The sequence below is a fragment of the Zootoca vivipara genome, chromosome 5 (assembly GCF_963506605.1).
Source record: "Zootoca vivipara chromosome 5, rZooViv1.1, whole genome shotgun sequence".
NCBI classification, from domain to species: domain Eukaryota; kingdom Metazoa; phylum Chordata; class Lepidosauria; order Squamata; family Lacertidae; genus Zootoca; species Zootoca vivipara.
In genome coordinates, this window is record NC_083280.1 from 70,395,664 (window position 1) to 70,645,568 (window position 249,905).

At 45.1% G+C, this 249,905-nt stretch overlaps 2 protein-coding genes across 4 annotated transcripts; both read left to right on the plus strand.

The window, feature by feature from the left end:
- The first annotated feature begins 24,331 nt into the window (after positions 1 to 24,331).
- On the plus strand, positions 24,332 to 196,755 carry UNC5B (unc-5 netrin receptor B). 2 transcript variants are annotated; one of them, XM_035137966.2, is made up of 17 exons: positions 24,332 to 24,901; positions 143,108 to 143,329; positions 153,522 to 153,665; positions 157,221 to 157,324; positions 163,705 to 163,885; positions 164,805 to 164,972; positions 166,611 to 166,775; positions 171,133 to 171,165; positions 174,792 to 174,986; positions 175,612 to 176,001; positions 177,190 to 177,277; positions 178,832 to 179,000; positions 180,223 to 180,456; positions 183,092 to 183,241; positions 185,672 to 185,836; positions 187,516 to 187,694; positions 191,169 to 196,755. In XM_035137966.2, exons 1-17 carry the CDS (start codon positions 24,805 to 24,807, stop codon positions 191,332 to 191,334), a joined length of 2,850 nt encoding a protein of 949 aa, XP_034993857.2. In that variant the 5' UTR covers positions 24,332 to 24,804; the 3' UTR covers positions 191,335 to 196,755. The 2 variants fall into 2 exon arrangements, with proteins under 2 accessions (XP_034993857.2, XP_034993858.2); XM_035137967.2 differs by lacking the exon at positions 171,133 to 171,165.
- A 9,069-nt stretch (positions 196,756 to 205,824) lies between these two features.
- On the plus strand, positions 205,825 to 240,882 carry SLC29A3 (solute carrier family 29 member 3). 2 transcript variants are annotated; one of them, XM_035137593.2, is made up of 6 exons: positions 205,825 to 205,928; positions 207,772 to 208,070; positions 224,708 to 224,790; positions 230,075 to 230,301; positions 231,858 to 232,020; positions 233,809 to 240,882. In XM_035137593.2, coding segments are annotated over exons 1-6 (1,449 nt in total). In that variant the 5' UTR covers positions 205,825 to 205,927; the 3' UTR covers positions 234,485 to 240,882. The 2 variants fall into 2 exon arrangements, with proteins under 2 accessions (XP_034993484.2, XP_060130889.1); XM_060274906.1 differs by lacking the exons at positions 205,825 to 205,928; positions 207,772 to 208,070 and adding an exon at positions 208,077 to 212,056.
- The last annotated feature ends 9,023 nt before the right edge of the window (positions 240,883 to 249,905 follow it).

The window sequence follows — 249,905 nt, forward strand, 5'->3', positions numbered from 1 at the left end:
TGGAAAATAAATAATTTAGGTAACAGACCGACAGGGCTTTGTGGCCTCTGTTTACAGCTTGCAGATCCGGGTTGTTGTTTTCTCCTTCCCACCTCCCCAGGACATGAGACCAGGGGTGAAGAAAGGCGTCGTGGCACCTGGGGTGGGCGTCGCTATGTAGGGCGCATGTGCAGCATCGCTACATACGACGCATGCGGTGTACGTAGCGATGCCACACATGTGCTGTACATAGTGGTTTGCCGCCGGCGCCGGGATCCACTGCTCGTGGCTGCAGCCACAAATGGAGCCCCCGTGGGGTGACTTCTTGTCACCCCCACAGACATGGCACCCGGGGCGCACTGTCCCCTGCATGAGAGTCCATTCCCAGGTCAAAAATAGATGTACATAGGCTGCGATGATAAGTGCACTTACCTGAGTGAGTAAGCCCCACTAAACTCAGAGGGACTTGGTTCAGAGCTGGCACCTATAGGGCTGTGTTGATAGTGCCTAAAACATCACCTTTGATCGCAGTGCCTTGGTTTAGGTCATTGTCCCAGGCAGGCAGCTTTGAGTCTAGACAGCGTCCAACAGAATTCCAGAATTCCAGTTAAGGGATCCGGTTATTGGTGTTTATTAGTGGAAGATGAAGGGCAGAACACCAGCCAGGAAGTGGAGAAGCTTGAGATTTTCTCCAATGCTCACAAAGGCACAAAGGCTTAGATCCAAAGTAGTGCTAAGGTCACATCCACACAGTGCAAGGCTTTCCTCCCAAAGCATCCTGGGAACTGCACTCTGGCCTTCAGAGTGATACAATTCCCAGCACCCTTAACAACCTACAGTTCCCACGATTCTTTGGGGGAAGCCATGTGCTTTAAGTGGACCTTCACACTACTTAGCACTCCTGGTGCTAACTGGCGGACTACTAAGTCATTCAGTTAGTGCAATGTGCTCTCCGTGGGACTGCCCTTGAAGATGACTCAGAAACTTTGATTGGGCAGCCAGGTTACAGAACTCCTTTTCAAAACAGCTGTAGTGGCTGCCAGTTCAGTTCCAGACAAATTCACAGTAGTGTTTAAAGCCTAAACAACTCAGGCCCCAAATAAGTCCATGTGGACCATTGGTCTGACTTGATTCTTGTGTTCCTTGGTTCCCTTATAAATTGGCATATTCCCCTCTTCTAAACGACATTCCTTACAGCCTTTTTTATTATTTCCCAGCATTTCCCTTCTCAGTAGGGATCTCTGCATCCTGCAGTCAACAAGAGCTTGCATTTGTTCTATTTATTTTCATTATACCTTTCCCCTCTCATGAAGCAGGGTAGTTTTTTTATTCAGGATGAGTTAATCCAAAATAGTGCTTGACCAAGGTTCTGTCCATCATTGACTCAGGCTCCAATCACTGCCAGCATATGGCCCACAACATAAAAAGGTTGCCTTTCCCTGGTATAAGATACCTCTTTTCAAAACAGTGGCAAGCATATTGGTCTGAATCCAGCTCTAGGCATGTTTCATTGCATGTCACCAGCGACTCCAAATGGAGTTGCCAACCTCATCCTCATCAGACTCATCCATTAAATCCAGTGGGGACCATTACAAGCATTCAGTGCAGAAGGATGTTTGAATGCTCATCAGATGTGCATGGGGACTCCTCTTGCCAGATCTGGGCCACAAGGTTCTTCAGCTGCAATCAAAGCACAATCTTATTTCTATGCGGTTTTGTTCCAGCCCATTTCTTCACATCAGATTCAAAAGGGAACAGGTAACTAGTGCTGATTGCTTATTGCCCAAAGCATGGAGTTCAGCTCTCTGCACACAGTTATATAAGTCACTTTATAGTCTCTGTACTATCTTCCCTTTATGACAATGCATACAGTTTTCCACTGTCCTATGCTTCTGTTCACCTGGTCCTATACATTCTTCATTTTCCCCACATTCTTCATTTTCTCCAAATTCTGCTTTTTTCCTTGGTGTGTGTGTGTGTGTGTGTGTGTGTGTGTGTGTGTGTAAAATGAAATGGCTACTTAGATCTGCTGGCTCTGAAGTGAATACCGTAGTGAGCATTAAGTCCTTCCCCCTGGCATGTTGTTTTTGTAGGGCACTTGGGGTTTATTTGGTTTTTGCAAGGAGGAATTCAAACTTTCCATCTCGTACCTGCAGACTGAAGTGTTACAGCACAACAAGCTACTGACAGCATGGCATGTAACCTTGGATGTCAAGGCTGGATCCTTGTCATCTTAAGAGACATTTTCTGTGAAGAAGAATGTCGTTTGGCTGGGTTTCAGAAGGTTTTGCCCCACAGGGGATCAACTGAAGAAGTCCTAGACATCGCCTTCCTGAACCCAGGCCATCCATGTCTTTCTTGGCCTACTTCCTCAGCTTCTCTCTTCAAGGCACCTGTTTTCCAAAGAAGCCCACTGAATTGGTCATCAAATTACAAGGGGGTGGGATACTTTTTGTGACAGCCCCCTTAGCTGCTGTTTTCAGGTGCCCATGATTTCACCCAAACCGGGGGTGGCTGAGTGGGACGTCAAAGGGTGGGGTGAACTGATTTGAGCATAATAATTTGAGCATTGTGTTGAATGATCTCAGGGGTGGAGTCAAGAAGACAATCCGGCCATTACCATGACTACCATTAGGCAGAGTGAAACGGCAACAGCAGGCACTATTAAAAGGGGCAGCCATTCAAAGAAAATATATTCTCCTTCACTGTGTAGCAGTACGATTCCTGAAGTTGGTGGAGAGCACCATTTGGATTTTCCATTTCAGGTGCCAATATATTTCAAGCCTGGCCTACATAGGAGATTTGCAACCCTTCTTCTTTTTTGCATGACTTTATTTCATTTCAGTCCTCTCCGACACACGTACCTGCGTGGACCTGCAAGTATCACGACAGAAGGATGCCTCTCCTGCCCTTATGGATGCTTCTTGTGATGCTGGGGAATCCCAGTGCCCTCTGATGTATGTTTCCCTGTCAACCGGTCACCCTTCCATGGGGTCAGCTATCTTAGGAAAGCAAAGTGCACAGATCTTGGATTTACAGGAATGATCTAGGGAGGAAGAGCCTCTGCTTCTCGCCGGCTGCTGAACTGGATTTATATCATCATCTCAAATGAAAGCCAAATAGATTTTTGGAATCAGTAGAAAGTGAAGTGCTTTCCCTAATCGAATCACACGCTAGTGTCACTTGTGAAGCTCTGCAAAGCAGAAAGAACTCTGAAGTTACTGAACCGCAAACCACTCCCTCCTACCCTTTCCTGGGTTCTTTAAAAATATATATAATTTCCCCCTCTCTTTTCCGATTTTGTTTCCCACCATGAACAAGCTTTGAGAGAAGGAAAAGCAGCCAGTCATACGCATTTGCTGCTCATTCTCTGCCTCGCCTTGATCTCTGTGGCTCAGCTTCCTGCAATTTGGCAGCCAAATCTCATGACAAATAAAATTCTAGAAATGCCACACTGGCCAAAGGAATAAAGTCTCAAATCCCCTGGGCAAACACCCTGGGGTGATCTGGTGCACTGCGAGCCAGGAGGCAATTTATAGGTGCTGTTCCTGGGAGGATGGTTGGGGCTAGGAGTCTATTTTGTTCAAAATGTTTGGGACCACAGAACTGACGCCCGGGATTGCATAGCAACCTAAGGAGAAAAGAAGGAAGAGAAAACAAGAGCGTAAGGGAAATATTTGATATTTTATTTTTCTGCACAAATTTCAATATGTTGGTGTCATGGCCCCGGACTATGAATTTGCCAGTGCACTCTTACAATGGAGTAGCTGGTCAATTCCCTGGACATACCCATGTCATAGCTGTCAATTTTTCCCTTTTCTCACGAGGAAGGCTATTCAGCATAAGGGAATTTCCTTTTAAAAAAGGGAGAACTTGACAGCTATGACCCATGTGAATCCACAGGCATCAGAGCTTGTGACTTGTCCCCTGAACCCTAAGGGATGCTTCTGAAAGCCTCTTGAAAACTGGACCATGGGTTCCCCAGAGGATCAGAAAAGCCTTGAGCAGCTTTCTCTCCACAGCTTAAAGCCTCACTGCCTAGAAAAAGCTGGTGGCTGCAGAAAAAGGCTCCAAACTTTTCACTACTCAGTCTGGGCACAGGGCTTCCATTTTTACTACCTAGTTGAAATGATAAACCTGGCTTGTCCTTCTTCCTTCAGCTGCTCAGCTACTAACCATGGTTCTGAACCAGCATTTCCACATTGGTTTGCAATTTATTTTTAAAAAGGTCCTCGTGAAAATTCACCAGCATTTCGGTGCAAATTTCTCCTAGTCTACACAGTTGTGCCTGAAATACACATTTTTGCACAACACAATGAGTTTTTAAAATATTTTCCCAACTGATATATGCAAGTATGTACACACTCTAACATAATATATGCATTCTCGTCCACAGAACTCGGCTGAAGAACTGTATTGCAAAATTCGTAGAAATGCGAACTTTGAAGGATGACTGTGTTTCAGTTTGCATGTTGTGTGTATGCAAGTCACCAGCTCACGGAGGAAGACTGCTGGGTAGTGAGGTGGGCAATATGCCTGCAGAATCCATCATGTGTCCCAATGCCAGGACCATTTAAGAAACATTGAAAACACATGGACTTCCCCAAAGAAACTTGAGAATGGTACTTACCCCTATCACGGAGCTGCAATTCTCAGCATCCTTAACAAACTACAGTTCCCAGGATTCTTTGGGGGAATCTGTGTGCTTTCAATGTGCATTGAATATGCTTTAAGCAAGCACACAGATGACAGATGGTTGGAAGGGGAAAGGAAGAATGAGGGACTTAATAAATTTACAGCCATGTTTGCAGAAGGTAAAGAATGGTTGGATGAAAGGGGAGGGGTTACAGAAAGGGGTGAGGCATCAACTTTTTTAAAAAAACAACAACAACAACTCCAGTGCTCTTGCTGTCTACACAATGATAGTCTCAAGATCTGATAAGGAAGGAGAAAGCTTAGAAATTCCATTAATTCCCATGATTCTTTACTGTGCTTTTATAAACCAGTCATTTGGGTTTAACATTCTGGGATCTTAATCTGCCAATGAGGGGGAACCTAAAATATTAATACCCAGGTTTGCATTTAGCTGAAGATGCTATAATTCATTTGAAGGAACGAACAGAGAAAAGGAAGCCAAAGTGAGTGAATAAAAACAGTGGATAGGGATGGTGAAAGAGAATGACTGCACAGGTGAACGAGATAAGGAGTTTTATCTTGGAAGCATCACGTTTTCTTCCAAATTAAAACTTGGGTAATTGCGTCAAATTAAATTTTGTAATGCAGAGAAGAGGAAGTCATAATGTCAGATACTGGGACTGTCGGTCTGGTTATTTCAAGAGAGTGTTTTCAAATGTGCACAGAGTATCTGTTGCTGAATCTGGTCATAGAATTTCAGCTGTGCTGAAGCTTATAAGCTCTAGATTCTCATCAAATATTGTGCCATTACAAAAAAAGGGGGCTGGAGGAGATTCCTTTAGGCACAAGGCATTTGAAGGTTCCCAGAGTATTTTGGAGCGCCTCGATGGTTGAACTAAGGGAGAGTTTGACTCCGAGAATTTTCCTCTGGGTCAAGTTATGAGCCCCATAATTTATTGTCATGCCCTTTTCCAAGGAGAAGTGTGTTAAATGCAGTCTCTACTGCATTCAGCTGGCTAAACCACTGGCTTTTATGTCATCCAACGGCAGATAAAACACAGTGAAAATTATTTCCTTGATGTTTTGTTCCTTTGGAGAGGGTTTGCCTTAGAGTTAGAATATGATGGAACTTTGCAGATCGAATGACTTGCTTTGTGCCTGGTGGTAATCATTTACAGATGTTAAAAGTTTTTCCTCCTCCATCTCCTTGTAAATTTGTGGATGCAATAAAGTGAAAACTGCTGGGCTTGCAGCCTGAACGTGTTTACTTGGATGAAAGTCCACTGTGCTCACTGGGGCTTCATTTCTAGTAACTGTGCATTGATCTGCAGTATTAGACAGCCTTCTGTAAAGTGGGCATGTATCCTTATCACAAAAGTTTGAAGGACTACCTTTGCCTAATACCAACCCATGCGTTGTGATTCTCAGATAAGACCTTGCTCAGTGTCACACCACCATCGGAAGTGCATTGGGTGGGTACCTATAAAGGGTCTTTCTTGGTAGCAGCACATAATTTTGGAACTGGCTTCTCCATGAAACACACCTGACTCCCTCCTTTCTTGTTTTTAGGCAGCAGGTCAAGCTACTGTTACTTGGGTGAACATTTCCCCTGGACAGTGGTTGACTGTCCTGGGTCATTTCCCAATGGGCATTCTGTTATTCTGTTGCAGCAAAACCAATAAAGAGGCTTGTGGCACCTTGAAGGCTTTATTGTGACAGGTTTTCATGGACTATAATCCATCAGTTGGCTGAAGTGTAATCCACAGTTACAGGGGATTTGGTAGATAAATAGATAGATGGATAGACAGACAGACAGACAGACAGACAGACACACACACACACACACACACACACACACACACCTTGGGGGAGGTCCAAAGGAAATGAAAAGCAACAAAATGCAGATAGCAACAATTCAATTAGCACCAGAATGCTTGCAAAATAAACACAGTGACCCTTTACAACCATAGGGATAAGGGGAGGGGGGACAACCAGCTATGAAATCCTGCGTTAAACATAGCTAGGTCATTACAATATTCTGTTTAATTTTAGAGAATCTGTTGGTTTTATTGATATCATTTTAATGCATATTATTTGTATTTTAAAATGCATCATGAACCCCTTGAACATCCTTGATGAAGAATGGGATTGAAATGTCTCGATCATACAAAAAGCTCCTTGGAACAACAGTCCCACGCTGCAGACATGAAGTGCAGAATGCAGAACTACAAGAAATCTATGGGGGAGATGTACACGCCCTCCCTTTTCATCCCAGCAGGTGGCACCCTCTGGCAAGAGTACAGCGCCAGCTTAGGGTTTCCTATGACTCCGAAACATTTGCATTTGCAAAGTCTTTCTTCTGACACTCATTCTGTTGGTCGCATACCTATTCTAGCAATTATGGTGTGTGTCAAGGCCTTACATGACTCCACCTCTTTCTTCTCATCCCAGGAAGATGTGGGTTGTCCGTGTGGGTTTTATGACAGAGAGACAGTTTGGATGATCATTTTTTGCAGGGCGATTGCATGAAGTAATCACAAACTGATGTTATGGGGGAGGAGTGGAATTGGGATGACTGGTGAGAATGTTCCTCAGCGATGGCTTTAGCTACAATCTGTTACCCTTTTCTTTGGGAGTAAACTCCACTTTCGAGTCAACCTGCACGCAGGATTGCACTGCTGGTGACCCTCTGGCCCAAACCATGCTTTGAAGCAGAGATGAGGAAACTATGGTCCTCTAGATGTGGCTGGACCACGTCCCACAATCCTCTGGCTGGGTCTGTTGGGAGCTGAAGTCTGTCTAGAGAGTTACAGGTCCCCGCCCACCCCATTCATGTTTCAAAGGCTGAGGTATGATCTTGACTGGTGTCAGAACCTTCACAAGACTGCTCTCGGTTCTGTGTGATTCAGCCCTTGTTTGAAGGCCCCAGCAACAGAGATGGTGGCAGGCTGAAGAACAGTCATGTCTTGGATTGGTATCTCTGAGGTTAACTCTACTAAGCGGTATAACAAGAACACCGGAAGCTGCCTTATACTGACTCAGACCATTGGTCCACCCAGATCAGTATTGTCTCAGCAGCATCTCTCCAGCGTTTCAGGCAAGAGAAATTCTGAGTCCTACCAAGAGATGCTGGGGATCGAACCAAGGACCCCCTGCATGCAAAGCAGATGCTCTACCATAGAGCTACCGCCCTATTGGTGTTCCAGCCTCCATTTATGTGAGCAGGTGGCTTTTTTAAGTTGGTAGGTCTGCCCATACCTGAGTACTGATCTGGTGGGGAAGGGGCAGTGAACCAAGCGACTGCTTTGTAACCAGAGTCTGTGGAGGAAGTTGCTCTGGTTACAAGAGTTATGGAATTGGCTTCTTTCAATTGTATCACACCTTTCCCCTACACATACAGAGAGAGAGACACCCCAAGGACCTCAAAGTGATGTTCTAGCCCAGGCATCCCCAAACTGCAGCCCTCCAGATGTTTTGGCCTACAACTCCCATGATCCCTAGCTAACAGTACCAGTGGTCCGGGAAGATGGGAATTGTAGTCCAAAACATCGGGGGGGCGAAGTTTGGGGGTGCCTGTTCTAGCCTCACACAGCAAACTTGAGAGAGGCAGCGCCACTCTCCCTAGGCTTCAAAGCTAAGGGAGGTTTTGAAGCCAGTTTGCCTATGCCTACGTTGTACCACTTTTACATGCTCTTTATCCAATCCATTCCAAATGTAGCTGCCATAGAACGTATCGATATCTTTACTTAGCCTTTCTATTTTACTCTCTCGGCGCATGTTCCTTTTCTTCCTTCACCTCGCAAATTCCTAATTAGGTTGGAGTGACTGTCAGACATGATAGTGTAGTTATGCGTAATTTATGCAGATTGCCTTGAAGACCAAAGCAGCCTCGGAATAGAATGGACAAGGGCCTCTAGCTAACCTAGTGTGTCCCTACCGAAGGCTCCTTCCATGATGACCAGGGTTGAAAATAACAATCCAGAGTGTGCTAATCTCCCTGAGAACCACCAGCCGCATCTTGAAGTGATAAATTGGATTAAGACAGAGGCTGCCAGGAAAAAATAAAAGCAATGGTGGTTGTTTGAAGGAGCAGAAAACACAATATCAGGCTTTTAAAACACTTTTTTCTAGTCCAACCTTCGTAGTTTTCAAGCAGCAGGGCTCAGCTTCTCTCTTGCAACCTACCGGCCAGACTAGTTTAGCCAGGGCACTTGGTGCAATTTAAGCTGCTGATGATTCTTGTAATTTATACTGTATTTTGATTTGCAAAGCGCTCTGCGATCTTCATTGCGCTTGCCCTGCGAGGCAGGGTCTCTATGATGTGCAGGAAACAACACCATGATCCTTTCCCCAGCCGAGATTTAGGCAGGTGAGGCTGGATTCGTTCTAACTGTCCTTGCATATAATACGCTGGTGCGCTATATGACTATTAAATCCAACTCCAGCTCTCTCTTGTACTGCAGTTTTTAGTTGTACTACTGCTCCACTGATCCTGGTGAGGCCCATTAGTACTGTATCATTGCATTCCATGACCCTGTTGAATCAAAGGAAAACTGATCCGTAAGAACCGTCAATGATGACTCAAACCAACTTAGTCCACTGAGTCCACTTCTTTCAGTCTAACAGCAGCCGGCCACATACTTTCTTTCTTTCTTTCTTTCTTTTTTCTTATTTATATTCCACCTTTATACATTTGGGAAGCCCACAAACAGAGGAGTGTGGCCTACTGGTTATAGAGTGCTGCGTTATGACCTGAGAGACCAGGGTTCAAATCACTGCTCAGCTAATAAACTCACTGGGTTTCACAGTCATAGTCGCTCAGCCTAACCTACTTCACAGGGTTGTTGTGAAGATAAAACGTAGAGGAAGAGAACATGTCTTGAGCTCCCTGAAGGCGAGGTGGAAATATAAATTAGATAGATGATAGATAGATAGATAGATAGATAGATAGATAGATAGATAGATAGATGATAGATAAATTGACCTCAGTTTCTAGTAGCCAGAAATATATTGCATGTCATAGATTAATATTCCATAATGTTGTCTAATTCTTTTTTAAGACATCTAATGACCGAACCAATCCTAATAATGACAACTAGGGGATTACGACTGAACAACCCTAAAATGACAGCCACATGTCCATTCCACAACATTACAATACTGTCTAGTAGCAGCAGCAATACAGTGGTACCTCTACTTACGAATTTAATGCGTTCCGAACACACATTTGTAAGTCGAAAAAAATTGTAAGTCGAATCCCATAGGAATGCATTGGGAGAAAAAAATTCGTAAGAAGAAAAAAATCCTATCTAAACCACATCCAAGATGGCGGAGAGAACTCCATTCATAAGTAGAAACATTCGTAAGTAGAGTTATTCGTAAGTAGAGGTACCACTGTAATGTCTAGTAGAACTTACTCTGTGCCCCTTCATCCCACATTTCTGCGCCATTCACACAGCCAATGATCTGGAGTAGACAAATACAGAATGTGATTTTGAGACATGGGTAATTTTGGCAAGATCTTACATGGCAGGAGGGGATCCAGGTACATCGTTGCTGAAAACGGTAGACAGTCAACATCTACTTGGCTTTTTAAAAGCTTTCAGCGAATTCATAAAGAATAGATCGATGTTCAGGACATCACCTGCACTGTTCTGTATACTCCAGAAATGGTAGCACAAAGATATCACAGAGCGATGTATTTGAGGTATGGTACGGCATCATCGTGCCTGTAGGGACTGAAAGTGGAGAAGACAGGGAAACCAAGAAGAGGTGGAGTCAGTGTCTGTGGCAGGTACAGTCATCCCTTTGCTCATCATAAGTAAGAAGACAGGCAGCCGAGAGCTGGTTGAGGCTGTGAGGGCCATTTGTCTCATTTGCACCCATGGACCAGCCTCTGTTGCTTAAAAAAGGAGCACGTTGCAGCCTCGAGGAATGCTGATCTGATGGAACTACCTTGGTGCTTACTGGAATGCAGGGAAGAACGCCCAACACGGAGACAACAAGGTTGCCATTCAGCACAGTTTGGGTAGAACATGCTGGACCAACCAGACCATTCAGTTCGGAATGTTACACAGGGAGGGCTGAGCTTGCCATTGCAAGTTGACAAATGGGTCACTGCACCCGAAGGTGGTTACGTGAATGGCCCTAAATTCAATGGAATTGCTTAATGAAACTGTCAGTCATAGCCTTGTGAGTCACCACGCTCACCCTAGCCTACCAGCAAGCAATACTGCAGCAGTGGTATCACGGCACTGTGGTTGACAAGAAAACAGACTTGTCAAGGGCAGATTAAAATGTGCTGTAGTGCTATCATGCATGCAGATTTCCAGAAAACCTCCCCTTTTCTGCTGCAGATTAGATAGGATGGGCTATTCTTTATGGCCAATGGGATTGCAGCTCTCTGACTCCCCCCCCCCAAATGCAGGGTTTAGCTACTTGTTAAAGCTTTGTTGGGAAGATGTTTTCCTCGTGATTCTCTTTTGGTTAATCTCTTTGGTCACAATTCTTATTTTCAAGGATCTGAAGGGCAAAAGTTTTAATGGTTAGAAGCTGGGTGGGAGCTCTGTGCAGCCGGAGCAAGTTTGAGAGTCTTGTTGTCATATATTCGGTTGTTTCACAGCCCTCCTTGCCTTGCTTACGCTTTCTAACCCTCAACATGAAACATTGCACTGCAAGCACCTTTGGCGTGATGCAGCATGGTGTTGCTTGTGACACACTTAAGACATTGGTAATATGATTCAACAGTTGAAATGTGAAGGATCGCTCTTTCCTGCTGGGGGCTGGTTTTGATATGTCTCCCTCAAGCAGCCTATGATTCTACACAACTATAGCTGAAGACGGTTGCTTTTTTTCCCCCTGGGTTGAAAGAGGAATCATTGCCAGTGGTGTCCAAACTCATCCTGCTTTTGCTTCATGGGAAGCGATTCTCTCAGAAACTATCTTCTGTCTCCGCGCTAAGTATACTTTACTTAATTCCAAAGAAGCCTAGTATTCCATTCAACAGGGATGAAGAACTCATTGCCCCAGCTTTGAATCAAACAATGGATGTCCTTGAAACCTTGCAGCTGCTTTTTATTCTCATGATTTTTAAAAAAAATAATAATATGGATTTATTCTGGTCTGATTTTGTTGTGGATTTCAGAGCATTGTTGGTTTATGCAGCATTGAGTAAAGTCTGGGGAAAGACATAAAAAAAAACTCATGCAGAGACTTCTAGTACAGCATGGGCTTGCACAGAAAGCAAGATACATCTCTTGCAGAAAGATAAGTAGGCATAGTGCCATTTTCTTTTTTTGTAATGCTTTTAGATGCAGTGTTTCTCAGACTTGGTTCTCCAGCTGTTGCTGGACTGCAACTCTGATCATCCCTGACTACTGATCCTGCTAGCTAGGGATGATGAGAGTTTTGGTCCAACAACTGCTAGAGATGCAAGTTCGAGAAACACTGTCTTAGAGCAGGCATCCCCAAACTTTGGCCCTCCAGATGTTTTGGACTACAATCCCCATCATCCCTGACCCACTGGTCCTGTTAGCTAGGGATCATGGGAGTTGTAGGCCAGAACATCTGGAGGGCCGCAGTTTGGGGATGCCTGTCTTAGAGCATCAGAAAGCAGACCAAGCAGGTGCATTAAATTGAGTTTATCATAGAAAATGAGGAAATAGCCATTTTTAAAAGGATAACCCATTGATTTAAAAGCGGGCAATCATAATGAGAAGCTTGGATGGACCAAAGCATGTTACAGAAGGACAACAAGGTGTTGTGCATACCCAATCTTGAAATAGACAATAGATTGTTGTTGTTGTTTTCCAGAGAGTAGGTATCATTGTTTCTTGGAGTCTGTGCACTCATTTCATTAGTCCAACTTTCATCTCTGGACTAAGATTTTGAAGCACATAAAATCCCTGAAAACTTGGGGGGGGGGGAATGGCCAAGGATCGTTTGGATGAACTGAATAGAACTGTGAACTGAACATGAATTGAACTCATTCATTTTGTAAAGGTATGAATGTGAATTGGATTACTTCCTGTTGAGACGTGTTGAACTTGAACTAGTTCCTTTTTAAACTGAACGTTTCAAGATCTGAAACATGCCAACAATAGAGATTTCTCCTGATCTGCTTTCCTATTCAGATTCACGTTAAAAAATGAGGACTGGAACATACCATTCCACTTAAAAGGAAAGCAATGAAATGTGACAAAATTGTTGGTTGGTGGTTTGCTACACATGCCAATGTATTGAGATTTACCAATGTTATATAAAGGCAATCTATGATTGCACTATGGATATTTTCGTCTGGAGTGTCCATTATTTCTCTCCCCTCCCCTCCACTTGAATGCTTATAATATCAGCTGAAACAGGCAATTGTAGAGACTTCCTGTTGAGGTGGATTTCATCACAGTTGGACTTCAGTCTCACAGCAGATTTTTAAGCTGAGTATTATTGTCAGTCATAAATTGTTCAGACTGAAGGTCATCACAACAGGAACACGGAAAGGAACAAAGCTAAAATATATCTAGACAAATACCCTGGCCAGTATCAAAGCGAATGGATCTTTTTACTTATTGCATGTTATATGGGGGAATAACCATTACAGCTGATGATATCAGAGAATCACCATTACAGTTTATTGCATTTAGTTTAGCAAAGCCCATCTAATTTCAAGGCAACTACAGCCTTAAAGGCCACTTTATTGACAACAAATTTATTATAGCTAAGGACATTATAACTGGGTAATTTGGGTATCATTTTATTAATTGCATTGTACTTCATCTTCACTATTCATTATTGTATTGTTTTATACGCATGAAACTGCTTCGCTACTTGCAATATTTTATACCAGGGCTGGGGAGCATTCAGCGCTTCATAAGTTGTTGGACTACAACTCCCATCATTCCCAATGATAATATGAATCCTGTCAAGGTGCCTCAGGTTTCTTTAAACAGGTAACTGCTGACCAACCCCCACTGCACATACAGACCAAATATTCAGTATGGGAATTAGCCTTGAAGAAGCACTTGGAAAACTATTTCTCCCTTCCTTTTTTAACACATGGTTGTTCCTGGATTGGGTTAGCTTGGCCACACTTGTCCATGCACTGGTAATCTTAAGCTTGGATCATTGCAATGTGCCCTCTCTAGGGCTACCCTTGAGGGTGGTTCAGAGGCTGCAGAATGCAACTGCTAGGTTGCATAGAACACCTTGTTTGCAGCATTTGCAGAGGCTGCCGATCTGCTACTAGGCCAAGTTCAAGGTTTTTCTCACTAACATTTAAGATCCTATATATAGCTCAAGGTCAGGTTGCTTGAGCAACCACCTTATCCTTCACATGCCACATGAACCACTGCATTCTGCAAGTGGTTTATTCAGCAAGCGCCCAAAATATCAGAAGCCCATTCCACAGTCACTTGGAACAGGGCTTTCAGTGGGGTTAACCCCCCATTCTATGGAACAGCAGGTTCCCGCTATCTCTACTTTCCAGAAATAAGAGCAGCTGGAAGAAAATATCTCTGCCTTGGCTGTTCTTCATTTTCATGTTTTATTTTTGTTTTATGTTTTTTTTGTGATTTCATTTTTGTGAATATTGGAAAATGAATAAAAATTATTTGGGGGGGGAAACAATATGGAATGAACATTCAGTTATTTCTGTACTGTTTTTAGAACTACTTTAGCTGTGTTTCTGATATGCTTGTAAGTTGCCTTGGCACACGTGTAAAAGGTGATGCAGAAATTACCTATAATTTATAATAGAATAATAACAGATCATTATCATCTATGTATCTAATAGCATATATTATTCTACAACAAGTTGTGTGTGTGTGTGTGTGTGTGTGTGTGTGTGCTAAATATTCTTGCTAAATAGATAACAAAAATATACGCCCTCCCCCTCCATTCATGATGGCTAAAGAACAAAGACAGTCCAGGTCTTTTTGCTGCCTAAGATGAAGGACAAGATCGCATTCCCCCATCCAGTACACATATAGAAGCTGGTGACAAGGTAGCATCTCACGGCTCACCTGAGGCTGGCAGGCTAACCTGGGCGATGCAGAGCAGACCCAATGGCGCACACAGCTCTGACCTTCAACACCTGTTGATACTTCCCACCCTCAACACCTGCTGCATGAAGCAGCTGCCTTCCTCTGCCTAATAACAGGGCTGGTGTTGCTAGAGAGCAATTAAAGAACTGGCTTTTTTTTCAGTCTTTCAGAGAGCCATTAAAAAGAGACTAATTCTCTGTTGGGCTTTTATGAATGCAAACAATATGCTCAGAATAAATGACACAGAGCATAACTGGATTGTGAAGTGCCTCCCCATTTATATATTCATCAGGATTGTGCAAAACGCTCGTCTTTACCAAAGGACAAGTGCGTGGTTTAAGTGTGTTGAGGGTCACTAACTTCTGGCGAGTGGGCTTGAAAGCAGACTACAGATTGTGTTTATTATCTGTCGCACGTGGTTGTGAGAATGGAAGCAACCAGAGACATTTATTATAAAAAGGAGCCAGCCAGGTTTGGAGGGACTTATCCTCCGGTGGAGGGAAAAAAGGAGCAGCAAGTTGGCAGCCCTGCCCTACATTCTGTGCTACCCGGTCTCTTGGCATGAGAGATCTGTCTCAGAAAGGCCTGGGGGGGTAACTGTGGAAGAGTTGCAGGTAGGCGCTGTGACGGCATTCGAAAATACAAAGTGCAGCCTTCCTTCTGAGCAAAGAGACTGGGATTGCTTACATCCTCGTGCATCTGATTTGGCTCCTCTGTTTGTTTAACTGCCAGGATGTTCCAAACTTGGGAGAATTAATGGCCCGTCCCCTAATCCATTGGTGCTAACATCAACTAATGATAGGAAAAGAGGGGGGAAAGGGGGGGGGGAGAGAGAGATGGACGTGGTCTAATGTGTTCAAAAACAACAACAACAACCCCTCACCACCAGTCGTGTTTCCCCTTCCTAAGCACTTTGCTAGGCATACATGAGGATGAAGCAATAAATTAATGTTCTGTAGTAGGGGGAAGGGCATGTCCTAGCCAAACCGAGGCTCTTAAAAGAGGAGCTCGAAGCAAACGTGTAGGGTGTTGTTAGGAGGAGTGCTTTTCCATGTCTCCTGCTGATGGGCGATTCCCCGCTGTCCAAGTCCTAGGCTCTCATTCACACCCTTTGCTTCCGGGCTGCTGGTGTTCCTCGCACCTCCTAGGAGCTTGACAGTGCGAGTCGCTTGCTTGACCGCAGCCTCATCCCAAGCCTTGGCCTTGCTGCTGATTAAGACTTTCGTTGCTGGGAACCTGAGGGTTACGCGGCCAAGCCACCCCCTGACTTTCCTCCGAGGTCACCAGGAAGCAAGTGTGCGTTTTGTAACAAGAGATCTTAATTAGACGGTGGTCGTGGGTGCTGCTGCTGCGTCCCTAGCCTGGATGAGGCTAAGGTTGCACAGCGCCCCCTTGTGCTCACTTGTTTTACTGTCGCAGGACAGTTTGGGAGAAACTAGAGCTTAAAAGCGGCATTTGTTTCCTCTGTCGAATTCCCCACGCCATCCCCTTTATTTTTAACTGAGCAGTAAATTCCGTTGTTCCTGTAGTTGAGGCCGGCCTAAACTGAAGTAGCGCAGTGCAGAAAGCACGGGGGGGGGGGGGGTGGAGCGGGAGATGGGGGGGGGAAACCTGCTGGCCCTGCACGCTCCATTGATCATTCAGGTCCATCATTGTTTTCTGTGTTTCGTTAATAACTGTGTCAGGAAAGAACCCGGAGGAAAGCAAGAAGCTTAAAAGGGAGCTGGAATTCCGCCCCACCCACCCCCGTTGCAACATAGCAATGAATGGGAAACGGCGATGCCAAACTAGCCGTCGACGCCGGGAGTTTCTAGGCAGTTAACTAATCTCTCGACTTCCACCCCATATGTACCGTAATGTAAGCTGGAATTTAAAGAGGAGGAAATATGTTTATTTCTAAAGCACTGAGAAATCTTTACGTTGCATAATGTTGCAGCAGCATGAAATACTGGGCAGAGGATACAATCGAAAGAGGGTTTTGCTGTTAAGAATGTAGAAAAGGTATTTTAACAAGAAAGCAGAATCTGCAACATGTTGCTCTGTAGTCCCAGAAAGTCTGCCATGTCTCTCCACACACCCCACCATACTCCATTCTATTCCATACCTCCCAATGTTCCTCCTTGGCCTCACCACCCAGCATTCTTTGGCCAATGAGAATGCCAATGCCAATGCCAATGAGAATGTCACAGCGATCAGTTATATTTTCGTGTAAAAAGGGGGCAAGAAGTTGTTGGTTTCCAACTCTTCTCAGCCCCAGTCAGCATGGCCCAGCAGTCAGGAATGTAGTCCAGCGATGAAGTTCCTGATTTTTAAGTCATCAGAGTTTCCCAAACTTGGGTCTCCAGCTGTTTTGGGACTACAATTCTCATAATCCCTAACCACTGATCCTGCTAGCTAGGGATGGTGGGAGTTGTAGTCTGACAACAGCTAGAAACCCAAGGTCGGGAAACCCTGCTCCAGATGAACTTTCAGGAAGACCAAGATATAGGGATAAGAGGCTTCTGATTATGAAGGCCTTCTATTAAGTAGTGGCCACAACTGAACTGACCTTTACAGTGCTGGCCCCTGAACTTCTCTATTTGCTTCTTAGCTCTGTGTGACAGAACCAGAAACAAGCCCACCCCCCTTGCCTTTCCATTTGGACAGGCTTTTGGCGGATAATGTTTGGTCATCTTTGTTGCCAGGCTCATCATTTTGACCTCGTGTTGTCTTTCTGCTTGGAATTCTATTAGCATTATTAAAGTATTTTGGGTGAACTCCACTTTGGGAACCCTGACATGATTGAAAAAAGAGGGCCGAAATAATGCGTACATTCAGTTTTAAAGCCTGGTCTGTTGCTCACAACAGCCTTGATTCCAGACATTAAGCACAGAAACATATCTGGTGTACGAAGGAGATTTTGAATAAATTTGATTAAGAGGATGCTACATTTCAGGATGATGGTGGGTGTGCTTTTTATAGAAGCAATTTAGGTTTAGACTTCATAATGGATGTTTTTTAAGGGGATTTTTCATTTCATGAAAGAAAAAAAGCTGTGGGCCCCTGCTCCAGAATATGCTCCTGATCTAGAATGGAGAAACTCATGCCAGTTTCCTGGTGCAAATTGCCCCCTGCCTGGCTGCTACTTGCACCTCAATGTGCTGTTTGCAATAACCAGCACCTTTGGGGACAAGTGGAGGACTTTCTGCAGGAAACTAGTGCTGTATCAGAAGCATATCCCTGCTATGGGGCCCATGGCTGCATTTCCCCACACATAAAAGAATAAAGGTGGTCAGATTGGGTATGTACCTACCATAACATATAGTTGTTACTTCAGAGACAGAACTGTACCAGTCTCCCTCAAGCTTCAGAATGTGGCTCGCTCTGCTGCCATTCTTCAAATACAGTATGTGAAGGATCGGTGCTGGAGTCAAGTGGAAAGCCTTGTGGCAGTGGAAGATGCCTTCTTTTCTCTTCCCTAGGGTGTAGCTCAGAAGTTCAAGAAACAGCACCCGAGAAAAGAGCAATCTGAGCCTTAGATGCCAACATTGCTCTTTTCCTTGTGTGACGACAGTTTACATCTTTTCCAGGTGTTAGACTGGTACTGAAGTTGTGGAATAGATTTTACTGGAACTTTATAATGTTTGGGGTAGTTAGGGGAGAGGAAGTACCTCTGGTGGGGAGCACATCATGCTCCTTCTGGGGTAGTTAGTCCACCTTTGCACTCAGCTCTCACCTGTGGCTCCTGCAAGCCATCAGCATGCGACAGCAGCCACACCATCTTGCATCTGTGAAGTGGGGTCTAGTCCATTAAAGCTTATGCCATAATAAAATTAGTTAGTGTTTAAGGTATCATAGGATATTTTGTCAGTTTTTTCTGCAGCAACTAACATGGTTTTCCAAGTGGAAATATACCTTACAGGCTTGTTATAAGGCAGGGATGAGGGATCCTTCAAATGTTGCTGGACTCCAACTCCCATCAGCCCCAGCCAGCATGGCCAATGACCAGGGACACTGTAGTCCAGCAACCTCTGAAGGGCCATAGGTTCCCCATCCCGACTGTAACTTGCTATGACATTTGCGCACATAAAGGTACAAAGGTACAAATAATGCTGGTGATGGTGATTCAATTTCACACAGTCAGTGCAGGGTGTTGCTTTCCTGAGCAGCACAATGAAAGGTGTTCCCCCCATCCACAAAGACTGCACAGAGGAGTGAGCAGTGGAAGCGCTCTATGAATGAATGGGGCTGTCAAAAAGCAACATCGCCAAGTGACTGCCTGCCTGCTTCCCTTTCCACTTGCCCCATTGGCGCCAGCTCAAAAGCAGCTACAGTATAGTCAAGCCTAAAGGGATATCAAGGAAAGGCATCCGATTGCACATAACAAAAGAGCTGGATGGTTGTGATCCCCTTGCCAGCCACTAAAGTCATACACCCCACCCACCCAGGAAGAAAGGTGCCTCAGTCAGTGCAATATTTGGTGCCCGGAGGAGGAGGCCTAGGCAGTGGAGATCTGATAACTCTGCTCTCCTGGCCTGAAGCATTCCAGGGCCTCTTTAATCGTCACGGGGCTATTAAAACAGAGACGTCTGGCAGGTGTGGTTGCTGCACCTGCCAGATGATTATGATATAGTTATCTTCACTCATATGATTGCATGGACATTCAATGTTGCGCAGTGCGATGGCTGCCTTATTGCAGGGCTGAGAAACCTGGAGACTGAATGCAGACCTCCAGGCCTCTCTTTCTGCCCCTCAGGGCTCTCCCAGCCCATGTGCTTCCAGGCTGCACTTGCTCATCTTCCTCTGCTCTTAGACTGCGTATTCTTGAACTGTGATAGTGTCTCGTTTGCTTTGGAGGAGGGCAGGGAGATGGAGGCTGGGGGAAGCAACCTCTGCCCTTAGCATGGCTGGAATGTCCGACACGGCTCACCCATGGCTCCGCCCACTTTTGCTTCTGACCCCGCCCACCACCACCATGTGGCTGAAGTTTGCCCTTGAAGTGTCCTTGGGCTGAGATTCCCACCCCTGATTGCTCAACTTAAAACAACCCTGTGAAGTTGCTCATTATTGACTCCCTCTTTTTGGTGGGAAGGATAGACTTCTAGCTGCTGCTGTTCATGGCTGAATAGTAGTCCCAAAATCACTGGACAACAAGGACTCAGCCACTGAATAACTTCTTATTGATCACATGAGAGAAATGTGGTTGTGGTGGAGTTGAGAACTTTATGGTGGAACTCATATCTGAAGACCCCCCTTGCCTCCCAACGAAGTTCAATCCTCTAGTCCAGTTGGTCACTGCTAAATCTCAGGACAGGTCAGTAAAAGAGAGTTGGTAGCTTACATCCTTTATGCTGATAGGGTTGTGTGTTTCTCTCCCCCCGCCGCCTCCCTCCCTCCTTGGGAGTGAATTTCTGACATGAGGCTAAACATTTCATCGTACAGTGTCAAGCAGAGATAGGCAACACAGTGACCCCCAGATGTTATTGGACTCAAGTTCCCATCAGCCTCAGCCAACATGGTCAATAGCCAGGGGTAATGGCAGCTGGATTTCTCTCTGCCACAAACTCTCCCAGATCACTAAGCTCTGTTACCTCTTCAGCTTCCAACACCTCCTTCTTCTCCCTCTTCTCCTTCTGACCTCTCACTGTTGTCCCACCCCCAATCCCTGGGCTCTGAGCCTTCTTCCCTTGGAGGTTCCCCAGCTAGTTCCTCCCACCATTCCCCTGCATCCAACCAATCCATGAAAGGTGCATAAAGGTAATTTAAGCCTCTGGACTTGATGGTCTGAAGGACCCCACTTGTTTAGATAGGAATGTATATTGTTTCACTCTTTTCAATGGTAAGCTGTGTTTGGGGGTCCTCTTGCCCATTCTACTGCATAGGGCCACAGACTCATGTCCCAAATGCCAACCCAGAATGCACTGGTGCATGCATGCTGTTCTTAAGCAAATGGTGGCCATGGTCATTGCCCGAGTGAGAGACCACGGGAGCCTTGTGTGAGCCCAAAGTACTGTAAGCTTCATGCAGTAAATCCATGATTGGACCTCTCAGTCTATCTTACTGAAATGCAGCTGGGAGGGCTGCCAATGTGACTGAGGTAATAAAAGAGTGGAACCTGCAGCCCACAGAGCCAGTGTGGTGTAGTGGTTAAAGTGTCAGACTAAGACCTGGGAGACCAGGGTTCCAATCTCCACATGGCCATGAAGCCTTGGCCTAGTCACTGCTACTCGGCCTAATTTACTTCACAAGGTTCTTGTGGAGATTAAATGAGGAGAACCATGTACACCACCATCAGCTCCTTAGAGAAAAGGGTGGACTAGAAAAGCAACAAACAAACAAACAGCAAGCCAAGTGCAGCTTGAGGGCTGGGGAGGAGGTGTTTGAGAAAGTGCCATAGTGAAAGGATAAAATCCCCCACACACAAACACCACTGCCACGACTGTGACCAAAATTGCTGGCACTCTCTCCCTCACATAGCTGCATTTCAAGAGAGGCCATTCTTGTGGATCTTCCACAGATTGGCCCTTAGCTTCCTGGAGGCAGAGTGGGTTATATATAGGTGAAATAAATAGACATTATGGAGCAGGCTGTATGCTTTTCTGACCCACCCACCATCAGAAGTAGGTAGGATAAGTGTGCGCAGAGCTGTGGAGAGTGGAGTTGCCTCTTCCACTGTCCAAATCCCATTTTGTAAAAATGCAATAATTCCTTTTTCCTAGTCAGCAGGAAAGACGCATTAAAAACCACCAGCAGGGTGCAAACAGTCCATCTTTTCTCCTTATCTCCTTGAGATTATCAGGTGCTGCTGTTTTTTTTGGGGGGGTTAACAGTGCTGTGGAGAGGTGGGAAGGGAGTTATTTCTTTATTCTGCTATGGGTTCCCCATCCCTCTAAGGCTAATCTTGCCTGCTTTCATCTGTCACAGACAAAACAAAAATCAGAAAGACCAGCAATGCTTCCTGGACATTTGAGACCTCTGTGGTCTCTGCATCCCCCCTTAACACTCACACTTGCTTGGGATGGAGGGGGAGGGGTGCCCAGCATCCAGAAAAGGATCAGGGAATGGGGGGCAGCCAGTGAAGTGTACACTTTCAGCCCTGTACTCAAAATTCATCTTTGAGAAAGAAAGGGGAAGGAGGGGGATGTTTATTTAGGGATATTGAACATTAATGGGTTGAGATAGTCCTCTTGTCTCCTTTCCCACATATGACAAACAAAGAACTTTTTTTTTTTGGTGCTTTTCTGCATGCAGCCATTAAGGTTACTGTAGGAAATGTGCCCTGCGTGAGGCAGCCCTGTTAGCAGTCCCCTGCAGGCAGTTAATTTCGTAGGCCTGCCCTTCTTTAATAAAAACCAGTCCTTTCATACAGAAGAGGTAGAATGGTACGTCCACTTCTGCCGCTAGGAAACCATGCGGGCTCCCAGGTTACACAGAGTTCTGTTCTGACCCTATCAGTTTCCAGCAGCAAAAGGCACAAAGAGCTGCCCTTCTAAGCACGGCTAGGTCTGTTGGTGTAACTTCCTTCTTAGCTTGCTTAAGATTACAACTTCATTTAAAAACAAGTCTCACTGATTTAAGGATTGTGTCAGTATCGCAGGGCAGATCTACACAGTACCTGATCTGTTGCAGTAGCTATTTCCCCTGTGGTTCAACAGCATTCCTCACATGGCAACAACTCCCGATGACCCAGAGAAGTTTCCACACCAGTGACATACTCTTCTCGGTACACCCAGCAGTGACACATTTTTGTTTTTTTTTAATGTAAGTTTCTATTACATGTTATAGAGAGAGATAGTCGAAAATTGCCACATGTGGAAGCAGTTGCTCAGGTAATGTATAGCAGACTGATACAGTGAAGCCGAAGAACAATGACTAGTATTTCATGTTTGTTTTAGCATCTCCATACTAGATCGGGGTGGAGAGCTGTGGTCCTCTGTTGCTGTTGCAGCCCAACTCCTATCTGCTCCAGTCAGCATGGCTGGGGGGCAGGGGGGGTAGCTCAATTGGAAGAGCACAATACACTTAATCTCAGGGTTGTGGGTTTGAGCCCCAAGTTGGACATGGCAGAGGGTTGGACTAGAAGACCCTTCCCACCCTAGAGTTCTATGATTCTATGACCCACCCGCCCAGAAGGTGTGTGACAAATGACAATAGCACTCGTGTGCTATGAAATCCTATGTTTGCTTAGAAACGAGGGTTGCTGACATCAGGGAGAGTTTTCAGTGTGTTTACCATCACAGGGTTATTGAGTTGCATCAATGAAGTTTAAGGCTGCACCGCTACGTAGTCACTTGCACAGCTGAAGAGACAAACCACTCTATAAAGTTGGAACTGGAAAGTGGCTTGCCTCTTCAGCAAATGGTGGAAAATTCAAAGAAACATTTGTTTTCAGCATAGTCTCAAGGTCCCCTTGAAACTGTACCAGACATTTGTATATCATTGAATTATAGTATAGTAGAGTTGGAAGGGATCATGAGGGTCACCTAGTCCAACCCTCTGCAGTGCAGCAATCTTTTGCCCAGTATGGGGCTCGAACCCTGGGCTATTTGGCCCAGGGATTACATTTTTGGAGACCATTATCTCATATTACACAGGACGGGCATAGCTCTGAATTATTGGCACTGTTTCCTTAATTTTTTTATTAAAAAATCAGTGATTTCAGTCAGGGAGAAGGAAAGTAAAGGTAAAAATAATAATTCCATCTCCATGTTGTCACCTTCACAGCCCACATCTTAAATTTACCTGGGAATAAGTTCTTTTTTACCTTAGCACCAGCGGTGAGCATAGGAAAAGCTAGTCAAGTCAGTGTGCAGAGGGATAATGGCCAAACTAGCAGTACCAAAATCCTCAACCTACGGTATACTTGGAAGTGAAATTGACTTTCAGTGGGATCTCTTACCTGTGAGGAGGCCACATTCAATCAAGTTAGGAAGCATAGCATCACGGAGCACGGGCATGTAGGGTGAAGGGGAAGAGCCTGGCTGCCTGGCACACGGAGCCATTCTTTAGGTACTGAAGCCAATGGGACCTATTGCTTCCCAGGCGCAGTGGAGAGGCTCGCCAATCGCCACCCTTCGGAGAACCTCTTTTGACGCGCCAAAACCAAACATTACCCGTGTCCCTAGTGACTCTGAACCGGTGGTTAAGAGCACGCGTTTATGGTCCATGACGCCGGAGCTTTGCTGCAGAAACAACTTAAAAGTGGGCAAAAATGGGGATTGCAAAGATGTCATGTACTGAGGGAAATGCTCTTCAACTAAGGCAGCGCGTATTCGTCCATTTCATAACATTTATGCACCTGAAAAACCCCATAGCGGTTTACAAAGAGATAGAAAAGCAGCCTGAAACTTCTGGGTACACACGTGCACGAGATCGGACTGCTGCTGCTCGTCCGTCTTCCTGGATTCCGCCAACTCGTCTGGAGAGGCTCCAGCTCCGTGATTGGGGAGCCGATCCCCCCCCCCGCCGCCTCCGCCTCCGCCGCCTCCGCCTGTTTTTTGTACGCGCGGCTGCGCGTCCTGTTGGCCGTCGCTCGCTCCCTGGCGCCCCCCTTCCTTCGCCCGGCTCCGGCTGTCGCTGCGGCTGTCGCCCGCCCCCTCCCGCGGAGCCCTCCTCCTCTCCCTCCTCCTCCTCCCGCCAGCCCGTCCCCTTCTCGCGGCTGGGCTCCCCTGCGCGCGGGACACCTTGGCACTGTCGGAGGAGGCTGGACGCGGGGAGGATGCGAGGAGCAACGCCGCGGCGGCAGCAGCAGCAGCAGCAGCGACAGGAGCCTCCGGCGATGAGAGCCCCGCAGCAGCAGCCGTGGCTGCCCCTCTGAGCGCCGCTCCTACCAACTTGGAGAGCGGGGAGGAGCTGCCCAGCCTGGCACCGCAGGAGCGGCTCGGCGGCACCGGCGACCCTCTTCCTCGCGCAGCAGCGGCGGCGGCGGCGGGTCTCGCCTTTCCCCCCTGTGGGAAGTGGAAGAGTTGCGCGGACCCCCGTCCCCACAGCGTGGCTGCGAGAGGCGGCGGGAGCGGGGCAGTCTTGGGGCGCCGGGCGGGGAGGCTGGAGCTTTGGAAGGGCTGCCGAGGGAAGAAGCAGAAGAGGAGGGCGCCTCTGGAGAGGGCGAGGAGGCGGCGGCGCAGGAGGAGGCGCAGGAGAGCGGCAGACGCGGCAGCCTCGTCCGCGCCCAGCGATGGCTCCTGCCTGGAGCCGGGGAGTTTCTGGCCCCGGCGGGATCGTCCTGCTCCTGCTGCTGGGGGGCATCTGCAACCTGAGGCTTTGCCACGCAGGTAAGACTCGGAGCGGCTCGTGGGAACGCGAGCGGGGTTGAGGGTGGTTGGTGGGGAAAGACGGGGAGCGCTGCTTCATCGTCTCCTCCCGGCGCGTTTCCTCAGGAGTCAGGACTTAGCTGAGGTGGAGAGAGACATGTACACACTCCTGATTTCCCACCCGCTTCCTAAAAGTTACCCCAGACTTTCAAACACCCCCACACACCCCTACCTCGGCCCGTTTCCCGCTTTGTCGCTTGTGCGTATGGATTCTTCTGCCGGCGCTTATTCCGGCGGCGTCGAGAAGGGGAGCTGGACTTACTTAATAACAGGCTTGGGAGCGGGGAGAGTAAAGAAACGAAAATAATTGCTTTGCGCTGTCGCCCTCTCTCGCTCTCTCCCGCCCCCCCTTTTGGTAATCGAACACCCCAAACAACGTTGCTGTTGGGAGGGAGGGGGGGTCTCGGCGGGCCGAGTGTACCCCGCGCTGGTGGGACGACGGGACAGTTCCCCCCGCTGTTCTCCTCAGACGTCGCAGTTTTGAAGAGAGGGCGGCGGAGAAGCGCGGTTGCCTCGGTTTGAGGGACGGGGAAGGTCAGAGGAAAGAAGTCGTCGTGGTGCTGCCTGAGTGAGGGGGACCCAAAGAGGAGAGGTTTCCACAAGTGCTGCGGGAGTAGTTCCCAAACACAGCCCCCCCCCCCCCCAGTGCTCGGAAGTAGCTGCCATGGTGCTCAGTGCGCAGCCTTTCCTCTGAGTGCAGCTCGGAGGAGCGTTTTCCAACCTGCCTCCCAGAAAGGTGAATATATAACCCAGCTCACCTTGAAAAGGGGGTTTGCTTCGGAAAGGGGACCCAGGATCCCCGATCTCGGGGCAGGTGCATGTGAAGGATGCTCGTCCTCTGTGTACGGTTAACTCGGGAATAAAGCCTGCTCGTTTCACTTGCTCCGAGGAAGGCAGCGTTGGGATTCACACTTCAGAGGAGAGAGTTCTGCAGGGTTGTGATGCATGTGTGCATAAGTTTGTGGCGTTAGGTTGGCAGCCAGTGCGCGCTTACCTGGGAGTAAACCCCATGGACCCTACACTTGCACCTGAGTAAATGCGCTTATCTGTTATATGCAAGTAACTGCACACAATTCCCCTGAAATCCAGGTTCCTGGTTAATTGACAGCGATAACTCTTATACTTTTTGCCAGATGATGGGGGCTGGCTGACTCCACTGGTAATTCAAGCAGAAGTGGGTGATGCTGCTCTGAATCTTTGTCATGGTGGAAATATGAACGTTTTTAAAAAAGTAAATTGTCAGAGCCCTGAAACAATGTGCCTGATTCTTTCAGAGGTTACCTGTATTGAATAGGCACTGTGCATGAATTACCCCGTGGAAAGTATTGCTTTTTTAAAAAAAAAATGTGCAAAAGCAATCTGGAGTATCTCCTGACAGGAACTAACTGACAGAGATGTAACTGCCCCTTGATGAGTGGCATCTGAGTAAGTTGGTGGCCTGAGAGACTGCAATTCAAAGTAAATCACCTACTTCAAACCACGTTGCTAATTTGACTCCTTCATGAACTCTCTTCCACGGCCTTACTGTTTTAGACTCCAGCCCTAATGCACCCTTTCGCTTGAGCAGGAAGTCTTTTTGAACTCAGTGGGGCTTGCTTCCAATTTAACACCATGGTGTTTGTGCTGTTAAGGTGCTATCTGAAATAGGTTATATTGGGAAGTAAGTCCTGTTGATTGTCTGTTTCCACATAGGATATGTTATAGCAATCTGTTGCAGCAGGAGGAACCAAGAGTGAGGTGTTGGTTATCTTCCTGACCAGCTTATTTGGAGACAAGTTCCACAGAGTTCAACAGGACATCTATGTAGCGCATTTAGGAAGGGGGAAAAAGTTTATGCATATTAAAGGAGCAAAAAAATCAAGTGTAGAGTGATTATCGGGCTTTCTCTCTCCAGGATAAAATAAAGCTGAAAGGTCAAAGAAGAAGAATGTTTCTAATTGTCAAAATAGGCTCTAACAGGAAACTGCATGGGGGTATGCATGTGTGTTTGGGGCTAACCCTTGAAGTTTTAAGATATCTGAGCTGGTTTGAGGAGGGTAATGTGGGCTTCTGTCTTTCTTCAGGATTGCTAAGTATTTCTGTGGACTGTGCAGCCGTAATCATGTGTTTGTTAGGGAGAGATTTCTAGTTGGAAAAACACACTCACCGCCTTCCCTGGGAAGAGTCTCCTGTTCAGTTGGTTTGACTGAAGTGTTGTGGCCTAAATACAGTATATTCTGTTGGACAGATACTTGTTTTCACGTACTCCATCCTCTTTTCATCCTCTTTGCTTTAGGGTCTGTCATAGCAGACCCCTGCTGCATTCCAGGCCTGACAGGGTGAACTGGTCCATGCACCTTTATGTTTTCCTGTTTATCTCTAGCTGTTTTGGCAGAGATCTGTAATCCTTGCTTGCTACAAGTCCTACTGAAACTCAGCAGGGGCTGTGTAGACTTGTAAAGAGGACAGTGCTATTTGAACTAAGATTATTATTTTTTAAAAAAGAAATAGAACCAAAGATTTATTTTGGGTGGCCCTTTCAGTGTAAAACCAAAACCTTAGAACCTGGTATCCGATGATTTGGGTGAAAGCTGATGATGGATCAGAATGCTCATAATTGCTAATAGCAACTCTGTATGTTGAGCAGCTACTAATAAGTACACTGAGTGCATTGTTTTTAGGGTGCAGTATGCTCTCATTCCAAAGAGCTTGCTTGTAATTAACCAGAATCAAATTATAATTTGCTCAGAGTCTGGTGCTTTAAAGATGTATTTTGAAGTTGCAGTTAATGATAGGGGAGAAAGAGCCCATAGTGAACAGAGGACATTGTTTAAAGGGATTCTGGAATGTGAAATAGGAGCGCTGCTTGAAGGGCTTCTCAGAGAGTACATTTATAGATATGCTTTGCTACAAAATTAAAGAGGACTCAACCAAAGGAGCAGAATTTTCCAAAGCAGGGGCACTGTTTTGCATTCCTTAAGCATTCTGAACATCTGCTTGAATAAAGGAAGGTTTGAGAGAGCAATGAAAATATGTTGAGACCCTGGTTTGAAGTAGGAACTGTCCTCTTGCAAAATAATGATAATATTTATAGCAAATTTGTATTGCCTTGAATGCGGTGGTTTAGAGATAGACAGCAGCGGGGAAGGAGGATGGGGTGTGTGTGTAGTAGTAGTAGTTTGGTAGCCAGCTGAGGATAGGAGCAAAGCTGTTAGCTGGCCCTGCTGTTACTCCAGCTCTGCGCTGCGTTTGAATCTTATTGATGTTCTCTTTTGCTAGCTGAGCAAATGATAACCCTGTTGAGGATTCCATTCTTTTATTTAATAACCACGATAGCTGGAAGTGCAGCTTAAAAGTTCAGACGCGGGGGCTCCGTACTGTGGGAATGATGGGATGAGTGAAGGTAATAATCATCTCAACTCGGAGAATTACCTTTTAATTGCAGACCTTTTGGTTCCCTGCCATTGTGTCAAACACTGACTTGAATTATATCCACCCCATGCTGCTCTCCCTCCAAGTTTGTGAACTAATATGTAGGGACAGGCTTGTGGGTCTCCTTAGCCTTTTCCAGCAGTTTTCCTTGTGCAGCCAAGAGAAACTGTAATGGTGATCATGTGATATGGAAGCTTAAACCCTTTACACCAGGGGTAGGGCAGCCGTTTCCAATCCAAGAGCCATATTCCCTTCTGAGCAAACTTCAGAAGGCTGCATGCACAGTGGTGGCGTAATGGTTAGAGTGTTGGACTACGACTTGCGAGACCAGGGTTTGAATCTCCACTCAGCTATGAAGCTCACTGGGTGACCTTGGGCCAGTCACCATCTCTTAGCCTAACCTACCTCACAGGGTTGTTGTGGGGATGAAATGGGGAGGAGGAGAACCATGTGCATGGCCTCTAGCTCCTTGGAAGAAAAAAGTGGTCTATAAATAAACAGTGGAGGGTGGGGCCAGGAGCAAAAGTGGCCCCTGTCTGTCCTCTGTCCAGTAAGGCAAGAGACATCATCACAGTTCAAGGATACATTCCAGCCAGGCAAAGGCACTCAGGACACAAGGAAGGACTGGTGATGGGTTAGGGGGGGGGGGAGAGAGAAAAGAATTATAGAATCATAGAACTGAAGAGTTGGAAAGGGACCATGAGACTCATCTATTCCCACTCCCTGCACTACAGGAAACTTTTACCCAATGTTGGACTCGAACCAGTGGCCCTAAGATTAAGAGTGTCATGTTCTACTGGCTGAGCTATCCCACCTGGGGAAGAGTCTATAGAGAGACTTGGGGCCACATTTGACCTCTGGGCTTGAGGTTCCACTACTCCAAACTGGTGTACAATTGCGACTCCATGCTGTAACCAAAGAGCATGTCTCACCCACAGAAATTCATGCATTGGGGTGGGGTGACACTTATACCCTTTTTTTCCTAACATCACCAGCTTTGTCACTGCTGGGGAGAGGTGTTATTTCAGCCGAGACATGACCTGAGAACCTTGTTTCAGTGTCACAGCTAAGCCCTGTGACTTTACTAACAGAGCTCATGGCTTCAGACCAATTCCCTTCTTATTCAGGATACTGTCCCATATATCCATTGTAAAGCTCCAGCAGGAGAGACATGATGCCGGTGAGACACCCTCCCCCTTTTTAAGTGCAGTTATAAAGAGATGTTTTTAGCTGCACATCTCAGAAGTCAGGAAACCATAAAGTTTGATGGCTGCAGAGTTTGGGAAAGATCATCGCTATAAACTGTTAGGGGCTTGGAGTGCCCCGGCAGGCAGTGACAGGCAAGTCTGCTTGTAAGCTTTCCTTTTAAAAAGACTTTGAAGCCTCTTTAACTTAACTGGTCATTTCCCCCCCCCACCTTGTAAAGCTGGAGGGGGCCTCCATAATGCACTAGGTGTGGGGATGTGTCACCAGGCATGTCTGTGGCGTTTGTTTGATCAATGCCAAAAGCGTCTTGTGGCAAGCATGCCTTGCAAGCATGTTGAAGAGAGGCATTTGTTTTTTACAGTGCAAATAAAAGTTCAGGAAGAACTTATAGGACATGCCTCAATCAGCAGTGTGTGTCCCCCCCCCCCCAGCTCCACATCCCTAGCTTCCTATTGTCTGTCTTTGTTGTAATGGGAAGGATGGTTTTATTTTATTTTTAGCTATATATATCATGCTTTGCTTAGAAAATGCTTTCAGCACAGGTATTATCCCCAAACTGGGTGTGCACCAGAGTGTGGAAATAGTGACTGACAACTGCTGTGTTTAACGCTCACGGTTACCAGTTCACCTCCTGTAGTTTGCAGTCCCTTGCTACTGAAATGATTAATCCTAAAATTATCTTCTTTCCTGCCATTTCCTCATAAGGAAAGCAGGGGACAGCAGAGATACCAAAGAGATAATTGCTTTCTTGGCTGGTTGAACTTAAAAGAGCTAATAGGTCTGGACTGTTCACTTTTGTATGCGCCTGTAGCACTCATTGGGGGTGCGATACTGCCGGTTCTATTGTTTTTACTTCCATCTGCTTGTCAGTATAGGGATAGGTACTGTGCAGAGTATGAAAAGGATAAGGTTCATGGTCTTGAGGCTGATTTACACATGCCAAGGACTGTACCACTTCAGTGTGCAAGCTGAGCATTTAATGACTGGACACTGGAGGGTTCCTGGTTTGGTCTGCCCCTCGGATGCTGTTTTTGTGTGTGCAAGAGATTCCTTGATTTCTTGTAGCTTTAAGCTTGCAAACATGGCGGTCCATCCAAATCACTACCTTACTTGCTGACAACTGAATCCACTCCATAAATTGTTATTAAGGATGATACCAGAAAATAAATTTTCCATGCGAGGAGCCTGCTGTTGAAGTATTGGGATCCTTCTCTCTGTGTAAGGAGAAAAATGGAGAGACTAGTAAGTGGAGGGGACTGTTTTAAAAGTTAATTACTTTCTTTGGGAGTACTTAAAGTTGCAAAAGTCAACAACACTTTCTAAATAATAATAATAATAATAATAATAATAATAATAATAATAATAATAATGCTGCAGAGGGTTTTTCTGATGTGAAATTTGGGCAACCACCTTTCTCCTGGCAGAGGTTATATGCCTCCAGAAATTATGAGATAAGCAAAAGTCCAACAGGTGTGGCCTTACAGGTGATGTTGGACTCTAAATTCCATCATCCCTATCTATTGTCAGATGGAGGGCCATGGATTCTCCATCTCTGGTACTGTATAAGGAATAGCTAGGAGCAATATCAGCAGAGGATAGTTGGAAAGGACAGCTAGTCTAGGAAGGCCGATAACTTATCATAGCAACTTTGAACTTTGTAACTAGTGTGAGATACTTTGGCTCTCGGGCAACATACAAATTTATAAAACCACAAAAAGATAAAATAATTCATAAAGACAAATCAGGCCAAACAAGAAAGCATAATAATAATTATCATCAAAGGGTCTCATTAACATCTTGACACAAGGGGTCTTAACTTTCATTAACAAACAGCTGGGCTCCTGTGTGATGGAACCCTCCCCCTGTGGGATTCACACCTACGGTACAAACTGTAGTCAAGTCGTCTGATCTCTTGGGCACATGTTTATGTATTATTACCCAAACACTGTGTTTAAACTTCAGGTTTCCAAGCTTGGTGGCTCCTAGGCTTTGTCTTGCCTGTAGTGTGGCAGGATGCTGTTTAGAAGCAGGGAAGTCTTTGGGGTTCACCTCCTGGGATAAGATTTGTGCTTGAGTTGAGTCCCTGGCCATTCTGCCATGCATGTTTGATTAGATTACATGTTTGTTTCTTATTAAGAGTGGCATGCGAAGCAGCCCAGTGCAAGGATCACAGCCTCTCTTGGGTATGTTTTTGCCTTCTCTCGCCTTCCCCTCCCATCACACCCTCCCCACCTTGGCAACTGCCATGTGGGCTGCCTGAGCAGCTGTGAAAATCTGGGATGGGAAGCTGCTGTGAATGTGACTAGCACTGCACATGCTCTTGCCAGAGGAAGTGTGAACCTGCGATGGCTGATTACGAAGCAGTGCTCGTGTTTGTGTTTGATGAACATATGGGCTGGTGCAGTGGGCTTAAAAATAAAATGAAAAAAAGGCTTGCTTGAGGAAATCAGGAATAGAGTGTGTGTGTGGAAAGGGGTGAAATGTGTGGGGCTGAAATGGCAGAAAGAGGTAGCTTGTTTGTGTGACTTCAGTTACAGCTTTCTCTTTAGGAACTTGCTGTCTTTCACCCTACATCACCAGCTTGTTTTGAAAGTCGGTGCAGTGTGCTGCAACCCAGGGCAAAGAGATCAGCATGTGGGCAAGTGGCTGGGGAAGGAACCTACCCACGGTCTACTGCCAGCTTCATTTCTAACTGGTGAGGGAATCTCCTATTATTACACCCCAGGTCCATTCATGTGAATCCAACAGGGATGCCTCTCCCTTCACCTCGCTGTCATGTGAGCAAAGGAAACCAGAATGACCTGCGTGGTCAGAAATGACCCAAGAAGGGAATGTTAGCAGGGAACTTCTTAGGCGAAGGCTGCAACTTTGTGCTGAAGCATATGCTTTGCCTTCAGAGAAGTCTGATCACCAGTGTCTCCAGGTGGAGCTGGGAATGTCCACTGCCTGAAACCTTTGAGAGCTGCTGCCCTTCAGGGTAGACTGCTGAGCTAGATGGAGCAATGGGTCTGACTTAGTATAAAGCAGTTTCTTATATACCCTAATTGTCAGAACTTTAAAGTACTCCTTGCACACTGGTATGTGTTGCTGCTGGAGATATACCCACTTTCTTCTTGTGCACCACTTCTGGGAACATGCTCTAACTACAACAACAGTACTAATACTACATTGCTACTAATTAATAATGATGCACAGATTCTGCTTGTCTTTGTGCCACCAGCTATAGATTATTTTGAAAGGCGAAACTTGCATCTGGCTGGATCAGCTGTGAGGAATCTTTGGCCCTCCAGATGTTGCTGAACTACAACTCATATAATCCCTGGTGTTCGACCATGCTGGTTGGGGCTGATGGGAACTGTAGTTCAGTAACATCTTGGAGGGCCAAGAGTTCCCCACACCTGTGCTAGGTGGCTTTGCCATGCACATGAAACTCAATTAGTTGCTTGGGAGCTGGGACAGAAATATCTGGGACACTGGTAAAACAGTGTGGAATCAGAAATGTTTGCCCCAGGATCCTTCACTGGGATTTGAAGATGGATGGCCAACATATCCCCAGACAGCCTTGTCTTGCAGGGTTTTGTATCTGAGGCGCCAAAGCCTCTTTTTACCATCCTTGAGACTTCCATGATTCATTTGTTCATGCCCTATAGTTCCATATTTGGAATCACTGGTACTTGTTTCAGTTTGGTGAGTTCTTTATACACGTTATTATGCTTTTCCCTCACCATAAACCTATTGCAGGAAATCATTATTACTCCCATTTTACAAGCTGGGAACCAAGGATGGTGGTTGATGACTCTCAAAATATGGCTGAGTTGTGACTTGAACACCAGACTCTCAAGAATCCTAGAGTATTCATTACCATACCTGCAAAGGGTGGGTAAAATCCATCATAAATCAGCCTTTTATAAGTCTTGCTACAAGCACAGCTTAGGGTGGTTATCTATCTGCACTAAGAGCTGGTCTTAATATAATGGAGACAGTGGATCTGGAATTAACCACTGATAAAAGCTATGTAGTGACATACTGGAAATCTACACAGTTCCAACACTTTCAGACTGGATAAAAATAAATTGGGACACGGCATTATCAAGAAAATTGTCTTAACTTCTCAAAATGCTGTCCAAAGAAACAGATTAACTGTTTTGTTGAAAAGGGGCTTGTTTTATAAATTCCTGGAATACTAATTTTCAAGACAAAATACAACTGGTTGTAGATATGGAACTCACTCTTATTTTCATAAGGTTAAAAATGTGGGGTGTTCTCGTTGGAAAGCTAACTTTTGATATCATTGTATTTTTCCATGCTTGTATCCTTTTAGACATATGCTGTCTTAAACATTGTAACTTGGATTACCTCTGATCTTAATGAACCTTTATTAAGGGTATTAGCTCCATCAACTTATACATTTTATGCATTATCTTGTGTTTTTACTCTTGTTCTTTGTGCCAGGTACTAGCCAATATGGTTGCCCTCCAGAGAGTCTGTTGGACTTCCAACTCCCATCATCAATGGCCATTCACAATGCTGTCTAGTGAACGATATGAGTTGGAGTCCAACAACATCTGGAGGACCACAAGTTCCCCATCCCTGGTCAAGAGAACGAAGCAATTCATTCCTGCCACTTCACCCTGTTGGCTGCAGAGACACACATTATTGTGTCCATGACATAGTTGGCAAAATTAATCAGTGTAATCGTTTTAAGACTAGAGAAAAGCAAAGGTGGGGAGGAGCTTCTCAACCTCTTGAACACATACCGTGGGAATTGATATCTCCTGACAGTATTTAGGGCAGCTTGCTCATAATGAGTTTCCCCATCTCTACTAGTAAATAATGTTGCCATGGAGCATGTCATGTGCAAGGAAATTCACTGTGCTATGATAGCTTCTATATATGTAGTGATTTGTGCCAAACAATATAGCTATGTATGTGTATGAAATGAACACAAGGATACTAATCCCTATGTGAATATGGACTAGGTATACTCAAGACTACTTACAGCTGATCTATATATAGATCAGCTCTTAAGTAATTTTGAGTATACCTGGTCCATCAGATGACATTGCTTCGGCAGATGAATCCTCAGAGATGGTCTTATTAATTTGTTTGTGAAGGGTTGACTGGATGGAGACCTACTCTCTTCAATATTACAGAACAAGCAGCCAGTGGCTCACATGAACTGTTCTGTTAGACTGTAATAGGTCAGGCATTCTTGCAGATGGTGACTCCTTTAATGGATGAACCCCAACATTCGTTTTTGATTAGAACAATGCTTTATGAAGGACACTAGTTTAGCAATCGTTTGTCTCAGCATATCCAGAGGAGATTATTGAGATCTGATTCCATATCAGGGTTCTACTAATGATGGTTTTGCACTTGATTCAATGGGCATGGATAAACTTGCTACTCCGTGTCGGGGCTTTATTCTGAACCTGACATTTGAGTAGGCACTGATTCTTGGTCCCTTTTGGGGTGGGTGGGTGGTGGTGGAAAGGAATGATGCTGCTTGCTGCAAAAGTATAAATGGATTGCATGGGCTGAGTTGGTAAAGAATAATTACTGTAGGTGTTGAGAGAAGCAGATATTTGATGGACACAGGCTCAAACATTGCAATTCCGATTCACCTGACCACAACAAGGATGGCTAGAAATATGGTTTAAAAATGAGAGCGGGGAAAGTTGAGAATTTGTTTATTTTAACCCAACAGTTGTTCCCATGTAGTCTTTAGAAACAATATGGCACAAGCACTTCTGTATTTTAATGTCTCACTGGCTTACTGGGTGGGCTGATGCCTTTAAGCAGGAGGGTCCATCCACACTGCTATTATTTGGGTTCCATGATTTGCTAGAAGTCTGCCTGGAGAACTGGCAGGAAGCCCTGAGCATGGAGGCACTGATGGAGAGGGCTGCACATAGTCTGCAAGGAGTTCATTAGAGCAGATGTTAGTGCCATAAAGCCACAGGTTCCTGCTGTTTCTTATTCACTTACATCCTTTAGGCTTTAGCAATGCTAATGTTAGTGAAAACATTTGCTGAAATGGAGACATAAATCACAGTCCTCTTTTCCTCTTGTCTCCCCCCCTCCCCCACATGCCTTGTCTGCCTTCTCTTATCTATCTTTCACTTTGTTTGCCTATTTTCTTCACTCCCATAGAACAGCATTTGGGAATCACTAGCAACCCAGCACATTCCTCTCCCCCCCCCTTCTTGAAACAAAAGAGACTTCATTAGCATCTCTTTAGCACTGTGGATTTAATTCAGTGAGGATCAGCAAACACTAGATTGTTACACTCCACAAGGCTTTTTCTGCCTCTTGTACTCACTGACCCATCTTCCCACTGCTAGGTTGGCAGGAGCAGGGACCGAGCAATGGGAGCTCACCCTGTTGCGGGGATTCGAACCACCGACCTTCTGATCAGCAAGCCCTAAGCTCTGTGGTTTAGACCACAGCACCACCCGTGTCCCTTAAAAAAAAAAAAGGAGCGAGTTACTATTTCATCCTGGTATTAAGGGATGCTGGGTTAGATTAGTGGTGCCCCAGGCAACTGCAAAAATTGTTACAGAACCATTCCTGCTCTCTATTCCTGCTAGCTCTCCTGGTATGGAAATAACTACCATTTTATCTTTCACCACTTGATTTGACGCCAATCTTGCTTTCAAGAAATGTAAATCCAAAGGGAGTGGGGCGTTTACATAAGCAAATTGTTAAATGTTAGTGTGAAAAGATAGTCTTGCCACCACCCCGTCCCTACATATGACCACACCTCTTTATAGTCTGCTCCTCCTCCTCACTAATTATTTAGTGTTAGCAGTAGGTTATGCTCTGAGCCATAGCTGCAAAATTATCCCTTTTTTAAAGGGATTTTCCCTTATGCTGAATAGGCTTCCTCACGAGAAAAGGGAAAACTTGGCAGCTATGCTCTGATCTTCAATTATAAGATTTCCTTGTATCATTCTCTACCACGTAATCTAAAAGGCAAATGCGCACACACATAAAACAAGCAGCATAAAACTGTTAAGGCAAAGTTTTTATTGGGCTGGTTTTGATTGTGTTTCTATGTGCAGGAGTATGCAAGCTTTCTAGTTCAATAGAACTCTTCATTAAACAAAGGGCCATTGAGGAATGGCTGCAACCGTCAACAGAAGTGCCACCTTCTCTGTTTCACATACCGTGTTTCTCATATTATAAGACATGTCTTATATTTATTTTTTCCTCAAAAAAACACACTATGGCTTATTTTCAAGGGATGTCTTATTTTTTTCCTCCTCCTCCTGCCACGGTCGGCATTGCTGCTGCGCCTATCACTATGTCTTATTTTCGGGGTATGGCTTATATTCATTGAATGCTTAAAAATCCTGCTATGGCTTATTTTATGGGTATGTCTTAAAATATGAGAAACAGGGTATCTCATTCAGTTTGACCATTATGGCGATAACTGTTTTATTACAAATGAACATAAACAAAAAATAATGAACTTGTATAGCCCCAGGGGATGGCAGCTTCTTTTTAGGTTGAGGGTCGCACTTCGAAAGTGGCATTTCCCCCCAGAAATGAAGTATTGATATTGAGCGAGCAGGAGTCTCTCTCTCTCCCCCCTTCTCCTTCTCCCCCACCCTCCTTGCTAGACCTTGATTTCTGTTCACTATGCCAGTTTAAGGCCGAGCTTTTGCATTGATTTGATTGCTAATGAAAACCTGTGTTTTGTGTCCCCAAAAAAGGTTGTTTCCCCCAAAGGCTTTTCTAGGTTCCACTGTGATTAAACTGACACCTCTCTGAGGCTGCCTCGCAAGGGAGAACATACACACACACACACACACACACACACACACACGAGTTTCTGCAAAAAGAGGAAACAGGGAATGTAACTTCCCACCACAACCATAAAATAAAAGCACAGGAGGAGAATATGCAGCAGTAAAGGAAGGTGGATAGTATGGGACCAAAGGTTCCCTTTGCAGTTTTGGCTTTTAAAATTCAGTATCATTATAAAGTTTTTCAAGCAGTTCTCCACCCTTTGTGATTCTTGCTGACTTACGTAAATTCCTTCACCTGCAATGAACTCCATGAGGCCTTGCTTTTTTTACTTTGCTCTGTAGAAATTTAGGGATTGGTTTAAGGGGGGGGGCTCCCATTCATAATACGGGAAGATAAGCTTTTCAAGCGCTGTCCCCTACTTAGGGTGATGCCTTTATTGTATCCCCTCCCCTGCTACCGGACCTCCTATGCTTTGCAACAGCTGTTTGAATGGCAGAGGTTCAGCAGATGCAGGCTTTTAAGGGCACTGAGATGCAGAAATTGAGTAATCAACATGCCAAAGGCACAGGAGGCCAACTAGCCAAAGTTGCAGCCTTAGCTTTCACCTGCATATCTCACCTGCAATATTTTCATATACTGTAATTAATGTAATTTGCATTGACATGGCAGGAACGAAGCTTCTGCTGACTGGTGGCTTGTCTGGTCTTTAACTGAACTTGAGGGGGGAAAGAGAACATTTAGATATTGAAAAAAGATAAGGCAAAATACATTAATTTGGACATTTCCCCTCTAGTATTTCTCCCCCACCCTACCCCACACCTTTCTCTTTGCTTTGGGGGGATTAAAGATGCCCACAACCATCAAAGATACCTTAGGGGTAAAACATATCCATGGACTATAACTTGGAATGGAAGGAAATGAAGTGACCTTATGTTTTAGCCTCTGGAATACGCAGAACTGCCAGGGATACTGCCTACCTGAGATGATAAAATATAATTTGTCAGTACCCATCATCGCTTTGGGTGCAGGGAGTTTGGGCTTTGTAGGACTCACTGTTTTCCCAACTGGTTCTGGTGAGGCTGGGCACAAAGCACATGTCCGTTTGACCAAGGGACTTCTGCCTCTGCGGGTCTTGCAGGACTTGGCTGACCCAGCCACAGGGGAAGCCTGCTTGGCTGTGATGTAGGTCACAGTAGCAGCTGACACACAAGTCTCCCAACTCTTCTCCCCCAGCCATATGTTGCAGCTCCTTCCCTTCCATTTGGGGATTCCGGGCATGTGTGGGCAATGGGCACAGGCACTGGTCAGAGACCTGCAGCCGAAGAGGACTAGTGCACTAGCACTTAATATTATGGCCCAAAGATCTAGTGCGAAGCTAAAAGATTAAACTCGGGGGTGGGTGGTATAAGTGCAGTGGAGGAAGAAGCGGGGGGGGCGGGGAATAAAACTAAGCCTTTAATTCTGGGTTTGTTGCAGGCTGTCCCATATCACCCTATGTTACTGAGTCACTTTAATCCTCTGTGCTTTTTTTCCGTCGTCTGCCGCGGCAAGCCTTTTAAAATTCCTTCCCTTGTTCTCTTCTGCCTTCACTTCTCTCCTCCGGAACCCCACGCCCTGTGCTATTAGGCCAGGCGAGTTTCCTGTGTGACAGATCGGCTTCTTGCCCCAACAGGTGTTTCAGGGTACACGTCCCCTCCCATGAGGTCACGTCCCCTCCCTATGATTAGCATCATTCATTACAAAGGTGTCCAAAGGCATTTTATTGCATGCTCACCTGCAGCCCTACCACCTTGTACAGTCTGTCTTAGGGGGGGGAGGTGTATTTAGCTGTACAGAGAAGCCAGGTTGGGGGTGAGATTTAGCATCCTTTACCAAAGACATGACTTGGTATCCTGAGTGCAGGATTGAAAAAAGTGGCTGAGATCATTAGTGGGATCCCCCCCCCCCTGAGCAGAATGGGGGGGAGTGAGTCTGTAATCTAGGCAAAAGAGAATCAGGGTTTGGACAAGTTCAATAACAGAGAACTAGGAAGAAGGGGCAAGTTTTATGTGAGTATTAAAATGTTTCCTTGCACAATCTCGTCCATTTTAGTATCCCATTATTTTTGACCCTTGGAAATCCACACCCTCTCATTAACTGTGACAAATGTCCTGTAAGACTGATCTTATAGTCTGGGAATCCACATTATCCTGTTGGGTCACTTTAGTTTCCTGGGTGTTCTGTGTTTGGGGAAGCCTATTTTATTTATCACTGGCAGGCTTTTGAAAAAACAAAAAACACTCCCTGGCCCTTTTCTAAATTGAGGCCAATCTCCTTTTGCCAAATCATGTTCTGATAAGCTTTGGGAATTATTGTTCCTCTTCTTATGCTACCTTGTCAATATTGGAGGAACTATTAAAGTGCATTTTGGAAAGCCAGAACACAAAATGCAAACGCTATTGGTTCACAAAGAACATGAAAAACTACTCCGAGAACCTCATAAGTTTGAGGTGGGTTTTTGTTATGAAGGAATCTGTGGGTACCTGAAGGCATGCATAATAAGACCTTTGGTTCTGAATATTGAAATCCAGATTTTTAAAATTCTCATGTTAATTCATTGAATGTTCTCAGTTCTCAATCCCCAACCTGGTTGGTCCTTTCATGACATCACAGCAGTTAAGCCACTGGAAGCCAGGGAACTTGTGACGTAGCCTGTCCCCCAAGTCAGGGCCAATTAGCCAGAGGTGGCGCTGTGGTTAAACCACTGAGCCTAGGGCTTGCTGATCAGAAGGTCGGCGGTTCAAATCCCTGTGACGGGGTGAGCTCCCGTTGCTTGGTCCCAGCTCCTGCCAACCTAGCAGTTCAAAAGCACGTCAAAATGCAAGTAGATAAATAGGAACCGCTACAGCGGGAAGGTAAATGGCATTTCCATGTGCTGCTCTGGTTTGCCAGAAGTGGCTTTGTCATGCTGGCCACATGACCTGGAAGCTATACGCCAGCTCCCTCGGCCAATAATGCGAGATGAGCGCGCAACCCCAGAGTCAGTCACGACTGGACCTAATGGTCAGGGGTCCCTTTACCTTTTACATTGGTGAACAGAATACTTGGAAGAGGTACAGGGTGAACAGAATACTTGGAAGAGGAGGAAACCGCAAAAGACAGATTGCCATATTGCTGTATCATCAGCTAGTATCATGGGAAACCACTGGGACAGCTAGTTAAATGTAGTGAGCTCAGTTGGGGTAATATATTTAACTTATGTATGCTTTTGTAGGGAGACCAGAACTTTGAACCCACTCCTCTCCTCCCTCCAACAGCCAACTGAATTTACTCCACCCACTGGAACAGTAGAGTTAAAACCTGGTTTTTCAGTAAGATGGGTGGGCTCAAACTTTGGATGGCAGCAGGATTTGTGGATTGAAACACATTTAAAAGTAGCACAGTGAGCTGCATATTAGCTATAAAACTCTGAAATGCCTCTGGCATGCATGACTCTGTAAGCTGTGAAATAAGTTTGACAGTACATCTGAGCTGTCCCTGTCTCTTCCAGGACAAGTTCTGCTTCTTTTGTCAGCAAATATCAAACTTGCAGAGATATAAAAGAAAGGAAGAAGTTCTTCCCCATCTCTGCTGCTTAGAGCCTGATCTCTGATGCAGGCCAAGCGAAAGAAAAACTATATATAATCAATAAAACAGGAAGAGTTTCAATTGGTTTCCCAAAGGTACAGAGTGAGACAGTAAGAACTTACTATTGGTTGAAAATGGTGGAGAACTCTGTGGCCGTCTCAGGGTGGTTCACAACATAAAAATGCAATATGAAACCCCCATCCTCTCTGGCCCATTGGCCATGGTGGAAACTGGAATCCAGCAACATCTGGAAGGTCTCAGGTTCCCCACACCTGGTTTCAAGCTAGGCTTGCCAGTTTCCATATAAAGTAACAGGCGGGGAATGCCTTTAAGAGTAGAAAGGACATGCAGACAAGGGTTTATCTAAAATTCCCTGTAGTGCATCTTTCTTCTTCAGAATCCATCACTAGAACGCCATTCATCACCACCCATTCCTGATCTTGCCTCTGATGCTGGAAAGGAGCCTGGCAGAGGTCAGGGACAATGGACTGTGGGGAAGGCAAGCTGTGGAGAAGGGGGGGTTCATTCTCTCCCCCCCCCAACCCAAGTATTTTTTGTTCTTAAAACTGGGTCACCGTGATTGGGGAAGGCTTGAGTTCGACCCAACAGGCCTGCTGTTGTTGAGTGTTTTTGTGGGGGGGGGGGGGGAGATGCATTGTTCTGGGATGAATGGTGGCATTTCCATCCAGGGCAAAACCTGCTGTGGGAAGTGATCATAGCTGCCAAGTTATCCCTTTTTTAAAGGGATTTTCCATTATGCTGAATAGGCTTCCTCATGAGAAAAGGGAAAACTTGGCAGCTATGGAAGTGATTGGTTGTCTTCTGCAGATGGTACCACCCCATTCTCTTCTCCAAGTGCTCCCGTGCAGGAAGATTGCTCTGCTGACTTTCACGCTAGTTGTTTGGTTCTTAAAAGCAGAGTGTGCAGGTCAATGGGAGCAAGCCCTCCAGAGGAGCTGGGAGGGAAAAATCAGCCCCCACAGAAGGGAAGGCCATTACAAAAACAACAACAACAAAAAACCATCATTCCAGGAACAAAGAGCCAGGTTTCCAGGGCAGAAGGTGTTCCGGGGTGGTGCGGTTGGGGTGTGTGGGGGGGTATTTTTTATTTATTTATTTATTTTAGTGTGTTTGCGTGCATGTATGTGTAAAGGATCCTTTTCATCCCTGTTCCTCTTCTCACATGCATTTGATGAATACCAAAACTGAGGGGATTGTTTCCTTGTGAAAGAGCGTGAAGAATCTCATTTGGAGAAGTTTAATGCTTATTAGACCCATCTGCCTCCAGGGCGAGTTCTCTTTTTCTTTTGTGCTGAGGCAACCAAAAGAGGAGAAGGAGAGACCTCTGGAACCCGACACAATAATCCGACACAGGCGGCACAGGGCTGAGATGGAGACAGGGGAAATGTTCACACACACACACACACAGTCCACTCTTCAGTGAGATGTAATGTGGGCAAAAGATCTCACAACAGTTTGAGTGAATTGTAGTTAGTTCCTGAGAAGTAGACCTCCTCATTTGCCACGAGTCTTTCAAAGCATAACCCTACAGCAGGTATTTATACAAAGATATATGCCATTTATGGGTAGGAAAGTATTGTTTCATTAACTGAGGCTGCAATCCTAGTCCTACTTGCCTGAGAGTTGAATTCAGTGGAATTTACTTATGACTAGGCATGGTTAGGATTGTGCTATTCATCTCTCTTTAATGATGTGTGTGTGTAAGGAACAATGTACTTACATTGTAATAGATGAGTATCATAGAATTGTAGAGTTGGAGAGGACCTTTTGCAGGAATCTTTTTGCCCAATGTGGGGCTTGTACCCACAGCCCTCAGAGTAAGAGACTCATGCTCTACCAACTGAGCTATCCCACAGGATTCCCTTGATCTGCTTTTAAGGTTGATAACTTTCTCATCTGAGACAGATGTTGATTCAGGACCTTTCTAGTATTTACTGGTGATGATCAATTATAGTAAGTTGATTTCCTTTATTAACTTGGTTATTCATTAAAGGAAGTTAAATATTTTTTGAAATCATTTAAGAATGACATTTTTTTAATGATCCCGATCCCCCCCCCCCGTAAAGTGATATCCAGGAAAAATCTGAATAGTCCATATAGGAGTTTACTATAGTGAGATGTTTTATATAATTTGATCAGGAAGTTGTAAATTATAAGATTAGCAATTTGTCCAGAAAGGTAATTTTGTACAGTGGTACCTCTACTTACAAATTTAATGCGTTCCGAACGCACATTCGTAAGTAGAAAAAAATTGTAAGTCGAATCCCATAGGAATGCATTGGGAGAAAAAATTCGTAAGTCGAAGCAACCCTATCTAAAAATTCGTAAGTAGAAAAAATCCTATCTAAACCGCATCCAAGATGGCAGACGGAGCTCCATTCGTAAGTAGAAACATTCGTGAGTAGAGTTACCACTGTATAATAATCAATTGATGCTTATTGCACATGAGGGACGGGATTATACATAGGTTTTGGTCTTACTCAAGAATTGACCTATTATATTGCACTATAATTTAATGAGAAGTATGGTGAAAGGTGTGCTCAAAGCACAAACATTTTCTGATTGTTGCCAGTTAACACATGAGCTCAAGTAGAACTCCTTATCTGAGAACAGAATCTGGCAAGTGGAATACTTCCTGTAATAGATTAGGAGGTGGTTGTCACTCCAGAAGAAAGCTAGGTATACGAACGGGGTACGTTAGACTGAATCTAAAAATATATATATTAAAAGATTGTCAGCCCACTCTTGTACTTGACAGTAAACAATCCTTATATTCAGTTGGGCTTACTCCTTTGGGGGGCAGGCATAGGGCCTGCAGCGTTGCATAACCAGCACCCAATGACAGGAGCTAAAGATGTTCACAAGATAATTGTTCTTGAAGTGAAAATAAATAAAGCATTTGAGCTCAGTGTTCAGGTCCCAAGCAACGTGCTTTCACACCTATCACACCTAGGACGTCAGATGCCAAACGTGAGTCCTGTTAGTTTCTCTCACTCAGTCAACACCTACACCCCTTGTCATCTGAATATTTCAAGCAACTACAAACTTTGTTTTATATTCCAAACATGGTTGTTGTTGTTTTGGTTGGCTGCAAGTCTCCTGGAATTATAGCAAGCTTGTTTTCTAATGTTTCGGAGGCTAAGACCCAAGCCAACAACTTCAAGTTACAAGAAGGGAGATTCCGACTAAACATCAGGAAGAAATTTCTGATAGTAAGAGCCGTTCGACAGTGGATCAGACTCCCATATGAGGTGGTGGACTCTCTTCCATTGGAGGTTGGATGGCCCTCTGTTGAGATTCCTGCATTGTAGGGGTTGGACCCTCAGAATCCCTTCCAACTCTATGATTCTATAACATGCTTAAACGTTGTAGCTGTACGCATTCCCCCCTCCCTTTCTCCCCCCCTCTCAATATTGAGCTTACCTGCCTCCCCTGTGCTGGGCTTGTGAATGACTCAGGTCTGCAACAATTGTTCACCTTTCCCCTTGTCCCCAATTATCCTGTCATTTGCTTTGACCTAGTTCAGTTCCATCTTTTTTCTTCCTTTTGGTTCTCTATTTGACACTTTTTGGAACCAAATGAGGTAGCGGCGGTGGTGGGATCAAGGAGAGAGCTTTTTTCTCATGATTTCACTATTCCTGAAGAATAACTGAACACAACCATGTTTGGTGAACATTATTGTCTCCAAACAATACAGAAAACAAAAGGCACTGATGTCATAAAAATGTTTGCCTCTCCCACCTACTGCTGACTTCAATGCAGTATTGTGCTAAACTTCAGGGTGCAGGTGATTGGGATGGGTGGGCGAATAAACAAGCCAAGGATTTTTTATTTTGTTATCAAAGCAGGAAACAGAGATCCTGCGACTTTGTTCTGTACCAAGACAGTCATTCAATTGTGTTGAATGGCAGCCACCGATGTCTGCATCTGCTTATAAAGATAAGCCAAGATGTTGCAACTGATGTGGAAAAACTAGATCAAGAAAGATGACTTGCGGATGGAATTTGGTGCCACCTTGTAAATAAGCAAACCTATGGGGGCATTTGTATTCTCACCTGATCAGTCTAAGGATTTAGTCCAGTGTTTCCCAAACTTGGGTCTCCAGCTGCTGTTGGACTACAACTCCCATCACCCTTAGCTAGCAGGACCAGTGGCTAGGGATGATGGGAATTGTAGTCTGAAAACATCTGGAGACCCAAGTTTGGGGAAACCCTGATTCAGTCCATTCATCTGGGTGTGAGGTGGAACCTGCACATGTGCTCTTAAATTCAGTTTCAGGTGTGGGAATTTGAAACGATACATGAGCTAGCTCTGAACGTAGTTTCCTGCTCATCTACAAAGCTCACCAGGTGGCCTTGGGCAAGCCGCCATCACTCACTGTGCCTAATCCACTTCACAGGTATGGCTGCCATGTTGCAGCTCGGAGAACCAGTTCTCCCACTCAGCATGCTACCTGCTCTAGGGCATTTTTGAGTGTCTCACTTGCTGGGAAGTCAAAGGAAAAAGGTGAGGAGAAGAGCCAGGGAGTAGGCACTAGGCAGGAGACACTCTTGCTGCACTGTCTCCCACTGTAGTTGCAAACTGTGAAGAAGAAGAAGAAGAAGAAGAAGAAGAAGAAGAAGAAGAAGAAGAAGAAGAAGAAGAAGAAGAAGAAGAAGAAGAAGAAGAAGAAAGCTGTTTCTCCAGGTCACAAGCTGGTAACAGTTAACAAGCAGTGTGTGAATGCAAAGGGATAATCCCATGCGTACAACTTTGCACTCTTTGGAGGCATGTAGGGTTCAAACATAATCAAAATCCACATGGCCATTGCACTTTAAACCTGACTAGGCTACAGCATACACTGACAAAACAGGGGAGAAAATATTGGCTTAGGCAGTACCGGTAGATGTGACAGCTTGTTGTCGTACAAACAGCCTTGAAGAGAGAATACCAGCCTGTCCGCCAACACATACTCTGGGGATGCAAGATCGTTCAAGTGTTGGCTATGGCAAGCTGCACACTGCAAAATATTGGTTACTTGGTCACGCTAACGGCAGCGACAAACCAGAATGTGTGCTTCAGGCAAACAACTGGACAGTGTGTACCTTGCCCTGTGAAAGTAGCAGATTGTGTCCCTCAAGCTGTTCACAAGGGGGGGGGGATTGTAACACAAGCAAGTCTTTGTGCAAACTTTCTGAAGAGGGACAACCTGTAGGGTTAAGAGGTGGACCATGCTTTGCCAAAGCTCCCAATTAGCGTGCTAATTAACTCCTATTTGGATGGTGAGTTCACTAATGTGGGCATATGATCTACTACTGGGAGCTGGTCTGAAGATAGTTGCTGATTTCAACCTGTTCACCACTTGGCTTATCCAGCAAAGCATTTTTGTATTACTCTCCTCATTCACTCTTGAATAAATCATGCATCCTGTCACATTTATATCCCACCTTTCTTCCATGCCATCATGCCTGAGGTTGTTTAATTTTATCCTCCCAGTAATGCTGTGGCTTGCCCAAGGCAACTTCCCAGCTAAGCAGACACTGTAATTTGCTCTACCCGCTATACCACACTGTCTCTAATATGCATGTAGTGCACACTAAAAATATAGCCTTACTGGGTGATCAGTTTATTATAACCTAACTATTAATGCCATGAGACTTAGGGATATTCTTAAATGAGAGAATTTAGATAGTCATGTGAAATTCTGTAGTGACTTCAGAACAGTCTGGAACTGTAGCTATTAAGGCTAGATAAATCTGTCACGTCCAGCTTCTCATTTTTTTCTCTTCATCAGTTTCTCATCTTTTCACTTTAGCTTGCTGTTCGTTTGTTTGCTGTTTTAAAAAGTACTCATGGAAATTTATAAACATTTTAGTTTAGTTATAAACATTTATATATACATTTTTGCAGGCAGTTTTCTGTTTGTATGTATGCAATTTTACACACAATTCCCTCTAATACAAATACCTCTAATACACATTTTTCGGTTGGAAAACTCCTGTCACAGCATTCAGAGAAGTATCGATTTCATAGGTCATGGGTTGCATATTTCTTGGAGCAAGTGTAAATTAGGTACCAGATTTCTTCCCAATCCCCAGCAAGCAGTTATGGTACCCGGGTTATTCATTTACCCTGGCAGCTTTCACCTGGCAGCTTTTGGTTCCTGGGTCGTCCTCTGTATTGTGCCCTAGTCAAAGGGCTTCCAGTCCTTTTGGCATCCCAAAATTGATCTCTGTCTCATTCTAAACGATAAAGGACCAAAGCCATAGCATGGCAAAGTAGTCTGGATGTTGTCCATGAGTGTTACACAGCAATGTTTGTTTGTTATGTCTTATCAAGGGGCATATGCTTTAAGCTCTTGGTGAAAGATTTCCAAGCTGCAGTGTAAACAAAACCACGATTCCATGGGTCATGTGGTGTGGCTGGCTTGAAAGGCTGGAAATTGCCTCCAAGCCTTTCAAACTACTGCTTAGCTGTGTGATTGTGTGTACGATTTTGAAGTTTGCAAGAAGATGAGTTTGCAAAAAGATCAAGTTTCCAAGAAGATGGCTGAAGTCCCATGAGAGAAGACTAAGGGATGGCTAGGATGTTCACACATGCTTTTGAAGATACTTCTCTTAACAAGACGCAAAAATACCACTGTGTGGGTAAAGTGAGGCAGTGCAAATACTTTTTCTCTTCTTGGTGAACCAAAAGCGGGCAGCAGCAACACAGGCAAGTAGCAAAATCCCAAGAATGGATATGGATGCAAAGGAGGCTGCTTACCCGGCTGCGCCACAATTTAAGCGGTCATAGCCACGCCCCCGGCAAACCTGATTGGCCAGCCAGGGAGCGTGACACGGCCCGGGGTTCCTGTTGAAATGGGCTGCAATACTCCGCCCACTGCCGGGTCCCTGCAAGGACCCAAATTCCCTCCTGCAAAGCAGCCCCCCCCAAAAAAAGGGGAGCCGATTTTTAGCCTTAACTTGTTGCTGTGACATGACACTCTAATAGGATCAGAGAGCTCTTTTTTGCCACTCAGCCACTGAATCAATTGACCAATACATTTCAGGTTCAAATACAGTTTTAGAAAATGATTGTCAGTAGTGAAGTCCGCCTCACAGCAGTAGACCTAAGCTTAACCTGGTTCTGCATTTCAACCATCTTATCTTAAGCCATATTCCCACAGTTTAGGGCCTCCCAGAATATGATGAAGACTATATTATTTTAAAGCCTTGTAGCTAAATGTATAATCCATGGGTAGGCAAGCTAAGGACCGGGGCCCGGATTCTGCCCAATCGCCTTCTAAATCCAGCCCGCGGATGGTTCGGGAATCAGTGTGTTTTTACGTGAGTAGAATGTGTCCTTTCATTTAAAATGCATCTCTGGGTTATTTGTGGGGCATAGGAATTTGTTCATTCCCCCCCCCCAAAAAAATACAGCCCGGCCTCCACAAGGTCTGAGGGACAGTGGACCGGCCCCCTGCTGGAAACGTTTGCTGACCCCTGGTCTAATCACAAGGTTGAATGCCTAAGGAAGTTCCAACAACAGGACTTGGAACAGAGGACTTTCATTTGATCTACAAATAAAAGCAATATATTTCATTCATTCAGATGGGGGACCCTGGATTAACTGTATTTGGATCCAGATGTGATTTTTAGAATTAGTTGGGTAAGAGTCTTGGAACTGCTGCCCTGCTTTAGCCACAGTTCCCTTCCCTAAGCTCACTTTCACTCTTCTCTTTCCTGGGTTTCCTGGGTTACAATTGATTGGTTGGTTGCTTCTATATCCCACCTTGTCACTGGATCCCCACAACAACCCTTTGAGGTAGGTTAGGCTCAGAGGCAGCGACTAGTCCAAGGTTACCCAAGGAGTTTAATGATCAAGTGGGGAATTGAACCCTGGACTCCCAGGTCCTGGCCCGACTCTCTAACCACTACATCTGGGAAGGAGCAGATCATTGGAAAGTTGGATATGCATGTTTTTGGGTTTTGTCCTTTTTTGTGGCCTTATGTAAGTTTTGTTGATTTTCATATATATATATATCATGAATTGCTTTGGGGAATATTTGTTTAGTCTCCCCCCTCCCCAACTGCCAGATACAGTTTAGCTTGATTCACTATTTGCACCTCATTTTTGCATGTCCATGTTTGCTTTTAACCCAGCCTTCAGCACACTCTGCTCCCCCCAGCTGACTTGGCTGTGCTGCAGATACAACCCCAGATGCTTGGGAGTAGGCAGGATAGCTTAACACCACCTGCTGTGATCATAACTTACAGTGCTGGGCTGGCCATCATGTCATTCCAGTGCTGGGCACTGGTGATTATTTTTTTTCCATGCCAGTGTTTGCTGCCTATCGACCAGAAGTACTTCCAATTGCATGAGCACATAATGTCTCCATGCCAGATACCAGGATGGGCCAATGGCTAACGCTACATGTTATAGCTGCAGTGGGGAGAAGCCTGGAATGGCATGGAGGTTGTTGCTAACTTTACTCTGCATAACATTAGCTCTGAGTGATGATGCAGCAGCGATGTAATTGTACAAGCTAAAGGATATGCCTACTGTAATATAGGCTGTCATTTAGTTCTACCAAAATTCTGCACGTCAAAGCTCTTTGGAGGCTTCCCCTGGCTTTGAATTCTTCTGTTTTCTTTATTTTAAAATATTTATAAAACACATTATAAAGCAGCAGAGTGGTGCGCAGAAAATAAGTATAAAATATATAAATATATAAATATATATATATATATATATATATATATATATATATATATATATATAAATAATATCGGTAGTGGCGCCCACCCTGTGGAATGCTCTCCCACCAGATGTTAAGCAGATGAGTCATTATATAACGTTTAGGAAACATCTGAAGGCAGCCCCCTATAGGGAAGCTTTTAAAAGGTTTAATGTTTTACTATGTCTTTATATATGCTGGATGCTGCCCAGAGTGGCTGGGGCAACCCAGTTAGATGGGCGCGGTACAAATAATAAATTATTATTATTACTATTATTATTACACCAGCAATAATACAATTAAAGTAACAGGGCAATACCAGAATATGACCAGCAGGCAGTAATTAAAATAATTTAGTCAAAGAAAGCTTTAGAGAAATTAAAAAAGAAGCCTTGGGGTTTTAGCCAGTGCTGCATGAGCAGAGTTCCGGTATGTGCAACAGGACGTCTTCCTTTTGTCTTCCCAAGAGTTCTCAAAGTCAGCTCTTTGGATCAGATTTTGTGGGTGCAAGGGGAGATGCAGAAGGGAGGAGGGGGGAATTCCATTGTGCAGCGGGAGTCTCCTGCGCTAGTGGAACAGCAGCGCTGGATACAGGCCTTAATCATGCATATGAAAGCAGAGATTGTTGCAGCGACTGCACTCTGAGCAGTTGCTTATTCCACTTTGCAAGTCTTTAAATGAATGAAAACCTGCACTTCTGTATATCTTGAATGTCCAAATATTGCAAATAGCAGTCTTTAACCTCGTATCGCTATATATCTTCTACAGGTGGTAGTTCAGGAGATCGATCTGTGTCCGAGATTGGTATTGGTCAGGGCCTTTTACTCCCCCCCCCCAAACTATATGTGTGTGTGTGTGTGTGTGTGTGTGTGTGCGAACTTGTAAATAGCTGGAGTTCAGTGTTCAGGGCAGATGTTGGCCTGTCAGGTATTTCATCTGGTATTCACTTAGCCTGTCCTTGTTTCTGTATATACAAATGACATATTGGGTCTGTTTTCATTAGTATTTATGTACTAGCTGCAAGGGAATGCAGCCTTTCCAGCTTGGCTGTTAATGACCCCTCCATGCAATAGCCAAGACCACTTAGTAGTCTCAGCTGAGGAGTTTTACTGCCAGCCTCTCCATCTAATTCTGCCTCAGTCTGTCTTATGCCTTTGGAGAGTGATATAAAGAGATGAGTGTATGATTTTCGAAGGGGAAGAAATATATCAGTGTGTACATAGACTCGAAGATGGGATGCAAAGTGGGCTCCCACAAGGCTCTGCTTGCACAGTTTAAAAGAGGGAAAGAAAATGAGACACTTCCTGCTGCTTAGCTAGACTTGCGTGCCCAGGCTACCCTGCACCATGATATATTTAGCAATACTGTATGTGCATTTCTATATTCCAACGTGTTGCAGTTGTTAAGTATGTCATGTGGGGATACTGGTATCTTTGGAGCAACTTGGGACTGTGGAGCAAACTGGGATGACTTGTTAGGTACTACTACGGAGACAGGTGCTGGCTCCAGCTGGCCACAGGACAGCTGGATGGAGGCAGGGTGGAGAGGTAGAGGCCTTCAAGCCAGCGGACGCAAATTTCTGGCCGGAACCTTTTGCAGCCAGAGAGCCCAGCATTCTAAAGCCACCTCCCATTGTCCCTCTTTAAATGCCAGGCTTCCCTGCTGCTTTTTATTCTGAGCAATAGGTTACCTAAGGAAGCCCCTCATAGCCTGTCAGCCCTGCCTGCCTCCTTTGTTGCATAACTGCTTATTGCATTTGCCTTGCCGTACTGGATCCCACTAAATAGTCATGCATTCTTGGCACAACTATTAAATTATGTGTATTTTGGAACAGGGCTCCTAGTCAGAATCACTCTGATTCTGTTCCTCCTCACCCCCATCCCCTGCCATTACATACTCAAGCCCCAAACGAGGGAATCTATCCTAGTTTAAGAGACGTAAGTTTCTCTCATCTCCACAATCTTTGTTGGCAACCTAGTGACCCACTGCCAAAGCTCTCATAATGGCAAGGCTAAAGTCGCCACTTGAGAGCCATTGAAGCAAGGAACATGCTGTTCTGTTCAAGAAAGCTCCTCCTGTAAGCGGCAAGTGAAAGAGGCACAGGGTCAGCCATGATCTGGGTAGGTGAATAAAGGACACTTGAATAATCTCGACAGCTTCTTTGTCAGCAGCTCGCTCCTTGCCCACCGTTGGTTTTAAAGAGTGGCTGGCGCGTTTGGTGAAAACGTTCCACGTGCATAAGAGGTATTCTCTTCATTAGCAGCTCTTGTGCCGCCACTTCCCAACTGCTTTTTAAAACTTTGGGGTTAAAAAAAATCTGGGGGTTCAGGACAGAGAGCTGCTTAGCTCCCCAGAGAACTCCTCTCTGGGTTTCCCTCAGAACTCTTAAGAAGTTGGAGAACGACACCAATAATCTGAGGGAGGTGGTAGCTGGATTCACACATGATGGAACTTCACCTTAAAGTGAAGACTTCACTTTAAAGAAACAGCATGCTGGTGTATGCTACCCATAGCTGCCAAGTTTTCCCTTTTCTCGTGAGGAAGCCTATTCAGCATAAGGGAAAATCCCTTAAAATAAGGGATAACTTGGCAGCTATGATGCTACCCCATTGCTCCCGCTTACTCCCCTGGTGTGATCAGGATAAACAAACCAGGGCAATTTGAGTTTTGTTGCTTCCAAGCTAGGTGCCATGAATTTGTTTACCCTTAATGAAGCATGGTGGTTAGCCAACCTTGGCCATGCTTTGTTGTTGGTTTGCTGGTTGGGGCAACAACCATGATTGTTAGTTCAGGTGTAAAGGGGAATCCAAGGATTCCTGGCTTGTTTCTCCTGCTTGCACCAGAGTGAAGCTGTAGCACTCAAGCAGCATGCACTCAAGCCATAGCTGCCAAGTTATCCCTTTTTTAAAGGGATTTTCCCTTATGCTGAATAGGCTTCCTCGCGAGAAAAGGGAAAACTTGGCAGCTATGACTCAAGCACACACAGCTCAGTCACAGTAAACCACAGTAAGCTACAAAGTCTGGCTCATCGTTATTTGCAAAAGCAGACATTCTCTCCATTGTTCATGATAATTTTTTTAATGCATCTAGGCTGCAATTCCCAGCATTCTTTAAAGATGCTCCAGTGCCATTATTAGCTGTACCCGCCCAAGTAGTGATACCTGCTTTTATCTAATAATTTTATAATGGTGAAAGTTTAGACATATTATTTATATATGTACCCTCCCAAGTAGTGATAATTTCTATTATCTAATAATTTTTTATAATGGTTATAGTTTATATTTATTGTATATATTTTAAATTGTATATTGGATTGTTTGATGTATAAATGTGTGTGCTGGTCGAGAACTGTAACAATAAATTAACTAACTATTCCCAGCATTCTTACTAGAAGCTTGCTTCTGATTCTGTTTAGAATTGCTCTGTAACAACCGCTCCCCACATCAAATCATAGCTGCCAAGTTTTCACTTTTCTCGCGAGGAAGCCTATTCAGCATAAGGGAAAATCCCTGTAAAAAAGGGATAACTTGTCAGCTATGCATCAAATGGGGGTGCCTTTTGCATGGTCGCTCACAGCCCCCCAGATCCCAGTGCGACTCCTGGTAGTTCAGGCTGGCCTCATCCTCCCAGGCTGGATACCTGGAGGTCTCCTCCTACCTCAGCCAATCGTCCAATCCCACCTGGGGAGGCGTTGCTAGGGGATTGGCCAGGTAAGGGGAGGAACTGTCCTGCCCACACAACAGAAGGTTTGTACCTGTGAAGCGGCAGTTGGCTCCAGAGCTTCTCCCACCCTCCCCTACCTCAGTTAAGTCTTCTTTTGCAGGTAAACCTCTTCTCCATAGGTACGCAGGCGCTGCTATGTCAGGGTTGCTGTTGAAGAGCTGGAAAGGAATTTTCCTGCATTGGCAGGTTTTGCCTTTCCCGTAGCAAAACGTCACAACTTTGGCGGTTTCAGGGCTTGGGCGGAATCCTTTATCTTCCTAAAGGGGGGCATGAAGGGGTGACCCACACACCCCTTGCAGCGGTGATACCAGGGTTCCCCGTTAAAGGGGTCTTGAGGGGAGGCATTGGCCATACGCCGAGAGGTTGTCATTGCTCTCCCCTCCAACAGCAGTGAAACAGGGTGGGGGTGGGTGGGATCTGTGCTTGAATATATATTCTCCAGAGCCAGCTCAATTCCCACACATTCTGGATAACCCTGATGTCTCCCAGATCCCTGGCTGGGGACTGGGAAGGATAAACGCCCAATGCCTGAGCCAAGGTCTCCCTACATCTGAAACATAATAAAGTTGTGGCCAATTTTAATCCCATAGCACATTGTCTTGAGTCAGTAAGACAAACCCCAGGGGTCGCCTGGGGTTGGGGGGGGGGGAACTCCGCCTGTCCATGCAATGTGTAAGATACTGGGGTTGTCAACATGCCTGGAAGCCACACCAAGTTTTGAAGCTTTGCTTTCTGGCACTAGAAAGGAAACAGCTTGCAGTTGTGACTCAGGATGAGGCAAAGGCATCCTGCTTGAAATTAGAGTTCAAAATGTTCAAATAAAACAGTAGTAAAATTGAAAGAAAAAGTTTGAATCATGCAATATGTTTTTTTCAGTTAAAAAAAAATGCCACTTACAACGTGGGTCATGTGGGTGTGGTGGAAAGAATATTCCATCCTTGGAAGCAGTACAACATACACTTCTTAGACCCACTTATAGGTAAACGATCAATGGCGCTCCATTGCTTTATGTTGGGTTATTGTAAAAGTAACCATAAATATTGATGGATGTGCTGCAGCTCCTGTCATTTCTGAAGGCATGTGCAATCAAAATATTGCCAATACTAAGTACAACAAAAAATAATGTGTTGTCGATACTAAGTGGAGGGAAACTGGAAAAAAAAATGCTGAGAAAGTTATTAGGTTAATTTTAATACAGAATAACCACTCTGCTGCTTATAATGTTCCAGCTGTTAATATGAATCAGACTACAGCCTGCATATCATACATTTGTTTTTATTAAAAGGAGGTAAATACATTTTTCACCGTGCATTCACAAGTGCACTATGACTTGGATTCAACCTGTAGTAGGAATCCCCATTGGTTATCAAGTGTTAACACATCAGTTGATGCAAGTTTTGTATTTATCAGTACAGAGGATGCAGGTAGTCAGGAGCACAACAGTCTCAGCAGAACAGGACTGGCACTTGGTGGGACAAAATATGACCTAAGAAGTCAAGAGTATTCAGGGGTTTGTATGAATCCCATGAACCGGGGAGCCCTCACAGCCTGAAGCGCCTTGGTGTCATGGACTGGTTGGACACAGAGGAATGGTGGGAGGAACCAGCTGGGGAACCCCCAAGGGAAGAAGCCTGGGGAGTGGTGGTGGGACAACGATGACTGGTCACAGGGAAAATACTGGGAAGAGGTGGTGTTGGAAGCTGAGGGCTTAGTGAGCTGGGAGAGTCTGTGGCAGAAAGAAGTCCAGAATCAGAGGCAGATGGTGAAGCAGGAGTAAAGAAGGAGGTAGGTCAAGAGGCAGAGATAAGTCAGGCTGGTGAAGAGTCAAGGGTGTCTCCCTTTCCTGCTGTGATAAGCTCCTCTCCCCTCTGGCCTCCCAGAACCAGAAGAGGTATGAAAAGGGCAGAGGAGAGGTTCATGCATGCGGAATCTCTGATTGCTTGGATAAAGCCCCGGAGAGGAGGGAACTTTGATGGCTGTGGAGAGCTGAGGTCTCAGCAACTGACCTACCGAGGATGAGCTGCTGTGCCCATTAGGCCTGACATTCCACCTACTCTGTGCATATTGTGTTTTTGCTAATAAAGAGTTATCTCCAGTGTGAACTGTGTGATTTACTGCCGGCTTGCTCCTGACACTCAGCAATATTCAGTGGCTTACTACCGAGGAAGGGAAAAGTAATACAATGAAATGATCTCTTTTTAGCATCTCTGTGGAAGCATGAGTGGTTAATGGATCATCAAGAGTAGTGTTCTGCCAGAGGGTCTCTTGAATTAGGCTTTTGTCATGTAAACCTCTGTCAAAATTATTCAGGGCCATTCATCTGATCCAGAAAATCACAGTTTGTGCTGAGAAGTTGCACCTGCTGCAGTGTGTCTCTCTTGTAGTTCAAATAAGGATGCCACCCATGTTTCAACAGCAGGCATTCATAGCTTCCCCTCCGTTCCCTCATGTATTTGTCACAGAAATCCATAAATGTTTTTCTAGGCCTGACTAATTTTTCACTCTGTTCTGATAATACTAGGAAATTATTCTTTTGTCTAATTTGTCTTGCTTTTCATGCTCTCGTTCTATATTTAAACCAAAGCTGCCACATTTAGGCTGCAATCTTGTACACACCTACCTGGGTGTTGTCAACCTCTATAGAATTTAGTTTTCAACCACTGATTTGTCATCCAGTCCTCCACTTCTCTAGGTAATTTTCAGCATTTTTTCAATAGACTAGTTCCAGTCTTCTAACTTCGGACACAAAATGCCTCTTTAATCACACATCTCTCTCTCTCTCTCTCTCTCTCTCTCTCTCTCTCTCTCTCTCTCTCTCTCTCACACACACACACACACACACACACACACACACACACACACACACACACCAAAATGGGAAGGGTCATACTTCAGGGGTGTGGAGCACATGCCTGCGTTCTGAAAGCTCCAGGTTTGATTCCTTCCCATTGTTAAAAGGATCCTGGATAAGGATGGATGAATCTGACCATTTCCGTTTCTGGTTTTTCCAATCTTAAATTCAATTCTCCACATTCCCATATCAGTTGGGGGGTGGGTGAGAATTAAAGTTAGAGTTCTCATGAAAATTCACCAGCATTTTAGTATGATCCCCCCCCTTGAATATACATTTTTGCAAAGCAATTTCCCTACTGAAATGCATGTTTCTGTGTTATTTTCACTAACATTTGCATTTTATTTACACTTTACCCTAAAATAATTCATTTTTTAAAACATATTATTTGGCTGGAGAACTGCATTGCAAAATTTGGAGACATGGTGTATGGTGATGTCTGTGTTTTGGGGTCGTGAATTGTTTCAGAAAATGTGAATTAGGTGGGTTTGCCTTTAAATTTCTCCCCCATGACTAATCCCAGTCTCTGTTGATATTGGGCTAGATGCGCCAATGGTCTGACTTGGATATAAGGCAACCACATTTTTCAGATCCATCGCTCTTATAGTTGTGATTGAAGACACAGCTCTCAACTGACCTAATTCCCGTTGTACTTTAGATTTCTAGGATTACTTGTATCATAGCCTTATGACAGGGCAGAGACCACAGGAAGTACGTGGGCACAAGTGTCTTGGACCTTTGGCAGACATTTCAGCACTACCAGTTTTGGAGACTGGTGAAGGTCATGAAAAACTAACCTATCTCAAATATACTGGAGTGTGTACTTGCAGAAAACCAGCCCTTTAAATAATGTTTATACCTAATACGTATATGAGAAAGGGGAAACAATTTAAGAGTTTGTGTGCTGAGATAGCGAGATTTCTCCTGCAGAGTACTTAGCGTCCTTGCTTATAGTATAAAACTGAGTATATCAGATTCTTTTAAACTGTAAGCTTATCGTCTGGTTCAGATGACATGTTAATGGTTGTGCGCTACAACTTTTTGAGAAACTTTCTTTAAAAAGGGTGCCAGGTTATGAAGTCTAAAGGAAAGAATGCTAAAATGCTATTTATTTAGTGCGTGGCGTGTAGCCATGGGGAGGCGAGAGGGCCAGTAACTCTTGAGAGCCGACCTCAAGGTGTTTTAAAGCTGAGATTTCTGGCTGTTCTGATTCTTCCCACTTTAGGAAGTGAGAAAACCAAGAGTGAATTTGGACCCAAATTTAAAGGGGGTGGGGAACAGTTAACAAAATAGAATGGAATAATTCTGGGGTGTTGTGAGCTAGGACAAAACCTGTAGAGCTTTGAAGTAGGATAGCTAATAAACATTCATTTTTGTGTTGGTCAGTGCCTTTTGTGTAGAAGCAAGAATTGTAGTCCCCTGTTCTGCCTCCCCAGCACTACCCTTGGACAAGGAAATGGGAACAAAAAACAAAACAAAACCAAAAACTTGCAAGCTGAAAAACATTAGGTAAGGTTGGAAAGAATTATGCTTGTGTTGCCAGAAACATTTGATGTCATTTGGGGTGCAGTTAAATTTCATGGACGCCTGTTTAGAAAGAAATCAGCATGAACATAAAACTGCTGGCAAATGAAACCAAATTCTATCTTATTCCCTTTTGCTTTCCGCAGAGGGATGCTTTCTTTGCATTTTAAGAATAACAGTGATAATACTGGTTGGTGGCTGTTAAATTTGTTCCGCTTGTTACTTTCCCAAAGACTTCAGGATGGGGCGAGCGAAGAAACCTTTCAGTACATTAAAAAGCTTTACTGCCTCTCGCTGCTGCGATTACTGCCGAAAACGGAAACATCACAAGAAACAGAATCTTGTTGTATATGACCTCTTCCTTAGAGGATCTTCCTATTGCCGCCACAAAGTAAACAATGGTTCTTAAGGGAGAATCTGATTCAGTTAATTGTGCGCTGTTTCATATTGCACTGAATGTAATTCTTGGGCCACCCAGGGTCTGGGCTCATTGAGTGTGAGGATTTCCTGCACCCCCATCTTACTGACCTAATCGCCCCCTGAAAAACAAGAAACCAATTATGATTGGACAACTTGCCACACCGCTTTCAAACCAAGGGTGTATAATATCAACCCTATATTTACTTCTTCTGCCTGTTAAAGAGGAAACTAGATTTCTACAGTAAGAGCTATTTATTTCCCCCCTGGGTGTCTCAGAGTCTGCTGTGTTTCTTTCAAGCGAGCTGCTCCAGCAACCCAGGTGGTAACACAGCAACCTGGGTGTTCTCCTCCTCCAAGTGTGCTATAGCGGCTAGAGCAGGCATAGGCAAACTTGGCCCTCCATATGTTTTGAGACTACAATTCCCATCATCCCTGACCTGTTAGCTAGGGATGATGGGAGTTGTAGTCCCAAAACATATGGAGGGCCGAGTTTGCCTATGCCTGGGCAAGAGTGCTAGGCTAGGACCTGGGGGACCAGGATTTCCATCCCAAATCAGTCATTAAGCTCACTAGCTATGGCCCACTGGCTGACCTTAGGCCCAACACCATCATTTCTCAGCCTAATTTGCTTCACAGGGTTGTTGTGAGGGTGACATGGGAAGCTCCTTGGAGGAAATGTGGTGTATAAATGTAATTTGCTATATATTTTGGAAAGTTTGTTTGGCTGTTCACTATGCATTTGGACACCTCTTACGATATCATAGCCAAATTTTGCATGATTGTCCCTGAGACCAAGGAGCAGGCTTTAATCAATGTTTGAACACATCTGGACACAGTTTTGAATTGCAAACCTTTCAAAGCTGCACTGGTTTTAATGACTGATTTCATAACTGCACTGATTTTCACTGCTAGTTTTATAACTGCACAGATTTTTTGGGGTGTGTGTGTGTTGTTCTCATAATTTCTGAGCAACGCCAGGTATGAAGCTGCCAGTTATAATAAATAAAACAAATAAATATTTGGTCATGCAGTCTGGAATGTGTTTGAGGGCACAACCCAGAACTGCAGTCTAGAGATTTTAGAAACCACCACTGCAAAGTTAGGATCTCAGCTTTCTGTTCACCATCTCTGTTTAGCAGAGAGAGAGAGAGAGAGTTCCTCATAATTTATCTTGATCCTGCTGTCTTCTCACTGCAGGTAATTTGCCCACCTTTTCTGCTGGCTCTTTAAAAACGGATTGTTTGCTCACACTGAGTCTTCTCTGAAGAGGGATACATTTCTCAGGGGGCTTTTTTTTTTACTTCTTCTAGTTTTTTTCTGTCTTCAGGCAACAACCATGAAGACCCTGACCCCCCAACCCCCCTTTAAAGCTTCCAACAATACTGTCATCTGCTCTCCAGAGGTGGTTTTAGTTATGAGGAGATAGCTGGGACTTCTTGAGGCAGATCCTTCTCAAACATTCAAAACATCTCAAATGCAGTACCTTTTTCCAACACAAAAACTCTTATACTGTATAGGCAGCCTTCTGCTTCCTAACCCAACTTCCATGGCTCTTTTGTGTTCTCTCCCAGATGGTCAATGCAGCCTCTGCACCTCCTTCAGGAAGAAATGATGCTTCATTCTCTAGATCAGGCATCCCCAAACTTTGGCCCTCCAGATGTTTTGGACTACAATTCCCATCTTCCCCGACCACTGGTCTTGTTAGCTAGGGATCATGGGAGTTGTAGGCCAAAACATCTGGAGGGCCGCAGTTTGGGGATGCCTGCTCTAGATCAGGCTTTTTCTTAACCAGGTACAGTTGAGATGCTTTGGACTCTAACTCTCATCAGCCTCCATTCAGCATGGCCAACAGACAAGGCTGAAAGGTGTTGCCCTCCAAAATGTCTGGAGGGCAGTATATTGGAGAAGACTGCTCTAGACGACTACAAGTCAAGATTGTCATTTCCTCCAGTGGGTTATTTCTGTGTGCTGTGGACTAGAACTGCTCTAAATGTCATGAGCACACAGCTGTTGACCTGAAGGAGCAGAAGCAAGAGCTGTCTCCAGAATCCATGGCACGAGAGAGCCTTTCATGTAGCTTCTTGGTAAAGCAGACCATATAACAGATTCATTGGAGCTTAAACTGTGTTATTCCATAGTCTCCCAGCACAAGGATAGCTGGAGGGATGCTCATGTGTAACTTGTGACAATCCTATTCTCTCAGCAAGGACCACGAGCCAAGTCTCCCTCCTTTCACTGTTACGGGACCAAAGGCTCTTCCCTGCTCACTATGCTAACAAATTTTATGCTTTCTTTGCAAAACCCTCTGGGGCACAAATTTATAAGTACAAAAGGTTGTTTGTTCTTGTGGTTGAAGATATTCTACAAAAACAATAGCAGTCTCCTACCAGCAGATCAAAATTGCCCTTAACTGCCTGCAGCTTATGAAATGGCAAGTCCAGCTACCTTTCAGCTGTGGTCCTTCTGACTCAGAAGCAAGTGTCACTCAGCTTCCATGGGATCTGTACTTGAATAGTTGCTTGTATAGGCTTGTTGTAAACAACCACTCAGTTGCTTGGGGCCACTGGAAGGAAAACGATGGAAAATTGACCCCCCCCCTCTTTTTTTGAACCATGCATGACCAACACACTTTTTGATTTTGGAAGTTTTGCAAGTGAGACTTGGTAAAGCGTTCGTGGAACACAGTGTACAGATACTTGAGAGGAACTCAAAAGGAAAAAAGAAATGGGCCCATCCAGCATTGAACCTTCTTCTCTCACTTGGCTTAATACTGCAGATAAACACATAGAAAAACCCAGCACTGTTATTTCTTAAACAACAGCTAAGAATCCGATTTGATTTGTTTAGACCAAAAATAACTCTAGAAACAAGACAGAGGAAGAAAAGCACGATATAAAACCCTCAGACTTGTGTGTGTGTTTAGAACAATGGCTGTTGGCTGAAATTGCATGGAAAAGGCAGGGAGGCTGGCAGGGACAGGGCACAAAAGGCACCGAGACCCAGTAGCTTGCCTAGTTATGGTAAATGGAGAAGTAATGACAAAACAAAATTGTTACTTAAAGCCCAGGAAATGGTGGGGAAGAAAGGGTAGGAATGGATGTTCATTGTGGAATTACTGAGAAAATCGGTCTCCCCTTTTCACTGGCCTGATTATAGGAACGCCAGTGATAAGATAGAATTGCAATCTGAAATTGTTAATGGGAAACTAGTGCAGTAAATGAACAACAAGTGCTCTCCCAAAACACATACTCTGAGCTGAAATGGGATTTCAGAGCTTCCCAAAGCCTAAAGGTATAATTTAAAGTTTGGGGGGAGATACACATGGTCCGCAAAGTTCAACATCATCTGCCGTCTCCTTTTCAAACTCTTTGAAACGGCAAACAATATTGGCTTCAGCCCAAGCAGTCTGATGCACTTGGAAAACACTTCTTATTGCAAACAGGGTTGGGGGGGGTAGTGTCTCCATTTTCAGCTAACTTCGCTTCCTCCGTGTTTCCTGCTGTGGATTTTAAAACAAAAAAAAAGTTTGCCTTGTAAGTTTCAGCTATGGTGGGGAATTTGGGCTGTTATCCAAACCCCTCTTATATGCCAGGCAGTTTGGATTGGGCAGAGGCATCCCTCTGCTTGCGTTTTCAGGCTCCACTGGCTTGTGTTGCTCTGCCAGTGCAGAACTACTCCCTCCGCATGTGGAATGGACAAGTGGAAGGCCTGCCATTGGTATCTCTGCTGGAGGAGCCTAGTGGAAAGCCCCAAACGGGGCCTTCCAGCGAGCCTGAGCCAGCCTGGGAGCCAGTGAGTCCTAGACTGTTCTCACAGCTAATACCAACCAGCAGAAACCCAGTCGGCCTCCCCACCTTCCTTTCCACAGGTGGCATGAGTTGCCAGGCTGCAGCAGTTTGGATTACTCTGCCCGTTGAGAATGTGCGTGTGTAGCTATGCTGTGTTTCACTGACAAAGTTCTTCGAGCCTAGCTAGAGGCATTCTTATTCAGGCTGATGGCAAAGTCACCTGATGTGGAATAGTGTCAAGGACCTACATTGCTTATGATGATGAAAGCTTTCATACTTTTTAGTGATGCTTGCATTGTTTGTCTGTTTTTTTGAATGTCGTCCACTCTACTACCAAAGATTTATTAAAAAACAAGGCATTATAACATTAAAAATTCAGCAGTGGAAGATGGGAAGGGCAGAGTAAAGGAGACAAGAAAGTGAGTTGAAGTGTTTGTTCAAAAACACACGATAGAGAAAATTAAGCATATTTGGCCTATTTGTTTAAATCAAAAAGACCAAGTAAGAACACCTGTTGGTGTTATTTTAGAGGTAATAATGTGTGGCAACTGAAACAGTGCATCAGAGGGACTTGGCACATACACCTGACTCTCTCTCCATGGGAGACCAGAGTGATAGCTGTTGCGGTTCATTGGGCATTGGTACAAAATAATGTTTCTGCAGAAACAAAGCAGCCTTTTATTTCATTAACTGAAGTGCCTGGAGCTCCCATTTTCAAGGCTGGTGGAAAGATAATAAATGCCGAGCAAAGAAAGTTAATCTGTAAATCGCATTTCAATAAATAAGTCAGAAACAAAATCACTGCAGGCCCATTGTCTCCTGCTGACTTGTTGTCTGTTTGTTTGGCTTCTCCCCCCCCCCCCAAAAAAACCTATTATTTAAGCCCATGTTAGTGCAAAGAATTGGGACAAATGGCAATTAGCAAAATGAGTTTAATTGGGGATGTTAGGTGCTCTTAAGACTTAGCTAAGAAACTGGAGCAGCATCTGATGAAAAGCTAGGTCAGCATTTCCCATACCTAGGACACCCCTGCCCCCCAATTAAAACTTGGGGTGCAGACCTTATTCCTGCACTCAGGAAAATACAATCCTATTTTCTTGATCATCTCCTAGAACAATGGCAATCGTTTGTGCCACCAAATGGTAACCCAGCTAATACTGTATCCAGCGTTTTGACCTTTCCTTTCCCGGTAGATGAGTGTGTCTTCTGTGCTTCTGGGATTTGCTCATGCATGTCCCTTATCCCCTGGGCCACGCCAAGGGCTCTTGGTGCATCCTTCTTCCATTGGGGATGCCATTGCAGGGTGCCAGTAGCATGGTGGAATCAGTTCTGCACAGGGCCTTTCCACTCCAGTGGGCTTAAACTTCAACATGGGTGGCACACAATTTTAACGGTGCATTTCAGCCTCCCCTAGTTACAAATACACTCCTGGGGCCCCCAGCCCACAGTTTGGGAATCTGCATGCTTGTAGTTTCTTGAGAGAGTAGACAGGACAGAATGGATAGATTCAAAGTTTCTCTCTCACAATACCTAAGTCAAATAAAAAAATTCCTTCAGTAGCACCTTAAAGACCAACTAAGTTTTTATTTTGGTATGAGCTTTCGTGTGCATGCACACTTCTTCAGATACCTAAGTCAAAGAAGCTGAATATTGGGAAATTCCGAACGGATAAAATAAAGTACATCTTCATGCAGCATGTGGTTAATCTGTGGAACTCATTCCCACAGGGAACAGTGATGGGCCACCAGCTTGGATGGCTTCGAAAGAGGTATGGACAAATTTGCACAGTATATAGGGCTATCAGTGGCTGCTACCCACAACGGAGGCTATGCTCTTCCTCCATGGGCCATGAAGGGGATGACCTACCTTCCACAGCTGGAGGCAGTGAAGCTTATGAATAGCAGCTGCAGGAAACAAGGAGGGAACGGTGCTCTTGTGCTCATGTCCTGCTTGCAGGTTTTCCCACAGGCATCTTGGTTGATTGCTGTGAGGATAGGATGCTGGACTAGATGGGCTACTGGCCTGATCCAGCAAGCTCTTCTTATGTTCTGACAAGATGCAGGTGCACCGCCACCCATGCTTTTCTGTAATAAGAAACGGCCCCTGCTTGTAGATATAACTGAGTGCAATTTGTGACTCCTGTTGTAAATCACCATTTTTGAATATGTGGTGATGAATGAATAATGATAGTAGTAGTAGTAGTAGTAGTAGTAGTAGTAGTAGTAGTAGTAGTAGGTTGATGATTATGATACTATTTATAGGATAATAACTTCCTTTTCCAGAGTTCAGTTTCTAAGGAGTGTTCAGTGGAGTGCACTTAGCCAAGAAAGCATATTTCACTGAGGTGTCCCTAAGAACCCACTGGTCCATTTTTATCTTGTTTGTTTTCTTCTGTCTGTCTGACACTGTGGAAAGTTGAGTATGGTCCTATATGAAGGACTTCTCAATTTGTGGCCTTCCAGCATTATACCTTTGGGCATTTTAGAAAACCTTTTCCTTTCAATTCCTGGAGTTTCCTTTTATCCTGCAGTAAGATTGCCTCTTCCTTTAATTCACTGGAGTTTGGTGTTGTTGTTTTTTTTAAAAAAAGGAAATGTTTTCAGTTTTCAAAAACAGGCTACTCCCCACCCCCTTTCTCCAATTTATACATACTTGCTGCATACCTAAAGCATTACTGAAGCACCTGCTATGCTGAGTATATCTGAAGTTGCCGAATTTCATCATCCTTCCATTATTTCAGCAAATTCCCCTTTAATTGAATGCAAAATCCCTTTGAGTCCCAAAGCGCAGATAAGAACCTTTTTTTCCCTTTTAAATTATTTTTTAAAAAGAATGATTTGCATGAAATCCACTAATATGTCTATTGCCTTGTTTGGGGTTTTTTAAAAAAACAAAAACCAAACCCCAGCAACACATAGATTTGTTACACAGTCATTTGCTAACACAAATTGGGACTGGGCAACAGATAGTGTTGTTAACGGGAGCAGCATATCTAAATACCTCTGCATAGCACTGGAAATGAATGAATCACCTACATAAATACATTCTGTATGTGTTAGAGTGATGGGCTCCTGCAAAGCTGGTTAAAGGTCTCGCTTTCTAATTAAAAGTAATAATCATAGCATATTTTCCAGTTTGTTTTTTTAAAAAAGTGTCTCTGACTTTTCTCGCTCCATGTATAAATTGGGTTTGAATTGAGGTGCCAAAAAGGTTAAGCTGCAGAAATTGTTTAGAACTTTACACTCTCTCTGCAAAGTGTTTGCATAGAGCATTAATATGAGATTCTGAAAGTTCCTTGCCCTCATTTCAGGTTACTTTGCATACATCCAAAAATGCTCAGTTTCCTAATTCACACCCATTGGGCATGTACAGGCATGCGAGTCTCTGAACCAGTCGATGAGGTTTTCTACCTCTGAACTTAGTCACGTACTCCTCTGCCAGAATACTTCCAGCTCCTCATTTCTGCCTCTGCCGTCTCTGCATTAAACACACCAAACCGGGGACTCAAAAGGAGCGTGGGAAGTTTCTGCAGATTGTCATACTGCTGGTCCATCTAGCCTAGCGCTATGCAGGAGTGTCATGGTTTGCCTTTGAGTAGTGGGGTTTTCTTCAACCAATATCTGGCACAGGGGACCCTGAATCATGTGGGGGCCAAGGCACTGTGGGGAGGAGAGGTTTAACCCTTTGCCACCGCCACAGTCCTGACCAGAAGTTCCCCACCCCACCTTGTGCTTACAATTTGCAGTGGGAAGAAAGCCCCCAAGCTCAACAGCGCCACCCTTTGGCTTGGTCCCTCTAGTCAAAGTGAACTATGTGACAGATCTCACACCTAATTATCGGTATTGCCTGTGCTCTAGACTGTGACTGTATGTAGCTTACTGTCCAAACCAAGAGTCTCATCTGATGCTCCACCAGCTTTTACCACCGTCCCCGCCCACCGCTGTCATTGATCATGAAGGAAAGTGGTCCACAAGCTAAAAAGGATGGCCTACCCTTTGGCCTACGCTAATGGGCAGCATCTCTTCAGGGTTTCAGGCAGTCTTTCCCATCCTTATCTGGAGATACTGGGAGACTGGACGCTCAACTTCCTGAAGGCAAAGCATGTGCTCTTCCATCGAGCTACTGAGTTTCTCAGATTGTTTAACTTCCCTCTCTACTCTCAGATGCCTTAAACCTGTTTAATTTATTCCATCCCCAACAGGGCACCCTGGGCAGTAGGGATGGCTCCACCTGTAGTTTCACATGTGTCCGTAAGTCTGTCTGTCCCATTTCTACACCAACTTTTGAGGATTTTAATTTACTTACCTATTTAAAAGGAAGAAGCTTGAGTAAAGCTTGGTACACGAAGGCGGGAGTTCAGTGTCTGAACGGTGCATCAAGGCCATGGGGAAGGCCCATAGCTCAGGAGTGGGACACCTGATTTGCATGCAGAATGTCCCAAGTTCAATCCCCAGCTTCTCCAGGTAGGAATGGGAGACACTGCTGCCCTGGAGAGCCATTGCCTTTCAGTGGAAACATTACTGAGCTAGGTGGACCAGTGAAAGTCAGCTTCCTATCACAGAACTGTTGAGTTGGGAGGGACCACAAGGATAATTTAGTCCAACCCCCTGCAGTGCTAGAAGCTTTCGCCCAACATGGGGCTCGAACCCATGGCCCTGAGATTAAGAGTCTCATGCTGTACCAACTGGGCTCCGTACTGGAGGGACACCTTTTGAGCTCCTCTTCAAGGTAGCAAAATAGCTGCTGAAAGAATCCAGGGAATTTTATCCTGTGACCAGATGCATTATTTGGGATTCACGATGCTTCCTGCGCAACCTTGGATGTTTAGGCACTGGGACTTGTGCAATGTATGTCCCTGCAAACCTTATGAAGACCAGGAGATGAAGGAAATAAGGAGAAAACCCTCAGGGGCAAGGCAGAAGACCTTATGGGAGAATAGAGTTATATATGCAGAAAATATATTGCCAACAAATTGCCATTCAGTTCAATCAAACCGGTACCACAAGCCAATTGCATTGGGATATGCCTAATTAGGAAACCGAATCCGTTTAATTTGGGAGGAGTGTAGGGGAAGTGTTGAGTGGAGACTGCTTGGTCGTAATATGCTTCCTACAGCAGAACCCTCCATGCTACACGACTGGAGTTATGGAAGGAAGCCATGCTACTCAAAAGGGAATGGACTCGCTGCTGCAATTGCCATATTGGCCTGCCTCTGGTAACTTTGCAGAGTCCCCCCCCCCCTGATTTCCCTATCCAGTAGCATGAACAGCTTTGGCTATGTTCACCCACTGAGAAAGCAGCTTCCCTTCTCCATCTCCTCCTCCTATTACATTTTGTTTGTTTGGAGGGTGTGTTTCTCCTTCTGAGAAAAAAAAAGACCTACTTGTTGCCTTGATCCAATTCCTCTTTACAGGGAGATAAAGATCCTGTCTGGCGCCTGGGTTTCAAATCTGCTCCTTGATTATCTGCAGACGCCCTGGTAGAAGAGCCCGAGGCAACAGATAAAGAGAGAAGGAAGGCATTCTTCAGGCCCACAGCCACAGCCAGTCTACACCCCCCCCCCGCCCCCCATGGCCTGTCTGCTCTGCTCGCTGGGGCAGGACAAAACCCTACTGGGATGTATTAATGCCGCCACTGTGATGCGGGGCGGGGAGTTCACCTCTGTTAGAAGTAGCAGTTTTAACCGGCTTCACCAGCTATGATTGAAAGAGGGGGTGGAATGAGAGGGCAGCAATCCTGGGTAAGGCCTAGGTGGGATGAATGCCTTTATTAACCACAAAAGACGTCCCTTGAAGCATTCCCCCTCCCTCATCAAATTAAGTGGTGGAATGAAGGCAGAAGAAAAGTGTAACACTGTCCAGTTTTCTCCTGCTGAGCCGTTTCTTCCATGATGGAATTGAGGAAACCAACGTGCTAATGAAAGACAGCTGCTGGACCGCTTGCCGACAGTGCAAGGACTTCAGATCTGCCGGGCTGAGAGTGGCCTTTTGGGTACCCCCACCCCCACCCTATCGCTTGGTGTAAATCTCAGAGAGGAAAGCTGGCGAGCGAATGCAAGGTTGTTGCAGCAGCAGGGAAGGCGAGAGGGAGAGAGGATTGTATACGGGCAATAGTTGCTCACTTGCTCATGGGGTTTCCAAATGGAGAATCTGAACAATGTGGCGAAAGCTGCTCAAACCAGTTCGCAATTTTGTGGGTTTGGTTTGGTTCCCTTGAAGTCAGACCAAAATAAACCAAGCCAGCAATGTAATATTTAGGCTTTCTCTGTGGCTTTTCTTTCTCTCTTTGTGTGCGAGAGAGACTAGAAGTGAACACAGGAGTCTTTTGTTGAGTCAGGCTGTTGGTCAGTCCAGCCTAATACTGTCTGTTCTCCTTGTCCATGGCTCTTTCAAAGTCATAGCTGCAGAAGCTGTTACTTTCCACATGAGGTTGAGCTCCGACTCTCACCAGCCCCAACCAGTGGCTCAGGATGATGGGTGCTAGAGTCCGGTAGCAGCCAGAGGAGCTGCAGGCTCCTGACACCCCTGAGATTTCCCTCTCAAAACATGCTTCTTTCCCAACCCCTGTTCCCCCCAAATTCAGGGCTAACACTGCAGGCAAGGAAGAGAGTGCCATTCTAACCAAATCCAAGGTAGAGCTGGTTTTTAAAGTACATCATGATTCAGCTTCCAGGAGTTGTAAAACGCAGTCGCATCTTCATGCTGGGCAAATAAACACCAGGCACAGAGGCTGCAAGTCCAGGCCAGTCTGTATATATTTTCACTGCATCATCTGCTGTCGGGCAAAGTGCTGAGCCAGGCTGGCAGGCCCTTCCCTGGCCTTGCCCTGGCTGTGCGCAGAGTCCTGACCCATTAACTGTGCTGTGCTATTTAAAGCCCATACAGTTCTGTTCCCTGCAGCAAACAAGGGAGCCATTTCTCTCTCTCCCCCCCCTCCCAACCCCTGTTCCCCCCAAATTCAGGGCTAACACTGCAGGCAAGGAAGAGAGTGCCATTCTAACCAAATCCAAGGTAGAGCTGGTTTTTAAAGTACATCATGATTCAGCTTCCAGGAGTTGTAAAACGCAGTCGCATCTTCATGCTGGGCAAATAAACACCAGGCACAGAGGCTGCAAGTCCAGGCCAGTCTGTATATATTTTCACTGCATCATCTGCTGTCGGGCAAAGTGCTGAGCCAGGCTGGCAGGCCCTTCCCTGGCCTTGCCCTGGCTGTGCGCAGAGTCCTGACCCATTAACTGTGCTGTGCTATTTAAAGCCCATACAGTTCTGTTCCCTGCAGCAAACAAGGGAGCCATTTCTCTCTCTCTCCCCCCCCTCCCAACCCACTGCTCACCGCTGCTCATTTGCATATTAATAACCAGAATGCTTTTCCAGCTCCAAGTACTTCATTGCAATGGTAAATATTGGAGCTTGCAAGGAATGATCTGATGTTGTCACAGCCCCATCTCTACCCCCCCCCATGCATAGCTTAAGAAATAGTGTCAAATTATTTATTGTTAAGTCTCTCTCTGCATGTCAATCTCTTGATGAAAAGGTGGGAATGGGTGGCATGAATCCTTAAAAGCTCCAGTAGAAATATTTCCCCACACCTTGCTTATTCAGATTTTAACTCTTGGCCATCAAGCTGCGCTCTAAACTCTATGCAGTTTCCCCCTGCATCCGTGGGTTGGTGAGCTCTCCCCATTTACTAGTGAAGGCTGGGTGTGCTGTACTGCCTTCCCCCTGAAAAAGAGCCTTTGTGGGTTGCGATCCTGAGTTGTCCCTTTTCAGCCTTGCCCCTTCTTGATGTGGCAGATGGACAAAATCCAGCTCAGATTTCCAAATCCTTGTGGGCGGGTAAGAGGACCAGTGGAAGCGCTTTGTAGGCACACTGGATCTTGGGGAGCGTGGGTGTTTGCAGGCCATCTGTCTTCATCTCCTGCACCTGGACTACCGACAACGCAAGCTAAGGGAGTGGAGGATATTTTCCCTCTGCCCACCCCTAATGGTTGCCGTTTGCTTCCCAGAGAAAACCTCTGTGACATTTTGGGAAATTGTCTCGGAGCCACGTTGTTGTTGTCGCAGTAAAGAAATGCTGGGCATGCCTTTTTAATGTTTGTTCGTTTTTGATTCTTAAGCGTTCTTTGCTTTAAATGAATATTTATGTAACCCTTGATAAAAAGAATGCCTCGAGCTTCTTTCGGTTTCTTATTCCACCTGCAATACAGCTCCATCCAGTGAAGCCTTGAGGCAGTTTTGCAAAGTACCTATGTAGCGAAGATGAATATATTTTTGCATGAATTGCCGCCGTTCCACTGGTGCACAAAAGAACCTGCTGGCAAAAGTGTGTGGCAGTAGCCTGAGTTTGAAGGGAGCAGCAGGTTTCAAGGGTATCCCTGTTGTTTACTGTTTGCCACAATCACCTGTACCTCTGGGCTTCTCAGGCCATGGGGGTGACACACCTCCCCAAGCCCCCCGTGCTAACAGGGATGAGGATCTGGTGGCCCTATAAATGTTTGCACTCCAGCTGCCCATCAGCCCCAGCTTATATAGCCAGTGGTCAGGGATGATGGAAGCTAGAACCCTAACACCACCCAGAAGGCTGTAAGTTTGCCATCCCTGCTATACTGACTCTTCAAGCAACAGAAAGCCCTTTTGGCCATTCAGTTCAAAGCTTTTCATGTCATATCTCTGCCCCATGACCATTGCTCCCCACTCGCCCTACCACCGTCAGCTACAAATCTCTGGTGGTCTTAAATGATTGGACCCGTTCTCCCTCACTGTCCTTTAGACCTAGAACACCTACTTCTGGTACATAGTCATGGTGCCAGCTCTTTCTCTTTCCCTTTCATCCCCAAAGCCTACCGCTTTGACCACTCTCTATCCTTTAGTCATCTTCATCCACAACTTGGTCCCACCAAGCATTTAAAGCACATTTATACAGTCATGGCTTCCCTCAAAAAGTCCTGGGAGCTGGGAATTGTCTTCTGGGAACTGTAGCTTTGTGAGGTATCTCCTCCCAGTTGTCAGCACCTCTTAACAAACGACAGTTCCCAAGATACTTTGCGGGAACCCATGACCGTTGAAGTGCTTTAGAATTTAGATAAGTGATGTGGTCTGCACACAATTGTTCTTTTTCATCCCTTCTTCATCCTAGTCTCCTCCTCCTCCTCCTCTCTCCTGTTGTTGTCTGTCTTGTTTAACTTGAGGTTGTAAGCTCCTTTGGGACAGAATTTTCCCTTCTCTTTTGCTTATGCTGAGGTATTTTTAATCTGTTTTTAGTTATTTTAACTTTTGTGTGTTTTAAAGTGCAGTTGTGAATTTTTCATCAATTTTAATGTTTTATCTTTTTGTAAACCCACTTTGAGTTTGTTTGTGTGTTTGTTTTTACAATCAAGTGGTGGATATTTTTTTAAATAAATAAACAATGTTACTTTGTGCATTGATAAAAATCAATAATAATTATAATATAATGTCCTACTGTGAAATAAACTCATTCCTATCTGAAGCATTTATGAAGACTGGATATTACATTTATGGAGTTTGAGGGTTTGTAAGCGCATGGTGCCTGTTTCACACAGATGTCCCAACACGTGAATATCTTAAATAAAATGTTATTTGATGTGCATCCACAGAATGAGACTCTGCAATCAACCACCTCAAAAAATATCCCCCAGGTTATTAAGGACTCTTCCTTGATACTGTAGTCTAAGTTTCTTTATAGCACCAAAGGCACCAATGAGGCCTTCAAGTTAACCCTAGGCTGCAAAGCATTGCTGCAAGCCCGTCTTGTATCTCTTGTCAAAGACTGCTCCTTTTATCCCTCTTGAAAACAACTTATGTTCTGTCTAAAAACTTGTGTGTTACGGCAGGACATCTTCCTCCTCTGAGACAGACTGCAAACATACATGGTCTCTGGTTTCCGGTGTGCTTTCTTGTGACGCTTCCTGGCATTAATATTTGATACCGTTTCCTGGGATGAATATTCAAGATATACAGTCCCTCTGTCCTCCCCATCTCCTCTCACCCCCTCCCCCCAAAATAAATAAAGTTTAGGGGGGGAAATGGAAACAAAATCGGTTTTTATGATTTCCTGGAGCTGCTGTTGGATGCAGTTGGACAGCAGTGGGTCAGGAGCAAAGGGCTGATGGCCTTCTGATTGCCTGCCTCCACATATCTCTCCCCTTTTAGGTCGTAAATATAAAACCACTGCTTGAAAAACAAAATGCTCATTAAGCTGTCAGCAGGCTCCGGCTCAGAAGATCGTAAATGTTTCTCCTTAGCAGCAGTTTTGCCTTGGCCCTGGGCTTTAGATGCCTCTGCATCCTGAAAAAAAGCCATAGCATCTTCCTTCAAGGCCAAGTGAATGGAGAGAGGTACTTGGACCTAGCAGGTGCTGGGGTTGAGTTCCACCACTGCCATGGATGGGTTGCTGCTTGTCTAAAGCCCCATTAAATATCTCTCTCAACTAGTGATGGCCCCGTCATCATTATAGCAACTTCCTTGTCAAGTTACAAGTCCAACCGGAACAAAAAGTTCATTCCCTTTTTTTACTACAGAATTTCAAACTAACTCTGCATTTGCGCATCACCAAAGTGCATGTTAAGAATATTTTGGCAGGCATAATACAATCACGGCGCATCCTATCACATGTGCTTTATTTACAATAGTGGATAGGCATGGAGCAGGAGCAATGGGCGGAGGCAGTGGTTACTGAAGCAGACTGAACGTCAGCAAAAAGAATCCTTGTTTATTCATTGCAGAAATCTGCATGTTGCTGATGCTGTTGAGGAGGCTAAAGGGTTAAAACCATTCCACGTGCCTTGCAAATGCTACATTTTAAATTTCATTCAGACAGCAGAAAACAGGCAAGCATGCACAAAGGTGGTAGAATTTGGCCGCTGAGTCCTGCCCACCATACACATCACACAAGTACAGGAAATATAACTCACAATCTTGGTTTGAACTGCAAAAAAAAAAAAGTTTGTTGCACCAAAAGTCAGGGCTAGTTGTACATTTGAGAATTATGTACCTACTTAGATCCGTGTTCTTCAACCTTGGGCCCCCATATCTTGCTGAACTACAATTCCTCCCAGACCCAGTCGGTTTAGCCAGTGGTTAGCCAGTGTTGTGGGGCACTGAACCTAGGAGAGCTTGCAGGTGAACGTTACTGCCTTTACAGATAAGTAGGACAAGTAGGCTCTTCAAAGGCCCAGATCTCCTGTATCTATCAATAAAGACCCACCCACCCCTTTCCAGTTTACATTTCCACTTCCATCTATATGAATGGCCACAACTGTAACATGTAATGACTCTGTGATGCAGCTTCTAGCACTGACACTTTTAGTCACAATGATCTGAGGCTTCACTGAGTACTGTACTGAAATCCAGATAGGCTTGAAGCATTGCTAAGGGATAGTACCGTACGTACTTAATGTTTCTCTCTACAAGACCAAGGTCTGAGGTTTCTTTGCAGAGAACTACCTCAAGGGACAGGCTGTCCTTGAGGTTAAGCAACCGAGTGGCAGTTGTTTCCAGGATGCTTTTCTCTGTGAGATCGAGGCCTCTTGTATAAGGAACAATTGTTTATTTCCCCCCCCCTGCACAATTTAGGATCCTGGTTTGTGGTTGTTCCATGTTCTCCTGCCAAACATGTCTGCACATAAAATTATCATGTTTGCAAATATTGGGGGGGGGATAATGGATCTTGGGGGGGGGGGATAATGGATCTTGGGGGGGGGATAATGGATTCACTTCCCCTCCCTCTCGTTTCTCTTTTGATTAAAACAAAAAATAGCAGTGTCATTGCAGCCAGACCCCATTTAAGATTGGGTTGCAGCCCTATAGTGGGTCACAATTCATTAGTTTTCTATGTAACCAAAATTGTTTCAACCATGCAGCCCAATACTGTGCATGTTTCTGTGGAGTTTACTCAAAAGTAACGATTGCAGCCGCAGTGAGTTTTGTGCTTGCATGCTGAATTAAAAGAGAATGCCTATCGAAACACCCCCTTCCTATCGTCGTTCCTTTCCTCCTCGGGATCGGTTCAGAAATTTCTATGGCTGCTGTTGCCTCCCTACACTCTGTAATGATGGCTTTGGCTTTCTTAATAAAGTTTTTAGTGCCTGTGTTAGAGTGATAAAGGATACTAGAAACTGAAATTAGATTAGTTCTTCCTAATTACAGTGAGTTTGGAGCTCTGGGTTATATGTATGCGAGCGAGCAGGGGGAGAAGCTGGGGGATGAAGAGGCTGAGAAGATGGAACATTTAATGGGAACTTGATTTCTGAATCTGTTTAGGGTTTTTACGGTCTTGTAAGTAATTACGACAGGCAGCCTTCACTTACTTATTCTGTGCAAGGAGAGGTGGGAACCAAAAGCAAGGGCACAGAATCCTGGCACCATGGCACTTTATTAAGTTTATTACTAATAACTTGGCTCCGCTGCCCAAAACTTTCTGACATGTGGAAATTAGGGAACCATTCGGATAAATAAGGAAGACTAATAAAGTGTTTGCGTCGAAGGAAAACTTCCCATGGGGCTCTGTCTTGTCGCCTGTCTGTACGTTTGGCCAAAGCGGTATTATCTTCCTGTCTACTTAATGGTTAATTATTTACAGGTATCTTGCAATGAAGTTCCTCTGCTTCCCATGGAGAGATTTTTAAGGCTCCTCCCATGCTATAGTCATTGGATCCTGGATTGGCTCACTATGGAGTGGCTACAACTCAAAATTATGTGACCAAAGTGTAACTAATTAGCCACGTGACATGTGGCCAGATGGTGATTTGGGTAGACTTTGGGCGTAGGCAAGGCCAAGTGTTCAAGAGACATTGAAAGCAATCTGCCCTACGCTAGAAATGCAAAACAAGATGGATGAATACAGACAGCTGTGTGCCAAGGGATAAAAATGCCAAGTGACAAGGAGAATTTTTACCAGACTTCCACTCCAGAGCAGAAATGCTGAGGACCAGTGGAGTGTTAAAATTCTCCTTGCCCCTTGGCAGGCGGTTGTGTGTGCAATGCAGGGTGCGATAAATGTGCAGCTGGAGGGACAGGTGTAGATGATCACTCCAGGTTTTGCTGAGTAATTGCCCACAAAATTACAATTTGCCAACTGTGTTCTGATAAATCCTGGGCAGCCTTGGAGGCAAGGGCGTACCCACCATGCGGCAAGTTAGGGCAGCTGCCCTACTCTAGAAGCAGGGCTGGTGGGCAGAGGCGGAGCACAGCCCGGCGGAGCGCGAGTTTGCCATTCCCGCCGCACCGCGCTGCACCCTCCCTCCAGCTCCCCGGCGCGCCCTCAGGCAAGGCCAAGCGCGGCAGGGAACCAGGGAGCGCGGCGCGGTGGGCGGGAACGCCGAACTCGCGCTCCACTGGGCTGGGCTCTGCCTCCGCCCACCAGCCCTGCTGCTAGGGAGGGGCACAGCCCGGCGGAGCGCGAGTTCGCCGTTCCCGCCCGCCGCGCTGCGCCCTCCCTCCAGCTCCCCGTCGCGCCCTCTGGCAAGGCCAAGCGCGGCGGGGAACCAGAGAGCGCGGCGCGGCGGGCAGGAACGCTGAACTCGCGCTCCGCTGGGCTGGGCTCCGCCTCCGCCCACCAGCCCTGCTTCTAGGGAGGGGCACAGCCCGGCAGAGCGCGAGTTCGCTGTTCCCGCCCACTTTGTGGCCCCTCCCCTTCCGTGCCTTGGCCCCTCCCCTTGACCCCCCCCTAGTTTTGATCCTGGGTACGCCCATGCTTGGAGGTTTATATCAGGAATAGCTGGCATGATGGACAGGTTTTCCTGGGAAGAGCTTGCCAAGCACTCCCATTCTTCCTAAGCCACACTCTTTTGAGTTCGAGCAAGACAGAGGCAAGGCTCAACAACAACAACAACAACAACAACAATAATAATAATTTATTATTTATACAAGGCCTGAGGAGTGCTCCATCTGCACCCCAGAACATATAAGAGCCTGCTGGATCAAGCCCAAGGGTCCACCTAGCCTAGCATCCTGCTCTCTTGCAGTGGCCAACGAGATGCCTAGAGGAAGCTGAACGTTGGACCTGAGTGCAACAACACTCTTCCCCATCTGTGATTCCCTGCAACTGGTGTTCAGAGGCATGCTGCTTCCAGCAGTAGAGGTACAATAGTGCCATCATGGCTGGTAGCCATTGATAGCCTTCATTCTTATGAAATTGTCTAGCCCTCCATTAAAGTTGGTGCCCATCGCTACTTCCTGTGGAACTGAATTCTGTGATTTAGGTATGCACTGTGTGAAGAAGTAGATCCTTTTCGTCTGTGCCACATCTTCTACTGTTCATCGGACATCTCCAAGTCCTAGTGCTATGGAAGAGAGAATCCATAATCATCTGTAACGTGTTTAGGCTTCATGGAATGGAAAAAAATGTCTAGGGGGCAACTGATTTGACTTGCAGATAATGGACAGGGCTAGATGATCAACCACAGGGCCATCCATAGCCAGATCCTAGGCCAATTTGGGCTTTAGAAAATGTTGACAGAATGATGTGAAGGAAGCCAAGGTGACTCCTTGGATGTAATGGTATTCCTGAGGTGACAAGACAGAAGCGCTGCAGCAGGAAGCTTAGGTACCCACAAATTAAGTCCTCTGCAGCACTTAAGAAAATAATCGCTATCATGTGCATCACATTAAAATAACTAACTAAAGAAGTTGAAGCTCCTCTTGTTTTATTCACCCGAAAGAGGAGGGGGAGAGGAGACAGATTTTATGCACGGCAAGGGAAAGGCAAAATGACTTAATTAAGGATGATGTGCTCTGAGATGGGGTTTCTGCTGCGTGGTTCCCTCCTCCCATGTGTACGCATGCACACTTTCCCCCTGGAAGGCCAGCAGCGATTGCTTTGCACAGCTGTTCTGGAGCTTCCTCTCTCTGCTGTTACCTGGAAAAAAGAAGCAGGTTTTAAAAAAGCAAAAGACAACAACTCAGGAGTGGTCCACAGAAGGGGACGTTGGAGTGACTTGGGATGCTGTAATTGGCAAACAGCTGTAAAGAGGGGGCAATTTCTTAACTGTACAGAGTTCAGGACTTTAGTTTGTTCTCGTCCTGCAATGGCACCAGGTGTGCAGTGACAAGAAATAGAGAAGTGTAGCTTCTTTAATATTTCCGCACCTGTGCAGAAACGGGCCTCTGGAAGTCTTAAGTTTTCCCCTGGTGATCAAAAATGATCATAAGGACTAGGTCTGTAGGCTTCTGTATGAAGTTGGGGTTTTGTAGTTGCAGCAGCTTCCCATGCAATCTTGCAACCACGGGGAAAGAACACTTTATTTAAAATATTTCTGTTCTGCCCTTCATGTTTCCAGGGCAGCTGACAAAACTAAGATAAAGCTCAGGAATCAAAGTAAGTCATAATTTGATTACAGCATGTTAAAATAATACATTAAAACGCCTGGAATACTGAATCGTGGGTTGTTCCTCTAAAACTGTTCACATAGTTAAAAACTATTTGTTGTACATACCCTCCCAAATCAAGACAAGATTTTCAAACTGCTAATATGCTACAGTGAGAGCCACTGTGGCAAACAGGTTAGAGTGTTGATCTAGGACCTGGGAGAGCAGGGTTCAAATCCCCACCCAGCCATGAAATTCATTGGGTGACCTTGGGTGAGTCACCATCTCTTAGCCTAACTTACCTCACAGGTTGTTGTGAGGATGAAATGGGGAGGAAGAGAACCATGTACACCACATTGAGATCTTTGAAAGAAAAAAGTGGCATATAAATGTAATAAATAGGGCGGTATATAAATTCAAATAAAATAATAATAATAATAATAATAATAATAATAATAATAATAATAATATGTCAGGTTACAGGTAGGTAGCCGTGTTGGTCTGAGTCGAAGCAAAATAAAAAAATTCCTTCAGTAGCACCTTAAAGACCAACTAGGTTTATATTTTGGTATGAGCTTTCGTGTGCATGCACACTTCTTCAGATATGTCAGGTGGTAGGGATAGAGGGGATTGGGTCTTAAAGCTCCTTTTGTTATAAAACTCCCAGGCAATGGGATTTAGATAGTTATTTTTAATATATCAGGCTACATAGATTTCTCCACACACACACTGACCCCAGGAAGGATCCCCTAAATAAGCGTTGGGAAACATAGTATTCAACTTTAAATTATTCTCACTGCCCCACCCCAATCCTTGTGGATTTTCAGTTTGCAACATGCTGTTAATGTTTCCAAAAGAATCGACCTAGAAATACTCCCATCATGGGAATGTTTTTGTCAGAACCGGCTTCTAACTAAACTTCCAACTTGCCAATCGAGTCGAACTTTTTCTTTCAGTGACTTTGTAGGGACCGCTGACCACATGCCTGTATTTTAAAAAAGGGTGGCAAAGGGTGGGTCAGAAAAGACCTCTTAGAGAGTCTCCATTACCTCTGGTGGGATTATACATTTGTTCTAGTGCTTTGTCCCAACTAGCTTTACATGTCCCAGGAGCTTGCACCACTTCCTGTGGAGGCTGTTTCATTGTGTGTTGACAGACATGTGTGACCTAATAAATTGAAAGGTTCTCTACAATGGAGCTAAAAAGAAACAGCCTCCGTCTCCTGGCTTGCATTGTTCTTTATAATCAGCTTGGCATTTCATTTTAGAAAAATAAAATAAAATGCATATATTTAGGCAAGGATTTGCAAAGTGCCTGCAGTCTTTAGACACTGAAATCCCATTCACATGGTGCTCTATCCACTCCCTTCAGTTTCTCCTGGAAAATTCTGATCTTTAAGTCTTTAAAAGCATCAGTAATCCATCTGTTCTCTCGGTAGCATGCTAGCGGTCACTGTTTCAATTTGTTGTGTTTTGCTAAACCTCCTTCTTCTCTGGTTTGTAGCCTGGTGTGCAGCTCTTTTCTTCATTCTGCCCCTCCACCCCCACCCCCCCACCCCCAAAATCCTTTCTTGTGTACATACACACTAACTCATTTGTAGTGAAGACGTGTGGTTTTTCTAAAGCTAGAATCTTTCATGCTCATCCTCAACATTCCTCTTTCAGTCTAAGTTCTGCCGCCCCAACTAGTGCATGAGGTTACTGTATATGCATTTGAAAATGCTCCCCTTGATTAGGTTGTACATGCCTTTTTGTCCCATTACATGGCCCAGGTAAATGAAGAACAAAGTGGTACTTGTAGCATACTCATAACATTATGGGTCAGGTGTGGAATATACCACTCTCCCATTGTGTACAGAATCAATCTGCAATGAACTTTTCTTAAAGCATGCCCCGCGTCCAAAAGAAACCATGGATTTGTAGTTTCTTAAGAGAGCTGGGAATAGCTCTGTGAGGGGGCAAACTACAGTTCCCAGGGTTCTTTAGAGAGGGGTGTTTTTAATGTATGGTGTGTACACAGCCAGAGAGTCTGATGATGTGCATTTTTTTCCCAGATTTGCCAGCTGCTAAGATTTGGAGAGAGCCTGTGTCAAGGGCTATAAAACCTCTTTTGTCTTAGAAGAGCTTGCCAGCTAGCCTGCAGTGCTAATACTCTGAGTATTGTAAACAGAAGCCTAAAGTAGCCATTGCCCTCACACATATGCAAGGCATTAACAAATGAACAGCAGGACACCAGATGTTCCGCTGTCCTGGCGAGCTGCTATCACTTTGACACCTGTTGGGTCCAGCAGAGCTGTGGCTGAAGGAGCTGGAGGCTGCTTTTTAAAAAGAGAGAGAAACCCTTCACTGTTAGGGAATGCAGAGAGCCCTAATCTCCAGATTTAAGAGGGAGTGGTAAACCTCTCCCACTTCAGAAAGTAGATATGGGGGTGGGCGGGTGGTTCATTTTTAAAATGCTTTTAGGGAATTGATCCAACAAGGCTGATTTGAAATAATCTCGTCCTTTGTTCGATCTGCTGAGTTGTTTGTAATTTGGTTTCCCATTTAAACGAAGCAAAGAGTGCATTACAAATCCCCCACTTTCTGCTTTGCCTCAGATTGTATAATTGGAATGTGCTCATAAGCCACAAGCAGTGATCATGCACCACACACACATTAAGAAACGACACACATGGGTAGGACTGTTAGAGTGTTGGTGGCAATTCGGCCCGTCACTTTCTTTGGCCCATTGCTCACTTTGAAAACCGTCAAAAACTTGCTCCTGCACTCATTGCAAGGAGGCTTTGGTTTGTTTTGGTGCCATTCTCCTCTGTGCTGCTTTGCTGCACTCACACTCCTTGGCCTCAATTGTCTATACACTGTTTGTTTATACCGGAAACTGTTTCCCACCAGTTCAGACTCTTTGACCACCTGGGCTTTGGCCACATCCACACCACGCATTTAAAGTGCATAGCTTTCCCCCAAAGAATCATGGGAACTGTAGTTTTTTTAAGGGTACTGTATTAGGAATGGTTGCTCTGTGAATAGTAAACCACAACTCCCAGGGTTCTTTGGGGAAGCCATATGCTTTAAACCAGGCATCCCCAAACTGAGGCCCTCCAGATGTTTTGGACTACAATTCCCATCATCCCTGACCACTGGTCCTGTTAGCTAGGGATCATGGGAGTTGTAGGCCAAAACATCTGGAGGGCCTCGGTTTGGGGATGCCTGTTTTAAACATATGGGGTGGGTGTCATGTTCTGATTGAAAGCAGCTCTCCAGGGTCTTTCCTATTACTTTCTTCTAGATCAGGCATCCCCAAACCTTGGCCCTCCAGATGTTTTGGACTACAATTCCCATCTTGCTTGACCACTGGTCCTATTAGCTAGGGATCATGGGAGTTGTAGGCCAAAACATCTGGAGGGCCACAGTTTGGGGATGCCTGTTCTAGATAGATTGTGTGTGTGTGTGTGTGTGTGTGTGTGTGTGTGTGTGTGTGTAATTTTGTCAGTGACATCATGGACATAATAACATACATTTCCATAGTTAATAGGATTACGTGGCAGGAATGAATTGCCTGGTTCTCTAGATTAGGGATGGGGAACCTGTGGCCTTCTGGATGTTGTTGGACTCAAACTCCCATCAGCCCCTGTCAGCATGGTCAAAGGCCAAGGAAGATGGTAGTTGTAGTCCAACAACTTTGAGAGGACGCCATGTCAGCTATCCCCATTCTAGATTCTGGCCCCAGTTGATTTCAGTTGCTGCTAATCCCCCCGCCCTTATAACCACTTCAGACCTGTGACTTGACTTGATTAAACGGGTTATGTCTTCCTGTAGGAAATAAAGTGTATTTGTGAGGCTTCCCACGAGGCAAGCCTGACTTTACGTCATGGTTTGAATTGTGAGGCAACTCAGTAGACTTTGTCTCGGAACCTGACTCTTGAGGAGAACAGATTGGCCCCAGTTTTGAAGGCAACTTGTCCATCTCGGCTCTCGCTCTCTGTGGAGCAGCTCGTATGTTCTGAACACTGACAGCAAGCTGGCTGGCTGCCACCTGGGGATTCCCCTTACTGAAAGGGAATCCTCTGCGAGCCGGCTAAACCAGCTTGCTGGATGCTTTGTCCTCTGGGAACAGGCCCAAGAATCAGGTCCCTAATCTCCACAGCAGCCAGAGATTTCTGATGGTGTGTCTAAATGTTAAGAGCTAATGGAGATTAGCAAAACAAACAAAACCCTAAAGCTCTGCCCCCAGACCTTCTGGTCAGGATCTTCTCCTCCAAAGAAGGAAGTTGGGGGCAGGCAAAGTAGAGGGGACATCAAGCCAACTCTTGATTTCCCCTTGCTGGCTGTTCTGACAGTCTGGGAGAGAGCTTTCCAAGCAGCCATCACCTGCCCTGGCCTAAGGACTTTTATTAAGGGGAACCTGATGGCACAGTGTCTGACAATTCAAGATTTTGAAAGCCCAACAAAGGTGTAAAATATGGAAGTTTTATAGTATGAGACATGAAGGGAGTGCAGTCAGACCTTCCAAGTGTCCCTATTTTCCAGGGACAGCCCTACATTTATAGAATCCATCCCGGTTTCTGATTTGATCCCAGAATGTCCTGCTTTTCCTTAGGACGTCCCTATTTTCATCAAGAGAAATGTTGGAGGGTGTGGAATAGGACATGTTGCCTTTCAAAAGTTATTGACAGCACTTTTTTCAGCGGGAACTCACCGGAACTCAGTTCCAGCACATCTCAGGTGGTCGCCATTGCCATTCTAAGAGAACGAGGGAGGTGTTCATGGTGAGTTCCAGCACCTCTTTTTCTAGAAAAATAGCCCTGGACACCCCTATTTTCATCAGAGAAATCTTGGAGGGTATGTGTAGTTTCTCTGCTGTGTTGGCTAACGTCCACTGGGAATGGTAGGACCAGCAGTAGGTGGAGCCAGAGAGCCAAACAGCAGGAAGAGGCAATTAATTCTTCTTCTGTCCACAATCTGGCAATCGTTTGTAGTGATGTCTATTCAATTTCACACACATTTTCCTTACCAACTCTCATTTTTTGGAATTGGAGTGTTGAAAAACCCAACACGCCCTACTAGGAGGGTACACAGAGTGGAGCCACTGCGGTGCCAGGGAATGAAAGACGGCCAATGCTGAGCTTAAGCACAGGCAGTTGTTCCACTGGGTGACTAGACCTGCTTGGTACTGAATCCTTCCCATCTCCCCCACCGCAGTGCTACAGGTGCCCTTTGGTCCCCTCTTCTCTGCCTTTTCCTGGCTGCGCCCTTCCCTGGATCTCTGCGGGGAGAACAGTTGGCTAGAGACCACTTTGCTACCAGTTTGGCAGGCCACACAATCATCTCAATTAGCCATTAGTCACAGCTGCAGGCAAACCGGCTGCTCATCAGGGAGAATATGGGATTCTGTGAGGATAATACTGAGGGACAGCTTAAGAAATTAAGGTCATATGGGGGACAGTTTTGAAAGAGAAATTCCAGGAGAGTAGCTGCGTGGGAAGGGAGGATTTCTGAGGCAACTTAAAAGACTTAAGGCCTGTCCAAATTAGGCTTACTCTGGAGAGGAATCCTACTCTGGTGAGAGTTTGGGGGTATGCAGGCCCGATTTCCCGCCCCTTCTTGTTCCCTAAAAAGTTATTGCTCCCCTTGTGGCGCTTCCTCTCCCGCCCAACAGCCATTTCCCTGTGTCTTCAGGGTCTGGTGTCTGAGATGTTTTCGAGGAGGGTGGTAGCTCTGCACATAATTGAGAGCAGCTTCAGGCATTCTGTTGGCATCTTCAGGGAAGGCATGGTGGGGAGTTGCAGGGATCTGTGCCCTAGCTCTGCTCCCCAGTCCAGACACCTTCCAACCAATGAAGGGGACCTGGCCAAGTGTGAGACACCTCTGTGATTACAGGGCAGTCCCCGCTTGAATGTGGTTATCCTCCACAAGATGGGAGACAACCAGAACAGTGATGTGCGAGTACAGCCAGCACATGTGTCCCTGGGTGCCCCCACCCATGTGTTTACCCAACATGCTAACTGAAGTTTGTTCCTCCTTCAGACACAAACTCACACAGAGGCTCTGCCTTCCCTGTTGTATGGCTCTGCAGTGTTGTAGAATGTACAGTGGTACCTCGGACGCAATTGGTTCCGGGGAGCCGGTCGCTCCCCGAGCTGTCCGTAAATGGAGTGCCTCTTCTGCGCGTGCACGAAGTGCTGATCACTTCTGCACATCCGTGCGCCAGATGTAAGCACTTACTGGTCTGCAGCGTTCGCAAACCGATCGATCTCAAACCGCAGCGATCGTAAACCGAGGTACCACTGTATGTGAATATTGGGACCATGCTGGTGGGAACCAATCGTTTGCATCTCTCTCCCCTCAGTTATTACTCTTCCTCCTGACTGAGGGGCTATCAAGCAGGCAGAGCTGTAGCTAGGTGATCTTGTGCCCCTGGCAGAACCGTCCAGATTGCGCCCCCTAGCCACGGACAAATGAACTCTTCCTTCTGCCTCTCCACCACCACCACCCCTCCACCCATTCAATTCACCTTCTATTTAAAACCATTTCTTGTGAGGTAATAATCAATATTTATATTTATGGACATACTTTTTAGCCGATTCCCCCCCAATCGTCTGCGCCCCTAGCGGGGGCCCACCTTACCACCCCCTAGCTACGGCCCTGCAAGCAGGGGAGATTCTTGCAATTCATTCCAGCCACAGCTACTATAGGATTGCTTTCCTTTGTATAGCTCAGTCGGCAGAGCCTGAGACTCTGGGTCGTGGGTTTGAGCCCCACGTTGGGCAAAAGATTCCTGCAATGCAGGGGGCTGGACTGGATAACCCTCATGGTCCCTTCCAACTCTACAACTCTATGATTCTGTGATAACCCAGGGAAAACCAATCTCGCACAACTGCAGTCACATGTGAACCAAAGAACCATGGCGGGAATGAAAGAAAGTGGGGACACGAAATGTGTCCTGGCCCTTCTCTCTCTTCCTTCCTGTTTCCTCAGTTCCTTGTATGCCTCACATTAGAGAATGTCGGAAACAGAATACTGAGGTGCTTTGCCCAGCGTTCATGGGTACGCACGAATTGTGCTAATACAAAGGCCATGTGCATTCTTCAGAAGCCATAGTTAGAGCCGTCTCAGTTTATCACAGAGGCACATATGTTTCTTGCATCCCATTACCTGCACCATTGCAATGATTTTAAGGCTGCTTGTCAAGGCGATGCACGTGGCTTGCCTCTCTCAGCTGGGCCACGGCAGAGCTGTCGCAATTGCCTGAAGAGTCCTGAGGGGTCCCTCTGGTTGCTACAGATATACCCTGTGCCTTTCATTCTCGTCTCCAGTGGGCTGCTGCTGGGATGAGTTATTTGGGGGGGGGTATGGATCCATTGTCATTGGCTCCCGCAGCAACATGGCGGGGAGGGGGGGAGTGATGTTGCCATTCACCTCTGCTGCTGTTTTGTGCATGGAAATGTTTCTGCAGGTGCAGGCAAGTGTGTGTTTATAGCCCAGTAGACTTTCCAGTTTAGTACAGCAAAATGAGAGCTTTTTGGTGGGGGGGGGGGAGTGACTGTGAATGGGAAGGGAAACCTTGTACGCTCCCAGGGCTCTCTTGGAAATTGCTTTGCTCTTTAGCTTAGGATATGGATAGTCCCTGTTGAAAAAGAAAAAGAAAAATTAGCCATGAGCCCCGTGTAAAGCAGCATTTTCAGAGAAAGTAAAGTAAGGAGGGGGGAATAGGGGGGGGAGGAACACCAAACATTTGACAATACTGTTTCCCTGCCTAATTTGCAGAGACAACAGCAGGTATCTCAAGAACTACTGCTCTTGTATGTCTTGCAGCAAAGCAGCGCCAGATGTTTCCCATATGGTTTTCGCTTCCTGTCTGGCTCCTCCACATTTAGCCTTTTTAGAATATAAAAATGAACATGTTTGTTTTGGACTACAAATAAAGAAAAAATAACAACAAAAACAAAAAGCGAGGGGGGGGTGTCTTTTATAACCCTTTCCCCAAGAGAGGTTGTTCAGGATGCAATCTGAACTCTATTCACTATTGTATACTATTGAGGAACTATTGTTTCTCTCCCCGCTGCTTTTGTTAAATGTCTTCTGTTCTTTTTCTCTCACCCCCCCCCCAAACACCATTACATGTTTTCTTATTGTGTCACCAGGCCTTTGCTGTGATCTCTTCCAGCCATCGGTGAAAGGCTGGAAATGGCTTAGTGCAACGTTTCTCAAACGCAAAACCCACAGCAGAGTTTGCAGAAGCTTTAGCAACTTTGCTACATCCTACCACGGCCGCCACCACCCCAATTGGCACATGCCTGTGCATTATTATTAGTAAGCATTAACTAGTAGTTAGTCAACAAAAGCTTTAGTTGTTGTTTACTGGGAAAATACCATTCGTAGTGACAGGCAACGGGTGTGTGCGTGCCTGTGTCTGTCTATAGGTAGGTAGGTAGGTAGCAAAGACATGTCTATTGCAGTGATCTGTGTTTGTGTGCAGGTGCATATGAAATGCACAAAGAGACACATCGCCTTGTTGTTCACTCAGTGTCAGGGTAACACAGGGCTTCTTTTTGTCCTTTTGTGGGTGCCCCAGGGTTTTAAGAGCACTCCCAATGCTGTATCTTTGGGAACAAATTCTGAAATTATGGCAGCATCATAGAGACAGGTTTAGTTTTGGAAAGTACGTGACCAGCCTACGTGTACGTGTGTGCAAGGCGAATGCACACTCACCAAAACTTCCTCCCTTTACAGAGCACTCTGATGTCTGTGGATTGGCATTATAAGAAGCACATTTCCTCCCCCCACCCATGATTTATAATTATGTAGCTGTGCAGTTACGAGCATGTACAATATCTAGCACTGTCTTATGTATCCAAAAATGTGCCCAGGACATCAGAATATTCTGAATGAATGAATGGCTTGGTTAACAGTGTTCAAAATAGACCCCTGTATAGAATAGTAGTGAATGTGTGTGTTTTTGTGTGTGGTGAACAGAAGGCGGTGGCGGGGCGGGGGGATACAGAAAATGAATCGCAAGTCACAGTAGCGTTTTGAATATGATCTGCCGCCTATTTATTTTGATTTAGATGCAGAATAAGAGGGAGGTGGGGAGAAATATAATAAAAAGGAGCAAACAACATGAGAAATGTGTTCTGTGAACAGAGCTGCAGCCTCTGTCATAGTAAGTGTATGTATAATGAGGACTGGATCTATCCCAGAAAGTGTTCCCATTTCTTAAAGACCTTCCTACGTAAGCAGGAAGAGGGAGGGCAATGCCACAGGTGAATCTTCTCATGGCATCCTGCTGCTGTTGTGAGGAAAGTTGCATCTGCAACTTCTCTCTGTATGCAGGATGGAATCTTTACTGTTATTCAGAGGGAGCTGACTATTATTCCCAAGAGAAACAAACCCCCACTATCTGGTTGTATAGGCTTCTAAAACTCTGCTGCTGGTGCCTAGGAAAAGCATACAGTTTTATTTTCAGGGTGGTGTCATTTAATAGCTCCAACCCTGGTGCGAGATGCTTTTTCCAGAACTGGCAATCAGCATGCCAACTGACAGGATCAGTTTGAGTATTGCGACAGCTGTTTTTCTCTCCTCCAACCCCAAGACAGCATCTCCTACTTATGAAGTTAAAAGATTCTCTTTCTCCCTTGTTCCTGCCCTCCCCTCTCTTAATTGCCCATTAAATTATTTAAATATTTAGGACTAAAGGGCTTCAATTATCCATTAATTTACATTAGTAATTTATATATCAGACTGAATGGACACGCTGTTAGTATAATGGGCCCCAGTGGACTGGCAGAAGCCACACTGCTGTGCATTTTCCTGGAATATGATCCATTTCTTTACACCTTCATACAGAGAGAGAGAGAGAGAGACATAGGCACTCATCTGCATGCACATGCATGCCAGCCTGTGCGTCGAAAAGCATGTGCAGGGCTGCATATCTTCAGTGCCACACAAATACACAGTTGCATTCTTATTGCTTCCATGAATGGGTGCATGAAGAATAATGAAATGCAAAAGGGCCCTGGACTCTCTCACACTCATATTCTCGAGTTCTGTGCCGTGCCGTTGGGCGCCTGCTCTTTCAACTGCGCTGCACAGAAAAGGCCCCTTCTCAACATTTCCTTTAGAAAGCCTGCAGCCCCTCTTTCCTGACCTGCCTATTTCGTGTGCAAATTGTGACAACTGCATCCTGTTAATCAGCACACTGCAGGCCTTGAGATCATTCTCTTGGCAGTAGGGGCAGCAAAGAAGAGGATATTTATTGCCTCTTCAATATTAAAAAAGAGGAATCTAAATCTCAGTGAGGGTGGAGGCGTCAGTGGTCTGCTAGGCCTGTCCAATCTGGTTTTGCTTGAACTACAGCAGGCATCCCCAAACTGCGGCCCTCCCTCCAGATGTTTTGGCCTACAACTCCCATGATCCCTAGCTAACAGGACCAGTGGTTGGGGAAGATGGGAATTGTAGTCCAAAACATCTGGAGGGCTGACGTTTGGGGATGCCTGAACTACAGGTAAGCGTGGCCAGGTGAAAAAGAGGACAAGGCTCGTGTACCTTTAATGGTTGTGTGAAAGACGGGATTTCAGCAGGTGTGGCTTGCCCCAGCCATCATGGCTAATAGCCAGGAATGAGAGAGGGGCCAACATTTGGAGGGCCAAAGGTTCCCCAACCCCTGCTTTATGGAAGAACTCCTCCAGGTTCCTTTTCTTGCAGGACAGCTGAAGCTTCACGTGGCAAGCTTTTTCTTGGTGCTTAAATTTTCACAGTAAGTAGTTCTGGGGCTGGGTATGTTTTTCAGAGAAAAGTGTCTGCTTTCAGATTGAAGGTGGATACCTTGGCCTGTGTGTGTAGAGATGAGGGGGTTTCCTGCCATAATCCTACATTGTCCATTCAACAATAGCTACCTGATGTTGTAAGCCACCTTGGATAAAATCTCAGATTTTGAAAAGCAAGTAATGGGTTTTATTGGGAATAAAATTAAATTAATAAAAAAGTAAAGATATGCTAAAGGTACACAAGTTCTTCAGGGTTCCACCCCCTTCCACTCTTGATCCACCAGTGTGAGAGGCCTGGTTTAGATCAGTGCCTCAACAGGGGAGATAGGGATGCATGAGAAATTCAATTCAATTCATCTTTAAAGGCAAACCTAGCTCATTCATAATTCCTTTAAAAAAAAAAAAAGGATACAACCGAAACACAATGATCCTTCAAAATTTGCAGTTCACTGAATTTTGCAATGCAGTTTTACATTGCCAAGTAATGTCAATTGGGTAAAGTTACCATTAAAAATAACAATCATATTTTCACTATCATGCAAAAATCCATTATTTGGGGGAAATTGCAAAAGTATGTATTTTGGGCATCATTTGGACATGTGTATAATAGGAGCAATTTGCGCTAAAATGGTGGTGAATTTTCGCAATGACTTCTTTTCTTTCTTTTTAAAAACCAAATTCTCAGATTGGCATGGGAATGTGGGGAACTGAACTTAAGACTGGAAAAATGAGAAATGGGCAGAAGCTGAAATGGACTGACTCGCTGATCCCTAGTGGGACTGTTGTCCTGAGTCAGATCACGGGACCTGCGGTGGCAATTTGAGGTGTGTTTTTTTTTAAAGAACAACAACCACCAAACCCTGCACTTGAGGGCACAGATACTGTGCCAGTGTTAACATCCTATCAGACCCTTAAACAGAATAGGATAAGATTAATCTATCCAGTGAAGATACTTTAGCCTGGGTAGGTGAGATTTGAAGAAGTGGGTGCCTCCCTTCTCCAAGTCCCTGGTGAGGATGCCTGCCTCTCTCACTCTGAGGATCCTAATCTTAAAGCTGCTCCTTTAAGAACTGCCTTCCAGGTACTGCTTTTGCCAATGCCTTCCAGAGGCTCCTGTGCTTTTGGCAAATAGCTCTTAGGAAGCCTCATTCTGGGCAGTGTCCTTGCTTGACATCCTGTCTGCCTGTGTCATCTGCTATCTCTGCCACAGCGACTCTATAGCTGTAATGTAGTGGCAGCCTGCCTGCTTTTGACACTGTCTTACTTGAGATCCTTCTGATTGCCTGTAGCAGCTCTTTCCACACAGTGGCAGCAGCAGAGGAGGAGTGGGAAAGTGTGAGTGTTGCCGGGGGGGGGGAGAGAAACAGGCTAGTAGTCTTACCTACATCTTCACATAGAAAGATGGCAGCTTCTCAAGTGCTTGGAGGAAAGGCCTGGATTGAAACCCTGGAGAACTGGATTTGATTCTCCTATACCAGCCTTCAGCCTTCAGATGATGGGAGTTGTAGTCAAAAACATCTGGAGGGCACCAGGTTAGCAAACCTTGTCTTATACTATCCCAGTTGTATTTGGAGATTTAAAGTTTGGTTAGCAATGGAAGCAAAGACATCCCTATATGTTAAGTTGTTTCTATAAGGTAGGGAAAAATTGCGTTCTGTGTTGTTTACCCTGTTCTGTTCTTGTAGACAGCTGCCCGCAGGGTTGGCTCATATATCCATGTACATCGCTTGTGACTTAAGTACTCCTTTAGAGACAGGATGTATGAACACAGTCCACTGCAAAATGTGTTGTTTAGGGTAATACAAAAGTTCTACCTCTGATGTTTTGACCATCACATAACAAAACATCCACGTGTGAGTTGATTGACCCCTTACCCTTCTTGCAACTGCTATGTAGAGATGTCCCTAAAGTACCATACCAAGTGAACAGAACAGCAAAGGGCCCCAAGCAAAACAACCTGAAATTGTCTCACTTGGGATTCATCTCTTCAACCTACACTCTGATGTAGAAAAAGCTTGTATATACACAGAATCACTGGTGCCATGTCACAACAAATATTAATAAACTTGGTGGCACTCCACCATTTTTGAATTAGATGCAAGAGCCTGAATTAGCAGCAAGTGACGGCAAACACAGATAGCATTCCCCCCTTTTCCCAATATTTTTTATTGATTTTTCATCAATAACAATCCAATGGAGGCCACATTAATACAATACCAAATCATAGTACAATCAAAAAAGCTAATTGATCAGTTCCAAATTCAATGTTTTTGGCTGATTTCCCGTGTTCCGGCTATCAGGAGTTGATGCTATTCCTTGGTCCTGCTCCAATTCTCTTAATTAGTCCAAATACCACAATTCCGATCTTAATCCTTTGTTTTAGCAGCCACTGGTGTGATGACTTTCGTTCATATTTAATAAATTCATATCCATTAACTTGCAGAGGGAATTTATATCCTGCAGTTTTCTGTGTACAATATTTGTTTACCTTCTTCTTTTCCTTCATGTTGTAATCAATCAATTCTCTTCAGCATTGCCCCTCCTTCGAGAACTCATTTCTTAGTATGCCACAACTTCTCCATTTTGTCTCTCCAAAACCGAAAGCACTCCAGTGTCCGGTCGCAACTCCTGGCTTACTTCCAGCATTTGTCTCCTTTGATCCTTTCCAACCTTCTAACAAGGTGGTGTCTCACGAAAAATATAAAAAAATCAGAATTAGAGCCCTCTTTAGTATGCAATGTCACAAGTCATCACAGTATTTCACAGTCTGTTCTTTCAAGTACTCTGTAAAGAAGTTCTTGTTGAATCCCTCTTGCATTCCATATATAGTTGTAATCCCTTCAGTGAAGGTTTGTCGAATCATAGCACAGCAAATATAACGTATATATAATGTAAACAGAGAACAAAGGCTCCCCTTCACTTACATAGTGTTCCAGTTATGATAGCGAGAATCCTCTCCAGATCAAAACCTTGGCACTCAGTGGCTGATTCATTTAGCAGGTTATCTTTCTTCTTCATCCAGAACAAATCTGTTTCGTAAGTCCAAATTCAGATCCATCTTAAAAGAAACAGAAGTACCTCCACTCATGGCGAAACATTGGGGAGTTTCCAATATGTACAGTGCTATGCACTCTGCGTCCCTGCCACCACATTCCATCGGAGCGAGAGGCAGTTATCGGACATTATTATTATTATTATTATTATTATTATTATTATTATTATTATTATTATTTATTATTTTCTACCCCACCCGTCTGACTGGGTTTCCCCAGCCACTCTGGACAGCTTTCAACAGAACATTAAAAACAGAATAAAACTTCAAACATTAAAAACTTCCCTAAACAGGGCTGCCTTCAGAAGGTAAAAGGTGGATAGTTGTTTATTTCCTTGACATCTGATGGGAGGGCGTTCCACCAGGCGGGTACCACTACCAAGAAGGCCATCTGCCTGGTTCCCTGTAACCTCACTTCTTGCAGTGAAGGAACTGCTAGAAGGATGATCCGCGAGTGAAAGCTCTCCAACCAACGGGGGGGGGTGGCTTGCAAGGATAATTACTCCCAGATTATCCTTAATTAACTGTAGGACTGGCATCTGCTATCGTGGGATCCCCTGTTTGCCATGGCGGCAGCGCCAGAAGTCAACAGATAGCATTTCATCCCGAGGACTGAGGTCTATACAGGAGTTTTCCAAGTTATACCCAATCTTGGCCCACCCTCCTTTGCTGTGTAAATATGAGTGCCTTGGTCTGCAGTGAGCTTTACAGAAAACAATGAGTCGAATGGATGCCCTTGTGTTATCTAATCCTGGCCAAGAGCTGGGTCTCAGTCTCCACTTTTTAAGTATGGAAACAGAGGCACCCTTTCAGGGTTGGAAAGAACACACATACAGGCATTGTGTAAACTCAGCCTCAGAACTTTAATGTCTCCACAGGGCATGTGAGGTCCATGCTTGTTGAAGGCTCCTTGTTTCTATGCTAACAACAAGGAAACTTATGCGTATTCTTTTGCATATATCCTTCTGTTTATATAACGGAGATGAATTGAATGATGGTTTACCTCGATTGGACCTATCATGTGTGGGGGATCACAAGCACCCCACCCCCACCTAACCAGCACACTGGACCCACCTCCACCATCCCAGCTGCCCACATGGAGGTGGACAGCACATTCAAATGTGCCCTATGCTTGCAAAATCCAATCTGTATAGGCCAAAATGAGGGAGCTGATTACTAGATCTTTTCCTGGCATATGTGTAGTAGATTTTACATGTGGGTGGCATATTGAGGTGCTTCATCCCCACACTGACAGCTGGATGCTGTGGAGGCGAGTCAGAGTTTGAAGAGGCCAGGTTTTTTTTGTTTTTTTATGCATTAAATGTACATGCTGCCCTTCAGCACTGCTGTTCCCAGGACAGCTAACGGGTCAATAAAATAGGCAAACTAATATAACACACAATTAAAATTGAGTTGTGCAGAAGAACCAGAGAGGAAAGTGCAGAGAGGCAGCTGGAGATGGTACAGAATGGCCTACAAAGGGGCAAAGGAGCTGATGGATGTTCGTGGCAGGAGCTTGGTAAATTGCAAAAGGGATTGTGAGAGAAGCCTGCAGGAGAAGGTAACCTCAGGTGGAATGCCAATAAGGAAAAAGATGGAATGCCAATAGAACAACAGGCATCTAGAAAGGAACAGCTAATGGGGCTAACAAAGAATCCACAGTCTTTGACCATCTGAGAGGTGTGGAAAGTACCTTTACAAGAGTGATTATTGGGGAAGGTCTCATTAGAACTGATTACCAGGATGACGTGTATTATATCTCCAGAATGCTCGTTTGAAACCACAGTTATTGAAACTCAGCTGGAATGTATACGACTGATCAGGCAAGGTCCCTGCAGGGCCAAGAAAAAGGCAGCATGGTTAACAAGCAAAGTCATTAGGAAGTTATTAGAGGCAGTTGCTGGGCACTGTTGCACTCAAGCTCTAATTTTGGGCTTCCCGTAGGCATCTGATAGGCCACTGTGAGAACAAGATGCAGAACTAAACAGGCCTTTGGTCTGATCTAGAAGGGATCCAGAATGTCCTTACATGAAGAGGTATGCAATGCATGTTCATGGGAGATCGTAGGACGTGTGTTATGAAAATGTAATTGGAGAAGAGGTCTGTTGAAGACAATTGGAGGACCAGCTGAAGAAGAAAAGCTGGAGATGGAATAGAACAGAAGCAGGTCAGCAGAGCAGAGGAGAAGTGCACACTGGGAAACGGAACCATAAACAGAAATCATTTTTTGTGTGTGTGACAGGGACTTTCTCGACACACAGCTGATTCCGGTGCCGTGTAAACCACAGGAGGTTGGGGCTGGCTTTTTTGTTTGTTCATTAATATAATTGCTTGCTTGTGTTATCAGCAGTGAAGTGATTTTGTTCGTGCTCATTAGATTCCAGAGTGGTTGCCAGTCTGTCTCTTCTCATCTGCAGCTGAGAACTATTTATTTGAGGACGATGTGCACTTCTCTTCCATGACTGTTTAATGGCCAGGCATTCAACCTCAGGCAGGTGAAGAGACTGCAAGTGACTCTCTGGGTTCCGCCACCTTCCAAAAGAGCTAGGAAGTCAGGGCACTTCTTGATCAGCTGGTTGTTCCTCCTGAGACCTCTGAAGAGTAGCAGCGTGAGCCCAAGTTAATTAGCATGGGAGGAGCATGTGTATTTTGTATTGTTTTTTGTAAGTCCCTTTAAAAGCTTACTTTGCTGAAAGATGTCTAATAACTGGAAAAAAATAAACCAAACAAATGGGATCATACGTGCACACCGAGGACCATCTCGTTCCTACTTCTTACAGCCACCGCAAATTTCTTTTCTATTGAGCATTATGTGCCAGGAAAATTGTGGCTATGATATTGCAAAGGGGGCAAAGAGTGCTGTGCATGTGTGTTCTGATATATACGTATATTCTTGCTGCAAACAGTTTTAGATGATGCAGACAGAACTGGCACTGAGTTGGACTTTGATAGAAGCTTTGTGTGCCTGTAATGTGTGTGTGTGTAACCTATGACTTGGGCCATTTTGCTATGGTGCTGCCCCTGTTTCCAGCTCCAGCAGTAATAGTTTCCCCGCCACACACACAAAATAAACCTCAGCTCCAGCCAATCAGCATTTATGCTTCCAATAAAACCCAGCATTCTGGATCAGGAGCCATCAATACGATGTCATACAGCCACAGCCAGATTGTAGCATTAGCAGAGGAAATGGGGCCTCATGTATTCCTTGAGAGGCTGCTAAAATAGGATGAGGTTTCTGTGGTGCCATTTGCGTTCTGTCTCAAAACAGATCGGCAGAGTTATAGGCTTCAAAGGGTGCCATGCTGAAGAAAGCAGATATCGGCCATTGTGGGCTTTAGCAGGGGGAGGCTGTAAATGTTAGGTGGCTGCTTTAAATAGAGGGTATCCTGCCTTGGGGCAAGAGTTGAACTGTCTGGCTCATAGGCCTGGTTCATATGCTATAATGTTTTCCATACTGAGTCTTCCAAACACCCATCAGTGTGGTCATTCTGAGTCAGACATTGCTTCCTCCATGCGACCACTTCCACTGGGATGCTCAGCAGGGATAACTTTGCAGATTCCAAACTGGGCCACAAACATCCATCCCATGTGTCTGGCACAAAGTTGGGCTTTGGGAAAACCTCCACTTTTATTTTTACTTCCAAAAATAGGTTTCTAGTTCTTAGGGCAGCAGATAGTTAAAAAAAGAGGAAAAGATCAGAAGCCAGACATTGTTTGAGCAGATTGATTCTTTTGGTACTTTGCATATCCCTGCATCCATCTTGGTTGACTCGTCCCCATTTATCCACTGCTTTTTTAAAAAAGTGCCCAGGCTTGGAAAACTGATTTGGACCGAGGTTTGGCATGGAATATAGAACATCAGAAAATTGCCCTCGGTTAGAGCCTGTTGCATTGTGCGGACATGTCAGCTTGCTGGAAATTGCAGCCATTGTGAATGAAACCAAATCAAAATGTTGCTCATCCTGAGTTCTGCAGTGCCAGGGTCAATTTTCCTTTTCCTTTGGAGAGAGTTTGCTAACTTGTGTTAAAAGAATCATCTATGTTATCTTGTTCCTAACCTGACTTCTTCACTATATGAATGATTGTGAGATGAAGTCCTAGTTTGACAGGCTCCTCGCTGTCACGGACTAACACCCAATTTCATGACTTGCCAGTCACCCATTATTTTGCTGCTACAGAGACTTCTGTCTCTATGGAGGCAGATTTAGCTTGGCAAATCACCTTTTATTAGATCTTAATGGCTAATGTCCACTAGAAAATGACAACCATTGCTGGGTTTTCATTATTGTCGTACTCGCAGGCACAGGCTGTAATCTGAGCAGGCAGACTGGTCCAAATTAGGTTTCCTGTTAGAGAAGGGGCACACACAGGCCTGAATTCACATGGGAGCTAAAACTGAATCCAGAGGCATGAGCCTGAGAAAGTTAAATCGCAGCATTCTGTATTTTAGGAGAATGAATATACAGTCGTACCTCGGAAGTCGAAAGCCTTCGAGTCAAATGTTTTGGCTCCCAAACGCTGCAAACCCGGAAGTGAGTGTTCTGGTTTGCGAATGTTCTTTGGAACCCAAACTTCCAACATGGGTTCCATGGGTTTTGATTGGCTGCAGGAGCTTCCTGCACCCAATTGGAAGCCGCACCTTGGCTTCTGAATGTTTTGGAAGTCGAACAGACTTCCAGAACAGATTCCAGAACAGATTCCATTTGACTACCGAGGTACAACTGTATTACCGTTTTCAGTTCTCAACTAAACAATGTGTGTAGATGCAGTTACCGAAAATGTTTGAAAATGTGTACACTCCACCATCGCTGCCCATGTTGGCTGGAACTGCTGGACATTGTAGGCTGAAGGATTTGGAAAATTTCAAGGTGGGGGGGAGATTGTTTGTACTGTGTTCCAGGTATTTTAGCTCTTCAGTGATAAATACCTGAACCTATTCTACAAGCCCCATTTCTGCTCTTCTTTATACTTTACTGCAAAACTGATCACTGTCCAGTTTGTTTATAGTTCTGAAAATAAATAAAATCATGATCAACTTACCATGATCACTTTGATCTGAAGGTGGTAAAAAAACAAATCAGATATGGATGCAATTTTGTTGCATTTGAAATTTATTACATTTTTATGCTGCCCTTCATCTGAGGATCATGGGGTTGCGTACAATATAAAAACGCATAAATGCATACCATAGTAACAAACAAAACAACAACCCCCACTATTGAATCAATAATGCTTGGGTGGCTATTAAAAATTCTGCAAAACCTGTGGCCCAAGTATGAAATGCAAGTCTAGCTTTTGCAAGAGTTGAAGAGGTAAATTTGGGTGGGAGCTCACATGCCTCCCCATGCTCTTCCGCATTGGGAGTGCTTGAGAAAATACTTTTCTGTGAATTCCAAGGCAAACTGGCATGATATGCACCTCCTAATCTGCAGACTGAAACACAATGATCATTTGGCTTTTGCATTTCTCTGAATTTCGCAATACAGTTCTCGGTTCAGAAAAATATGCAGCCATGTGTTTAACACCCTAACATGCATATTTTAGGATAAATTAAGTTTGGAACTAATACATTGAGATAGACAAGTATTTAAATATTATTTTATATTTGGATATTTTTAAAATGCAGTTTAATGCAGGAACAGAACTTACGGTGTAAAATTTACATGAACTAGAAATTGCCAGAACTAACCATCCCTGTCTCCATACCAAAAATAAAATAAAATCAGTCCTCACTTTCAGAAAACTAGCATGTCAAGGAGAAGGCTAGGTTGGAAAAACACTTTCTCATACAGTATCTAGTTTGCAGGGATGGGGAAACCGTGGACCATCTGATGTTGTTGGAGTCCAGCTCTCATCATCCCCTAGCCAAAATGGCCAGTGGTCTGAAATGATGTTAAGTTGTTATCCAGCAGCCACAGATTCCCTGTGCCAACCCTATCAGAACAGATGGTCGAGTAATGCAGAGATGTACCGCGCAGTGCAATACAAGGATGCTATTCTCTCTTGGACTAGGATCTACCACCCTCCCCTTTTCGTTGTTTTCTTTTTGTTGCTTTTGCCAAGTTATCTGGCCCAATGCATTACAGGACACCTGGCATCTCTACATTTTGTTCTTCCCATTCCCCACCCCTTCCTCCTCCACCCCACACTTCCACCTCTGGATTATTATTAAGTGTTGATGGGAAGGACATAATGTGTACTGGGGGAGAGGATGCAAGCACCAGATAGGGTTTGTACCTGTAAGAATGTGTCTGTCATCATACTTTTCTTTCCTCCTCTTCATTCTGGGACACTTACCCCGTTTTAATTTTGACTCGTGAAAGGGAAGCTGGGTAGGCAGGCAGATAACGGGAAGCATCGAGAACGGCAGGCACTGAATCAGCAGCGCCTTGGATAGATGCAAACAGATGGCTTAGCAATGCTCCGAGATTCAAATGGGAAGCCTGGCCTTCTCATTTAAAAATAATATGTAATTGCAAAACGTGGGTTTTTCTTGTTCATTTAATCAAAGAAGTGTTCTCTAATTAGTTCGTACCTGCTTCCCCCTTATCTGTATCCAAGATGAAAAAATGTTTGGCCTTGCTCTTCTTCACTAATGTTGCAGCGTAGAAGCAATCCCACCCAGCATGGACAGCTGCTAACTTGCCATGTCAAATCAAAATGCCCATGCACCCTGTGCTAGTATAGCATGCGGATTTCATGGAGCAGCAGTAAACTCATGGAGAACACAATCAAATGTTGGTGTTTAGTGGGGAGGGCATGTGGCACATACCTTGCAATTGCTCTGTGGTGCTAAGAAGCCCTTGGGATGGAACCCTAAATAAAAGGTTTGGATGTTTCTGCACCAATATGCCACGAGGTAGATATCCATTCTATTCCCCCACAGTTCTGCCACCTCTCTCCTGCATCCTCTTTTCTCCCATTCCACTCTGTATACAGTTGCAGTATTTGAAATGGGAATCTGCACCCTTTAGCAAATCCCTTGGACTAGACTTGTGGTGTTTTGGTAGCGTGAAACGGTCCCTTCTGGGAGGTATAGCTACTGATGCAACGTGGAGTAATGATGGGCAGAAGCCAGCCTGGCAGCCTGGTTTTCTTTCCTTGGTGCAGGCAATATCTGCAACAGTAACGTAAAAGGCTCCAAGTGCAGGCGTCAGCCAATGAGACCGGTTGCAACAAACAGGCAGCTTTGCTTCCCCTTTAAACTGTGTGTATTTTATTTTATGTTACTTCAGTCTCTGCTGAAGGTATGGCTATGTATCTCCTGATCACGTCGGTTTCCAAATGCTGGCTTTATTACCATGGGCTGGAAAGCCTTTTAACATTCAAACTGCCACGGAAAAACAAAACGTTGATTGTGCCCAAACTGTCCAGGGATCTGCTGGCTTCTCAGTACTTGACTTTGGAGTACAGTATGTTGTTCTGCTTTTATGAAACTGAAAGGCTGGTTCCAGGATTCTTTTTCTGGTGGTGGTGGGCATCATGTAAAATCCATCAGTGAGTCCCTTACCCAGTGAAAGATAGTAGGGAGAGAGGACATTTATTTATCCCTTCCAGGTGCCCCAGCACCTTTCCTCACCTTTGCATTACACTCCTACAATCTCCCAGTTTTCCAGTGGGATGGGAGAAATCTCACCCCATCTCCCCTGTTTTCTGTGCACTCTTAAGGGAGTTGGAGGAAGGCTCCTTTCGTGTTATGCTAGGCTCCTGAGAAGGCCAGAGCAGGGCTGCTTTTGTTTTTCCTGGTAACCTTGTACGTAGTGTGAAAATAGCAACCTCGCCAGCTTGATGGGCCCTTCATAAACCTCTTAACTCATGTTTCCCAAGCTGTGATTGCTGCCATTATGTTATATTACAATAGCCAGCACTACTTCATGTTTTATAAGCTTGGAAGCATTTAAGCATCAGAGTGTAGAAACCTTATTGAGAACAAGGGTGGGTGGGTGTGCAGAAGAATTCTTTGGCACAAGTGCAACATGGTCATGCCATCGCGTTCGTTCCTTGCAATGACATGGATGAAAGCCAGAGCCTGCATTTCCTGTCCTCAGTCACTCTCTGGAGTGTCGTTCCACAGAGCTGGCATAGATTTGAGCCCAGCAGGCATGGGGTTCCAAAAGCTTCATTACCTACAGTGCACCTCTAGGAAGTAAAAGGGCTCCTGCTGTTTTATGTACAGAGTGCTCTATTAAAGAACACTATTACAGCCCCCGGCGGGGTGGTGGCGATGGATGGTGGAGGATGCATTTTGCATGGCTGATACCAGCAGGAACTTGCAGCTCTTGTATTTGCACGTGGAGATTATTTGATGCTATGGTTCAAGGACAGGTGTGTTTAATAATTCCACAGGTGTCCTTGGCAATGGTGATGCATGGCACTTCCATGTACAGTGGTACCTCAATTTACGAACGACTCGGCAACTGAATTTTTCGACTTTTGAGTGGAGCAAATGGTCACACGCTTACGAATTTCTCGACATCCAAATGGAAACCGCAGCGTTTTTAGATAGGGTATTTTTTTTTACTTACAAATTTTCAGATGGGGTTGCTTCCACTTACGAATTTTTCCATTTCCAATGCATTCCTATGGGAAATCGCGTTTCCAGTGGCACTTTTCGACTTACGAATTTTTCGACCTATGAAGGTGGTGCCATACCTTTCAGGGCATAATTCATCTTAAGTTCCTTGAAGAATGGATTGGTATGTGTGTGCGTTTCAAAAGCAGTACAAATCCATGTGGATAGCCTTATCCTCCATGAGCATGCATGAGAATCTTATGTGAACTGGATTATAGTTTCACATCGAGGCTACACAGTAGCTTTGTCCCATAAAATGAATAGCTGGGGGGGGGAGTTATCTGCTTCTGGTGCTGCCTCATATTGAATGACACCCCTTTCCCCAAACACCCTGTGCTGCAATATAGAAATGGAGATGACGTTTTTCATCGTGGTGTGTGTGTGTGGAAGAGAGAGAGAGAGAGAGAGAGTACACTCTTGTCTTGTTGGCGCGTGCTTCTCTTTTGCAGCTGGAGATGCTGTCTGCACGTTCCTGGTTCTCATTGCCTAATTTCTCCCAGGAATATCACTGTCTTGCCTCCCCTTCCCAATCCACAGTGGAGATTATTTATCATCATCATCATCATCACAATCCTCCTTGTGGTTGCTGTCATTTCACATTGTGGCAATATCCGTTGCAGCTCTTTGCAAAAAGTCCAAGTGAAAATGTGTTTCATAAAACCCCAGGGGAAAAGTTACTTTAAAAGAAGAAATAGTTTCACGGGTACCAGAAATAGTTTAGGGAATACTGAAAAAGAATCGACAGAGGAATAGTGTAGGGTATTTTGAAAGAAAAAAGGTGTGTGTTGTTGTTTCCTGAAGGAAAACTTGAGAGCAATAACAGTGCAATCCTAAACATGTTTTACTCAGAAGTAAATCCTGTTTAATTCAGTTGGGTTCAACCCAAGGTAAACTGGGGTTAGGATTGCAGCCAGACCCAGGGTTATTTATACTGGTTGAAGAGGCATGTTACTTTTGCAGGCTAGAAATAGAGACAGTCATCTGGAAAATCACCAATTAAAACGCACCAGCTTCCTCTGTCTAAAATAATAATAAAATGGGGCAAGCAGACAGGGGTATCCCTTTACTGCTTGGATTAGGAAGTAATCCATTGGCACAAGCACTGCCTGGAGCCCGATCCTGTTTGTAAGTGTTAATAATACATGGTGAAAGCATAGACGCCACGTATCGCCCAGCTGCTCCCAGGGAGGGCGAGAAGGAGGGGAGGGGAGAGCCGCCTACCGTGAGCGCAACGTGAACAATTTGAGGAAACTCCCAGAGGAAACTTAGCAGGATCCAGGCAACGCAGTGTGACAGCAGTGGGAGCGGAGGGGATGGTGAGGAGAGATCTGCAAGGTTTCCCACCAAACCCGGGAGAATCGGAGGATGTGACTGGCTCCTAGTGAATGGGCATGGAAGGGGAGGCAAAGGGTTAGGTTTTCAATGTCGATTTCCTTTCCTTTTGAAACGTTTGGGTTTCCTCATCCGCTTCCTCTGTCTTGCAGACAAACAGAAAACATCAATAACAGCAAGGCGTGAGATTTCCAGTGGCAGGTGCAACTGGGCTTTCTCAGAGACCAGCTTTTTTGACAGAATGTATGGGGTAGCCAGGAGAAGGGGATGAAGCCAGCCCCAGAGTCAGGGATGTGTTTGTGTGTGTGAGAGAGAGAGAAACTCTGAGTGCCCGGAGGGGCAGGTGGGTAAGAAGCAAGATAAGCATTCTGCTATTTAGAATATGCTGCTGTTCAGAAGAGTTCTAAGGAACAAGGGTGTAATGTGGGAAACACAGTAATTCCAGGGAAAGTAATGCACATGTTTATAGATTGCAGAGTAATTTGGTCGATGTATTGCTCTGGGATTGGTGGACTCTCTTTCCTTGGAGGCTTGTAAGCAGAGGTTAAATGGCCATCTATCATGTAGTTGAGATTTCTGTATTGCAGGGGGGTGGACTAGAGGACCCTTGGGGTCCCTTCCAACTCTACAGTTCTTGGGACTCCCATCACCTGTCACTTTTGGCTATCGGATATTCTGGCTGGAGCTGATGGGTGTTGGAGTCCAAGAGCATTGAGAAGGCCACAGATTAACCACCCCTGTTTTAGTCAGAGGGTGGTCCAGTGCACACTGTGATTCAACAGCTTGGGGTGGGCCTCAGGGTCATACGTTCTCCCCCCTCTCACATATTAATCGCTCCCCAGCCTTTCCCCTGCAGCCTTAAGCGTGATTAAAGATTACATCTGCACCAATTTTAGCCGTGGTTTACATTATGACTCCTGGAGCTCGTGGGATTAATGTGGTTGCTTCCTTTTAGTTTTTTAAATATCCATTTAAAAAATTCACACACACACACACACACACACACACACATCTGCTAAAGAAAATATTCTGCTAGAACATGTGATGTATACTAAATATTAACATTGTCAGCATATGAAGGAGATTATAGTGGCAAAACGAACCTATGATTCGGACTCAGTTCTCAAACATGTCTCGGCTACTCTTTGGAAGAATTTACAGAACATTTCTGAATATAAGAGAACATCTTCTTTTACTGAATATAAGAGAACATATTCTTCTGCTCCAGAGAGTCAAAAATTGGCAAACGACCTGAATCAGTTTTATAGCAAAGTCAAGCATTATCAACTAGAGCAATTCACTCGGCGCCAGAGGCACCAACAACCACCTCAACCTGTTCTGAAGTCACTACAGGGACAGAAGGCAAAAGCTCCAGGCGCAGTCGGAGTGGCTCCTCTTTGCTTGAAATAGTGTTTGCACACTCCGATCCTCACACAGATATTTAACTGATATTTTGTATAAAGTACGTTTACATTGTAAAATTAGCCAAAGCAAATTCCAAGTATGTAAGTACTTGGCAAATAAATAAATTACTATTACTATTAATTATAACATAATAGCTAGCTTTTAATTTCTAAATGATAGCCTGGGAGTATTGCACATACATCAGGAAAGATGGGGGGGTCACCTTGTCACCTTGACATTGTGGGTTTTCTTTTTAAATGCTCAGTTTTCAGAAGCCTGTATTGTCATTTAAACTAGAACAGTGCCAACTGTGCCAAATTCTGTGTCTTTTTAATATTTGAACTCCATGAGTCAACCTTGAACTTTGAACCATTTCAATTTCAGCTGAGTTTCCCTTTTAGCTTGTGTGAGACTCAGCAGCACTGAATACCAGTTAAGTCATGGGTCAGCAAACTAAGGCCCGGGGGCCAGATCCGGCCCAATTGCCTTCTGGATCTGGCCCATGGATGGTCCGGGAATCGCTGTGTGGATCGGGAATCGTTTGGGCTGCGCCATTTTTCTCCCCTCTCCCTCACACACACCGCAGCAGCGCCTCCTCCCTCCCTCCTCCTGGCTTCTCCTCACCCTGCCTAGAGAAGGAAGGGGGCTAGGCTTTGTTGGTGCCAGCCCCTCTCTGGAGCCCTTTTGCACACTGCTCATCGTCCCTCTGCTGCCACCGCCACCCCCTACCACTCACAAGACACAGGAGCCGTGGTTGGCTGAGCACCCCTCTCAAGCGGCCACCATTTAAAGCAGTCCCTCTCTAGAGCCCTTTTAAAGCAGCCCCCCTCTAGAGCTCATCGTCCCTCATTCATTTTCTCCCCAAAAATTATAGTCTGCCCCCCCCAAGGTCTACGGGCCCCCTGCTGAAAAAAATTGCCGACCCCTGAGTTAAGCCATTCAGCATAAGCCATCCTCAAAGATTGTTACTAAATGTTTACAGGTAGGCCTGAAAAAATGTCCACTAGGAATAGCACCTCAGGAGGTTTAGCACCTGCCAAGCAGTTTTCTTTCTTTCTTTCTTTCTTGGCATGTAAATCCATCAGAACTGATTGATCCCATTGATCCCATTGACCAGTTATGAAGGGTTGAGAAGCAAGGAGACTTTCATGGGAGATGGGAGGTGCAACATGAAACTCTGCAAAAGCATTTGTTCTGTACTGGAGAATCTTCTCTGTTTAATAATATGTAGGAAGAATGCTGCATCATCACAGTCACATTTATGCCCCTTCCGGGGCCTGTTCACACAAGAGTTAGGCACCTGGTTGCCACAGGATAAAATCTGGAAGAGCCTGTGCAGCCTGTGGTAAACTGGTCGTGTGCATCCGCCCAGAATGATATGAAGGCTAGAATGTTTCGTCTGGCAGGGTAAACGTGGATTATTATTTTTCAAGCACTGGGTGAAATGTGCTGAAAGTCAGATCCTGTGCGTGGCAGTGCATGCGAACAGATTATTCTGCTACATTTCAGCATCAGGTGGGATGAAATAACTCAGCTGCTTCAGATGAGCAGACTCTCCTCTCCTCTGGGGGAGCTGCATCTCTGCGTGAGTTGCCGATCTGGACTGCACACCTTCAATTCAGGAGAACAGCTCCAGAACAGCAATGTGTACATAAACATAAGGGGTTGCTTCACTGTTGGAGGATAATTTCTTTCCCCTATGTGTCCCAAAAGTAAAACCTGCAAGAGTGAAGTGTGCCTCTGTTGTTAATTTTGGAAAGGGGTGGGGAATTACGCCTTGGCTGAAAGAGGTTTAGGAAACACTGTGTTAGAGGTAGCTGTTAAAATCAGCAGAGCTAGCAGACTGTCGTGCTGCCCAGTGTCACGTGTTCCATTTATTCCACACCAGAGAGCCGGGCTGCAGAAGAGCACCTACAGGGATAAACCTTCTTTTGCTATCAGTGCAGTTGCTCATGTTATCAATAGTGGTGGTGGAGGAAATACAGAATCGCTGTGATTTATTGATGTCTTTTATTCCCCGCTGGTGCCATCCAGATGTATATTTATGTTATAATGGGCAAGCTGCACAGAGCCATGAGGAGATAATTCCCATCAAGGCGTGTTAGATGACAGCAGAAAACGTGAAAAGTAAAAGTGGGAGGAAGGAAGGGATGTAGCTGGGAAAGTGAAGAGGAGATGAAAAGAGATTGGGGTTCCCCTCTGCCCCCGAATATATCAACTTTATTCTAAAACTATGAAGTCAGGGTTGAATGCCAGGTTCAAATAATAATAATAATAATAATAATAATAATCATAATAATAATTCCATCCATCTGACTGGGTTGCCCCAGCCACTCTGGGTGGCTTCCAACAGATTAAAACATTAATCACAATAAAACATCAAACACTAAAAACTTCTCTATACAGGGCTGACTTCAGATTTTTTTTGAAACCATTTTGAGGTGTAAGCAGTATATAAATTTAATAGCAATGACAAGTAACGTTCTAAGTCTAACCTAGCTTGTGGAACACTTAGGCTAAAATCTGTCAACTTTCATGAGCTCCTTGGAGGTAGGACGGGAAGAAATGCATTCCTTTATCACATTTATTAGCTCCCATTTTACATTGTGTCAATATGGCACTCTGGAGGAATATTTTCACTAGATTAACCCACAGCGTCATTCACAGCCCTGAGAGAGGGCGCCAGGGTTCTTGCTCCTCCCTATCACACATTTGGTCCTGTGATTCTGGAGTCTAAACCACAGTTTCTCATTACATCCAAAGTGGGGAACTGCAAATTAATGTCAGTTGACTAACCAAGTCTCCGAAAGCACAGTTTGATCCTGGTTTGTAAACCCCAAATGAAGCCACTGTTCCCCATTTTGGGTGCTATAGGGAACTGTAGACATAAGAAGAGCTCTTTTGGATCAGACACCAGCACATCTAGTCCCATGTCCTGTTCTCACAGAGGCCTGAGGGAAGTCTGCAAGCTGGACCTGAAGGCAACAGCTCTCTCCTCACTTACGATTCTCAGCAGCTGGTCTTCGGAGATCTACTGTCCCAGACAATGGAGGTAGAACATAGCCATTGTGACTAGTGGCCACTGATAACCCCATCTTCCATGAATTCATCCTTAAAAGCATCCAGGTTGGTGTACACTGATCCATATGGGTGAATGGGGGGGGCATGCCCCCACCAACCACAGAGGGTGGCACTGCCTGTCTGCTTCACCTCCTTAGTCTCAATGTCACCCTTGCAGAACTCAGCAGGGTAGAAGATTGGGACAAAATTAAATTAGTTGGCTCTGCCAATTGTTGACTTTGACCAACTGCTGTTGGTCTTCCTGACTTCTGCCCTGCCATCCTAATGGAGACTAGCCACATCTAATCAACCCTCTAATCATCCCTGACCCCCAGCCATGTGGACTGGGGCTGATGGGAATTGTAGGCCGCAACATATGGAGGACACAATGTTTGCTACATCTGAGCTACATGGATTTGTGATCTGATTCATGTTCCTAATGTGGCACACACAAAAAGTGCTTGTGTAATTTCAACACATGAACAAAGCACAATAAAATACAAGGTATTAAACACGTATGTTATGCAGATGGATGCACCAACAAGCTGGGATCAGCCAAGAAAAAGGTCCTTTGGGGATTGCTCAAAACTGCTGTATCTTGTTTGCTCATCACAGGAAAGCATCTTACTTGCTTGTTAAAAAGAAATCACATGCTGAAGAAGTTTCTGGTTTCCGTTCTCCCTACCCCATCCCCGCAAATCTTTGGGAAAACATATATTTGAGTTCTTCAGTTTATTGTGTTGTCATTGTCCTTCAGTGTAGCTTGGAAGCCCTGGAACAATGAAGGTTAAAGCTGTAGGTAGGGGAAGAGGGTTCTTTTGGGGGGGAGGGAGATCCCCAGTTGGATATTATTTTGGCTTGGCACATAGAAGCTTAGAAGGACAAAGTTGCAAGGTGAAGTCGATTCCAGTCCAAAGAAGAGTTGGTTAAAAAAAAAAGGAAGTAGTGGCAAGACAATATTATAGTGTCTCTCGGCTATGCAGTCATCTTCCGATTCCTGCCAAGATTCCTCTCAAGAGTCTTGCTAGGGATGCCGTTTGCCAATTCTTGTGTCTCATAGAACCTAGCGTGTCACTTCAGGATGTTAAGCAGTAGGCACTGGGAATATATGCTTGGAGGCACTTCAGTGCCAATGGATGGCAGCAAGGCTGGAGAGTTTATAAGACCAGCATATTTTATCCAGTTCCACAGCTGTCAGGGCTAACTCTCCCATGAGGCGAGGTGAGGCAACTGCCTTGGGCAGCAGGATCCATAGAGGCAATAGATCCAGCCTCCAAGGAATGCATTGCCTGCTGCTGCCGCCGCATGCTCCTTGAATTGTGAGATCTGCTGCCTCCTCAGAAGCCACCACCCCACGGCCACCTCTATAGTGTTCTCTTGGTGAATAGGAGGCATTGCAATACTCCTTCCACCCCTAGGGATAAAATGGTGGAGGATGCCTTCTGGGCTCTGCACCCACCTGGCATGATTTAGAACAGGCTCCCCCACACACAACAGCCTTTGGTTCCCACTTCAACCATTAGGTAAGGTTGATTTCATTCCCCTTTTGTTTGTGATGTGTATTTCACTCATCCCTTCCTCCCTGGCAGTGGCGTGTGGGCCATTTTGTGTTTCGCCTCAGGTGCCAAAACAGATTGGGCCATCCCTGACAGCTGCCATAAGTTGTGGCAGCTGTAGTGTGCGCAGTGGCTGCAAAAACTTCTGCAATGGGTTCATTCCGGTGAGCACCAGAAATACCAAGAGGCTCCAAAGGCTTCAGATTTTGGTGCATAGTTTGCCTTCGTCTTCCCCAGTCCATCCTTAAAAACAGAACAATAATTCCAGCATTGTAGAGTTGAGCATTTATATCTGGTAACCTTACCTGGCAGTAAATCAGGGGTGGCTGACCAGATCTTACTGTAGGCTACAGTTGCTGCTCCTCATTGGTCATGCTGGCTGGGGCTGCTGGGAGTTTGAAACTGGAGGGCTACAGGTTAGCCACCCCTTCTCTAAAAGCACCCACTCTAGGTTTGTAGGAATTGTCCATACTGCTGCAGGACATTCACTTAGTACAATCACAGACACAATCTTCAGGAATTAGGGCAACTGGGTGAATGGGAGAACGGGAGTGAGGCCACTTGCACTTCTCCATACTGCTCTTCTAAGGTGATGATAGCTCAGTCAACAGATCTTGAGACTCTTCATCTCAAGGTTGTGGGTTCGAGCCCCACATAGGGCAAAAAGATTACTGCATTGTAGGGGGTTGGACTAGAGGAGCCTCGTGGTCCCTTCCAACTCTACAATTCTGCTGAAACCACAGAAGCCAGCAGTATAGTGGAGTAAGATTTCCCATGACTGAAGCAGGGCTTTAGTGCCAGTTCAAGTAAATAGTAAAAATTGCACAATAAACCATGTAAATAAAACCAAGTTTGCTTCAGATTTGCACAATATATAAAAGTCATGCAATTCAGGTTTCTTGGAGGAATTTTAATTGCCTTGGTACAGGGTTTCAATTGGGGTTTTGGTCAATACCGTTATAGAGTTTTTCTGACTCTAATAAGATGATTGTGCCAGTAATCATGCCCTGCTGTAGGATCCCTGTTTTGGTTGCCCACAGACATTCAGCTCATGCTTAGTTGATCACATCAGTTGGACAGTGCTTCCTGTTTAATCAGTGCTACAGATTGGTAAATGGTTATGCCTAGACTGCTTTCAGAAGCAAAGGCAAATGAAAGTGCTATTATATAGCTCTGCTCATTCTTGGCAGAGTGGAATCCTTTGCTTTGTCTGTTCAGAAGTAAAACCACATTGAGTTCAATGGGGACTTGCCTCTGAGTAGACATAGTTAGGAGTTCCAATGTTAATATCTCTGCCCACTTTGATTGCTTTGTAGGTGAGGTTCAAGAGAGATGTCTTCTTCTTCTTTGGCGATCAGTCGTAGCCGAGTAAGATTGTCTTCCATAAACACAGTTTTAACAATGGGTCCATAAGTGACTCTGAAGGCCAATTCTGGATCCACACGTCCTTCCACAGTGGGGACATTGGTTTCTGGGTGGGAGTTGATCACGGTGTGGATTTGCCAAGCGTGCCTTCCTCTTAGCACGTTTCTCCCTTGCGTCCTGAGATCGAGTGTCTTCAAGGCCCATGACACCTTTGGTAAAGGCTGTTCTCCAACTGGAGTGCTCGCAGGCCAGTGTTTCCCAGTTGTCAGTGTTTATACTACATTTTTAAAGATTTGCCTTGAGACAGTCTTTAAACCTTTTCTGTTGACCACCAGCATTACGCTTTCCATTTTTAAGTTCGGAATAGGGTAGTTGCTTTGGAAGACGATCATCAGGCATCTGCACATATATTCTATAAAACAGAATGTCTGTCCCTTACACTCTTGGGCCATTCATGACCACGTTGCATTCTTTATTATGAGTGTGAAAGGTACAGGTGTAGGTTATTTCTGGGAGCAACCCCCTATCCCGGTATCTTTAAAGCCCCATGACTTTGTGTTGATGTTTGCAGAAGAGCGTCATGGGAAAGTTAGCTAGAACTACAGCAATTGGGTTGGGGGGGGATGCAGAGGTACTTCTTTGCTACTGGAGAGGTTAATGGCTAATGGCTTGCTGGGGAGGGGGAAGGTGAGATAAAAGGGCACAGCGGATGATACGTAATCAATATACCCCTTTCATTAACACAAAAGGCTCTCAGACAGCCACTGCTTATTCTTCCTGCCCAGGATGAAATCAAAACAAGGTCAGACTCTAGGTTTAAATTGGTCACATGTAGGAGAAAGACCTTCCACCATTTGAGAGCTAGATATTGCAATCCCTTCGCTTTGGGTTCCCGAGCCAGACTTTGTTACACCTGCCTTTTTTTTTCTGGACACACCTGCCCATGTGTCTTACTTGCACCAACAAGAATTGTTTATTCTCATATTAAACTCTTTTTTTTTACCCGAAGCTATCTGTATATGTACAACGTTTCAAACTTCCCATGCTGAGAAACTTTGTGGGCAAACCCTGTATGTGGGAGAAGTAAACCACAACGTCACATTAAAGTTTATTTTTATGTTAGCAGACCGCCATAACAACCCAGCCGGAAAAACCAGCCTGAAGAGCATAAGATAAAATGCTGAAGAGCATAAGATAAAACAGAGTTAATAAAAAAAAATCAACAGTATATGTTTGCTTCCATAAAAGCATTTACGGCTGTATGCTCATTGCATCACTTTCCTGCACTGGATATCAGTGATTTACTCGTACACATCATATGGGAAATAAATGAAAAAGTTAAGCAAGCAAACAAACACACACACAAAAACTAATCTTATCGGCTCATAATTCCTTAATTGTGTTTACATCTTTTCCACCAGGAACTGCTTGTTGCGGGGTTTTCTGCAAAAAGCAAATTAGATCCTGTAAGAAAAGCCCACCTTTTTCTGGTTTATATAGTCTGGACCAGTGTTTGTCAACCTTAGGTATCCAGATGTTGTTAGGCTACTACTCCCATCATCCCCACTTAGCTAGTTGTCAGTGAAAATAGGAACTGTAGTCCCAGCAGCTTCTGGGGATCAAAGTTTAAGAACACTGATCTAGATTTTGGGTCGAAAATCACACTTTGTAAGAGTTTGGGAGCTGTAGATATTCCTTTGACTAGTTCTGTAGAATTCTGAAAAGAAGACTCTGCAGCTCCATCATCTCTCCAACTTCTGTATGTTTTTGACCAGGCAATCCTGGTGCCAACTTACTCCAATTTCACCTTGACCAGGGATGATGACTCACAGGGGCCATCTTCAACAGCCCAGCTTATAATTTAGATAAATGACCACTGCAAGACTCATCTCTCTACCTTTGCACATTTCCCGTTACTGCTGGGTTTTGAAAGCCAGGATCAATCTCATCAACCTACCTTGTTTTCTCCTGTTTCCCTATTTTTATTTTGTTCTTAAAACCTCGGACAGAGATGCTTGCTAGACTGACTTGTTTAGAAAAGCTGGAACCTCAAGGAGGAGAGGGAGATATCTCTGGGCAGCGTTTGTGTCTGCCTTCTTTACTGTGTACCGAGAACTGCACAAATGTTCTGTGCTGATTAATAACAGCAGTAGTATTTCTGCCATGTTTATTACTCTTGTTCAGTATGGGCATTCAAGGCAGCTGGAGAGTTTTACAACATGCTTGGAATCCAAGCTTAATCTACTGGCTTACGATGGCCACTATTACAGAGAAATATTTGGCTGCAGCCCCCACGCTGTTTAAACTGGAGCAGTCAAAGTTCCTACAATTCAGCGGGACAATGCTGCAGTGAAAGGGATTGAGCCATGGTGTGTTTCATTTAACTACTGTTTGGGCTGTTCGTGTAAGAAGGGGCTGTTCTTGCTCATCACATAGAAAAAGCTTTTAACTGTGTTGCTGTGCATATGTAAATATGAATACTACCTCCTTTTGCAAGTCATGGTTTCCATGTCCTCTCAGCTGCCTGTAATTATTGCGCGCTCTCGCTCTCTCCCTTGATTCTAAAAGAGTGGCATCATGGGAGAAGCCTTGGCAGGAAGCAGAATTCCCTCCCCTGTGCATTTGACTTACAATTTACCTGAAGGCACACCTGAGAAATCCAGAAATCAGTGCAGGGAAGGATGGGAGGCAAGTGTACAAAGAGGAGAGCTGAGGAAATGGATGATACAGAAGCTGGGTGTGGGAGGAAAGCTGGTTCTTGGGCTGGTTCAGACTTCAGTGAAACTTAATACGCCACTTGTGGGAAAGGAGAATGACAGGGGGCGGGAATGAAAGAGTTTCTAGAAAATGGAGCAGCTGGAGATTGGAAGGTGCCATTTGAATTGCTAAAGGAGGTGTTTGTTTTTAGAAAATCACAGCAGGAGGGGAACTCAAAGATATTAATGCAGGGATGTGAAATGAGTAGGCATAGGGCTGGGAAAGGAGAAGAACTGCTAATGCCCCCGCCAGAATCAAACCTCTCTCTCTCTTTTACCTTTGCACTTTCAGTTGAGCAGGGAGTGTGTCCTTGGAGGTACACAGAGTGAATCTGGTTATGTGGCATCGTGTGTGTGTGTGTGTGTGTGTGTGTGTGTGTGTGTGTGTGTTAGCCTCTTTCTTGGGAGACATTTCCACCGCATTCCTTCAGGAGTGCGGTTAGCACAATGTTTACATGCACAAAAGCCTGTTGCAAGTGAGGAGGGGATAAGAAAAGGACCCCCCCCCCAACTCAGCTGCAATTCTTTATTATCTACACTTCACTTAGCTCAGCATTAAACTCTTAAAAGTAAGTGAGATGGGGGAGAGCTCAACCCAATAAAATAACAGAGGCCACCACACAAGCCGGCATTGCTAAGCCCCAAATCCCACCCTGCTTGGCTGATGAAAGTTTCTTCCCCCCACCCCCACCCCCACTTCCCCCCACCCCCACCCCCACTTCCCCCCCCTCTCTTTGTATAGACTTCCCTTTCCTATTTTTTTCTTCCTCTGCATCTCAGTCCCTGTTTAATAAAGGTGCACAGCAAGGGAGTCCGTCTGCAGACTTTTAATTTTGCTTGGAGAAGAATCTGCTTATTTTAAAACTGTATAATTACTGCTGGCTCAAAGCACCCCCTCATTACCGGAGCCTGGAAGGAATGCTGTGTAATTACAGCATTTGTCTGCTGCAGGGAGGGAGAGCTGCGGGGAGGGGGGGAGGCAGGCGAGGGCAAAGGGAAGGGATCTGTTGCTCTCGAGTCTCAAAAGCCAGAGGATCATCTGCGGGGTAAAAGGAGGCGAGTATTCCCTCAGTTCTCAGCCAACTGGATCAGAGAGAAAAACAAATCCTGAGCACATTTATTACTGGCAAACTATCTACACACATGCCCATGTTTTCTGCTGAGGCCATATTTCAGCAGGGACCTTGCAATGTGGCAAATTTGGAACATACTATGATGGTAATATTTTTACCATAATTTCTCATTGCACCGTACCATAGAGTTCTTCTTCCTGAGTCTTCTTCGGTAACATGGGAAGTTAAATAGCAAATATGTATCAAATAGCAAAGCCCCCAGAGTCCCCAAAGCATGGGCTAAAGGAAAGGGAAACCCTTTCAAACGTTATTGAGAACATACACTTTCCAGCTGTGAGATGACTCTTCACACCGGTGAAAATAATGTATCCCGGAGTAAGTACTCCATCAACAGAAGGGCCACTAACAGCAACCATAATTTTCTTATAGCCCAGCATGAAAGGAAAGGAATAAAAGTAGGGTTGCCATACGTCCGGAACTTCCCAGACATATCCGGAATACTGCAGTCGGCAGTGGTGTCTGGGTGGAAATCAGCAAAATGTCCACGAAAATCCAGATGTATGGCAACCCATGTTGGCAGTGCCCCCCCCCAAAAAAAACCCAACAACTTTTCTGTCCGGATTTTCACTGTTTGACATATGGCAACCCTAAATAAAGAAAAGCATGGGGTTCAGACAGGAGCTCTCCATTTGCAGTTTCCTCAAGCTACAGCATGGGCAAATTGTCACTAGCGCATTATCAAGGTGCCATAGTGGAATGAGTTGGTGTGAAAGGCCTCTTGCACTATTGAGAAACCAAAGACAGCCCAATTAGATTTCTGCACAAGTTGGATAATGCCTGAAATGGAGATCCAGCATTGACCTTCATGTGAGCTCCAATTCCAGTTTAGCCATGGAATAACTAGGTGTCCGTGGGACCCTTTGCTAATCTAATCAACTCCGAATAAACTGCCAAGAAAATCTTAGTGCAGAGCATTCCAAACTCTGTGTCGCTACACGTTAGCGTGTTGGCTGCAGTGTGTAGGTGTGTTGTGCAGATGCTCCCCACCGGGGCGGAGCTTCATGTTCCGCCACCAGGGGTGGAGAGCAGGCGAGCTGCCCCCAGGGATGTGACGCGCATTCTGGTGGCGGGGGCGCATTTTGGGGGCGTGCCGCGCCACTCGCAGGGGCAGGGTGAGTGTTTTGGGGGCGGGGCGGGCAGCTGCGATGGCGCCCCTGGGATTGCGCTGCCCGGGGCACCCCGCCCCCACCGCCCCTACCCTATCTTCCTACGCTCCTGCTACCCACACTCCTCCTGGAGCTGGAAAGGGTTAGTTTAACCTCCAGTTTGCTAGTCAAACTGAATTACTGTGTTGCGAAATGATGCATGTCCAAAAAGTCTGTCACAACACACACAAAAATTGGAAAGTTCTGCCTTCGTGGAGTGTTGGTTCACATCACCCCACACTTGTAGTTGTGGTGGGCCCCAAATGACCCAGAGCAAACAGGGGAAAGCCTACCAACAACTGCTTAGGATTATTTCATTGCTATTATGATCATATTATTTGATGTCAGCAAGGTACAGGAGAAGAACAAAATGTTTCCTCAAATATTTTAGGGAAACTATTTGAAAGAAGATAGGAGGTGGGAAGCAAGCAAAATACCCTGTGTCCCACCCCAATATAAATGTGGGATCACAGGAAGATGCCTTCTACCAGATCAGGTCATTGGCAGTGGCCCCCTAGAGCTTCAGGCAGAAGTCTTTGTTAGCCCTATCTGGAGACACCAAGGACCACACCTTGAACCTTCTTCATGCAGAGCTTTTGTGTTCTGCCATTGAGCAGTTTCCTTTTGCAGTTATAATGCTGCTGGTTTTCTAGCCATGGCTAGGAGGTTGGGAGAGAGATTCCTGCTTTCAGGATGGGGAGGGAAGAAGAAGAAGAAGAAGAAGAAGAAGAAGAAGAAGAAGAAGAAGAAGAAGAAGAAGAAGAAGAAGAAGAAGAAGAAGAGTTTGGATTTGATACCCCGCTTTATCATTACCTGAAGGAGTCTCAAAGCAGCTAACATTCTCCTTTCCCTTCCTCCCCCACAACAAACACTCTGTGAGGGGAGTGGGGCTGAGACTTCAGAGAAGTGTGACTAGCCCAAGGTCACCCAGCAGCTGCATGTGGAGGAGCGGAGATGCGAACTCGGTTCACCAGATACGAGTCTACCGCTTTTAACCACTACACCACACTGGCTCTCACCAACACCTGTCTAACTTCAACTGGAAGGGATTGCCATGAAATGGGGCCCACACATGGCTCCTGATGGGTACTAGCCATCCATCTGAGTCCCCCCCACCCCAAGACCTCAGTGATTGGGTAAGGATACAAGGGATTAGGCAGTCCTTGAAGTACCCTGGACCCAAGTTGTTAATATACCTGAGAGCTTGTCAGATAGCTAGAAGAATCGCCCATTGACAAGAAAAGAAACACAACACAGGAGAAAGGCAACTGATGGACACAAAACTAGCCAATGTGTAGGGAACGGTGTTCTGGGGTAGTGTTTCATCCTTAAATCAAATATGGTGTTGTTTTCTTTAAAAAATAACAACCAACACACAAAACCCTCTTGGACATTATTCAGGGTACTGAGTGAGTTAGCCTTGAAGATAAGGAAATGTGATATTTCTAGAGAGTATGTAATAGTATCTGAGGCTTATGATATCATGTATTTATCTGCAAACCCACATTTATGAACAAAGTCACTTCTGTGTGGCTCTATCTAGCTTTTACAAAATGACGAACACATGTGCTTGAGAGAGTGAAATTTCAGAATGTTTAATCTCAGCAAAGCTGAAACATTTTACTTGAGTGGCTGAATTGTGCAAGATCCTACCTGCTAGTTTTGCTGTGTGACCTGGCAGTTGTATTTCCCATAACTACCACTTCTGAGTAGATACTGTTGATGTAGGAGTGGCTGCAGGAAGGGGGAAAACCTGAATAAAGAAATAGCTATTGTTGCATAGCTGTAGAGTACCTTTTATCTAGGATCCTTAAGATGCTCTGCAGACTTCAATTCATATGCTGTGCAGGTTTACATCGGGAAGCTTATAAGGCCAGGCTTATGACAGTGATGGGGAACCTGTGGTTCTTCAGGAGTTGTTAGACTACAACTCCCATCATCCCTGCCCATTGGCCACAATTGCTGAGGCTTATGGGAGTTGCAATCCAACATCTGGAGGTTTCCGTATTGGCCACCCCTTGGCATAGACTGTACTGAACTAGACAGACCAATGATCTGATTTAGCGTCTCCCTATTTTTGTAAGCCATTTGGGGAAATTGTTTGGATGAACACATTATAAAAAAGCTCTGCAGGTTGGTATGGAGCAAGGTTGATACTCTATCCCACTACAAATAGAAACTTAGGTTGTAAGCTTCTTAGGACCAGAGCTTTATGTTACTCTTCAAAGCAGCCTTCGCCTCAACCTGATGCTCTCCATATGTTTTTGGACTACAACTTATAATACTGGGGTTGATGGGAGTTGTAGTCAAAACATCTGGAGGGCACCAGGTTGGGGGAAGACTGTTCTAACTCTAATGGTGTTGTGTCAAATATGTGTGCGTTGATCAGGCTACATAAACAATGGAAACTGTTTTAGAAAGAAATAGCACTACCTAAAGTTTCTCATTGCTCCCACTCTGTCTACTGAGAAGGATTGCCTCTGCATTCTTCCCTGAGACATGGAACACCTCCAGTAATATTCCCTGAAGCTCTGGAAAGCCTTGAAAGCAAAGGCACTACAACTAATTGATGTAATGGGGTTCTTTTGATTCTTGGGCTAGAAGGAAGAGGAGTCCAGTAAAAAAAAAACACCACTCTCTCCTGAATGACTGGTTAACACGACTCTGTCCACAGTAGCAATTCCCACAACAAAACTGCCTGGCGAAGTTGCTATTGTATTTTATATATTTTTGCGGCTGATTCACATGACATTTCCACTCCCTCACTGTGCAGTTTTTGCCTGCTCTCTGTGGCCTGTGGGCCAACATGTTTGAATTTAATATGGCGTTCTGATAGCCAGTTTAAAAGTCTTATTACACAGTAGAGAGAAAGCCATTTGAGCTCTTTGCAAACAACCCATTTCCATTGGATCTCACTGTAGGGCGACTGAGAAAAGTTGCTGTGTGGTCATGGGAATTCACTTTCATGGCTGAGAGAAGATGAGGGCATCCAAAAAACAAAAGGTGCATCTGCCTGTCCCCCACGCCAATCGTGGAGCGAAGCTGTGACATCTTTTTATTGGGTTCGTCAGATCACGCAGAGACATACAGTGCTTACTTATTAGGCCTGCTAGACATCTGTAGATCTGTTCTGTGGCACCAGTCTCTGGCCACAGACTTTGAAGGCCAGTTTTAAATACATGTGGTTCTGCCTTGATTCATCCAATTCACCCCAGCGTAACTCAATTTGTTGATGCCTCAGAAAACGATACAGTTCTCTTTGTGCTGCGGTCTCGAAAGTACATTCATGCAGGGCAACGTCTCGTTGGAACGTTTTTTTTTCCAACCTCCCTTTTAAAAAAGCTTGAAAGGGATGATGGCTGCCGTCAGAAATACACTCAACCCAGCTTCCAGCTTATCTCCTTCCCTGCTGCCTTCCTGTTAAATATGGAGGCCTCGTGAGCATTGGGAATTGGTGCAACATGTGCGCACACATTTATATACACCAAGGTATTTCAGGTGCTATGGTGACAACTGCGGTATAAATATGTAGGCAGGACGATCTAAGCACAGCTCCTTCAACACACACAAACACACCCTCTTATGCGCTGTCAGCCATGACTCTGCAAGCAGTCTTGCAACAAGTCTCCTCCGCCCCCCGCACATCCTCCCCTCCTGTTAATTCTCATCCATTGAGAACTTACCAGTTGCAGTGCACATGTGGTTCTGTCTGGTAGCCAAACTTCCAGTGACTCTCGTGTTCCCCACCCCCTACCCCGGTTGTCATGCAGGCCTGTCTGTTTACCCTAGTAAGAAACTGTTGTCACTGCCAAGCACCCCCCCCTTCCCTGCCCTCCCACTCCTCACTTTAGAAAAAGAGGTTAATGTACTCCGCGCACTGAGTTAATGAGGACCAGGGATTACATCAGCAAGCTGCAAACAGCAGCTAGAAAGTAACAGCAGCCGTCCCAGGAGGCTGCTGACAGGGCCCCATTATATCCTCTGTGTCTCGGTTTCATCGACTGTTTCCAACTTGCATCAGCCTTTTGCAGCTCCTTGTCATCAATGAACGGGGTCAAGCGCTCCCCCCCCCCTCACACACACAGGTCCGTCCTGGGCCCTTTCACCCATTCAGAGTTTTCTGTCATGTCTTTGGCAGAACTTGATTTTATCAGGAGGATAAGAAAGGCCCAGTGCACACCAACGAACCTGCCAGTTGCTGCCCTTTCCTTTACCGTGCCTCCTCACCCGCTTCCCACCCTGCTTGGCTTTCCAAATGCAAGTCTGGCAGAAAAGTGAACCCTTAGCATCTTTCGCTTTCCAAGCTTCCCGCAGAGCTGGAATTGCAGGACAGAGAGAGGAATTGGCTGGTTTGTTGCTCTGTAGCTGTGTGATCTACTGTTGTGAGGCAGCTTTATAAGCACTTCAGCAGTGCAAAAGAGGGGTGTTCTCTCTTCCCAGTCCCTAGGACAACAGTTGTGACAAGCCGTTCTTGAACTGGGATGGCTTCTGTGTCATGTGCGAGAGATGGCACACGTACTCGGTGTGTGTGTGTGTGTGTGTGTGTGCATGCATGTGCGTGCAAGTAGACATAGAACCATCGCTGAATTCTACCAGGACTGAAGCGGGGTATATTTGCTTCTCAGGCTGCGTTGGTGAAACAAACTCTGGCTGAAAATTCTAAGCTAGCTTACTCCATAATAACTCCTGTTGAAATCCATGGGGCTGGCTTTTAGGAGTCAACACGCTGAGGGGCAGCCTGAACGATTTGAAAGGTTATTCAACAAAGGCGGCAATCCTGCCTGCATTAAGGCTGCTTAAATCCATACCATAGATGCCAACAGGTCTGCAGCCAGATCAAAGTTTAAAGGTGGAGTCACCTGAGCAGGCCAGTTGGTTTTAAATTGCAACCCTTGCTGATGAGGGAATATGCACAGCTTCATGTTTTTGACTTGGCAAACGGGGGGGGGGGGGAATATATATTTTCCCCAGTGGGTGATATTCAACAATGGGTATGACCCATTGAAATTAATGGGTCTTAGCCATGTTCATTCATTTCACTAGGTTCACTCTGGAGTAAAATCTAGTTGAATACTACCCAGTGTGGTGTGTGGAAATGCCGTAAGTAAAAGCACCTGCCCTGTGTTTCGATGTCGGCCAGTTATGAATACTTAACAAGCATTAAATGATGATGAATATGAGAGCATGGATTCATAGCAGATAAAGCTTTCCCAGGCCAATGGGAAAACTCTCCATTGTGATGGTCATATGGCAATTTCACACTCTCCCTGCCCTCTCCCTCAGAGAAAAGGACAATAAGACATGCCTCGTGATTTGTGAATGTCTGCTCCTGGATGCCTAGTTGTTGCCCAGAGATATGCATTGGGAAGTGTACCAAAAAGGACAGGCTCACCATCATTCATGCATAATTGGGTACATGTTGTTTTTCCCTGGTATAACTAGTGATGCTATGCTAGGAGGAAGTAACTTGGACTCTCTTTGGGTCTTCGGCGGGGGGGGGGGGGGAGGTTCTCTCATTCTGTGCAAAGTGTTGTGAAAAGTGAAAACTCTCACGTTGTTTGTTTTAAAAACACCATCATAACTCTTAAGCCCCCCGCCAAAAAAAAAAAGAGATGGTTGTGGACACACCTTCAGAGTACTTACGTGTCTCCCTTTTATTTCCAAGATCTGCTAGGTGTTTATTTCGAAGAGGAAAATTGCCAGCACTAAAATATATACACTAACATCCCTCTTCCATAACAACAACAGAAGTTCTAACTTTTTACTTTTACCAGTAAACGCCAATTGCATCAGCTTGCAAAGGCAAACATAAAGGGAAAGGGCTATAGAAAATCAGGGAAATGTATGACAGGTAACGTAATTAATCCTCTGCATGGAACGTATTACTGCATTGTTTAAAACTGAATGAATAGGAAATGTGAGTGGGATTCATTGGTTTGAGAATGTTTACGTTGTGTATTTTCACAGCCAACTCTGGCTTATTCTGTTTCATTATGTATTTTAACAGTTTACCGCAGCGAGTCTCTTAACTTAACAATTCAGCGCCTATTTTTTAAATAGGTATTGTTTCACTCCTCGGTTGTCCATATTAAATGCTGTTAAAATTAAAACTGGCGACTGGGTGTGCTGTCATGCACATTTCTTGCAAAAAGTGAACTTGCAGAATCAAGGAAGTAAATATTCCAGCATCCTACTTCAAGAAATGATTCATTGTTCACTAGCATACTTATAGCACTTTAAAAAAAATATCTATTTTTGTATAGCACTTGTCATGTGTTCAAAGCACTTCTTATCCATTTTCTCAGACATCCTTACTAAAGCCTTGCATGGTATGCTAGTACTAAGGTTAAAAATAAAAAAGGTAAAAGACCCCTGGAAGGTTAAGACTAGTCAAAGGTGACTGTGGGGTTGCGGGGCTCATCTCGCTTTCAGGCCGAGGGAGCTGGCATTTGTCCACATACAGCTTTCCAGGTCATGTAGCATGACTAAACCGCTTCTGGCGCAATGGAACATGGTGATGGAAACCTCCCCACTGCAGTGGTACCTATTTATCTACTTGCACTGGCATGCTTTCAAACTGCTAGGCTGGCAGGAGCTGGGACAGAGCAATGGGAGCTCACCCCGTCGCAGGGATTCGAATTGCTGACCTTCTGATCGGCAAGCCCAAGAGGCTCAGTTGTTTACCTGTATCCTATAGTATGCTAGTGCTATCCCCAGTCCTGCCAACCTAGCAGTTCGAAAGCACGTCAAACTGCAAGTAGATAAATAGGTACCGCTCCAAGCGGGAAGGTAAACGGCGTTTCCGTGTGCTGCTCTGGTTCACCAGAAGTGGCTTTGTAATGCTGGCCACATGACCTGGTAGCTATACGCCGGCCCCCTCAGCCAATAATGCGAAATGAGCGCCACAACCCCAGAGTCGGTCATGACTAGACCTAATGGTCAGGGGTCCCTTTACCTTTACTATCCCCAGAGGGTTGAGAGACTTACCAACTGGTCAGTTTGTGGCTGAGGTAAGACTGAACCAGGTACATGTCAGTCCCCACTCATCTTAACCACTCTACCTGCTCTACTAAAGATGCATATTATACTTTGCATTTTTTTAATTAAAAAAACTTCTTAAAGTTAGTTGCAAAACAGCAGCTCTTTGATTGCAGGTTTCCCCTGATGCCTGCATTTGCTTTTGAAAATAGAAGAGGCTTCTCTGAATTTACCCAGAAGTAAGCCATTACTTTTACAGCACCAAAGGTGTTAGCAGCTCCTCCTCTGGGCCAGTGGAACCTTTAACAAAAGAGTGCATTTTTGCCTTTAAATACCTTAACCCCGTGCTAATGTTATAGCCCCACTTTCTGCGTATTAGGAGGGTTTAACCCAGGAGCAGCCATGCAACAGAGAGCAGAGTTACTGCAAACCGTGGTGGGCAATTCTAGATAGTACAGCCCTGCCCTGTGCTCTTTTCAGTGCATAGATGACTCTGTGTGAACCCTCCTGATGCATACTTGAAACAGGCACATTACATGATGTCACTGCATTAGCATTTTCCATCCACCTGCAAGTGGCAGCCAATGAAGCAGGGCTGGGCAATGCCTGATGACATCACACCACTTGGCTCCTCCTCCAGATGCCATGTTTATCGAGCACTCGTCCTGTTTTGCTTATGCAGAGGCTGTACGAGATCTGGTTTTTAGGAAGCCTTTGTTCTGATTTGTTTGCAGGGAGGTTATACGAAAATGAGTGCTCATCTTGATTTGCTTGTGTAGAGGTTGTACTTTTGCCTATGAATCATTTATCCCATTTTTTAAAAAATGCATTTCCCTGTCACTTTCCTAACGGCGAGAAAAGTCTGTTGGGTTTTGTTGTTGTTGCCACAGAGTGCAACAAAAGTATTTGGGGCCATTCAGGAGCTGTATTCAGGCATCTCCTGTCAATTGGGTCAGAATCTAAGGAAATTCAGTCCAATGCAAAGCAATTATACTTTGCATGAAAAGGCACATCTGTGGAGTTTAACTTTGCTATGACGCTTCCTCTCCTGCATTTCCAGCCTCATGACACCTGCATAAAGTAGTTGCTATATCTAGATGGGATCTCAGTGCTTGCCACTCCCATTCCTCCTCCTCCTCCTCCTTGTCTACTCTCTTTCCAATCAGGGACTGAAACTCTTAGTTACACTTCAAGTTCCTCTTGACACTCAAAGCTCTTCTGAAGATCAATAAACCTTCCCCTCATTATTTATACTCCCTGGCTGTGAGAACTAAGAATAGCTCCATGAGCTCCGCTGCTAGCAACACTTCAGTGGCGCCAGACCATGTAGCAAAAGGATTCTTGCCAAACCACACCCTAACTCTGACAGAACCCTGAAGGCTACAGAGAGCATAGTTCAGATCCTAGCCAGGCACGGATACTTTTTGTAGGCAAAAAGTAAAAACTCTATGTGTGACCCAACCACGAAGCAGAAACAGAAGGTGGTATTCAACTTAGGTTTTATTCAGAGGAGACATGGTGAATTTAATGGACATGACTTAAATTGACTCCACTAATTTCAATGCGTCTACTCTGAGTAAACTGAGTTGACTCTCGCCCAGAGGTGCCAATAAGCCAATAAGCGTGCGTTACAACATTTGACCAAAAGCGTTTATTCTTGTCCATTTAAATGTATGCTTTGGTGTAAATCACAAGGGGCAAAGTAATTAAAAACAAACAAACAAACAAAGCATTATCGTGGATGTATAATAATACGAAATCTAATGAGGCACAGGAGAGTTGCAAATGCAATAAACTTTTGTAAGCGCCTCCTTTATTCTTCCAGGATGCAACTTATAGAGATTGATGTTAAAGCATACTCAGCTCACGTTTATGCTACCAATAACTGCAAACACTTTCTGGCTTCAAGTCCCTCGAGCCTGAGGCACATGTTACTCATGTGTAGGGCAGGAGCAGAGCTGACAGCCTCACAGCTGCTCCTCTGCAGTGGTCTGTAAAAAGGCAGCTTATGTGAAGGCCCCTGATTGCATGCAGCAGCTCTGTGCAACCAAGGCTCACACACAACTGGGTGACCCAGTCACCCAAAGCTTATACATAGGGGATTCCTTACAGATGACAGTGTGAAGTACACAGTTGTTGCAGGAATCAGACATGATGGGAGGTAGGGTTGCCATACATTCGGAATTTCCTGGACATTGCTGGGATTTGGCGGTCAGAAACTGTGTCCGGGTGGAAATGCTGAAATGTCCAGGAAAATCTGGATGTATGGCAACGCATGTCAGAAGTGTATATTTTGGTGAAATTCATTTAAAATGAGGTCAAAAAATTTTTTGGTTGAGATTTTGCAACTTTGGGCAAAACTGACACGTGGGGCTTTGCAAGTCTATGCAAGGTAGTGGTCTGCTTGCAACTCCCAAAGCTCAATTCCTTGGCCAATTCTCTTCTTTCAATTTCAGCATCAGCAACTTAAGGCCTCCTGGCAAGTTGCTTTTTAGAAGCACATAAATCTCTGCCTGTATCTTCTGAGTTTGAGTTGCATAGATACAGTTCACAGTCACCCTTAAGGCAACAGCATGAGAAAGATAGAAGCCCAGCAATGGTCAAAGTTTGATGAGGCCGTGCCCAGCCAAACAACGTACACCGATAAACAAGGAAAAGTTCCATAAACATTTTATATATGCTGCCTATTGGCATGTACACACACACACACACACACACACACACACACACACACTTCTCTCTCTCTCTTCTCTCTCTGTGTGTTTGAAAAATAAAATCTCCCAGCAGCTGTGGGCTCAGCTTCAGAAAATTTCCCAGGAGCCACTTCATGCTGCCATGTCTCAGCAGGATGGCATCATAATAGGTGTTGCCTACGGGGCAGGGAACATTGCGGGTTAGAAGAGTCTAACAACACCACTTTGCAATTCTATAAGGCCTTTCATCTGAGGATTTCAAAGCACTGAACAAACATTAATTAAGCCTCAAAACACCCCTGTGAGGAAGGTGAGGGATGAACGGGGATGCCTGCATTAATTAGCTACTGTTTCTAACACAATCTGAAGATGATGGGAGGCAAGGGGGCTTTAATGCAGAGAGAGGGTCCTAAAATCAGGCCTGTAGGCAATATCAGCCATGCTCCGCATGGAGGCTGGGAACTTGCACTCTGGATTTCCAGCATTGGTTGGGGTGGGCAGCACCAAGAGCAAATATGTCAAAGCTGGGGACTTTTCAGCTTCCTGCTTTAGTAACCGCAACAAACAGCAGGTTTGTGCCATGAAAAAAAAAGCTGCGCTTACTAATTCCGGCACGTCAAGCTTCTATTAAAGGCACCAGGCTGTTCCTCTCCCTTCGGCGTGTGGCGACCATAGTTAGGATCACTTCGGTTTGTATTCGGTTTCTGAATCCCACGCTGCACAAATGCTGGTAGCTAAATGGCCATTGTCGAAGAGGAAAAAGCTGCTTCTAGCAGGGGAGATTGGAAGTGAGGAAACAGGTGCCCTGCTATTTCCCTGCTCCCAATCACCGGCTTGGGTTTTCTCCCTCTGTGCGATTTCAAATGCCAGAGAAAACACACACATTTGAAACCCCCCCAAAGGAAGGAAAGCTATGGGGCGGGGGTAATATGGAGTGGAAAAAATGGGGAAAGGTAGTCATAAATTCAGTTCTCTACATTTTGCAGCAATTTGCAGTCGTTTGTTTATTTGCTTGTTTTAAAATCATCATGGAAATTCCTCAGCATTTTAGCGTAACTTTCTTCTAATAAACACATTTTTGCATGCTGTTTTGTTTTTGTGCATACTTTCCTCAGATATAATCATCTTGGTAAACACTCTGTATTTAACTATTATCTATTTCATCAAAGTTATACACTGCATCCCTGTAAAAAAGAAAGAAAGAAAGAAAGAAAGAAAGAAAGAAAGAAAGCCAAAGCAGTTACTAAATTCAGATCAATGTGAATTTCGAAGAACAACCATTTTCAGTTTGCATATTGCTTCAGAAACCTGCAGATTTGATAGATTTAGCTTTGAGTGCATTAAATTAATCCTCAATCCCTAGCCTCCACAAAGCAACAGCAGACAGAGTTCATGCTGGCATGAAGAAACAGGTGTACGTTATTCCAGTGTGGAAGCAGGATGCCCTTGGAAAGTTTGCATGACAAGCCTGTGCTTTTATGCTCTTGGAAATTCCATTTTTTTTGATATGGCACAGTTTGCTTTAGCAATACAGATGCGCTTCCCACCACATGGTTTTGTTCTGTGTAACTCCATGGGGAAAAATTAGGCCACTGGCAGAGTTGTGGGTGTGGTCTGGTCCTGATGGGATTCCTTGGCTCTGTTGTCTGGAGCAACATCCCAAAACATGCATACAAAAGACTCCAGTTCCTACTTCCTTTGACTCCCTGCAGCTTCCCTTTCGGTATTGAGTCCATGCTTCTAATCTGGACCTGTAACCCAAGTCCCACTGAACAGCGTGCCTTTCTTTTCCACAGCAAAGTGTCTCTTTGTGTTATGGTGGCGGTGGCAACACCAGGCGATGTCGTATGGAAAGCTCTATCTGTCTCTGTCTCCCTTGGAGACAATGGCTCAGCTCGGAGAAGGCAGCGGACATGAAATGGGTTGTTTCCCCACTATAATTTGCTCGAGCTGTGAAACGTATGGCAGCAGGCACTAATCCACAAATGAGCCTGTTTATACGTTTCTTCTAGAGGAAGCACAGGGGGACAGGTGAGAGTTGTGCTGCAGACTTTCCTTCCACATGCACTGTGAAAAAAAATGCCTTCTGAGGTGCCTGCCAACCTCAGGATGGTGCTTGTGGGGCCAATTCACACAGTATACAGCAGCAAGCATGGCAGGAAGCTGCAGCCAACCTTGGCTCTTGGGTGCAATGCACCTCCCTGGGACACATGTTTCCAAACATTGGTTGCATTCACACATAACATTCCCAGGGAGCAATAGGTCTCACACTTCTGTTCTTGGGCCAAATGGCAGTTCCTAATTGGTGGTTTCAAGTTTCAGTTGGAATGCCCGGCTCCGGCTTCTGCTTCCCACACCATTTCCCTGTAACGTCAACATGGTGAGATCCACCAAGCCTGAAATTATCATGTCACTTTAGATATTACCCCCAGAGTACCAGCTCAGTTGGGCTCCCCTTTTGCCTGTGCCTTTATAATATCTGGGCAGGTTTCGAGTTGCTGGTGTAGAGGGAATGATGTGTAGCACCATCCTTGACCCCAACATGGCGCACAAACACAAACTTACGAGTTTGGTGCATGTAAGGCCTTAGCAGGAAGCCTGCTAGAAAGAAGTAAGGAGCTGCTCTGCCACCCTTCCCCTTGGTAAAAAGCAGCATTTCTGTCTATGCTTCTGCTGCCACTGAAATGAGTGAGCAAATGCAAATCATAATGGCATCTGAACATGGGGTAAATTGAACAGAATTTTATGGAGAGAACAGGGGCATTTGCCAGCGAAAATGACAAGTTTATAATCTGCAATTCCATTCTCTCTCGGTGGTCACATCCACACAATACATTTCCAGCACATTTAAACACACATTTAAAACACTTGGCTCCCCCCCCCCTCCCACTGTGCCAGAAAATATGGGAACTGTTAAGGGTGTTGGGAACCATAGTTCTGCGAGGACTATGCTGTGGTTCTCAGGATTCTTTGAGCAAAGCCTAGTGCTTTAAATGTGCATTTAAATGTATGGTACAGATGTGACCTGTGGATGCTTTGTATATGTAAGCTGTGTACAGAGGAATGGAGGAGTGAATGTTGCATATTCTCCCCAGCACCCATCTTGGTCCCTAATGCTTGCTAATACTCCCAGTCTTTTGGTTACTAATGCTCTGACATTCTGATGGGAAACAATTGCAGGAGAGGGGATTTTTAATGCTTCTTCTGTAGATATTTGGCTTGTGGCTAGGTGACAGTTGCTATAAATATAGTACCACAGATAGGCCAAGGATTTGAGTGAGGAGAAATACTTTATGTCGGTGCCTTTATTTTTAAACAGTGTTGTTGTTGTTGTTGTATTCTTCTTCTTTTTTTAAAAAAAATCCACTCTATCCCATTGTTACATTCTACGTCTTCCGTCTTTTACAAGTCGAGAGAGCTAGCTGCAGACATCTGCAAATAAGTCACTGGGAAACAGATGTTGTGGGTAATCCGGATCAAGAACATCAGATTAAAATGTGTAATAATGCATCCCATCAAATATGCTGTGCACTAACAATTTTCCTACTTTGAGTCTGAGAAAAAATGCGATTCTCTGGAAGAGGGTGGTGTAGCAAGGAGGAAGAGTGGCTTTCCCTTCTTTTAGTTCCCTTTCTGTCCTGCCCATCCTATTAAGGAATGGTTTTCTGCCCTAGCAACATTGTGTTCTGTAGTTATCCTTCATTGGCAAGACGCTGTAACAAAAAAAAAGAGCTAACAGAAAGAGAATGTAGGAAACGGTCTCCCGTTTATGACAGCTTGATCATAGGAACAAAGGGGTTTGCCTTATATGCAGTCAGACCATCATGCCATCTGGCTCAGTATAATCTACACCAAGGTTTCTCAAACTTGGGTCTCCAGCTGTTTTTTTGGACTACAGTTCCCATCATCCATGACCACTTGTCTTGCCAGCTAGGGAAGATGGGAGTTGTGGTCCAAAGACAGCTGGAGACCCAAGTTTGGGAACCTGGCAGCAACTTTCTACAATTTTATTCAGGAGTGCCTTCCAGCTGTGCCTAGAGACACTGAGGACCAAACCTGGGTCCTTCTGCAAGCAAAGCAGATGTTCTCTCACTGAGCTGGAGTCTTTCTCTGAGATTTATATTGTCTTAAGAGTCCTAGGTATTACTGGAAGAGATCCAGCAGAGAAACCTAGGGCATCCTTCACAAACTGCTGAGAGAGTGATGGCACAGAAATGACTAGATCCATAACATGCTGCTTAGAGGGGACCAAGTCAAGGAGAAGCAAATTCTACAGTGGACTTCACCACAACAAAAAAATTAAGTCGAACTTCCTTGTTATGTGACTATATTACTAACTGCTTTGTTATCTGCTGAAAGGGGACTCATACTTGTCTATGTCTAGGGTTGCCACGTGACCCAAATCAACACATTTTGCTTGCGTTGTACCGCCTATCTGGGACGCTATCTGGCCCAGAGTCTCAGTATGTACTTAAAATAAAAGCTCTTGCAGATTTGGAGATAGGAGCAAAAATGTGAAAGCTGTGTTGTGCCCTGTCAAAACAAGCCTGCTCCTGCCTCTGAGCACACACGCATGTAACTGCTAGTTGCCCATTAATTGGGTATATACCCATGTGATACAGGAGCAACTGCATCAGAGACAATGGGACACATCGTCTGGCTGCATCTCTCCCCCAAACACTTCACTGTTGTCAGAGAAGAATGCTTAACCAAATCCTGGCAGGAGCCAATAGGCAGGTGAATGAGACGCTTCCTCTGAACCCTTCTCCAATTTTTTGAGGTGGTTGCCAAGGGCAGACACAAAGCAACTGGTAGGCAGTGCAACAATGAATGTGCCCAGTTTGCATTATTAGCAAGTGATTTGCATAACACGCAAAGCTCATTGCCCAGTTCTGGGCAAAAGCACTTGTTAGCCTTCCTCCAGCACTCCCAGTTTCTTTCTTTCGCAAAGGGTAGGTACCTTAAGAAACTGATTCTGGGAAGACCGGAGACAGAACTATTTCCCAAGCCCGTTTCTTGCTCCATCTCAGTCTGGTATTGGTTTTGCAGTGCATTGTGTCTGGCGCCGTTGGCGTTTCTCCATCCCATCCTGGAAAGCTCATGGCACCAGGGTGATGGTGAAGTCGAAACCATTGCAAAGAGGGGAAAGCATGGGAGTGTGCAAATGCCTCTGCAGAGGAGGCAACCTGGCGGAAGGGAGTGCTGCACTTTTTGTCCTTTTAGAGCTGGTCGCTGAACATGTTGGCGAGGCAAGAAAGGGCTTGTCGTCACAGAGAAAGCTCCCAAACCACCAGAAGTAGAAGAAAGCTCTGAGCTGTGTTGTCTTTTGATATGTGTCGTGTATTGAACTACTTTCTCCTTCCCTCACTCCTGGCTCCCTGCTTCTCATCTGTTCTCTCTCTCTCTCTCTCTCTCTCTCTCTCTCTCTCTCTCTCTCTCTCTCTCTCTCTCATTTCCTTTCTCCACCCCTCAGAGCAATCCTGAAGGAGATGCCCTGCTTTCTCTATCTCTCTCTTTTCTTTTCTACGACACCCCTTGATGAGGGAATTGTCCCGTGCGCTGAATAGGGCCAGGCGAAAGGGGAATGGAGGCCCTGACCCATGGATGCTAGCCATGCAAAAACACAGTGTAGGGCAAAACAATCAGCACTTCACAGATACAGAGGGCCTTTGTCATCGTTTAGCTTTCGCTCAATAGCTGTGCGTGTGACGAGAGCGAGCCAGTGTGGAAAGATTTGGTGAGTGGGGCAGAAGAATATAACTTTCTGTTCTTTTTTATTTTTATTTTATCACCTCTCCCCTCCTAACCCCGTTATTTATTTGCAAAGAAATGACGCCAAAAATTCAAGCAAAGGTGTTTTTTTTAAAAAAAAAAAAGTCTCTCTCTTTTTGCGGCTTTTCAAAGTTGGGAGATAGGAAGCCACATGAATCAACTTTCTGGTGATGCCTGAAAATGAGCTCAATAGCACAATCGCAGGGTGTCTGCCGAGTCGTGCATTATTAAGTCCCATACATTATTAAGCCCTAGTCATGTTAGGCAGTCATTGTTCTAGTCCTGAAGGAAGACAAGGAGAGGGAACAATTTCTTTTGACTCAGCGGAACGGTTTATTATCTTGGAAACTCAAGTTATTAACCCTAGCACATGGTGTTGCTTTATTTCAACACAATGAGAAGAGGGGGCCCATGGCTGTGGTGTAGGGGTCTTTTTTTCCTGACAGTTGCTGAGAAATAGATCCGCTGTGTTTTTGCACTCGCGATTTAAGTAGGAAAATCCCACCGAGTTCAAATAGGGTAGGAACCTGGTGCTGCTTGTCTTTCCTTCTAAACTCTGCATTTGCTTCGAGTCGGAGGTTGTTCAAACACTGCGCTTTCGTTTCTGCTTAGACCGCTATTCGGCATTTAGTGTTCATTAGCTAACCCTATAAGTTGTTCTCTTGCTAGGGAAGTCCATTTATCTCTCCAGCAAATGGATGAGCGCTGCCAGCAGAGCTACCTGGGGGCAACTTTTTGAAGGCTGGGTGGGGCTAGAGGCTAAAAGGGGTGGGCAACAAATATAAATGTCACCTTTATAAAGACTCATGCACTCCTCTCTCTAACTTTCATCCAGGCAAGCAGGAGGCGTTGTCAGAATCCAAAGACACATTCCAGGCAGGCAGAAATACTCCGGGTTTGAAGCAGGGCAAGTGAGTAGTGTGGCCCGGGGAGGGGAGGAGGTCCAGGGGTCGCATAGGAACACAAGAATGTTGCAGCACAATTGCTGACAGGAGTGAGGCCTTGTCAGCATGCAGCACCTGTGCTCAGAGATCTACACTGGTTGCCAACTGGCTACTGGGCCAAATTCAAGGTGTTACTATTAGCATATAAAGCCCCCGACAACTTGGAAGCAGTTTACCTATGAGATTGCTTTAACCCACATGAGTCCACTATGCACTTTGGTGGAATTGGCACTTCTACAGGGGACACAGACCAACAGCACCTACACTGTGGAGCCCCCTGCCTATTGAGATCAAGCAGGCCACCTTCACAGTACTCTTTTTGGTGCCTGCTAAAAATATTATTGTTTAGACAAGCCTTCCCATAGAAACTTAGAATTGTAGAGTTGGAAGATATCCCAAGGTGCCGTGTTTCTCCGAAAATAAGCCATACCCCCAAAATAAGACATCCCCTGAAAATAAGCCACCGTGTGTTTTTTTGAGGAAAAATAAATATAAGACGGTGTCTTATTTTTGGAGTAAAATAAAAAAAATCCTTCAGTAGCACCTTAAAGACCAACTAAGTTTTTATTTTGGTATGAGCTTTCGTGTGCATGCACACTTCTTCAGATACCATTATTTTTGGAGAAACACGATACATCTAGACCAGTGTTTCCCAAACTGGTTTTTTTGGACTACAATTCCCATCATCCCTGACCTCTGGTCCTGCTAGCTAGGGATGATGGGAGTTGTAGTCCAAACACAGCTGGAGACCCAAGTTTTGGAAGCGCTGATCTAGACCAGGCATCCCCAACCTGCAGCCCTCCAGATGTTTTGGCCTACAACTCCCATGATCCCTAGCTAACAGACCAGTGGTCAGGGATGATGGGAATCGTAGTCCAAAACATCCAGAGGGCCGAAGGTTGGGGATGCCTGATCTAGAACAACCCCCTGCAATGCAGGAATCAAACCCATGACCCTGAGAATAAGGGTCTCATGCTCTACCGACTGTCCCCAGATGCTTAGAAAGTTAAGGTAATTTTAATCTGTTTTAGTATTTTAACTTTTGCATGTTTCAAAGTATGGCTGTGACACCCCCCCCCCATTTTATTGGGGGTGTTGTAAACTGCTTTGAGGATTTTTTATTTTTTTACAATCAAGTAGTGTATAAATTTTATGAAACAGGAACGAAATAAAATGTTTAGAGGCAAAGTGACTTATAAATTAAATAAACAAAACATAAAGTTAGGCCTTAGAACACAGGATTGCCCTGATAGAGGTCAGGACATGTTTTTATTCTCCCAGAACTGCACTGTCATGAGGTGACCCACAGTCAGCTTCTCTGACTGCCATAGGCTTGTGTCCTTGCAGGACTTTGCCCTTCACTCTTGATGTCTTCAATTTGGTACATATTTTTGTGTTCATGCAGTTACACCATTTTGAGGGTGTGGAGAGAGAGAGAGAGAGAGAGAGAGAGAGAGAGAGAGAGAGAGAGAGAGAGAGAGAGAGAGAGAGAGTTCCAAGGACTGAACGATGACAAGGCAGACATTACTTTCTTGGTTATCTGACTGAAATTACAGAATGTTGCGGTGACTTCTTCAGATCAGGACAGAAGCGCTCTGAATGATCACAGCCCTTGTTCTGTGGTCTACAATACTTGATAGTGTGTGTCACCTCAAATAGTTTTATGGTGTGCGTCTGAAAAGGCACAGGCAGTGCCTGGCGTGTGTGTGTGTATCAGAATCTCTCATTCTCCAGGCATGCTCTTTGCAACCTCAGTTGCAATGGAATAGAGCACAAGGAGAACAACACAAGCAGGAGAGCAGCATTCTAGCCCTCTGCGTGTTTGTGTGAAAGTATATCTATCAGTGCAAGGGATGCAGGTGGCGCTCTGGTCCAAACCGCAGAGCCGCTTGCCAATCAGAAGGTTGGCAGTTCGAATCCCCGCGACGGGGTGAGCTCCCATTGCTTGGTCCCTGCTCCTGCCAACCTAGCAGTTCGAAAGCACATCAAAGTGCAAGTAGATAAATAGGTACTGCTCCGGCAGGTAAACGGCGTTTCCATGCGCTGCTCTGGTTCTCCAGAAGTGGCTTAGTCATGCTGGCCACATGACCTGGAAGCTGTCTGCGGACAAACGCCGGCTCCCTTGGCCTGTAAAGCGAGATGAGCGCTGCAACCCCAGAGTCGTCCGTGACTGGACTTAACAGTCATAGCTGCCAAGTTTTCCCTTTTCTCGCGAGGAAGCCTATTCAGCATAAGGGAAAATCCCTTAAAATAAGGGATAACTTGGCAGCTATGTTAACAGTCAGGGGTCCCTTTACCTTTACCTTTATATCTCGGTGCATATATCTATGTGTGTCTGTGCACACATTGGTCGAGGGACAAAGAGAACTCGGTGGGGGCAGGATTCATGGAAAGATTAAAAGGACGATCCTTTGGATGAATTCAGGTTGGAATTGCAATTGATTACAGTACAGACTACGTCTTCCCCCACAATATCTTTTCATTGTTGCTGCGTTCCTTAAAGCTTTTTCTCGTGAGAAATTTCTGCGCTTCCCCCAACACTGCACTACAGATTCTGCTTTGTGCAGCTTCTCCTGAAGTATTTTCAGACCAGGCCTACCCAACTCACAACCCACCAGCTATGCCTTGTGCTGGACTAGGAACTTGACCACACCCCTCCTTTTGTAGTTCCCAGCAGGTAGCAGGCAGGGGCTTTGTAGGGCCATGGGCAAACTTGACTCATAGGCTCGCTTTGACTAGTTTGGTTGCAAGATGTGCAGGTGTGGTCTAGGTACCCTGCACTTGCTCTGCACTTTTGTTTGTTTTTGTTTTGCCATCCCTTTCCCCACTCCTCCTGACAATCTCTATTCTTCTCCTTCGTGCTACTTCCAATGTATTTTAAAAGGCATGGGCCAATGGTATGTTCCCCGCTAAACCAGCTGAAAATAACAGGTCGTTGAATGGGACCCATAAACTATCTGCTGTTGGTGGGAGAGACAGATTCCATCTCTTCATAAGAGGTTGCCCACTGTGACAACTGCTCCCCCCCCCAAAAAAAAAACCCACCACCATCAGCTTTTGTTTGATACTGAATTTTGTTTTATTTTTTCCTTAATGCAAGGCCCCCTTAACAGAGATTGCTTCTTGCTTTTCCACCCCCCACCCCCCCCCATGAAGAAAAGCCAAGATCATCAATCCGTTTGCCTACAATGCAACTTGTGTGAAAGAGAAAGAGGCTGTTTTGTGTGCATTGCAACCCTCCCCCCCCAACTCCAAAATAATAAATGGGGTTTTCCCCCCACTGAGAGCATCAGCTGAGTGGAGAAAATACAAGAGGTTTCCCATGCGGTGGGTGGTCAGGCTGGCTGGAATGAGCAAGGGTTGGGAACGAGGGGTCTGAAAGACTGTTTTGATTACTTATGATAAATGTGCTCTGCGTGTTACTTCCCCCCACCTCTCCCCCCCACATCCTTCATTCTCCAGCCCAACATTTCTTTCTCCCCCCCCCCAAATGATTCACTTGAACACCAGCTTGCATAACCTGCCTAGCAGAGGCAATTATCCCCCCTTGCCCCCGTTGTCAGCTCTATTATCCATCTAGTGCTTTATCTGTTTTATACAGCATTATTGGACCAGGCAGTATTTAGTGTTTTAGTTGTTTGTTTTGTTTGTTTTGAAGAAAGAAGGCAACCATTGCTGCTTCCTCGATAACCTTTGGTCAGCTTAAGGTCCTGAGCAGCAGCCAATTATTATTTTGTTTTAACAGGGGCATGTTTTTAAACGAAAAAGCCTGGGGAGCTGACTGCGCTGTTTGGCAGTGAATTTTAATAGCTTTACTTTGAACTGAGCAAGGGCATGAAGGGCTAATAGCATTGGCACATGAGAAGAGCCCTCCTGTGCCAGCCCAAAGACCCATTTGGTACAGCCTCCTGTTCTCACAGATACCTATAGGAAGACCAAAAGCACAACCTCAGTGCAACGTCACTCTCCCCGCTTGTGAGTTCCAGCAACTAGTATAACATAGGCATATGATTTCCAACAGTGGAGCGGAACCTAAATGCCATGGTTAGTAGACAGTGATAGCCTTGTTCTCCATAAGCGAGTCCAATCTTCTTTTATGTTCTCACTTTAGACTGGTGTTCGTTCCAGAGCAGAATGATGCCTTATCTCAAGAGGCCATGCCATGCTTTCCGGGGAACCATTCTAGATTCTCACCAATCCCTATTTAGGAGCTTGCTCTCCCTTCCTGTGGTCCCAAGGGAGTTTTGAACAGATAGAAATGTTAAGAGAAGGATCCAGATCACCAAGGGGGAAGGAAAACCGTAATTGGGAATGAACCCACAAGCCCACAATTTTCTCCAAATTAAGCTCTGACTCATCTGTGATTTTCTCCATTCAAAAAAGAGAGAGAGCACAAAACCCCAACTTCTGATGACCAGATCACCTCAATTATAATCAGCAAGGAAGCAGCAAGTGTCTAGTTGGCTAAAGAAAATGGCCTTGATAGTGAGCGTTTGACATACCCCCGCAGGAGGATGTTCTTATTGCTTTGTGCAAAAGTGGAGCAGTCTGTCACCTACTTCTTTTTTCTTTTCCTGCTTAGGTGGAACAAGTGAGCAGGCTATTTCAAGTGACTTTCTGCAGCCATATTACATGGCAGTGTGTGCTAGTTTTAGTCCTTTTGTGGGGTAGCATCAACATGCAGGAAGCTGTCACATTTTGAAGGCGAATCAGGACTTGGAGATGAAAGTATTTGAGGAAAATTCTACATTTTTTCTTATAGCTATGTGAATAAACTCTTGTTTGCAAATGGACCTCCTCTCTTCCACAGGTCTTGGGAGAGTATTCATGAGTGTTAAGGAGTGGGTGCAAGGAGGAACAGCCCACACAAACACCATAAACTATAGTCTCTAGATTACCAGTTTTATTTATTTATTTATTTATTTCTGAAGCATTTAGCCCTTGTAGAATCCAATATATGTGGCAAAATATGGAGGCACTGTTCCGCTCATTTGTTTGTGAGAAACCAGCTTGCTCCTGCCTTTCAGTGTGTTAGCCAGTGAAAGAATTCATAGTAATTACTGACATTTAGAAAAGCCAATTAGCAAAAGAGAAGCCTAGAGTGAAATGTCCATTGTCTGTAGAAGGAACTTCTTGGTTAATTTTTAAGCCTTTCATGCTGCTCTACCTAGTGGAGAAGTGATTGCTCCCTAATAAAAAAAAACACAATTCAGACATCCGGAATTCTAGAGTAGTTGAGTTTGTATACATTTTTTAAAAGTTACCTTGTCAGTGCCAATGCAGATTAAGCCTATCATTATTATACCTATAAAACAGAGAATGGGGGCAGTTAGTTACCCAGTATTGTTAAACTATTGGCAGACCAAGTGTCTCAAAATAGTGAGGTGCTATGAAGCTGCAAGAAACCCAGACTAATTAAATGCAATCCTTTTCATGGTTCCAGACCTTGCATTTTAAACATTAGTTAGTGGAAAGTTGAGGAGTGTCTGACTTGCTCTATGTTCTTACAGTTCTGTAGCACCCTGTTGTAATAAAAGTTCAACCTTAAATGTTTTATAAATAGTACTAAATGTAGGATTCTTCTCTTTCAAACTTCATCTGTCTAGCAGTGCAGTATCAATCTTTCCGCCTCCCCTTCCCACAATCTGAGCATCTAAGTCAGGCACCCCCAAACTTCAGCCCTCCACCTGTTTTGGACTACAATTCCCATCATCCCTGACTACTGGTCCTCTTAGCTAGGGATCATGGGAGTTGTAGGCCAAAACATCTGGAGGGCCGCAGTTTGGGGATGCCTGATCTATCACTTCCATCAGCCCTGCCCACTGGTCCTGCTTGCTGAGATTCTTAGTTCCACAATTTCTGGAGGGCACAAAGTGTGAATTCATTGTAACTCAAAAGTTTCGTGCAAACATTTTGAACCCTCTAAGTAAAATGTGCCACCTCAGGCAAGAACTAGAGATTACAGAAGTTGTGGGGGTGCTGTCCTAACCAGCAGCCCTGCGGTTCCTTCTCCTCAGTCCCATAACATCTAGGGTCATGACATTGCAATGCTGCAAGCGTTGTCTGCACTTCATTGATTGCCTGATACAGACTCAGGGAAATTTACAGCACAACGATGTTGCAACATGCATTGAGTAACCCAGATGTTAACATGGGGGGGGGGGGGAAGGTGTTGCCGCTGTTTTCGACAGCAGCCCCCAGCACCATCCTGACATTCCAGGCTCGTGTTCTGTGAGCCTTGTTTTCTAGGACCAATACAGCAGCTACCACTGAGCAAAGCAGCAAAGAGTTTGCTCTGCGAAGTGCCAAGTATTGAGCAAGGCGCTTCTGAAATATGGGGCATCCATTATGTCCGATGGAGCTGTCATGTTCAGGAATAAGGGACATCCCTTTAGCTGAGGGGCATCTTTCAGCATGAGCTCAGGTGCCCTGAGTTAGAGGCTGACAATGAAGGACTGTCACGAGCTGGAAGATGAATTGTGCTCTCCTTCCACATGTCTCTTCCATGGCAGAGGTGTGGGCATTTTTCCTTTGCAAAGTGCTGTGCGGTTAGTCCTCTATCCTGGGGTTTAAATCAGATGCTATGCACACACACACACACACACACACACATGCCAGCAACAACATAAAAACTCCAGCAACAGAAACACATCAGCACAAGCAAACAGCAATGGGAAAACTTAATTGGTAGCTTCAGGCCTGTGTTACAACCCTGGCCAGGGATAATATATCTTTAAGTACTTGTAATCTTTTGAAATTCCCCTCAGCCCTGCCTGAGAGAGGACGTGGAGATTACCAAAGGGGCGGAGGGAGAGAAGTGACTTGGGGGAGAAGAACTTTGCCAGACGCACTTTAAGAGACTAATGGATTTCTAATGTTTACATTCTTTATATACAAACCTGCTTTATAAATGATCGTGGCATTATAGCTGTAAAACAAAGTCATAAAAACAGCCTGCAGCTCAGGCATAGAGCATAAATGCCTTCTTCCTCAGGCAGATGAAGGAGAGGCAGAGTGGAGAGCAATCAATATTTATGGGCCTTATCTGTGTTTCTGTGGTGCAGTCAGGGAGATAGCGCATAGGCTTAGGTATGTTACCAACCTCTGGGGTTGGCCCTGAGACTATTGTTAGGATCTCCTACACACGAGTAGGACCCTGGCAGAGACACATGCCCAACTGGCATGTTCTCTCCCTCCTGGTCGATCGTTCGGGAGCTTCAAAAGCTTTCTCCAGCCCGAACATCTCACAGCGACTGATGCCAAGAAACATCAGCACACTTACGGATCCACAGAATTTGCGCAGTTGTATAACAGAACTCAGCAACTCAGCATTTTGGCTAATCTACTTTTATTTACATATAAACACACATGGAGCACTGCAACATGGCTCCCTCTCTCTCTCTCTAGCATCAGACAGCAAAGAGAAGGAACAAAGGACAATAGTCCCACTTCATGGCACACAGTAACACAAACATCCTGTCTTCATCACTTCCCACTCTGTGGAATGAAAACATACACAGTCATATGATAGACAACAATCCCATGACTGCAGACACGGGTAATGAATCTCCAACAACCTCCCCCGATTCATGAACTGTGTTGCAGTCATCAGTGTAACTGCAACAAACATACAGATGTCATACACACAGTATACCTCTGTATCACCCGTTCCACCCTTGGAACTACCTGCAACTGGATTGGCTTCTGGCATCTTGCACTTCTGGCCAGTCTTGGCATCACAACCCTTCTGACTATCAGGAAGTCTCACATCTGGCTTTGTTGGGACTCGAACCCTTGCTTCGTTCCTCTCTGAGGAATCAGTATTCGCACACACAGCCTATGGACATGATTCAGCTTTCTTCTCCAAGGAAACAGTGTTTACTCTTACAGCCTTTGGGCATGGTTTCCCGTCCCTCAAGGACAAACCCTGTACCCCTTTCAAGACTCTGGGTTTCAAGACCTGTGTCGAGCCACTAACCACAGCTAAATCTGCAACAGCTGTGTTAGCCAATTCCTGTGCATACCTGGTGGGCATTTCACCCTTTGTAGCCCCTCCTGATCTGTGCATCTGGCACATCTCCTCCACTGTATCAATGGAACTCACCTCAGTGTTAGCATCAGCAGCAGACTCTGTATCAGAGCCTTCCGCAGTGGGGTAGCCTTGGGAAATACCCTTATTTCCCCCCCCCCCCCAATTCTGCACTGCACTCAACAACCCTAGTGAGTAAAATCAGCTTGGTATGAGGCCTCAGTACTTTGTACAAGCCATCACCCTACCCAAGGAAGAATCTATGCTTCCTGCCTTGTGACATCTCAACCCACATGTCAGACCCATCTATTGGCATCCTGGCTTTTTCCGGGTTTATCATGTCACAGTTCCCATCAGAAACTCTGTCTGAATCCAGGGAAAGACCTTGCAAACTAAGTTTGCCAAGCGTATTACTCTGTGGCTTTGGAAGCCACATGTCAGATCCAATCATTGGCATCTTGGCTTTTTCTGGGTTTGCCTTGTCACTGTTATCATCACCATCTCCATTACCAAGAGGGTGTCTCTGTGAGATACCCATATTGCCTCCCTCTTTTGCTTTGTCCTGAGCGCTGGTACACCTGACCATCTTCGTGTCAGACATCAACAATCTGGAAGACCCATACACACATCCTGCATGAAAAGAATGGTTATCAGACATGATATCACTTGTCTCTCTAACCTTCCCACCATCCCCCACGTTTACATCACAACATACTAAGAACAAGCAATTCATAATGTCGCTTTCGTTCTTCTGGATGGTTGCGTTCTGTTTACAACCTGAAACACAACAGTCACGCTGCGTCAGCTGGAATTCCATCAGTACGCTGCGATTCCGACCTGGAATGAAAAACACGTTAAACATCACAACATTATAGCTTTTCAGTTCCACGATCCCAGTGCTATGCACCCCCAATGAATCTGCACCCTACTGTTGGATCAGTTCCTTCTATGGCGTACACATGGTGAACCAGTTCCATCTTCCACAAAGGTGTGCCTTCGCCTCAGAATCTAGCACAAAAGATGCTTGCACCTCTATACAGGAACAGCCAGTCACCAAATCTGTGCTCATTGCAAACGATCCCTTGCTGAAGCATTGCTTCTCGCCACCGGTGCCTTTTGGACATGTTGGAGCTGTTGTTTATCCTTGTCTCTGGACTCTGTCCAAACTTCTCCCATGCCTTCAGACCAGACCCTGGGATTTGCGTCACCATATGGTTCCATTTTATTGTCTGAGGCCGAATTGCCAAATACAGCTATTAGATAGTTGTGGTTGTCGCATCTGCTGCTAAAAACATCTGTATTACAAGGAGTCTGTAGCAGAGCAGAACCCCTCCTGGAATCTTTTTTTAATGGGAAGCACTGTATCCCTTGAGGTTTCGATGTAGTCTTGCATCTTTGCTTTCCTAACCATGGTGTGCATATGGGGATAGGGAGAGGCAAAGAACAAGACAAAGACCACCAGAGGAAGGCAGCAATGGCGACTTTGAGATATACTGGAGCTGTTCCAGTGCTGAAATGATCCCTGAGGTGTTCTAGATGGTTGTTCTGTTGATCAACCACATGCATTATTTCTTAGCTGCCTGTTTGCTGGGTTCAAAAACATAAGACAGTTGATTCACAAAATGGTTTTGATTTAGAAAAATCATTCAAGTTGCGCCTTCTTTTTTAAAAGCATGTGTGCTTAATTTTAATGATGATATCTTGGGAAATATTTGAGATATGGCAGTACAGGCTGCTTTGAGCCCAAATTGTGCCCAGAATATTCACAAGCAATTTTTTTTTGGGGGGGGCACCTTATTTATAACAAAACCTTCACAACTTAACATGTCTTCCCCATCTCCAAATTCTTGTTCTCATTGGACCAGAGAATTCTGGTGATCCTGGCTTTTGACAAACTTGAATGCTAGTTATTTTCTCTCCTAAGGGCATTCTGTTCTGTTTTGGGGGTGGTTGTTTTGTGTGTGTGTGTGTGTGTGTGAATGGTTTTTATTCAAAGCTCGAACAACAGGTGGTCAGAGAGAACAATCTGTAATCACCACTCTGCTGTCTTTAAGCTATGGGACCTACTCTGCAGGACATTTTATTCCAAATGATCATCTTGGACTTGAGCCTTTTTCAATTTTAGCTCCAGAAAGGCCCATTCATCACTAAACCATCATCTTGCCTGCCCTGCAACTTCCTGCCTCCTCCGTTCCGCTCTGGGATGCTCCTGGGTACCCAGCGAACTGCTTTGGGCTGCAGCTGTGCAAAGGCTCACAAGGGCTCGCCGGGAGGACATTGTGTGCCCTAATTACACTCTGCATCCCTGTGCAATTGGTTGGGTGCTGAGAAAATTACAGACCTGCAAATGAAATTAGGAAGGGAATGCTTGGCGGCAGCAGCAGTAGCAGCAGCAACGAAACCAGGGAGCATGAGAGAGAAAGAGAGATTAGCCTGGAGTTTAATTCGTTGTTTCCAAAAGAGCAGTTAATGGATTATGACAAATGTCCTACTGCTTTCCCTAGTGCTGTGTTAAAATGGAAATGGAAAGTCAATTTTCCTAAATGGATTTTAAATGGCCAACCTTGTGTGTTTGTGTGTGTGTGTGTGTGTGTATTTTCACAGGCTGGTTTCCCCCCCACCCCTCGGGATACATCTCTGGCATCTGGCTTCCTTGGGCCTAATCATTATTTCCCTTTGGGGTTTGTTTTCTAAAGGACTCAAAATGGCAGGCCCTGGTAATTTGTGGGCAATCTCAAGATTGGCTGGTACTTAATTTGGGTTGTAGGGTTGCCATATGTCCTCTTTTCCAGGGCAGGTCCTCTTTTTCATGGGTATGTAAAACGAGAGTCGTCATAGCGATCCATAGTTAAATGCAGAAGTCGGCAAAAGTGTCCTCTTTTTTGCTCTTCTATTACCAGTGCATTTCCCAATCTGTGCCATGGGAGCCACTTTTCAGATATTACAATATATGCCCATCTTCCTTCTCCTTCTCTCCTGCTCTCTTTCTTCCATTCTTGCCTTTCTGACTTTCTCTTCTTTCTTTACTTAATTCGTTCTTTACTTAATAAATAAACCCCCCTTGAAAAAGAGGTGTGTGTGTTTGTGAATGATTGTGCAGCTCAACTGTGTGGCATGACCCAGCAGCCAAGACCTCATTTCTTCTGTGTAACTTGGAAGCTCATTCCCAAGACTGCCGAGATTTGCCTGCTATCTCCGGCCCAGGTTTTCAATCCTAGATTTTGGCTTCGTTGCAACTGGTTTGTTTACTTTTGGTCTTTATCCTGCAGTGCCCAGGAAGACCCTTGGGAGTGCCAAGCAGGCTGGACGCAAAGCATGCTTGAACCATGAAACATCATAGGAACACCATGCTTGCCTTAGCTCTGCCAGTACTCAGAGGGTTTAATAGCAGCACACAGTGCCTGCTGTGTGGGTGGGTGGGGTTGTGGGTGGGTGTGGGGTGGGTGGGAGAGATAGAGGAGGGAGAGAGAGAGAGAGAGAGAGAGAGAGAGAATATGGTGCAGTTGGCAGGCAGGGTCGATCTGTGTTGTAATCCCTTTCAAAATTGCTACAGCCTAGTGGAGAATGTTCTCTGAATATGAAATGCTTATTACTTATATTCTGTCCTATATTCTATACTTAAGAGGCTTTTCCCCCTCTTCATCCTTCAGGGCTGCCCATCCCAGAAGAATATCCCCTGGAGTCTTTCCCCCAACAGAAAAAAACCCCAACACATTATGTATCTCTTCTGTGCATGCAGCTGCTCTTTCCCAATAGTCTGTGTACATATATCTCCTCAGGGCTCAAAGCCAGAAGCAAAGCACCCAGACCTGGGTGTCCTGTGTCTTCCAGGGCCTGCCAGTCTGGCTCCAGTTTTATCATGCAACTCTCACTGTATTGCTAAGTGACTGGAGTGCAGTCAAGATCCCTGCCAGGTGGCTGTAACACATGAAGGATGCAACCCTACCTCCACTTGGCAGTAATAGGTTTAGCATCTGTATGATGCTTTAGGAAAGGGGCAGGCAACTTTTTCTTTTGTTGAAGATCTCATTGTCTCAGGGGTAATCTGACATGGGCCGCATGCCAGCGATGGGTCAACATTTCAATCAAGCTATTGATCTGCTCCCTTTCCTGGTCAGGCACCACAAGTTCATATCCCATAAACATATATATATATGACATTAGGGTTTTATTTTAATTTTGCCCTAGTGCGCACTGTGCTTCAGTTGAATTGTAGTTGCCATTTTAATGCACGTTTACGCAGTTTTGAGAGATCGTTTTGGAGCACTTCACAACCTGTTTTTGTTCTTACCACCCTCAACAGTTTGGTGTCATCAGCAAACTTTGCCCTATCACAGCTCACTCATAACTCTACATCATTTATGAAGAACTTTAAAAACCCACATGTCCCAGCACTGATCTTTGGAGGAACCCAAGTCCTTTTTGAGAACTGTCCATTTACCCCTACTTTATGCTTTCTGTTCTTTAACCAGTTACCGGGGCTGATTCAGAAGGGGCTACCTAAAATAAAGTTGACCCTCATAGCTCTGGATTGTCCACCTGTGCTTTAGGTCATCCAAATACTTTATTTCTCATTAATCCCGCAGTGTGGTATCCCCATATTATTGATTGGAGCAGGAAGGTGACTGAGCAATAGTGTCTTGTCTGAAGCCGTCTATATGCTCCATGGCAGAACCAGAGACTTCCAGATTCTATCTCTTTCTCACCGTGTTATAGTAGCTTTCATGACTTGCCCATGAGTAACCTATATTGAAATCCATGGGATTTAGTTATGAGCAAGCTTATGTAAATGGGTCTTCAAATAGTACTCTCTGCTGGTTCTGTAGGAATTGTCCCACTAAGAAGTATGCTTCCTTGCTTGCGTCTCTGTTAAGGATTGGTGTCCAAGAGAAAGGAAGTGACATTGACCTGGTTCATATATGATATTCTTGACCCAATAAACCATGTAGCATTGCACTGGGAACAATAGTTTTGTTTGCACTCTCTATCCTCCCTTTCTTTTCCCTTGAGTGCCTTAATGCAAGAATCCCAAACCAGGAAACGGTAGTGACTACAGTCCTTGCTTGCAAACCACAGTATATATATCTGAATTGGGCCAAAGACTATGCAAATGTATTAAGTTACGAAGTGGGGTTAAGAATAAAGAAAGCTCCAACTGACAAGGAGTCAAAAAGTTCTGAAATTAAGGTTGTTGCCCATCAGACACCATTCTTTCAAAGCCAAGAACTGATGTTGCTGCTTGAAGCACGTGGAACTAAATTTCTCACATTTCTCCTCTTTCATTGCAGGGATTGAGTATGGAGAGGTGCTTCCTGATTCCTTCCCATCAGCCCCTGCAGAGTCCCTTCCCCATTTCCTACTGGAGCCACAAGATGCCTACATTGTGAAGAACAAGCCAGTGGAGCTGATCTGCAGAGCCAACCCAGCCACCCAGATTTACTTCAAGTGCAATGGCGAGTGGGTGAACCAGAACGATCACATCACCACAGAGAGCTTGGACGAAATCACAGGTGAGAAGGCTTAGAGGATTGAACCATCTCTCAAGCCCACCTGGGACCGGACCTACCACTAGGTAGAGACTGAGTTAGGCAGCTGCCTCAGACAGCACATTTTGGAGATGAGGGAGTGGCAGTGAGGAAGTTAGAGGACAGAACTGTATTTGCCACAGGGCCTGCCTACACCATAAACCAGTCTAAATTAGCCCCCTAGGCTAGCCTGCTGCCTTCAGGTGCAGAGGAGAGCACTGTTCCATTGCCAGTACTGAAGAAAGATACATTTGCCAATCTAGGTGGACATGGAATTGGGGAGAGCCTTCACCTCAGACACCAAAATACATTGGGCCGGCTCTATGTGCCAGCTCTACTCTTCTTTTCTACCCTTCAAGCATTATATTTTATATCTTAGATTTTTGTTTCTCTATTGAGGCATATGCTGCAGAGCAAATAAATATATTATATAACAAACGTCCCTGTTTGTTATATAATATATTTTTTAAAAAAATACTTTGACTTGCCTTCTTTCGATTGCTGAGAATTAAAACTGACAAAAGTTCTCCTAGCCTGTCTCTCATTCAGAGCAGTTCTGGGACGCTTGCTCCGAGGAAGAGCACTGAGCCAAAGCAAGTGATTTTTCTTTCTCTCCAAACTCCTGCTTCTATGAAAGCTTAGCAGAGGTTCTTCAGTGAGGAGACCAGACGTGGTGGCCAAGCCTTTCTGACAATCAGCTTGTGCACCAGTGTTGCCCCCTGAAATGAGCAGCCACCTGATGATGTTGGGTGGGTTTCAGGATAGTGGTCTTCAGCTGGTGGGTCAAGACCTGCCATTGGGTCATAGCCTGATCTAAAGCACAAAAGCAGAACAACTCTACCACCATATAAATATATGGAGTGAGAGATAGACATAGATACAGATGGATCTGCAATTGTTTGTTGGGGTTAAAGGTGGGTCCCAGGTCTGAAAAGACTGACAGATACTGTTCTAGGGGACACACTCAGCTCATGAATTGGCTTGGCCAGCACTCTCTCTCTCTAAAGGGAACCCCCAGAATCGTCTGCAGTTCACATGGTTCTCTGAAAGCACACTAATACAGAAAGGTTTTCCTGGAGGTAAAATGTCTGCAAGCCAGAATAGTAGTGATGTACTACTACACCCGATTGTTTAGATAAGCCCTTGATAACACTGAATCACAGTGTAATTAATTTCAACATCCTTTTAGGGCGAATTGTATCAACATGTCTGTGGTGGAAGAAACAAAGTGCAAATTCATGCTAGTATTTAATAACAACTGTTTAGGCATATTTCCATTAGATTTTCCAGTAAAATGTTTCACAAGAGGTTCTTAAGAAAAGCACATAATCTTAAAAGTGAGGGAGGTAAAATTCTGACATGGATCAGAAACTTGCTTAGAACAAGAAAGCAAACAGTAGGGAAGCATAGTCAATTTTTACTGTGGCAAGAGGTTAGCAGTAGGTTCCTCACAAGAATCCAGGCTGAAAGTTCAGTTTTATGCTGAGATGCTGTTGGGGATTTTGAAGGATTTTACAGCCATCCTCCAGCAGCCTTCTGTTGCGAACTTGAATGGGGCTAGCCCACCAAAGTGAATGATTTATAGATTGTTGCCTGAGGACGTTAGAAGCCTTGTTGCGATTGAACTTCATAGAACCGGGTCTCCTTGGCTTTGTGACAGACAGATCCTCAGATAACTTGCGCTGGTTCAAATTCAGTTCAAGGGTATTGTGCCCACACCTGATCATGCCATGAGAAATTGCATCTTAGTCTTAAACAAGCTCATCAGGCAATGTCCCAGTACCAAGCTTCATGATTTAAGTCATGGAGTCCTAGCACAACTTTGGAAATGGGCTACATGTGCATGGAATTGGCTTAGCGTTGTGTAGTGGTTAAGAGAGGTAGACTCCTAATCTGGGGAACCGGGTTCGCATCTCCGCTCCTCCAACTGCAGCTGCTGGGTGACCTTGGGCTAGTCACACTTCTCTGAAGTCTCAGCCCCACTCACCTCACAGAGTGTTTGTTGTGGAGGAGGAAGGGAAAGGAGAATGTTAGCCACTTTGAGACTCCTTCGGGTAGTGATAAAGCAGGATATCAAATCCAAACTCCTCCTCCTCTTCTTCTTCTTCTTCTTCTTCTTCTTCTTCTTCTTCTTCTTCTTCTTCTTCTTCTTCTTCTTCTTCCCCCCAAACTAGCACTGACTGTCCTTGTAACTTGCTTGTGGGCTTCCCAGAGGGACCTGACTTTCCACTGCCAGAAACATGATAGGAAGAAGTGGGCCTTTGATCTGATCCAGGATTGCCAGTCTTATGTTCTTAAACTTTTTGAAATACAGTAAGGGATCCTGTATTGTCTAGATGTTCATACCAACTTTTCTTATCAGTTCTAGCATACTAAAATCTAGAGAGATCTTTCTCTCTCCCCCCCCCCTCTCTCTTTCCACACACACAGACAAACTAGGCATGGTTAGGCAGATGTGAAAGATTCTGGTAGGCCTCAGTTTAAGTACTTGTTCCATACTGATCCAGGGCTGAAGTCCTATTTTTCTCTGACTTCAGGGGATGGAGCAAATGTTAAGTAATTTTTAATCTTAGCTTTCAAAACTTCTCCCCCTTTCCTCTTATAACAAAAAACACTTGTCACCACTTCAGCTGATTACCCCTCAGCCATCTCATGTTTAAAAACATGTCTGAAAATATATTAACATTCACCTGCCTCTCTCTCCCCAACCCTGTCTTAAAGTTGCTTAGTATGCCCCCCCCCCATTTTTGTGAAGGACAAGTGGTTCCACAAAAGAGGGGAATATTCAGCCCAGCTTGATCCTAAGTCATGTTCTGCTTAGAGCACTTCTCTAGATTTTCCTCAGTCATGGATGAAGAGTCTTTGAGATCCATTGTGAAAAGGGAGTTGCTTGTAGAAGGACCAGACCTGTAAACAAAATGGTCCAGGTGAGGTTTTAAGGGTTTGGGTCATTTTGTTAAGTGAGGAAATATTCCAAACAACAGAGGTAGCTAAATGGGTGGCATAATCTGGGATGGAATTTAATACAGTGCAAACTACTTATAAATAGCATAACTTCTGCCCATTAAAACTACTCTTGTCAGTTTCACTCCAAGAACTCATTACAAGGTCGCTCATTGTATGGTTTCAACCTGAGGGCATTTTCTGCTCCTTTAGAATGTAAGAAGAGCTCCTTAGTATGCTAATTGCTTCAGCAATGTAATAGCACATGGTAAATCTTCTGAGGTGCTTAGTGTGGGTACTGATGACACTTTGACAACCTAGGCCTGATCAGTTCGTTGTGGCCAAGCACTGAATTTACACACGTCAGAAATAGAAAGAGTCAACTTATGACCAGTTCAGAAAAGTGTGTTACCATCTGTCAGAGGGTCGTCGTGGCTACTCTAGAGTAACTCCGCCTGAGTCTAGTTTGTCTTCAAAGACGTTTATTGTGCTATTTATTTACAGTGAAGAGACAGCTTAAAACATGACCTCTCGTCCTGAATCAGAATCCGGCAATGGCGTACGTCTGTTCCTACGCCAGCAAAGTAGTCTGGGCACCCCAAAACGCCACCGCCTTGACCTGCGTTGCGGCGCTCTCCTTACTTCTTGCGCCGGAAGGAGTGATGCCCTTTCAGCTTCCTCCCTAAGCGGTCGGTACCCTGGCTCTGCAATATCCGTGAGCATCCGCCCTGCATCCCTCCGCCCCTGAGCTTTCCCATCGTTCCTCCCTCTGATTTCTCTCCACCTCCGAGTCTCTCCCTCACCCTCTGGCTGCTTCAGAACCACTGGTTCTCTCTGTACTTGACAAGGTGGATGTTAGGATGATGGGGGCCGGCTCCCTGTAGGGAGTCACCCTTACACCATCATTAACCCGCAACACCATAATTCAGATCTCATGAAATCGTCTCTGAGGGCTGATTTTGTAGCCTATGTTTTCTGGCCAAAGGATAGTCTCTGTGGGCAATGAGCAATCCCTGCACCCTTAGAAATGCAGGACGGCTTTTGACATATCAAAAAAGCTTCACCTACCTACATAGTCAGCTTCACATTTAGCTGCTTTTTTAAAAATAAAAATTAAATTACTTATCAGCAATGGAACTCGGGTGCTTGCTGTGCCGAAGATGCAAATATAACTTGCCCTGTTGCCCTAGATAAGATCCATTTTGGAAATGGCAAACAAGTACCAACAGCCAACTTGTGGAGGAGACTGAGAGGGTGGCTGGTTGCACTTACTGGTAAATGTCTGATACAGCTGAGTGTGCATTCTTGCCAGGACTGTGCACGGGGACAGGCTTGATTAAACAGGTGTGGCCATCTTGGTAATTTCAGAGAGGTGTTGCTAATTCCATTACATGATCCTTCATCCTTGTGGTGCCTTCTTGTATTTCCTCCCTCCTGCTCCCCAACCCTTTTGTTTGGGAGGTGCTGTAACTCAGCAGTGGAGCCCGTACCTTGCATGCAAACAGTTCCAGGTTCAGTCTCCGGCGTCGCCGAACAGGGCTGGGAAAGAACCCTGCTTAAAACTGCCGGTTGGTGTGGACATCACTGAGCTAGATGTAGCAATGTTCAGACTCAGTATGGGGCATCCTCCTTTGTTGATACATCAGCTGCCATCACTTTTATTTCTAAGTTTGTGCAAGCGTCAAACAGAATGGGCTGCTATGCGTGCTGTGCTTTAATTGTTAGAGTTCTGCCCTCTTTGTGTATTGAAGCGGCCCCTTGTGAATGTATGTACGTACATCCACATTGAAATTTTTAAAAGCAGAGCAGTGGTGGCAGGTATATTAGCAGCAGTGGCCAACATGGGGGGGGGAGAGGTTCAGGGATAGCAGTGGGTAGTGGGACCAGAGGTTTAAAAGATTTGGTTCTCTGCAAGGAAGGACTCCTACCCTACCCACCTGTTAACTGTGGAATCCGTTCTGGAGACCTGCAGTGTGAAAGACAAAAAAGGTCACCATAAGCATGTGTAATGCACTCACTTGCATGAAGAATGATCCCAGGAGAAGATTTCGTGCACTTGTCTCTTAGGGGAGACATGTTTTTGTGTGCTTAATATTTGATAAGTTCCCTCCATTCCACAGAAACAAAACTTCAATAGTCAATTTGAGCTGGTACATTTGCAAGATTCCCCAACGAATCCATGCAATTTCTCCACAAGAGAATGGCCTGGTTCACATGGAGCCAAACTATGTCATAGCATAGTACAGTGGTACCTCTGGATACGTACCTGATCCATTCCGGGGTGCCGTTTGAACCCCAAAAAGTACGCATCCAGAGTGGTGCTTTTGAGCATGCGCAAAAGGTGAAGTGCGCAGAACGCCTCTGCGCATGCAGCGGAACCCGGAAGTAAACACTTCCGGGTCTGCCGTGTTCTTAAGTTGAAAATATGCAATCCGCAGCTAACGCAACCCAAGGTATGACTGTAGTCCCAATCCTTTCAGAGCCAGGGCCCACCTTCGACCCAAAAATGCATTTGAGAGACCCACTTCTTGATTTTCCTTTGCCATATGTTTGCATGGCGGTACTGCTGCTGTTGTGACCCACCTTAGATCAGGCCACAGTAGTGGGTCCCAACCAACCAACAACCAGTGGTTTTTGCATGAATGAGCAAGCATTGGGTACCCAGCATGAGAATTCCCCCCCCCTTTTCAGTCCTACTGTTGCCATACTACCCAGAGCAAAAAGCCATGGTTTGGCTTAGTGTTGTGTATGAAACCAGGTTCATGGTTTGGCTTACCATGAGTGGTAACCCAAGAACAAACCGTAGTATTATGTATGAACTGGGCCAGTGTCTTGTCCAAACTCCCCACCTTCTTAGTCGTGCTGATAGGGATCTTGCAGGAGGTTGCCTATACTGGGTATTTATTTATTTATTTATTTATTTATTTATTTATTTATTTATTTATAGAAAAAGCCATGGTATGAATTGGATTCTCATCATCTTCTTTTTCATTAGCGAGAAATGGTTGCAATGTATATTATTAACAGGCAGAAAATATTTCTTTTCTTCCCCTTTCTCTCTTTTCTTCTCTCTCTCTCCCTCTCCCATTTGCTCAGTGCAGTCTCTCTTTTTAAAACAATTTTAAATGAATATATAACTATAATTAAAGCTTCCATTAAACAAGTCCGCGCTGCACTGTTGAACTCACACAAAAAGTCCACATTAAATCCCTTCGAGGGCTAAATTATTTAATTAGGATTGAGGTTGCCAGCATGAATAGCAAATGGATTTGCAACAGGCGGGCAAGAGGCTTTAATGTCCCAGGAGACCACTTGCCACACATTCCTGCCATCCAGGCTGTGCTACCATCACACCAGCGAAAGGAGCGAGACATGTTAGGATGTGATTCACAGGCACTGTACAGCAAAGGAGAAAGTTGGAGGAATTAATGTGGTTTTTAAAAATATTTTAACTGGCTACCATTCCATCCTTCTCAAAGAACTTGGTGTAGGGAGCCACGCACACAATCATACCATTTCTACTTTACATTCAGAATTGAAGAAGCACTTAATTGTATAATAATAATAATAATAATAATAATAATAATAATAATAATAATAATAAGTCTTGTCCTCGGCTTGCAGGTAGGGAAGGAGGGGAATTTAAATTCCGTTCGCATTTATAGGTGAAGCTGCATAACTTGCCGTTTCCCAAGCATTACCCAAACTGAAATGCCGCCACCCCCTTCTTTGAAATGCACAATTCTCCAAATTTGGCAACGCAGTTCTCCAGCCAAGCAATGTGTACAGAAATGAATCCGCTAGGGCAAATCATGAATAAAAATACAGGCGTTATTAGTGCAAATAGCACACAAGAGTGTGTTCTTGTCAGAGATCAGTTGAAGCTGACCCATTTGCCAATCTCCAGTTACAGAGATGGTGGCATCCCTAAGATGGTTGGGTGGCACTTTGTACGCCTCCTTCCAGCAACTCCTACAGCCAAGCTGGTGCCACACGTATCGCTCTGCTTTCCTTTGGACCACATCAACAAAGTCTTGTCGTTTGGGCAGCCCAGGACCTCCATATGCACTGCTCAGGCTTGCATCCCAGAGAGGTCACTTCAGTGCTGCTAACGCAGCAAAAGCTCTGGTTCATGCTGATAGGGGTGGAATGATCCCTTAACCACCCTATCCACAGGTATTCCTCTTAAAGGAATCCATTGGACTTATGGTTGGTATTCCCCCAAGCGGGGTTGCCCTCTCCACAGTTCTGGGCACACATGGGGGAATCAGGGCCTAGCTGGCAAGCGTCAGTCAGGACCCCCGTCCCAGCTGTGGACCTGGCTGCTGACTCAAGGTGCGTCCTGAGTCAACGCTACCCTAGGTAGGTTTTGGAACCAGAGCCTATGCAACCACTCACTTGATTTGTAATCAATAAAGTTGTGGCCTAAATTCTGCCAAAAAACCAAACCAAAAATATGAGTCATGTCTGAATTTATTTCTAGGCCTGGGTTACAGGGTCTCCACACGCAAAACCAGGGAAGAGCACCAGAAAGGGTTTGCGGTAAAGAAAAACTTTGTCTGTGGATATAACAATTGAAGCATGGTCACCCTTCAGCTTATGAACACTACACGTATTTAAGTTTGGGTTTGCAAAACAGCAGTGATTTGAAGGTCATGGAGAACGGGTCAGTCCTGGTAGTTTAGAATTTGAGCAGATGCCTTAAAGTATAAAGAAAGAGGCTTCTGAGACCTATTCTCATTAATAAGATGGCAGCTTCCCAGGCCCACAGAAAGCAGTTGGAAATGTCAGCCATAACGGGCTCAAATCCTTTATCTGTTTCTACCTACCATGTTCATTAAAGTAGCAGCCATCTTTATTGAGGGCATAAACATCTTCAGTTCACATTGCATATCTTTAGTACCACTGTTGTGTGTGTGTGTGTGTGTGTGTGTGTGTGTGTGTGTGTGTGTGTGTGTGTTTTATAAGCAAATGAAATACAATTGTCATAATGGGAAAGGCAAGAGAAACAGTTGCTTCAACTGCTGCTGAATCCACTCTGCTCTTCATTTGGAGACAATTGGCAGCGAGGTTTTACTATATTAAGGCAATAAGATTAAAGCACATGCTTATGTGCCTTGCTGAATTGAGGCTGTGATTTTTAATGCGACGGTGAAGCGATTAAGGTTGCACTAAAACAGGAGGAGTAATGGGGTATATCTTAGCCAGTAGTAATAGCGGCTCTTTCGTAAAAGAGCTGAATGTTGATAATGGCTCTATCAGAGTTATCACCCTTTGGTGACTCTAGAGTTCTGCCCTCGATGGGAAGTTCATTTGACCAGAAACAGCCTCCCTTATGACTTGAGGAGCTTCTTCTTTCAAAACATATTTCATTTGCTCAGCCTGTTGGTACTCAGTTCTTAATCGTCTAAAATTCTCACCTCCTTTCACTTCTTTATTTCTCAACTGCCTCTTTTCACACACACAAACACACAGAGAGACAGAGAGACGGATGGACAGACAGAGATGGCAACCAATATTGCCCCACTTTATCCTTAGGGTTGGTAGAAGTTTATCTTCCCCATAACATGAAAGTACTAGATTCCCCCCCTCCCGCCGCCGCCTTATGTGGCCTAGTAGGACCAAGAAAACTGTGTACCAACTGTAGATAGCTTAAAAGGGGGTGACGGCCCATCAAGATATTAGGCTTTTGTCCTGGACTGTACATGCTCCCTAGCCAATTAAAGAAAGTATGTGTGGACACTGAGATCTGCTTTATACTGAAGCCAGACCATTGGTTCGTCTAGCTCACTCTCGTCTACATGGCCTGGCAGCAGGTCTCCAGGGTTTGAGATTGAAGTCTCTTCCCCAGCCCCCTAACCAGAGATTCTGGGGATTAAACCTGGGGCCATCTTCAAGCAAAGCAGGTATTCCAAACTTAATTTTAAGAAGCACTGTGGGCAGTTGGGGTGGAGGTAAAAGATAAAAAAGTGAGAAAGGGCTCCTGAATCTTTGGTCGTTGTTTGGAAGAGGCAGGACCAGCTCAAGACATTTTGTTGCCCGAGGCAAAAGACAAGATGGTGCCCTAACTCGCATTCCATCATACTGACAGTTGAATCTTACTTCAGCGCTAGCTGTGGGTCAGCATCCTCCACTGGAGGGCAACAGGCCATCTTAGGGGACACAGAGCCAGCCACATGACACACACAACTCTCTCCTCCAACACCTGACTTCTGCTTCCAACCCTACAACCCCAAGGAAGTGCCACATGAGGCATCCCTGCCAAATCTGCTACCTAGCCCAAAAGAGAGACCGGGAGCTGCCTTCTACATTACAGTAAACCCTCATCTTACACATGTTTGACTTGTGTGATGGTGATTCAACCCTAATTTCAACCATATGTAATTGCACAAGTCAATTCTCATGCAAGGCGGGGAGCTTGAAAGCAACAGGGAATAAGTCTGCTTCATTTTCTGCAGGACAGTTCTTCAGCTATTTGAAGAGTGCTATCATGAAATCGGACCCAGGTGGCGCTGTGGTTAAACCACTGAGCCTAGGGCTTGCTGATCAGAAGGTCGGCGGTTCAAATCCCTGTGACGGGGTGAGCTCCCGTTGCTTGGTCCCAGCTCCTGCCAACCTAGCAGTTCGAAAGCACGTCAAAATGCAAGTAGATAAATAGGAACCGCTACAGCGGGAAGGTAAACGGCGTTTCCATGTGCTGCTCTGGTTTGCCAGAAGCGGCTTTGTCATGCTGGCCACATGACCTGGAAGCTATACGCCGGCTCCCTCGGCCAATAATGCGAGATGAGCGCGCCACCCCAGAGTCAGTCACGACTGGACCTAATGGTCAGGGGTCCCTTTACCTTTTTACCTTTTTATCATGAAATCAACTGAAGCTCTTTTCGTAGGTAGTGAGGAAACCATGGATGTTATACACAACCATGCCTTCTTTCTGGTGTGTAGGACCACCATTCCCCCTTCTACCCTTGCTTCAGCCATGTGTATGCATTTCTCACTTCCATGTAGGTGTTTCTTTTATATCCCACCCCCCATCATAGAATCATAGAGTTGGAAGGGGACCAAGGGTCATCGAGTCCAACCCACTGCAATGCAAGAATCTCAGCTAAAGCATCCATAGCCATCCAACCTCTGCTTTAAAACCTCCAAGGAAGGAGAGTCCACTGTACTAGCTTCTCTCTCACACACACACACGGCTCTCATCATTAACCCCCCTCCTTGTTTTCTCTTCTCCCAGGGCTCCTTGTAAGAGAAGTCCAGATTGAAGTCTCTCGACAGCAAGTGGAAGAACTCTTTGGCTTAGAAGACTACTGGTGTCAGTGTGTGGCATGGAGCTCTGCTGGGACCACCAAAAGCCGAAGAGCTTACGTCAGGATAGCATGTAGGTCTTGAGTGTGTTTAACCCTCCTTCATACGGGTACTTTTCATACTGTGCATTTCTCCCAGGTACTTAGTCTATTTGTATGTAGGCAGGGGCGTAGCAAGGGGATGCAATGGGAGCGGGTTGCCCCGGGTGTCACCCTGGAGGGGGTGACACTCGGGGTGCCACTGGCGCGGCAGCCTATGCACAAACGGCAGCCCATAATACGACCGCACGCCAGCGGCACCTCGTACAGAGTGCGCATGCACAGTATGCCACACATGCGCAGTTCATACGGGGTGCCGCACAGGCGTTGCACCGGGTACCACCTGGGCTTGGTATGCCACTGTATGTAGGGACAGAGATGGACAGAATATCCCCAAGAGCCACATTGTAAGCAGCTCATGTTTGTTCAAATGTGGCCATTCTATAAATTTTGGGCACATTGGGGTGAGAGAGTGTGTAGGAGAAAGAAAGAGGGATACCCTTGCTGGAAAGGAGTATTTTATGTTACATTTTCATTGGTGAGGGTTGTGGGGTTAGTTAGTTAGTTAGTTTGTTTGTTTGTTTAATGAGCAGAACAAGACAAAAGAGAATTCATTTCATCTTAATTTATTGAATTGTTTGATTTAAGGATTTAAATGGGCTTTTCACATATATGTTCATATATTTATTACCCCATTCTCATGGAAGAAAAGGAGAACCCTTGACTGTGGGATCAGAATGGCAAAGATTAGGCCTTACTGTGTGTTTAATAACTGAGGATGGAGGCAAGTTATTTCGATGTCAGGGGAAGCTTGTTCTCTTTATGTTCAGATGCCGCTCGGAAAAATATTGCCAAACTTGACACGAGGGTTCTTGAGGTGGGAGCAGTGCTCTTCATTGACATTCAGACACTCGCTGCCATTTCTAATCAAGCTGGCAGACCACAATGTCACTTTGGCATGACTTTGCCTGTTTTTTGGTATAGTTGCAGCCGCCTCTCAATATGATGTTGCCAAACTTCATCGGCATCTGGCCACTGGCCACTATTTGGAATCAAAGTGGCAGACCAAAACATGACATTGGCATGACTTCCCCTGTTTTTCAGCATAGAATAGATTTGGCTGCTTTTCATTATATCATCTCCAGTTTTGGCATGATGGCACCCATGGTGGGAGTGGCAATCTTTGTTAATGTTCGGATGCCAGGTGTTATTTTGCATCAAGATGGTGGACTAAACATTACTTTGGGTTGATTCCACCCATTTTTTTGGTGTGGCACATCCAATCTCACAAGTGGCACAATGTTATTTTTACAGTATTTCTAAAAAATATGCAGTGCTTATATATCTTGGCACTCCACACTAGTTTCAAAATAGGTGGCTTTATTTTCTACATGGCTCCCTTCTCATGCTACAAAAAAATAAAAATAAATGTATTCTCAAGGATTAGAAATGCAAGGATTAGAAATTTGTGCGAACAGGCACTATAAACTTGCAATATGCAGTTCTAGAAGCAGTGGTTGCTAGCCAGTGAACTTTCTCGTTCCAGCAGATCATGCTGTGATAAGATCTACAACGATCAAGTCTTGTTCATAAAACAAGACAGCAAATTAACATCATTGTCATCATCGTAATCATCCTCAAAAATAATTACTTTGGACAGCATTTATTTTCATTGGAACAGTTTGTCAAAACTGCTTGAGAGAAATTAGGTGGGTTATAGTGCCACCTACTGGTTAATGCTGGGGCTTGTTTACATGTGATACAGTTTAGTTAAGCACACAAAGTTCTTTTAAATTGATGCAATATTCAAGTATTAAGAAAAGCCACTTAATATTGCTAATATATTCTTGTTCCCTGTGGCTGCAAGTGATACAATCATTTTCTAATGTTGATGTACAGAATTCAGAACATTTTAGCAAAGGTTTTGATACATGGGGAAGGAATAGCAGGGAATGGAGATATTTTGTTTGGGAGTAGAGTTAGTAGACGCAGAGGCAGATCAAGAAATTTTGCTGTCTGAAGCAAGAACAAAGTGAAGTCCTCTCTTCACACTGTATACTAAAGCCAGCTGGATTTGTAGTTGTCTCCTACTTCAGCACTTGGGTTAGATTAGTTAGATGTAGGAAGGCATGATGTACAGCAGACATAGGTCTGTTGTCCAACACTTCACCACTTCTACCCACCCACCCAGATTCTGCTACTTGAAGCAGCTCATCACCACCTAATGGTAGGGCAGGCCCCGAGCAGACACACAAAAAATATCATGTCCTACATCAGTGATGGCGAACCTATGACACACGTGTCAGACGTGACACGCAGAGCCCTCGCTGTTGGCACGCGCCCCATCGGCCCATTCGCTCTGTTGTTGTTGTTGTTGTTGTTGTTGTTGTTGTTGTTGTTGTTGTTGTTTTCCCCCCATTTGTTCTCCCGCTCCTCCTCACGCTAGCTGTTAGGATCCTTTTTGTTGTTGCTGCTGCTGCTGGTAGCCAGAAATTGGTTTTTTAACCCGTTCTGTGCTGGTTTTTTAAGGCGCTTTGGCAGACTATGTCAGTACTGCGTGTTAGTTCCAGCGAAGGTATTATTTGTCATTCATTTCTGTTCTCTTTCCCCCCCAAAAAAGCAAAGCAACTTTTGGACCCCCCCCCTAAAACCTCCAAAACTTTGGTCAGCAGCTCCCCCCAAAAAGCTCAAAAACTCTGGGCACTTTGTGATAAATAAGGGTTTTTTGGTTTGGTTTGGTTAAATAATTAGTTTTTTTTTGGTTTATTAAATACAGTTATATATTACAATTATACATTTTTGTTATTTAAACTATAAATATCGCGAAATTATGGTTTTTTTCTCGAAGTGACACACCACCCGAGTTATGCTCGGTTTTTTGGCAAATTTTGACACCCCAAGCTCAAAAGGTTGCCCATCAATGTACATTTTATGGAGAACAGCTATGCAGGGCTCTGAGACCTTGTCCTCTCTCAACTGTTTCACCCATGTGATTTGTGGGAGTTCGGAAAATACAGTCCGTACATTCACATGCAGCAGAGACTTCCTTTTACCTGCAAGCCCATACATCTTTGGAAGTGGCTTACTCCCAAGTAAACATATCTGAGTGGGGTGTAAAATACAAACTCTGCGTGTCCACCCTTCCTTTAACTACCTCGATGGGCTCACCTGTGTGCTTCTGAAAACCCTTATTGAGATAACCCGTGAGACCAACAGAATGGCACCACAAGGACTTTTAAGCAGGGCATTTCCCCACAAATCCCCACATCTTCATTTCAGTAAGAATTGGCAGCCTTGCCGGGTAGGAACCTCATTCAGCACATTTCTCCCACCAAAGAAGTCTGGGAAGCCTAGTTGGTTAAGGGCGCTTGCAGTTGTAGCTCTGTTAAAGTGTAAACTACAGTTCCTAGGGTTCCTGCTTGTGGGCAGGGGAGAAAAAAATGTGCTTTAAATCTCTGGTGTGTATCCAGCCTAAGGTCATGCTGAGCTCTTGACATGCCTCCCTCTCTCAGCTGATATGACAAGGCAATTTTGCTCTGCAAATGACTCCTGGACTGATGCCTGGTACTTGTTTTGTTTCCCATTTGTAGACCTGAGGAAGAATTTTGACCAGGAGCCCTTGGGGAAGGAGGTTCCTCTGGATCACGAAGTGCTTCTGCAGTGCCGCCCTCCTGAAGGAGTGCCAACAGCCGAGGTAAGCAAGGCAGGCCACGGGGTGTGGGGTCTGGGCCCATAACCAAAATGTCAGGAGCTGGTGGGAGGGGGAACGACAATCCCACAAGCATAACGCAGGAACATTCCAGTTGCCTTCCAATGTGATTCATGACCCGAGTCTGTCTGTAGACATCAGGCACTTGTTCCATAAATCTTGCAGAGTAAATACAGCAGAGTGAGGCCAGAGGTTGTGCACTAAAACTGCTTTATTGCTAGGAGTTAAGCCGGACAAAAGAAAACATGTCTCCTCTCTCTGAGAGAAGTCCGAAGGGGAAAAAAACAACCAGCGGAAACAAGAAGCAGCATCACATCCTATCCCGTGATTCCAACAGTGCGTTGCTGGAATGTGTAAACACAGTCTTGTGACTGTCTAAACTGCACAGTGAGAGGAGTAGAAAGCTAACAGGTGGCAGCAGCCACCAGCTGGGAGGAGCCTGCGGAACTGAATTACAATTATTCCCACAAGGCGACGCATGCTCATGTTGTGTTTCTGTGTGATGATTAGCATCACTGTTATTAAAGCGCACATGCAGCACTTTCCCATGTGCCAAGGGATGTGCATGACTTATCTCAGATCACTGAGAAAGAGAACATTCTATACTTGTTTCATTCCTTCCTCTGCCCATAAGTGTGAACTGTCCCTCTTCAGTTTGGCTCATTGTATGTACCTGCTTAGCAGAAAATAGACTGACACTTCAGTCCTAGGTGTAGGGCATTGTTTACTCAAAAGAAAGTACCATTGCACAAGTAAGCCTGTGTAGGATTGCACTGCCCAGGCTATGTGGCTTTTGGGGATGTTCCCCGTTTAGAGAACTGCACAATTTAGCCATTTTGGCACACACACACGCAGGCACACAGAAACACACACACCCTTAGGGGGGAAACAGGTGCTTTAATTTTTCTTTGCTTTCTGTAGTTCTTTAGTTGGGCCCATGCAGGCCCCAGAAGAAACCTAGCCTTGAGTTCTCAAACCTGTTTCAACTGCCTGGTTGTGAAAATACTACGCATCCATTAGTCAGCCAGTTTTTTGAGCTGCGGAAAGGAATCTTGCCCTCCCAATGCACTCCTGCCATTGAGCTTGGATTTATTTGTTTTACACCCCCTCACCACCAACCTCAGTGTCGCCTTTGGTCCTATTTCTTCTATCCTGTTACTTTGGACAGTTTTATCCATGTCACATGGAGGTCAGGCAGCTGCAATTCTCTTCTCATTTGCACTCCCTACACACAGTTTTCAAGGCTTTCGTGGTATATTTGTCTCTCCTAAGGGGAGGAAGCTTGGTGGAGTGAGGTTCATTCCACTTTGTAAAAAAAAAATAGACCAAAACATAATAACAACAACAACAACAACTATGGCCTGGCATTTCTGCTGCTCATCATTGCTTCTGATCAGGAATTGCCCTTGTAAACAGCTCTGATCTCTTCAGTGAGGGTTGTGGCGAGGCAGGCAGACAAATCTTGTTTCCGAAGAGGTCGCTTCAGCTTGGCACCATGTATCTCCTCGAAACTGGTGGTGCTGGCTGTGGACTGGGCACATGGCCAGAGCTGCCAAAAAGTACACGGATTAGTGTGTGATGCTGCTAATACCCATTAGGATAAGGCTGCTCATGCAAAAAGCCACAGAAGATAACTCTTCTTGGCCTCATTTTATTTTGCGGTACTGCTATCAGGCTAGGGCATAGACGCAGAGCTGGAAAGCACCCAAATATCATCCTGTTCCCAACCTCCCGCTGCAAGGTGGAACCATCCATCCAGCAGATCAGGCCCTCCACTTCATCAACACGCGTAACCGGATCACAGCGCTCAACAAGCAGAGAGAAGAGACGCTGCAAGCCTCTCTGAGCAGAGCAGAAAGCTGGCTGACACAATTACAGTTCAGGCCCACAGCAGATAGATAAATATAGATATAGATACAGGTATAGATACAGGTATAGATATAGATAAGGGACCCAGGTGGCGCTGTGGTTAAACCACTGAGCCTAGGGCTTGCTGATCAGAAGGTCGGTGGTTCGAATCCCTGTGACGGGGTGAGCTCCCGTTGCTTGGTCCCAGCTCCTGCCAACCTAGCAGTTCGAAAGCACGTCAAAGTGCAAGTAGATAAATAGGAACCGCTACAGCGGGAAGGTAAACGGCGTTTCCATGTGCTGCTCTGGTTTGCCAGAAGCGGCTTTGTCATGCTGGCCACATGACCTGGAAGCTATATGCCGGCTCCCTCGGCCAATAATGCGAGATGAGCGCGCAACCCCAGAGTCGGTCACGACTGGACCTAATGGTCAGGGGTCCCTTTACCTTTTTTATAGATATAGATACAGGTATAGATATAGATTGTGTGTGTGTGTGTGTGTGTGTGAACAGTCAAACTAAGACAGGTGAGAGAACCTCAGTGTGTGACCCTGGGCAACTCTCTCTGCTAACATATCTCAGAGGGCTTTTCTGAGGTTGAAATATGGGAGAGAACTATGAAGGCTGGTCCAAGCTCCTTGGAAGAAGGACAGGAAAGAATGCAATAAACAAACAAACTGTAGGGGCAAATCAATGATGGGGACAAATATTCCCACAAACAGACAAAAGGGCAACATCCAGAGATGTTGATGATCCATGGATGGTTTGGGCAGCCATGCTATCTAGAGATGCAGTGAGTTGTACTACAAAACATTTTTTTGGAGGGGGGGGAACTATGTTAGAAAAGGTTGCTGTAGACCAGGCATCACCAAACTTCAGCCCTCCAGACGTTTTGGACTACAATTCCCATCTTCCCCGACCACTGGTCCTGTTAGCTAGGGATCATGGGAGTTTTAGGTCAAAACATCTGGAGGGTCACAGTTTGGGGATGCCTGCTGTAGACTAACTGAGGAAGCAGCCACAACAGTGGGTGCATCTTGAAATGGAGTCTAAAGTGTGAGTTCATTTATCAACACTTAACCCAGGTGTTGGGAAATTTTGGCTCACCAGGTGTCGCCAAACTACAACTTCCATAATCATTGGCCATGCTTCCTGGGGCTAATGGGAGCTGGAGTTCAGCAACATCTGGAGGGTCAAATGGGTTCCCCACACCTGACATAGCCCCTCAATAAGTCATCCCTCTGTATCCTCCTATTAGTTAGGTGGTGAGGAGAACTTTACCACACTTTTGCACCCGATCAGACACAATCAAGGGAGTGGCAAAAAATTCACCCTGCCTCTTCTTGCCAAGTTTTCTTAGATGGTGGTGAAGATGCTGTGCAACTTAACATGCATAAAATCACATGGTGAATGACCAACTGAAAATCACCCAAAACCTTTAGGCCAAGAAAGCAGGGGAAGTTACTTGGGGGCAGCAAGGGTGACGGCGAGCTGTCACAAATAAATGCTTGTGCCCAGGAGGTCCATGGTCTGCTTGGGAAAGAGATGGCTGCTAAGCAAGACCAGCTCTCAAAAGGACCCAGGTTTGAGATTGCACCTGGAGACTTAGAGCACTTTTCCTGACAGTGATATATATCTTTTCCTACCAGGCTTGTTCTGGCAGAATGCTTTGAGATTCATGAGCTAGGGCTGTTGCATTGCCTCCAATGGTGATTGCTGCCCTCCCATTAAATGTATTGCTTTCCCCTGTTCCATAAGACAGATGCTGGAATAAATTTTTTAAAGCTTCCTGAAATATCTGTCTCCTGCTTTTTTTTTCCTTTTTAGGGTGTTATTCTAACTCAGCCATGCAGACTTGTTTTATGGATTTTGGTTGCTGAGATATCTGCCCCCACCCACCCACCCACCCACCAACCACTCTCCAAATTTGCTGGCAGTTGGTAACCAGAAACTTCCTGCCTTCCTCCTACAGCTGGGCACATCTGCGCCTTCCCTGAAGGCACATAGTGAATGTGAATAATTGTAGGCAAGGATGCAATTTTTCCCATTGCAGCCCATTAATAAATCACGGGGAGCTGTTACTTCTCTCAAATATCTGCCCAGCCACCCTCTCCCCACCATGCACACCTCAGAAACACACACACACACACATCTGACTGCTTCTTCCAAGCAACTGCCATAAAATTCCAGCTGGGAGTGTTGGCACCTTAGCAGATTGCCAGTTTACAGCCGGGGGGGGGGGGGAGGGAGTGTGCATGAGGTAAATGAGTCGGCTCCCGGAGCCGGATCGGGGCCATGATGGATAGCCTTGCACCGAGGCCGTCTGCTTTCATTATTCAGCAGAAGTGTTTATTTTAGGCAGCGGATCTGTTATTCTGACACCTAATAATGTACTTAACCTCAACACCTGTTCAGCCCAGCCTTCCCTCCCTCCCGCATGGGCTGATCAGCCATTAACTCCTCGCAGGATTTAGCAACGAAAACACAGAACGAATTGTTTTCTAGGGAGGGGGAGAGCATTTAGAATCCGGACGTTATCAACATTCCTGGAATTCCCCTGGCAGTGGCAGAGCTTTGCACAGGGGTCGTCTTTAGCCTTTGACACCCCGCGACCCGGTCCTTCCCATGTAAACGGCCCAACTGGTGTATTGGCTGGAACATTAGCTTGCGTTTGGGGAAACTCCAACCTGGCTCCCTTCCGCGAGGCTCTCAGGGTGTCACAGCCTTGTCACAGGGCAGAGTGAGGCTACAGCTTCAGGCAGCCCATGGGGAGCATCACAGAAGTGGTGGCAAACAGCTGCCCCCAAATCTGCTGGTTCTGCAAGTGTTGTGCAGCATGCTTTCAAACAGAGGGCAATACCACCTCTCTGCTGGCACTATATGCACATGAATACCTGAGCAGTTGTTTGGGTGTGTGGCACCATCCCAAGCACATAAATTTTCTGCTGACGCTGCTGCCACAGGAAGCTTCCAGCGACTTGTGACTGCAGTGGCAGGGTAACAAGGACGCCACCAACATGGCATCATATGGCTTAGGTGCCTGGGGTGTAAAGATGCTCAGTCTAGATGGAGTGCTGGCAGTTAAGCACACACATGCATATACCTGGCGGCTGAGTGCTGATGGAGAGACAGGTCAATCCAAGCTAAGGGCAGGTAGACCATAGTGTCCTGTAGGGTAGCACCTGGATTCTGCCTCTAGAAGACCAAGAGGCCTGGTCCATGCATGCAGGTGAATGAGGAGGCAGAAACGGGTTTTTCTGCTTCAGGCTGCAGGTGCAAAATACTAGTTTTGAGTGCACACATATTTTTCAACAACAACCCTGCTTGGCAAGTTTTAGAAACGGGGTGGGGGGAATGCTAGCATATCCTAGTCCAGCCCCTTCGGAGCTAGTTTTCTATGTGCAAGGTTTTGTGTTTTTTTGCTGAAATGGCAAAACACCACTTTCAGCCCGAAATGGTGCAGTCTAGTCTATCTCTTCAGGACTCCGCCATCTTGTTCCCATTTCACTTTGTGGCCTGTGTGGACGCGGCCTGAAGCCTTCAGCCTCACACTCTCGGAGCATAACTTACTTTTCAGAGTTGTTGTTGGGCTAAAATTGTTGGTCTCAGCAACTTGGGGCAGGATACAAATGTAAGAAATTAATCTGCGATTTGTCTGGCCTTGGGGTTTTTTTTGCTAACAAAACAGCGAGGTGGTTGAACTGGGCCATTCCACATCCAGCTGGTGTGGCAGATGGGAACAAAATTAAAAATAGAAAGGTTATCTGTAAGAAAGTCTGTCCTTTCTCGAACAATGAGCAAAGCCCAGGTGCATTATGGTACTAGGGCCTCCTGGGGTGACAGGCAGGGTTGTTTATTATTTTTTTAAAAATGGGTTGAACGTCACAAGATTCAGGATGCTTCATAAATAAAGCCTGTTTATGCTTACTCAGTATTACTTCTACATAGGATAATGCATGTACCAGTGCAAGGCAAGTGGGCAAACATATATGAACCACAGGAACCCAATGGAGTTTTCTGTCATGGGTACCTGCGGCAAATTTTGCTCTGCTTTCTTTTGGACCTCATCAGTTAGGCCTAGAGTGGGGGTAGGGGCGCGGTCCTTGTAATCTGGGCAGCCCGGGACCTCCATACATACTGCCCAGGCTTGCTTCCTAAAGAAGTTTCTTCGGTGCTGCTAATGCAGCAAAAACCCAGGAGGCAGCAGTTATGAGTTAGCAGTCTCTGCAGCCACGGCCGGCGCTGTGATTCTCCCGCAGTTTGACTCCACCCCGGGAGGGTTATCCAACATAATTCCAGGCTCTGGATGATAAAGTCCTATGGCTTGCTGGGGAAGCCTATAATAGATCAGGCTTTGGAATGAAGATCACATGTTGCATGTATTGTGTGTGTTACAGTAGTTAACAATGGCTCCCTCTTCCTCCTTCCTCCTCCTTGTTTTTTTTACCTGTCCCAACACCTCCTTTCCCTATTCCTTTCCTCCCTGTTTTTCTCCCCCCCCCCCCGTGGCTCTTTCTAGGTGGAGTGGCTGAGGAATGATGATGTGGTTAACACTGCCCAAGATACCAACTTCTTGATAACCATTGACCATAACCTCATCATCAAGCAAGCCAGACTTTCTGACACTGCCAACTACACCTGTGTGGCCAAGAACATTGTCGCCAAACGGAGGAGCACCACAGCCACCGTCATTGTCTATGGTACAGACTTTTTGCTATCGGCAGTTTAGGGGGCTTATGCACATGGTGGATAAGGAGAAGATAGGAACACAGTTTTCTGCAATGTATATATATGTGTGTGCATGTATAGTTAAATACTTGGTTCATGCAGTATGTCAACATCCATGTTAAATGCAAATAACAACCTGATCCTCTAAGCATCTTTGTTCAAAAGGAAGCCCCACTGAATTTAAAAGCACTTGCAATTTAATTTAATATTTTGTTGGAAGCTGCCCAGAGTAGCTGGGGAAACCCAGCCAGATGGGTGGGGTAATAATAATAATAATAATAATAATAATAATAATAATAATTTTATTATAATTGCAAGAGTCCCTACCTCTGCAGTTTCCCCATCAATTGATTAATTAATTTCTAACAAGTTATAGGTTGCTTCATTGTAAGTCAATCTCGCAAATAAACTGGCCCCAAGCTGTTCAGGGCTTTAAGTACCAATAGTTAAGACCTTGAACAGTTAATCGACAACCAGTGCAGGTCTCTGATTCACAGGTGTTACAATTTTGCAGATATTCCTTAATAGATGCGTTCTTACAGAGGTACATTTTATTGTTATTGATTGGTGATGGAGAAGATGCAGCATTTTGGCTTCCCTCTTGTGGCCATTGCACATGGAGAGTGTCCAGTCTGGTGCCAGCTTCCACCAAGAATGTGCAACACTGGCATGATTGGGACAGCCACGGTGGTGACGACTTATTGAATGTTACAGCTGCCACAGGAATCCAACACGGTGTGGGTGTTTCCCAGCGTATTTCATGTGGGCAGTTGTAACATTAGAAGTGGCTACAGGAGAAAGAAGTCAGCTAGGTTGGTATTGAGGAGATAGCCTCACTTGCCTGCTCTTTCATGGTTTTTAACATCCTTTGCTTCTCTTCCCTGGTCATAGTGAATGGCGGCTGGTCCACCTGGTCAGAATGGTCCCCATGCAGCAACCGCTGTGGTCGTGGATGGCAAAAGCGCACCCGGACCTGCACCAATCCTGCGCCTCTCAACGGTGGCTCCGTTTGCGATGGACAGTCCTTGCAGAAGATCGCCTGCAGCACTATGTGCCCAGGTGAGGGCATCTCGGACAGCTACTTCTGGACTCTGCACAGTGAGCAGAGTTTCTGTTTGTGTAGCACAGAATCTGGTGGCAAAGCTCGCCGTAGCCAGTTGACTTAGACTCAGTACCCTGTACAGAGCGTTAGAGTATCTCAAGCAGCAGGAGCCAGGCAGCAGAGCATTGGGGAGCCATATCTGCTTTAGAAAACAATCCGCCAGTTTCCAAATGCCATTTATTAAAACAGCTCATTCTTTATTTAGAACTACCTTTAAATATCAAGCGTTTGGGGAAAGGCATCCAATATTCCGTTCCGTACAAAAATTCTGTGTACATTATAGTGCAATGATATTTATGTTGAGTCACAACTGAAGTGAGACTCATAATTTACAGGAAGAACTGCTAACATCACAGCATCTGCTAGCAGCAAGATGTGTTATTGCAAGGAATTGAGGGAAATAACAATGCTCTTAACACTTGCGGTCTGGAGGGACGAAACAGGATAAACAATAAAGAAGCGGGTTGTTTCGTGAGAATTCAATATACTTTTGTGCCTGGCTGCTCTTTTTAAACTTCAAAAGAAAGCAAAAAAGTAATAATCATACATGTGATGATGGGAGGCTGGAACCTTAAGAAAGGCGAATTTGGGAATGCATGTGCTAGTCAAATCTGTTCCATTTAGTTTAATTTTTTAAAATTACATTTAATGCTTGGTTGGGATGAAAACTGGCAGATGTGGCAAGAAAGCAGGCGGTGCTTTAAAAACGAGGAAGCTGCTATAGTAGTTAGAACCTACAGCTTTCAAGATGTCACCTTATTTTTTTGGTAGGTGACCTTTAGCAAGCCACAGTCTTTTGCCTCAGCTCACCGGCTGCATTATGGGGTTAATGATACTGATCTACATTGCAGGCTTGTTCAGAGGACTGCTAAAACGCAGCATAGAAATTCTAACTGTAGGTGCACGCCTGGAAATAGTTGCTTGTGTCAATATGTGTCACATTAAGGCACACTTAAAATACAGTGGTACCTCGCAAGACGAATGCACTGCAACTAATTTTTCGCAAGACGAATGCGTATTGCGATCTGATGGTGACTCACAAGACGAATTAGTTTTGCAAAAAAAAGTCTTGCGAATCACAGTTTCCCATAGGAATGCATTGAAATTTAATTAATGCGTTCCTATGGGCAAAAAAAGAAATTTCAATGCATTCCTATGGGAAACCGCGATTCGCAAGATGAATTTTTCGCAAAACGAATTGACTCGCGGAACGAATTAAATTCGTATTGCGAGGCACCACTGTACAAAAATATTGTGGCGTAAAAACACTTACGTGTGGGAGATAGTGCACGTCTTCGACTTGGAAGACCTTCCTGTGTTGGAATTTTGCAATGTTTAAAGTCTGGTCTTGCCTGCCAGCCAGTATTACTTGACTTTTTGGTTGGGGCCGGTGGTTCCAGAAGGTGATTTCACAAGGGCATCCCAGCATTCTGCTTTTTTCAGGAGTTCGTAAGCTAGTCCTACAAGAAATTGTTTCCTCCCCCCCCCCCCGCCAACCCCTTCTGCCTGTGCATCTCTAATTTGTTTCCTTCCTTTATGGTGATGATTCTGGTGATGGATTAGTCCCTGACTGTCTTTTCCCTCCCGAAATGCAGTAGACGGAGCTTGGACGGAATGGAGCAAGTGGTCAGCCTGCAGCACAGAATGCACGCACTGGAGGAGCAGAGAATGCGCGGCCCCTTCGCCCAGGAATGGAGGCAAAGACTGCAACGGAGTGCTGCTTGACTCCAAAAACTGCACTGATGGGCTCTGTATGCAAAGTGAGTCAATTTGCTGTGCCTAATAAGAAGCAGAGGGGAAAGGGAAGACAGAAGGAAGGAAGGTTTTTCAGTTGCACTGAAAAAGCTCTGCAGTTGGCCATATAAGACCCAGTGACAAACTTCTGTTGCCAACTTGGCAGGGGGAGAACATCGACTGCATCCTTTCAGCTCCTTACCCAAATCTATTACCAGTCCCAATGAACTTCTCTGGCCACCTAAGTTCACAAGCTTGAAACTTAAGTTAACTTAAGGTCATTTAAGGAATGGAAGTTTCCTCTCAGCTCTGTCCCAATGCGGTTACCTGAGACCCACAGAAAGCCTCTCTTGAGGGCTGGGGGTCCCTTTTGAACCGTGTTGGAGGGAGTACCAAGGGGGGCTGCTGAGAAGAGGAAGAGACACAAAACTTCCACTCCATAAACTTTATTTCTTAAATATTTTTTCTATACCTAAGATTTATGGATGTGTTGCACACATACTTACTGGGTACACTTGTCACAGAGCTGTGATTATTTTTAGCTCCCTGTTGAGTGCACACATTCCGTAGCAAACCTGCATTTGACACTGTGTAATGTGTAGATCATCCCATTGCCTCTGCCTCTGGTTGGCATCAGCCTTCTAGGTGAATGGTTTCAAGTCTTGGAGGTGCATGGAGATAGCACGCTAGGGCATAGTGGCAAGCAAAACCAACTGAGGTGCAAGCTGCTTCTGAGTCTGCTGCTTAGGAATGGGCTGCAGATCCTTGCAGCCCACCTGAATGGGTTCCAGTTGCACTGTTGCCCAGCCAACAGTCAACTTGAGACTGGTGATTGATGTAGACACCTGTACTCAAAGGATATGTAGGTCATTCAGAAGAGTAGAATCTTTCAGTTATCTGTATGAACTGCTGGCTGCCTTTGCAGATAGATAGATGATAGATAGATAGATGATTGATAGATAGATAGATAGATCAAGAGAACTATTTTGAGAAGTGTATGGTAAGGTTAGTGGGTGAAATGCCAGCTGTTCCTTAATGAGATTTGAGTCCTAATCTTGAATGTGAATCTTCTGGAGAAGGTGGAAGAACTGTCATTCAGAACCCATGATGGCAGGATCCCTCTTCCACCTGTAGAGCTCAAAGAGTGAAACTATGAGAAGTGGAATGGGGTGGTCTCTTCATACAAGAAAGGAGAACACAGGTGGGCAGGGTAAAGCATTGACATTTCCTTCAGAAATCCATCAGTTGTCTTAGTGCTGGGGAAAGCAATCCAGTGGATTTTGTTCAACAATGTGATCCCCTAAAGAAATGGGTCCTGATGGTATCTCAGTGGGATTTTTGCTTTGCATGAACACCTGGCTTAAACTTGATCCAGATCTCTCAGGATACAGAAATTACTTTCAGTGCTAAGACTAAGCCCCAGAAGCCAAGAAGCAATAATAAAGAAAAATATATTTAGACAAGTGCAGAGTGAATTTTCCTTGGCACTACATGACAACAATCAGCCTCTTCCCTACCCCCACTCTGCTCTCTAGCTCAACAGTCCTGCAGCCTGGAAAGGACCTTTGCCTGACAGCTCTTGTCCTGTGGCCCTTTAGGATATTTGACAGCTCAGGAAAGCACATTGCTTTGCCAGTATTCTCTTGCCGACATCTTCAATCCAGTCTGCCTGTACATTCATGAACATTCCATGACATCACAGTAGCTCAGCCAGTGTCTGAAGTGCTCATTGGGTGGTTACAGGAAGGCAGGAGGCAGAAGATGTTTGGTTTTAACCCTTCTACTCTAAACTTGAGGCAAGGCTGGGGAGAATTGCTGTATTTGTTTTTCTCTTCACATCATCCAAATAAATTGCCTGAACGAGCAGAAAAGCAAACTTTGCTACAAGAGCAGTCCTGCTTTTTTAAAAATAATAATAATTGTGACAGTGCTGCCACCTGGTGTAGTCATGTTGATTTCCGTTGTGATACCTTCCTGGCTCATTATTTTGCCCGAATTTATACCGCTGCCTGAATTCTGTCCTCCCACCGCAATCTGCTCACCCCCCCAAAAATGCTATAATTCTAACCTCATGCCAATGCTGCATGAGAATGTACGTGTGTCGTTTTAAATGGAATCACTGGATTGATCCATGTTGGCAGATAGCAGAGATGAGGGGGAGTCCTGTACAGAGACATAATTTATTTTTTGAAAAAGGGGGAAAAGCATCTTCCCCTCCCTCCAGTAGCTGCTGGCTCTGGAGAAGCTCACTGCTGGGGAAAATTAAGGCATCATGACAGCCGAGGTCGGGTGCAGTTTGCAAGCACAGTCAAGCTGCGCACCATGGCAGCCTGCTGCTGGCGATTAACACTTAAACAGGCAAATGGTACTGAGAAGAAAACCAAGCAGCAACACACCGAGAGGCAAGAAGCACTGTGCTCTGTGCACCTCCCCATCGCCTAACAACCCCACACCCCACCCCCCAAAAATAATAATCAGTACTTCTCTAGTGTGTGGGAACTTTCAACATGCAGCAAGTCTGAAGAACTTTAAGATGAATTGGAATTATTCTGTTCTTCTTCTTTAGCATTTTGTCTCCCTCATTCCTCTCTTCTTCTTCTTCCTCCTCCACCATCCCAACCATATATGTGTCCCTGCCACTTTGGGATCACCATATACTTCATCAGTGCTTTTTATCTGGGAGGACGCAGGGGTACGCATACCCCTAAACATTTTGTGAATCTAAGTTTGGCCTCATTGAGGGACAGTATTTCAATAGGAGTAGGAAAATGAGAGTACCCCTAAACATATATATATGTTTATATATTATATTTATATATATAGGGGGGAAGCGGACCCAGGTGGCGCTGTGGGTTAAACCACTGAGCCTAGGGCTTGCTGATCAGAAGGTCAGCGGTTTGAATCCCTGTGACGGGGTGAGCTCCCGTTGCTTGGTCCCAGCTCCTGCCAACCTAGCAGTTCGAAAGCACGTCAAAATGCAAGTAGATAAATAGGAACCGCTACAGCGGGAAGGTAAACGGCGTTTCCATGTGCTGCTCTGGTTTGCCAGGAGCGGCTTTGTCATGCTGGCCACATGACCTGGAAGCTATATGCCAGCTCCCTCGGCCAATAATGCGAGATGAGCACGCAACCCCAGAGTCGGTCACGACTGGACCTAATGGTCAGGGGTCCCTTTACCTTTACCTTTATAGGGGGGAAGCACTGTGCTTCATTCATCTGAAGATGTGGATGCAGGCCCACGAAAGCTTCTGCCAGTCAACATGGCACTTTTCAGGTGTTGCTGGATTACAACTCCCATAATTCCTGGCAGTAGGCCATGCCAGGAGTTGGATCTGATGGGAGTTGGAATCCCTTGACCTCTGGAGTACACCTTTTGAGGCTTACGCTGTAATATATGTGCGCGTCCTTAATGTCCTACAACACTGTTGGGTTTCACTGCAGCAGACCAGCATGGCTCCCCCACCAGAAAATAAATTAGATGCTACTGCTTCTCTCAGCACTTTCTTATGCTGATTGGGTGGGTGGTAGGAGGTTTTTGGTGGTGATTGGGGTAACTGACTGCCACTAACAGAGGACAGGACAGCCAAGAAACATGGCAGCTCAGTGCTTCTGTCCAGATGAGTTGTAGTCAATGCTTTTTTTCTTAAAAAATGTTTAAGGGTACTCTCATTTTGACTCAAGAAAATCACCATTTTATAGTTCAAATTGGGAAAAATAAATACAGTAAATGGACAAAAGTACAAAGATTCACAAAATGTTTAGGGGTGTGTGTACCCCTGCGTACCCCCAGAAAAAAGCACCGGTTGTAGAATTGTGCCTGAGAGGACTGGTGGGTCACATGTTGTGAAGAACCAATAGAAGTGCAGTAGGGTGGTTCGTACCAACTGGCCACATAGCCGTGGGGGGCTTCCATGGTCGTGGGAGGTATGGCAATGAATACCAGTGGTTGGGGGGAGCAACCACAGGAGACGGCTATCATCATTGTGCCCTGCTGGCTAGCCATCCTAAGAAACAGACCGCTGGACCAGATGGACTCTTGCTCTGCTCTTAGGCACGTTAGCACAGCATCCCAGACCATGATGTTGGTTTTACATTTCGCAGGCACCCGCCTGATACTGTGGGCAGATACAGCAGTGCAGATATTTGAGAGGTGTTGCTTGTGGAGTGAATATGTCAGCCTCCTCCTCCTCCCTTCCAGCTTCAGTTTATGTGGCTTTGTCTTGCATGTAACTTCAGTACAAATTGTGCTTACGTTTTCACCATATCCTTAGTCCTCGGTTTGCCAGAGCTGCTAAACTGCCCTTTGTTTTCTTTTGTTACCATCTTCATTGTCACCATTCTCATTTTTCAACCTTTGTTTTTGAACTTTGTTTTTCCCGACAGATAAAAGATTTGTAAGCGAGCCCAAAAGTCACCGTAAGTCTCCATTTCATAGCCATTTTCTTTCATTTGTTGTACATTTAAGCTTTCGGTTTGGTTCGGGTTTGTCTGCTGTACATGAACCTTTGCCCTACCTCAGTATTAAAACATTCCTGGAGAACAGAGATGCTCTAGGACCATCTCTGTGTGACTCTAGCAGCCTCAAGGGAGCTGAAGTCAGTGGGAGGGGGAATGTAGGCATTGCTAGGCCTGGTGGACCTTGAAAAGCAAACTGGGTTTATTTTAGAAACTAGAATCAAACCTGGTTTATCTCCGATTCAATAGGAAAGATACTGTGGTGGTTTTAAGTTCAGTGCTTGTTTAAATAATAAAGGTTTGTAGCCTCCAGAAGGAAGAAGAAGCATGTGATGTTCTGGGCTCTTTCCCTGAACATTTCAGCTTGCTTGCTTGCTGTTTTCTTTAAAAAAAAAGAAAAAAAGAAGTCTCTCTAGCCTTTTTGTTTACAGAGATATAATGGAAAACGTGCTGGCCATTTTCTACCCACTTGCTCCCAGTAAAACAAACCTGCTCCTAGTGTTGCGGATAGCAGCAGCAAGCACACTGGGATGGCTGACAGCCACTTGTCGTTGCAAAAAAATTAATATTAGGCCATTCTTTTTTTTTGTTTTTCTCAGTTTTGCCTTGACCTAATATTACAGTTCTCCCAGTATACCTTGGGATATCACATACACACACAACATTTTGGGTCATGGGAATGAATTAATAATGATGATGATGTTGAAAATATCAGTTCTTTGTATAAAATCAAAAACTATACTCCACCAACACCTGTTATTCCCTTGACTAAATTCAGTGTACTGTTTCAATGGAAATTAAAGCTATAGCTCATCCATTCATCTACAAGAGCGAGAAAGAGAAACGCTTTGCTTTCGTTTCTTGCTCAGTTCTTCCCCTCCTGGCTTTCTCTCTCTCTCGCCCTCAAGTAACTTGTTGATGTTTCTGTAACTCCTTGACATAGGGCTATAGCAATGGCGTTATTTTGTTTCATTTTTGTTTTTATTTTGCCAGAGATGGGGGGTGTTCTTGTTGCGCACCCCTCCCCTCTCATTGCGGCAGTGTGCCATCAGTTGCTGCACTGCGTGGCAATAAAACGTGATAACGTCTGTGAACGTGAAGCTTGGAAGGCATAGCTGTTTCTGCATGAGTAGCATCCAGTGCAGAATATTTATTAGCTTCATCAGTGATAGCTTATCTTCTGTAATGCAGACTGAAAAATCAAATAAAGGGAGGATAAAGGTGGCAGGGTAATTGCTACTCTTCCAACTCTGCCGTTCTCTGCCACCTAAAAATTCTCTTGCTGTTTCAAAGGACCTTTGCTCAGTCTCCCTTGCTTCTCCTTATGCCCAGAATGCCCTCTCGGAATGCCCTACCTTACCCTGCCGCCCCCCCCCCTTTATTCTAAAGCTATTTCAAAACTATTCATGCAAAGCCTGTGCATCTCAACACCTTAGCTTCCATGTCTTGATCATGTGAATCCCTTGCCTGTTGCCTCCCTTCTGTTTTATTTCCGTTGTCAAACTTGAGGCTGCAAGCTCCCTGGGGCTCTCCCTGTTGCTCCTGCTCCTGCTCTGAAGTGCCATGCATATTGATGGTGACACCTTAATAAATAACATTAGCATGGGAGTCAACCCTCCCAAGCCCCGAAGTGTTTTAGCAGTATTCCTTGCTGTTGTATTTCACCTTCTAGTCCGATGGAGGGAAATTACTTCTGTAGCAAGCAATGATGGAAGCTTGGCATGGAGCGTTCCTCTGTCTACCCTAGCAATCCCTATAGATTGGGAAATGGCACTGATTGGATACTTCAAAGCCTGTAAATTCTCCATTATTTCTTCCATATGCCTTTTCCGGTAGTACCCTCAGAGAAGAAATTTCCAGTGGATCACACACAATTGTACATGTAGTCCAGATATAATTACATTTTTAAAAAAACAACAACAACAACAACAACAACAGCAACACCTTGATTCAGTTCGACATAGTCTCCTTCAGAAAGAAGGAACCTGTGACAACAGGGCATGATAATGGGGGAGCTTGGAGAAGAGGGAAACAGTTAAAATCAAAGACAGGGGTGGAGGGAACAGATCATTGTAAATGCCAGTCGCTTGGTTTATCTGGAGTAATTCTAGATTTGATTGGATATATTTCTATGCCACTTTCCATTCCAATGAATCCCAAAGCGGCTTACAAAATAATCAGTAACATGATAGAACAGAATAGAGCGTCACAAATACCACATGAATCATACAGAATAATTAACAAAGCATTAGTGAAACAATTACAATCTATAAAACACTGTTAACAAAGCAGCAACTAAAAAATAATAATAAGCTAAACATTGCATGTTAAAGAAAAAAGGTCATGCTTTTTTATTAGCAAATCCATACAGCATTTCTTTTGGAGGCAGTCATGGGAAGAGGCTTCAGTTCTTTCTATCGTCTTAAATGTGGCCAAACTGCCCCCCCTCCCAGGTCTTCTTGGACATGTTTGAACAAATTGATCTGCAGAACTTTGGAAGTGTTGAATCCAAGGCCCAGCATTTTTGGCATAAATAAACTTTATAAAGCCAAGGAGATTTTAAAGATGAAACTCAACATAGTAGAGGTTGGGGTAGGGGGAGAGCTCACTAGGCAGCAAACATCATTTGCGAGCTCATCCACTCAGGAGCTGATGGTGCCTTGTTGTCCAGAGCAATCTAGGAGCTGTTTGCTACCAAAACGAACCTACAGGAGAGATTGACTCGGTTCATGGACTGTTGATCATTTCTGTGCATCCAGTCTCATAGAGCAGCAGTGTTGTTGTTGTTGTTGGTGTTGTTGTTGTTTTTTCCTCAGGCGTGTGCACATTTTTAAAAGTTCAAGGTAGATGACTTTTATTGCAGTCCTCTCTTCTGCACACCAAGGGAGATCAAGGAGTCACAGCACGCGTCATGTATAAATAGATAGACCCAGAGGCAATGTTAATTAGGGGTCCGCGACTGTGCCAAGGTTGTCCAAGGTTTTCTGTCTAGGTCATTTAAAGCATAGGCAGGTGTACATTAAGAATTTTGCATTAAGGCTTGCTGATCTTCTCCAAACCACCAAAATAAGCTTGCCTTTGTCTGGGAGGGAGCCTAATTCTTCCACCACTTGCCCTTCTTTCCAGGGACTGCATGCCGCAACACAGCAATACAAAAAGGGGAAAAGTTGTGATTATTGTAGCTGGTATAGCTCAGTTGGTAGAGCATGAGACTCTTAAATCTCAGGGCTGTGGGCTCGAGCCCCACATTGGGCAAAAGGTTCCTGCTTTGTAGGGGGTTGGGCTAGATGACCCTCGGGGTCCCTTCCAACTTTACAGTTCTATGATGTCATCATACCTTTTGTCTCAGTGTTGTATTCCATTTACAAATCAGTCAAGCTTCCAGCTTGATCTCCGTAGCCTAAAGAGAAAGGCATTTGGTGGTTTATGTGTGTGTCCAACCCAGCCATGCACCTTGCTGTAAAGAATGACAATAGGGAACATGCTACTAACAGATAACATTCCTGAGTAGCAGTCACATGCAAATTCCCTCAAAGCAAAGACTTGCCTGAGCAAACATTTTTAATCTTTCTCTCTCTTCCCTCTAGTACTGGAGGCTACTGGTGACGTGGCCTTGTACGCTGGTGTTGTGGTTGCCATCTTTGTGTTCATTGTTATCCTGATGGCTGTCGGGGTGGTTGTGTACAGGCGTAGCTGCCGGGACTTTGACACTGACATAACAGACTCTTCAGCTGCTCTGACAGGAGGCTTCCACCCAGTCAATTTCAAGACCTCCAGACATGGTAAGACCCCAGCTTGCTCACAAGGTTCACATCCTGTTGCTTTTGGGCACCCATTTTCGTACATCCTTGAACCTCATAAGGCAGAAGGAGAAAACAGATACAACCAAGCATTCAAACTGAAGGCCACTAGAGCCCATTGTGGAGAAAGAGGTGGACTTGGTCCAGGGCAAACTGGGTTCAAATCCTGGCTAGCCTGGAACTCTCTGGGTGCTTTCTTTTTTTCTCAATTAACTAAATCACTTGTGAGACTAAACAAGATGGAAAGTGTGAAATAAACCGTAGAAGTTTGAAATAAATAAATAAATAGATAGATAGATAGATAGATAGATAGATAGATAGATAGATAGATAGATAGATAGAAAAAACTGGCCTAAATTCAGAAGAAGGCTACATCAGTTAGCCTGTAAACATTTGTCAAAACCTGACACATTATCCAACAGGAGGAGGTGGTAGAACTGTAAGCCGTTCAGTTTGCAAGTGGAGGCCCACACTTTTGAATAAAATCTCCGTGCATGTTTTCTGGTGTATGTTAAAGTTTGTTAACCATTCAGACAAGCTTTCGGGGAGTAGCTGTGCTGTCTGTGTCTATTTCCTTCTATGAGAAACATACCATTCTTTTTTGCAGACACCCCCCAATTGCTGCACCCTTCAATGCAGCCCGACCTGACAGCCAATGCAGGCGTGTACCGCGGCCCCATGTACGCCTTGCAAGATTCCTCCGACAAGATCCCCATGACCAACTCTCCCTTGCTTGACCCACTCCCTAACCTCAAGATCAAAGTGTTCAATTCCTCCACAACATCATCCTCGCCCGGGATGCATGAGGGGACAGACCTGCTGGGAGTCATGCCCTCAGGCACCTTCCCAGGGGAGAACCTCAGGGATAATCACTTCATGAACCTAAGGAACAAGACCATGGGCTCTCAGCAGCTCTTGACTCTGCCTCGGGAGCCTGGCAACAGTGCCACTGGGACATTTGGCTGCCTGGGAGGAAGGCTCACCATCCCTGGCACAGGTAAATGTCAGCATGAGGGGAAATTTCTACTGTCCTGACTTTATCTGAGAGTCCATTGAACCAAGAGGTTATGGGCAGGCTGACCTAAATATAGTCTGTAGTAGGTGAAGCTGGGGTTGCAGCACCTCGGACAGCTCTGAGCTGACACCTTGCTCCAGGGAGGTCTCAGAACCCAGCTGAGCTCCTATGTGCTCCCTAGTTGTGACCATCTCTTCTAGGTTTCTCCCCCTCACTGGTGAGTGGAGAACCTTAAAGGGATATTAATCTGTCCTAGAGCACCACGGTCTGTCGCCTCTCCACTTGTTCTTGCCAGGCACTTTAGAAAGGGGCGCAGCTGGTAAAAAGCATTGTCATCACCTAGAATTCCAGAAAGAGGCCCAAATCCATTAGTATCCTCAAAACACTGCTCCTGCTCCTGTAGGGGTGTGTGTGTCATTCCATGCAGAGCAGATATTTATTGCCATCAACAGTCCACATACCACAAGCATCTCTATCTTTGTCTATATTGAGTTTCAAGTTATTCACCCCCATCCAGGCTATTATTGACCTCAGGCAATCGTTCAAGAATGAGGCCTCCTGTTCACTTAGATGTTCTTCCAGGATGCAGTGGTTGGGAATTTTCAATCATCTTAAATTATTACAAGGGGAAGATCCCTGACTGTGTGCCTCATCTGCTGTGGGATGGCTCATCTCTACCTGCGCCATGGGTTTTCTTGCAGAGGGAGCGAAAAGGAACGCATAATGCACACTGCTAGAAGTAGCTTTTGGTTTAGCTCTGGTGCTAAATAAAACCAGAGTGGGTGAGAGGGGCACCTTCCCCAGGCGTCATCTGGGCAGAATCAGATAATGGGCACCAAAGGTCAAGTGATATATTGGCAGTTACTAAAACAATGTCCAGAGATGCCATCTTTTCTTTTTGGAATAATTAGGCACAGCTTTTGAGGTAATGGGTGAGAAACCAGGTGATGAGCTTTTTCGGGGGCTTTGCAGAGGGTTGCTAATGATGCAGACTGAGTCCACTGCATCTTCTCATTAGCTCTGTGCCTGCGGCCTAATATACTGACTTGGGGGAAGAGAGATTAGAGAGAAGGGAAGATGTACTGCAGAGCTGAGGGTTGTATCATTTTTAAATCTAGTAAAACCCTTTATTCATTCTCTTCTCCTCTGCTACCCCTTTCTGGTCCGTAGGGGTGAGTCTCTTGGTGCCACACGGAGCAATTCCTCAAGGGAAATTCTATGAAATGTACCTGATGATCAACAAAGCAGAAAACACCCTGTAAGTAAAGCAGAAGACATGCTGTGTTTTTCAATCTGGCCTGCATTATCAGAGGTTATCCGCGAGAGCTACTTTAGGCATGGTCAAAGGCTTGAGCATGCCCAGTGTAAGCTGTTCCCCATCCCCCACCCCACTCCAATTCATTCCACAATCTGCTTTCGTTAGTCCCCTTGATTTCAGCAAACAGTGTTTCGTTCAAGAAACACTACAAACTTGCATCCAGACTCAGTTGATTGCACTTAACGTCTGATTGAAGTCACTGTGTCATGATAGTCATGACCAAATTAAGCATCTCATTGATTTCATAGAGAGCAACATAGACACAGTTAGGTTTCTGCTGTGAGTCAGGATCCAACCCAAAGCCACTTTGGACATATTACTTTGAATCTTAGCCCAAGGCCTTTAATTTTCTCTTCTGACTGACTGCACTCAACTTACCATTAGTTTTTCTTCTTCTTTAATTTTTTTTGACAAAGTAATAAGAATAAATAAATAAGAATAAAAATGTGCATCCCACCCCCGAGACCATTCCATTGTAACTATCCAACCTCCCAAATTTTCAACACCTCTTGCGATGGTGTTGAAATGTGTTTGGTGAAATGCAATGATGTTTGACCCCTTTCCGTTGAACAGAACAAATTCTACAAACACCCTCCATATGTCCTCAAAATCATTTCTACTGCACATTCCCCGCCTTACCTTAATGTTGTTTAGTCGTTTAGTCGTGTCCGACTCTTCGTGACCCCATGGACCAGAGCACGCCAGGCACTCCTGTCTTGCACTGCCTCCCGCAGTTTGGTCAGACTCATGTTCATAACTTCGAGAACACTGTCCAGCCATCTCATCCTCTGTCGTCCCCTTCTCCTTGTGCCCTCAATCTTTCCCAACATCAGGGTCTTACCTTAATAGCACATGTTAATTTATCATTAATAGCTGTATCCCACACCTCTTTATACCATTCTTCCATTTTATATTCACCTTGCCCCTTCCACTTCCTAAGTATAATAACTCGTGCAGCAGTCAATAAAATTGTGAGCAAGTCCTTCATAGCCAGCAAACCTTCCACCCCATCATAAATTGATAATAATACTACCTCTGGACTTTTGGTCAGCTTCAACCGAGTGATTTCTGTTATCTCCTTAAACACCCTTTGCCCTCCCCCCCAAAATTGTACATATTTACACCCCAACCACATGTGCCGATTTCCTGGCATTCCCTCCAACATAACGCCAAATATTCCTAGTATTTCTTCTTTATATGAACCAAGGACAGCAATCCGGGATGCTGTTCGGTTGCTTAAAACCCCATTGAAGTTAAAGGGAGGGGAGACGGTGGCAGGTGGATAATTCTAACTAATTTAATATTTAGCCAGACTTCATTCAGGGACTTTATTCAGCAAATATTGCTCTCACCAGGTGAGATCCAAGCCATGCCCCATTTCATTCAAGCCATTCATTTCCTCTGAGGCCCAGATAACAGTTGCCACGGCCCAGTTGTTTGACTTCCTTCGTGTCACTGGAGACAACTTAGCTTTCTTCTCCTTGCCTTCTGTAGCTTTCCATCCGAAGGTACACAGACAGTGCTGAGCCCCATGGTGACCTGCGGCCCCACCGGGCTGCTCTTATGCCGCCCTGTCATCCTTACCATCCCTCACTGTGCAGAAGTCGGTTCCCCAGACTGGATGCTGCAACTGAAAACCCAGTCCCACCAAGGAAACTGGGAGGTAAGGCATTATAATGATTTGGGAATGGAATCAGCTGTTTCGTTGGTGAAGGCACCACATGCAATCTGTGGGTCAAGCCAGTTACTTAGAAACATGTGGTTATTTATCAGTTATAAAGCACTTTAAGGTAAGGAGATAGATACGTTTCTGGGTTTTTTTTCTCATCCACCCCTCCCTCCCCACACAACTCTATAACATCTATCAATCAACCAACCAACCAACCAACCAACCAATCTCTGCTGATAAGAAACCCCATTGCTCAAAATGTTGAACTTGCCCTTATATGATAGAGAACCCCCTTTTAAACACTACAATCGTGAGGTCTAGGAAGTTTACAACGCAGAAGTGAAAAGTCTGGGATAGCAGCATTTTTAAAGCTGATAAAAAGCTAATATATGCCAGTGCAGCGCCAGATTTATGCAAGGCAGGTGAGACCTTGCAGGTATTGCATTGCTGCCCTTCTGGAAGTATTGTAAATCAGGGTTATGTGTATGTATTGGCAGTTCTGCTGAAAATCCTCGCAATGGGGTGAGCTCCCGTTGTTCGGTCCCAGCTCCTGCCCACCTAGCAGTTCAGGAGCACGTCAAAGTGCAAGTAGATAAATAGGTACTGCTCTGGCAGGAAGGTAAACGGCATTTCCGTGCGCTGCTCTGGTTCGCCAGAAGCGGCTTAGTCATGATGGCCACATGACCCAGAAGCTGTCTGCGGACAAACGCCGGCTCCCTCGGCCTATAGAGTGAGATGAGCGCGCAACCTCAGAGTCACCGCGACTGGGCCTAACGGTCAGGGGTCCCTTTACCTTTACCTTTACTGTAGTTTTTCTTCTTGTTAGACAGAGCACCCTCAACCCTGATGCTAGTAAACAGGGAGACAAATCAATTGAATAATAATAATTTTAGCTTGGCTCATGCGCACCAGCAGCAAGAAAGTCACTGTCTTTTGACCCCAAACAGTGTTGACTGCCCAGTAGGATTTCTTTCTTTTTTATGTAAATGGTTTGGGGACCTTTACTATTTAAAATTTTGACAACTTGTGTTTCTGGAATTTTTTTTTGTTTAACTTACTCTTGGATACTTTTTGTTTTTCTGAGTTGCCATGGGCCTTGAATACAGACAATAAAAACCTAGCATGCTAACCAACTGGCCCCAGCCAATGGAAGTCGGCACCAGGAAGAAACTTACTTCTGTTTTTTTGCTCTTCCCACCCCTTTCTTCTCCTTTAGGAAGTTGTAACTCTGGATGAAGAGACTTTAAACACGCCCTGCTACTGCCAGTTGGAACCTAAGTGCTGCCATGTTCTGCTAGACCAGCTTGGGACATACGTCCTTGTGGGAGAGTCCTACTCTCGGTCAGCCATCAAGAGACTCCAGCTCGCCATCTTTGCCCCCACCCTTTGTACTTCGCTGGAATACAGTGTCAAAGTATACTGCCTGGAAGACACACCGGATGCCCTGAAGGTAACATTGCTCAGTTTGCCCCTCTTGAATTTCTTTGCACTTGACTTGCACTCCTTTTCAAGCAGAAGGTCCCAGATGGCTCCAGGCAGAGCTTGGAGAGATCACTCTCTGAAACCCTAGAGATTTGCTGCTAGTCAGGGCATACAGTACTGAGCTAGATTAAATCAGTGGTCTGATTCGTATACGGCAGTTTCCTGTTTTACATTTTACCCCTAGATTTGCTCTGAACATCCTACGGTACCTTTTTAAAAAAAGCTGCCATAGGGATTAGTCTTTTCATGCATCTAACAACAGTCAGTTCTGAAACTAAGTTCACAATAAAAGTGTGTTCATCTTTAATTCTCTGTTGGAATTCCTTGCTGTCTTTGCTGCGGCAGACTAAAGCCTTATTCATTTGATTTCTCTGTGCCGACTATACACTTGGGGACACGTAACTGAACATGTGAACTGTATCCACTAAGAAGCGTTGCGTTTGAGGTGGTGTGAAAATTCTTTTCTTTGGTATCATAGTATCATCCTTGCATTCAAGTCATCACTAGGGCATTGAGGAACTAGACCTAACATGACTTACCTTTTTGGAATCTGCACCTCTTAAGTGTCTAGGAATAAATCTTCAGCTAACAGAAATGTCAGCCTCTTCGTTGTCCTGCTCTGGGACTATGCTTGGGGCCATACCTCAGAGAGGGTAGGGGAAAACTATGTGCGCGGAAGTTGCATGTTCAGCACTACTTGTCCAACTTCCCCATTTGTTGTTACTTTGGACTGCTGCTGCCCAAAATGGCCATGCTGGCAGTCAAAGGAGCGTGCGATGCAACTTGGAAAAGAGTTGCTCTGGGGAGCAAAACTGCCTGATGCAATGCCATGAAAAGTGACCTGCAGTTTGGTTTCAGTAATAGGTTCCCTTAACTCATTCCTCAGAGACCAGCCTCCTTGCTTTAAATGGAGGTCCCCGGAGGGAAAGAAAGGGTGTCTGAAGGAGACTGTTTTATGCCCTGTTTTGAAGATATAACACAAGGGCTTCCCCCCGCCCCCTACAATTGCTGCTATGGCAAATCTCTCTGCAGTATTAAACACTGAATACAGTGGGGCTTACTTCCAAGGAAGCCTTCATGCAATTGTGCTGCTAGCATGCTGTGCACATTCAGAGCCCTCCTCACCCACACAACCAGACAGGGGTGTGCAATATGCTCACACTCCCCGGTATAATTGGTAGGCAGTACAAAGCCTGCAGATTGGCCTGTCCGGTGTAGGTACTAGGATCTGGGCCTTTGGCCTTCACTTGGTCATCAGGACAGCATCTCTGGGTTCAGGCGTGGCATTGCCTGGCTCTGACAGTAGGTCAGGAATTGTGCAGACCTTAGAGGCTTACCAATTGTTTTTCATATGCAAGCTTGTCTTGTAATCAGAGTTAAAATATGTGGGATTAAAAGACCCACTGGAAAACTTCCTGCTTGCTCTCAATCTGAAAAAATACCTATTTTTCAGGTTATTTCCAAAGCCTATCAATAATTGTAGCACTGCTTTGCATGACTAATGAAAGCAACCCATCATTCTTAATGAAGTATAAATCTCCATCTGCCCTCATCCTACAAGAGTGATTAGTTCCAGTGATCAAGCTGGTGTTTCCGATCTTGCTGCATTGTGTGTTTTTAACCTTGATGTCATGGTTGGTGTCTAGCTTCTCTTCATACACTGAAAGAGCCAGAAGAGGACTCTAGAAATCATCTTTTTGAGGTTTTTATTTAGGATATGACCAGTGAATCATAGGGAAGAAAACTCTGCGTTTCTGCTTCTCACATTGTCATGTTTATTGTCAGGGTGGTGCAGGAAGTAGAGGGTTGTTGTTTTCCTCCAAGATGTCATTGTGAGGGCTGAAAGGATTGTTGAGCTGGTTTGTCTGCTGAAATACTGCAGAAAACTATACAGGGGAAAATGCTGGAATTCCAAAACAGAGATGAGTATATGACTTGAGTTATAAGAGTATGAGATTCCGGATGGGATTTTTTTCCTGGTTGATTGGCTTGAATTATTATAGCACCAATCAGTCACAACCTGTTATGACACTAGTCAAAGGAATAGCGGTACATTGGGTTGAATCACTGTTACATCTAATTTTGCATCCTTCCTACTGACAGTGTCTAGAGGGATGCAGAGGAGAAGTTCACAAGGAAAGCACGAGGTGCTTCCAGGCACCCAAGCCCAGATGCTGGCAAAGTCCAGCTACCATGGCCAGAAAGATACATCTGGGCTTGTGCCACAAATGACTGGTAAACTGCATTAGACCTATGAGTGCTTGAGCCACCAGCAAGCAGCCTGGAAACACAGAGAGCCTAGTAGCTTCCTTTCAGAATGAGTTGCCTGTGCTATTTAGTATTGCAGCTTAAAGTGTCTGTGGTTCCCCCCCCCCTCCATGACCAGCAGCCCTGGTGGCAGTTGATAGTGGTAAAGGTAAATGTCTGATCAAGAGCAATTCTGCTTCAGGAGCTGCTGTGCAAAATAGAGAGTTATCAGTGCCCCGTCTGGCAGCATATGACAATCTGTGAGCATGGGAGGTGCTCGCTGGTTAAATTGCCATCATTTGTCCTGGGGCCTCACAGTTGTCCTTCCTCTCCTCCCCTCCCCTCTTGTCTCACAGGAAGTACTTGAATTAGAAAGGACTCTTGGTGGCTACCTGCTGGAAGAACCCAAGCCCCTGCTGTTTAAGGACAGTTATCACAACTTGCGTCTCTCCATCCATGATATCCCTCATTCACTTTGGAGGAGCAAACTCCTGGCCAAGTACCAGGTGAGTGGCTGGGTTGCCAGCATACCAACAACAGAGAGAGTGCCTCGATGGGACCCCAAGCAAAACTGCTTTTGTTCATCACTGTTCTCTTCCAGAATATTCCAGCACACATACACTCATTGAAAGGCCAGCCCCATTTTTTATTTTATCCTTGGTGAAATGGTACCACAAGAGAATTATGTCACTGGCTTTTTGGGGAGATACATTTCATATACCGTAGCAAGACTTTGTGACTGCTCTGTCCTCTCCCACATCCTTACTTCATGATTTCCACCAGAAGGTTCAGCGTTCTTTCATTTCTCCAGTCTCCTGTGGTACCCAACTCACACAGGTGTGAGACCCAAATTATCCTATGAATGAAAGACCCTATATGGGCCCATCCCCTGGGTGTACTGTGCTTAGGAGTCCTACAAAAGATCTGAATAGCACCTATAGACCACAGTGCCTTCCACACACAAAAAAAATACATCTCAGCCAGACCTCTTTGCATAAACACACACACATCATTGTAACTAAGCGACAATGCTTTCCAGAACAGGCCTGAACATCTTAAGAGCATACCGTGTTTCCCCTTTTTTAAGACACCGTCTTACAACTTTTTTTTCTCAAAAAAACACAGGGTGTCTTATTTTCGGTGGGGTGTCTTTTTTTTTAATTACCTGATGATGATAAGATATAGTTTGCATTTCTGTACATTACATTTCTGTACATTAATTAATGATGATGATAAGCTATAGTTTGCATTTCTGTACATTACAAAAAGAGAAGAAAAAAAGAAGAAAAACTGGCTTAGGCGGTCCGCCCGGCCCGGCAGGGCGCTCCAAGCGCTTGGCGCTGCGCCGGTTCTGGGCGGCGGGGAGGCAGGTCTCCTCGGCTGGGTCAGGCGGAGACCGCTGGCTCGGGCACTCCGCCCGGCCGACAGAGCGCTCCAAGCGCTTGGTCTTGCGGAGCGCTCAACGCGCTCCACGCTGCAGCCGCCGTATCTGGGCGGCAGGGAGTCAGGTCTCCATGGCCGGGCCAGGCGGAGGCCGCTGGCTCAGGCGCTCCGCCCGGCGCGACAGAGCGCTCCAAGCGCTTGGTCCTGCGGAGCGCCCGACGCTGCAGCCGCCGGATCTGGGCGGTGGGGAGGGAGGTCTCCACGGCCGGGCCAGGCGGAGGCCGCTGGCTCAGGCGCTCCGCCCGGCGCGACAGAGCGCTCCAAGCGCTCGGTCCTGCGGAGCGCCCGACGCTGTAGCCGCCGGATCTGGGCGGTGGGGAGGGAGGTCTCCATGGCCGGGCCAGGCGGAGGCCGCTGGCTCAGGCGCTCCGCCCGGCGCGACAGAGCGCCCGACGCTGCAGCCGCTGGATCTGAGCGGTGGGGAGGGAGGTCTCCACGGCTGGGCCAGGCGGAGGCCGCTGGCTCGGGCGCTCCGCCCGGCGCGACAGAGCGCTCCAAGCGCTCGGTCCTGCGGAGCGCCCGATGCTGCAGCCGCTGGATCTGGGCGGTGGGGAGGGAGGTCTCCACGGCTGGGCCAGGCGGAGGCCGCTGGCTCGGGCGCTCCGCCCGGCGCGACAGAGCGCTCCAAGCGCTCGGTCCTGCGGAGCGCCCGATGCTGCAGCCGCTGGATCTGGACGGTGGGGAGGGAAGTCTCCACGGCCGGGCCAGGCGGAGGCTGCTGGCTCGGGCACTCCGCCCGGCCGACAGAGCGCTCCAAGCGCTCGGTCTTGCAGAGCGCTCAATGCGCTCCACGCTGCAGCCGCCGGATCTGGGCGGTGGGGAGGCAGGTCTCCTCGGTCGGGCCAGGCGGAGGCAAGACCGCTGGCTCGGGTGCTCTGCGCGCTCGTCGCTGCAGCAGCTGGCTCCAGGCACCGAGCCGGCAGGCTTCCTCCTGCTGCTGCTGCAGCCAGCGTTCTGAGTCCCGCTGGCTGGTTGGGGCGCTTGGCGGTCTCTCTCCACATGGCATGGAGGTATGTCTTATTTTCGGGGTATGTCTTATGTTTAGCAAATGTTTAAAAATCCTGCCATGGCTTACTTTATGGCTACGCCTTAAAAAAGGGGAAACACGGTAGGAAGAGTCCTGCTATGCCAAACCAAAAGTCATGCTTCCATGAAACCCACAAGCAGGACTTGAAGGCAATAACTTAAGAACCATCAAGCCAAACATATTCAGCCCACCAGGAGCGCCTTAATCCATTTTCTCCCCACCAGCCTGGAACTGGTTTGTTGATGCATCAGTGCTTTGTTGAGGAACTGGCTGGTGGGCTGCGTTTGACTTGAAGGACCAAAAGGCGTGCATACCTGTTCTGGTTGTGTAGGCTTGTTCCATTGCCACAGTGACCCACTGGCACATTTCCATTGTGATGGCATCCCAGTGTGCTGACATGTCATATTATTATTATTATTATTATTATTATTATTATTATTATTATTATTATTATTATTTGCTGCAGGAAATCCCCTTCTATCACATCTGGAGTGGCAGCCAGCGGGCACTTCACTGCACCTTCACTCTGGAGAGACACAGCCCAGCTTCCACAGAACTTACCTGCAAGATTTGTGTTCGGCAAGTGGAAGGAGAAGGGCAGATATTTCAGCTGCACATTACCCTTGGAGAGGTGAGCCAAGGGGATCCAGGCTGCGGAAGCAAGCAGGCTGTGTGCTTGGTTGGTAGAAGACAAGTGGAGCAGAATAAAATTTAACAGGAATCCCAGTGGCCTCTCTGAGCTATTGGCTAGAATTAACTGGCCACACATTGTGAGCCATTGCTGACTCCTAGAACTTGCTAAAGAAGGCCACATTCTCTGACATGGATGTGGCACTGCATGGGATATGTAGTCTGCAGGGATATGTAGAGCAGAACCTATTATTGCATACATTTAAGTTCCCTACCTAGGAAAATGTAACCTTCCTTCCACTAGTGAGGAAGCCATATGGCATCAGCTGCTTATTGAACATTCATTTTGATTTGTTTGCAGGGAGGTTATACAGTGTTGCATTAAGCAGTCGTTATTCCATTTTCCAGTGCATTTTCCCATCACTTCCCTTACTACAGAAAGTTCAATTGTGGGGAGGGGGTCTTTTGCACAAGAGCACAAGACTGCCGAAACCATTTTAATTGCACAGTGTGATTTTGCCACTGAATCCCAGCCACAAAATAACAACGGTCTGCAAACAACCTAATTCTTCTGTCCTGGTTACATGCTCTGACTCTCCAAGACCCGCTATTGTTCAAGCATGCATGTTGATATCCGAAGGGTGATTTTTCTCTGGGTTCAGTGAAGCCGGAGAATGCGATGCCACTATGCAAGTCAATGATACATATTTTAAAGGCATGATATTTACCCTTCTCTCTCCCATTATTTCTATTTCTGACCATCCATGCATACCGGGTTGCCTAATGCATTTCAGTGCATTCTATTGGATTGTCCCTTTCTCAGAGTGCCTCTTTCGACCTGCTTTTGCCAGTAGGTTTGCAAAGAAATGCAGAAATCCTATCAAAGTTATGGGACTGAAATAAACAAAAAAGTGAATTGCATTGAAGTTTGTTTGTTTTTTTAAACCCACAAAGGTGAGATTAGTTCAGGTTTTACACGTGGAGCTCAAATTGCTTTTACAACTCTCTCCCGGTATTTTACTGGAAGCTGGTTGCTTTGTTCAGAAATCAGGAGAGAGGCATTTGTAATGTGAATACGACCATTAAAGAATATGAGCATTCCCACCAGTGTAAGAATCATAGGTGTCTTACAACCTATCTAAAGCAAGGGCTACATTAAGCCTCATGTGTGAAAACACTCAAGACCTGATTCAGAGGAAGAAAAATCACTTTTTGAGTTGTTGTTTTATAAGCCAGCCTATTAATTTGTCATGTACTAGCTACTAGCAAAACCCACCATGTGACAGATTGGCCATGGTAAGCTTCTATCCATAGATCAGATATATCAGATGGAGTTTTATCACATGCTCATCGCCCAAAGCCCCTGTATCAGGATCAGGGCCTTTTTAGTGGTGGCACTGCCCTTCTGGAACAAATCTTTAAAGTGTTTTTTATTTCAATTCACATTTTGCTGATTTTCCATGATAAGTTAATTACTACTGCTCAGTTTTAAAGGGGTGCAACGTAGTCTTAATATGATTATCTGTATGTAGTATATTTGCAATTTTGTTACAACACATTGGGGAGGGGAATTGGACCCTAAAAGGCAGCTTATAACTTATTTACTTAATTAGTAAAAATAAAAAATTGCCTCTAAATCTGACAGACGCCAGTGAGCCTACGCCCTTTTTTGTTTTCCAGAACTCCAACTCCTTTGATGCCTTGCGTTCCTATCCTGGCAGTGCCCTGACGACTCAGCTGGGGCCATATGCCTTCAAGATCCCTCTGTCGATACGACAGAAAATCTGCAACAGCCTTGATGCCCCCAACGCCAGAGGAAACGACTGGCGGCTCCTTGCTCAGAAACTTTCCATGGACCGGTGGGTTTTGTTTCAGCACTTTGCCGTCAGCCATCCTTGCAGGAAACACAAGAGCCGAAGGAGCTGCTTGTTTGCACTGATTTAATTCTTTATTCTGATATCTGTGGGCTGCCTCTTGGATCAAAATCCTTGCTCAAAACAATAAATAGTGCAATACACTAGAAGAGAGGGGGGGAAACCTCATAAAACAGCAAACATAAATAACATTAAACATGAACTTTCAGCCAACTATCAAATATCTGGGAACATTTTTACTGCCCTACTAAAAATATAGAAGAGTTTTCCAGCAGGCAGGATAGAAGAACATAAGAAGGGCCTGCTAGATCAGGCCAATGACCCATCTAGTCTAGCATCCTGTTCTCACAGTGGCCAACCAGATGCCTGAGGAATAACTGCAAGCGCAGGAGGAACTCTCCCCTGCTGTGGTTTCCAGCAACTGGCATTCAGAAACATTGCTGCCCCTAGCTGGGGAGGCAGCCACTCTCTTAGGAAAGCCACTCAGGTTGATTCATTCCTTTGTCTTAAGGCCCAGGTGCCCAGAGCAGAAATAAAATAAAATAGAACTTGTTATGTGCCCAAACAGTTGGGTGTTCTAAGCAGTTGCTGAAACATCATCATGGGTCATCAGGATGTATACTTCATTCAAAAAGTGAAAAGGGTGCCAGTTGGAGGTTCCCCAGACAGGGGCGTAGCCAGGATCAAAACTAGGGGGGGGCAAGCCATGGTCGTTCAGGGGCAGGGCCAAGGCACAGAAGGGGAGGGGCCACAAAGTGGGCGGGGCTAAAGGGCCAACGGGCCTGATGACATCGTGGCGGTGGCAGCAGCGGCCACCTTGTGCTTCTGGGGCTGGTAGCGTTGGCGGCTACCCTGCTTGGCTGGAGAGGACGGGAGGGTCGGGCAGGCGAGAGGGGGTGGCAGGGCGGGCGAGGGCGAGGCAAGACATGGCCGCAGCCACGACAGCTCCGAGGCGTTGCTGCATATCAGCATAATATTTCAACCATGGTTCAAGCCCCACCTTAGGAAAAAAATCCTGCATTGCAGCGGGTTGGACTAGATGACCCTTGTGGTCCCTTCCGACTACAATTCTACGATTCTATTGATATATTACCATACCATATGCATCGTTCTGCTTTCTTGAATTGTCCTACTCCTAGGCATAGCAGCCAACTCCTAGAGGCCTAGGTGCCTCTCCCCCCCCCCCAATTACTGGTGAATACCGTATTTGAAAGAGTCATCCCCCCATGTTGATGGGCTTTCTATGTGGGGCTTATCTGCCCCCCCCGTATTTTATTAAGGATGGAAGAGGGAGGGAAGGAAGGAAGAAATAGAGAGAGGGATAACTCATATTTGTGGGTGCCTCTGGGTGACGCTGGAACAGGAGCCTTGTAAGCAGCTTTCGCTCTGCTTGATTTACAGCAGGCACGTCCAACAGGTAGATTGTGATCTACCAGTAGATCACTGGATGTCTGTGGTAGATCACTGGTAGGTCACTGGCACCCCTAAAAAAAGCTCACCCAAAATTTTCCTCCTCCCTCAAAAAAGTTGAACTATGACCTGAAACCCTAAACAAAAATGGGCCTCCCTCCTAAAAGAAGCTCAACAAGTTTGACCTAAACCCCAAAAAACAGGGCTTCCCTTCCTTTAAAAAAAACTCAATAGCTTTGACCTGAACCCCCCAAAAGGGGGTAGATCACCCCCAGTTTTAAACTCTGAGTAGATCAGAGTCTCTTGGGAGGTGGCCACCCCTGATTTACAGTATACAGATGCAGGAGGAGGGGCAGACTAGAACACCAATGCTTTTTATAAACATCACTGTGTCTGTCAAAGCTACAGCCCCCCCTTTCTTATTCACTTCTTTTTAGCCTTGCAGAGCCACCTTATTCAAATTGAATCCTCTGAGTCTGCACCCTCATTAAATCGCCAATAGAACTCTTAATGCTCCTGAATGCTCATTAACAACTGCCACTTAAGAACAATAGGGTGAAATGGTCAGCTATCGAATCTTGCCTGGGGATATATGCTCCATTGTCTTAACTGCTTAACTACTGGTAGCCACTTTGCTTTATTTATTTGATGTGTTTTTGTTACTGCTGTGTCCCCCCCCCCAGCAAGCGGAGACTTAGCTGCTCTTGCTAAAGCAAAGCCCTTTCCACTTCAGTTTTTGGAGGGGAAAAGTGCTGGTTATGGTCTGTAAAATACATTAATTTTTTTGCTTCTAGGGGGGGCAGCTGCCCCCTTCTGCCCCCCCTGCCTACGCCCATGTCCCCAGAATGAGATGTAGGAGCTGGGAAGCCACTGCCAAGCCAAGGGCTTCTATACCATGTAGCCTAGGTAAGGCACTTGGCTTCACCCTGGTCACTGTGAGCAGTAAGTTCCATACTGCTGTAACTTAGAGCATCCATTTTTTGTTAAAGCAGCAGCGTTCATTTGCTGAGTGACTTCCCTGTGGAGACTTTTGTCAGTGTGTCATTGGCCTTGGTTTAAAGATATCAGGGGCCCTTGGGGTACCATCCCAGAAAAAGGTCAAAGAAACTAGGTCAGCAAAAACCCTGGGCTCCTCTATGTCAGTAAAAATTTGTAGCAGATCTATTTTTTTCCCACCCTGCTGACCCCTGGTTTCCTCGTGTATATTCCAGGATCCTCTAAAAGTTTGCCTTTCGTTTTTATTTTAAAAAGTGTTGTACCTAATTTTGGAATCACAGAATCATAGAGTTGGAAGGGACCACGACCTGCAGTGCAGGAATTTCCCCCCCCCCCACCAACATGGGGCTTGAATCCACAACCCTGAGATTGAGTCTCATCCTCTACCAACTTAGCTATCCACTCAGGGGAAAAAATCATAATATCCCTCCTTCAGCAGTGTTCTGGCGAGTGTCCTTGGGTGAATGAAAATCTTGCCATGTTCTACTTTGCTCCAAACAGCTTTTTAAAAGTGGGAGTTATGTTTTAGACTTGGTAGGAGCTGCTTCACCAAAATCAGGCACTTCCATCTCTGTTTCCCCCTCAAGTCCTGTTCTGAATTTGTGTCCGTCCGTCCGTCCCCCATTGGTCATACGCAGTAATCACTAAAGGCCTAGCCCTTAGTTCAGGGATGGGGACCTGTGGCTCTCTAGATCAGGCATCCCCAAACTTCGGCCCTCCAGATGTTTTGGACTACAATCCCCATCTTCCCCGACCACTGGTCCTGTTAACTAGGGATCATGGGAGTTGTAGGCCAAAACATCTGGAGGGCCGCAGTTTGGGGGTGCCTGGTCTAGATGCTGATGGATTGCTGCTCTCATGGACCATGCTGGCTGGAGCTAATGGGAATCCCAACATCCTTGCCTTATGTGCTCTCATGGAATCTGTGTGGGAATACATCAATACGTTTTATTATTAGCCCCGTGATATCACAGAGGTCTAATGGGAAAACACTGATGCCAACCATCTCTCTCCTTCCCTTTCCCTCTCTCATTTGTTTTCTTTCCTGCACAGGTATCTGAATTTCTTTGCCACCAAAGCCAGCCCAACAGGAGTCATCCTGGACTTATGGGAAGCCCAGCACCAAGATGATGGGGATCTTAATACTCTGGCCAGTGCCTTGGAAGAGATGGGCAAGAGCGAGATGCTGGTTGTCATGGCAACAGAGGGGGACTGCTGATGCAGCTCTCGAGAAGACTTCTGGCAATGGCCGAGTGGAAGGATGGAGTGAGAGAGGGAGAGTAAATGGCGGGAGCAGCCCTTTTGGGAACTGATAGGGAAAGGGCTGCAAGGAAGAAGCAGAGCCGTAGCGTGACTCTGAAGAGATTGGAATGGGGTTCCTTCTCCCTTCTCGCACTCCTTCCTCCTCAAATCACAATCAGCCTTAGAGATCCATATTGCGCAGTTTACAAGCAATCCAAGTGTTAAAAGACTCCTTTCCTCCTTCTCCTCAAAGCCTTGGAAATGGGGCACAAAAGCAATGTATCATTGCTCTCCGTGACCGCAGCCTGTGGCAGTTGTGGTCTCCTCAGCTTCTGCTGCCTCGTGTGGCTTCTGAGGGCTGCTAAGAATCTGGGTTGGGGTTGTTGTTTTGTTTTGTTTTTCTTTTCCTGTCCTCTTCCCATTCCCTGCCTTGTTCTCCCTTTATTTCTTCTTTGCTGGCAATTTATGCTTTGAAGAGTCGAGTACAATCTAGAAAAGACTGCTTACTCCTGTCAAAAGCTTCAAACAGCTTTAAGACACATTTAAAAAATGGAAAAGGGAAAAAAAGGAAAACAGTTTCTTAGGAAACGCAAGTAATTTATTATCCAGATCTTTGGATGCATCCTTTTTTAAAAATTCAATAAGAATCTTTCATGTATGTGAGAGCAAGAGTATCATGGCACTCAGAGAAAGGGAGAGGGAGAGAGAAAACGCAATGATGTTTTAGTGAAAATTAAACAATATCAATTTATGTGGTAACCTTTGATCAGGTAGGATTGATGATTTGACCTGAGCCTCATATGTGTCTTAAAGGGAAAACTTTTTCTTCTCTTTATCATTTTGCTTGCATCTCTTTCTCTGACTATAGCAGAATGAATGGGAATAAGTCTGAAAATTCACTCACAGGAGAACTAACCTGTTTCTGGAAAAGAAGCTGAGAGAAATTTCTTGGGGAGCTTTCTTGAAAGACCAATACAGTACAAACCCTTCACACTCTTTCCGGCCCACCTCAGAATCTGGTGAAGTGCCCAGATATGCCCAGATGGTATTTTCCCCTGGTCTTGTCTCAATTACGTTTGGAGCCACTCTTGCTTTGCATAACCTACTTGTCCTTGTGTGGGCCATTCCAGTAGAACAAAGTCCAGTTAGTACAGGAACAAGTCTCAGGCCAGAATCAAGATAGCTCCATTGAGGAATGTGTAAAAGGTTTTCTTGTGCTCAGAATGACTTTTGGCCAAGGGGGGTTGGGATGAGACAAGGACTCCCCCCACCCCACTCTTGCTATGCTATGCAGCCCAGGAAGCTGGAGTTCAAAAATCCTAACTGAGATGGTGAAGGCTTAGCAATCAAGGGTGTGTCCAGTCTGTCACTAATTTTAGGTGGGATTCAACCACATGATGACAAATCCAGGTCATGAAATTATAGAATCATAGAATTGTAGAGTTGGAAGGGACCCCAAGGGTTATCTAGCCCAACCCGCTGCAGTGCAGGAATCTCAACTAAAGCATTCATGATGGAAATCCATCTCTGCTTAATCTCTAGAAATCCATCTCTGCTTAATCTCTGCTTAATAACCCCCAAGAAAGGAGAGTCCACCATCTTTCGAGGGAGTCCGCTCCACTGTCAAACAGCTCTTAGTGTGCACATGCACTTCCTCGGGGAATGTCAGCCATTGTTCTCATATGCCGCAGACAACTTGTGCGCTCGGAACCTCAACCTGTTCCTAATAGGAGGCACTTTATTTCCAGGTTTCTTCGTAGGAAAGATAGTATCTGTTTAAGGTAGTGCTAACTTCCCTGCAGTGTCTGACTAGGCATCAAGCAGATGACACCTGCTAGGTGAGATGAAGGTGTGCTACCGCTTCCACTCGTGGGTAAAGTTACCTGCAAGTGTGTGCATCACATCCATTTCAAGCAGTCTGAATTTTTGAAAGCATGAGCAAAACTCCCACTGTTTTTGAGTGATAGGATCCAGGACTGAACAAAGATACCCTTAATGTGTAGTTATTTGAGAGGAATAAGAAATGTTAATGGTGACACTTCGAACTGGAGGAGCAGAAACTTCCCACCAGTGTTGTTTCAAACTGTGTTTCAAGTGACTATATATATATAATGAGAAAAATGTTCCAGCCTTTATACAGGAGTATCTCAAAGACCTGGTTTGCACGCCGAATTCAGCCATAGTTGAATGTGAACAAGCCTACACTCCTGAAATTGTGGGCACTTAGTTCTACCGCTGCTGTTGCTGCTACCACCACCACCACACAGCCAAGAAACAAGCCACAGTCTGAATTTTGACATAGGAACCCAGGATCATGGTTTGCTTGCCCCCAAACAAGCCACAAAAGGTACACCAAGAACAAATCTTGGTTTCTGCCTGTGATTTGCTAGGAAGAAAACAAACCGTGGTCCCAGGTTTGGATGATACCGGTATGACAAGCCAGACAGTGGTTGGCTTGCTGGCAGTACAGCCAGAGCAGAAGAAGAGCAAAGTGCCAGCAATTTCAGCAGCGTGAGCACACTTTGGCTCATTTACATTAAACCATAGTTTAATGCACACCAGGCCACTCGAGTTTTAAGTTCTTCACACTTTTCTTTTTTGTTCCTAGACCTCATGATCGAAGGAGGGAACATTTGCTTGAAGATTAGAAGCCACAGTGTTGTATTATCATGTTGGAATAATGTTTGTGGTTAGCCCACGTGTGTGTGTGAGAGAGAGGGAGAGGGAGAGGGAGAGGGAGAGGGAGAGAGAGAGAGAGAGAGAGAGAGAGAGAGAGAGAGAGAGAGAGAGAGAGAGAGATTTGGAATCTCTGAGCTTGTTATAGGTGATTCTCATTCCAGACAGTTTAGCTGCAGAATTCCACAAGGACTCAAAGCTAATAATGGGTGGCATTGTGATAATTTTTGTTTCTATCGGTAATGCTTTGCAGTGCCTTACCTTTTTCTCTATATTGCAGGCGTCCAATAGAAGAGAAGTAAATTACACAACAAGAAAAACGTTAAATGAGTATTCGTGAACAGTGCAAATGGCTCCCTTGTATGTGATAGCTTACTAAAAAGAGGAAAGGATATTGTTTGAATCGCCCCAGATTGAAGTAAATTATTAATAAACTCAGCCACCAGGCATAATGATTTTAAAAAAAACATGTTAAATGTATGGCAACAAGATCTTAGGTGGAAATGCAGCAGAAGTTCATTTCCTCTTAGCAGGAAATATTTTTAAAGATTTGCAACTGCTGCACACACAGTGCCCAGTTCAGGTAGTTCTTCATACTTTCCTTTCAGTGAGGTTTCTAGCCCTCATTATCACAGGAGAAAGCAGCTAGACGTCTGCAGTGTACTTGGATATGAATTGCAACTAATTGGGAGCAGATTTTTGAGTTGGCAGTAGGACTGTAGGTCTCAGTTTTGCCATTGCTGCCTATTCTATTTTGCCAGATCTTTCCAGCATGAGAAAATTAGATTTGGTACAGAACCCAGATTAAGGGATACAAACCTTGCAGTATAAGGGTAGTTCCAGCAGTAAAATTCTAATGCAAATGCACCCGTATTACCTTACTTTCGTATATATTTATATATGTATATATTTCTATTTGCATTGGCCTTTGGTTATCCGTTATTCTTCAGGTTGTTGCAAGCACTGTGTAGTTGCAGGGTATTTTTTCTTATAGTCACTACCTCTTAAAAAGATTGTCTTCTTCCATAAAGCATAGCATGGCACCAAGAGCAGTACTGCCTCATCATACTGATCCTTTCATTTTTAACTCTTCCCCTTCCCACGAGGACACGTTCGTAGGCAATAACTTTAAAGACAAGGCATGACATAGCAAGTCTTGCACCAGAAGACCCTCGCAATTACCTCATTCTCCTTAAACGGTAGCATGCTCTTGGGGAAAGACAGGTGCTGAAGACAAACAAAAAATTGAATGGCACACCTACTCAGGGAGCGGGATTATGCGGCAGCTTGATAACCAGTAGTTCAAGGAAGGGGAAGCTGTGACCCCCCCAGATGTGGCTGGACTCTCATGGTCCCTGACCTTTACCTATCCTGGCACAGAGAGCCAAACAACATCTGGAGGCCGCAGCTTCCCCATCCCTGCAGTCGTTTCTCAGGATGCAATTTTTTATCTATGTGCCCAAAGAAGGCACCGAAAGCTAGTTGCTGCCTCGTGTTCCTGTAATGACAGTAAACATTTCATACAGGAACCCAGAGACTGAAAATAGTTTGCAGGCAATGCCTGCTTAACCAGAATATATAGCCCCATTGTTTAGAGGTCACTTACAGTGAGAAAACAAATAGAATGCTAAACGTGGACTCTTAATTCAAAAAGACATTTTTGTTGCTTGGAGCCTGGACATCAACACAGAAGGCAAATCCATGGGGGAGGGGGAGGTGTGTGTGTGTGTGTGTGTGTGTGTGTGTGTGTGTGTGTGTGTGTGTGTGTGTGTTTTGTTAAGTGCTGCAAACACAGAGCCTGTTTTCAAGGTGTGAAGTTTTCTTCACTCCTTCTCTTACTCAGGCAAAAAGTCGTTTTCGCTAGCTTTGCAGCCCTGTTCTCTAACCTTTTGGGGTGTTTTGTGAATTTGTGTCATTTGTAGGGTTCAGGTTCGCGGAACCTCCTAGTCCAAACTATACGCTTCTTCAAATTCTTTTGCACCAAAGCAACGTTCCTGTTGCAGCTCAGGTCTCTCAAGAGTATGGTGCAATCAATACAAGATAGAACATGTCAGTATTTGGGTTTTTTGATGGCGCTTCTGGTGACCATGGATTTGGAGACCTTGGGTATCTTTATCTGTACCTGACAAACATTTTTAAAGGACTAGACCTGCTAGATGCAGGGTCCGTAACTCTCTAGTCTGCATAGTTTATCTACCCATTGGCAGGGCATACTTTCTTCTTTCTCACATCGTAGTTGTTAGGGATCTCATATGCAATATACAAATCTGGGAAAATATCCAGATTTTTGGAACCAAATGATGAACTTTCTGAGAATTGCAGCTGGGTTTTGTGTGTGTGTGTGTGTGTGTGTGTGTGTGTGTTTTATAGCAAAGTTATTAGTGTTTGTTTCCTGTGTGGCAGCAAAAGAAAAGAAAATTAATCCTCAATCAAAAATAGATACTGTAATCATTTAACCACAAGGTATTTGGGGAGGGCTGCAGGCATTGCTTTCCTTCAACATGGCATCAGATGAGAGCACAATAGGGTTTTTTGTAACATTTTCAGCTAGCTGGAATATTATATATTATATGACTGAACTGCTTGCTGATAAATTGAACAGAAGAAATTCATCTACACATTCCATTTACAAAGGGAGATTGTATTAGGGGTTTGTGAGAAATTTAAAAAGAAGCCTCCAGTCTTTAACCTGATCTCTTGCTGTACGTCAGGGTGATTTGCTTTAGAATTGCATTTAGTCAATTAAGTTAAAGGTTCAGGCTGGAAACACAATTAGGCTTTGAAATGTTTAGCTAAGTAAGTGAACGTTACTACTTTCTATAGAAATGGGTTATGAGATTTAAAATTACCTGCCTTTAGATTCCAGGCGCAGAGCGTGTTAAAAGTGTGCGCATCTCTCTCTGTGCATCTCCACACCCCCACACCCAATATTGCTTCTCATGTTCTGTTGTTGTCCCTGTTTTTGCTTTGGTCACGTGGCCACATGGAATCCGTGAAGGTTTCCGCCCATTCACAATTTTCTCAGTCGCATGAGCAATCCCTGCAGTGATCCAGAGACCAGTTCATGCGAGAAGGCCACTTCCTCTATATGTCTGAATGTACCTTAAGACCTTTAACGTAAATCTGGGGTGAATGTGCTCAGCTCCTGCTTACTGTGTATCCTCCGCATGCTGATGCGATCGTGTGACTGTGGGATGGGTGGGTGGAGAAGCTGAAGATATATGAATCTCAGTAGTACACATAGTGGTGTAAATTCATATTGGCACTGACAGGCCTAAGACATTTTGGCACCTGAGACGAACCACAAAAAGGCACCCCCCTCCTTGCCAGGGAAGAAGGGGGTGGATGAAGATCTACATCAGGATCTGCTGCCCCTGTGGGTCTTACCGCCTGAAGCGGTCACCTCACCTTGTCTCGTGTGTGGGCCTGCCATATAAATTGAGGGAGCTGTTGGGGAGAGAGTGATCTGTTAAGAGGCCAACCTGCCTTAGTCTTTACTCACTGCATTTGTGTGAATTGGATACTGGATGTGCAGATATGTGCATTCAGTTATGTAAGAGAGAGAGAGAGGATTCAGAAGTAGAAATCTGGGGTGGGTGGGAGAGAGAGAGAGAGAGAGAGAGAGAGAGAGAGAGAGAGAGAGAGAGAGAGAGAGATCAGTACTATATAACAGATTAGGGGTGCATGGGTGTGCAATAGGGAGCAGCGTCAGGAAGTGTGCAGAGTTCACCCTCTTTCTCTTTGCTTCTTGTTCAGAAGAGTGTATGTTGACCAAGTAGGGAGCCCTTTTGCTTAGAAAGCACCCTCTGCTCACACAAAGGAGGGTTGTGCCTGTCTTTTTCCCTCCCCCACTGTCTCTTAAGGTGCTCTCTGTGGTCACACTGAGCTTTGTGACATGGGCAGCCTATGCCATCGTTTGGGTGAAAGCAAACCACGGTTTCCTTTCTCCCCTTAAGAGTGTCCTTCATTCTCTTGCTCTCCATTCTGTTTTCATATTTATACGTCCAGGTGGGGGTTTGTTTTGGTGGGGGGAGGGGTTCCGGAAGCATCCTCAAAACACGTGTCTGTTTATTCTGTAAACTAAGAACTGTAAATAAGGTTTAGCATTCCTATTGTAACAAATTAATTTTTATGCAATAAATTATATTTCCTAGTCTAATAAAAAGTTTAAAATTAAAACCAACTGTGTGTGACTCGTTAGTTTAGCTCCCTGTGGACAGAAAGCTGCCTGATAAATTAACATGTGCTATTAAGGTAAGACGGGGAATATGCAGGAGAAATGATTTTGAGGAGATATGGAAGGTGTCTGTAGAATTTGTTCCGCTAAAATGTAAAGGGGTCAAAACGATCGCAAGAGGTGTTGAAATTTTGGGAGGTTGGATAGTTACAATGGAATGGTCTCGGGGGTGGGGTGCATAGCTGCCAAGTTATCCCTTTTTTAAGGGAAATTCCCTTATGCTGAATAGGCTTCCTCGTGAGAAAAGGGAAAACTTGGCAGCTATGGTGGAGTGCACATTTGTATTGTATTTATTTTTAATACTTTGTCAAAATAAAAGAAAAAAGAAAGCTCCCTACTACACAGGTAAGATTTGGGACTTGGGTGGCACTTTTAGTGGTGACAGGTTGGCTGAGGGATCCAGGCCAGGAGCCATATGTTTAGGTAGAGGGCAATATTAGCACCTAAACAGCCTCAATGGTCATCTACCATATTGTTGGTGTTCAATATAATTATCGGCTAAGCCATAGTTATCCAAAAGCCAACATTCTCACATATAGTTTCAAATGAAGTCACCTCTGGTTTGCAGTGGTACTTCCTGAAGGCTGAAGTTTTTAAATAGTATTATTCGAACTGTTCTGAGTACTTTTCAATTTTGATTTTCCGGGAGGCAGGGAGAGACAAACTATGAATTCTGATAGTGTGGAAGTCCTCTCCCTCTCATGAAATCAGCTAGACTTCACAAATAGGAAACTTTCTAATAAACTCTGCTTGGACACATTGTTTTTCAGCAATGGTGAAATTGTTTGCTTTTTTAAAAAAAACGAGAAATTTCAGCTTAGCTCTAAATAAATAAAACTGGCTCAACTATTGAAATCCAACTAACTTTCCTTCTTTTCTCTCCTTTGGCATTCTCCATTTGCTTACTTATGCTTCAATCAAGGCAATTTAAAATTTCCTTTTCTGTTTTCTCATTAGTATTGTTGGACACGAATACTGTGCTACTGTATATCATCATCAGCTCCTATGGTGTTTCCCTTCTAATTCATAGAACAGGGAGGACCCAATTGAAACACTTTGCAGTTTGCCATTACGCAAGTGGTCCATAAGGTGGCAGCATTGCTCTTCCGCCACTGATCAGTTGCAGTGAGTTTATTATCCTAACTCCATCTCTCCTGCTTGATCAGAAGTCACAGCCATCGATCTATTAATCATTTATTATATTACCCAGCTGCTTAATACTTTGGCTAACATTAGGTGTGGTCTGACATTTCTTAACACAGGCTGAGAAGCATGTTTGCTTCCTTAATGTATCAGAGTTGGCCACAACTATTGCAATATTAAGTGCAATGATCTTGTGTTAAAGTTATCACAGCAAGCTCTTTGGGAAAGCTCAAATTAGCTCCCTGGGAATGGTGGTTCAAGAAGGTTATTGTCTTCTTGAGCAACCATTATGTTTTCCAGAACAATGTAAGCCTCTTCCCCCCCCCCCACTGCACCGGCAGCTTAGGGGCAGCTCCGTTACAGAGTCTGCATTTGGAGCAGGGGCTACTGGTTCACAACCCCTGAGCCACAAGTTGCTATAGGCACTTCGTTTAACTACTAGCACTGAGGGCAGGATCCTGGGGAATATCTGAACCATTACCCAGCACCTGCCTTGCCATTCAGCAGAGTAGGGCAGCTGCCTCAGGCGGCAGATACTGGGAAGGCATCAAGCTGCAGCATACCAAGTCAGACCCATTGGTCCATCCAGAATGGTACTGTCTATACTGACTGGCTGCAGCTTAGGAGTCTCCTCCAGTCCCTTTTGGAGATGCCAGAGATTGAACCTGGGCCTTCTGCATGTAGGCGACTACAAAATTGCTGAGGCCCAGACCCTGAGCCTCGGGGGGGGGGGGCCTGGACCACAAACAATAAATTGCCAAATAAATTTTGGTATCCCAATGTTTTAAGGCAGGCATCCCCAAACTTTGGCCCTCCAGATGTTTTGGACTACAATTCCCATCTTCCCCGACCACTGGTCCTGTTAGCTAGGGATCATGGGAGTTGTAGGCCAAAACATCTGGAGGGCCACAGTTTGGGGATGCCTGTTTTAAGGGACCACAGTGTGGCTAAAAATGTCAGTGGCTCAATCTTCAGCAATACCCGAATGTCCCGTAAGCACCAGTACTTAATGATACAATTCAAACATGGCAAAGTGTGACATATACCTTGAGACCAGAACTACTAGGCCGCAGTTCAATTTGCACAACTACTAGGCCCCAGTGCACATTTGCTCAGCAAGTATTACCTACATATTTCTCTTCAGTGAAGGATAAATCAGTGACTATAGATTAAGGGAAAGCTAAGTTTGTGCCACCTCTTCTTGTCTGGTCTGTGGCTAGACAATGTTTGAACACGTATACAGGAGCTTCAGCAATGTTTCAGAGTGAAATTTGTGGAGTACGAATACAAGTCTGGAGGACAGAAGAGAAAAGTGAGGAAAATTAGGATAAGGGCTGCAGCAGAATGCAAAGGTGAGAGAGTCTTTCACAACTTCACATTCCTTATGGCCCTCAAGATCAACCCTATTAATTTCAAATACCTCATGATATAAAGAAGGCTGATCGCCGAAGAATTGATGCTTTTGAATTATGGTGCTGGAGGAGACTCTTGAGAGTCCCATGGACTGCAAGAAGATCAAACCTATCCATTCTGAAGGAAATCAGCCCTGAGTGCTCACTGGAAGGACAGATCCTGAAGCTGAGGCTCCAATACTTTGGCCACCTCATGAGAAGAGAAGAATCCCTGGAAAAGACCTTGATGTTGGGAAAGATTGAGGGCAAAAGAAGGGGACGACAGAGGACGAGATGGTTGGACAGTGTTCTCGAAGCTACGAACATGAGTTTGACCAAACTGCGGGAGGCAGTGCAAGACAGGAGTGCCTGGCGTTCTATGGTCCATGGGGTCACGAGGAGTCGGACACAACTAAACGACTAAACAACAACAACCTCATGATCTTTGTTTTCCTTCCCTTTACTACGAACTATATGGTGGACACAACATTTTATGTAGACCTAAGCAGGAAGAGAGAAGATTGTCCGCTTTTGATGAATGGTACCTAATGAATTAAGCTTGATTGAACTATTAGACCCAATAGCCAAATTCCATTTGCAATAATGGATATCATTTGCCTGTTTTCTTCTTCTGGCAGAGAACTGGGTGTGCAGTAGTGGGCTTTGGCAGTTAACTAAAGTCCTTGGGCAAAAGGGAAGGAAACAAGTCTCTGATGCATGCTGGAGTGCCATTTTAGATTCCAGGGAGGGAGTTCAAACACCTCTTCATTGATGCATTTGACAGTAACCATGAGTGGTTTCCTTTGTATGCCTCCTAACAGGTACAGCAAGGTCATTCACACATGACACGTCCTGTTTCTGTTATTTAAAATGAAGCAGCCGATTTTGTACTACTCTTCCCTAGGCCACACCCCTTCTCTCTAGGCCACGCCCCTCACTGGCCCTGCTATGTATCTCAAGAATTTTTGCTTGGCTGGAATTTGTCTTTAAGACCTGATAACACCTTTTGCTTGTTTGAATGAAAGGCAGGGATGGGCAGGGTGTAGAAATGTACGGTAGAAATGTAGAATTTGCAATGGTTGCCCTGCCCACTTTTGTCTCTGGCCTTGTTCACCACAAGGGAATGCAGCTCTCAGAAGAAACACAAGTTACCTGATTTGGAGTAAGTCCTACTAATCTAAATAGGGTTTGCTAAAGAAACATTACTCTGTGTGCAGAACCTTAGCACAGATTACTGAACCTCTGTATGGGCTTCAGCCTTATAATGTGTGTGATCTGCTGAAAGGGAAACCAGGAAGTTTTGGTTTTTCTGTTTTGTTTTTTCAAAGTAGCCCAAAATGAATTAAAATCAGTAGTAAGACTGAAAAGACTCTGACGCTTTGTGAACAGTGGCCATAGCTGGCTAAGGAAAAGAATGTGAGGGAAACCAAAGCAAATTATCAGTGAGAAAATACATATTACAAGTGTATGAAAGCCTGCAAAAGCTGTTACAGGCCACCAGACAAATCTGTACAGTATTACTGATTGAATACATCCAGCTTTTGGCTTTCTAAGCAGTTTTTAATGGGTAATATTTTCTTGATGGACCAGAACAGCTTGGGCTAAATGCAGGTTTCCCCCGCTACCCACCCTAATTGTATTGTTTACCCTGGCAGGCTGTCACAGTCTCTTGTGCTAATCTGATCTGAGGCGCTTTTTCAACAGTGCCTTTTCTGACATGATCGACCACAGCAGCTTGGAAATATCAAGCTCGTCCCTTCTGAGCTGATGGCTTACAGGCCAAGACAGGCTGAGCAATCTCTTCCTCGGGTGCTCTGGTGGCCTGGGTTGGCCATGCCGTTGAAAGCCACTGTGCTCTTATGGATTTCTTCTAATTTTACACATGTCTCCATTTGGTAACCTGCTTTAGGGGCATGCAGAAGTTTCTCTTTTGTCTGTTTTATGGAAAACAAAAACCATTTGCAGCCTTGCTGAGTTATTTTTGTTAGCTCTGGAGGCCAATCATTCTGATATCTCTTCAACCAAGAAGGAGGCGTCTAAGGGCAAGTTATACCCTTTCTACACAGGTACTGATCAGAGGATGTTGGTATTTGTGGTTCACAGATGCTTTCAGTGTTAGAATCTACCCCCCCCCCCACACACACACTTTTTAAAAATAAGATTTTATTAAAGCTATTTCACAATGCAGTAAGTTAAAAGAAACTAATCTAAATGAAAACAAAACACAGAAAGAGAAAATGCAGAGTCCTCTCTCAAAGGTAACCCTTGTCTCACACAGAAAGTGGTGGACCTTCACAGCTCTCACCTGGGAGCTTTCCTTTTTTTCTCCCCCAGTATCTCACCCTGGTGTCCTCCGGATAGGAAAAAGAAGATACGAAGCTACCTTATACTGAATCCATCTAATCAGTACTCGCTATACCAAGTGGTAGCAGCTGTCAGGCCTAGGGAATGAACATGGAACCTTTGGCACACAGATGTGCTCCACCACTGAGCTATGGTCCCCACTCCTTGCTTTGGGCTACAACTCCTGTTAGCTCCAGTCAGCATGTAGAATGACCAGACATGACGGGAGTTGTAGTCCACAACATCTGGAGGGTCACCATATTGGCTACCCAACATGCAAGCTCCAGGTGTTAGAAGGACACAGTGACACACTACCTAATTATCAATGAAAAACAATAATAACCATGACACAGATATATCTGAACCTATTTAGATATAGTTGGCTTCAGGGAATTCCAAAAGAACAGTGCATTTATATACAGTATATGTTGTTGTTGTTGTTTAGTCGTGTCCGACTCTTCGTGACCCCATGGACCACAGCACGCCAGGCACTCCTGTCTTCCACTGCCTCCCGCAGTTTGGTCAGACTCATGTTGGTAGCTTCGAGAACACTGTCCAACCATCTTGGCCTCTGTCATCTCCTTCTCCTAGTGCCCTCCATCTTTCCTAACATCAGGGTCTTTTCCAGGGAGTCTTCTCTTCTCATGAGGTGGCCAAAATACTGGAGCCTCAGCTTCAGGATCTGTCCTTCCAGTGAGCACTCAGGGCTGATTTCCTTCAGAATGGATAGGTTTGATCTTCTTGCAGTCCATAGGACTCTCAAGAGTCTCATCCAGCACCATAATTAAAAAGCATCAATTCTTCGGCGATCAGCCTTCTTTATGGTCCAGCTCTCACTTCCATACATCACTACTGGGAAAACCATAGCTTTAACTATACGGACCTTTGTTGGCAAGGTCCAACCTGGAGCAGGAACCGGCAAGCCACTCCAGTATCCCTGCCAAGAAAACTCCATGGACAAAGACAACAGGCATACAGTATATACAGAGCATTTATATACAGTATATTGGTTTCCAAGCTGTGCCGTTTGTATGTATAATCATCTCATACAAAAATATGCTGTCAATCGCAATCGAACTTTGTGTGTGCCTTTATCGACCTTAAGTCTGCTTTCATATCTGAAACTTAAAATGGGAAATTTTCACCATCATTGCATCTCCATGCAATGAAATTTCACTCATTTTCAGTGCTATCTCATGGAAGATTAGGGGGTGCCCAAGTCCATTTAAACCAGTAGGTTTAAGCATATGTCAGGTTTGTACCCTTAATTTCTGTCTGTCAAGAATCTGGAGTCAGTCTCGTTACATCAGAACTTATTTCCAAGTGAACTGCCTAAGGAGTGTTTGCAGGCAAGACACAAGTCACAATCTTCCTCTTATTGGCTGTGGCCAACACCACCAATACCCAACGATTTAAACAAAACCTCTTTTTGTACCATCAGAGAGCCTCATCAACCCACAGCTGGGCAACCCATCTAGAACAAATATTAATACTGTACCTCCTGACAATGCTGATTTAGATCATTTGACCAGCAGAGGGGAAATTATCCTAAAGAGGAAGAGAAACAGCTATTTTTAAAAAAAGTGTGGACTGAAGCCTAATTCTCACAGAGCAAACCTATCTGGGTTGTACCATATCAGACTGCAGGCACAGCATTTTTAAAAAAAATCCTCTCTAGACAGAAAATTGGATTTAAGGAAGGAAGGTTCTAGTCCAACCTTTCCCTTGAGATGCTAACATTTCTTCTTAACATCTATAACCCCATTTCGGCTCAGTGTAAGAGTATGTGTAAAGAATTACCCTACACAGCAGGTTGTCTAGAAATTATTAAGATCCTTACCACATTAAAGAGGAAGGAGTTGGGGAAGGCCGGACATGAATTACCTGTACTGGAAGAGTCCATTGATTGTTGTAAATGGCAACACTAAGGCTATCTACACATTAGTGGCCCAAAGCGCAGGGAGCTTATTTTCTACTGCTGCATTTCAAGTCACATTTAGTCTTGTAGGTCATCATCTCCCTCTGCCCTTCTGCCTGGTAGAAAAACAAGCTCAGCCTGCCAGTGCTGATTAAACCCCCGTCCCCAACACCCAAGAATCTAGAGGGCACCAGGCATCTGGTGGACCCGTTCCATTTTATTATTATTATTATTATTATTATTATTATTATTATTATTATTATTATTATTATATCGTCCTATAGTCGGAGGTCTCACTGTAAATACATGGGATTCCTGAACTGAGTGTTAGGTACAGCGAGGGCAAGAAGTGAGGAAGGGGCTTTGGAAATGAATCAGGGGTGCCAATTTGAATAAAATATTCGGGGAGGGGTAGGTATGATCACATGACACAGCGCACGCACGCCATTTGAATGGCGATGTCACGCCCATCAATTTTGCGGTCCCCTGAAATATTTTAGGGGGATCTGCTCTGATATACTTAGAATTAGATAGATCCAGATAGAGATTCCTGAATCGGGCAGCAGTCGTGACCCGTGCCCATGGCGCACAAAAGGAATGGTTATTATTATTAGTATTGTTATAAATATTTTTTAGCCTATTTCCAAGAAGGGCTAAGGAACACCTTCCGGGAGAGATGGAGGATGAAAGGAGCAGCGCTAGCTTGACCCTCGCAGAAGACCCCGCGGAGGAGGAGGAGGAGGAGGCGGTGCTGCGCGGCGGAGGCGGAGGCGGCGGGCGTGGCTTTGGCGCGAGGGCCGGCGGAGCCTGTGTTTGGGGAAGGCCCAGCTCAGCAGATGGGGAGGCGCGCAGGGCCGGCGACAGTAAGTGGCGCCTTCTTCTTCCGCGGGGCTCTCAGCCCACGGGGACCTTTCCGCCGGGGGTTTTGCGGCTGCTCCCCTCTTCGGCTTTGCTCTCTACCTGCGACTCCCTTTCCGCCTGCTGCTTCTCCTCCTCTTCCTCCCGGCCCTTGCTCCTCCTCCTCCCGCCGCACTTTGTTTTGGCCTCGGTCTCGGAAACTCGCCGTGAAATCCGAGGTTGGGGTGTTTGCAGGCGCATGTGCAGAGTGCATTTCCTGGAATGAAGGGCCCGGGCAGCTTCTCGTTCGCAAGATGCAGCTTTTCAGTCGAGACAAAGGCCGGGGGGGGGAGCCAGGATTTTTCCCACGGAGTGGCTTCACCGAGACTCTTTTTTTTTACTTTTGGCTTTCTTATTGTTGCCTATCGGGGTCTGTGAGGCTTGAGGGGGACCCAACATGCATTTTGTGGGTCCCCCTCAAAGCCAGGCTTCAAAACGTGTTTTCTGAGAGAACAGCAAATAGCCTCTTCCTCCGCTGCCCAGTATCCAAGGCTGGTCAAGGGCGCTGAGGACCCAAATGGTTTGGGCAGCGTATTAATGATACTTATATCATTTCTTATCCACCCTTCACCATAAGGTCCCAAGGCAGGTGACAGCAATTTAAAAATACAGTATTTAAAACGTTTTAAAGCAAATTGTGGTGGCAAGAATAGAGTGGGGCCTAAAAAAAAATAAGTTTCTCAAGTGTCAAAAGGCCAGGGTAAAGAATGCTATGTTTTGTAAATCCCAAGTCCTGAGATGTCAGTCCTACAGATGTGTTCCATTATTATTATTTTTTAGGCAATGAAGCTAGGTTTGTACTGAAGGTGGGACTTTCTGCGAGAGCCCGCCTTTCTTGAAAGGGAAGAAAATTCCTGGATTGGCTCCCAGAGTTTATTTGCCCATGTCTCAAACCTTATTTTTCTTTTAATCATACCGAGCATACATTAAGCATCGATTGCTTTCCTGAAAAGCGCTTTTGTGTAACTAAAAAGCTTCCACGTCTTACTGAGCGACTGATTGCCCCAATGAAAGATGTCATTTTGCCATTTCTCTTCACTTTGGGTTGGCCTCAAAATATTCCCCAGCTCCCCCAGGAATAACATGCTTCAGCCACATATTTCAAAAGGGAACCTCTTCTACTCTCTTCCCCACTCCATTAATTCTTCTTTTGCTGACCTGGACTTAGGGAGAATGGAGATTGCTTAAAAACTTAACAAGAGTCATTTGATCAAAATTTTAATTCTAAGGTAACTACTTCCACATGATGCTGTCGCTTCACTTTGTTCTCTCTCTCTCTTACAAACTTCATAACAAACTTTCACCCTGTCTTCCCTGAAGACTCGCTAGCAGTTCAACTATTTCATACAGTAAAGCAAAAGCAAACTCCTTGTATACTGTTTGAAAACCATGTGAATATTTCAGAATATATTTAACATTATTTTAAATAAGAACATTTTTCACAGGCCCTTCTAAAGACTTGTTTAGGCTGCAGCGGGCCTCAGTGTTCCATTATGCATAAGGACACACTAACTACTTCTCTTCGGGAACACCGAAGGAGTTTCTTTGAATTCAGGAACTCTTGTCCTTTTAACACAGATTTATTTGGGATGCTTGCAACTGTTGCTGCAGCTTTCTGTGGCAACCCGATGGGTTGTATTTCTTAATATTAATAAGCATTTATATAGCTCGCTTGAAGTGTTCAGGTGCACATTCCCTCACTGTACCATATCCTTGTAAGAGAGACTAGTATTACAGGGGTCAATGAGCTAGTGACAATGTCATGCTATGTGACCATAACTTTCACACATCTTCAATTTATCCTAAAAGTGGCTGTTGATTTGGAGGAACAAGATGACTACCACCACAGTGCTAACTCTTTGTACAAACCAGTGGATGTCGCTACCCAAGAAGAGACACCCCTGTTCGAGGAGCCAGAGGGAAACAGACTCGGTTTTCACAAGCCTAAAGATCACTTCAATGGCACCTATATTATTTTCTTCCTCCTGGGGGCTAGCTCTCTCTTGCCTTTGAACTTCATCATCACTGCAAAGAATTACTGGATGTACAAACTTCAGAACTGCTCAGAAGAACTCTCTCCAGCAGAGCAGGGAACTTCGGATATTCGTGTAAGTGTTGGGAATTTTAACTCTGCTGTGTTAACCCTTCTCTTTCTCTTTGAGCTTAGTGCATGAATTTGATGTCTTAATCCTTATGGAGGACAAGACTTTCACTTAATGGAAGAGAGCTCTGGTTTGTTTTTGCAAATACGTTGCACATGTGGTGTCCATAATCCAGCATTTGCTGCTTTTTTAGTTTAGAAAATATGACAGTGAAGAAAAGAGATATGGACACCTTCTTCTCATCCCTCTTGCACTATATTTGTGGGGTTCTCAGGGGCATGTAGTTGTCCAATGTGGGGATCAGGTTGCTAAGTATTTCGGCATTCGGAGTTAAAACACTCAGCAGAAGTCAAACTTAATACTGAATCTCTATTGGAGGAGCACACACAGATATAGTCACACTGAGATTCTGAGTTTAGGAAAATAAGAAAGCTACGTTTATTACAGGAAATACGTGCTTGATAGGAAAGATCCTGGTTCTGCCTAACCAAGGAGATGCAAGGAGCTATGCTTGCTGTTGTGTCTCGAGCTATGCTTGCATCTTGCATGCAGAGAGATCCAAACGTAGATGCCTCCTTTTCCAAGGTGAGGATGAAGGAGAAGGAAGTAGGAAATGAGGTCAGCAACCCAAAGGGTATCAGTCTAGTACTGGAGGGAAGGTCAGCACAGGTTATGTCAGAAAGGGCAGTCTAGGAAACTTTAAGGGTTTCCCCTCACTCTCCTCTTTCCCATGCACATGTCAGCCTTTAGTGCAAGCTGAGTTGGATCCCAATACTTCCAACCGTCTGCTGGTTTGAAAAGTGAAACTGATGATTGGCAGGACTCATGACAGACGAAAGTATTTCATCACACAGTGCATAAATAATTTTTGGATTTTGCTACCACTGATCTTTTATGTGGGCCCCCCCTCCCTCAGGCTAGGCTGGGACTGGAGGGAGGTGAGACTGTTTCACATTTCTTTCACAAGAGGAGCAGCAAATGTTTTTCCACAATTTATCTCAAGGCCTTTGTTATCCAGATGCTTTGATGGACTCAAAGTCTGGTTTCATAACAGGGGTCAGATTGGAAACCCTAAGAGTTTGCTTGTCCTGGCTCTTAAAAAGCTAATGCTGGAACTTAAGAGTCAATCAGTTCAAGTCAGTGCTTAAAATAAATTAAATTAGGCAGCTTAATTTATTACTTAAATAAATTAGGCAGCCTCCTAGAAGTTTTAAATAGTTTCGTTGGAAATTTGATAAACTTTTCCATCATTGCATAGGGAACTCTAATTCATATAGGTGTAAAGGTATGTGGGGAATAAGGAAGGGGATGAATTGCAGAACCTCTAAATAAGAGGCTTGGCTGTGTGTGATAACAGAGAGTACGCCGCTTTTGAAACTTGCCAGCATCTCATGGCATTAATCTCACAGGTGCATAGGGACTTTTGCTGTAATGCATAGCATGACAATTGTCTACCGTAGCTGCATAATTGTTGCTGCTGTTCAGTGTCCAATGAAAGATCCACACACATCGCAGTATTGCAGCTCAAGTTAGGGATTTTTCACCTTTTTGAAAAGGTATGGATGGGATTATGGTTGCAGCTCTTGGCAACCCAGTGCATACTACTCCCAAGACTTCTGACATGTTGTATAAACTCTAGCTCAGAAATAGTAGGATGGAGGAATGACATTCTGGAGGTTTCATTAACTACCAAGTAAAAAGGGCTAGCATGGACTCAGTATTTACTTGTCTCTTATCTGGGAAAACCAGAACAGGATCACTCTGGTACTACATGAGAAATGGATGGATGAATGAGTTTACACTTGCCTGTGAGAAATGGGAACAGTAGCAGCCTACCTCTAGGCATTGTCTTTGGGGAAAAAAATTTTTTAATTGTTTTAGCACTGTAACCTCTCATGTAACCCAATGAGCATTTGCTAGGGTGTTGCAGGCTGGGATGCTTCCTGCAGCTTCAGTGAATGTCCAGAGCTGTTCCCCATATAATTATTTTTGCTACAGGGATAGCCTCCAAGATGCTTGCCTTAACTTTAGAACTGCCTGGCAGGTTTTGGCTTTAATGCCAGTTTCCATCCAAAATCACACATGTCTTCCCCACTTTGCCTGACACTTGTCTCATTTCTCACTTTAGGATAAGTAACATAAAAATAGGAAGCTTCCTTATTCGGTGTGAGGCCACTGATCCATCTAGGTTCTTGTCATATGCACTGAGTGGTAGACGCTCTCCATGGTTTCAGGCAGAAGTCCTTCCCAGCCCTAAATGGAGATCTCGGAGGTGGATCTACGGATCTTTTGCACCAAAGGAGCCTGCATAAAAGAGAAAGCACACCTTTAGAGACAAACCTCAAAAATTAACAAAATAGAACAAGATACCATAGGCCTCTCAACACACTATGGAACTTTTGCATGCAAAGGGGAAAAGGCACCTGCAAATTAGCTGCGTGTTTTGGGCTTATCACTTGTTTCCCTTGTAACCTTCAAAGTTGAAAAAGTTGCCTTGCCACTGCATAGCAGCAGCTTCTCCCCCAGTCCATTCTGAATGTCATGATGATTCCAGCATTTGCTACAGGCCTAGGTCCTGCAGAAAGGGTTGCAACAGCTGTCTGGGAAAACCAATTTTCGCAAGTGCTATCAAGCTCTAACAGAGGCTTACCAGCCTATCTGTCAGATTGCAAAGTACTATAGTGAGGATTAAAACAGAGTTCTGATAGGGCACCCTGAGTGATGATGGCTGGCAGTTGGAAACACTACATTGAGAAAAGTGTAAAATAAATAAATAAACCTTGATCTCGCAAAGGGGACCCCAGAGGGAACAGAGTAAACATAGGGCCTTAAATTGCAAAGGCAGGAAGGCCTACTCCGCTTTCTGATCGAAATGTCACTTGAAAATATTAGCTATTTATAGTCTGTGTTCAGGTGTTTCTGCACGAGGGATCAGTATGAGAAAGGGGAAAGAGGGGAATGTTCATCGATAGGACATCCCAGGGGTATGTTCAATGAAGTACAGTGAGCAGCAAACCTAATGCTCTTTTAGCGCCAGAGGTTTTTGCCTAGTGCTTTGAGAATCAGTTCTAATTCTTTGTGAATTTTGCCTATCATGCAAAACAATTACAACCCCATACTGTCATGCAAAAGTTGCATTAATTTTGTTATGAATACAATAATGGCAACTGCTGGGATAGCTCAGTCGGTAGAGCCTGAGACTCTTTAATCTCAGGGTCGCGGGTTCGAGCCCCATATTGGGCAAAAGATTCCTGCATTGCAGGGGGTTGGACTAGATGACCTTTGGGTCCTCTACGATTCTATGAATTGGAGTGAGCCATACAAAATATAGACAAACTTCTGTTTTGTTTTCAAAGCCTAGCACCACCTTCCCAACGCTAGCCTGTCTTGCTTAACTCCAGGCATTGGAGATTGTTAGAAGAAGTAGTGAAAAACACTCTTGCTACTTCTTGCCTTTGTCAACATAATGGGAGGGGAAGCCCTGCTTGTCCCCAATGCCTCTGCCATGGCAGAGAACTCAGGAGAAGAAAGTGTGTGCGTTGTCTCAATTTGGCTTGAGTTTTGGAGAAAGTGGGTGCTACAGTGCTTGCATTTCCTCTTCATAGCCCAGCATGAAGTGAGAGACTTAACATGCCTATGTTATCTGCAAGATTAGTGCAGGTTAGCTGTCGAGTGCTTAGAGGGCTCAGGAAAGGGGAGGGCACAGTGGCAATCAACAAGTAATTCAAAATGTATGGCCCTCCTGGGTCTGCCTACTTCTGTATTCCGTGCTGCCACAACCTCAATGACGCAGTGGAGACGCAGGCGTGGCAGTAGAAGTCTACAGGTGCCCATTATAGTCAAGCTTTTCCAAAGTGAAAACCCTCTTAGCACCTGTTTGGAATTCTGCAAGCTGCCTGCTGTACTTTATGGCTTATTCCAAAACACTGGCAGGTGTGAACAGGCTGCCGGCTGCAGCAGGGAGCCTCTTGTCTTGGCGTGCAAGCTTAGAGGTTTGTTGTTTCTTGATTCACGGGATTGGCGTTTTGATGCGAACGCTCCAATGGAGAAAGCCTCCTAGACATCTTGGTCCTGCATTGTTGTTTTCCTCCTTAATTCCTAGTTGCTTTCCTTCTCTTGGATTTTTTAATTTCTCTTTAACAAAGTAAATAACTTCTCCCAAGAGAACATTGGCACATCTCTTATGATAGGCAACTTCAACTTTTACTGGGCTTCCCATATTTTGTTTTTTTGTTTTTTTAAGGCAAGGTTCTGTTTTGAAGTGTGAAGTTTCTGAAATTCTGGCATGAATAAAATTAACATGCTTGATTTGCAGCTCCACTGAAAATCCTCATTTTCTCGACAAAGCCTAGTGCTTCACTGGCCAAGTTTACATATACAGTAGTACCTCCGCGAACGTCCGCCTTGTCTAGCGTTCATTCTGGCTATCATCCGCGGCAAACCCGGAAGTACCGGAATGGGTTACTTCCAGGTTTGCCACATGTGCAGAAGTGCAAACTGCTCCGTGCACATGCGCAGACGCGGAGCTTTGCCCTGCATCCTTTTCGGCTAGCGGCCGGGACTCCGGGATGGATCCCAGCCGCAAAACAAGGTACGACTGTAAGTGGATTGCAGAACAGAATGATTCACCCGAGTTTCCTATATGACGTGGCCAATGGACCTCTGCTTATGTGGCATCAGTAGTTAGTGGATCTTGCTCTGAGATTGGACCAATGAGACTTGAGTACCAATGCTCTGTTAGTTTGTACCTTGTACATTTAAGATAACTCAGTGGAGACAGTAAAACCCTAAAAATCAGCAGCAGTGAAATCACCATTAAAAGCAGTTATAAAACCATAATAAGAAGGGTTTGAAATATAAATATTAAGTACTTTTATCTGCAATCTTTGCAACAGCCCTGTAAGGGTGGTGTTGCTATCTCCATATTTCAGATAGGGAGCTGAGACTGATTTGATTTGCCTAAGGCACTCCAGCAAACTTCATGCGTGAGCAGATTGAGTTGTACTTTCTTTTCTTGCTGGTGATTCTCCTTCCCGGAGAACATAGGCTTGAATTATTTCAACCGATGCATTCACACAAACAAACAAACAAAGATACCATTATTCCTACAAACTCAACCATTTCCACCAGCAAAATTAGGAAATAATTTCAGTTCCTCTCTTTAGAAATGCTACCACTTCTGTTTTATTGCCACTTCTGGCATGGAGTGGTTTACACAGACAGAAGAACTAAAGAGGTATACTCTTAACGAGCAATTTTGATTATAACATTTGACGTAGGACTTGCAGAAATGCAAGCAGCTCTCGCTTTGCAACTCTTGCAAATCATGGAGCCCAGCCATGATTTTAAGAACTAGCCTCTTAGCTACGGGTGACGAGGGCCTGACTTCAGGCAAGTGCATGGAGTACCATGTACATGAGTGAGAGGGCTGCTGGTAGCGTGGAAACCCAAGCAGGTTGCCAGAGGAAGGACAGAATTCTCCACCTTTCTTCTGCCCAACCACCAGCAAGCTAGTTAAAAGAGTTGCAGGCTAGTAACTTTAGTGAGCTTATTTATGAAAGCTGGCGTAGCAGATGAGGCAAAAACAGGAGTGAGTGAGGGAATGAATGAATGAATGAATCTTTATTTGCGTCAGCCATTGGCCATAGCAATAAAACAACAATGCGATATACAAAGAATAAAAATGTAAAAGTCAGTTATATAAAATACATCTTAGGGTTTTGAATCAATAGTCTAATAGAGAATCTTATTCTATTTGCCCCAGCTAAAAACCTTGCAACCTTAGCTAACTTCAAAGCAACAACTCTGACACGTCATCCTGGTGCTTGTAGTGCACATGGATGCCCAAAGACAACTTGCCCCATTGAGATGCCCACCTATTAAACCACCTCACACCATTGCCACCCCGTTGACTTGGACATGTAGGAAGATGTCAGCACACCACTCTGACTTCTTTACTAATAATAGTGGGAGTGATGCAGAGAGTGACCCTTCTGGAAGCTCCGTACCAGTAGGCGTGAGGGGAAAATATTCATTGTAATGCTGTTTGGGACAGAACCCTGACATATACTGGGCCACAGTTGTAAATGTATCCCAGTATTGGGAAGTGTTTCCCTAAAACACCTTTTGCGCAGAAAAGAGGGATGGGGAAACCCTGCAGTGATGCTATATTGCCATTAGTCCAGCAAAGTGCAGAAAGGGTGGTCTAACGTCAGCTCATGCAGCCTAGAAGCGCTGCTGTTTACCCACTCTAGACGCTGCATCAATCTCTCCATGACATAACAGCAACTTGGGGATATTTGTTCTTCGTGGTGAAGGGGCGCAAAGCACCGTGCAGATTTAACAAGCTGATGTGGGGGTATATGCAGGGATTAATGTACTGAGCCATCAAATATGTAATGTGATACCGCGTAACACTTGAGAAGTGAGAAGTATTTGATCACTAGCAGGCTGTCTCCTGGTGCCCTCAAGGAAAGGTCTGACACTGAAGGGTTTGACGCTGTGAATTTTGACCTGGTTTCACTTTTCTGGACCGGTTTCTCGTGTCTGGAACAGCGGGGGTCAGGGGAGGAAGGCCAATGCTATTCTAGGTTGCATCAGCAGAAGTGTGGTGTGCTGATCAAGCTCTATTCTGCCTTGGTCAGACCACACCTGTCATACTGTGTCCAGTTCTGGGCAGCACAATTTAAGAAGGATATTGACAAGCTGAACCTTGTGGAGAGGAGGACAACACAGATGATATTGGGTCTGGAAGCCAAGCCTTATGAGGAATTGTTGAGGGAATTAGGTATGTTAGGCCTGGAAAAGAGGAGAGACTGAGAGGAGGCATGATAGCCATCTTCAAATATCTAAAGACCTATCACATGGAAGTTGGAGCAAGCTTCTTTTCTTCTGCTCCGGAGTGTAGGACCCGAACCAATGGCTTCAAGTTACAGGAAAGGAGATTCCGACTAAACAGGAGGAACTTTCAGACTGTAAGAGCTGTCTGACAGTGAAATGAACTGTCAGAAGGTGGTGGACTTGCCTCCATTTGAGGTTTTTAAGCAGAGGTTGGGTGGCCACCTGTCATGTATTATCTAGTTGAGATTCCTGAATTTTAGGGGTTTGGACTAGATGACCCTCAGGGTCCCTTCTGACTCTCCCATTCTCACAGCAAAAAGACAGTCTTTCATCAGCAAATAAGTTCATCAAAATAAACCCAACATTCTTCATGTTTCTAGGTCTCCCAAAAGACAAGTGACCTCACCACTCGTGTGGTTTCCTGTGGCAAGCTGACCTGAATCCCAGGTTCAGATGGATGATAAACTTATCTTTATCTGGAGCTCAGCTCAATTAATATGTAACGTTTCGTTCATGGCCCCATACCTAATTTTCAACAGAACTCCCCACAAACAAGATTAGATTCTGATTTGGGTGTCCTAAAAGGATCTCTTGGCTAATACTTCACATGGGCCATCAAGATAAGCTGAGGAAAGACTGAGCTGTTTAGGAGAAGGAAGGTAGCCACTGAGAACAGAATACTGGAGTCGGTGGTCTTTTGGCCTGATCTAGCAGAATTCTTCTTACATAATGTTGTTTGTATGTGAGGACCACGTATCTGAGTCCCCAACTAAATTGTATCCAAGATGAGAGGTTTCTAATTCAGTCTAATCTATGTTTGCTGCGTGGAGCAAGATTGAGAAAACGCTGATTGGCTCATAGTAGATAAGGCTCCATTTCTACAAAACAGCAAACAGGGAGGGGGGGCTTGGGGAGGGGGAGAATTAGAAAGATAAGTGGTATCATTTTCTATGATACTTTTTCAAGCAGTGACATGTGACTGAACAGTTTCTGGAAAACATTCCAGTGCTTTATTTTTTCCACGGGGGGGGGGTGTCTATTTCACAAGTTCATTAGTAAAAATAATGGGTGCTGGCTGCAAATAACTATTGAACAAGATCAGACAGTTTCAGAGTTTGTATCTTTGTTTATTAAATGGAAGCAAAATAAGCTTGTTGATTTAGATCACTTACTGGGACGTCAGAAAATTTCCCAGCACAAACTGACAATTACTCTGTGCAGATTCCTCGCATAGCAAAATGGTCCTCATGTTCCTCTTTTTTCCAGTTCAGTATTTTCTAAGAAACCCACACCATTGTTCTGAGGTCAGGAGAGCGCAGTGTCTGAAGTGGCACCGTGAGGAGGATTTAGCATGCTGCCTGAGAAGAGAGAGATGGGAATATGTTTCGCTTGGGAGTTGCGTGACATATACCCGTGACTGTCTTGCAAGCAGAGAGAGATGTGTCTAAATGCTTTCCGTCTCAGAATGCTAAGATATGCAAATAGTGAGTGAGTCAGGCTGTTAATGATTCCCCTAGAATTTGAGGTGTTAAGTTTGGAAAGTTGTTTTGTTTTTAAAGGCAACCCAGGTTGCAATGCTAACTATTCTTGCTTAGAAAGTCCCATTGAAATCAGCAGGCTAGCGTCAATCAGCACGGCTGGCATCAGGTTTGTTAGTTTATTATTGCATTTAGGGCAACTCTTACCAGTGCAGAAAAGGTCTTTAGGTTTTAGTGCAATCTTGAATATATAACACTTGCCTTGGAGAATGAGCTAAAGTAGCACAAGAGGACTTGGTTGGTTGTTTTTAATGTTCCCAAGTGGCATCTTTGTAAAATTGACTTATTTCTGTGTGGGAGCTTTTATGGCTATACGCAGGAAGAAGTAAGTGTGGTCATGTATCTGAAATGCTGTTACTGAAAGTTACAAATTGAACCCCCCCCCCCAGCGTCAGATTTACATAATACAATGGTACCTCGGGTTACAAACGCTTCAGGTTACAAACTCCGCTAACCCAGAAATAGTACCTCAGGTTAAGAACTTTGCTTCAGGATGAGAACAGAAATCGTGCTCCGGCGGCAGCAGGAGGCCCCATTAGCTAAAGTGGTGCTTCAGGTTAAGAACAGTTTCATGTTAAGAACGGATCTCCGGAACGAATTAAGTTCTTAACCAGAGGTACCACTGTACAGCCAGTCTTGCAACATGGCCTACTTTAAACAAGGGCATTGAGGGGGCTGGACTGGGAGAAGTATGAGCTAAGGAAACCACTAAGTGAATTTTATTGCTTATGGAAAGTGCTGGCTTGCTAGCCCTGAAAAGCGAAATGCTTTATCCACGCGACATAAACAGCTAAGTCAGCAGTGACACAACCTCTTATTCTCCTCTCGTGCCCTTTGACATTTGGAAGGAAGAGGTTTTTAAGTGATGCAAGAGACGGGATCGCTTTGCAGAGTCAGGAGGAGGCATGTTGCCTCGTTTTCCCCTAGAAACGTGTATTGTGCACTTTGGTGGGACTTGTTGGAGGTGTCACATGTATATGAATGCCGCTGTTGGTAGCACTCTTTTGAGTGCAGGTTGTGTCATTGGAGGTAAAGCATCTCCAAAACCTTTGAGGGGTGTGTATGTGACAAAAACAAGTTTCTAAACCTTATACAGTGGTACCTCTACTTACCAATGTTTCTACTTACGAATGGAGCTCCGTCCGCCATCTTGGATGCGGTTTAGATAGGATTTTTTCTACTTATGAATTTTTAGATAGGATTTTTTCTACTTACGAATTTTTAGATAGGATTTTTTTCCACTTACGATTTTTTTCTCCCAATGCATTCCTATGGGATTCGACTTTTAAAAAAAAATTCTACTTACAAATGTGCTTTTGGAACGCATTAAATTCGTAAGTAGAGGTACCACTGTAGGTATAAAGATAGACTTGAAAATGAAGGGGGGTGGTGTCTAGTAAATCACAGAAGCTGAATTTATTCCTGAATAAGTTTTCTGCTACACTGGGGGTGAGGGATTCAGTGCCCTACAAATATTGCTGCCCATTGCCCAGGTGTCGCTAACAGGGCACCTTCCAAGTCTTATCATCCCTACCTATTGGGGTACATGCTGTTTGGAGCCGGCAGACATTTGGACAGCATCCCTGGCCAAAGGAGAAGCAGAATGCACTGCATGCAACAAGCAATAAAAGAAATGCAATAGTGCATAATGTGGCTTTTCTTTATGCAGAATTTGGGTTATGCCACGAACGTCTATTTTGTACTGGGGATGGGTTCCTTTCTCACCTGCAAGTCATTTGAGTCTTTGCATTTGCTTATGCTTTCTTGAGTGGAATGCACTAAGAACATTTAACGTCATGCATTTTTTTCTGATCTGGAACTCCCTGTACCAGTAACTCCCTGTACCAGAGCCCATAGCTTTGTTCTCTGCTCTGCTTTGCATGATTTGCCTCAAAGTGGGTGAATGATCAAGCCAAAGGAGTCTGCTCTTCCCAAAGAACAATGGAAAATGGAGGCTTTGAATATTTCTCGGCACTTACACTTTGAAGAATGGTTGTAGCTGAATTGCCATTGCACAGGAATTTTAATAACACCGGTGTTATTGCCAGATATGCGCAAGCAAAATGAAACGCCAGCAAAAGCGGCCTAATGTGCATATATGTCCAACATGCCAAGTTGATTGCACAGCAAGAAGCCTTGGCAGCCTGCTGGGGAGACCTGACCTATTATTTGAGAAAGCACTGGCTTGCACTAATGGCCTAGTAAAGTCACAGAAGATTTTGTTGTTGCCTTTTAATGTATTAACATAGCAGCCCAGATTCAGTGCCACGAATAACCCATTTTCAGGAGTCCAAGACTAAAGCCTGATCTTAATGGTTCACCAGCCATTCCACTGTCACATATGGGATCATAGAGTTGGAGAGGGCCTTGTAGGTATCTAGTTCAATCCTCTGCTGGGTGCAGGAAATACAGAGCTAGAACATGCCCAAGAGATGACTGCCGGGCCTCTGCCAGAAGGCCTGCAGTGAGAAAGAGCCCAGCACCTCTCTAGGTAATTGGTTCACTTCCCAAATTCCTCTTACTCTCAAGAGGTTTTTCCTAATGTTTAACCCAAATCTGCCATACTTGAGCAGGTTAAATCTAGTCCTATCCTCTGAGGTACCTACGGTAGAGGACAAGGCTTTCCACTCTGTTTGGCAGTCCTTCAGGGATTTTAAGAGGGCTATCACATCCCCCTCCCCCTTGGTCTTCTCTTGTCCCAGCTAAATATGCCTGGGTCACATCTATGCCATATATTTAAAGCATTCTTCTACCACGTTCATGGAGAATCCTGGGGTCTGTAGTTTGTTACTAGTACTGGGAATTGTAGCTTTGTGAAAATAATTGAAATCTCTGAGCAGGCACAGAGTAATCTCAGCACTACAGAAAGTGCAGAGAGCCCCCTCAGGCTGCGCATTGCTAGGAAGGAGGGCTTCCAGAGAGAAAAGTCATGATGCTTCTGGAGAGGCTGGAGCCCTGGCATCTCTGCCTCCTCTTCTAAAAATTAAGCACCAGTTGGAACCAGGCCCTGCAAAGCAGAGCAATCTCCTGCAGTCTGCTGTTTAATTATAGTTCCTTCCATCTGGTGGTTTCTCAGGGTGCAGCACAGTCAGTAATTTCTCCTAATAACAAATGACCGTGGGGAGCTGGTGCAAATGCCGCAGTTCTGCAAAGAGGAAGAAATCAAGGCACAGGGAGATTAAAGGTTTGATCAGGAAACCAGGTGGGACATCCAACCTAACCTGGTGTCAGACAACCCCTAAGCTTTAGACCACATCGCTTTTGGCCTTTTGTGGAGAGTGTCATGACTTGGGTGTTGGAGTGCATCCAAACAAGCTATATGGCATCCTTGCATAGTGTCTCCTTATCTTTCTTCAGCCTGTGCAGTAAGCTAGATTGGTCACCATGGGTGATGGAGTCAGTGCTTTTTTACCCTCCCTTCTTTTCGCTTCCAATGGTTGCACATTTCAGGTGCTTAACAGGTGCATCTTAGGCTAATGCTGGATGTACCGTACCTTGGAATCAGGAAATGCAAAGGTGATGCTGGCAGGTGTACATAGCAAGCTGGATGTTCTGTGGGTATCTGTATATAGCATGGTCTCATAAAAAGATGCCGTTTTGCTAAATCAGGCCAGTGGCCCTTCAGTATTGCCTGCACTGACTGCTAGTGGCTTTCTATGGTTTCCGATAGGGGACGTTTCCAGCCTTGGAGTTACTGTGTTTTGAACCTGGGGCCATCTATTCAGTGCATGTGTTCTTTTCACTGAGCCATGAACCCTCGTGCACAAGGGCCTGCTTTATCTAAGCCTGCCTTGTGATCAGGGCTGTGTGTCTTTCTCGATTCCATGCCAGAACAGAAATGTATGGAACATGGTGTTTGGGTGCAGAAGTCACCTGTCTGAGAGTCTTGGCTATATTTTAAGCTCTTTTGTTTTCAAGGATGCAAAGATAAGCTAGGAAGTATGTGGGTGGTGCCCGTATAAAATATTGGAAGCCTTGGAGAATAAGCTTCCTACTTTTTAATATATATATACACAAATATTTTGTACCCCACCTTTCCACCACAAGGTCCACACAGAAGAACGGAGATCTCATCAGTTAGGGAGGTTCATAGTATGGAAGAAGTCAGACCTTTGGTTGCTCTGATCCCAGGTCATTCAGTGTTCTAGAGACTCAGACCTGCTGTTTGAATTTTCCCTGGAAACAAACAGAGAGCAGGGTCTCAAGACACAGTAAGCCAAGCTGTGACTTAACCGGGACCACGTGAGTGGGTGGTCTCCAGGAGAGAAGCTCGCAGACATTTTGCTCCTCCCCGGCCTTTTCTACTCCCGTGCCAGGTTGAGCTAAGCCAAGGTTTGACTTAACATGCTGCCTGAACCCAGACTCATGGTTTAGCTCTTTCCTTGCTAACCACAATCTGTAGCCAATAACAAACCTTGGCATGCATAGCTCTGCCTCTTTGACTATACCTCCTAAAAAGTGTTAACAAAACAAAATAGGGATGTTCCATCATTCAAAATCTGGCCGACAGAACTGTGAATCTGGGCAACTGATGGGTGTGGTTGCCCTTTCACAACTATTGAAATTTCCAGAAGAGCAGCTTGCTTTGAGAGTTGGCTTCTGTCCGGGTGTTCAGTGCTGGGGTGTGATGAGTGAGCAGCAAAGGGGGGGAGAGAGAGTTCGGTGGCCCCGCACAAACTCGTTAGAAGCAGGTCTCGGCTATCTGAAGATGAGCTCACAACTGCAAGCTATTCTTGGCTCCAACCTGCTGGCTGCTGCTAATTTCATGCCCTGTGATCCAGGTAACGCTCTAGTGCCTTGCTCTGTCACCCAGGGCTTGAACTGCTTTTTTAGCCCAGCAGGAACCCAGCTGCTTCTGCTGCCGAGTTTAAGCTGAATAAAAAGCCACTTTGCAAAAGCATCTTGGCAGCACGGGGCAGACTTCTTGCTAACACTACTGGGCAATTTCCCCCCCTTTAGAAAAAGACAAATACGTATATATTTAAGTATCCCATATTTTTGCCTGAAATTATTGCATTCTGCTGGAGAAGCTATGGCTAATACTGGGCCATTCTCTCTCCACCCACCATCTCATTATGAACCTCAGTTTTCATTGATTTAGAGCGCTGGTCACTGAAGGCTTATTGGGCTGATGCAGGAGATCAAAGAAAATACATCTTGAAAATGCGATTGAGATCAATGCACCCAGCTATTTTCCAGAGCCTATTCTGTGCACACAAGCTCACATCGAGGTGATGAGCTCTCATCGGGATTCTCTGTTCTCTTGTATGTGGGGAGAGAAGAGAAGTTTGGGAGAATTAAGCAGCGGTAAAATAGAAGACCATCTTGACTTGCAGGGCAGCTGAATCACTTCCCATAAATAAGTCGACACAAGTTACTAGCCTATAAAAGTGTTTGCCAACCTGCCTGTATCCACACATGCCCACATTAGTAATTTGTGGGACACTGGAAGACTGAAAAAGTGAGGAGAGGTAACTTTTTCCCAGGCTGTAAAAGCTTCCTTGCCTGGTCACTTCCAAATGAGTAGACAGAATAGTCTTCGTAAACAGCAATTTAGCATGCCACAAATTACTAACAGAGGCACAAGTGTGGATGCAGGGCAGGCAGGCAAGATATGGGATTTCTGTAGGCATTTGCCCACATGGTTTAAAACCTACCTTCCTAAGTGCTAAAACTTTGTGTCTTCTGAAAGAACACAGAGATTCCAAGTACTGTTGACTCCTGTCCCCAGTGCCTCATTTCATTTCTTGTTCTCCCGTGAAATCTCTTGCATAAAAAAATGCCACTTTTGCCCTCACCTGGGACAGCAATTTCTTATAGCAGGCAAAAGGCTTCATCTTAAATTACAGGCCTTCTGTGGTAGAGAAAATTCCCCCTGTGGAGATTAAAGGGTTTACATTGTGTATCTTGACTGCTGGCACAATTCATAGAAGAAAAAGGAGGAGGAGCCCTCCCTGCCCCCCGCCCCCCGCTTGTGTTTTTAACCTTCCTTAATGAGAACTGAGAAAAAGGTCATAATGAGAAATATGAGGAAATTAAAGCACATATGACAGACTGGCTTGAATTTTTTCAGCTAAACCAAAGATTGTGTATAGATAAGAGGGAAGGCCTTGCAAAAGAAACATCTAAATTTAAGAAAGATTTAACCCACAATAAAGGAAAATGTTGTTGTTGTTTAGTCATTTAGTCATGTCCGACTCTTCGTGACCCCATGGACCAGAGCACGCCAGGCACTCCTGTCTTCCACTGCCTCCCACAGTTTGGTCAGACTCATGTTAGTGGCTTCGAGAACACTGTCCAACCATCTCGTCCTCTGTCGTCCCCTTCTCCTTGTGCCCTCAATCTTTCCCAACATCAGGGTCTTTTCCAGGGAGTCTTCTCTTCTCATGAGGTAGCTAAAGTATTGGAGCCTCAGCTTCAGGATCTGTCCTTCCAGTGAGCACTCAGGGCTGATTTCCTTCAGAATGGATAGGTTTGATCTTCTTGCAGTCCATGGGACTCTCAAGACTCTCCTCCAGCACCATAATTCAAAAGCATCAATTCTTTGGTGATCAGCCTTCTCTATGGTCCAGCTCTCACTTCCATACATCACTACTGGGAAAACCATAGCTTTAACTATACGGACCTTTGTTGACAAGGTGATGTCTCTGCTTTTTAAGATGCTGTCTAGGTTTGTCATTGCTTTTCTCCCAAGAAGCAGGCATCTTTTAATTTCGTGACTGCTGTCACCATCTGCTGTGATCATGGAACCCAAGAAAGTAAAATCTCTCACTGCCTCCATTTCTTCCCCTTCTATTTGCCAGGAGGTGATGGGACCAGTGGCCATGATCTTAGTTTTTTTGATGTTGAGCTTCAGACCATATTTTACGCTCTCCTCTTTCACCCTCATTAAAAGGTTCTTTAATTCCTCCTCACTTTCTGCCATCAAGGTTGTGTCATCAGCATATATGAGGTTGTTGATATTTCTTCCGGCAATCTTAATTCCGGTTTGGGATTCATCCATTCCAGCCTTTCGCAGGAAAATACGGTACATCTCATGAATTTATGACTATTTACTAGAATGGGAAACTAAAGAAGAACAAGTCAAAGTTGTAATGGTAAATTGGGGTGCAGGACGTGGGATACAATATTTATATGGAACAATGGGAAAGATTATGGAGGACAGATATTAAATTCACGGCATGCTATAATCTCAGAGAAAACACAATGAAGATGGTATATAGATGGGACCACACCCCTCGAAAACTTGCTAAAATGTAGGTCACCAACTTGTTGGAGATGCAAAAAGGAAATAGGGTCTTTTTTCCATATGTGGTGGAACTGTGAAGTTATGAATTTTGGAATAACATCTACAGTGAACTTAAGAAATTATTTAAATTTACATTTTAAAAAAGACCAGAAATCCTCCTATTAGGTATTTTACCAACAGAATAAAAAAAAATATGAGACCATTGTTTATGTACACAATCACGGCAGCCAGAATAATAGTGGCAAGAAATTGGTAAAATGAAATTCTGCCAACAATAACAGAATGGCAGATCCTTATGATGGAATACTTACAATTAGCCAAACTGTTGGGAAAAGTTAGAGGAGTGTCAAATCAGAAAGTATATGGAGAATGGAAAATATTTAAAGAATATTTAAAAACATACTGTACAAATAATGAAATACTTGCAGGACTAGACTGATACTTGCAAAGAAAAACAACGTACTAGACATCGCTTTGGATTATGTACATTTATTTAAAAAATGAAACAACATAAATCTGTGCAAGAGAATATAGATAATATAAGCAGTATAATGAGAACGGTTGGAAGTTACAGGTTTTAATTTGTTAGTTAACTGAAATATGTCGTAAACTTTTTGTTTCTCTATTTTATTTGTTTTCTTATTGTATTGTGTTTGTTTTGTATGATTTGTTATTTATGTATATATGTTTGTATGGGAAACCAATAAAGATGTAAATTTTAAGAGAGAGATCATCACACTGTGGAGTGGCCAGCAATGCAGCAAGGGGTGTCTCGAGGTTCACAATAGCAGACATGCTCCTCAGCTAAACAAATTGAGTAGTGTGGGTTTAATCGCTTTGCAAAGTCTGCAACCCTGCAAGCTTTAGGACGCTGCGAAGCCATGACCTTGGGCTGCTGTGCCTGCGACTTGTGACAGGGAGACTCAGCGACAAGTCGTGCCATGTCTTTTTGTTCTTTCTAAGTTTTCGCATAGTTTTTGCAACGCTCTTTGACACGCTTTTCCTCCCTTCCTTAGGACTTCATTGAAAGCTACATTTCCATGGCTTCCACTGTGCCTTCTGTGCTGTGCCTGATTGGGAACTTCCTGCTAGTCAACAAGTAAGTGCAACTGCATTAGTCATGACCATTTTCTCCCCTCTGTGCAATCCTGGCCACGCCACCTCTCCCCCCCCCCCCTGGCTGTAGCATTAGCACAACAGTGGGCTACAAGTCAAGCTAAAAAAAGCGCTTGATGGGCAAATCGGTTTAGGCAGAAAACCATGAGAAGCAGAGAAGTTTTTCAGAGCGGTCACGTCTTGTAATTTAGTCCCAAGACGATGGCAGGCAGTATCCGAAATTGTTCAGGCAATGCTAGTTGCGAGAGGCTAGCAGACTTCTAAGTCTGCCACTTCATCCTGAACAGATGTGCCCGTAGCCTAATGTAGGAAGAGAATGAGAGCCAGGGTAGCAGAATTCTATGGGAAGGGAAGATATACGTTTAGCAGCTTGAGATTGTATTCAATGTAGCACTAAGCAGATGGCTCCAATGTGCAAGGAGAAATCCTTGCACCGATTGATGGAACTATCTCTCTCTCCCCCCCCCCAACTAAAAAAACGGCAACCCTGTTACGGGTTTCCCCTCAAACCTCCGGGGCAAATTTTGGGGTGGTGCAGAGCATGTGCAGGGGAGCAGGAACAGGGAGGGAATCTCCTTAAAGGTAAAGGGACCCTGACCATTAGGTCCAGTCGTGACCAACTCTGGGGTTGCGGTGCTCATCTCGCGTTATTAGCCGAGGGAGCCGGTGTACAGCTTCCAGGTCATGTGGCCAGCATGACAATGCCGCTTCTGCCGAACCAGAGCAGCACACAGAAACGCTGTTTACCTTCCCGCTGTAGCGGTACCTATTTATCTACTTGCACTTTGACGTGCTTTCGGAGCTCACCCCATCGCGGGGATTCGAACCACTGACCTTCTGATCGGCAAGCCCTAGGCTCTGTGGTTTAACCCACAGCGCCACCCGCGTCCCTTACAACAGCCCCCCAAAATGCAGTTGAATACTTTGATGTCTCTTGGCTAAAGAGGGAGGAGGCAAAACAAGGAGTTTCAGCAGGTGGCGTTACTTGAGCAGTTGGCTGAGTCTCTGTCCATCAGCAGCCAAAGAAGACTTGGTTGCTGTTGGTGTTGAGTGGACCAGTTAAACAACAACCCTGTCAGGTGGCCTCTGGTTTGTATCACTTTCACGTGCCACTTCCATGGGAGAAGAAAGGGAGACACAATCTCACCTGCCTCGTTTCCTATGCAACCCCTTCCTGAATTGCCCAGATAAGTGAGAGGGAAAGCTGTTTAGAGAAGGTGTACAGTGAACATGGTGTTAAGCACCCCTCCTACACTTTGTATGTTGGAAGCAAATTCGAAATTGAGAATCCCATCTTGGATGCCAAAGCCTTGTTATGTGCTTACATTCACTCTGGCTCAGGATCAAGAGGTGAGGCTCAGATACCTCCTGCATTACATTTTGGCAGCGTGAGAATGCCTTGCTAGATCTTAGAGTGAAGTTATAAACCCTTGGGATGTGATATCTTGTTTGAATGTAGATTTCCTGTCTTAAATCCCTTCCATTTCACTTTTTAAGAGTGTGGTAGGCATGAGTGAACCATGTGGGAGTGTTTTCTGGGGGCAGTTTTTAAGCAAAAGACCCAGACATCATGTTGTGTCAAGGGAAAGCCAGAGGAAGGAAGGCCAGACCAGGAATTGTTTGGTGTGTGTGTGTGTGTATCTGTGCCCATCCACACGTTGTTGAACTACAGTCTCCTAATCTCTGACCACTGGCTGTGCTGGCTTGGGCATATGGGAGTCCAATGGCACTTGAAAGCTACAGAGAAAGAGTAGAACTCTCTTGTTGATGCCTCATGCCTCCTTGGTGGTCTCCCTGCCCCCAATTGGGCAGATCAGCATCCAAACAGTGAGCTCGTACAACTGACCATTGCCACATATTATACTTTAACTACACACTTGTATCTGATAGGCAATTAAAAGCTCCCCCTGCCACTAAATCTGGATGTTGCAGGCAGCCAAGCTATCCCAGGACGAGACAATCGCAGTACAGTCTATTCAGCATCTGTTCACAGGTGTGGGTGTGGAAGAGTGCAAGAGCGACAGACACACAGACAGACAGAGGTTTGCACATAAAGTTTCAAGGCTTTTGCCCTTCTATTCAAACTTAGAACCTCTAATTCTCACATAGCCTAGAAGCTTACATCTCGCTCATTGCAGTCCCTAGAGGGACCACTTCCTGTGATTCCTTTTTTCTACATCAGGCCTATCTGTCTTGCAGAGGCCAGAGTTTGGTCTGGCACAGAGGGATATTCCTCTTTCATATCCACCACCCCCTGCCAAGAGAACTGGAGAAACAACACTGTGTAGTTCTCCCCACCTCCTGGGTCGAAATCTTTGCAACAGGACTCCAGTGCTGCAACTCCTCGGCTCCCTGCCGGGCAGGAGCTGTAATTTCTGTGCCTGTGATGTTCTAGGGATGCCGGTGCTTTTTCATCTTCCTTATTCTTTGCGCACTTCATCAATGAAACTGTGGAAAGCCACCTGAAAATCCCAGGGGTGGCCACACAATACACCTGCTGTACGTCTGAGACTTGTTCTCCAGAATCTTCCAGTGGAGAAAGCCCTCATTTGCTTAAACAGAGCTCCCTGAATGTTAATGCCCAAATGTTCTGCATTGCTACTGCTGTTTTATTGCAGAATACAGGAAACAGAAAACACGGGTGGTGACGGTGGTTGTTTTCCAAATTATGCATTGGAAATGGAAAGAAGCAGAAGGCAAAAAAGGAAGGGCACCCAGAGATAGGAACACCTGCTCCTCCTCTTCTTAAATATTCTCCAGGTTGGAAAACCATTTCGCAAAAGCCATTATGTGCTTAATGCATTACATTTTAAATGTAGCATTCATTTATCTTTGGCACATTGTTGATTCTGCTGAGTGGCACATCCATAATCAATAAGTGTTTTATTATGCTAAGTTTTCGGCGTCATAAATACACATGAGGCTGGCTTGCATTTATGGAAACTCCTGAGCAAATTGGTTCCCTGTAGTTCAGTTGCCTCCAGAGAGTAACTTATGACTACTCTGTGCTCCACCCTTGTTAAGGGCATCTGCTCTCGTGGCTAAAATATGATGATGCTTTCGAAATGGATTTCCTGACTGTGTGGGTGAAGGTGACATTTTTATTGGGTGGGGGGGGGAGAAGAGAGCGAGGAAGAAACTAGCATGTTCAGTGTGCAAGAAGTGGTGCTTCTGTTTGCCCAATCCATTCTGCTTCCTTATTGTGTCTTTCTGGAACTGTTGCATGCAAACAGGTTGCATTTCTCAGGGAGTCCCTGAGCCAGGCAGATGACATTTCTAACTTGTGTAGTGATGTGGTATGAAGTGTATCCCATCTGGAGCCTCTTAAAAGGAGGGTGTATATCACAAGAGCATGTTTGAACTGCAGTCTCTTATCCCTAAAAGAGAAATAGAATGCCCATCCGCTGCTAGAATCTTGGTCATTTTCTGCCTTTTTTCCCTCCTTCCCTGCCCTCTCTGCTGAAAGGGAGCCAGTCAAGTCTTCAGTGTCTATAATAAGTAACCTCCCTGTTCAGGCAGCTAATTATCTTGTAGTGATAAGCATGTGATTGCTATTCCCCAGGCTGCAGTATTCCCCAGGCAGGCTTCATTCCCGTTATTGCTGCCTGTTTCCGTTGTGATTTCTGTTGTGAATGGGCATTTCCAACTTGGCAGGGTTTATAGAGACAGTAGATCAAGAAAAGACTGATGGGAGAAAAGTAGAATCTGTACATTTGATATAAATGGTGGGGGGGGAGGGGAAATGCTTATTGCTCCAAGCCCCTCCTCATGCACCCATTTTTGCCTTAAGTTCTTTGTAAGTGGTTCAGCCATCCCTGAAACATTAGTTCAGAGCAGCAGCACATGGTTCATCTCTCTAGTTACCTGGCTTCCTTAAAGTCATTGGAGCTCTCCCAGGGCTCTCGTATCAGCAGCCTTCCTTAAGAACAGGAGGCATAACTAGGTGGCTCATGGACAGTGCTTGTAGCAAGGCATTGTGGGGAGGCTTGGAGGAAATGCCTTTTGCAACTAAACCCTGATTGAAGCAAGTATCAGACTTGCAGTCAGCCAGAGAGAAGAACAGGCAACTCTTTTCAACTCGGCAAAGCAGCGTGGAAATAAGGAAGTTTCCATTTGTCGTGAAGCGGAATGTTGAATTTCCTGCACAAAAAGACTGCATTCAGGCACTGAAATACAGTAATAAGATACTCCAAGATTAAGGTAGATGCATAAAAGCCAAAGTCTATGAAGAATCTCAATTCTACGAAGAATTATCTTCAGATTCACATGGGGGAAATGCAAACGGTGATACGCAACAGGTGGAGTGAAGCATATCAGACATTGTCTTTTTAAGGGCAAAGCTGAAGAGTACTCTTTGAAATGTGAAATGCGAATGTGACAAACATTTGCATTGCCTAAGTATGCTCCTCGTGGAATTGTGGTTGGCTGAAGTGTGCATCTACTAGCAAAACTGGGCTTTTCTCTGTGTGATCTATAAAATGGCCCTTTTAAGGTGAGGGCCCCAACACCAGAGTTCTTGCTGCGTACCTGGATGGTGTGGCAGTGGGGAAGGGTGAGGTTGGGGCTGTGTGGGTGCACAGAGGAGCCAGTCCTGTGCTTCTGCTGTCACTGCCCCCCTTCCACCCCGGTGAGCAGCAGCAACATTGATGTGAGGAGGGTAGCATCATGCCTGCTTCTTCTCTTGGCTTGGGTACAAAGGCGAGTCACCTCTTGTGGCACTTTCAGCCAGAAAAGAGCTGGAAGGCTTAGTGTTAAATGCAGGGCCCATTTGTTTATAGCAGATAGTTGGGGGACGGGGACGGGGACGGATGGATTAGCACTCTCATTCGGGTGTGCACTTGGTCTTGTTTTGATTTCAGATGTAGGAAAGATCTCAAAAGCCCCGTTTTCCCTTGGTGAACTTGCTCAACGTGCCCTTTCATTGTAAAATCTCAATGCTAACTGGCATACTTGCCTCTTGATGTAGGTTTCTGCACAAATTGATGAGTTTAGGCTGAGCGCTTGGCTCTTAGGGAAGACGGCGCATTGCACACCCAGCTGTGAGAAGCCAGAACCGGGCTCCTCGGTTCCTGCCTCTGCCACTGGTATTCTCTCTTGATTTGTGCAACGTGCCTCTCCACCCCTCTGCCTTTCTCCACCTCCTCATGGCTTGGGACGTCTGCTGTGCCTCGCGTGTCCTTCCGCAACACCCAGCCAGGAGGACAGAAGGGAAATGACTTCTTGCACAGAAGCCACATGCTATAACCCCGCTTGCCTTTCTCCTCCAGGGTCTCCGTCAGCGTGCGCATTCTCTCCTCCTTGGTCACCATGCTGGCTGCCTTGGTGGGGATCACGGTGCTGGTGAAAGTGGACACCTCCACCTGGACTTCGGGTTTCTTTGTCATCACCATCATCTGTGTGGTTGTCTCCAGCAGCGCTGCCACCATCTTCAGCAGCAGCGTCTTTGGCCTGACGGGAAGCTTTCCCATGCGGAATTCCCAAGCGCTGATTTCAGGTTAAGTCTCCTCCCCGTGAGGCCCCCTCAGCTGGAAACTGTAGCACATGAGGCAGGGCTTCTCCAATTGCTTTTAATTTTCTTCGTGGGCAGGATGCATGTGCTGTCTTTTAGGCTTGAGGTTTTGGCAGCGCCTAGTCCCATGACGATGCATTCACTCTGAACGAAGTTAACAGAAGATGACTTTTTAAAAATAAAGAACCGCACAGTGTTGTCAAATGGAAGTTCCAAAGGAAGCTCAGCAGATTAAGCAAGATGGCTCTCCGGTTTATGTATATTTCCCCCCTCCACCCATTTTCCTGGGTCCTTATTTCTTCCTCAGAGGCCCAGCCTTGCAGTATTTCAGTTTGGGAAAACAGAGTTAACTTTTGGTACGAAAAGAAAACATCTGCATTCAGCTCTGTGTTTGTTTATATCTCAGGGAAAAAAATATGAAACTTTGCATTGTCTCATTTCATATTCAGCATTAACATTCATTTCCATAACTGATGAGTTCCAAGTTTGCAGCTATGAATGATGAGGCCCCTCGAGGTTTAGCAGACGTTGATAACACTGGAAATGTGCTTTGAGAGAGAAGAGGTGGGAAGAGAGATGCTAAAATCAATACAGAGGTTCAGGTTTTTTTTTTCTAGGCCGTAGCAAAGAATGTTATTAGGGGGGTTGACCCACTGTGCAGACTTTCACCAGAGCCCCTGTTGGAAACCTCCCAGTATTTGCAGAGTACTGGAGCATATCTTTATTTTTAGTGCAGATCAAGAAAGCCACACTATGCCTGCATAAAAGAAACAATTTGGCAACACAACCAGGAGGCCAAAAGGCTTTACCCACCAGACCACAGAAACGCTATTTCACAGAATTGCAAGGCGGGGTGGAACTGTGCCTGTACATTTTTCTTTCATCCAGTCTCAGTCAAAACAATTTAAGCTTAGCCCTTCTGGAAACTGGGGTGGTTTTTAAGCATGGCAGATGAGAGTCTCTTGGTGACATTTCCCTGTTGGTTTACTTGCTTTTTGTGTGTGAAAAAAAACAATTACGTGAAGCCATCTTTACATAAATCGTTGTGTTTTTTGGGGGGGGGGGAATCTGACAATTCTTGCAAGCGTGTCATTGCTCAAATGCAGAAATCCTTCAACACTTGTGTGTCTCTCTGTGTGATTTTGCTGCAAAACAAAAGCTAACCCTTCCCAAACCTCACAATGGGATGTTACCATTGTTAATCCAAGACATGCATGTGAGAAGAGGGCCTTGGGATGGGGAAAAAAACCACAAGTTAACAAGAGCAAGGACACAAGTGGCCAAAGGTAAATCCACTGTGAGTAGAACAAACAAAAATCGCAGGATCTCTGGCTAGGTAACACTGCAGAGCAAATGCAGCTGAACTGCGAACCTCCCTAATTACTGCTTTTGTCGCTTTCCCCAGTTCCAGCTTGTCTGATTCAGAGCCATTCCCTACTGCAAGTGTCTGGCTCTGGCAGACCCAGGATAGGCCAGGGCTTATTTCACAGTTCGTTGACTTTTGTTCTCCTTCTTCCTTGCCCTCTTTCCTCGCCATGTAGGTCAGGCCATGGGAGGAACAGTGAGCGCCGTGGCATTGGTGGTGGATCTGGCAGCGGCACCTGAAGTTACAGACAGCGCTTTGGCCTACTTCCTGACAGCAGACCTCTTTGTTATTCTGTGTATTGGGATGTACTTGATCCTTCCCAAGCTGGAGTATTCCAGGTAAATCCCCTTGGACCATCAGGTTGCCACGCACCGTGTGCCTTAATGACTGAGTTCCAAAACAGCTTCCTGCCTTTTTGTGGAGGTCCCCTTCTGCCCTAAGTGGAAAATGTGCTGACTCTTTCCCCCTGTTTGCTCTCTTCAGCTGAACTTCCTGATTTGATTTTTTTAAAAACCAGACAGGAACTGTGGGATTTACCACTGTGCACACAGATACACACAAACACACACACACATGGTTGCTTGAGAAGCTATGAGCCACTTAGATAGTGCTGGTGACTGTGGTCTCTAACCCTAAAACCCCGGGGCCAGCAAGCTGTATCAGCCTTGTGGCAGAGCTGCTTCTGAATCTAGCATTCACGCTGTTGCTACGAGACTTCTTGAAATCACTATGGTTCGTAGCTCTTGCTTAAGTGACGCAGGCCAGTCCCAATGTGTTTTCTAGCTGTAGGTTGAAAATAACGAGCTTGTGAGCCATTGCCTACTAATTTCCTGGTACCAATTAAGGCCGCTGTTGCTTTAGAGGTAGTCTCCTATGATGCAGGATACTTGGTGAGGAGCTTTATGTAGAGGGCAATGTATTCTTATCTGACCTCAGCAGAATTGCTCCTGTCTATATCGCCTCCCTGCCTCTGCTATTATCAAGGACTGGGCAGAGGAGGAATGGTGGAGACCGCCTCCCCAGCCTTACTCTTCCAGAGGAGTTTGAGGGAGGTCACAGCTCAGGCAAATGAGGGGGGAAGTTGGGAAATAATGGGAGAGGAGGAAGAGGAAGCACCAGGGGGGTGACAGATGACAGCCACAGTGTTTTTAGAAAGCATTCCAGACCCACCCCCCCGGTCCAGAACCCGGCGAGCCTTGAAAGTAGAAGAGCAAAGAGCCCAAAGGCAGAAGGCACAAGGTGACAAATGAGGAAGTGGGAGAGACAGGGGCAGGGTGGAGATTCACTCGGGACAGCGTCATTATCCAAGTGGCTGGGTTCCAAAGCCTCTCTGTGAATACTGAATAAAAAGTGGATGGTAAGAATCATTTCCTTGTCTTTGTATGTTCCTGGGCAACCAGCCATGGGAGTTGCTGGCAGCTACCTGACAGCTAGGGAGGTAGTGCTGTTGCCACCCAGAGACTCGCTGTCAGCTGGTGTAGTGGCTAAGAGGACAAGTTGCCAGATCTCACCTCTAAATCTTTGGTCTTGCTCGGCAGGCCACTATCTCTTGAGTCCTCACCGCAGATCTGCAGGGTAGGGGATAGGAATGCTGATGTGCCTTTAAAGCGGGGGCAGCCAAAGTTGTGCCCTCCAGATGTTGCTCTGCTATCGGTCCCATCATCCCTGACCGTTGACCATGCTGGCAGGGGGCTGATGTAGAAGAGATGGTCTGTGGCTGTCTAGATCTCCCATACTGTACGTCCAGCCCTCCCGTCTTAGCACTCCATGCTGCTCCCTAACAGGGATCTTTGGAATAGGGTCCACCAGCCTCCTCCCCTCTTGTCACCTCTGCTCAGACACTCCTGACTCATTCATACACTTCCTAAGCTACAGGACCTTGAATAAATGACTCGCAACACAAACACAGTATTAGTCTTCTCTGACTAGCAGTGGCAACCCAGAGATTTGTTGTGCCACCTGAGATCCTTCAGCTGTTTCCAAAGGAGTGAACCATAAACAAACCATGGCTTCTGGCACTGTTGTCATCTTTGATGATTATCTCCTTTCCGTTTCAGTCCTTAGTTTTGCCATCTTTGTTGGGCTTCCTGACACAAGCCTTTTTTTCTGTGCCTCTCTTATTTCAGGTACTACATGGGAAAACGACAGGGCGGCACACAGCCACCATGTGTCTTGCCTAGTGACTATTTGGAGGATGGCGATATGGCCACAGGCAACACCAGCCTGCTTCCCCCAGACAGAAACCAAAGAGGAAGAATCCCTCCCTTGGGATCCATCCTAAAGGAGATGGGAGTGCTGGGCTTCTGCGTCTTCTACGTCTTCTTCATCTCTATCATCATCTTCCCTGCAATCTCATCCAGCATAGAGTCTGTCAACAAGGTCCCAGGGAGCTTGTGGACGGACAAGTACTTCACGCCCCTCACTAGTTTCCTTCTGTATAATTTTGCCGACTGGTGTGGACGGCAAATCACTGTCTGGATCCAGGTCCCTGGACCAAAAAGCAAGTTGCTGCCGGCTCTGGTTCTGCTGAGAACTTTTTTCGTGCCGGTCTTCATGCTGTGCAACTTCCAACCTCGGAAACACATCACAAAGGTCTTCTTTACCCAGGATGCCTATCCGGTGGTCTTCACAGTTTTGCTTGGATTCAGCAATGGCTACCTGAATACATTAGCCATGATGTATGGCCCCAAAGTCACGCCAAAAGAGCTGTCAGAGGCAACCGGAGTATTGATGATGATGTTCTTGCAGCTGGGGCTGGCTTTGGGATCCGTCTTCTCGGTTCTTGCTGTCCACCTCATGTAGGAGGAAGCAATGGGGAGATTCAAGTCCATCCCTTGAGCTTTGGGGTACAGTAGTACCTTGGTTTTCAAACAGCTTAGGTCTCAAACGTTTTGGCTCCCGAACACCGCAAACCCAGAAGTGAGTGTTCCGGTTTTCAAATGATTTTTGGAAGTTGGTTGTCCAATGGGGCTTCCGATTGGCTGCAGAAGCTTCCTGCAGCCATTTTGGAAGTCGAACGGACTTCCAGAACAGATTCGTTCAGCTTCCAAGGTACAACTGTACTAGGATTTTATTTATTTTTATTTTTCAGTCATGTTCAGAAAGCAACCATTTCCCTTTTTTTTCAGGAGGTGATCTGAACTCTCTTGACTTTAACAGCAGGGAAGATGCTTAGAAACATATCACAAAATACAGGGGCCAAATTCACACGCTTGTGATGCGTCGCTGAGACTTTTCCCATTTCCTGTGTCATGTTTAACAGTGTGTTTGTTTGTAATGTTTTTGGTACTTGTACATATTTTGCCTTACAAGATCAATGGGAAAAGGAACCACTTACATTTTGCCAAGGATACTGGGAAATTAAATGCTGGACTCTTGACTTTTTTATTGCAGGTAATGTACAAATTGTTAAAAATAATAATAATAGCAATTGTTTTGGAAAAACTCTCCGAACCCTCTCAGGGCAGGGGGAAATTGCCCTTTGGAGTAGGTTCTGTTGTATTCATGCTACAGGAGCAGGTAGCAAATATACATACCAGGTGGGAAGAATTCTCAGCAGCTGATTTTAATAAGGGAAATCATGGAATGATGCCAGGTGAAAAGAGGGTGTCATTAAGCAACATTCAACATGTGCTTCTAGCCAAGTCCCTAGAGTGAAGGGCAAATGCCAAGGAACCTTGATTATCCAGAAACCGAGAGTGCAAGGACTCCTCATCCTGGGACCAGAACTTTAAAAAGCACAGGAGAGCCGAAATGAGGAGCAGGGTAAGAATTGCTCATGTCACCAAGTGTACTTGTAGAGAGGTGTGGTTATTAATTGCCTGGGGCCTTCGAGCCATTATGCACTCTCAATCCCAGCTTCTGAAAATGCACCCAAATCACGGCTGCTCTAGAAATCCCCATTTAAAGCAGGGAAATCAAGTTTAAAATTCACGGGTTAAGGCCATCAGCAGCTAATAGCCACAATGGTTACGTTCTAGCTGCATTGCTGAAGGCGGCAGGCTTCTGAATATCAGTTGTTGGAAGCTACAAGAGGAGAGAGTGCTGCTCTTGTGCTTGGCTCCTGTTTGTGGGCATGCCATAGGTATTTCTGTTTGTCCACGGTGAGAACATGGTACTAGACTAGACGGGCTGTTGGCCCGATCCAGCAGGCTCTTCTTACATTCTAAGCACTAGCAAAAGCTTTGAAGTAAATGTTTGCGGAATTAGTCCAGGACGCCATTGTTCCTTGCATCCTGAGGAGGACATGACATTATTGAGTTTTGTTTGTTGAGGGCAGAACCAGCTGTTTTAATGGAAATGGAAGAGGCTTATTTTGCAAAGGAAATTGAAGGGCAGGAAACTGGTAGGGGAGAGGTGTTTAACAGTTCTACCCACCCAGACTGGTTGGCTTATGGAAAACAATAACAATAATAATCCTTTGTTAGCCAGACTGGTTGGCTTTTGTAAAAAATAATAATAATCCTGGTGACCTACAGGTGTTTAGACGCCAACTCCTAATGCCCCCACCTAGCAAAACCCACTGCCATGTTTAACCCATTTTCCTCATGTGAAAGGTTTTGAAACTGGAAGAAAGCTCAAAAGGGAACAGGCGAATGGCCTCTGTAGGCATTTGTAAAGGAAGTACAGTCATACCTCAGTTTAAGTACACTTCGGTTTGAGTACTTTCAGTTTAAGTACTCCGCTGACCCATCTGGAACGGATTAATCCACTTTCCATTACTTTCAGTGGGAAAGTTCGCTTCAGGTTAAGTACGGACTTCCAGAACCAATTACACTCATACTTTGGGTTAAGTTTGCTTCAGGTTGAGTACTCCGCAGACCCATCTGGAATGGATTAATCCACTTTCCATTACTTTCAGTGGGAAAGTTCGCTTCAGGTTAAGTACGGACTTCCAGAATCAATTACACTCATACTTTGGGTTAAGTTTGCTTCAGGTTGAGTACTCCGCAGACCCATCTGGAATGGATTAATCCACTTTCCATTACTTTCAGTGGGAAAGTTCGCTTCAGGTTAAGTACGGACTTCCAGAACCAATTACACTCATACTTTGGGTTAAGTTTGCTTCAGGTTGAGTACTCCGCGGACCCATCTGGAATGGATTAATCCACTTTCCATTACTTTCAATGGGAAAGTTCGCTTTAGGTTAAGTACAGACTTCCGGAACCAATTGTGTACTTAAACCGAGGTACCACTGTATTTAGCAAGCAGGAAGTGGTTGCAGCCTCTTTCCCACTCACCGATTCTTCCTTTACATTATCTTGGTGAATGCTGGCTCGTAGAGAGGTGTCATGGCATATGGTTAATAAGGAGGAAATGCCAGAAAAACCTAACTAGGGTTTCCAAATAAATGCTTTCAACAAGAAAAGGCATCCTAGCACTTGCATTGCACCTTTTCCTTTGAGATGCAGCTTGCCAGGTTTATTGCTCCAAACAAAATTTGACAGAGGGATGGTATGGCAGCTGACAAAGTGACGTGACACTACAGCCCATGCTTTTTATTTCAACTGGTGAAGAAGCAAGGTCTTGGTTGTGCCATGTATTATCTGACAGCATCCCTTTACTTTGACTTGAGAGAACAATCCTGTACCCTCTTACCTGGGAGTAAGTCCCATTGAACTCTCAGTAATTTTGTAGAATCTCTCAGTGACTGATAGGTTAATCCTGCTCCATGTAAACCAGGGATTGGGGGGGGGGCTGTGGCCCTCTAGATGTCATTGGACTCCAAATACCATCAGCCACAGCTAGCATGTCCAGTAGTGAGGGATGATGGGAGTTGTAGTCCAGATGTTTTGAGACTACAATTCCCATCATCCCTGACCACTGGCCCTGCTAGCTAGGGATCATGGGGGTTGTAGGCCAAAAACATCTGGAGGGTCGAGTTTGAGGAAGCCTGATCTACACCTTTTGGTACTGAATTCAGTGCTAACTTTTACTTGTATAAAGTAGTAATGCAAATGGTTAATAAGTTTTCTTCAAAGCGCACAACAGGGTGCCAGTGTTTAAATACCACAGTAATGTTCCCATGCTGGTGAATGCTGTTTCTTTAGCTAAAAGGACTGGATGCTTTTGAAGAGTAAGGCTTCTGAAATTTGTGGAAATGTTTGGGCAAAAAAATGGCATTATAGAATAGAACAGACGTGGCTCGATCTCTTGTGTTTGTCTTAATCACAGTCATCATTGGTTGGTTTAGCTTGAGGCTGTGGTCTTCGAGAATGCACAGGCCTGCTGGGAGTATGCTCTGGAAATATCCAGATTTGCTTTTGAGTAGACATGTATAGGATTGAGCTGTGAGAGGGAGAAAACAAAACTACAGTTACCAATCTATGTAAAAGCCAAAAAGGAAGACTAGAAGGAGATTTCACACAATTCAGTAGGCTTCGAAATTGTGTCTAATATCTCAACATCATGAAGTATGTACTCATTTTAACTCGAGCAATGTGCCGTTGTAGAGGGTTATTTTTTCAGGCAAAGACCTGACTCGTAAGCACCCAATGAAAGCGTTAAGCAGGGGAAATACTTGCTTTGGGTTTCACTGTCTTGCGCTTCTTCACATCTTAAAATTTCATGCATGCATGACATTTGCATGCCCCCCCCAAAACACCCTCAGTGTGTGTGTGTAGTGGTCCTCGTGAGGATTCCAGACACATCTGTTTCATTGCACGTGCAATAGGGGTGGGGCGAAGATGTTGTGATGCCTGCAAGCGATTTCCATATAAGGAGCTGGGAAGCAAATAGAAGACTGAGGAGGGTGCCAAGCATAACATTTAAATGTTAGGACATCGGTAATGAAGTCAGCTTCCTCTTTCTGGTGGGTATGTGTCGTTAAAGCACTGTGAGTCCCACCCCCACCCCCGAGACCCTCCCCTGTGCAAGGTCCATAGAACTACCTTCAGCTTGCGCAAGAACAACAGGGTGTCAGTCATGCTGGAGAGATTCACAGGGGGTGTGATTCCAAGGTTTGTACGACCGAACCACTGGCACAGCTTAAGATGTGGCAGATTTGTCAAATGCTAAGTCTGTCTGGGGGATGAATTAGAGAAAGACTTAAAAGCGCAGCTCTCTGTGGCTCAGTTATTTAACACTTGACAGAATGCTAATTGGAAAATAATCTGACCTCGTCACCAAAGACCATAACACGCATCATGTGTGGGAATGTGGGCTTGATGGCATCTGTTATGAGCAGGAAAGTTGTTCTTGTTATTTTGAGAGATCTGATAGCTGTACTTAAAAAACAATCCAAAAACACACACCCTCCAGCTGGTTTTTATTACTGGATCTAAGAAAGAACAGAGCTAGTAGATAGTAAACTGACATGATTGACAGCAGTAACTGAGGATGGAGCACCCTAAGTGTGCATTCGGTGTTTAGCTTGGGATCACTAGTAATGCTTGCAAAGTATAGCTTTATAGGTAATTTAGAAATAAATATGAAACCAGATGTGAGCAGAAAATTTACTAGGCATGTGATGGAGGGGCTGCAGCTTTTATGGTTTGTGATATGCCATTGTGTAAACTCTGGAAATCGTAAGTGTTCCATTAGGAAAACCTTGGGTCTTTGCTGCATGGATTTATGACACAGGCTGACTGGCTTTGATTAGTCTCACACTTCCTGTTCGCTTTTCCACTTGGAAAATAGCACAGATAAAAGGTTCAGAGGCACCCTTACGCTCATCCGTTTTGGAATGAGCTGTGTGTTTGTATGTGTGGAGAAATATATAAACAAAACCAAAGCTGTGTTTTCTCCATTAGTTTCTCTCTGCCCTTCCCAGCTCCCCCAAATTTCTGGTGTGGCTACAGTAGAATGCTAGACCATCCATTCATTCCTGGAGAACATAGCTTAGATCTAATTGGACCATTGAAGGTGCCACCTTGGCAGATTCAGCCAGTGCTAAGGAACTTATGAGCATTTCCACACTGTCACTGTTTTCAGGTGGGGTTCGGTAACATACCAGCAAGCCGAGGTTGCAATATTTGTTGTTGATTGGGAGGTCTTACCAACAGACCCACTTCCCTTTGCAATAGGGAAAGTGACAGGAAAATGAAATGTAAAGTTTGGGATATGACATCATGCTGTGTAACCTCCCTGCAAACAAACTAGGGCGAATGCTCATTAAATAGCCAGTGTCAGCCTGATCTCCCTGCAAACAGATGGGGATGAATGCTCAGTGAAACACCCGATCCCTGCAGCAGTGGCATAAGGTAGAAGATACTCTCTCTAGTATCTTACTCTTAACATTAACCTTCGATAAAGGTGTTACTCTTAACACCAGTCTAGCAAATATTTACAAATGTTCACAAGTCACAAGCCCATAAGCCTTTTATCCACCAGTCCACCAGTCCATGTGTAACTCTGCTAGTTATTTGTGGTCTGAAAGAGGCAAAAAAGCCACCAACCTTAACTGTTTGGAGGCAGTTTTGTTTATCACTGGCTGTCAAGTATGTGACTGTCTGCAAACCTGTTTAATTTTGTTCTTGAGCTCGCAGCAGTGGCCAAAACTACTTGCCTGTTGCACTGAGACCTGTGTATGAGGACGATGCCAGCAATAAGCATTTGTGGTTGCCCGGTCTCCTTGAAAATGGAGCTGCTTTGACTCTCCTTGACTGCACTACTTTGAGGAAATTAAAACACTAGAAATATTTCTTTTCCAGATGGTGAAGTCTAGATAAATGGTTGGTTGACCTACAGTTATGTTTGCATGCAAAGTAACCATCATTTAAGCTGTTGGCTTACTCTGAAAATGTGTTGACCATGTTCTGTGAGTGTGTATCGTTTTCTCTCCTGGATTTAACAAACTGGCAGCTATGTCCAACGCTGACTGCGTTGGCACCTGCAAACCACAGAGCCTTCTCTCAACCCTGGAAACATTTCACAATGTTTAATTGGAACAGATAGCCCAATACATGTCTCTGTGTGTTTGAAAGTGTTTGGTGGGTTTTTAGCTCCTGCCCCCACTCCCTGGCAGGTGATGGGCTCTCCTGTCCCAACACGGGCCAAATCCATGTGCCAAGCACTTCCTCTTCCACTTCCTGTCTTGAAACACCCATGTTTCCCTTAACACTATATGCTTGTAAATCATGTATTTTGGGTTCTACTGAAAGCCACTCTTTGTGAACTAGTCAAACCTAAATGAACGCCATTTTTTCAAAACACAACCTTGTCGTTTTAGTAATACTAATAAAAGAGAATTATTATTTTTTCAAGTGCTGGTGTATTCTGGTGTCTGGTCTGCATTAAAGTTAACCTTAGATGGTGAGAATACTGCAGGTGGCATCGCCCGAGGGGAATCCCCAGTGGCAGCCCAAGTGGTGAGGTTGAGCCATCCTCCCTGCAACATACCAGGGCAGGGCAGCAGTGAGATTGGTTTGCTGTGCAACCCTGATCTGGCACTCCCACTGATGTACCTATGAAGCCCCACCTTTGCCTCCAACCTGCTGCCACACCAGCAAGGTAATCTGTGCCAATCACCAGTGTTGGGAGGGCAACTCCACCCCACCACAAGGGCCATTTCTGTACCCCACTGCCTGCAGTCTCTACTAAGAACAGGACCTTTTCTGTAGTAGAGACTTAACCATGGAACTCCTTTCTAAAGAAGGTCCATTGGCCTAATTCTGTCAAGAGGCTTTGCCCAGGGGTGATGAACCCATGGCTTTCTAGATGTTGGGGTTCCCAACACAGCAGCAACCTTCTGGTTTGTTTTTGAGCCTGTCACTATTTCCGGGTCACAAATTCATTTTTTGCAATTATACGTGATAAAAAGAGGTCTTTTACAGCAAGCCTGATTCCCCAAAAGGTCAGATAGTTCACCTCCCCTTAGATGAAGTGGATGAAGGTCTTACAGTAAAAAGGTTGTAGCAAGGCATTGAGTTCGCTTCCCAAAGTAACCTTAGCTGGTCTAATCTCACTCGTAGGGAACTGCTCTTCATATGAAATTGAAGAGGTAGACTTGAGTGTTTAATGGACTTTTTGGGGTAGAATCTTGTCTTGTTAATAAGATCAGGTAATTAGAAAATTGGAGGTTGATGGCAGTGTCCACAGTAATATTCTTCTGCATACAAGATGCAAGTGGCAGATAATGGAAAGAGAAATAAAGCAAGTTAAGGCAACCTGGTGCAAAGACAGGCAAGGCTCCTGCATCTTTTTGCAGAGACGAGGAAGTCATCTTGGCACAGCTTTTCCCATCTCTGCAGGTCAAAACAGCAGCTGCCAAAACTCTTTTGCCTCTCTGTCGAAGGTATTGGAGCTCTGTCATCCTTTCCCAATTGAGCATCTTAGAAAAAGTGTTGCGTAAGAGTGAAAAGGTCTTAAGGCTAAATGTCTGGGATGGGGTGGCTGGGTGGAGAAGTTAACACTTGCCTCTGAGACTCCACAGGCTGTTAGATGAAATGAATTACTGAGTGGCAATGAACACAAACATTTGATTTGCTTGAAATATGTACTTATTTCCAGCCTTCAGAAGAGCAAGGTAAAAAGTTCAAGATGGCTTCAAGCCTGCTAACCTTTTTAAAGAAAAATTCAAGTCTCATTCCTTCCTGCACTGAGATGTGAGAAAATTAAATATTCTGATTTTATTTTTGCATCAGTCTTTCAGACCACATCCTTGATGCTAGAATCCTGAAACGGCAGCATAAATTTCCTTGTCAGTGCTCTCTCTTCCGTCCTTTGCATGCTGCTTAATGATGGAGCATCTAACTCACATTATTCTGTTTAAGATTAGTGACTTTGAACTAAACTTTACCTACTATTGATATCACTCACAACAAGCTGGTTTTTACTGAGGCCGACAGGCTTGTATCCCCTTCCAAGGTCTATCTGCAATTCTAAGGAGCAAGGAAGACTATTGGTTGCCACTTTCAAATCAGTAGATAATAGCTGGTGACCCTGACCTCGAAATCACAACATTTCAAAGCACTTTGGATATCTTAGAATGTCATAGAATTGTACAGTTAGAAGGGACCACAAGAGTCATCTAGACCAACCCCCTGCAATGCAGGAATCTCTTGCCCAACTTTTTCTCCCATGACCCTGAGATTGAGCCGTCCCAAATATGATCCATCTATGAAAGTTGATCACTTTTCAGTTCCCACCGATTTCCATGGAAAGAGTTTAAAACATGTGCTTAACAGGCCCACTGAAACAAAAGGAATTTAATAGTCCTCAACTTTGTCTAGAGTATCATGCTTAAGCCTATCTTTCTTCACCTGCCTTCTGGTTTCTAAACGTTTGTGGCCTGGGATTGGCATGATGTTGCTGTTGTGCTGGCTTAATGAACATGCCTGACAATAAACAGGAAGTGGAAGCCCCTCCCATCTTGGGCAAGGCTGGGCTACAGTTCCCATTGTCTCTGATGATTAGTCATGCTGGCTGGGTCTGTTGGGAGTTGGAGTCCCGCAACATCACCAAGGAGCATCCTCAGTTGCATGATTACTTGGCAGAGCCTGCCAGCATTTGTGTGCTATTTGACCATTATCAAATCCACTCATTTGCAGGAGATGTAATGAACGCGATTCTTGAAAGGGTCTTTCTGTGGCTAAAGATGCTCCTACTTTAACCAGGGGATGGGAATCACATTGTGTCTGTGTGATCCACAAACGTGCATCTTGAGATCCACCAAGCCCAAGCCTAAACCCTCCTATCCTGTAGTATGGTAGGGACAATGATTGGTGGCATGTCCTCTCTTAGCAACCCCAGACAACCAGGAAGAACCGAAGATTTTGAGCCCTTAGTGGTCATTGTCTGTTTCTGATGGGTTCCTTTCAGCTGGGCATTCAGAAGCTTTGCAGGACCAACCGAAACAATAAGCCTTATAGCTTATTAACTCTGCTAACTGTAGGGTAAGCTATTCCCACCTGTGTTAGCAGACAACAGATACTGCTACTGCTTCCATGAGCATTGAAGAGGCGGCTGGAGGGCACCAGGCACTTGGTATGTTGTTGCTTATCTTCTCCAGTCTTGGGAATAAGGATGTGTGAAGGGAACCTGCTTTGAAGTCTTGCTGGCCCAGCTGCAGAGTCACCTTCTGCCTTCCAGGTTCTGGTTTCCTTTTGTCTGCTCCATGGAATGATTTGGTCAATGTTTACATAATGCTGGTGAACGGTTTTGAAAAGCAAAGCGAAGAAAATGCAGTCAAATGGATCGTTTCAAGGCAGCCCTGTTTACCATTCCCAAGAAGACGAAAGTCGGAGCGGATTGGGGGGCGGGAGGGAATCGCTATCCAAGGGACATTCTGCTAGTCAGCATTGGGTACTTTCCCCTTGATTTGTGTCTGTAACGCAAGGAGAAGGAGCCGCAGATGCATGCTGAATTCTGCAGGGAGCATATGCATGCGCCTAAATCATTTACAGCTTTTTTACGGGTGCAATTGCAAAGCACGTTTCTTTTTTGCATTCGTAATTAGCTCCCAAACAGATGGTGAAGGAGTGTAGCACCCGATTAGGCAAGCTTTTGCTCTGCTGGACTACATTGGGAAAAGGAACAAAGCTCTTCGGAAGTTGCCTAATTTATCACACAGTTATGCGAAGGAGGATATAACTGTGTTTTAGCAAGAGTGGGCCAAGCCGGCATGCCAGGGCGTGTTAATTAATCTGCATAATGCTTAAGCAACTGACAAACATTAATGCCTCCCTTTTAATGGTACAGAGGCCAAGGATTCTTGCGGGGAACCAGATCGTTCAGCATCCCTCTTGATTTGCTTGCACTAAGCTTTTGCAGTGGTACCGTTAGACTATGGCTGGTCTTCACCGACCGTTTGTTCTGATTTGTTTATAGAGAGGCTACATAATAATGTTTGGCTTGAAGAGTGGCCACACATCTTCCCGTCAGTGCATTGCTCCACCACTTTCCAAACCACAAGAAGTCCAGTTTTCAAAAAGCAGGTTTTTAAAAGCGAATTTGTCGCACGAAGGCGACAAGAGTGCTTTAATCCACTTGGAAATACTCGAGCCATTAAGTTGAAACGTGCGTTTGAATCCCTCCTGCAAAACACTGACAGTCTGGGAGGCACTCCAGATGTTGTCCTTACAAATGATGATCTATCTATCCGCGGTGCGTACGTGCCCGAGGCGACATAGAGTAAAAACACTGGTGTTCAGACTGTTTGCAGCCATTGCCTTCCCTGCTTGTCACAGGCTGATTGATGGCTTAATTGTTGTGCTCTCACCTGCTCTTGTGCTGCTCTCGTCAATCAAGTTCTTGAGCTCGGAGGGAAGGGACACGTGTCACTCCTGCGGAAGGGACAGAGATGAGGAGGTGTCGATCTCCTTCCCCGAGCGGGTTGAAGCAGACGAAGCAGCTCCCCTTTGAGGAGAGCTTACAACATTTCATAAAACTAGAGTTCAAAGGGGCCCTCAGGATCGTCTAGTCCAGGCATCCCCAAACTTCGGCCCTCCAGATGTTTTGGACTACAATTCCCATCTTCCCCAACCACTGGTCCTGCTAGCTAGGGACCATGGGAGTTGTAGGCCAAAACATCTGGAGGGCCGCAGTTTGGGGGTGCCTGGTCTAGTCCAACCCCCTGCAATGCAGGAATTTGTAGCTGTCCTATATGGGGATTGACCCTGCAACCTTGACGTCATCAACCTTGACGTCTAACCAACTGAGCTGTTGGGGACTTTGTAGTTTAGAGAAAAAACGAGCAAGAGGGGGAATGATAGAGGTATACATAATATTATGCACAACATGGAGAAAGTGGCTAGAAAAAAGTTTTCTTCCCCCCTCGCAACACTAGAACCCGTAGGCATTCGATGAAGATGGATGTCGGGATATTCGGCACTAACCAAAGAAAGTAGTCCTTCATGCAGCGCATAGTCAAAACAATGGGGGCCATTCTCACCAGATGCAGTGGTGGCCACCAACTCGGATGGCTTTGAAAGAGGATTAGATTGGTGCCTGCAACTATGGCTGCTGTCCGTGGTGGGGTCAGTTTCTGGGAACTGCATAGGAGGAGAGTGCTGTGGCTCTCAGGCCCTGATTGCTGGACTATGAGCAGGATGCTGGGCTATGAAAGGGCCATTGGCCTGATCCAGCAGTCTCTTTTTAACGTTCTCAATGGGCTGTTTCTGTAGTTAGGTTTTGTATTTATTTTTCCTAAAGGGGGGGGGGGGCTTAAGAATTGAAAACATTGTGCTTGTTTCTCTCTCTCTCTCTCTCTCTCTCTCTCTCTCTCTCTCTCTCTCTCTCTCTCTCTCTCTCTCTCTCTGGAATTTGCTTTCAAATTGAAAGACACCCTGTGCCTCTGGGAGAGAGTGGGATAAAAATCTCTAAACCAATTAATTAACTCAAGGAGAGGTCTCTCTCTGTGTGGTATTTTCCCCTGGAGACTGTACCATCTCAGTCTGCAGGTGGGCAAGCATATTTGCCAATGCTCCCAAGACGGGTGCAAACTCTTTGTTTCCTAATGCATTTTCAGATTTTGCATCCAGTCTTGTTTAAAAAAAATAAAAAAGCTCCCCAAAATGGCTAATACCCGACCCATATAAGTTACATATATTATGCTACCTACCCCCCCCCCCAAAAAAAAACCCATAGGCGCCAGCTCCTAGGGGCCAAGGCACTTTCATCCTGGCCCCCTCAATGTTCAGAGGGTGTTTGGCTCCGCCCCTGGCTCCTCCCAACATTGCTCATGTGACGTCAAGACATTGTGCGATGGCGAGCGTGCAACGTCAGGATGTCGGGTTGGGCCCCCTCGGTCATCTTGAGAAGATGGCTCTTCTGAGACAAACTGATTGAATTTGGCAGCCATAAACAAAAACAATGAGTGCAAAGGAGAAACTCGGCAGAGCCTGTGCCTCTGTCTGCTAACCACCACTGGGAAGCAGCTTCTGGAGGAACCTCTACAAGGGAATGTGGCCTCCTAAAGCAGTGCTGCGGTGTGCTCCTCCCTGAAAGATGAAAGATGCTCTGTAAGTGCTTTTATCTCTAAACGAGCACACAAATAAATGACTGCGGAGGTGAACCCACAATTACGAGGCCTTGAGGCAGTTATGATGATGTTAGCTGGCATATGCTTGTGTGTGTGAATGGCATTTGGACAAGGTATGTGTGGGAATGCAACGCATGCAAGGAAGCTGGTGGTTATTCATGGATGAAATCTGTGGAACTTGGCAGGTTGAGGAGTTGCTGGTGAAGGTGCATGTGTCATTCAGAGGCCAGGGTTAGCCTTAAAGGCTCTACAGCCCCCTTCATGCACTTTTTGAACGTCTATGGGTGTGTTGATGTGGGTGTTGCACCAACCTTTTTGCTCTCTTGCTCTAGTTCTCTCTTTGTGAGAGAGGAAGGAGCTGAGGGAATGCTCATCCAATTTCCAGGTGACACCAAACTGGGAGGGGTAGCTAATGCCCCAGAAGGCAGAATCAGGACTCAAGATGACCTTAACAGACTGGATAACTGGGCCAAAACTAGTAACATGAATTTCAGTAGGGACAAATGCCAGGTTCTACACTTAGGCAAGAATAACCAGCTACAAAAATATACAATGGGTTGCAAGTGTTACATGTGGAAAGGATCTAGGGGTCTTAGCAGACCACAGGCTTAACATGAGTCAACATTGTGATGCAGCAGCAATACAAAAAGCTAATATAACTCTAGGCTGCATCAATAGAAGTCTACTGTCGTAGTGTCCTGATCAAAAGAAGTAATAGTGGCACTATATTCTGCCTTGGTCAGACCACACCTGGAGTGCCCAGATGGTCAAGGGTCCTGGGTCTGGAATGGTTGAGGGACTTGAGTATGTTTGGTCTGGAGAAGAGGAGGCTGAGAAGAGATATGATAGCCATCCTCAGATATCTTAGGGCTGCCACAGAGGGCAGGACCCAAACCAATGGGTTACAAGTTACAAGAAAGGAAATTCCAACTCAGCATGGCGGGAAGAGCTGTTTGACAGGGGCTGGCCTCTCCTCCAATGGAGGATTTTAATCAGAGATTGGATGGCCATCTGTCATGGACGCTTTAGCTGAGATTTCTGCATTGCAGGGGGTTGGACTAGATTACTGTTGGGGTCCCTTCCAACTCTACAATTCTATGATTCTAACTGTGGCTCTTCATCGAGGGGGAAATCTTTCAGAAAACATGTACGCTATAAGAGAGATTGTCTCCCTCCATACAATTTGTTTTGTAAAAAGAAAAGTAAAATTTCTTAGTGAGCCACTCAAAAGAAATTACTATTGTACAGATAATGTGTGATAGATATCACTTCCTATAATGAATTCTGTGATGTTTTGTTGTGGACTTAGCCCAGCATTCCTGTGTAAATCAACAGGGCAGCAACGAGCATAGCTGTCAAGTTCTCCCTTTTTTTTAAAGGGAAATTCCCTTATGCTGAATAGGCTTCCTCGTGAGAAAAGGGAAAACTTGACAGCTATGGCAACGAGATTAAGGAGGTCTGAACGAAATTGAGCTGTACTGTGTTTGGGGTGCTAAAGGTTCTGGGGGTGGGGGGGTGGGCAATGACATTGAGTCCTATGGCATCTTAAAAGACCCTCACACTGATTATGGAACAAGTTTTCATAACTCCACTTAGTCAGGTGTGGAATTTGAATTAAGCCTCCAGGTGGCGCTTTTTACTGAGCCTCTTCTGTCTTTTCTTCCTCATGCTCTAACACAGTGGCTGAAAGCGACATTTTATTTTATTTTTATGTTTTGCATTAGGGAGAGCTAACGACACAGACCAAGAGTACATTCACATGGAACATTATAGCTGTTACAGTTCGCTCAGTGGATGGATGTGTGCATGTTTTCCCAAGGCTGAACTAACTGATCCTGCAAAAATAAGGGACCACATAATTTTCCAACACACTTCCAGGTTGCACTTACTCTAGAGGAGCTGGTGGAGGCAGTTTCGTGCTGGATCATGGTCCAAAGCAGAGTGTGGCATGTTTAAGCCCTCTGAAATCAGATAAGTTAAGGGTTCCTAACTCTATGCAGGTTGTGGCCTTTGGGTGTAATGCATCAAGTGCAAGCCTAGGTGCCATTTGCCTGGGAGTAAACTCCATTGAATGCCATGGGAATTACATCTGAGTAAGCATGAATAGGATTCTTCTGCAAGTGACTTAATAACCACTATTCTGGTTGCATAGGTAGAGGAATTATTTCTGTGCATATTTCACAACAACAACAACAAAACTAGGTGGGGAAAAAGAGAAATATTTACAGTCCATTCTGTCCAGATAAGCAAGGTAAATTAAGTTTTTGAAGCCCTAGCCCAAAAATTTGGTGAAGTGTCCTCATGTGTCATTTATTTAAATGTTTCTATGCAGCCTCCAGCATCAGTCTCAAGGCTGTATACAGTGATTCAAAAAGACTATAAACTATACATGTAAGTTTGTGCGCACATGACTGGTCTAACGCCTATCGGGAGGAAACCACTTTCATATCATAATTTGTCTCTGCAAAGTTGCTGGAAAAAACAACCTACCTCCATTCAGATTCTCCTCCACCCTAGGAATTGTTTTAGGCAAGTGCACAAACAACTCTCCTTCCACAACACACACACACACACACGTATAATGAGAAGAGTCACTAGCTGTCAAACTGCTGTCGCCAAATGGAAAAATGGTGCAACAATTAAAGGGCATGGAAGTGTTTCCCACAATTCTGCCTGCTTTTGCTGTGTTTGCTATTTAGTGGTTGAAAAGGTGTGTGTGAACCCAGCAAGCCTGCTGGGTTTTTCACTGCTAGGGTGAGAAAAGATATTCTGGGCTGAGGGTTATTTCTAGGTGAGCAGGCAGTTTCTCCATTTCTCAAAAATCAAAACGCCCTGCTATGCAGATAAGACAAATGCCTCTTCAGAAACTGAGAGTGCAGACTTTTAGGAGGTAGGTCTCCAAATCCAGTCGCCAATTTTCTTGATTTGTTCCTAGTTTTCCCAAAGCTTCTGAGCTGCTGAACTGTGTATGTTGCAAAGAAGTACAGGGATGGGTTCGTGGAATCAGGAAGAACTTTCTGACAGGAAGAGCGGTTCGACAGTGGAATGGGCTCCCATGAAGGGTGGTGGACTCTCCTTCCTTGGAGATTTTTAAGCAGAGGTTGGATGGCCCTCTTTCATGGATGCTTTAGCTGAGATTCCTGCAAGAGAAACTGGAGACTGTTACATGGTGGCCTTTTGAAATCTGCTGCCAAAATCATCTGCACCTTGATTCGTAGTAAGGCTGGTCCTGTCCAGATCTTCATGTTTGGACTTCTGAATGATTCTCCTCAAAGAGGAGAACAATTCCTCAGTGCAGAACTG

Coding starts and splice junctions, on each gene's coding strand:
- UNC5B (XM_035137966.2), top strand. CDS start 24,805: ATGGCTCCTGCCTGGAGCCGGGGAGTTTCTGGCCCCGGCGGGATCGTC. Junction 157,325..163,704: donor AAGGAGTGCCAACAGCCGAG/GTAAGCAAGGCA, acceptor GGCTCTTTCTAG/GTGGAGTGGCTGAGGAATGA. Junction 164,973..166,610: donor CTGCAGCACTATGTGCCCAG/GTGAGGGCATCT, acceptor CCCGAAATGCAG/TAGACGGAGCTTGGACGGAA.
- SLC29A3 (XM_035137593.2), top strand. Junction 208,071..224,707: donor AGGGAACTTCGGATATTCGT/GTAAGTGTTGGG, acceptor TCCCTTCCTTAG/GACTTCATTGAAAGCTACAT. Junction 230,302..231,857: donor TTCCCAAGCGCTGATTTCAG/GTTAAGTCTCCT, acceptor CTCGCCATGTAG/GTCAGGCCATGGGAGGAACA.